At 38.4% G+C, this 288,358-nt stretch overlaps 6 protein-coding genes and 1 pseudogene across 21 annotated transcripts in view; 4 read left to right on the top strand and 3 right to left on the bottom strand.

The window, feature by feature from the left end:
• The window catches only part of WDR47 (WD repeat domain 47), a 57,967-nt gene extending 5,774 nt beyond the window's left edge, over window positions 1-52,193 (top strand). Inside the window, exons 1-15 of one of the 6 annotated variants that reach the window (XM_067727123.1) lie at window positions 11,164-11,289; window positions 12,110-12,276; window positions 15,133-15,216; window positions 19,076-19,181; window positions 20,756-21,558; window positions 26,041-26,164; window positions 31,701-31,879; window positions 35,985-36,245; window positions 39,048-39,123; window positions 40,920-41,077; window positions 44,193-44,362; window positions 45,131-45,307; window positions 45,990-46,121; window positions 48,908-49,126; window positions 50,831-52,193. In XM_067727123.1, the coding sequence (XP_067583224.1) occupies window positions 11,233-11,289; window positions 12,110-12,276; window positions 15,133-15,216; window positions 19,076-19,181; window positions 20,756-21,558; window positions 26,041-26,164; window positions 31,701-31,879; window positions 35,985-36,245; window positions 39,048-39,123; window positions 40,920-41,077; window positions 44,193-44,362; window positions 45,131-45,307; window positions 45,990-46,121; window positions 48,908-49,126; window positions 50,831-50,973 (2,856 nt within the window). In that variant the 5' untranslated portion in view covers window positions 11,164-11,232 and the 3' untranslated portion in view covers window positions 50,974-52,193. Of the gene's footprint in view, window positions 1-11,163; window positions 11,290-12,109; window positions 12,277-15,132; window positions 15,217-19,075; window positions 19,182-20,755; window positions 21,559-26,040; window positions 26,165-31,700; window positions 31,880-35,984; window positions 36,246-39,047; window positions 39,124-40,919; window positions 41,078-44,192; window positions 44,363-45,130; window positions 45,308-45,989; window positions 46,122-48,907; window positions 49,127-50,830 lie in introns of those variants that run through there. The other 5 variants (XM_067727125.1, XM_067727124.1, XM_067727122.1 and 2 more) reach the window with 5 other exon arrangements.
• A 2,702-nt stretch (window positions 52,194-54,895) lies between these two features.
• CLCC1 (chloride channel CLIC like 1) lies at window positions 54,896-81,792 on the top strand. 9 transcript variants are annotated; one of them, XM_067727112.1, is made up of 11 exons: window positions 54,896-55,014; window positions 66,160-66,300; window positions 66,702-66,803; window positions 68,981-69,088; window positions 71,675-71,896; window positions 72,161-72,301; window positions 74,005-74,098; window positions 75,358-75,455; window positions 75,738-75,884; window positions 77,494-77,835; window positions 79,293-81,792. In XM_067727112.1, exons 2-11 carry the CDS (start codon window positions 66,172-66,174, stop codon window positions 79,506-79,508), a joined length of 1,599 nt encoding a protein of 532 aa, XP_067583213.1. In that variant the 5' UTR covers window positions 54,896-55,014; window positions 66,160-66,171; the 3' UTR covers window positions 79,509-81,792. The 9 variants fall into 9 exon arrangements, with proteins under 9 accessions (XP_067583213.1, XP_067583211.1, XP_067583215.1 ...); XM_067727110.1 differs by having other exon boundaries at window positions 54,951-55,078; XM_067727111.1 differs by having other exon boundaries at window positions 54,971-55,122.
• An 840-nt stretch (window positions 81,793-82,632) lies between these two features.
• Window positions 82,633-145,986, bottom strand: GPSM2 (G protein signaling modulator 2). Of its 3 annotated transcripts, none has more exons than XM_067727108.1 (15): window positions 145,676-145,816; window positions 131,963-132,261; window positions 122,821-123,042; window positions 122,304-122,439; window positions 121,804-121,946; window positions 121,149-121,272; window positions 120,918-121,033; window positions 118,276-118,431; window positions 117,047-117,155; window positions 116,051-116,180; window positions 99,622-99,692; window positions 97,012-97,188; window positions 94,554-94,713; window positions 93,471-93,688; window positions 82,633-83,492 (listed from the first exon to the last, which is right to left on the bottom strand). In XM_067727108.1, exons 2-15 carry the CDS (start codon window positions 132,016-132,018, stop codon window positions 83,265-83,267), a joined length of 2,046 nt encoding a protein of 681 aa, XP_067583209.1. In that variant the 5' UTR covers window positions 132,019-132,261; window positions 145,676-145,816; the 3' UTR covers window positions 82,633-83,264. The 3 variants fall into 3 exon arrangements, with proteins under 3 accessions (XP_067583209.1, XP_067583210.1, XP_067583208.1); XM_067727109.1 differs by having other exon boundaries at window positions 131,963-132,034; window positions 145,676-145,814; XM_067727107.1 differs by lacking the exon at window positions 131,963-132,261 and having other exon boundaries at window positions 145,676-145,986.
• Window positions 145,987-169,262: 23,276 nt separating this feature from the next.
• On the top strand, window positions 169,263-203,430 carry AKNAD1 (AKNA domain containing 1). Its single transcript, XM_067727104.1, is given in 15 exon segments — window positions 169,263-169,999; window positions 170,001-170,196; window positions 172,255-172,294; window positions 172,823-172,971; window positions 173,068-173,130; window positions 177,686-177,819; window positions 185,565-185,721; window positions 191,277-191,362; window positions 194,542-194,639; window positions 197,593-197,689; window positions 197,763-197,917; window positions 200,220-200,301; window positions 201,342-201,403; window positions 201,406-201,440; window positions 202,184-203,430. Coding segments are annotated over 15 exon segments (2,223 nt in total). The 3' UTR covers window positions 202,316-203,430.
• Window positions 203,431-206,137: 2,707 nt separating this feature from the next.
• On the bottom strand, window positions 206,138-260,530 carry STXBP3 (syntaxin binding protein 3). Its single transcript, XM_067727105.1, has 19 exons — window positions 260,369-260,530; window positions 250,235-250,284; window positions 249,537-249,618; window positions 246,196-246,272; window positions 243,245-243,323; window positions 241,884-241,984; window positions 237,052-237,206; window positions 233,457-233,547; window positions 230,529-230,653; window positions 227,892-227,987; window positions 227,699-227,756; window positions 221,750-221,815; window positions 220,591-220,671; window positions 219,567-219,705; window positions 219,169-219,275; window positions 218,525-218,617; window positions 215,836-215,921; window positions 207,943-208,091; window positions 206,138-207,043 (listed from the first exon to the last, which is right to left on the bottom strand). The coding sequence occupies exons 1-19, from the start codon at window positions 260,415-260,417 to the stop codon at window positions 206,949-206,951; spliced, it is 1,779 nt and encodes a 592-aa protein (XP_067583206.1). The 5' UTR covers window positions 260,418-260,530; the 3' UTR covers window positions 206,138-206,948.
• Window positions 208,723-210,772, top strand: LOC137219071 (large ribosomal subunit protein eL37 pseudogene; annotated as a pseudogene).
• Window positions 260,531-260,941: 411 nt separating the features above from the next.
• Window positions 260,942-287,902, bottom strand: FNDC7 (fibronectin type III domain containing 7). Its single transcript, XM_067713215.1, has 13 exons — window positions 287,840-287,902; window positions 287,319-287,337; window positions 283,257-283,511; window positions 281,876-282,136; window positions 279,598-279,855; window positions 278,712-278,966; window positions 276,807-277,064; window positions 275,993-276,247; window positions 274,441-274,695; window positions 272,594-272,854; window positions 269,200-269,229; window positions 265,465-265,532; window positions 260,942-261,369 (listed from the first exon to the last, which is right to left on the bottom strand). The coding sequence occupies exons 1-12, from the start codon at window positions 287,900-287,902 to the stop codon at window positions 265,501-265,503; spliced, it is 2,202 nt and encodes a 733-aa protein (XP_067569316.1). The 3' UTR covers window positions 260,942-261,369; window positions 265,465-265,500.
• Window positions 287,903-288,358: the final 456 nt, after the last annotated feature.

Below are 288,358 nucleotides of genomic sequence, written 5' to 3'. Positions count from 1 at the left end.
GCAAAAAACAATATCTCACAACTAGATGGTGTAAAGCAACTTTAGGTGTGTCTAGGTGTGTTCATTGTATAGTACCCACATAATGGGAATTGTTAATTTCACTGTGTACAGTTGTTGACCAGACCATACCTGGAGTATTGTGTTCTATTTCAGATGCTTTAAAGAGAGAGATTAACAAATGTTCAGAGGAGAATGACTAGAATTGTAGGGGATCTGGAAGGTATGTGAAGAATGGTTGAAGGAAGTAGGGAAATAGACCTGATGATTGTCAGATTCAAATGTGTAAAAGTTTTTAATGTAACAGATTTTTATTATGCTGACCCAAAGACATACCTAGATGAAAGTAGATTTTAATTCAATATTAGAAAACAAAACAAAATGCCTTTTTATACTTGAGAAAAAATTGAAGGAATTCTGTATTATCTATTGCTGTGTAACAAATTACCCCAAAACTAAGTGGCTTAAAATAGCAAATATTTATCTCACTGTTTCTGAGGGTCCCAACATCCCAGCTGGGAGCCTCTGATTTTAGGTCTCTCTTGAGGTTGCAGTCAAGTTTCTTACAGGGGCTGTGGTCTCACCTGAAAACTCGACTCGGGGATGATCTCCTTCCAAGCTCAGTGACCTGGACCTCTGTTCCTTGTTGGACTGAGGGCTTCCGCTCTTCACAGGCTGTTGACTGAAGGCTTCCCTCAGTTCTTTGTTACTTGGACCTTTCCACAAGGTTGCTTCATGACATGGCAGCTGGCTTCCCAGAGTGAGCAGTCTGAGAGAGGGCACATGTGTGCCCTCAGGATGGATGTTACCATCTCTTTATAAATCTTGGAAATGACATCCCAACACTTCCACTCTGCACTTGGGTACAAGTGAGTCAGTAAATCCAGTCCACACTCAAGGGCCAGGGACTACAAAAGGATGTAAAAACACTAGTAGTCTTATTGGTGACCGCCTTAGAGACTGTCTTCCATAGGTGCCTTGGGGGGTATAGAAATTTTCTGTTATTGGAGGCATTTATGTAGAGGTTGGCAGACCATCTCTCAGAGTTAAGTGTTCAGATATTCTGTACTAAATTAGAGAGTGGACAGAGGTACCTTCCAACTCAATTCTATGATAAGTTTATAAATGCGAAGGAAGTAGAAAAGTTAAGAATAGAAAACTTTAATGGGTAATTAGTATATACTCTGTTGTGCTTCTTTCTATAGTTAATATTGTATAATTTGTGTTATTTTTAGTAAGCTTTGAAGTTTTTGTGACTCTTGGTTCAGTATATTTTCTTATGTTTCTGAATGTACCACTATATAATAGATATAGTCCTATACTTACTGACAAACCATTTTTTTTTTAACATCTTTATTGGGGTATAATTGCTTTACAATGGTGTGTTAGTTTCTGCTTTATAACAAAGTGAATCAGTCATACATAAACATATGTTCCCATATGTCTTCCCTCTTGCGTCTCCCTCCCTCCCACCCTCCCTATCCCACCCCTCCAGGCTGTCACAAAGCACCGAGCCAATATCCCTGTGCCATGCGGCTGCTTCCCACTAGCTATCTACCTTACTACGTTTGTTAGTGTGTATATGCCCATGACTCTCTCTCGCCCTGTCACAGCTCACCCTTCCCCCTCCCATAACCTCAAGTCCGTTCTCTAGGAGGTCTGCGTCTTTATTCCTGCTTTACCCCTAAGTTCTTCATGACATTTTTTTCCTTAAATTCCATATATATGTGTTAGCATACGGTATTTGTCTTTTTCTTTCTGACTTACTTCACTCTGTATGACAGACTCTAGGTCTATCCACCTCATTACAAATAGCTCAATTTCGTTTCTTTTTATGGCTGAGTAATATTCCATTGTATATATGTGCCACATCTTCTTTATCCATTCATCCGATGATGGGCACTTAGGTTGTTTCCATCTCCGGGCTATTGTAAATAGAGCTGCAATGAACATTTTGGTACATGACTCTTTTTGAATTTTGGTTTTCTCAGGGTATATGCCCAGTAGTGGGATTGCTGGGTCATATGGTAGTTCTATTTGTAGTTTTTTAAGGAAAGTCCATACTGTTCTCCATAGTGGCTGAACCAATTCACATTCCCACCAGCAGTGCAAGAGTGTTCCCTTTTCTCCACACCCTCTCCAGCATTTATTGTTTCTAGATTTTTTGATGATGGCCATTCTGACTGGTGTGAGATGATATCTCATTGTAGTTTTGATTTGCATTTCTCTAATGATTAATGATGTTGAGCATTCTTTCATGTGTTTGTTGGCAGTCTGTATATCTTCTTTGGAGAAATGTCTTTTTAGGTCTTCTGCCCATTTTTGGATTGGGTCGTTTGTTTTCTTGTTATCTGACAAACCATTTTTTATGTAGTTCAGTTTTGAAGCATACCCACATATCTTTAAGTTCTGCTTTTCTCGTTGAAAACAAAAAAGTGTGGGAGTAAAAAAAGAACATAAAGGATAATTTTAATCTATTTTACAAAGCACTCTTTTGGTACCTTGGCTTTAGGTGTGACAGAAAACAATACTAGAGATTTCATCATATAATGAAAGGTTCAATTGTGTTCTTAGATAAAGCATACCTTTTACCACAGATAAGGTAAAAACACACAAACAAGCAAATAAAGAATACTGTATGAATTTATATGAATATTCACTTTGATCTTAGTTGATGTAGCATTAATTTGTGATTAGAGTCTATACTTAAAATTTTTGGTACAAATATTAATCTTAAAACAATTCTACATTTCTTACTTACATGTGTTTTTATAGGTTGAAATTTTGCTTAATAAACATTTGAATGTTTACGATAAGGTGCTGTGATAATTTAAGGAATAAGCTATTTAAAACTCCTTTAGGACTTCCCTGGTGGCATAGTGGTTAAGAATCCACCTGCCAATGCAGGGGACAAGGGTTCGAGCCCTGGTCAGGGAGGATCCCACATGCCATGAAGCAACTGGGCCTGTGCGCCACAGCTACTGAGCCTGCACGCCAGAACTGCTGAAGCCCGCGCTCTGCAACCAGAGAAGCCACCGCAATGAGAAGCCTGTGCACCACAACAAAGAGTAGCCCCCGCTCGCTGCAACTAGAGAAAGACCACGGGCAGCAACGAAAACCCAACGCAGCCAATAAATAAATAAATAAACGAACATCCTTTATCTTAAAAAAAAAAATTAAGTGTGGTTTATCAAGTAGGGTTAGGAAGTATATTTTATTAGACCTGGAGAGATCTTTTAAAATAAAAAATAGGGCTTCCCTGGTGGCGCAGTGGTTGAGAATCCTCCTGCCGATGCAGGGGACACGGGTTCGTGCCCCGGTCCGGGAAGATCCCACGTGCCGCGGAGCGGCTGGGCCCGTGAGCCATGGCCGCTGAGCCTGCGCGTCCGGAGCCTGTGCTCCGCAATGGCAGAGGCCACAACAGTGAGAGGCCCGTGTACCGCGCAAAAAAAAAAAAAAAAAAAAAAGTCTGGTTAGATTGTTATTAATGTAGACTTCTAGCTTGTTTACTCACCCTATTAACATTGTTTAATAGAAAAATAATTTGAAGAATCATAGAACTATGGACCTCTGTTGGAATAATTTTTATATATTATTTCAGTAAAATGAAGGTTTTTCATTTTGGCATATTTAGATGACTCTATCCATCTTATGTTTTTCCTTGCTTTTGTAAAGTATTGATGCCCTTCCCTTTCTTGGGAATCAGTGTGATACAGTAGGAAGAGCTTTAGAATCTGGTCAACTTATGGTTCCAATCTTGTTCTAGGGTTTTAACCTTTGTCTGCCGTATTTTCTTCCTTCCTTCCGTCCCTTCCTATTTCTATCTCTCTGTCTCTCTTTGCCTCTCCTCTATGTCTCTTATTTCTTTTACTCTTTCACAGTCAGAAATTCTAATTTTTATTGTTACAAAGCTTAGGATATGAATTGGGGAGGAGGAGGCAATTTCTTGCCTGACTATCAAGATAAGGCAGCCCAGATGTTTAAGGAACTAATGAAAAATTGATCTAAAAGTTAATCTAAATATATATATTTTTTCCTCCTCTTTGCCTCTTTGTTTTGTTACACAATTAAATAGGTTCCCTCAGATACTTTTAAGAGATTTCCTGGATGGTGTTGACAGGGATGTTGATATCAGGATTTATGTCCTGACACACTTCTGAAAGAAGTATTCAGCTGCTGGTGAGATGTTCAGCCTTAATATAAATACTGGGCTAATTTTTTAACCTTACAAAGCTTAGTATCTTCATCTGTAAAATGGGGATGAAATTGCCAATCTTGTAAGATTGTTATAAAGATCAATTAAACAACATAAGTAAAGATCCTAGAATAGTTTTTGTACTCAATAGTTTTTGCATTGTAAATGTAGCAGTTGATCCTATCTTTGGGATTCTATTCTACCTGGTACCTTGATATAGAAGAGAACTTTTGAGATCTAATTCTATAATTTTTTTTCATTTTCACAGTTTTTTCTGTGTAAAATTAAAAATTTTATTTATATAAGAAATGTATGTATAAATGTACAAGTAATGCATGAATATATATTGGTTGTAAAGCATTCAGATAATACAAACGATAAAGAGTAAAAAACCTCCCTTCAACCCCTTTCCCTTCCTAGTTCCCCACCCTCTATCCAATCTCATTCCTCTCTTCAGAGGTAACCACTCTGAACAGTTTGATAAGTATCTCTCCAGTCCTCTCTTTGTCATTTATTTAGACACAGAGATATTATGCCCTCCCTTTTAAAAAAGATAAATTGGCCTATTTATATTCATCCATTCAACAAATATTTATTGATAGCTGTATTGTTCTGTGATGTACCTTTTTATTGTTAAGGTACAGTAGATCTACGTCACTGCATTAGTATTCTATAGTGTGAATTTACCATAATTTAACAATTCTCCTATCGAGAGCTCAGTTTGTTTCTAGTTTTTCTCTATTACGAGCAAATCTTAAGGAACATCTTTATATATGTATCTTTATATATATTTGCAAGTATTTTTGCAGAATAGGTTCCTAGAAATAGAATTGGAATCAGTGAGTCAAAGAGTATATACATTTAAAATTTTCATAGATGAAAATTTCATGCTGTCAAATTCTTTTTCAAAACGTCTGTCCCAGAACTTCGCTGTTGGCACAGTGGTTAAGAATCTGCCTGCCAGTGCAGGGGACATGGGTTTAATCCCTGGTCTGGGAAGATCCCACATGCCGCCAAGCAACTAAGCCCGTGTGCCACAACTACTAAGCCTGTGCTCTAGAGCCTGCGAGCCATAACTGCTGAGCCTGCACGCCCCAACTGCTGAGCCCGCGTGCTGCAACTACTGAAGCCTATGTGCCTAGAGCCTGTGCTCTGCAATAAGAGAAGCCACCACAATGAGAAGGCTTCACCACAATGAAGAGTAGCCCGCTCGCCGCAACTAGAGAAACCCTGTGTGCAGCAACAAAGACCCAACACAGGCAAAAAAAAAAAAAAAAGTCCCAATTTATAGTCTTAACACAGCATATGAAGGGGCATTTACACTCTTGCCAACACTATATATTATCAGGTCTTTTAAATTTTTCCATAAATGGTATCTTTAATATTACTAGTGAAGTTGAACGTCTTCTCATAAATTCTTTGGTTATTTGTAATTCTGTGAATTGTCTGGATTTTTTGCTTATTGTTCAACTGGAATTTTGGGGGAGATATTGATTTGAAGATGCTATTTTTATGTTCTAGATGATAATCACTTAGCTGTTTATATGTATTGTATTTGGTCCTTGTTTGTCCCTTGTCTTTTAACTTTATGGCAACTTCTGTTAAATGGAAGATTTACATTTTACATTTTTAGTGCCAAATTTAGCAATTTTTAAATTTATCTTTTCTGTTTTTTTAAAAAATAAATTTATTTATTTTTATTTTTGGCTGTTTTGGGTCTTTGTTGCTGCGCGTGGGCTTTGTCTAGTTGCCACGAGCAGGGGCTACTCTTCGTTGTGGTGCACAGGCTTCTCCTTGTGGTGGCTTCTCTCGTTGCGGAGCGCAGGCTCTAGGCAGGCAGGCTCAGTAGTTGTGGCGCATGGGCTTAGTTGCTCCGCGGCATGTGGAATCTTCCCGGACCGGGGCTCGAACCCGTTTGTTCCCCCTGGATTGGCAGGCGGATTCTTAACCACTGCACCACCAGGGAAGTCCACCTTTTCTGGTTTTTATGTGACTCAATTATACAGCCTGTGTCTGCTTATCTTGTACATTTTTAGTACTTTAGTAATTAAGTATGTTTTTTAAATACTTGTGGGTTTGAATATGCAAACAATTCAAATACTTTAATCTCATAAAGAAAGATTGAAATAATATTTGAATCTGATCTGAGAAGAGGTCTCAGGTTATAAAAGAAATACAAATCACACTGAAATGTTATTGCTTCATCATATACACAGTGAATACATTATATTCATTATATTTCTAGTTCTTTCCAGGTTTTTGCAATTGGAAATTCATTATTTATGTTTCATGTATAATATTTCAATTTTTTGGAATAGGTAATAATTGTACATGGTACAAAATTGACAAGGTACAAAAGGGTATGTAGTGAAAAATCTTCCATTTCTATTCTTTATTATCCAGTTTTCCCTCTTGGAGGCAGCCATTTTTATCAATTTCTTGTGTCTTTTTCCAGAGATATTTTATGCATATACACAACATATTGTTTATGTTAATTGATTCTTTTCTTTTTATAGCTATATAAAGCTGCACCTGCTTTAAACATAATTTGTTCTTCACACCAAAAATCATTCACAGTTCCAGAAGGTAAATTAAAATAATTGATGAATAGAGAACAGCTGTCAACAGTAAGAAGGGACACACACTGCATCCATGTTAGCCGATTAGCAGACGTGACAGAGCCTTGCAGTTAGAAGGGCTTTTCTTTTGTTTGTTTACTTAAATGATCTAAAACAAGTCTATTTTCTTTCTTCTTATTAAACTGACCTAAGGATCAGAGACTTCTGATTATTCCAGACTTGCTATTTCCCCCTAAGAATATATACTTCCTGTTACTGAAATGTGAGTTAAAACAAATTATAAAAGTTGAAGGGAAATCATAGAAATTAGCCAAACTAACCCTCTTATTTTATGTATGAAGAAATTGAGGCCCATAGAAATTGTGACTTGCAGTGTCACATTTATATTCCTGAAGGACCAGACATTTACAATTAAATGATCTGGCAGCAACATAAGTTTTTGGAATGCTATTTTATTAAAGAGATAGCTAGCAAGTTTTTTCTCACTCTTTTTTTCTTTCTTTTTTTAAGGAAAAAGTACCATAGTCTTATGTTGCAGTTTGATATTTTATGAAAAAGCTTCATAGTACTTCATTTCCTTATCTGCATTTTTGCCTGTAAACTGGAATGGTAAAGGACTATTGTTCAGCGTTAGGCACTCTGTAATTCTTGGAAGGTTAAAGAAAGTGGTGTTTATTGTTTAGGATGGAGATGGGGATTAATGGAGCCTTTTTATGCACTTTTTTCTTGATTATAAAATATTTAGTGGCTGTGCCTTAATTCCCTTAATCTTATGCTTCTGAATCATTCTCAGCCTTATGCTTCTGAATCATTCTTAGCCTTGTGCATTTTTCTTCCTTTCTAATCTGTATTGTAAGTAAGTAGAAGAAGAACCTCATTGCAAAGGAACATTTAAATATCTATTTATATTTGGCTAGAAAGCTACCACTGATATATTTTTCATGAAACTTTTTCCGTATCTATGTATGGAAATATACATAGAAGTCAATATATTTCTATTACCATTCTTTTTTTTCTTATCTGTTGTTAACATTTTACCTTTAATCTTAGATTTCTAAAAATAATTTTATTTCTTGCCCTCTAATACATTCTTCTAATCTTGATTCACTAAGACAGTAATCAGCAGGAGTCCATATAGAGACACCATCTGGAATTTAGTTTCTGTAGGTGTTAATTGTATATTAGTACTAAAATACTAACCACTTTCCAGCTGGTTTCCAGATATATTTATTTTTAAAGAAAACTCTTGTTTCCTTACCTCACTTAGTCCAGATATTGAATATAAGTAAACATTTATTTCTTAAAGGAAAATTCATAGCATTCATGTTTCTGTGATTTTTTTTTACAGTAAATCTATCATTTAATACGGAAATACTGAAACACTCTGATTCCTCCTCCCCCATTTTGTTGTCTGTTTTCAGTGGAATACACTTTACTGTTGGTCCTATATAAATTGTGCGTGATGAGTAATTGTTCACATGTACCATGGGCTGGCAGGTCTACCTAAGATGTTATCAAGGCTGACTTTGGCTAAATAGTCAGATTAAAGGGCCAGAGCTTTATCCTTTTGAATGGCTTCTTTTTTTTTTTTTTTTTTTTGGCTGCATCACGTGGCTTGTGGGATCTTAGTTCCTTGACCAGGGATCTAACCCATGCCTTCCGCAGTGAAAGCACAGTGTCCTAACCACTGGACCGCCAGGGAATTCCCTTGAATAGCTGTTAGAACAGTTGCAAACAAAAGCATCTACTCTGTACTTTTTAAGAGACATTTCTTCATTGATGTTTTTGCTTCTTAAGTTAATAAGTGTTAATTTATAACACCTATTACATACTGTACATCTGATTAAAAAATCATTTTAGTGGTTCCTAAGCTAGTTAAATCTTACTTTGGATTTGTAGTCCCCTTGAGGGGAGGGGAAGAGGCATTTATTATTGAATTCTACTCCTCTGAATTAGCAAAAAATTCTAGCTTTGTAGTGATTAGTAGTTTAAGGAAATTAAAGAATGAATCATGCTTTTATGTTATGTTTAAAAATATATACATATCTAATTTCTAAATTATATAGTTAGGATTTTGGGAGCCTTTACAAATGTTTCAGTAACACAGGGTGGGTTACAAAAGAATAATTCTAAGATATAGTCATTATGTTATGTGTCTATGTTTTATGTTGTATCCAGCAACAGTAAAGTTTATAAGAGTTAAAATTCTGGGTTGGGTGATTAAAATATCATACTTTTCTACTGGGAATTCTACAGTATAGAATTAAAACTTATCTTTTTAAATGAATTATTTTTTATTTTTTAAATGAATTTTTTAAAACCCTGAATAATTCTAGGGTAATTAAGATCTATTTTTTGTATCTATTCAAATTCTAGATATAAAGTCAGTGTAAAATATGTATCTGTAAGAATATACTACTTCTTTTTCTCTTAGGTTTTATTAATCAGAAATGATGGCAGCATGAAACTTGTGGGACTATTGCCATAGATTCGTAGTAACTCCAGAGTTACTTAGTATTAGACTGAATGTTGAATGAGGCCTATAAAATGTTTAATATCATTGGATGTATTGAACATTAGAAAATTATAGTCTCAGTTCTGTATTAAGTTGTGTGATTGGTATATGGTGATTTAAGTGAAGTGCCCTCTAAGATTCGAGGGGAGTTTACAATTATTTTTCTGAGAGTTAAATTAGCAAAAGCCATTCTTTTCTAGTAAGAATTATCTGAAGATTTGGGGAATGCTAAAATTGCTAATCTCAGAGACACAGTTCTGAAATATGATCAGAATTTATTGAATGGAAATATCATTAACTTTATTGTACAGAGTCTTTTGGACAAAGTCTATGAAGAGAAGGGTGGTCAGCTCAGAAGATAGCAAAGGGAAACCCAAAGCATGAGGAATTGGGTGGCTGGCCTGTTGGGGGAGAGAGATTTGTGAGTTGTCTGTTTCCTGAGGTAGGCATGTCCTTATTGTGGAGATGGATGTATGAGATTAGCTTAGTCTGATGTCATTAAGTATTTGAATCATAATTATTTTTCCATGCTCTGTCCCTTGTTTACTCTATCACCTTCTCCACCTAAGAGAGAAAATGTATTCATCTGATGAACATTCTAGTCTGCTAGATGTTTGTACTTCTCATTATGAAGAAATAAATTGTCAAAATAGTAGACAAAAAATAAACCCATGTGCATACATGCATATGTTTATGTTTCTGTGAATTTGGTTGAAGATAGGTCCTGTGAGAAGATAATTGGTCCTGTGAGAAAGATACGTTTACAGTCTGTTTCATCTGATGAGGTCTGTTTGCAGCTAGTCCGCTTAGCTTGGTACTCTTGTACTGCTCTGAGCGTGAACATTTGAAAACTGCAGCAACTTAGGCCATTTAACTTGTGTGGCCTTATCTTTAAAATGAGAGTGTTAATCTAATGATCTTCAGAATTCCTCCTAGTTCTAATTCTTGATGAATTAACCTGTGTGCTCAATTGTATCACTGCAGACTTACAAGTGAGAGAAGGGATTTGAGAGAGCTGAAATATCACTGATGTTTAAGTTGGTAGTACCAATATGACTTAAAGTTGCACATTTTAACCAACCTTGTTTTGTTTGGTTCCAAAGTATAGGGTACAACATTTTACTTGTTGCTGCTACACTCTATAAGTTTCTTAAGGACAGAGCCAATGTGTCCTGAATATACAGGACAGTGTCTATCACAGAGAAAAGACAGTAAGTGCTTATTGAATTAGTGTGTAGGGCATAGCTAAACATGGTTTGGTTATTAGTGATTTTTTAAAATATTCTTTATTATGGCAAATTTTAAACGTATGTAGGAGTAGACAGAATAATATTGTCTTAGTTCATTTGGGGTGCTATAACAGAATACCATAGACTAGGTGGTTTATTTATAGCATTAATTTATTGCTCACAGTTCTGCAATAGATGCTGGAAGTCTGAGATAAGGGTGCTAGCATAGTTCCGTTCTGGTGAGAGCCCTCTTCCCGGTTGCAGACTGCTGAGTTCACATTTTATCCTCATGGAGAGAGTCGAACTAGCTTTCTGGGGTCTCTTTTATTTTTTATGATGATGATGATGATTTTTTTAGGAAGAGCGCAAGGGCCGCGAGCGGCCGGGAACCCCGGCCCACCCCCTGCGCCGAGGGTGGCGGAGGACCCAGACACGGATGCGTTCGGCGGCACGCGCGTGCCGCCGCCCCTCCGGCCCCCACGGCCCCCCGGGAAAGGGGCCCACGGGGCCGCCCTGCGACGTCCCCCGCCTCTCGGTCAGCACCCGCCTCCCCCTTTCCCCGTCCAGCCCGTGGGCGAGGCCCACGGCGGGGTGGGGAGGAGGCGCGGCGCGAGGCCGGGGGGCGCCGGCAGGGGCGCCCCCTGACCTCTCGCCCCCCTTTTCCTTCGGCGGGACGGGCGCCTCCCCCGACAGACCGGCGCGGGCCGGTCCGGGTACATGCGCGCCGAGACCTGCCGCCGCTCCCATCGCGCAGACGGTGGGCAGCCGCCGAGGGTGGGCCGAGGACGCCGCCCGCGGGGTGCTGGGTGGGGGAGTCCGGAGAGCGAGGGAGGGAGGAAGGAAGGAACGGACGCCGAGCTTTCCCGGGCCCCGCCGCCGCCACCGTGGCGGCGGTGGTAGCGACAAACCCTTGTGTCGAGGGCTGACTTTCAATAGATCACAGCGTATGATTATTATTAAAAAAAATTTTTTTTATTTGGCCAAGCCGCGCAGCATGTGGGATCTTAGTTCCCCGACCCAGGGATCGAACCTGTGCCCCCTGCAGTGGAAGCACAGCGTCTTAACCACTGGACTGCTAGGGAAGTCCCTGTGGTCTCTTTTATAAGGGCACTAATCCCAATCACGAGGGCTCTGCCTCATTACCTAATCACCTCCCAAAGCCCCCCACCTCCTAATACCATCACTTTAGGGGTTAGGATTTCAACATATGAATTTTGGGAGGAGACCAACATTTAGACCATAGCAAATATAATGAACCTCCAGTTACCCATTATCCTACTTTAATGGTTGTGATTATTGTTTTATCTTTACTTCCTCCCACATGCTGCTGCTTGTATTATTTTGAAGCAAATCACAAACTTCATATCAATCTGTAATTCCATTGTGTATCTCTCAAAGATAAGGACTTAAAATCATAGCCATTCCTATATCACACCTTAAAGAATGACTTGGTTTTGACAAATATTACATTAGTTTCACTTAGAATAACTGTATTAAATACTTCCAAGAAACTTGTTATGTGAAGTTTTCAGATAGTTAATAATGCTTAGAAATAATAGAACTAATTTTTGTTTTTGTTCTGTTTAATATTTAGGTTATCAACATGACGGCTGAAGAAACAGTGAATGTAAAAGAGGTTGAAATCATTAAGCTAATTTTAGACTTCTTGAATTCAAAGAAGCTTCACATTAGTATGTTGGCCCTTGAGAAGGAAAGTGGAGTCATAAATGGCCTATTTTCAGATGATATGCTTTTCCTGAGGTATGATTTCATTAGCACTGTGAGGTTTGTAGCTCATTCCAAGAAATGTTAAGTATTAATAAGATAATAGGTACAGTATGGATAGACCTTTGTAATTATGAAAAGACAAAGTACAGTTTTTTAAATGTTTATTTTTATAAAGAACGTTTACAAAACAAAGTTTTCTGTAGAATGTTTTCAGGAGTAAGATCCAGAGATTCATTAAAAAGAGTCACAACTCTATTGTGTTTGTGGCATCATCATAAAAAATATTTGATTAAGAAATCAGAGACTCTGTAAAGTTAAAAAAATATTTCTGAAATACCTTTTTTATGCTATAGAAGTAAAACATACTCGTTATATAAAATATTCTTTGTAGAAAATATAGAAAAATAAAGAAGAAAAATCAGCCCACCATCCACACATACTACTGATAATTTTCTGTGCATATTGAAAAAAAGAAACAATTCTGTTGCATTTAGAATTTTGTATCCTGCTTTATCCATTAACATTATAAGAATTCTCTATGTGATTACAAATTTATGCTTTGAAAATTTTCGATTTACTTAATTTCCTAATGATTCCCCTATTTTTAGACAATTAAATTGCAATTTTTCTTAAATTCATGCTCTACTGAGCATCTTTCATACATGTGACTATTTCTGTATCTTGAATTATTTCCTTAAAACAAGATTCTTGGAAGTGGAATTACAGAGCAAAAGGGAGTCAACATGTTTGCCAAAATGGAAAGCTAAATATATCCTTCCTTGAATTGGATTGAAAAAGAAAAACCCAAATTTCCAGGCAGAAATGTATTCTGTGCTTATGTGATACCAAATGTCCTTGATAAGAAGTACAGATTCTTGGATATGTAGCATTTTGTGGCTAGGAAAGCCTTAAGAAATGAAATGTTTCTAACTCATGAAGAAGGAGCTTTTTAAAAAGCTTTATTATTAGGAGAGTTTATTTAAACTCATTGCACTTCCCTGTATTTGACATTATGAATGACATTCAGCCCCAGGGAGCTTAGTCAACGATATAGTCAGGAACCAGTACTAAGGCAGTATTCTTTGGGCTCTGTCATTGCTACTTCTGGATTTAGCAGTGGCTCTCAGATATCCCCATGCAGAAACCTGATGGTTTGTTATGAAGTTTTACTGGTCTTAGGTGAAATTACAGGATAGTAAGTTTTTCATTAAACTAAATGTATTCATCTTAAAGGGCTGCCGGCCTTTGAAATTGTGTCCTTCTTACTTTTGAAATATTAAAATGTCCCTTTAGGGCTTCCCTGGTGGTGCAGTGGTTAAGAATCCGCCTGCCAATGCAGGGGACACGGGTTCCAGCCCTGGTCCGGGAAGATCCCACATGCCGTGCAGCAACTAAGCCCGTGCGCCACAACTACTGAGCCCGCACTCCAGAGCCCGTGAGCCACAACTCCTGAAGCCTGTGCGCTTAGAGCCCGTGCTCTGCAACAAGAGAAGCCACCTCAATGAGAAGCTCGTGCACCGCAACACCGTAACTAGAGAAAGCCTGTGCATAGCAACAAAGACACAATGCAGCCAAAAATAAATAAATAAAATAAATAAATTTTAAAAAAACCTTTAAAAAACAAAATAAAATAAAATGTCCCTTTATAAAATGATTATGATACATATTGTGATTGCTTTTTATTAATATTCATTCTTCGTCGAATCAAAAGTTGGCAATCCTTTGTAGATCTTCCCTGCCTATTTTTTTTTTTTTTCGGTTTAAATCTTTAATGCACCGGCTGGCTGGGCAGTGGCAGCGGGGGTGCGGCGGGGGAGGCTGCAACTGGAGTGCTGGGGAGCAGTGCCCAGTCTGCTTGACAGACAGCTCATCAGGCCCCGCAGAGGCTCCAGCTTCTGCTCCCGAGGGTGCACTGAGCTCCGCTCCCTCCACCACGTGCGCAGCCAGGGGAAAAAGTAGAAACAGCCCCAGTAGATCTCCTCAGCCTCCAGCGCTACCTCGTATCTCCTCAATCCCGACATGTCCTGGATTCGAAATGTCTCCTGGAGGGGGGCTGAGGGGTCGGTGCAGCCTAAACGCCCACCCTCCTTGGCTCCACTCTGGAAAACTTCCTGCCTATTTTTAAATTTTCTGTTCTAAAAAAGCATAAATAGGGAAATTACTTTTATAAAAGAACAGTAATCTGAATGCCTTATAACTTTTAGAAGTTCCTGTAGACTACTTAAGTAGGATGAAATATGATATTATTCATTACTATTTTCATTCTCAGAATATAAACTCTAGTGTTAAATGCCTCAAAGATGTTGAATTCACAGTTTAGAGCAGGGTTTTCAACCTCAGTACTGTTAACATTTTGGGCCAGATGGTTCTTTGTTGTGTGAGTGTGGGGGTTTTCCTGTGCATTGTAGGGTGTTTAGCAGCACTTCTGACCTATACCCTGAAGATGCCAGTCGCACCCTAGTTGTGACAACCAAAAATGTCCCCAGACAGTGCCAGATTTCTCCAGGGGGCAAAACTGCACCCAGTTGAGAACCAATGACTTAGTGAGACTGGAACATACCAACACACTGGCCCCTAAGTAATACAGAATAACTTTAAACTATAAGATTAGTGGGGAAATAAAGAAACTTTTAGACTTAGTTCAATGTTTTTACATAGGTAAAAAAAAATTTTAGAATGAGGAGTGGGTGCAGATTCACAAATTCTGCTCATATAGCATATGTTGTTACACATAAGTTGTGAGGAAGTTTATTATAGTGGTTGAGAAACCAAGTAAAATGTTATTCTCATTACCTGCTTTGTGAAGTTCTAATGCTATCTTGTCATCTCTTCTGCTTTTAATTAGTGTAACACAAATTTGATAGCATGTGTGGATTTTTCTTTATATAGGCAGCTAATCCTTGATGGTCAATGGGATGAAGTTCTTCAGTTCATTCAGCCTCTAGAATGTATGGAAAAATTTGACAAAAAAAGGTAAGATTTCATCTGTATTTTTTAGTGTCTTATCATTGGTAGAAGTTGAGCAAAACAAAACAATAAACAAAAATTTAAAAACAAGACTTTTAGCTTTCCTAGAAGATAGTACACTCGATCCCATTGAGTTGGAGAACTTCTAGAGGACAGCTTGCATGTACTTCAATTAGTTGAACATCTGATATATAAACCCCTTAGTCAACAGTGTCTATATATAAAACATCGCAAGGGCCATGTCTGAAGCAGTTGTTTCGTCATGATAGTACAAAGAATTTAAAGATGTCATTCCATTGTTTCCTGGCCTCCATTATTTCTGACAAACAGTTATCCTTAATTCTCTTGTATGTAATGTTTCTTTCTTTCTATTTTTTCTTCTTCTACTGGCTGCCTTCAAGATTTTCTCCTTGTCATTAGTTTTCAGCAGTTTGATTTTGATGTGCCTAAGTGTGATTTATTTGTATTTTTTCCTGCTTGGGGTTTGCTGAGCTTTTTGGATCTATAAGTTTATGTCTTTCATCAAGTTTGGGAAGTTTTTGGCAGTTATATCTTCAAAAATTTTTTCTGCCCCTTTTTCTCCTTCTAAGTATACAATATTAGACAGATTGATATTGTTCCACAGTTTTGAGGCTTTGTTCCTTTTTTAAAAAAAACATCTTTTCTGTGTATTCTTCAGTCTGGATTATTTCTTTTGATTTACCTTCAATATTTATTGACACTTTCTTGAGTTATTAGCAATCTGCTCATAAACAATGAATTTTTCATTTCAGATATTGTACTTTTTGGTTGCAGAATTTACTTTTATTTATAATTTTTCTCTGAGATATTCCTATCTGTTTGTTCATTGTGACTGTACTTCCCAAAAAGCCCTTGAACATATTTTTAGTAACTGCTTGTTCACCAATAGTCCTTATTTGCTAATTCCAACTTTTAGTTTATATCAGGCTCAGTTTCTATTGATTGCATTTTCTCTTAACTATGAGTCACTTTTTTTCACGTCTAGTCATTTTTTAATGTATTTTGCACATTGGGATTCATTGTTGAAACTCTGGATTTCTGTTATCTTCCTTTGGAAGGTATTGATTTTTATTCATGCAGGGAGTTTACTTTGTTGTACTTCAGAATGCAAACTCTGTCCCTCACCTAGTGGACACCAGATGAAATCTCTGCTCAGTTATTTAGCCTTCAATCTGTTGCTTTCCCTGGGCTCTTTGGAGTCTCCCTTGCATCTTCAGTTTTAGGGATGACCAAGGATTTAGGCACAGTTTATACAGTAGATTTTGGTGTATTTTTCATTGTGGTTTCCTCTTGTTTTGGAAAAAAATGAAACCTGCCCACCACTTTTCAGCTGTTCTGGCAGCCGAACTTCTCAAAAGCCTGACTTCTCCAAAGCCTGTAAAACTGCAGCTTTCTGCCTGAGTTCTAGCTCACACTGTGTGGACTGGGGAGTGCTCTCAGCTGGAAGGCCTTATACCCTTCAGTCTCACCCCCTAAAGTTCCCTTTTTCAAGGATTGACTTCCCTCTAGTTATGCCAGCTTTTTTTTTTTTCTTCAGTGCTTTCAAATATTTTTTGTATTTAATCTAGGGTTTAATTGTTATTTGCAGAAAGGTTAGCCAGGTACAAGTTACTCCACCATTATCAGAAGTGGAACCTCATATTAGTTTCTGATTCTCCATAAACCATGCTATTTGATACCTCTTTGCCTTTTTTTTTTTTTTTTTTGTGGTTCACGGGCCTCTCCTGTTGGGGAGAACAGGCTCCGGACGTGCAGGCTCAGCAGCCATGGCTCACAGGCCCAGCCGCTCCGTGGCATGTGGGATCTTCCCGGACTGGGGCATGAACCCATGTCCCCTGCATCGGCAGGCGGACTCTCAACCACTGCACCACCAGGGAAGCGCCCCCTCTTTGCTTTTATACATTCTTCATTTATCTGGGATACTGTTTCTTACATCATCTCCTGCCTTTACATAGCACATTCTTGATCATCTTCCAAGAGTCATTTCTTGTAAGACCCTCACTATTTCTGGTAGACCTGTTTCATACTCCTTTGAAATCTTGCTGAGTCCTATACATATTTCATGCAATTTATTAGATGACCCTCTTCTTTTTTTAAAAAAATTGAAGTATAGTTGATTTATAATATTGTGTTAGTTTCAGGTACACAGCATGGTGTTTCAATATTTTTGCAGATTATATTCCATTATAGGTTATTACAAGATATTGGGTATAATTCTCTGTGCTATATAGTTAATCCTTGTTGCTTACCTATTTTATGTATAGTAGTTTGCCTTTGTTAATCTCATACCCCTAACTTATCCCTCCCCACCCCCCACCCCCCATTTTGGTAACCACAAGTTTGTTTTCTGTGTCTGTGAGTCTGTTTCGGTTTTGTATATATGTTCATTTGTATTATTTTTTAGATTCTACATGTGTTATCATATAGTATTTGTCTTTCTTTGTCTGACTTATTTCAGTAAGCACAATATTCTCTAGGTTCATCCATGTTTTTGTAGATGGCAATATTTCGTTCTTTTTCTGCTTCCTTGTGTGACTTTTAAAAAATTTTTTATTGAAGTATAGTTGATTTACAATATTGTGTTAGTTTCAGGTGTACAGCAAAGTGATTCAGTTATACATATATCCACTCTTTTTTAGATTCTTTTCCCATGTAGGTCATCACAGAGTATTAAGTAGAGTTTCCTGTGCTATACAGTAGGTCTTTATTAGTTATTTATTTCATATAGAGTAGTGTGTATATGTCAATCCCAATCTCCCAATTTATCCCTCGTCCCCTTCCCCCCGTTAACCATAAGTTTGTTTTCCACATCTGTAACTATATTTCTATTTTGTAAATAAGTTCATTTGTACCACTTTTTAGATTCCACATATAAGCGATATCATATGATATTTGTCCTTTTCTGTCTGACTTACTTCACTCAGTATGACAATCTCTAAGTCCATCCATGTTGCTGCAAATTGCATTATTTTGTTCTTTTTTATGGCTGAGTAATAGTTCATTGTGTGTGTATGTGTGTACACATGCACGCAATGCACCACAGCTACTTACTCCAATCATCTGTTGATGGGTACTTGGGTTGCTTCCATTAGATGACCCTCTTCCTGAAGGCAGGGATTTTGTTTTATTGGACACATATTTGCTGTTACAACAGTGGTTGAAAGAATGACTGTGAAGTTCATTATTATTTTCTTTCAGCCCTTAGAAACACTTTTCTTTAAAGTGCTTAAGGCATTCAACATGTTTTGATCCATAGAGAAGTCACGTAGACACTCCCTTCCCCTCTCTGAAAAATCCCTTTTAAAAAGTTTTAAGTCTACAGTTATCTTATGTTTTTTTAGCAATGTTGTTCATTCCTTCCTATCCTTTCAGCTCTATTTTTATTAGACCTTTCTCATGTTTGAAAAGAAAAGAGGACATATTTTGGGAAATAAAATACTTGTAATATAAAGAATTTTGATTTCATATTAGGTGACATTTGACATCTTCCATGAAAACTTGATTGCTTAGAATTAATATTGCAAATAGAAATCCTTCCTTTGAGTATTAAATTGTGATTACTTGCTGCTGAAATTATTTTAATTATGGCTTCAGTGTGATCAGCTTTGTAAAATAATTAAAGAATTTTCTGAAAGGAAAGCTACTTACAGTAACTTATAAGTATATTTGATTTATGAGACATTGGAAAATTAATTTTTTAAAGTCTTTTTTTAAAGAAATAATTAGTCCTATAAGAAAAACTTGGCCTGTTTTGCTTTAGGAACTTGAGTCTCATTTCTTGTCTTCGACATTGCTATAATTCAGATTTTAATCATTTTAATGTTTCATATTTTATTTTTCACAGGTTTCGTTATATTATCCTGAAGCAGAAGTTTTTAGAAGCTTTATGTGTTAACAACGCAATGTCAGCAGAAGATGAGCCCCAGCATGTAAGATTTTTATTCCTAAAGGTTTGCTCCACAGTCTTGTTTCAGTCATAAGTATTCTATTCACTAAAGCAAAAGATTAGTATCATGAGTTTTCAAAGTTTTTATGAGCGGGTGTGGGGCAAGATCTGCTCTTTTGCAGATGTAGTACTTTCAGTCTGTAGTGCTTCTGAATTTGTTGTGTGATTTAGGCAAAGATGATAAATGAGTGGCTGTCTGGTTGGAGAGTGTGTGCTCCCCCTCTTGTTTAAGGTGATATAGATAGCAAAAGATGTTTGACTTGATGACTCTACATCATTGCTTCTTTTCTTATCCCAGAAGTGGATTATGTTTACTTCCTCTTTCTGTCTTTTCAGTACTTTCTTTGATCCAGAGGTGTGTTTTTTAACTCTTTTTTTTTGGCTGCGCAGTGCAGCTTGTAGAATCTTAGTTCCCTGACCAGGGATTGAACCTGGGCCCTCAGCAGTGAAAGCACAGAGCCCTAACCACTGGACAGCCAGGGAATTCCCCAAAGGTGTTTTTTTAGTACAATGTGTATGTACTTTTAATAACAATTTAGATTTAATGATATTAAATTCTTTTTGATTAGAGAGATACTTTTAAAGTTTTAATACTAGTATTGTCGCATCCAAAACCAAAGAAACTTTTATTAAGTGCCAGTAAGTAATCATTGAAATAATAGAGAAATGTTTGCAGATAATGATGTTTAAAAGTGGAAAGAAGGACTTCCCTGGTAGTCCAGTGGTTAAGACTCCATGCTTCCACTGCAGGGGTCACGGGTTTGATCCCTGGTCGGGGAACTAAGATTCTGCGTGCTGCATGTTGTGGCCAAAAAAAAAGAAAAAAGTGGAAAGAACACTGGAATATTAGTCAATAAGAATTTTTATTCTGTCTTTGTCACTAACCAACTGAATTACATAGGTTAAATCTGCACCCTAACTTTTCCCACAGGTAAGATATAGAAGCTGTGCTATGCAAGCTCTAAGGTTCCTTACATCATCAAAAGCTTATGATACTAAGATAATATTCACTATACAAATTATTGTAATTTGTTTTTCAGCTAAGCTTCCTTTTGTTCTGTCTCTGCACTGTTTTTGTAGAAATGAACTGTAGGTGTTCCCTTTCTTGATTTGCTTTCTCTCCCCACACACATTTGTCCTAAGGTAAGTTTGAGGATGGCTCTTTTGCTTTTTGAGTGAGCTGGAGTGATAGCAGGCTATAATAAATAATTGAATTTTGGCATGCTTCAGTTTCATTGCTAGAAAACTTAATTATCCTTACTCTTAAAAAATTATACATTTGAAAATGATAGTATTAAGTCTGAATTACAACACTTTTTTTATAGGTAAAAGTTTAATGTGCTAATAACCAAATTTTAAAATCTTTATTTTAGGAGTAAAAAACATTTTGGTTCCTGACTTGAAACTTGTTAAATAGCCCACAATTATATGAGTATTCTGTGACATGAGTTTATCCTTTTGCAATTGAACAGTTTGTGAAAGTTCGTAAAGTGTCTTTATATTTGAATAAAATACTCTCATTGTTTTCATATCTCATAGCATCTCTCTTTATAGCAATCACTTATATTTTTCTTACAGCTGGAATTTACCATGCAAGAAGCTGTGCAATGTTTACATGCCCTAGAAGAGTACTGTCCTTCTAAAGATGATTACAGCAAGCTCTGTTTGCTTTTGACTTTGCCTCGTCTGACCAATCATGCTGAATTTAAGGACTGGAATCCCAGCACTGCACGAGTTCACTGTTTTGAAGAGGCTTGTGTCATGGTTGCAGAATTCATCCCTGCTGATAGGAAGCTAAGTGAGGCTGGTTTTAAAGCAAGTAACAATCGTTTATTTCAGCTTGTAATGAAGGGCCTACTTTATGAATGCTGTGTAGAATTTTGTCAAAGTAAAGCAACTGGAGAAGAAATTACAGAAAGTGAAGTACTACTTGGTATCGACCTCTTATGTGGTAATGGTTGTGATGATTTGGATCTGAGTTTATTGTCATGGCTTCAGAATCTCCCATCTTCGGTCTTCTCTTGTGCTTTTGAACAGAAAATGCTTAATATTCATGTTGACAAACTTCTGAAACCCACAAAAGCTGCATATGCTGATCTTTTGACTCCTCTTATCAGCAAACTTTCTCCCTATCCATCATCTCCATTGAGAAGGCCTCAATCAGCTGATGCCTATATGACCCGCTCTCTGAATCCTGCTTTAGATGGCCTCACTTGTGGACTAACCACTCATGATAAGAGAATTTCAGACCTTGGGAACAAAACTTCTCCTATGTCACACTCCTTTGCTAACTTCCATTATCCAGGGGTACAAAACCTCAGTAGAAGTCTTATGCTTGAGAATACAGAATGTCACAGTATTTATGAAGAATCCCCTGAACGGTAAGTATTTGCTCATGAAAATTGGGAGATCTCCACAAGTGTGAGATAATCTAATTGGGGGGTGTGTGTGTGTGTGTGTGTGTGTGTGTGTGTGTGTTTTCTAAATGTTCAAGTCCATTTAGTTGAAAGTTAGTCTTTAAAACTTTATTTATAAGGCGTTTTAAAAATTTTGATAATTACAGTTATCAGGGAAAACCTTTATTTTTGTATCCCGTATTATCATTTTGCTGGTTATAAAGGCAGTACATGTGCATTGAAGAAATTTTGGAAAATATGGAAGGATATCAATAAGAGAATTAAAATCCCACACAATCTTGCACTTAGATGACCAACATTTTTCCAATGAATACATTTTTAAAAATTGAGAAGGTGCTATATATATTTTCATATAATTTGCTTTTTTCACTTGATAAATCATGATGTTTTCCCGTATATTTTTCTTTTTTTGCGGTACGCGGGCCTCTCGCTGTTGTGGCCTCTCCCGTTGTGGAGCACAGGCTCCGGAACCGCAGGCTCAGTGGCCATGGCTTACGGGCCCAGCTGCTCCACGGCATGTGGGATCTTCCCTGACCAGGGCAGGAACCTGTGTCCCCTGCATCAGCAGGCGGACTCTCAACCACTGTGCCACCAGGGAAGCCCCTCCCATATTTTTAAACATTTATTGAGGTCAGTGATTAATGGTGTGTGCAGTATTCCATTGTATGACTGGATCATAATTTTACCTAGTTCCTTATTGTAAGAGAGTAGACTGTTTCCTGTAAATATTACTGTATTGAACATGTATGTATAAAAATCTCTGTTTATTTCCACTTATCATTTTTTAGTAATTCTTTATATACATACATGAGAAAATTAAGTATTAAAACTACCACTTTTTCCTTCAAACCTGGCTTGAAATAATAATTTCCTGATTAGCAGTTCTTTATTTCAAGGCTTAGGAAACTTCCTGCCTCCATTTTCCAGGAAACCTACTGGGGACACATCCTGGTTTCCTATACTCAGAGTTGATGCTATGAAGTATTACTATCGACTGCAATAAGTTTATTAAAAGCACAAAAACTAAACCTAAACCTTTTACTATTCATATAGGAGAGTTGGAGGCATTCTTTATTGAAGAAGGAGCACTGGACTTGGAATTTCTATTTCTAATTAAAACAGGAGGAGATCTTTAGTTAAGGGTTAAGGCACAAGAATTACAGGATAAATATTTATGGAAGCATTTTCTGTTAAGTTGCTGTGAGATTGTTGGGGTGGGTGGGTGTGATTTTCTTTAATGTTCTTTAAAGAGAGGAGAGGATTCTGGGATCAGTTAAGTGAGGGACTTCCCAAAGCCTAGGGTGACTTCCTAAGGCATCTTATTGCTCTGTATTTTATATTTGAAAGATTAAGATGATATCTAGTGATAAAAACGAATGAATATAATTTAATGTAAGAGCATCCTATTATCTAAATCCTAAAGGAATAGAGAATCTTGAGCATTGGTAGAGACTATATTAAAGTTTTCTTGGACTTTCTGATCCCCTTAGAGAAAATTCTCATTGTCTGGGATGCTGGGCTTCAATTCTGGGGGAACTGCTGATATTCTTCTGAGTACATGAGATGATAGGATATTCTTGGTTGATAAAATGAATAGCACGTTTTGAATTGTGCACCAGTGGGATTGTCTTTATAAAGAAAAAAGACACACAAAAATCCAGGCAAATTTGACTCTACATGTGCTATTCCCTATGTAAAGAAAGTACTATAAATTGAGGAATGACTGAATAAAGATGGAAAGAAGTGGAATATAAGTTATTAGACCATTATAGAATAAACAGTGGGGTAAAACGTGACATGTCAAAAGGTAAGTAATATATGTGTTTTTAGCTGAGCAGTAGTAATAACCCAGAAAACATCTGTCATGTCTCTGAAATTGGAAAACTTATGGGACAAAGCAGTGTAGAACAATGAATAGAACATGGTCTTTGGAGTCAGACTTGGGTTTGAACTGTAGCCTTGCCATTTTCTAGCTGTGTGATCTTGGGATGGTTACTCTCTGAGCCTCAGTGACCTCCTCTATAAAATAGAGTGTTGACTTGCAGAGTGGTAAACATGTGCCTAGTGCTTAATAAATATAAATTTCCCCTGTTCAGGGTCCATACCCTTGGAAAGTACAGTGTGTCAAAAGGGCTACTAATAACATACTATGGGAGAGCTATTGTGCTGTGGATAAAGTATAAAAATTTACTTTGGAAAAAAGTTTACCTGGTTTTAAAGAATATTTTAGGTGTAATTAAAAAATATTGGAAAGCTCAGATCAGTTATGTTAAAATGCAGCATAAAGAAACTCCTGCTTGTGGTAATTTGAAGTCAGTATTCATTTAAAAATATTTGATTGTCTTCTCTGTGCTAGCACTGTGCTGCATCCCCAGGGTATGATTGAGTTACTATGGTGAAGAAGAAGATAAAACACAGAAGAAAAGTTTATAAAAGAGTGTGTGGTATTTTGAAGGATATCTTTTCACTCGAACAGAAACCAACTCAAAATAAAAAAGGAATAAAAATCAGTTGAAATACACAGGCTGTGACTATACAATATAATGGTCTCAAAATTAAATGGCAGGAAAAAGATCTTTTCGCATACATGTGCCAGCATTGGATTTGGAGTCTGAAGACCTGGATTCAAGTTCTAGCTTTATTTACTGTGTATTTTTGGGAAAATGACTTTTTTGAGTCTTTTTCTTCATGTGTGAAATGGGAGTTTTAACCTATTTTACAGGTTATTGTGCAAGTTAAGTGAGATAATGCATGTGGAAGTGCTGTATAAATTGCAAAATTAAATCAAATGTTACTTTATAAAGGTTGTTTTATTCTATCTCTATACAGTTAATAACTCTTACAAATTCAATTTATGGACTAAAATGGGGCTTCCTATGGTCACTAGCAGCTTACAGCACAGTCTGATAGCTGAAAACTCTTCCCAGGTCTTTCTACTTCCTCCTCAGGGTGCATGTGTGTGTATGTATGTTTAGGTACTTAAGACTACTAGGCTGCTAACTAATGGTGCCTTTGTGAAGATGACTGTCTAGCTCTGCTTTCCTAAACCCTAGACCTATATTTTGATATGTCTTACATACTTCTGCCTGGAGAGGCCATTAGGAAGTCATCTCCTAATCAAATTCATTGAAGACAAAAATCACTTTACTTTTGTACTTGTTCCTATGGTGCCTTTTACTGATAGGTAATCTATGTGAATGTGGTATTTGTCATCTTTGGATAATCTTAGTTATTAAAAACTTTGAACAGCATAAATATGAAAGTAGAAATTGCTAGTATTTTAGAAGACTGTTAGGAACAACCTGACATAAGACATCAAGCTTACTAATTAGTATACATTAAAAATATTTGAGGACTTCCCCTGGTGCAGTGGTTAAGAATCCGCCTGCCAATGAAGGGGACACGGTTGAAGCCCTGGTCCGGGAAGATCCCACATGCCGTGGAGCAACTAAGCCAGTGCGCCACAACTACTGAGCCTGAGCTCTAGAGCCTATGACCCACAACTACTGAGCCCGTGTGCCACAACTACTGAAGCCTGCACGCCTAGAGCCTGTGCTCTGCAACAAGAGAAGCCACTGCAATGAGAAGCCCACACACTGCAATGAAGAGCAGCCCCCGCTCGCCGCAACTAGAGAAAGCCTGCGCGCAGCAACAAAGACTCAATACAGCCAAAAATAAAATAAATTTTAAATAAATAAATAAAAATAATTAGTATAAATTTTTTTTAATTTGAAAGAGGTATGTTTAGCTTTTGTGTTAAGTGCAAATCAAAGAAAGCCTTTTAATAAAATCTCAACTATTCTTAAAATTTTATTGAAATATATTAGAGGAAAGAAAATTGATGTTTGGATAACAAAATAACAGATTAAGAGTTCTTTAAGAGAGTGTAGGCCTTAGGTCATCTAACCTATTAATTCGTAGGTGAAGCTGAGCCACAGAGAATGTAAGTGATTTTCCCAAGGTCACACACATTATTTTAGATGGGAGCCCCTACCGTCCTTGCTTAATAATCCAGTGCTCTTCCATTATAAGCACATTCTATTTTAAAAAATCCCTTACATAGTGTACTTAAGAGAAGAAAGTGGGCTTCCTTGGTGGCGCAGTGGTTGAGAGTCTGCCTGCCGATGCAGGGGGACGCGGGTTCGTGCCCCGGTCCGGGAGGATCCCACATGCCTTGGAGTGGCTGGGCCCGTGGGCCATGGCCGCTGGGCCTGCGTGTCCGGAGCCTGTGCTTCGCAGCGGGAGAGGCCACAGCAGTGAGAGGCCCGCATACCGCAAAAAAAAAAAAAAAAAAAAAAAAAGAGAAGAAAGTAAAATTTAAAAATCTGTTTTTGTGCATTTGATAAACACTTAGGCTAAATATTCACTTTTTAAAATAAAATTTCTCTAACTACAATATGTTTTTCTTTACCCCTACCTCTTCCTTTTTGTTTTTTTGCCCTGAAGTGATACACCTGTCGAGGCACAGCGGCCTATCAGCAGTGAAATCCTGGGCCAGAGTTCAGTTTCAGAAAAAGAGCCTGCAAATGGAGCACAGAATTCAGGACCAGCTAAGCAAGAAAAAAATGAGGTAATATTTACTACACCTCGAGTCTTTTAGAGTTATTCTCTTTGTAAGAAGTAATACTATTTGCTTGGATAGAATTTAAAAAGAATTGTCTGATATTTGAGAGTAGGAGAGAGAATATCTAGATTTTCTTATTTATTAGATCATTTTCTCCCCTCTTCCTTAAGAATTTATAGTATTTTTAGTTATCACTGTATATTTTGGAGCATTTTTAATGGATGGATTTATTAACAATTTAAAATATCACAGTTGACATTGCTCCTACATGTTTGAGCACTCATGTAATTGAACTTGCATTAAATGCGGACAGCTTGTATTTTTAAGATATATGCTCTGTATTTTGCTAATTAGATTTAATGAGCAAGAAATTGTGACATTTATAATATAGAATAATACTTTAAGCCTTTAGAGTTCCAGATTATTTTTCTGTGGTGCTTTGGGAAGGAAATTGTACTGTGAAATAGGGTGTAAATTTTATCTTATATATATTATCCCCACTTATAAGGAGTGAGTAGGTAGGTTTAATAAGTTGAATAAGTTTTTTTGGTTTTGACTAAATATTTAGAATGAAGTAGAAAAATTTTTCTTAAAAGTACATATGGATATGCACAAAACAACAGAATCCCAAAATATATGAGGCAAACATTGGCAGAGCTGAAGGGAGAAATAGACAGTTCTGCAATAATAGTTGGAGACATCAATACCCCACTTGCAGTAATGGATAGAACATTTAACAGAAGATCAGTAAGGATATAGAGGACTTGAACAACACTGTAAACCAACTGGACGTAATAGACATCTATAGAACACTCAACAATAGTAGAATACACATTCTTCTCCAGTGCACGTGCAGTGTTCTTCAGGATAGACCATGTGTTAGGACACAAAACAAGTCTCAATAACTTTTAAAAGATCTGAAATCATGTAAAGTATCTCCTCTGACCACAGTGGAATGAAGCTAGAAATTGATAACAGAAGGAAAATTTTTAAATCCAAAATTTGTAAAAATTAATCAACACACTCTTAAACAACCACTGGATCAAAGAAGAAATCACAAGGGAAATTAGAAAATACTTAGAGACTACTGAAAATGAGTACAACATACCAAATATACAACAAAATTATGGAATGCAGCAAAAGCAGTGCTCAGGGAGAAATTTATAGCTGCAAATGCTTACATTAAAAAAGAAGAAAGATCTCAAATCAATAACCTAATTTTATGCCTTGAAGAGCTAGGAAAAGGAAGAGCAAGCTAGACCCAAAGCTAGCAGAAGGAAGGAAATAATAAAGATTAGAAGAGAGAGAAATAAAATAGAGAAAAGGAAAACAACAGAGGGAATCAACAAAACCAAAAGTTAGTTCTTTTAAAAGATCAATAAAATTGACAAGCCCTTAGCTAGACTGACAAAGAAAAACAAAACACAAATAACTAAAATCAAAAATAAAACTATCAACCTTACAATAATGAAAAGATTATAAGAGAATACTGTGACCAGTTGTAAGCCAACAAATTAAACAACTTAGATGAAATGGACAAATTCCTTAGAAACACAAATTACTAAACTGACTCAGAAAGAAATAGAAAATCTCAACAGATGTATAATGAGTAAAGAGATTGAATCAGTAATCAAAAAACTTCTCAACAGAGAAAAGACTGGGATCAGATGGCTTTACTGGTGAATTCTACAAACATTTAGGAAGCGTTAACAATCCTCAAAATTTTCCAAAAAATATGAGGAGGAAACACTTCCTAACTCATTCTGTGAGGCCAGCATTACCCTGATAGCAAAACCAAGTGAAAATATTACAAGAAAAGAAAACTACAGACCAATACCTCTTATAAACATAGAAGCAAAAATCAACAAAATACTGGTAAACCAAATCCATCAGCATATTAAAAGGATTATGCATTCTGACCAAGTGGATTGATTGCAGGATGCAAGGTGGTTCAACATAAAAAACAATCAGTTTAATATACATCACATTAATAGAATGAAGGAAAAAAAGAAACAACATGCAATCATCTCAATTGATGCAGAAAAGACATTTGAGAAAATCAAACACTTTGCTGATAAAAGCTCTCAGAGAACTAAGAATAGAATGGAACTTCCTCAGCATGCTGAAGATCATTTATGTAAAACCCAACCTAACAGCATACTCAATAGTTAATGAGTAGAAGCTTTCTCCCTAAGGTCAGGAACAAAGATAAGGATGCCTGCTTTCACTGCTGCTATTCAACATTTATTAGAAGTTCTAGCCAGAGCAGTTAGACCAGAAAAAGAAATAAATTGGAAAGGAAGAAGTAAAGCTATCTCTATTCACAGATGACATGAGTATTATATATATAATCATGAATAATTCACAAGACAGCTACTAGAGCTTATAAACAGGTTCAACAGAGTTGCAGGGTACAAGATCAACACATAAAAATCAGTTGTGTTTCTATACACTAACAATGAACAATCAGAAAAGGAAATTAAGAAAGCGATTTCAGTGCTTCCCTGGTGGCACAGTGGTTGAGAGTCTGCCTGCCAATGCAGGGGACACAGGTTCGTGCCCCAGTCCGGGAAGATCCCACATGCCGTGGAGCGGCTGGGCCCGTGAGCCGTGGCCACTGAGCCTGCGCGTCTGGAGCTGTGCTCCGCAACGGGAGAGGCCACAACAGTGAGAGGCCCGTGTACCGCAAAAAAAAAAAAAAAGAAAGCGATTTCATTTGCAACAGCATATAAAAGGATAAAATATCTGGGAATAAATTAAGGAGTTGAAAGACTTTTATGCTAAAATCTACAAAACATTGCTGAAAGAAGTTAAAGAAGATCTAAATAATTGAAGACATTCTGTGTTAATGGATCGGAAGATTTAATACTGTTAAGATGTCAGTACTACCCCAGTATTATTTACAGATTCCATGCAATTCCTATAAAAATTCCGCCACCTCTTTTGCAGTAATGGAAAAGTCAATACTCAAATTCATATGGAATTGCAAGGGACCTTGAATAGCCAAAACAATTTTGAAAAAAGAAGAACAAAGTTGTAGGAGTCACACTTCATAATTTCAAAACTTACTACAAAGCTACAGTAATCCAAACTGTGTGGTACTTGTATAAGGATAGGCATATAGACCAATAGAATAAATTGAGAGACCAGAAATAATTCTGTATATCTGTGACCAACTGATTATTGGCAAGGGTGCCAAGTCCATTCAGTGGGGGAAAAAATAGTCTTTTCAACAGATGATGCTAGATCAACTGGATTTCCACATGCAAAAGAATGAAGTTGGACCTCTGCCTCACAACATATATAAAAATTAACTAAAAATAGATCAACAACTTAAGTATAGGATCTAAAAGTATAAAACTCTTAGAAGAAAACAAAGGGATAAATCTTCACAACCTTAGATTTTGTAATGTGTTCTTACATATGATACCAAAGCTTAAGCAACAAATGTAAAAATTGATAAATTGGACTTTATCAAAATTAAAAACTTTTGGATTTCCCTGGTGGTCCAGTGGGTAAGACTCCATGCTCCCAATGCAGGGGGCCCGGGTTCGATCCCTGGTCGGGGAACTAGGTCCCACACATATGCCACAACTAAGAAGTCTGCATGCTGTAACTAAGAGCCCACATGCTGCAATTAAAAGATCCCACATGCCACAACTAAGACCCAGGGCAGCCAAAATAAATAAATAAATATTTTTGAAAAAAACCTTTTGTGCATCAAAGGACATTATCAAGAAAGTGAAAGGACAGCCTACAGAATGGGAAAAATATTTGCAAATCATTTATCTGGCAAGAGTTTAATATCTAGAATATGTAAAGAACTACTACAACTCAACAACAAAAAAACCCAGTCTAAAAAAGGACTTGAATAGACATTTCTGCAAATTGGCTAAATGTCTACAAATGGCCAGTGAGTACATGAAGAAGATGCTTAACATCACTTGTCATTAGGGAAATGTAAATCAAAACCACAATGAAATATAACTTCACAACTACTAAAATGGCTAAAATCAGAGCAATGGAAAATAACACGTGTTGATGAAGAAATAGAGAAATTTGAGCACTCACACATTGCTGGTTGGTATGTAAAATGGTGCTGTTACTGTGGTTTCATGGTACCTCAAAAACCTAAATATAGAATTACTGTATGACCCAGTCATTTCACTTCTAGGTATATACCCAAAGGCATTGAAAGCAAGGACTCAAACAGATATCTGTACATCCATGTTCATAGCAGCATTATTTATAGTGGCCAAAAGGTAGAAATAACCCATGTCCATCCACAGGTTAATGGATAAACAGAAGTGATATATTGATACAATGGGATATTATTCAGCCATAAAAAGGAATGATATGCTACAACTTGGATGAACCTCTAAAACATCGTGTTAAGTGAAATAAGCCAGACACAAAAGGACAAATATTGTATGATTCCATTTATATGAAATATCTGGGATAGGCAAATTTATAGAGACAGAAAGTAGAAGTTAGCAGGGGTTAGGGGGGAGAGGGAAGTGAGGAGTTATTGCTTAATGGTTATGGAATTTCTGTTTGGAGTGATGAAAATTTTTGGAAATAGATAATAGTGATGGTTGTACAATACTATGAATCTAATGCCACTGAATTGTACACTGAAAAATGGTTAAAATTACAATATTTGTATCTTACAACAAAAATTTTTTTAAGGAACATACAGATAATTTTGTCTCAGAGTTATTGCTATAAGTTATGAAGTAAAGGGGGACTGTTACTATTTTCTGGAAAAGGGAGACAGTTTTAGCTTTGGTTAGCGGTACAAGACTCTTAGATAAGCTTATTATCAGTGTTGGCCAAGTTTAGAGATGACTGATTTGTTCCAGTTCACGTGACCTGTGTAGTGTGACCAGACTCTGGCTTGGCAGGAATCTTTCTTTGCCAGTATTTGAATTCACTATGATATCTAAGTCCTTTAAGTTGGCTTCTAGAAGAGTGAGGAAGGAATGTTGAGACTGCTAAGTTTAACATCCATTTATTCTACTTTCTTGTGAAAGGCTCTTTGAATTAAAGTATTGTTTTTGAGGGAAATTTTATAAGCTTCCCTCCAGATTAACCTATTAAGCCACGTACATGCTTAAGTCAAGTGTGTTGGATAAGATTAATATTGTGCTTATTAAATATTAATGTAGTCCCTCAGTATTTTTTTTTCTAGTAATATAGATAGATTTGTGTTTGTCTGTATCTACATTTGTATTCTCTATCTATGTTTCCCTTGTGACAACTGTAACTTGTATTTTTATTTGGTGTTAGGGATCCAGGATGACCATTCATTTTGGTCAGTCTCTTGCTGTGGAATTCAGCAAATTAACTGATCTGATCTACTTGACTGTTAAGACTCATGGATACTATGTTATTTTTCAAAGAGCCAATATATTAAGTACTTTCTGATTGTTATTTATAGCTATCTGTATGTTTTATTCAGCACTTATAGAAGTTACTGTTGAGTGGTGACATATTCAATTGTAGTCTGCTCAAATATATTATTTTTTCTAATATTTTTAAGCTTCGAGATTCAACAGAACAATTTCAAGAATATTATAGGCAACGATTACGCTATCAACAGCATTTAGAACAGAAGGAGCAACAGCGACAGATATACCAACAGATGCTGCTTGAAGGAGGTGTGAATCAGGAGGATGGTCCTGATCAGCAGCAGAATCTTACTGAACAATTCCTCAATAGGTCAGTCTTTTTAGTCACTTTTTTAAATATAAGGAATTATTTAAAAGCTATTAAGAGCATGCAGCAACTGCTACTTGCTGTGTATAGTTTGAAATTTTAAGGCTTTTTAAGTGTTTCAAGTAGTGTCGAGTTACTTAATCTCTTCCATTCACAGCATTCTGAGGGCTCATCTGGTTTTGTCCTTCTTCCCTTTAAATGGCCTTTCACATCTAAGCAAAGGGAGCAGTGAGAGTGGTGGTTTCAGCACATAGCCTGGAAGTAGACTACTTCTGGATCCAGCCCTGTCCCAGGGTAGCTGAGGACCTAGAGGGAGTTACTACCTTCTATTTGCTTCTTTCCTCATCTATTTCACAGGGGTGCCATGAAGATTAAACGCGTTAATCCACGTAAAGTGCTTAAAAAAGTACCTGGCATAGAGTAAGCACTATATTAAGTGTTACCTGTTATTTTTATTGTTATTTTGAGAGCTTAAACTCTCAGATTCTATTGAATTCAGTATAGTAAAATGATTCTTTCTTATAATTTCTGCCAAGACAGTATGAACTTATGTTATTTTTAACTATAGGAGGTAAATATATGGTAACTTTTTTTTTTTAGAAATCAGTAAACCAGAATGTTTATTTATTTATTTATAAAAATTAATTAATTAATTTTTGGCCACGTTGGGTCTTCATTGCAGCGAGCCGGGGTTACTCTTCATTGCGGTGCGCAGGCTTCTCATTGTGGTGGATTCTCTTGTTGCGGAGCATGGGCTCTAGAAGCGTGGGCTTCAGTAGTTGTGGCACATGGGCTCAGTAGTTGTGGCTAGCGGTCTCTAGAGCACAGGCTCAGTAGTTGTGGTGCACGGGCTTAGTTGCTCCGCAGCATGTGGGATCTTCCTGGACCAGGGCTTGAACCCGTGTCCCCTGCATTGGCAGGCAGATTCCTAACCACTGCACCACCAGGGAAGCCTGAATATGTATATTTAAATGAGCAAGGGTTGTTGGAAGATTGAATTAGCATACATAAAAAATTACTTAGAATAATTTCTAGCATATAGGAGGTATGCCATAAATGTTGGCTATCATCATGATTATAATATGGCAATGCAGTGGGGACTGTCTTTACTTGGTTCAGTAATATTGGAAGTAATCTGCTTGACACTCTGCGTGTTATGCAAGTCAGTGAGCCTGAAACTGATCCTGTCTTCAAACCTTCACACAAGGAACTTGTATTAGTGGTAATCTATAGAGTCTAGGTAGGCTTCTGAACATTCAGTTTGAGGGTCGTTTAATTATCACCTCTGATCAAGTCAGTGGCTTATGAGAATTATCCTAATTTGATGAATTGCTACTTCTAGTTCTTGGATGTCATCTTCATATCAGTAAGTCATGGTTGCAGTTTGACTTCCTGACTGTTTTATTTTTCAGTGAAAGCAGATACCTAGCATTAAGTCAGAACATGAAGTGGCAAGGTTCTGTGATTCTGGTAGTAGTAAGATGTCCTTTCTCAGAAAAAAAGTTAAACTATTCCAGATGGTTTATTCTTCCTTTAAAGACAATAATAAATAGAATTCAAATTATTTCTTATAATTTAGGTTCAGTTTAGAGCATATTTATTATTTAACAACTGTTCTCAATTTCTTTAGAGATTAGAATTTTAAATTGTACTAAAGGTAAGTATGTTATAAAAATCCATAGGGTAACCAGGTCTATTATAAATAAATATGAATGGGTGTTTATCCTAAGTTTTCGTAAATTAGTTTCATATAAATTCTCTGTTGCTGTCTTTTTTTTTTTTTTTTTTTTGGCTGCATTGGGTTTTCGTTGCTGCGCCCGGGCTTTCTCTAGTTGCGGCGAGCGGGGGCTACTCTTCATTACGGTGCACGGGCTTCTCATTGCGGTGGCTTCTCTTATTGTGGAGCATGGGCTCTAGGCACGTGAGCTTCAGTAGTTGTGGCATGAGGACTCAGTAGTTGAGGCTTGCGGGCTCTAGAGCGCAAGTTCAGTAGTTGTGGTGCATGGGCTTAGTTGCTCCGCGGTATGTGGGATCTTCCTGGACTGGGGCTTGAACCTGTGTCCCCTGCATTGGCAGGCAGATTCTTAACCATTGTGCCACCAGGGAAGCCCTCTGTTGTTGTCTTAACCATTTCTTATCTATTCTGTTTTCTAACTCTTTAAAATAATAGTTCAGGGCTTCCCTGGTGGCGCAGTGGTTGAGAGTCCACCTGCCGATGCAGGGGACACGGGTTCGTGCCCCGGTCCGGGAAGATCCCACATGCTGCGGAGCGGCTAGGCCCGTGAGCCATGGCCGCTGAGCCTGCGCGTCCAGAGCCTGTGCTCCGCAACGGGAGAGGCCGCAACAGTGAGAGGCCCGCGTACCACAAAAAAACAAACAAAAAAAATAGTTCAATCCTTTTTTTCTGGACCTTATATAACTGAGCCTGTACCAGGACATTAAAGTACCTGACTAATACCAAGGACAAATTGAATAGAGATAGAATCTAGAAATTAAAATATACTTTTTTCCCCTTAATGTTTTAGTCTTCCAAATCATTCTAGCAGCAGAGCAGTTTCCAGAATTAAATTTTGTTTCTTCCTTCCCAGAGGCATAGAAAGAGGCAGAGAAATAAGAGTCATGTTCTGTAATAGAACTTACTGAAAAAAATCAACTAAAGCATGATAGGATTATTATTAACAGTACTGTATCACTACTTTATACCTCTTGATATTTTGTTTCTGTTACTAATAATTGGCACTTATAATAGGCACTAATAATTGGCACTTATTATAGGCCTTCCCCATCCTCCCCACTTTGAGAAAATCAATATGATATTTGCATTTTAGATTCTTTATACTTAGCATTTCCCACATTTATTTGACTCAGGATCTTTTTTTTTTTTTTTTGCTGTACACGGGCCTCTCACTGTTGTGGCCTCTCCCGTTGCGGAGCACAGGCTCTGGACGCGCAGGCTCAGCGGCCATGGCTCACGGGCCCAGCTGCTCCGCGGCATGTGGGATCCTCCCGGACGGGGCACGAACCCGCGTCCCCTGCATCGGCAGGCGAACTCTCAACCACTGCGCCATCAGGGAAGCCCAGGATCTTTTTTTATGGGGAGCATTTCACAGGATTAGTGTTTCATAGACGATTAGAAGTACTGTCTAGTTAAACATTTTAACTGATAAATATTTAGTAATGGCTGCCAATTCCTTTAATAATATTAAACTGCTCTCCTAAAGTCTTTTTTAAGCCCTAAACATACACATGCACGCATGCACAAGCACACACACGAACACTAATGTTTAATGTAGGTAAATTAGAAAATACAGTGAGCCACAATACCCCTTGGTAGTTACATCCCTTATGTAGTCCTCTCTCATACTAAATCTAGGCGGGAGAAAGTGATTCTCCAGTTCTGGTCTAAGTCTTAAGAGAGCCTGGCAGCTTCCTCTGTGCCCTTTGGAGCCCTGAGTCCAGCATAAGGAGTCAGGCTACCCTGACGTAGGGAGACTTGCGGTGAGGGAAAGACCCCAAGGCCACCTTGTTTTGCTCCCTGTTTTATCTCACTAGTGCCTAGATCAGAGCCTGGCAAATAGTTTTTGTAGAATGAATAAATGAATGAATGAGTGAATGTGTGGATAATAGGGATGCCACTTGACTTTGTCCCATCATGGCCTGCTCTAGTCATCCATTTCTTAGTTGATATGACATTACTAGACAGATGAAATGAAAATGGCTTGTTTTGTTTTGTTGGTGAGAAATTTGATAGTGGTGATATTTTTATTATTTTGGGAAATTAATTTTCATGTTGAAAATTGAACCAAAGTTGTACTGGAGAAGAAACAGATTTTTTTTCTGTTTTTTTATGGTAAAAGGTGCTTTAAAAAAAATCAGTGATACCCATTATGCCTGTCTCCTTTACAGTGATATACTATAGGAAAATTTGGATCTTCTTTCAGTTTCTTGGTTATGTCTTAAACTGATGATGGTAATTTTTAGTACTAAACTTGTCATGTATTATATGTTATATGTGCATGTATTTACCCTCTCAAATTTTCAGTCTTCTATATGTTAGGAATATGACTAAGTTTTTATTTTAATATAATTATGTTGTTTTATTTTATAGGTCCATTCAAAAGCTAGGTGAATTAAATATTGGAATGGATAGCCTTGGTAATGAGGTACCAGCGCTCAACCAGCAATGTAATGGGAACAAAGGCAATGGATCTAATAATTCTTCCATCACTAGTTTTTCTACACCATCCCAAGACTCTAGTCAGAGATTAACACATGATGCTTCAGATATTCACACAAGCACTCCTAGTAATCCTGGATCAATAAATCACACACCTTTTCTTGAGGAATCACCTTCTTGTGGAAACCAAATGTAAGTGCTTTACTTTGTTAGACCTGGAAATGTTAACTTCATACTAATACATAGACTTGGAAAGTTGAACTTCTCTTTGGAGCCTTACAAATGAAAGTTTTTACAGTTCATTACCTACAAAATTTTTTTTTCTGATCTGCCTTCATTTATCTATATTCTCTTCTACTAACTTCTGAGTCTCTTAATAGTCTTTATTCTCCTATTTTTCTTTTTGCTTTCTTACCACCACCAAGGCAATTCTATTTTTTTATAAGCCATCTTACTCAGAGATCATACAGTTTTAGGCTTTATCTTCTCCCCAGTTTTTTCCCTTGCCATTGGTACCTTTCAACAAATAAGCTTTTAATTCACAGACATCCAGGGCACAAGAAGATGTTTTCTGACATGGTGGAATGATTGCAGCAAGACAGTCTTGGCAGCTCTGGTAGTTACAGCAATTGAGACTTCTTGCATATTTATATTTTCAGTAGTCAGAGAAAAATTTTCATCTTGTTATCAGTAGACAAGTGTTAGTTTATGCAATGGGAATAGTTGAGCATTTTCTTCCTCTATTATAATATTGAACACCTTTGGGAATAGTTCGTTTTAAAATGCATAACTTGCTTTTGGCATTTGGATGTTTACAGGAATTAGCTTTATACATTTAGTATCAAAAACTCTAGTTTTATACTTAAGAATATAAGTTTATTTAATATTTGCTTCTTTATTACAGTTCCTATAACACTTGTTTTGTGTACCCAGCAAACTAGAACTCAGATTTTAAAATTGGTTTTTATTTTTATCAAAGTAATATACATGCATGGTTTAAAAGGACAAATAGCACTTCAAGGCTTAAAACAAAACAGAATCCCCTCTCTTACCCATCTTTGTCCATGACTTCTGTTTCCAGTAGGCTGCCATTTTCAACCTAGTTAGCTGTTACTTTTGCTATGTATCTCCACATTTCTGAATAATCTGCTTCTATTGCTGTTTTTATTATCCCTTGATTCCCTGCCAATTAGATTTAGCTACCATACCTTACCCACAACACATTAATTTTGTCTACACCTTCTTCTAATATACATCAATTTTTGTTTAAATCGGTATTCAGTGTTAACATTACTATGGCCATGTAAATGTTATTTACAACTGAGTCATATAATATGAATATATTTCCTTTCACAAAACTTTTTTGTTTTTCATGGGGGGGAGTAATTGCCTCATTTTTGGTGTGCATGTGTATGTGTATACATGCTTAGTCTTCTTGGTACTAAACTATCTGCAGATGCTGTGACAGAACTGTAAAATCATAAAACTCCTCATTACAGTAAAAAATATTAGGTACTTTCTCTTTCCATTTTTTTCCCCCTGGGAGATACCCCTCCAAGATCACTCCTGGTTCACTTTATATTCATTGCTTCTAAGTCATTTTATTCAGGCCTAGATAGTCCTGGGACTTTCCTTCACCATTCTCCTGGGAGTTTCCTTTGTCTGTTCCCTGTATTGGATCCCCTGTTTTAGGATCTCATGTAGTTTTCTGAAAAGGGGTACATCAGAGTACAAGTTTCTGAGATCTTGCATGTCTAAGTATTTCATATTTGACTTGTTAGTATAGCTGAGTATAGAATTCTAGAATGGAAATCATTTCTCAGAGTTTCAGAGTCATTGCTACATGCTCACATACATATTGAAAAGTCTGATGCCATTGTGATATGATCCTTTGTATGAGAACTACTGCTTTTTCCACTCTGGGATTTTTTAGGACTTTGTCTTCCCTGATGTTCTAAAACTTCATGATGATACACATCAGAGTAGGTCTATTTTACTTCATTTTGCTGGATACTTCGTGGGCTCTTTTAAGCTGGAAACTTAAGTGCTAGAATATCGAAAACATTTATGTAGCAATTTTCTTACCTCCATTTTATATTGATTAATTTTTTCTGGTATCATTTTTATTTTCTAAGCTCTTATTCTCTAATTTTCCTTATATTTTTTAATAGATATTTTTCTTGTTTCCTGGATTCATTATTTCCCCTTATATTTCTTAGGATTTTAATTATATTTTTGTAATTTTTGTTTCCTTAATTGTCTTCCTTCTTCCAAATTCCTTTCTTGTTTATTTTACTCTTCGTTTTTTTTGTTTTGTTTTGTTTTGTTTTTGGCTGCATTTCAGGGTTTGCAGGATCGTAGTTCCCTGACCAGGGGTGGAACCAGTGCCCCCGCGGTGGAAGCATGGAGTCCTAACCACTGCACCACCAGGGAAGACTCTAGTCTCTGGTTTTTATTTAGGAGGCTTTCTTCAAGCATTTGACTATTGGGAGTGAGGCATTTTTTAAAAAAGCTGATTGGAAGGAAGGGCCACATGTATGGATGCATGTGTTTACCTGTTGGCCTCACCAAAAAGTGATTAAATGGAAACATTGTTTTATTGTGGGACCCTGAACTGTCAAGTTTCTGTTAGTCTTTTTTCATGGTCCAGATAATTTTTCTAAAGAGCAATCCAGGTTCCTGCCTGGGTTAGTATTTAAGCATAGCAACCAGGATTCTGGAACTAAGCAGGGAAAAGGTAGTTGACATCTGACTATAAAATTTGTAGACTTTGACTTAATCTCTTTTCTAGAATGGCTTCTCATTCCTTCCTTACAACTAACTATGCTTTGTGTTATGAGTCCAGAGCCTCTTAATAAATGACTCCAGAGAGTAACTATGACTGGAGTCAGTGGGTGTCATTTGCCAAAAAAATAAATATTAGAGATTGAAAGGACAAGTTAGTTTCTGTTTTGATATTCAGAGTAAACTGTACTTGAATTTCTATTCACACAGCTCATCAGAACATTCGGTCATTAAGCCACCTCTTGGAGATTCTTCAGGGAATCTGTCAAGATCAAGAGGGGAAGAGGTAATACTTAGGGGAAGGAAGGTTCATTATTTTTCTATTTACTTGCAAATTTTGTCAAGGAATTCTCAACTTAAAGAAAGAACAACCTTTAGAAATAGTCATTATTGTTAATGCTGGTAGTTACCTCAGGGTAGTTGAGCTTTCACTGAGTGAAGTGAAGGGGTTGCCTGAGAAATCACATTTTGAGAGTATTCATATTAATTGTCCAGTGGTGATCTTGGCGCATGAGTTAGGGCTGTGTCACTACTCTCTGAACCCTGTGGTTAATTAGTTAAGGTATTATTATATCTTTACTCCTTTGGGCTTCTCATCAATGCATTTGTTTTTTGCTTTGGAACCCGATATCCTTCTCTAACCAGTATACACCTTCACTCTATCTTATTTTCTCTAGTTCAAATTTTAACCCCATAAACAATAATTATTTCAGATGCTTATGGGGCCAAACAGGTAACATAAATGAATAAAGTTGACTATTTTTGTGATAAGTACATAGGAATATTTGTCCCTTGCACAAAGAAATATGCTGGCCTAGTGTTTCTAGTTCTTTTGATTTTCAAGAAAAGCTAGAAAGTTAGATTTTTATGTGAAATCTATTTTTTCAATGGCAACAAATTAAAAAAAAATTTAAATACACTGGAGAAGAGCAGGTAAAGTTAATTTTGGCTCTGCCACTTCTGCTGTAAAGCAACCCTTAGTAATTATTATTAATGTGCTATTGGCCATTTAATCAATTAGTCATTCCCCTCCATTTTTCTCTTATCTACCCATGCTATTCATTTGGTAAATAGTCACCTTTCTTGTATATGGATTAATGGAAAATGTAGTATTTCTAGTCAAATAAATTGATATGAATAATACAAGAATTCAATTCAGTTACGTAAGACAGATTGTAATATATTAGCTTTAACTCCTACTCCCCCATGAGGATGTATTGCTGAATACATAAAAGTTTGGGTAGGGAGATGTATAGTCTCTTCATTGATATAATAATCACTATGGATTCTAGAGCTCTCAGCATACAACCAGAGCTGAAGTGATTTGCCTTTGGAACGTATGAATGTCAAGTACCTACACAAAGAGAATTTGGTTGGGTCTGTGCACCACACCCAGCCTGGAGGGCTCTGTTCCAGGTCCAGGGTCCAGTCCTGGTCAGGGTAGCAGGGTGGTTTCAAATGATACCAATAATAGCAGTCACCAAAGCTTTTATACAGAGCTGTTTCAACTTGCCTTCCTCAGAAGAGGGCTGTGGACAGACAGGTTGACAGTTTAAAATAGAAATGAGGCTGAAATTAAATTTTCTGATTAAAATCATTTTTACAGTTTTAAAAGGGTATTTTACAATTTGAGTTTGAAATATTAAAGTATTCATTGCCGGAGATAATGGCAAACTTTTTTTTAACCTTAAAATGATTAAATAATAGTGTTTTATATTTCCTACTTTTAGAAACATGAACAGTTTTCTGTTTTTGTAGGAACTATACATGTGGGCTATTTTTTTCCTTGACAGTTAAAGAGAACTTAATATGGGAATGCATATTCTTATATTTTGTCATAGTAAACGAAGAAAAACTTGAATGTCTGTGATCTATGTGAGCTTAGTTTAGCAATGAGTAGCAAAAATAGAAAAATTGGGCTTAATTTGGATTTGCCATTCAAAAGAATGTATGATTGTAGATTATGAACATTAAAGTGATGAAGTGAATAATACAGTTCAGATGAATTTAAAATGAGATAAAGACAAATTCTTTCAAATTCATTTTTTTATAGAATGACTTTCATATTCATTCTTTCCATAGGATGACAAAACAAAAAAGCAGTTTGTTTGTATTAATACCCTAGAAGACACACAAGCTGTTAGAGCAGTGGCTTTTCATCCAGGTGGTGGTCTATATGCTGTTGGTTCAAATTCAAAAACTCTGAGAGTATGTGCCTATCCAGAAGTAATTGATCCAAGGTAAGGATAGATGATTTATTGTGCCATTCTTACTTTAGTTTTTAATTTAGCTATATGGTCGCTTTTTTAAGAATTGCCATTCAGTAGTGTTTAATTTTTATTTCTTTTCCTTTTATTAAGCTTTTACATTTTCGTTTTCAATACTTAGGAAATATACATAAGAATCATCGATTAACTTTATAAGTTGTTTTTCATAAAATGTTTTTGATTAGGCCATTGTTCACTCAATAGTCTAGTTGTCTTTATTTACATGGTTTTTGTTAATTTTTTAAAAAATCTGCAAGATCCTTCTAGCTTAATTACATAAAGACAAAGTATTGCTGGTTATAGACTTGGAGAAAATTTAAAATGTCTTATACTAATAACTTCAAAGAAGTATTAGGTTGAACTATATGAAATTGCTGATATTTGACCATTTTGACCTAGAAAGATTCAATTTTCATTTGGTCAACCTAATTTTGATTTTAGTCTCTTGTTTTAACAGATTATGGGATTTGAAAATAAGAGATATATCTTTAAAGGCATATGTCGCAAAAAACCAGGCACATGACCTTATGTATTAGGTGTACAACTAATTCTTTAAAGTTACTGAGAAAGCATATACCTTAGATATAATCTCACAGAAAACCGAATTTGAACTCTTTTTGTCAATTTATTTGTCAAGGCTTTTACTATCAAAATAAATAGGCATTATAAAGATCAAGAACTATTTGGTAGATTTTGTGGTTAGAGAAATGGCCACAAATGGAATAGTTTTCATACCAGTAGACAAAAACACTCGAATAAAACAAGCTACACATCTTTAAAAATTTAAAAATAAAAAGCAGTACATGTCATAATATGTTTTGGAAACTTTTTACAACCCTTAGGCTTTTTTATTATAACCCCAGTTTGGAGAACAGAGGGGCGAGATTATTTATTTATTTGCATTTTTTGGTATATCTCTTATCTGAAACTAGAAATTTAGGCTTTTGGACTGCAGTAGCATTTAAAGGTTGGGAAGGGGAATAGGGATCATGTTAGATGATAGTAATATAATTTATTGATGCTCATTGTGTTAGTTAAGTAGGATTATATGAGAGAGAATAGGCAGAATTCCAGATTAGGGCGTGGAAAAGAAAAACAATTATGTAGGCAGAGCCAAAGACTTTGTGTATTTAAGGTTAATCTGATCTTAAATTGACTTTCCTCTTTTGTATTTCTCATGCTGGCACAGATGTTTCATAGACTCCCTTGAAGAAACTGATTTTTATGAAAATAAATTCATTTATTTAACAAATATATTTTGAGCTCCTTCTATGTGCTAGGCTTTGGGGATAGTTGTGAGTAAAACAGACATGTTCATTCACCTATGGAACTTCTGTCTTAGTGGCGAAGATGGATATTATGGAGATAGGCACACTAATAAATGTAATTATACATTGTGGTAGGTGCTATGAAGAGAAAGTACAAGGTGCTGTAGCATAGTAAAATGGGAGATGAGGGAACTGGGGAGTCAGAGTAGGACCTCTTTGAAGAAGATGTGTTAAAGCTGAGATCTGAGGATGAGTAGAACCTAGCCATGTGAAGAGAAGGGATAAGATAGTAATTAGAGGGAACATGAAGTGAGAAAGAGCTTGGCTTTTTAAGGAACCAAAACAAGTTCAGATCGGCTGGTGTATTGTGAGCGGTAGTGTGATGAGGCTACGGAGATAGATGTGAACTAAATCATGCAGTTTTGTATCCATTTTGGATTTTATGGTGAGTGCAGTGGGAAGCTGCTGAAAGTTTTCAGCAGAACAGTATTGTGATGTAAACTCTGGGTCAGATGGCAATAAGATTAGATGCTAGGAGAAAGGTAGGAGGCTGTTGTCAATGGCCAGTGTGATGGCAGTGGAAAATGGATGGAGGTAAAATCCATTTAAAGAAAGAATTGGTTGGCCCTGGCAATGAACTGGATGTGCAGCTGAAAAGAGAATCTTGATCTGATTTATTTTCTCTATCACTATTAAGCACGTTGTAAGTGTTGAAGATTTATCAATATTATTGTTTTTTAAAAATTTCTTAATTATGAAAATTTTAAGCATACACAGAAGTAGAGATTAGTACACTGAAATGCATTTGTCAAGATTTTTGTCACATTTCTACATCCTTTTTGTTTACTAAAGTATTTTAAGGTATTTTAATCCTAGATATGTCATTTCACCCTTTAGGATAAATCTCCAAAAACATGTACATTTTCTTACATAGACTTGATGTTATCATTATACCTATAGTATCTTAATATAGTCTATGTTTTAAAGTACAGATAAGATGATACTACTCCACTAAACCAGTGTTAGACTCCCATTAAAGGCCAAGCTATAGAGGAGCATGGCATTTGGGACCTTCCCCAGCTGTGCTTGCTGCTCCTCACCCATCATGTCTGTCCCACTCAGTCTCTGGAATGCCCCAGGCTTCTCCCCGCCAGTCCCACAAACTTTTTCCCATGCTGCATACTGGGCTGGTCTCCCCACTATATTTTATCTTCACTGAAGCAGTCTTCCTGCCTTCATCTCTTTCTGTAATAATTCTCCCTGTCCTTTAAGGCCTAGTACCTTGTATTGGACTATAATATTTATACTCGCTTTACTGTATGTGGGTAGTCATGAAACATCTACCCCTGCCAGATACTAAACTCAGGACAGATCTCTTGCCACTTTTATTTTTTTCTCTGTCCTTTTCTTTATCCTTTGCCTTCCCCTAGCCCCAGGCAATTGCTCATATTATATGTTTAATAAATGTTTATTGAACTTTTTGAATTAGAAGCATCATCAGCTCTTTTTAAAATTCTTTTGGGAATTTAAAAATATATGAAAATCTGTGAAATGAAGACTTAAATATCCTCTTCCCTATGTGGTCTGAAATAAGACTTAAGATTAGTATAATAATGGTTAATAATTTTACTTTTGGATTATAAATATGCTTTAAATTTATTTTGTCTAAGAGTTTGAAAATTGTTGTTAACATATTGTCTGATACTTTTTTTGCTCCCTCCCTCAAGAACAACCATAACGCAGAACTTCACATTCACTTCACATTCATTAACCTTAGTAAGCAAGAAATTGAAGTATCTTTTTGCGATTTTTCTTTCTAGTGCACATGACATCCCTAAGCAGCCAGTGGTGCGTTTTAAAAGGAATAAGCATCACAAAGGATCCATTTACTGTGTGGCCTGGAGTCCTTGTGGACAGTTATTAGCGACAGGATCAAATGACAAATACGTCAAAGTGCTGCCCTTCAATGCAGAGACTTGTAATGCAACAGGTAGGGGCCGAGTATGCAAGCAGTAGCTTGCCAGTGTGTTCTTTATGTTTCCCCATGTGTGTCTCTGATATAGCTCTGTACTGTTTTTAGTAAAATCTAAGAATATACCATTAAGAATTCTTTTACATTCTAATTGCTTGTGTTCATGAGGCATTATTCTTTTCTTTTTTGTGGTACGCGGGCCTCTCACCGATGTGTCCTCTCCCGTTGTGGAGCACAGGCTCCGGACGCACTGGCTCAGCGGCCATGGCTCACGGGCCCAGCCGCTCCGTGGCATGTGGGATCCTCCCGCACCGGGGCATGAACCGGTGTCCCCTGCATTGGTAGGCGGACTCTCAACCACTGCGCCACCAGGGAAGCCCGGCATTATTCTTTTTTAATCAGTTCTTACAAGGTGGCCAGGTGGTGTCTAATCCTCAGAAAATTATTGTCATCAGAAAAATAACTTTTATATAACTTCCAGAATTGTATTAGTGAATATTTTCCAGAGAGTATCTGTTTTTTCTTTATTTTCTTTGGGATAAAAGCCAAGAAGGTAACTCTGTATATAGCTCTGTTTTAGTGATGATGATAACCTAGTCGGTATTTTGATTTCTTGACTTTTTTTACTCAGTAAAGTGAAATTGATTATTATATCAATTCCAAAATGAAAATATAAACCATACCATTCTACTGTTCTACTACTCTTGGTCAGTTTGGAGGCATTTTAGCAATCTCAAATTATCACAGTAAGTTGAGCAGCGTCTTTTTTTAAAATTCTTATTGCTGTTTCAGGACCGGATCTGGAATTTAGTATGCATGATGGGACAATTAGAGACTTGGCATTTATGGAAGGCCCAGAAAGTGGTGGAGCTATTTTGATAAGTGCTGGAGCAGGGGATTGTAACATTTATACAACCGATTGTCAAAGAGGACAGGGCCTCCATGCTCTGAGTGGGCATACCGGTATGTGATATCAGTCTCAGATGCTACTCTTCTTTTTGTTCATCCCATGCTTTTTCCCCCTATGCATTTTCATTAATGGGGGTATATTGCATCAAAAGGGATTTCTTTAGGACAGGAAATTTTTATTTCAAAAATCTAAATTGTGAACTTTGGATAACAACACAGTAATGATAGCTAACATTTTCCTTTACTTATACACATAATTCCTTAATTTAATCCTCACAACAACCTTATAAGGCCAGAAGTTCTATCTCCATTTTACACATGGAAAAGGCAAAACTTGAAAAGGCAAAATGACCTGCTCATTATCTTACTGCCAAACATGGCAGAACAGGTCTGTCCCTTCCAAAGCTGGTGATCTAATCCCACAATCCTGTGCTTCCTCTTTGGAAAATTTGCCCTAATTTCAAATGATAATATTTTTTTCAGTACTAATTATGATGTCCTGAAATATTTGACTCACCAAAAAAGGTTAAGTTTATACAGCATGGTTTTGATGTGCCTTTTACTGAATTTAATTTTTTGAAAATTGCCAGTATATTTGATATATATGGAAAATCCCTGCCACACAGTATATTTGATTAACTAGATTAGATGTGCTCAACAGTAAGGAATACTTAGCTTTGAATGTGTTTTAGAAAAATACTGTTCCATGGTAATAACTGATTATATGATCTTTTAGGGCATATTTTAGCGCTTTACACTTGGAGTGGCTGGATGATTGCGTCTGGTTCCCAAGATAAGACTGTTAGGTTCTGGGATCTCCGTGTACCAAGCTGTGTTCGCGTTGTTGGCACAACATTCCATGGAACTGGTAGGTTTTTTTGGAATTTAAATAAATTTATATGAGAAAGAAACTTTATAGATTGCACTCACTTCTTCTCCCCTGCAAAACATGTTAAAAAAAAATAGGAACCATAGAAACTAACTACTTGGCATTTTATTGATTACCTTAAATTCTTACAAAATGCTTTCATCTGTTAGTTTATTTGTAAAAATAATATTCAGCTAAGGAAACCAAGGCCCGAGGAGATTAAGTATCATGCGCTAATTATTCTGTTAGCAGGGTCGTTTTAGAACTCAGACCTTTTAAAAAAAACATGTTTTAATTGCATACACATGACAAAAATTGAGCAAAAGGGTGTAAAACATTTTCTTCCCACTCCTGTTTCTTGGTGTCTTTCCCTAAGGGACCAGTTTCTTATTTATTCTTCTAGGAATATTCTGTAAGTATATAAGCAAAAAGTTTGTATATCATAATCTCCCTTCTCCTTTAAACACACATATACACAGACACAAATGGTAGCATATGACATGTACCTTGCTTTTTTAATTTAACATGGATTGCTCTGTGTAAACTGAGGCTACTGCTCTTTGTGTTATATCACCTTTTAAAATACTGGTATCTAAAAGTGACAGTATTCTGCCATTGTCTTTATTTTAGAGTCCCTTTTCGGTCTTTGTAGTTTTTGTTTTTTTTTTTTTTTGAGGTATGCGGGCGTCTCACTGTTGTGGCCTCTCCCGTTGCGGAGCACAGCTCTGGACACGCAGGCTTAGCGGCCATGGCTCACGGGCCCAGCCGCTCTGCGGCATGTGGGATCTTCCCGGACCGGGGCACGAACCCGTGTCCCCTGCATCGGCAGGCGGACTCTCAACCACTGCCCCACCAGGGAAGCCCTGCCTTTGTAGTTTTTAATAGCAGTTCTGTGGTGCTATTCCAAGTGAAAAGACCTGTCTTATATTCTTAATTTTTTTGTTTTTTCTGTAATGCTTTAGCTATTCTCTCAACTTTCATGGATCTTCTATACTTTGAATCAAACCAGATATGTTCTTCCACTTGTCTGCTCATGGTCAGGTCCTCTCATGTTTGGTCTTAGCTTTACTAGCACGTTGCCAGAAAGGTCTTCTTTGCCTTAATTGGGACCTTACCATTATTTTCTATCTTCGAACTTGTTTTTCTCCTTTATACTTCTCATCACTATTTAAAGTTATATATTTGTGTGTTTATTGCTGGTCTCCTTCAGTAGATTTTAAGTTTCACAAAGGCAGCAGTCATATCTGTTTTATTTCTCAGAGTAGATTTAACATCTACCATAGTGCCTGGCCCAAGGGAGTAGTGATCTAATAACTTTGTTGAATAAATGAACCTAGAATTCTGTTGGCACCATAAACTTTGCACTTGTAAAGCTAAGCTCATTATATTCCCTTGGAAATCCGCTCTTATTCCCATTTTCTCTGTGTTTGATAATGGTTCTCTTATTTCCTTGTGCACATAGATTTGAAATCTGGGGCTCATTTTTCACTTCTTTTTTTTGCCCCCATCCAGGCAGTTAGTTGACAAGACTGTTGATTCTTTATTCAATTTTTTCCTGAAATCTGTCTACATGTCATCATTCAGGCCCTTATTCTCTCATTATTCTACTGTTCTATCTTGTCTTCCAGTGGTTTCCCTTCTATAGTCTGTCCATTTTAATTTGATACACATTTTCACATAGATTAATCTTCCCAGAGCACTCCTTGGATCATGTAAACCTCTTGCTTAGAAACCTGCAGTGATGTTGGGCTGTGTATAGGAACAAGCTCACACTCTGCAGTTTGGCTTTCAAGATGCTTGATGGTCTGGTCCTAACCTGCTCTTAGGTCTCAGCTACAAGCTACCTTTTATGTTAACTTGTGAAAGCAAGAAACTGCAGTCAAACTAAGCTACCTATCCTTAAACATTTTTATGCCTTTCCTTTAAACATTTTCTCATGTAATTCCTCCTGATAGACTCTTCTTTTCTCTATCAAAAATTCAAGCAAAGATTATTTCTAATTACATATATGTGTAATACATGTAAACACATTCTCTCTTATTTATGCTGTTTACTATTCTTCAAGATCTAACTTATGTCCCTTTTTTCTGTTAAGTTTTCGCAGGCCACTTTGGTCTAGAGTAGTGCTCTCAACCTTATTTTCATTATTGCTAATTAATACATTAATACTAAGGAATGAGATTTTGGTTTGGTAGGGCTGAACTTCGAAGGGTTACAAACCATTGTTAATATTTAGGATTTTTTTGTCCTCTGAGAACCAGTTTGCACCCCCATGGAGGCATTATTCCGTGGCCTAGAGTCAAGGGTCCAACCTGTAGACTCAGAGCTTAGTTTTTGTTCAGTTCCTGTTGGCGGTTAATCATGTGTTGCTTAGAGATATTTCCCACACTGTGTCCTAAAACATATTTTGTTATTTAATCTTTTGTTCCCCCAACTAGACTCTGAGCTGGGTATGGGAGAATTTCTGGACACTTACCCAGTCGTGAAAACACTGCATTAGGAAAAGTGGCTCGTCTATTGCACTATAGGTAATGCTGCTCCAGGGGGTTCTCCCAAAGGACAAAAAAAAAGGAGCTTTCTCATTTCTCACAGAATCTTGCTTAATATATCCTCTAAAAAAAGGATACAAGTATTTATTGGTTGACAGTTTGGATTTTTCCATAACTGAACAGTATTGATAAGCTACATTAAATCTTTAGTGTATGGTTCAGTGAACATAAGTAGCTGTTGTAGTTTAGCTATATTGATTTTTGCATATCAAACCTTCCATTCCTCCTGCTCTACAGGCAGTGCAGTGGCATCTGTAGCTGTAGATCCCAGTGGCCGTCTCTTAGCCACAGGACAAGAAGATTCCAGCTGCATGTTATATGACATAAGAGGAGGAAGAATGGTACAAAGTTACCACCCTCATTCCAGTGATGTTCGCTCTGTTCGATTCTCTCCTGGAGCTCACTACTTGCTAACAGGATCCTATGATATGAAAATAAAGGTGACAGACCTACAAGGTGATGGAAATTGACCTCTTTCCTTTTTTTAGTCTTTCCTATTCTATTTGGAATCTTTCTTTTATGTTAATCTAGTGTGATTGACTATACAACATTTTCAACTTTTAGTTTTATAGCTTCTGCTGAGCAAATTACTTGGTAAATGTATTGAGAAGAATTGTAACAAATTATTAAATTGAGTGAATAGTCTTATTGTTAAATAGTTTTTAAAATATTTAAAAGAATCAACATTTTTTATACTGAGTCATTTTGAGTTCAGTGATGGTAGGTGTTAAAATATACATTTATGTATCAATACTCCTGCTGCTACTTTAAAATAACGTAGTGTATAATCTGTATAATTATATCTTCAGTATCTAGTTTTGTTTTTAAACATACATTAAGCAAATATTTACTGTGTACCAACTAGGGACAGACAGAGAGATGAATGAGACAGGTAACTTTCTTCCTGATGGAGCTTATATTTTAGAGGTCAGTAAAAACCAAACCAGTAAACAGTGTAATTTTAGGTATTGGCAAGTGCTGTTAAACGATTAGCAAGGCAGGAGAGAGTGACAGGGTGGCTAGGGGAAGACTGTGCTGGACAGGCTAGAGCAGGTCTCACCAGGGAGGTGCCATTTGCACAGAGACCTGGTGAGAAGAACAAGCTGTGCCAGGACCCTAGGAACAGACAATAGCATGGTCAAGGTGCTGAGGCAGGCATGGATTTGGCTTGCTCATGACACTGCAAGAAACCAGTATGGCTGGAACTTCGTGAACCGAGGGAGAGAGAGGCGGGAGAATAAATCAGAGGCAGGGTTTTGTAGGCATTTAAAAAAGCATAATAGGAATCCTTCGGAAGATTTAAAATAGGGAGTGATATGGTCTGTAAATTTAAAAAATAATTTTGAATTATAGGGAGAGTGTGAAAGTATAAATATCTGCGAGGAGGCAATTGGACCAATTCAGGTGGAAGATGATGGTGGCTTGGACTAGGGTTGTAAAGGCAGAGGTAGTAAGAAGTGACTGAATTACCGATGTATTTTAGTTTGTTTCTGTTAAGTTTGGGGAGTGAGGGAAAAAGGAATCAGTGCTGATTCCTAGGTTTTTGGCATGAGCAAGCAGATGGTACCATTGAGATGAGGAAGACAGGTAGGGAGAGGAACAGGTTTAGGCAAGAAAATCAAGAGTTTGTTTCAAACAAGTTATACTTAAGTTGACCGTCAAGGCAGTCAAGTGAAATGTCAAATAGTTGTTTGTCTACTAGTCGAGCTCAGGTGAGAAGTCAAGGTTGGAGATGAAATGCGCATGAATCTTAAGTATATAAATGGCTGCGGTAGTATGGTACTAGGTGAAATTTCACAGGAGATGAGGTATAAAGGGAACAAGAAATTTGAAGGCTGACTATTGGGATTCACCAAACTTTAACTCGGGAAGAAGAGGACAAACATCAAAGAAGGCTGAGGTGTGGTGGCACTGAAGTCAGGGGGTATCAAGGGGAGAGAGTTTCAAGGAGAGAGTGGCAGCCGTGTCATGTTGCTGTGTATATGTTACCAAATACTGCTCACATAATTAGGTCTTCAGTAATTTAAACTGTTTAAACTTTTCAATGTACTATATTAATGTATTAGGCTTTTACATACTGTAATGTCTTAAAGTAATAGGAAGTCTATGAAATCTATACATATTTTGTACTGTAAGTCAAATCTCTTTTCTTTAATTTAGGAGACCTCACTAAACAGCTTCCTATCATGGTGGTGGGGGAACACAAGGACAAAGTCATTCAGTGCAGGTGGCACACCCAGGATCTTTCCTTCCTGTCGTCCTCTGCAGACAGAACTGTAACCCTCTGGACATACAGTGGATAGAGTACAGCCAATGTCAGTCTATGCAGTGAGGGCACAGACTTAAGACTACTGAGTTGTGAACATTACAAATTTGAAGAACATGGACTGACCTGGAAGGTGGCTTAGCACAAGGAGGCCCCTTATTACCACGTATCCCTGTGATAGGAGCTGTTGGGTGGTGTTATTCTGCAGTGCTTTCAGTCTTCCATGTGAGCTCGTGCTGCTGTGACCTGCTGTATGTAGTCTTGTTGCCAAAGTCTGCGGAAGAGCTCTTATGTTGTCAGTGTGCACTCTAAGTCAAGGTGGCCGATGTGTTTACAGTTTAGTATTAAATGCATTCCTTGGTCTTCGCCTAAATGGCAGTTTTATATACACATTGAAACTGAACTATACTTTAAGCATATTATTACATGTAATGCAACCAAGTTCTACACAGATTAAACATAGATATTCAGAAATTACTTTTGCTTTTCTCACAATCCCATGATATTGTATCACTTGTCAGCTAGAGATCAGAATTTTATATGTCTCCCCAGAGTTACATTGTTGTTTTAACTAAGGATCACTATGGAGTTTAAAAATGGGTGGAAAACTGCTTCTTAGTTCATTATGTGGTATAGGCCTTTTCTTTTTTCTTAAACCCAGGGATAGAATTACTCTTTTGTCACATTATTTTGTTTCAGGCTTAAAAGGTAAATGTGTTTGCTTCATAAACTTGTTAATTTCAATTTTTTTGGGTGCAACAAGATACCTCCCTTCTAAACTGTACTGTAGGCAGAGCAGCAGCCTTATGTGTTGCAACACTTGATGGTACAGTAAATTTACCGGCTAGCATTTTTCCTTTTCAAAATTAAAAAATTTGCCATAGACTATAGCATGGCTTGAAATGCTATGTCTGCATGATAATTTAAAATGGAAAATTTAAACTTTGCACTCCAAAAGCTTATTTGGATTCTTTTCTTGCACTGTTTTGTGTAATGCAGAATAATGATTTTATTTCTATGGTATTGTAGATCCTAACATTTATGTATCCTTATTTTCATATTGTACAGTAATTTTACTTTAAATTATTAAATAGCCTATTTTATTTATTTCAAATGCAGTTGAGTTGATTCTAATTATTGAACTGTCTGTGCACTGTATGTAGCAAGCATTTTTAATCTATTGTATACAAGTGGAAAGGGTATTAGAAGTGTAACTGTGCTATTATTTCAATAAAGACCTCTTGACACCTTAAATTATTCCTGTTCCTCAGTGTCTGTGGTTTTCAGTTTAGAGTGTTGTTTTTTCCAGTTTACTTGGCAGTAGTGTGGTCCAGTGGATGAACCCCACAATCACAAGTTTCTTTTTAAATTTCTCATAGTAACTTACTTTTCAATCCTTCGCAACTGTCTTACTTTTGTGTGTCTTCTCTTTTATTCACTATCTAGAGGACTATATATACTGAACATATTGTAAAAGTTAATTAATAAAAGCTGGGCAAAATATATAAATTCTAACTTTGACTACAAATACATTGAATTGAGTACTTTAGAAATAAAATATGATTAGCTTGTGGATATTCAGCAGTACAATTTTCCTACCTCTCAGGCATGCAGAAGGGAATTCTGCTGAAATCAGGCCACAGTCTCCTTTAGTTTACTTTCATACTTAGTTTTACACATTTTAGATATTATAGCAGGCCATTAGTGTTAATTTAAAACTAGAAAAAAAGGGCAATTTCTTGATGTAGACCAGATCAACTTCATGGTAAAAAGTGTTCATAAAATTATGTATTCTACCTCCCTCACTATCAAGGAGAAAACTTTAAGATCCTCCCATATGTTGGGTGTTTGTACTTTGCAGTGCATTAGATATAAGCACTAGAAATTATCTTACTTATTTCAGTAACTGTCTGGTTACATATGTCCTTTTTCCTGTGCCTCCACACTGTCTTCTGCATGGAGGTGAATAGATTCTTGGAGGTTCATGTGAAAGAGAAAATACGAGAACTGAAGTATCTATAGTCTCTGAATCCTCTGTTGGGGGTTCAGGGAAGGAGACTGGGGATGGGAGGGTGGTGTAGAAGTTCCTGACTTCTCCCTGGCAGAAGCTTCAGAGGTCTGATTCAAATTTCACTTTTAAAAAAAAATTTATTTTTAATTTTTTTGGCCATGCTGCTCAGCTTTCAGGATCTTAGTTCCCTGACCAAGGATTGAACCCAGGCCACGGCAGTGAAAATGCCAAGTCCTAACCACTGGACAGCCTGGGAATTCCCCAAATTTCATTTTTTTAATGTTTAATTATTTTTAAAAAATTGTGATAAGCCAAAGGACATAACAGTGAAAGGGCAACCCATGAAATCAGAGAAAATACTTGCAAATCATGTCTGATAAAGGATTAATATCCAGAATATATAAAGAACTCCTACAGCTCAACAACCACCAAAAAAAAAAGTCTGATTAAAAAATGGGCAAAGGACTTGAATAGACATTTCTCCAAAGAAGATAGACAAATGGCCAATAAGCACATGAAAAGATACTTAATATCATTAATCATTAGGGAGATGCAGTTGAAAACCACTGCACACCCAATAGGATGGCCGCTATCAAAAGAACTAAGTGTTGGCATGCATGTGGAGAAATTGGAACTCTTGTGCATTGTTGGTGGGAATAAAAAATGGTGCAGCCACTCTGGAAGACAGTATGGTGGTCCCTCAAAAAGCTAAAAATAGAATTACCGTTTGATCCAGCAATCCCACTTCTAGGTATATATGCCCAAAAGAATTGAAATCAGTGTCGCAAAAAGATATTGTACACTGATGTTCATAGCAGCATTACTCACAAGAGCCAAAATGTGCAAGAAACTGGAGTCCAACAGATAAATGGATAAACTGTGGTATACAATACAATGCAATATTATTCAGCCTTTAAAAAGGAAGGAAATTTTGATATATGTTACAACATGGATGATCCTTGAGGATATTATGTTAAGTGAAATAAGCCAATCACAAAAAGACAAATATTGTATGATTCCACTTGTATGAGGTACCCTAGAGCAGTCAGAGTTATAGAGATACGAAGTTATAGAGTATCTTTGGTGATTGCAGGTGGCTGGGGAGGAAATGAACTGTTTAAGGTGTACAGAGTTTCAGTTTTGCAGGATGAAAAGATTCATGGAGATGGATGGTGGTGATGGTTGCACAAGTATGAATGTACTTAATGACACATCTGTACACTTAAAAATGGTTAAGATGGTAAATTTTATGTCAGGTGTATTTTTAAAAAAAATATTTATTTTGGTTGCTCTGGGTCTTAGTTGTGGCATGCGGGATCTTTTAGCTATGGCCTTCGGACTTTCTTAGTTGCAGCATGCTGACTCTCAGTTGCAGCACGCATGCGGATCTAGTTCCCCGACCAGAGATCCAATCTGACCCCCCTGCATTGGGAGCACGGAGTCTTACCCACTGGACCACCAGGGAAGTCCCTGTCCAGTGTATTTTAATTTAAAAAAATTGTGATAAGCAACACGCACACTCAAGTGTACTATATGATATACCAAATTTTAACTCACTTTTAAACTTGCTGCCAATAACTTCTGCGTACACCTCTCATTTCTTCCAAGTGTGTAAAACTCATTATTTCCTCTTTGGAGAATTTTACTGAGCTTGCAAGGCCAGTAAGGGATAAAATGAAAAGAAAACTTACTATTTCCAACTACCACATAGCGTGCACTCCCCCACCCCTCCCCAGTACCCAATACTTTAGAACTAGTTTATCATTCATTATGCCCCATTTAAAAAATTATACTCAAAATAGATTCCCGGGTTTTACTGCAAATGTTACACATTCGAGAACTTATAAAATAAATCGATACTAAGAAAATACGCTTCGTATCCGTTTTATATATTTGGCTTCCATGTAAGCCTTCCCTTGCAGAGTTCGGCTGACGAGCGTAAAAAAAAACTCTTGCCTAAAACAAGCCGACGGGGGCCGGCCCCGCCCCCTCGGCAGGCCAATCAGCTGCGCACCCGGGAAGGACGTACAGCTGCAGGCCGAGCGAGTCGATGAGGCCGAGCGAAAGGTAGGACCCCGCTGAAGTGCTCGGCGGCTCGAGGGGCGGCTCGCCATCTTCTCCAGCCTCTCGGGTAGGTGTTTGTCTTCCCGGAGCGGTAAGCTGGCGACCAGAGACGTGAGTCCGCCCGGTCGGGTGTGTTTGTGCGGCAGGCGAGGCTGCGGTTCGGCCTGGGCGGGTCCCGCGGGCGGCGACGCAGGGGAGGCCGGGACCTCTGTGCTGGCGGGGGCCGAGCTCGCCCGGGCCTGCTGGGGACTTAGGAAAGGGGCGCAGACCGGGATGAGCGAGAAACCTGCCCCCCTTATCTCCCCGGCCCGTTGGCGGTCTTAACTCTGGGTGCCACGCGGTTGCTCTTACTTTACGCCATTCATAGAGCGGCCTAGGGAAAAGGGGCAAGAAGGGCAAAGCGAGACGCGAGCGAACGTTGACTTTTGTTGGCTTCAGTTATCTCTGAAAACTTTAGGTACAATCTGAACAAATACCGTCAGCAGAATGGCTCGGATTTGTTTGTAGTTGTTTTCAAAAACTCCAAATTAATTTGAATGTTAATAGAGATGCATATTTATGAGTGGGTGGTGAAAAACAATGACGATTTTCACTATGATGGTGGTTATGAAGGTGTGGTCCCCAGACTAGCTTATCACCATTACTGGCATCATCATCGTAGTCATCGAGGAACCTTTAGAAATGCATATTTTCAAGTTTGAGAACCACGGTTCCAGGAAACTGCACAACGCACACGAACTAAATTGCAAGACCCTGACTTTTATGCCAGGCTACTTCTAGGTTAATACAGAAGTTGACTCTAATACCCAAGTTAGCTTTGTCTTACTCATTTCACGTGTAAATTCATTGAAATCAGGTGTGTCTCCTTTGTGCCGATTTCCACTCAGTGGCTGGCAGTCTCCTTGGAGATCTCTGTCTTTGTTGGTAGCTGTACAGTCTAGTAACTCCTGTTAAAGTCCACTCTCCGTATTTCCTGCTTTGTGGAGGTGGGGATCCCGCAGTTCCTCCTCTCCATCTTCTCAGAAGATGCCACTAGCATCTTGCCCTGGAGAGGCAGTTTTAGGTAGAGCCAGTCTGGGTTTGACCACCTAATAGCTGAGTGGTCTTGGGCAAGTTACTTGTTTTTCTAATCTATAAAATGAAGATAATAATAGTACTACTTCTAAGAGTTCTTGTGAGGATTAAATGAATGAATGCACGTAACAGGTTTTCGCACATAGTAATCAAATACTAGTTACTATTATTATATAATAATTTTTACATTATTAGTGTCAAAGACACATAGATGAAAAAATTTTTAAAAAATAGAACTAAGGGAGAGAGACTATTACTGACAAATGGTAGAATAACACGTGCCACCACTGAATTACACCAACATAGGATGGTTACTTTTCCTTAATATTTTGCTACTCAGAGTGTGGTCTGTGGGCCAGTGTCTCTGCCATCACTAGGAGCTTGTTAGAAATGCAGAATCTCAGGCCCACCTCAGATTTACTCAATCAGAATCTGTTTCTTAACAAGATCTCCACCAGGTTTAGATGTGGCTTTGTTTGGAGGAAGTGTGAGATTATCGGAAGGATTTCTCAGGGAGAAATCAGTGACCACAGGGATTTGGCAGGAGGCCCTGACTTTGCAGCTGATTTCACTATTCTGCATCACCTCCTGGTCTTCCATCATTTCTGCATTGCTAAACCCTGTCCCTGGATCTGCTGATCATTATTGGAGAAAATAGCCTAGTTGCCAATAGCATGACTTTGTGGGGGTCATAGTCAAAACTCAGCTGCTTGACAGGCGTTTTGATTCATCTCCCTTTGTGGAATGCTCCCTTTAGTGCTGTTTTTCCACATCTCCATTCTCCATCCCAGCCTCTGCGTGCACAGGGACACTCTGGGCTTTCCAATGGACTTTTTCAGTATCCTGTTGATACAAACAGTAATGTGAACTTTGAGCTTCTCTTCTTTTTGCTTTAGAACCTTTATTTCCATCCTTCCTCATTCATTTCTATTGATGAAGTCATGTAAAACTTTGTTGCCTATGAAAAGCCTTAACTGTAGCCTTGATATTAGACACTGCCATCTTTTCCTAGTCTCTGCTCAGTTCAGACACTCCCCTTGTCACCTATTTAGTTCTTTTTTTTTTTGGCCACGCCATGCGGCTTACAGGATCTTAGTTCCGGACCAGGGATTGAACCCGGGCCCACACAGTGAAAAAGTGCCGAGTCCTAACCACTGGACCGCCAGAGAATTCCTTAATTCTTTTTTTGTTTGTTTTCATTGAAGTAGAGTTGATTTACAATGTTGTGTTAATTTCTGCTGTACAGCAGAGTGATTCAGTTATACATATATATATACATTCTTCTTTTAAATTCTTTACCATCATGGTTTATCATAGGATACTGAATACAGTTCTCTGTGCTATAGAGTAGTGCCTTGGTGTTTATCCAGTCCGTGTATAATAACTTACATCTGCTAACTCCACCATCCCACTCCATCCCTCCCCCAACCCACTCCCCCTTGGCAACCACAAGTCTGTTCTCTATTCACCTTCTTAGTTCTTAACTGCTTAGAATTAGGCTTCTCCCTGTCATTCTGTGAAAGTCAGTTCACAGATGACCAGCTAATTAACCAATCCAATGGCTTTTTTCAAACTTTATTTTTCTCATTTTCTCTGAAGTATTTAATATAGTTGACTAATACCTCCTTCAAATTAAGCCCCTCTTGCATAAAACACTGCATGTTTTTAGCTTGCCTTCTATTACTCTCATTAGTCTTTACTCTCCTTTTGTATTTGGGTCTTCTCAAGGCTTTATTCCTTAGCTTAACTCTTTTTTTTTCCCCAGTAAAGTAATACAGTTATCCAGTATTTCTAAGCATCTCTGGAGTGTGACAGGGATTTTAGGATGCCTTTCCCATCATTATTGTTATCTAGTATTTTGGCTTTACATTTTTAAACATAGAAAGTTAGGTTTTTTAAAAAAACTATCAGTTGTTTACTAAATTTATCAATATGCTTGATCAGTTCCTATGCTCATTGTTGTTTCTTTTATTCACACCTTTCCTCATTGAGGTTAAACTTCTTTAACATATCAAGAGTCTGTGGGTTGTAGACTTTATTAGTTTTTTTTATGTCTAAAGAAATTTGTATTAGTTTGCTAGGGCTACCTTGACGAAGTACCACAGACTGGGCAGCTTAGACAGCAGAAATTAATTTTCTCACAGTTCTGGAGGCTGGAAGTCCAAGATCAAGGTGTCAGCAGGGTGGGTTTCTCTGTGACCTCTCTGCAGGTGGCCGTCTTCTCCCTTTGTCTTCACATCATCTTCCCTCTGACCTGTGTCCAAATTTCTGCTTATAAGGACATGAGTAATATTGGATTAGGGCTAATGACCTCATTTTTAACTTAATTACTTATTTAGAGATCCTGCCTTTAAATACAGTATTCTGAAGAGCTGGGGGTTAGCACTTCAACATATGAATTTGGTGGAGGGATGCAGTTTAGACTGTAACAATACTTTTTTAAAATTAATTTTCATTGGAGTATAGTTGCTTTACAATGTTGTGTTAGTTTCTGCTGTATAGCAAAGCGAATCAGTTATGCGTATACATATATCCCCTCTCTTTTAGATTTCCTTCCCGTTTAGGTCACCACCACAGAGCACTGAGTAGAGTTCCCTGTGCTATACAATAGGTTTTTGTTATCTATTTTATACATAGTAGTGTATATATGTCCCGATCTCCCAATTCATCCTACCCCTGTTTCCCCCCCTTGGTATCCATAAGTTTGTTCTCTACATCTGTGTCTCTATTTCTGCCTTGCAAATAAGCATAACTATATCTTAATTAGTCTTTCCCATGGGGGAAAAAAAACCTTTTGTAAAATGTGAAATATACATACAGAAAAGTGTGTAAAATACAAATGTTCACCTTAGCAAATTATTAAAAAGCAAGCACCTATGTAACTACCATCCAGGTTAAGGAGTAGAACATTGCCATCGTCTCAGAAGCCCTCCAGTACCTTCTCCCTTGTCTCATTCTTGATCTCAGAGGGAAGGGTTTCAATATTTACCACCAAGTGTGATGCTTGCTGTAGTACTCTGACAAAGTTTTCTTTTATTCTTGGTTTGCTAAGTGTTTTGTTTTAATCATGAATGAATTTAACCTGTTTCTTGATATTGGTTTTGGGGGCCTTCTTTTTTTCTTCATTAATCTTACTATAGGTTTATCAATTTTATTCATCATTTCAAAGAACCAAGTTTTGGTTTTGTTATCTTCTCTATTACATGTTTTCTAATTTATTAATTTTTACTCTTTGTTTTTGAATTGAATCTTTCCGTGATTCTTTCTCAGGCCTCAGGTACTTTCCTCCTATGTGTGCACTGATCAGTGTGGTGCTGAATATTCAAGGGAGTCTGTTCTCATACCAATTCCTCTGATAACACACTGTGTCCTCCAATTCAGTTCAATTCTGACCCTAACTATCCAGTTACTGCATACCCCACAAGTTAAGGGCAGAGTCCTTTACAAGACTTTCCCCACATCAGATGCATGTCTTGGGGGCCCCCTGTACTTCTGACCAACTGGCTATAGATTGAGGGCTTCCCATTACCCCATCAGATTGGGTAATTCACTAGAACCACTCACTGAAAGTTCTACAGTTAATGGTTTTATTATAAAGGCTATAGATGAAGATCAGCCAAATGAAGAGACACATAGGGCAAAGTCTGTGGGGGAGAACGCAGAGCTTTTGTGTCCTCATGGAATCCAGGTGTGTCACCATCTCAGCACATCACTCTGTCACCAGCCAGAGAGCTCCTCTGAGCCTCAGTGTCCAGAGTTTTTATCAGTGTTTCAGTCCGTAGGCATGATTGATTCATTGACAACATGATTGAATTCAGTCTCCAGCTGCCCTCTCATCCCCAGAGGTTGGATGGCTGAAAGTTCCAACCCTCTAATCATGTGCTTGGTCTTTTGGATGACCGTTCCCCAACCTGAAGCTATCTAGGAGCCCACCATGAGGCACTTCATTAGCATAACAGACAGTCCTATCACTCAGGAAATTTCAAGGGTTTTTGAAGGAGCTGGGGCCAAGATGGAGTAACAGGGACCCTCTGCAGACCTCTGCAGGTCTGTCTCTATGCAAATTTCCCTCCTGAACTCCAGCTGCCTTGATTTCTCCAGACTCAACTCCATCTCCTCAAGGATCCCAGCTCCTGGGCTCTCCCTGAGTTTCCCCTCTGGGTGCCCATGGTTACTTAAGACAGTAGCCTGGGGCAGTGGAAGGGCTGTCCATGTTTGTTTCCCATATTTCAAGGACCACCATTCTTTCTTGCCTGGTGTCCAGTTTCTTGAAAACCATCTCATTTTTTTTTTTTTTTTTTTTGCTGTATGTGGGCCTCTCACTGTTGTGGCCTCTCCCGTTGCAGAACACAGGCTCTGGACGTGCAGGCTCAGTGGCCATGGCTCACGGGCCCAGCCGCTTGTGAGGATCTTCCCAGACCGGGGCACGAACCCGTGTCCCCTGCATCGGCAGATGGACTCTCAACCACTGTGCCACCAGGGAAGCCCATCTCACATATTTTATGCAGGGTTCTTTCTTGGTTGTTCAGGCAGGAAGGTAAATCTGGTCCCTGTTACTCCATCTTGGCCAGAAGTAGGAGTCCGGGGAGTGCTTTGGAGCAAGGAGTTACTATGTCATCTTAACCCCAAACCTTTACCTGAATTATTCCTTTATTCCTGTCAGGCTCTTGTCCCTAACACTTTGTTAAAAACTGCTGTACCAAATCCAGTGGTCAGTTTGCTGCCCTCTGATCACCTGATCTTTCAGCAGCATTTGATACAGTTATCTGTTCCCTTCTTTCTTCACATGGCTTCTGGAATACCAGCCTCTCCTGGTTTTCTTCCTGCCTTACTAGTACTCACTGACAGTGTCTCGTCAGTTCCCCCTCTTCTTTCTGACCTCCAAGTGTTGGCATGCCCTAGGACTCAGTCTTTTATCTTCTTAATGGATCTTACGGTGATCTTATCCAGTCTGTGGCTTTAAACCTCATCTACATCCTGATGGCTCCCAACTGTGTTTCTGTAGCCCCACTCCTCTCCTTAGCTCCATACTGTGTATTAGACATCTCCACTTTGATATTAGTAGGCATCTGAAATGTACGGTGTCTAAAACAGAGCTCTTGGTATGTCAGAACTTGGTATCTGCTCACCTGAGTGTCCCTCAGTCTTTCCCATTCTTCCAGTTGCCGTGGTCACAAACCTTGATGTCATCCTGAATCTTTTCTTGTCCTTACTTCTTACGTCCAATTTACCGGCAATTTCTGCAGTGTATTTCTGGATTAGTTAGGGTAGCACAAGATGGTGTTAAAAAAACAAACCCCCAAATCTCAGGGCTTACCATAAAAGAAATGTATTTTTGTTCACATGAAAGTCAAAAAACATGTTCCCACGTAGTAGGTGGCCTTGCATGTGGTCATTTAGGGTCCCAACTCCTTTAGTTTGGCTGCCCTCCTCTAGGGCTCAGTGCCTTCCCCATTCCCTGATGGTCGAGGGGGCCAGCTGATGGAGGGTCACGTGTGGGAGGCTTTCACGGATGTGTTGCATATCCTTGCACTGCTTTTGTGCTGGCTAGGACTTAATTGTCACATACTTAACTGGAGGACGGGCTGGGATGTGTAGTTACCATGTGTCCAGAAGGAAGAAGATGGAATGTGCTTGGTGACCTGTTAGCTGGTCTTCGCCACATGTGGTAATGTCTACCTCAAATTTTAAAAATCTTATCATTTATCATCGCTTTTGTTGCTGTCTTAGTTCATGCCACCTTCATCTCTCAACTGGACTACTGCAAATCCTCCTTTCTAGTCTCTTGCTTTTGCTCTTCTCTTCCAGCCTCCACATAGTAGCCCCAGTCATTGTAGAATGTAACCCAGATTCTATCTCGTCTGTACTCAAACTCCAGTGGAGACACAGATGTAGAGAACAAACGTATGGACACCAGGGGGGAAAGTGGCGGGGGGCTGGTGGGGTGGTGTGATGAATTGTGAGATTGGGATTGACATGTGTACACTGATGGGTATAAAATGGATAACTAATAAGAACCTGCTGTATAAAAAAATGAAATAAAATTCAAACATTCAAAAAAAAAAAAACCTCTCTAGTGGGTGGCTTCCTATTACACTTAGAGTAAAAACCACACTCATTGCTGTGGCCTATTCGCATTCTCCCCTCCAACTCATTCCCAGGACCCAGTTGTTCTGGCCTTCTTGCCCGTTCTTTGAATGCTTCAAACATAATCCCTGCTTGGACCTTTATGCTTGCTATGCCCTCTCTCTGGGTTTTCTTTTCCTAAATCTTCCTAAGGTTAGCTTATCATTTTTCTGTTTAAATGTTGTGGTTATCTACCACTGTGTAACAAACCACCCCAAAGTTTAGGGGCTTTCAACAACCATTTTATCATCTCTCATGAGTCCGTGGCTTGTGGGGCTTGACTGAGCTCAGCTGGGTAGTTATTTTTTTCCACATGATGTTGGCAGGATCACCAAGTCAGTTACCAAGGGATTGGACTGGAACCACCTAGAAGGCTCACCCACATGGCTGGTCGTTGATGTTGGCTGCCAACTGGGAGCTCAGTGTGCCCCTGCACGTGGTCTCTCCAGGTGACTTGGCATTCTCAAAGCGTGGTGGCTGAGTTCCAAGAGGGTGTCCCAAAAGCAGGTGTTCCAGAGTGGTAAAGTAGAAGCAGCTGATCCTGGTATAGTTTAGGCCAGGCCCAGAACCAACACAGCATTACTTCTACCACAGTATTTTGGCTGGTCACACGGCCAGCCCAGATTTAGGAGGAAAGGAAACAAACTCCATCTCTCAGTGCGGGAAATGATAGAGAATTTGAGGCCATGTTTCTTCTCCTCAGAGGCCTTCTCTAAAATACCCAGCATTACCTAATCCATCTACACCATTGCCTTGTTTTATTTTCCTTATATGACTTATCACTATCTGAATTTTTTTTTTTTTGCCAATCCATTGTCATCCCCCACTAGAGTGTAAGTTTCTTAAAGAAGACCTGGCTGGTCTCGTTTCCTGGTAGCCCTGTCACTTACGACAGTGCCCAGTATCCAGCAGGTATTTTGTAAACGTTGAACGAGAGAGTGCTGAACGTTCTCCCAAAACCTTATTCTCGTTCTGAAAATGATAGCACCATTTTTGTTGTTGGTAGGCCTTAAAATCTTGGAGTCCTGTCTGCCATCGTTCTCTTTCTTTCCTTCTACGTGCATTCAGTTGCTGAGGTCTATAGAATTAATCTTTTAAACATGTCCGATGGGTTCTTTCTGTTCTCATCCACATCACTCTTTCAGACCAACATCCTTTTTCTACTCAAGCCTCCTTGTTGAACTCTCTGAGTGTACATTTAATGCTAGTTTCATCTTCCCAAAATGTAGTTCCCATCACCCTTGAAAGCTATTGTTAGCCCATGAAGTTAGTCATAAGCGTTTTTACTTTTGCAAAGTCATCTCAGCCACCTCTCCACCTCTGTGTTCCGCCATGTCCATTCTCGTGTTTCCAGTCTCTGAGGAGTACATTTTCCTCTCTGTCTCTGCCTCCCTCATCTCATACTCTTAGAATGTTGCCCATACTTCAAAGTCCATTTCCCATGCCCATTCCTCCATGAAATCTTCCCAGTTTCTCCCAGTCAGATGTGCTTCTTCATCCTGTGAGCCCCTAAAACACTTTGAATCCCTGCTGAGGCTTTGATCATTTGCATTTGCGGCTTAACAAACATTTGCTGAATGTCTTTCACTTGCTGGCCACTGGGCTGAGTGTTGGGCTTGGAGAGATGGAGGGGGCAAGATGGAGAGGGCATTGGGAAGGTGAATTTAGACTTGAGTAAGATGTTACCTTCCCTGGAAAAGTTCACGTTACAGTGCAGTGGTTTTCTACCTTCATTGTGTGATGGAACCCGGTGGGGAGCTTTAAAAATCCCAATGCTTGGGTCCCTCACCTAGAGATTCTGATTCAGTTGGGTTGGGATGTGGCCAGAAGATTGGAGGATTAAGAAGCTTCCCAGGTGATTCTAATGCACGGCCAAGACTGAGAGCCGCGGTGCTAAGGGATGAGACTGCCCAGTAAGTGGTTAATTTCAGTGTGTGATACTCTAGAAGAAGAAACAGAGCACACCAGGAACACAAAAGAGTGTTTAGTTTAGCCTGGAGTTACTTTTATTCCTGCAGCTAGAGTGTAAGCCATTTATGGGCAGGGCCCAGGGCATTCTCCTCTTAGAAATCCCCCACCTGATCCGTATTCAGAGTAAGGTATAAGAGAGGCTGTCTGACAGAACATTCTGCAGTGGTGGAAGGATTCTGTATCTGTGCTGTCCAGTTTGGTAGCCACTAGCCGTATGTGACAACTGAGCACTTGAAATGCAGCTAGTGAGAATGAGGAACTGACTTTCAATGTAACTTAATCTTAATTAATTTAAATTTCAGTAGCCACATGTGGCTAATGACTACTGTGTTGGACACTTGAATAGAGGAGATACTGTGTTTTGAGATACGATTTGAGGGTGTTTATGCAGAGGCTTAGATGAAGCAAGCTGTTTTCTCTGTTTGAGAGTTCAGTCACATCATTTGAATCTTAATTTTGCACCTTTTAAATTTCCCATTTTTTTAAAAAAAATGGGAGATGGGGAGGGTTTGGTTCAAATACCTGTTTTCTTTAAAACAGTTTTACTGAGAAATGATTCACATACTATACAATTCACCCATTTAAATTGTACAATTCAGCAGTTTTTAGTATATTCACAGATATGTACAACCATTACCACAGTTAATTTTAGATCGTTTTTCATCACTATCTAAAACTTTTCATCAGAGTTTTTCATCAAAAACTGTGTACCGGGGACTTCCTTGGTGGCAGAGTGGTTAAGAATCTGCCTGCCAATGCACGGGACGTGGGTTCGAGCCCTGGTCTGAGAAGATCGCACATGCCGTGGAGCAGCTAAGCGCGTGCGCCACAATTACTGAGCCTGTGCCCTAGAGCCCGCGAGCCACAACTGCTGAGCCTGCGTGCCACAGCTACTAAAGCCCGCACGCCTAGAGCCCATGCTCCACAACAAGAGAAGCCACCACAATGAGAAGGCCGCATACCACGATGAAGAGTAGCCCCTGCTCGCCAAAACTTGAGAAAGCCCGCACGCAGCAACGAAGATCCAATGCAGCCAAAAGTAAAATAAATAAATTAAATAAATAAAATTGAAAAAAAACCCCAAAAAAGTCTGTACCGACTCACAGACATAGAGAACAGACTTGTGGTTGCCAAGGGGTGGGGCAGGGATGGATTAGGAGTTTGGGGTTAGCAGACACAAACTATTATATATAGAACGGATAAATAACAAGGTCCTACTGTATAGCACAGGGAACTATATTCAATATCCTGTGATAAACCATAATGGAAAAGAATATGAAAAGGAATGTATACATATGTATAACTGAATCACTTTGCTGTATGGCAGAAACTAACACAACATTGTAAATCAACTATACTTCAATCAGAAAAAAACCCTGTACCATTTAACTACCACCCCTCTGTCCCTTATTATATCCTCAAACTTATATACCTACCAATCTGCATAGATTTGCCTATTCTGGACATTTTGTATCAATGGAATCATATAATATATGGTTTTTGGTGACTGGTTTTTTTCACATGGCATGATGTTTTCAAGATTCATCCATGTTGTAGCATGTATCAATACTTCATTCCTTTTTATGGCCTAATAATATTCCACTGTATGGTACTCATTCATCAGTTTAGGGACATTTGGGTTGTTTCTCCTTTTTGGCTATTGTGAATAATGCAACTATAAATGTTTGTGTACGAGTTTTTATGTTGACGTATATTTTCATTTCTCTTGGAGATATACCTAGAAGTGGAATTGCTGAATCACTTAGAAAATCTTATGTATACTTTTTGTCTCAGTGAGAATAGAATATGTGTGCATGTGTGTATGTGTTTTTATGCGAATACCACTTAACTGAATATTTTTAATTCAGTTATTATTAAGAAAGCATTATCTTAACACTAGAAGGAAGTGGATTGTTTTTATTAAAACAGTTTCCTTCAAAAGTAATCATACTTCACTATATCTATTAATTTTTGTAGCCTTCATGCAGGATGCTGTGTTCTGTGCTCTTTTGTGAATGTCTGTGGCTGATAACTGCTTATGCTCATGATGATGACTGGATTGACCCCACAGACATGCTTAACTATGATGCTGCTTCAGGAACAATGAGAAAATCTCAGGTATTTAAAAAATGCATGTGTGTATAACACCTTATCAGTCCTGTGATGGAAATAGTCTACTTTTGTTATTGTTTTTCACAGAGCTATGAGAATCCTATATCAATGATTAGCAATCATGCAGAATGTCTTCTTGCCTCCTAGTCTAAGATGATTTCAACCTCATCTGTTTATTTCTGTTTCAAATTTGAATGTAAAGCCCGTCGAGAAGCAAACTAATTTGATTTTAGTTCTTAGCTAGTGTATAAATTTGAGGCTCTTACTTTTTTGGTGGTTTAATACAGTTGAGGAATATAATGAGCAAAGCCATAAAATGATGAAGTAAAAATTTTAGTCTCATTAACTGTAGGTTATTTTTACAACTGAACTATGAAGAAAGAAAATCTCTCTCTCCTTTGCTTTAGGTGAAGTATGGTATATCAGAGAAAGAAGAGGTCAGTCCTGACTTATCACATGCTGATGAATTGTCAGAATGTTACAGCAGACTTGATTCTTTAACTTATAAGGTTAGGTTTTTTTATTCATGATTTTTGTATTATTTATAGTATGTTAAATTGCTCTCTGTTTTCCTGTCGTTGCTAACATTATTTGTGTTTCTATCTAAACTACAATTGACATATATATGGGTTATTTTTCTTTAGTTACTCTGGCCTTTGATTTTTAAAATAGTACTTCTATTTTGCTGTAATAACATCTCACTATGCAGTAATTATTTCTTTACCAGACTGAAAATTTCTTGGGACAAGGAATGGGACAAGGTGATGCTCTATCACCTGTTGCAATGCTGGGCTGTAGTAACAACAAATATAGCAAATGAAGAAATGGCTCTACTGCTAGTTTCTAAGCATAAGAGTTGCTCTTATAAATATAAGGGATTATTATAATTTAGTGTGTGGTAGCTATTCATTTATTCAGTCCTTTATGTGGCTGAAGTAGAGTTTATGAGAGAGGAAGTAAGTCAAGATTGCTGGGGAGTTTGAACACAGGTTATGCTGCGGGAACCCACCTCAGTTGGTTGTGAGGCAGGGTGCTGGTGGCAGTGTGGAGGGGGCTGGGATGGGGGGGATGGCAGAGGTCCAGCGACACTGGAGGCTCACACTGAGGCAGTGACGGGGTGAAGAGAAGAGGAAAGCGTGCAACTTTTCCGTGGTAGAATAAGCAAGTTGTGATGGTTGAGGGAGGAGGGGAAAAGGATAGGGAAGGCTAGCGTGAATGAGGGAGGTTTCCAGCTTGAGAGATTGGGAGGGCTTTTTAATTGAGATCCAGATATATCTGAATTCGAGATCTATAAGCAGCTGCTTGTGGTTCTTACCAAATGTGAATGTTTTCTCACCCGAGTGCTAGCAAAGAAATGCTTGGATAAAATTTGCTTCAGTCTTAACTGCATTTTGTGGTGTAGTGAATTAATTTGGCTGGATGTTAGGAAATGGAGAAATGCCTTTTTACTGAAATTTTTCATTCCATTGTTTGTGACTTTGGTTCAAACGTTGTAACAACATGATTGGTAAAATGGAGTCTTTAGTCTTTGTTTTTAAAAAATCGTTTCTCTTAAAAAATTGTTTCTCTTAAAAAGAAACTAAAAATTCTTAGGGTTTGTTAACCTTGCCTGAAAGCAGAGGAGACTGCCCTGTGACTTCTTGAGTGTCTTTCTGTCCTGAGTCTGTGTGTGCTGCTCTGTATGTTCATCATCTGAAGCCCACTTCAGTGCTCCATGCAACTTGTGGTCCACACTCAAGTAAAAAGTACTTTTTCACAGGTTCTAAATGTCTGTAAGATGTGCACTACCCTCCCTCAGAGACTAGGCCACGGTGGTGTTTGTAGAGCTAATTTCAGAGGAAGTCTGTTCTAATGAAGGACTCTGTGCAGAGGGGGTGCCATGTGTAGGACACTCTGGAGAAGCCATGGTTCCTGACATATGGTAGGGGGTGATCGATAGTTGGCAGGAAAAATTAATAAAAGGCCAAAAGTAATATGCACATTCAAGAAAATCTTTGCTGTGTCCTTCATTTTCCGGCTTCATGCTATCCCTGTTTCTCTTTGTCCTCTCTTTCTGGGTTATTTTTCCCCCGCTTTTTCCTTTCATTCCTTTCTTTGTTAAACCATTACTTTGGAATTAGGAAGAGGCAGATTGGTCCAGATGTTCTGCTTGTCCACATCTCTGCTTCCTTGTTTCATGATCTTCAGGTTTTTTTTTTTTTTTTGTGGTACGCGGGCCTCTCACTGTTGTGGTCTCTCCTGCCGCGGAACACAGGCTCCGGACGCGCAGGCCAAGCGGCCATGGCTCACAGGCCCAGCGGCCATGGCTCACGGGCCCAGCCGCTCAGCGGCATGTGGGATCCTCCCAGGCCGGGGCACGAACCCGTGTCCCCTGTATCGGCAGGCGGACTCCCAACCACTGCGCCACCAGGGAAGCCCATGATCTTCAGTTTTAAAATTGCTGAAAGTCAGCAAGAAAACTGCCAGTCAGGGTACAGTGTGGGACATGTGTTCCTTATTTGTTGCCTACTTGCCCTTTGCAAAGAGAACCCACAAGAAGCAGGTGAGATCTACATTTTAATGCGAGCTTGATAAAAAATAACGAGCTCCTTACTTTGATCTCAATGGGGCCACTAGGCTAGAAACTTGACCCTTATTACATTAAACTTTAACGCTAACTAATGTTGTATTTATTTTGTGGTTACAGATCGATGAGTGTGAAAAGCAGATGAGAAAAGACTGTGAAAGTCAAAGCAATCCTGTTTTTAGGAGATACTTAAATAAGATTTTAATTGAAACCAGAAAGCTTGGCCTTGTGAGTATTTGGTGCTGTGATACTAATCAGTGTAGTGGATATTTTCATTATTTATTAATTTCACATTATATCAAGCAGTGGCAAAGCATCATTATGCTTCAACAGAGAATACCTGACTCACCCTTTTACCAAAACCTATTCATGCAGGATTGAAGGCAGCTGCCTGCTTTACAGTGGTTTGGTGGAAGGCAAGTGAGCAGTGCAGATCCCTCCTCTTTTTCCTGTAGTTCATGGGGATTTACTTACTCTGTGCACTGCCCTACCACTTAATTGAGTTGGAGGGAGAGGGGTTTTTTTTTTTTTTAAATTTTGGCTGCACTGCACAGCATGTGGGATCTTAGTTCCTCAACCAGGGATTGAACACACGCCTCCCTGTATTGGAAGGTGAAGGGGAAGTCCAGAGGGAGATTGTTTTAAATTTGCTATTTGAACTTTACTGAACAGTTAGAAACTTAATAAACTCATGACTTGGTAAGGAAATTCTATCCCAGTCCTTACTTCCTGTTTTCTACCACTTCCACACTTTCTTATTCAGATGATGTAATATTACATATTGAGAAAAAGAAAAGTGTGTTTTAAGTAGTTTTTTCCCCCTAGCTGTTTACTGTGGCAAGGCTGCTTTATAGAAATTACATATCAGGCACATACTGTTCATGATTAATGTTAAGATTCCATTTTTTAGAGTCATTGTTTTCACTTTGAGGAGTCGAAACATCAAGAAAACTTAAAAAAAGGGGGTGTTAGATGAATAGTAATCCCACCTTATTTTGGAGATGTAAAAGCAGATGTACTCACATGTATACCCTTCAGTTTGAGTCTTATAACTGAGTGCAAGGTGGAAAAGAGTCTATTTTATAGATGAGGAAACAGGTAGAGTCAGAAAATATTCAAGATGGAGATGCTCGGAATATTTCGTTCCTGGTTTTTTAGAAATATTAATCAATGGATGCTTTTTTATACTTACTGATGATTTGTGATATTACATGACACTTTGGTTTTTCTCATTTTATATTTACTTTTTAATATAAATATCAGTATTTACTATTAGAAAAGATAATGTTTATAATGATTTTGCTAACCTGAACTCTCAGTAATATAGTTGTGACTGTCATGCATATTTATGGAAACCAGATTTTGCTGCTTTTTGAGATCCTTTTTGTTTTTCTTATTTGTACTACTGCAAATTTTAGGCTATTTGAAAACTGTGTCAGCAAATGGAAAGTCATAAATGGAATCATAAAATAATGATAGTTTATCCTCATTATTTGTGGATTCCATATTTTTGAATATTTCAAATATTAAACTTTATTTGTAACCTCAGAATCAGTACTCCTGCTTTTGTGGTCACTTTCAGATATGCGCGGAGCGACAAAACGTTTGAGTTGCTCAGTGAGCCCATTCTCAGCTGAGGTGAAACAAGGCCATTTTTTGCCTTCTTGTTTTCAGCTCTCATGTTATAAACAAGTACTTTTATGTGGTCTGTTTATTTTTTCGGGCTTTCATTTTTTAATTTTTAAAATTTTGCTGTTTAAAAATCTCCCGGGCTTCCCTGGTGGTGCAGTGGTTGAGAGTCCGCCTGCTGATGCAGGGGACGCGGGTTCGTGCCCCGGTCTGGGAAGATCCCACATGCCGCGGAGCGGCTGGGCCCGTGAGCCATGGCCGCTGAGCCTGCGCGTCGGGAGCCTGTGCTCCGCAACGGGAGAGGCCACAACAGTGAGAGAGGCCCGCGTACTGCAGGAAAAAAAAAAAAAAATCTCCCAAGTGTTATGCTGTCTAGTGTTCCTAAGCACAAGAAGGCTGAGATGTGCCTTAAAGAAAATTCCCTTGTTAGTTAAGCTTAGTTCAGTCATTAGTCATAGTGCTGTTGGCTATGAGCTCAGTGTTAATGGATCCACAGTATATATATTAAGGTGTCTTTATTTATATATATTTTTAATTTCTTTCCTTTTTTTCCTTCAATATTTATTTATTTTGGCTGCGCTGGGTCTTAGTTGTGGCATGCGGGATGGTTTTTTTTTTTTTTAGTTGCAGCACACAGGGTTCTTAGTTGCGGCATGCATGTGGGATCTAGTTCCCAGACCAGGGATTGAACCTGGGCCGTCCGCATTGGGAGCGTGGAGTCTTACCCACTGGACCAGCAGGGAAGTCCCTATATTAAGGTGTCTTTAAACAGTAACATAAAAGGGTTATGAATTGATTGGTTGATGAAAATGTGCTTGCAGGAACCTAACCCTGTATTTCCTGTAGGAGCCATGGTTCAGTATTTGCTAACTAGTGTGCAGGGTGACTTTATAGAATGTAAGTACTGCAGATAGCAGGAATCAACTGTAATTTAGTAAAATGTACTGTATGTTACTTGCATAGAGTTTTATAATTTTTGAAGTGTTTTTCACGTTATTATCTTTGGTTTTCATGTTGGCCTGTGAGTCAGACAGGTAGATATTATTCCTCTTATTTTATACCTGTGAAATATTGTGAACTAATTATATATTTAGTTCCAAATTAGCTTTTGTCTTAAAATATTTCATTGAGTAATGATAAAATTCTCCTTTTCTGTTTGTTTTTTTTCTGGCAAATTTAATTCAGCCTGATGAAAACAAAGGTGATATGCATTATGATGCCGAGATTATCCTTAAGAGACAAACCTTGTTAGAAATACAAAAGTTTCTCAGTGGAGAGGATTGGAAGCCAGGAGCCTTGGATGATGCACTAAGTGATATTTTAATTAATTTTAAGTTTCATAATTTTGAAACATGGAAGTGGCGATTTGAAGATTCCTTTGGAGTGGATCCATATAATGTATTCATGGTAAGATGGGATGAGGGGGACATGATTAACATGTTTTTATTTTAACATGTTTTTGTTTTTTAAAACACTTTAAAAACCCCACCATAATTATGTTGAGAACTCATACTAAGTCACTGTTACTGGGTTGACGAACATGCAGCAAAATGGTACAAATGATTTTGCGTATTCAAGTCCAGTTCTTTTGTTTTTGCTGACGATCAGTGTTGTTTTTGGGAAGGATGGCTTGGCGGTGACTCTTCTTTCTATTCTGTTTCTGTTTTTGAGATGCTTCTGTGTCTGCTCTGCATCGTGGTGTTAGTAGCTACTGAGCTGTGGACATATGTTCGTTGGTACACCCAGTTGAGACGTGTTTTATTCATCAGTTTTCTCATCAGTTTGGGATGGAATTGGATGTATTTATATAAGGTATTGTATAGATAGAAGGTTTTTAAATTTTCAAACGTTACTTCATAATGAAAGACTGTAATCCATTTAGAGCTAGTATATAATCTTGCCTCAGACGAGGGCAGGAGGCAGTGATTAGAGGTGGTGATGGTGAGGAAATTGGCAGCTGCTCAGGTGTCCCTGGTGTTTTGGGTCCTTGACCAGTTAGTGGGGAAAAATGTGCAGTCCTGATTTTCATAACCCAATTCCTGATGTTGGGTGGCATCTGGACAGCTAAATCAGAATAGAGTTATGTAGACACACTTGAAAAATTCTCATGTAGGTAATTTGGGGTATGTCTTTTTGTTTGCTAGAAGTGATACCAAAATACTGTTTTTTAAAATTAGTTTATTTTCTGAATATAAAAGTGGTATATTTATGGTAGAGAAGATAGGAAAGATAGAAAGATACAGAGAAATTTAATTCTTAAAAATTGTCTAGGGAATTTCCTGGCAGTCCAGTGGTTAGAACTCGGCACTCTCACTGCTGGGGGCCTGGGTTCGATCCCTGGTCAGGGAACTAAGATCCCGCAAGCTGCGTGCAGTGGCGAAAAAATAAAATAAAATTGTCTATAATTTTACCACCTAGAGATAATCACTGTAGATATTTTGAGGTATTTCTTTTTTTTTTTTTTTAAATTTACCATCTTAACCATTTTTTAAATTTTTATTTATTTATTTATTTTGGGCTGTGTTGGGTCTTCGTTCCTTTGCAAGGGCTTTCTCTAGTTGTGGTGAGCAGGGGCCACTCTTCATCACGGTGCGCGAGCCTCTCACTGTCGCGGCCTCTCTTGTTGCGGAGCACAAGCTCCAGACACGCAGGCTCAGTAGTTGTGGCTCACGGGCCTAGTTGCTCCGCGGCATGTGGGATCTTCCCAGACCAGGGCTCGAACCCATGTCCCCTGCATTGGCAGGCAGATTCTCAACCACTGTGCCACCAGGGACGCCCCGAGGTATTTCTTTATAAACTTTTTCCAAATTTTTAATTCTTTAAAAATCAGGACCACGTTATATATAGAAATTTGAAGAAGCATTATTGTTCCTGTCAAAATAGCATAATCATTTAAGGAAAATTTTAGACCTTTTTAGCAGGGTGAGTCAAGTAGCCAACTATTTTCAGTGAATTCATCTGATTAAATCATTGTGATATTTCCTTAGCTCTAAGTTCTATAGCTTCTAGAACTAAGTATTTACAAATTGGAGGAAATAAGGTAGTTTGGTTGAAAATTGTTCTCTCAATGATTTCCCCCGGGGCTTTTATTTTTAAAAGGCATATTTGTCATTTGTGCTAAAAATCATCCAAAGCAAAACACCATTTTGTCATGAATTGTATAAGAGAATGAGTAGTCGTTTAATATGTATAGCTATCTTTGGGGGCATGATATCAGCTATATTTGAACTAATTTTTAAAACAATCTTTTTAGTAAAAACGTTTTCCTTCCTCCTCATAATTACTTTATAAAGAAGGCAATTGTAGTTAGTTCTTTACCTGTTGCATTAAGACTGTTTTGCCATGAGCTGAAAAGAGCCACTTTTAAAAAATAATATATTTTTTTCTGTGAAAAATTTTTAAATAATCTGGTTTGGGTGAATGGTGAAGACACACTTTGAACTAAGGTTTTTAGGATGTGTAGGCGTAACCTTCATTGTTAGCAGCCTTTCATGGTTCCCTTTGGTGTTGGTCAGCTAGCCTTTGCCCAGCATCAGGCTGAAGTTGCCAAGATGGAGCCATTAAACAATGTGTGTGCTGAGAACATGGATTGGACTGGAAGTCTCTTGGGTAAGGTGTTGGTTCCCTTGGCCTTATTTTGAGTAGAATTTCTGAGAATGAAAAAAACATATTAATAATTACAAAGAAATGATAAAATGCCAGAAGGAGGCTTTCTATGACTGAATCTTTAGTATCAGAACAGGCAAGAAGCGTCTTAGGTTTCAGACCAGTGACTTCTGTGTTCATGTAATGTGACAGGAAAGGGATAGAAAGTGTGTATATTGCTGGCTCTTATATTATCTGTCTCCCTGCATTAGACTCACTTTTGTTCATCTAGTCCTTAGCACAGTGCCTAGCACATTCTGGGTCCTCAGCAGAAGTTTATTAGAGAAGTGAATCAATGTATATATGAATTCATTTCCATCTTCGATTTAATCTCCTTATATTGACGTGTGAAATCTTATTGTAGCTTTACTATACTGTTTTTTTTAAAAATTAGGAATTATTTTACTTTTTCTTACAAATTTTATGAACACTCACTAATGTTGACTGCCTTTAGTTATAGGTATCTAACAGTGGGAATGGTTTGATGATCAAAGTCTCTTTATAAATGCAAGTCTCTAATGACTGACCCAGAATAGAATCTCAGCAACAAATCAAGGTGTCCAAAAAATTAATTTTCTTGAAAAGATATGGGAGCCAAACCAGCCCAGCCTTGCTTCCTGGCTTCAGGGGACAACTAAATGCCTCCTGTAGCTCTTGCTAGTACATAATGTACATGAGTCTGATTTAGAAAAAGTGAGAGAACTAATGTTCTACTTTATTTTGTAAAATAAGTAAAGAACTGACATTTTTAATTGAAATTGTTTGGACATAGTTGTAGGTTCACAGGTAGCTGTAAGAAACAGAGATCCTGTGTACCCTTTACCCACTTCCCCCACTGGTAACATCTTGCATACTTACAATAGTGCAGTATCACAACCAGGATATCGACTTTGATACAAGCCACCAATCTTACTCAGATTTCCCCAGTTTTACTTGGATTCCTTTGTGTGTGTAAAGAACTGTTTTTGTTTACCTTTTAGAAATCTTAATAAAATATATTTTACCTGTATAAGAGTTGTATAATTTGAATGGATTTTTAAAATAAACATTTTGGACATAAGATGAAATTTTTAAAAATCACTGTTAGTGGGAGACTGTTTGCAAAACAATTTAAAATTGATTGGGGGTTGTGGGGAGAGGGACAGTTAAAACTAAAATATTGTCTTATTTGGGAATGAAATACGACTTTTTAAAAAAATGACTGTTTTTGTTTCTCTAAATAGAATGGCTTAGAAGTTCATGGACCTATAAGGATGACTCATGCCAAAAATACTATGAGCTCTTATTAGTCAACCCTATTTGGTTGGTCCCACCAACAAAGGTTAGAATATATTTTGTGAAAATTACTTATACAAAGCAAGTAAAAAGTCTCTGTATTTATTAAAAATTGTTAGTGTTTTTTACCATCATTTTGCTAATAATAAACCTTTGTTCTAGAAAAAAATACTTCCATTACACAGTGATTTTCACATGAAAAGTATATGATAACATTTAAATGTATGGAATTTCATAATTTCAGCCTCAGTACAGTTGATTATGGCTTATTCTATATGCCTCAATCCTTTGAGGAAAAAAATTAAGTTGTTTTTATCTTTTGTTGTAGGCACTAGCAGTTACATTCACCAACTTTGTCACGGAGCCATTGAAGCATATTGGAAAAGGAACTGGTGAATTTATTAAAGCACTCATGAAGGAGATCCCAGTGTTACTACAGATTCCAGTGCTGATAATTATGGCATTAGCTGTCCTGGTTAGTATATAGCACTGTTAACAATTAACAGGATTTACAGAAAAAAGGCAATTCTGAAATTATTAGGTTTCTTTTATGTTGTAAATCAGGCTAAGTCATGCTTAATGGTATGAAAAGATGATTTTTAAGTGATAAATGTTTGTTTATACTTACTTGTACATTCCTCTAAGCAAGAAAACGGTTCTCAAGTTTGATTGTAGATGTCAAAGCGGTGATTTAGAATAATACCCTCTTTTAACATTTGTTCTTTAAACTTCATGAATTACTACACATGATATCAGTTATGTCTTCTTTGAGAAAGGGGACCTTATTTCAGTCTGAATTTTTGCCGCACTGAGAACAGAAGAACAGTGGGTTTAACATAGCATCAGAAAGGGATGTAGAAAGAGGTGGGTGTACTAAGAAACAATTTGGGGGATCCAGGAGCAGACATTTATTAAGGAATATTACAGTATTACTTGTCAGTCATCCATGGTCTCTTCAGCTCTTTTTTTGGTTGATTTTCAGCCCTTACCCTAATAAAGCAGTTGTCTCATAAAACAAAATGCAAAGAACTCAGATGTGCCTGGGGAAATTATTAAAGAATTGTCTTCCCTTAAGGATACAAAATTCACTATGATCTATTTACTTAAAAATTATTCTTGTTTTGTTTTTTGGCTTGTGATTAGGATTCATTGGTTTAGGGATATGGTTTTGTTAGGTGACATTAGTTGTATAGTAGTAGTTTAGTCTCTAAGACTGAAATTATAAGCAAAACCCCTTCATCGCTTGTTGCTTCATCTGCTGCCTAAGAAAAGGCCTTTTGCTGCTCTGTCTTCAAAGAGTAGTATCTCCAGTACAGTGGTTTTCAAACTTTTTGTTCTCAGGACCCTTCTGTATTCTTCAGAATTGAACACCACAAAGAGCACTTGTTTGTGGGAGGTTTATTTATTGATATTTACCAGAAATTTTTAAAATACAAGTATACACAAGCACACAGTGCATGAGCCATCAGAGTGAGGCAGTCACTGTAGCCCCACAAGACTCTGCTGTACAAGAGGAGAGTGAAGAAGACTAATGTCTTTGTATTATGAAAACTTTTGACCTCACAGATTCCTGAGAGTCTCAGAGATCCCCTGAGGGGTCCCTGGGCCACACTTTGAGAACTGCTGCCTAGTTTTTCCCTTGGGGTGTGACTCAAAACCTGTTGAATTTTAGCTGTAGCTAAAGCGAGTTTGTAAAAAATAAACCTACAGGAGAATATTTACATAATGGTGTACAACTTTAATTTTCAGCATTTGCCTTATATGATGCGTGTGAATGTAGACAACACATGAGCAATGATCAATTAATACCTTTTAAATTTCTAGGCTTTAGCCTAACTGCTGTTATAATTCAATAAAAATGTGTCCAGCTGATTGAAATGTCTGCTTAATACTTGGCGATTTCTCAAATTTTATTGGCTACTCTGGCCCTGTATTAATCTAGAGAAAATCCAGTGAAATTAAGATGTTTATGTCTATAAATGCCACAAGTTATGAAATTTTGTTGGCACCGTGGAAAGCACCTCAAAATTTCGTTGTAAGTCAGCCATTAAGTACTCAGGAATATGTATTTCTTTTCCTTCTAGAGTTTCTGCTATGGTGCTGGAAAATCAGTTGATATGCTGAGACATGTGGGTGGCCCTGAAAGAGAACCACCCCAGGCACTTCAGCCAGGTGAAAGAAGATGGCAGCAGGAAATTGATTATAGACCCCATGGTGGAGCAGGTGATGCAGATTTCTATTACAGGGGCCAAATTGGCCCCATTGAGCAAGGCCCTAATGACAAAACATGTGAGGGTAGAAGAGATGTTTTGAGAAAGAGAGATGTTGACTTGAGATTTCAGACTGGCAACAAGAGCCTTGAAGTGCTTCCGGCATTTGATTTACCAGACGCAGAGGCGAGAGAGCATCCCAAGGTGGTACCCAGTGTAAGTCAGCAACTGTTTATTTCGCTGTCCCTTCATACTAGGTGTAAGTGCTTCCTATAGTGCTTTTGGTTAAGTGCTTTTACTTTTCATGGTTAATTATATCACCAGTGATAATAATTATTCACTCTCCCCCTTTCTGGTTGAAAGTTAGTCCAGCCTCCTCAGAAGAAATGAGATTTAATTTTTATGTTAAATAGTATTTAACAGTAATTTGTTGGAACAGATGGTAATTCATAATGACATTTCATAGGAAACCAACAAGTGAGCATGACTGAAATTTCTACCTTTGAAGAGATCAGAGAGAAGTCCTCACTGAAGGCCTGGAGCCTTAGGGAGCCAACCCGCAGGAGAGCCCTGAAGCCTTAGGTAGATGAAGAGTGAGCTGGGAAAGGACCAAAAACCTCGCTTTCCCAAATCTTTTATATCGTTGGCTGGCTAGACTATACTTTTTACCTGTGGAATGGTGAGGCCTCTTTTCCACCATTATTGGCCATTTAAAGGGATATTTCCATTTCTGTTTGAGAGAGGACTTTGTATTGTCATTTGCAAAGTTTAGGTTGCAGACGCAAACCTTTGAGAAATAGTAAGAAGTGCAGTAGAATCTAGGAAATTGTAGAATCCCTTCCCATGGAGTTCCTTAAGAGAACATACCTGCCTGCGTCTAGAAAATTAAGATGTTCCTTTCAGCTTTAATAGTTAATGGTTATCTGTCACTCATCTCAAAAATCCTCCAGTGAGTTCCGGGCTCACTTGAAGGGAAAGCCAAAGATATCAAGATGGCCTAGGGCTTCCCACCTCTGTTACCACGCTGCTCTCTCCTCCTGCGCCCCCTCCACCCTCATCCTCCTTCAGCCACAAGGGCCTCCTGCCTATTCCTTGAACTCAAGCCTTTGTACTTGCTGTTCACTATCTAGAATGCTGTTCCCAATATATTGATAAGGTTCATTTCTTCAAGCCTTTGCTCATGTCATCTTTTCAGACCGCCCTAATTTAAACAGCTATCCAACCCTCCCACCCCCAGCATGATACTTTGTTAAGTTATTGCCTGATTCTCTCCCCAGCTTAAATGTAAATTCCAGGGAGGGCAGGGGTTTTTGTCTGTTTGTTGTCTTGTATCCCCAGCACCTCGAACTTAATGTATGCTCAGTAAATATTTGTTGAATGAATTATTCTCCCAGCAAGAGGAGTTAGCAGTACTGGTCACCAGTCTTCCTGACCCTTCCTTAAGCTGCATCACTAGACCACCTGGCATATCCTGAGTTTCCCATTCCTCCATGTACAGTTCTGTGAGGCTTAATAACATTTATATAATTACAATCCAGCACTGGAACCAGGACTTGAAAGAGTTCAACATTTGCTGTAACAGATTTGTGTGGGAACTTGTTGAACATGTTTATTACGAACTTTCACATTATGTTAATTAAACAATTAAAACACTGTAATTCTCTACTTTGTAGCATAAATCACCTATTTTGGATACAAAGCCCAAAGAAATTGGTGGAATCTCAGGAGAAAGCACACTGACTGAAAGCAGCCAGTCTGCTAAGCCTGTCTCTGGCCAAAAGATACCAGAGTGTGTGGAAGGTTCCCCTGCAGTGGAAAAGGCCCAGCTCAGGACTGACGCCACAGGCGGCCCAGAGGAAGGCAGCACGTCCAGCCCAGCACTGCAGTGAGGGTGTGTGGAAGGGATCCAGACTGCAGCCCATGTGGCTAGAGGAACACAGACATGGACCACAGCTCTGAGGTCATCTTTGAGTTTTGTAAAGTATACTCCTCACAGCTATTACTTCTTCTCTACAAATATTCTGTTATTTACTACACAGGTGCCAACTTAAACATCAGTATTTTTACTCATAATCAGAATTAACAAGCACACATGTATCTCTGTTTAATTTCATCTTTCTTTGATATTAAGATGCATCCTATAAAGTTTTGAAGTGTTAATTCTGGAACAGGATCTCATAGATGACATATGGCAAGCATTAATGATTTTGAATAATCAAAGAGGCCAGTCTGAATTAGGGGACATTGAAAAAGAAGTTCTGTTGTTTACAGGCATATATAGGAACCAACTCACCAAAGTGTGTGTTGCCTCGTCGAAGTCCTGTGATACCTACTTTAGTTAACAGAATTATTTGTTGTGCACTGGACTCAGAATATTTCACGTGGTAGGTACTCAAAACCAACATTTAAGGAAAGTCACTGTAGTCATGCTTACCCTCTTCATTCACTTCAGCATTTTAGTGCAGCCACGGAGTCTGCATCACCAGTGTCAGTCTGCCTCGTGTAGGCTGCCTGCAGATCAGCCTTCATCTCTCAACTCTTACCGCTATTACTGGGCCTGCTTCCTTATCACCCCCTTTACTTTATCCTTAGCTAAGACAGAACTGAAGAGTGTCAGGGGAATTTAGATTACATAGCTTGTTAAGTCAGTAATCTTAGTTTTACATCCTTTGAGAATGGCTTTATTTCCCCAGCAGATGAAGTACACAGGCTTTATAAGACCTGTTTTCCTTGCTACTCAGAATCCCAGCAGTTGTGATTGTTAGATATTACTATATCTTATTTATATTACAGTAAACCATATTGTCCAAGCCATATGAAGTTCTAATTTTTAGAGATCTATACAAAGAGAGGAATAAATACCACAATAAGGAAAACAGAGTAGGATGGTTTTTTTAACCCTAGACAGGTGATATAATCAACATTTCAAATTAGTTATTCTGATTTTTAAACTATTCATTTTAAACTTTCTAAAAAAGGAATTTATAAATTTTGCACAAGATCTAACTAGGAAGCACATGTATTACACATATTCGGGTATCCTTTATCTTAACCTTCACACTACAATTTATATTCAGCTGCTTACTAAAAATGATAGCAGTCAGGAATGGTCTTAAAATTTTCATGCAGGCATTTCTTTCAGAAAAAAAGATGTATTTAAAGCATTTGCTTTTTTTTTTTTTTTTTGCAGTACGCGGGCCTCTCATTGCTGTGGCCTCTCCTGTCGCGGAGCACAGGCTCCGGACTCGCAGTCTCAGTGGCCATGGCTCACGGGCCCAGCCGCTCTGTGGCATGTGGGATCTTCCCGGACCGGGGCACGAACCCGTGTCCCCTGCATCGGCAGGCGGACTCTCAACTACTGCGCCACCAGGGAAGCCCAGCATTTGCTTTTTGATATGTTTTTTTACGTGAAATGCAGAAATACCCCCTTTTTGGCTCCCAGAAGCATCACTTAGATGCCTGTAACGATTTAATTTTATGTGTTAATATTGTTTTCTAGCTTCGTACTGCAAACAGTATTTCATCAGAAAGGTAATTTTCTCCAAGAAATGCAAAAGGATTTTATATAAAACTTTATAACATAGTAGGCATGTAGGGATGCCAGCAGTTTGGGATAGATTTGTGAACATTGATGAATATAGTCATCTGGGGGCTAGGCCTGTTCACACTGATTGTATGCTCTGAATGTGCTAATTATCCTCTGAGCTGTGAAATGAATGCCTCAGTTTATAGACTGTAACTGTGAGAGTACAGTTAATGTTGTTTTGCACTTCTGACTGCTTTTTATCTATCCAAAAATGAATCTTTAAAAGAAAATTTAAGAGAAAGTTCACCTTTGTATTCTTTCATTACAGATAACCATTTGGGGGTGAAATCTACTTTGACAGCAGGGCAGCAAGGTACTGCTGTTGAAAGGTGACAGCAATTCAGGGAAGACTTATTAAAGCAAATTGAATATATCAAGGCCAGTTTATAACTAGAAGAAACAGCCTTGTTTATTGTCTAGCCAATATTTATCATTAAAATCAAGGATGATAGTAACGAGCTTTTAGGAAAATCAGAGTGGGGCAGATAGCTTTTCAAAAGCAGTTTTTAAGTGGAATGGATAACGCTGAATGTTTACAGGGTCTGAGAACTACCATATACACAAAATAAACACTTATTTTTACATTATTGTGGTTTGGTATGCTGTCTTTGCTCAGTAAATATGCTTGTAAGAAAAAGCCCAATGGAATTTAAGTGCAGGTTTTAAAAGGATGCTAATCCAGGACATTATACCCTTTATATAATACATAAAACATAATATAATCCAGGTGTTAGTACTTTTGACAAAATTTGTGTCTGATCTCAGAACCAGGAGTAATCTTTTTTTTTTCCTCTGAGCCCTTAATGTGAGTCCAGATTGTGTAACTATCTTTCTTCTCATTTTTTAAAACATTAGCTATTTGTAGAAGTGCTTTTCACTGCCCGTAAAAATCGCCTGGAGGATTTTTAGAAAGAACAAAGGCCCAGATCCCTAGATCCCATCCCAGCTGTGTAGAATCAGAAGCAACCAGAGGTGAATGAGTTGCCAACTTGTTCCAGGCGTGGGCATTTGTATTATGCAATTCAGCCTTAGTCCAGGCCCAGCTCTGTCCCATCCTTGTTGACTTGCTTTTGCTAAACTTATGTCATGTTGCATTATGTCCCCTTGTAAAACCACCTTCAGTTTCTGGGAAGAGGCTTAATGACAACTGAGGGCTTAACCTACGTCTTTCGTACTTAATTTTTGTGACCTACATTCTTGACAGAGTCACATGAGGGTTTTGGATTTTCTGACATTAGGTCCTAAAAAGTTTTACAACAGTATTTTGCAACAGAACATACAATTTTAAACCATTTTATATACATACACATACACACACACACACACACACACAGACACACACACACAATGTACATATATACATATCTGTACTTACTTACATATGTAAATATATAAAAATTATTTAAAAAATTACACAGAGGCCAAAACATGCTAAAGAAGTTTATTTTTAAGAGTTTCTTTTATAATGGTTTTGGCCTAAAATTATATTGAAAATAGAGATTTTCTTAGTGGAAAAAAATCTAGATTTTTTAATAGACTGTATAATTTTTTACACACTGGTCAAGTATATTATTTTTATGAAATAGCATAATTTCCCACTATATCGGTATAAAAAAGAGCCACTGTCAATTAAAAGTAAAAAAAAAAAATCTACCTCAGCAAGAGGATTAAATCCTAGGCTAGAGTCATTTAACTTCCTACTTTACAAATACTAGGTAAAGGAATCTACCAAGTTGCAGAAGAACATAATCCCAAGCAGTAATCACAAAAGTTGACTTTTCACTGACCGTAAAAATCACCTGGAGGATTTTTAGAAAGAACAAAGGCCCAGATCCCTAGATCCCACCTCTACCCTGAAACGAGTGTCCAGAGGAATGTTAATTAATACTATGCTATCAAAGGTTAAATATTTACATCAGGCTAAAAACATTTTAAGCTCAGTACAGTGCTATAATTTCTCCTTTGAAGGAAAAAAGTAATAGATTGAATTTTCCTGCAGTGTTCTGAAAGGAAATAAGGTTGCTTTAAAAAAGATATTCATTGTATACTAGTGGTTTGCTTATTTTTTTCCTGAATTTTCAAGTTCCAACAGAGCATTATTCTGCAAAAGGTCCTTCGGTCCAAATTCAGTGTCTCTGTTTTGATCTCTTTGTAAAAGAACTCTCTGTTCATCCATTCTTTTTGCTTGAGACCGTAAAATAAGGCTAAAAAAGTCCTCATCTGGTACTGTTGGTCCCTTTGTGGCAGCAGGTGGTGGAGCACATCTTTGATCATCTAATCTGGATCCCTAAAAATTTACAAGAAAGAGATTAAAATACAAATACTGCAGGGAAGGAGAGCACCAAGGTATGTTATGTCTGTCATTCACAATAAGAAAATGTAGCTTTAAACATTTTCTGCCTCTTAGAAGTTTACTCAATCTTTAGACCTGAAACCTAGTAAGATCTTTTATTTGAAATGACATATAATCAGAGCATAACAAGTATTGTGTATAACAAATATGAAGCCATAGCTTCATGGCTTTGGTAAGATTAGTTAAGATGCAAGGTCACCTATGTCTAAGATTATAATCTTACTGTAATAGGCATCACTAAATACAACGTACCAAATCCTTAGGAATATCATGTGAGGTACAGAAACCCTACATCTCTACCTTATAAATACTGTCTTCGGCCAAGGGTCAGCAAACTATAACCCACTGACCACTGTTTTTTTAAACAGTACTTTCGTTTCAATACCACGCTTGTTTGTTTATGAACTGTGTACGGCTGTTTGCCTGCTACAAGGGCAGAGCTGAGCAGTTGCAACAAAGGCCATAGGGCCCCAAAAAGCCTAAAATATTTTCTTTGGCCCTTTACAGAAAAAGTTTGCCTACCCTTGTCTTAGGCAATAAAATCTGTTAAGGAAATAAATAACCCAGAGTGAATTTTTCCTTCAAGTTCTGACTTACGATTCTTATTTTAGAAGTACGTTAGAAATGTTTTTGATCAAATGAAAGCACTTAAAAGTCTACAGGACAGTGTCTGGTATTGTAACTCAAGAATACAAGTAGGAATGTGATGGCTGACATCGGAGTGCCCCGTGTTGCTAGGCGCTGTGCACTAACACGCCTGAGCGTTTAACCCCACCGCCCAGTGAGGGTGCCGTGGCTGCCCGGATTCCTAGTCAGCGCCATCCCACCCTCCACACACACCTGGTTCACTCTTCATCATCTCTCCCATCACGATTCGTGGTCATTTCACTTTCCTCTAAGTTTACCCAACACTCAGGCGCTTCAGTTCCTAGACCTCCCCTCCTCTGGTGTTTCATCCTTGCCCTCTGCCTTATCCAATAGCTCCCATGGTCAGAGGCCAGACACAGTCATTCTCAATAACTGCACCGTCTTTGAAATCATGATTTTAAAATATCTCATGTTGACCACGGACTCCTATTTTTCTAGATCAAGCTCCCCAGTACTACCCCCCAGTAAATCATTTTTTAAAAAACTGAGGTAAAATAAATATAAAATTTACCATTTTTTTTTTTTTTTTTTTGCGGTATGCGGGCCTCTCACTGTTGTGGTCTCTCCCGTTGCGGAGCACAGGCTCTGGACGCACAGGCTCAGCGGCCATGGCTCACGGGCCCAGCCGCTCCGCGGCATGTGGGATCCTCCCGGACTGGGGCACGAACCCACGTCCCCTGCATCGGCAGGCGGACTCTCAACCACTGCGCCACCAGGGAAGCCCCAAAATTTACCATTTTAACCATTTTTAAGTGTACAGTTCAGGATCAGGTACATTCATATTGTTGTGCAATCATCACCACCATCCATCTCCAGAACTTTTTTCATCTTGCAAGACAAACTCTAAACCTATTAAACAACAACTCCCCATTCTCCCCTCTCTCCAGCCTCTGCAACCACCGTTCTACCTTGTCACTGTTAATTGGACCACTCTAACTAGCTCACATGAGTGGCATCAGAGTATTTGTCCTCTTGTGACTGCATGTTTCTCAGCATCCATGTTGCAGCATGTTTTTAAGGCTGAAAATATTCTACTGTGTATGTACACTACATTTTGTTTATGCATTCATCTGCTGATGGACACTTGGGTTGCTTCCACCTTTTTGGCTGTTGTGAATAATGCTGCTATGAATATGGGTGTACAAATATCTGTTCATGTCCCTGCTTTCAGTCATACCTAGAAGTGGGACTGTGTATGATAATTCTGTTTTTAACTTTTTGAGGAACTGCCGTACCGTTTTCCATAGCAGCTGCACCATTTTATATTCCCACCTGAAGTACACAAGGGTTCCAATTTCTCCATATCTACACCAGCATTTGCTATTTTCTGCATTTTTTGGCTTGTTTTGATAGCCATCTTAATGGGCGTGAGGTGGTATCTCACTGTGGGGTTTGTTTTTTTTTTTTCGGTTGCACCAGGTCTTAGTTGTGGCATGTGAACTCTTAGTTGCGTCATGCATGGGGAATCTAGTTCCCTGACCAGGGATCGAACCGGGCCCCCTGCATTGGGAGCATGGAGTCTTATACACTGTGACACCAGGGAAGTCCCTCATTGTGGTTTTGATCCTACATTTCTCTAATGATCTGTGACGTCAAGCATCATTTCCTATAATTACTGGCCATTTGTATATCTTCTTTGGAGAAATATCTGTTTGGGTTCTTTGCCCACTTTTGAATCAGGTTTTTTGTTGTTGAGCTTTTGGAGTTCTCTATATTCTAGATTAATCTTTATGTTATATGATTTGCACATATTTTCTGTGGGTTGCCTTTTTGCTTTGTTGATGGTGTCCTTTGATCCATAAAAGTTTTAAGTTTTCATGAAGTCTTTTTTTTCTTTTGTTGCCTGTGCCTTTGGTGGTGTAACCCAGAAACCATAGCCAAATCCAAAGTCATGAAGCTTTCCCCTTAACGTTTTCTTCTAAGAGTTTTTTAGCGCTTATATTTAGGTCTTTGATCCACTTTGAGTTAATTTTTGTATATGGTATTAGGTAAAGGTCCAACTTAATTCTTTTGTATGTGGATATCCTGTTTTCCCAGCATCAACTGTTGATAAGACTTCCTTCCATACTGAATGGTCTTGTCACCCTTGTTGAAAACTGTTTGACAGTATATAAGAGTGTTTATTTCTGGGCTATTCAATTCCATTGGGTCTCATTATGCTGGTATCACACTGTTTTGATTACTGTAGCTTTGTTATAAATTCTGAAACCAGGAAGTGTGAGTCCTCCAACTTTGTTCTTCTTGTTCAAGATTGTTTTGGCTATTTGGGTTTCCTTGAGATTCCATATGAATTTTAGGATGGATTTTTAAATTTTTGTAAAAAAGCATCACGGAAGTTTTTGATAGGGATTGCATTAAATATGTAGATCACACTCTGGGTGGTACTGACGTAAAAAAATTTTTTTTCACTTTATTAAGTAATTGTCAGACCAGTATACTGGTCTGACAATTCCGTCACACTACCCTACAAATGAGGAGCGATGGGATTATGTCAGGTGTCAAAACAGTGTTGACTTTTTAACAATCTTAAGTCTTCCAGTGGGAGAGACTTACGTCATATTTAATTTCTTTCAGAAATATTTTGTAGTTTTCACTGTACAAGTCTTTCACCTTCTTGGTTAATTCCTAAGTATTTTATTCTCTTTGATGCTATTGTAAGTGGAATTGTTTTCTTAATTTCCTTTTTGGACTGTTCATTATTAGTGTATAGAAACGCAACTGATTTTGGATGTTGATCTTGTAACTTTCCTTCTTAGTTCTAATAGTTTTTTGGTGAAATCTTTAGGATTTTCTACATATAAGACTCTGTCATCTCCAAACAGATCATTTTACTTCTTTTCCAATTTGGCTGCCTTCTGTTTCTTTTCCTTGCCTAACTGGCTAGAACTTCCAGTACTATGTTGAATATAAGTGGCAAAGTGGGCATCCATGTCTTGTTCCTGATCTTAAAAGCTTTCAGTCTTTTACCACTGAGTATGATGATAGCTGTGTGTGTGGTTCATAAATGATTTTTATTATGTCATTGTAGTTTCCTACTATTCTTAGTTTTTTTTTATCATGAAGATGTGTTGAATTTTGTCAAGTGACTTTTCTGCATCAACTGAGATGACTGTGTTTTTTTCCTTCATTCTATTAATGTGGTATATTACATTGATTGATTTCCATATGTTGAACCATCTTTGCATTCCAGGAATAAATCCCATCAGGTTATGGCATATAATCCTTTTAATATGCCACTGGCTTCTGGTTGCTAGTATTTTGTTGCTAATTTTTGCATCTGTATTCAAAAAGGATATTGGTCTGTAGTTTTCTTATAAAGTCTTAACTGGCTTTGGTATCAGGGCAATATTTGCCTCATAGAATGACTTAGGAATGGTAAATGTTCCCTTTTTTACAATTTTTGGAATTGGTGTTCTTTAAATATTTGGTAGAATTCACCCATGAAGCCATCAAGTCCAGGGCTTTTCTTTTGTCAGGAGGTTTTTAATTACTAATACAATCTCCTTATGAATTATGGATCTATTTTCTATTTCTTCATGGTTCAGTCTTGGTTTTGTGTTTCTAGTTATTTGCCCATTTCATCTAGATTATCCAGCTTGTTGGCATACAGTCATTCATAGCATTCTCCTATAATTCTTTTTATTTCTGTAGAATCAGTAGTAATGTCCCTGCTTTCATTTCTAATTTTAGTAATTTGAACCTTCTCTTTTTCTTAATATAGCTAAAAGTTTGTCAATTTTGTTAATCTTTTCAAAGAACCAACTTTTGATTTTGTTGATTTTTCTCTATTTTTTCATGTTCTCTCTGCCTCTGCTCTAATCTTTATTATTCCTTCCTTCTGCTAGTTTTAAGTTTAGTTTATTGTTCTTTTTCTAGTTCCTTAAGTTGTAAAGTTAGGCTGTTGATCTGAGATCTTTTTTTTTTTTTTTTTTTTGCCGTACATGGGCCTCTCACTGTTGTGGCCTCTCCCACTGCGGAGCACAGGCTCTGGACGCGCAGGCTCAACGGCCGTGGCTCACGGGCCCAGCCGCTCCACAGCATGTGGGATCTTCCTGGACCGGGGCACAAACCCGTGTCCCCTGCATCGGCAGGTGGACTCTCGACCACTGCGCCACCAGGGAAGCCCAATCTTTCTTTTTTAATGTAAGCATTTACAGCTATAAATTTTCCTGAGCACCGCCTTCACTGCATCCCATAAGTTTTGGTAAATTGTGTTTTCATTTTCATTAGTCTCTAGGTTTTTTGTGTTTTTTTAAAATATTTATTTAGGCTGCACTGTGTCTTAGTTGCGGCACACAGGATCTTCCTTGTGGCACGTGGGATCTTTAGTTGTATCATGTGGACACTTGGTTGTGTGCTGGTGGGCTCTTAGTTGTGGCATGTGGACTTCTTAGTTGCATCACGTGGACACTTAGTTGTGGCACGTGGGCTTCTTTAGTTGTGGCATGCATGGGGGGGATCTAGTTCCCTAATCAGAGATCAAACCCAGGCCCCCTGCATTGGGAGTGTGGAGTTTTACCCACTGGATCACTAGGGAAGTCCCTAGGTATTTTCTAATTTCCCTTTTAATTTCTTCTTTGACCCACTGGTTTAACTTCTACAAATTTGTGAATTTTGCAATTTTTCCTTTTGTTGCTTCTAACTTCATCCTATTTTGGTTGGAGAAGATACTTTGTATAGTATCTTAAGATATCTGTTGAGACTTAATTTGTGGCGTAACATATGGTCTGTCCTGGAGAGTGTCCCATATACATGTAAGAATGTGTATTCTGTTCTGTTGTGTATTATTCTAATCTGTTAGATGTAGTTGGTTTATCGTGTTGTTGTCCTCTGTTTTTTCTTATCTTCTGCTTGGTTGTCCTACCCAGTAATGAGAGTGGGGATTGAAGTCTTTAACTATTATTGTAAAAACTCCATTTCTCCCTTCAGTTCTGTCAATTTTTGCTTTATAGATGTTGATGGTGTGTTATTAGGTAAGTAACTTCAGCATTTCTTGAATCCACTGAGACCACTGCCACTTTTCACTTTCACACCTTTCCTTACGTTCCTTCTTAGACACAGTCCAGGTTCCAAAATCTGTTACTAAAAGCACTTCCTGACATTGCTCTCCCTCTCTATCCTATTCTCCTGGCAATACAAAGCTTGATTAAATCTATCTCTCTGCCTCCTTAAGCAGCTGGTTATGACTGGAGAAAATATACAACTACACTGACCAGCCTTAGTTCCATGACTGTGAACCTCAGCACAGCTCAGCAACCCTGTTTTCCCTGGTCAGCATGCTTTTAGTTTCTCCAAGTCAACTATACTCCACTTCCTTTTGTTTTCATAATTACCATGCTCCAACCTCAGTCTCTGCTAAATGGCTCTATTTTTCATTCATTCATTCATTCAGTTTATTCTTTTGGCTGCATCAGGTCTTAGTTGCAGCACGCAGGATCTTTTGTTGCAGTGTGCAGGCTTCTCTCTAGTTGTGGCAGCACGTGGGTGCTGTAGTTGCACATGGGCTCTCTAGTTCTGGCATGTGGGCTTAGTTGCCCCTTGGCACGTGGGGTCTTTGTTCCCCAACCAGGGATCGAACCTGCATCCCCTGCATTGGAAGGCAGATTCTTAACCACTGGACCACCAAGCAAGTCCCTCTATTTCTTTTTTTTTTTTTTTTAATTAAGTATAGTTAATTTACAATGTTGTGTTAGTTTCTGGTGTACAGCAGAGTGATTCAGTTATACATATTTTCTTTTTCATATTTTTTCCATTATGGTTTATTACAATATATTGAATACAGTTCACTGTGCTATACAGTAGAACCTTGTTGGTTATCTATTTTATATATAGTAGTGTGTATATGTTATTTCCAAATTCCTAATTTATCCCTCCCCCTGTCCCCTTCCCCCCTCCTTGGTAACCATAAGTTTGTTCTCTATGTCTGTGAGTCTGTTTCTGTTTCATAGATAAGTTCATTTGTATCACGTTTTAGATTCCACATATAAGTGATATCATATGGTATTTGTCTTTCTCTGACTTACTTCACTTAGTATGATAATCTCTAGGTCCATCCATGTTGCTTCAAATGGCATTATTTCATTCTTTTTTATGGCTGAGTAGGTATTCCATTGTATTTATGTACCACATCTTCTTTATCCATTCATCTGTCAATGGACATTTAGGTTGTTTCCATGTCTTGGCTGTTGTAAATGGTGCTGCTATGAACGTAGGGGTGCATGTATCTTTTCAAATAAGAGTTTTCTCCAGATATATGCCCAGGAGTGGAATTGCAGGATAATAGGGTAACTCTGTTTTTAGATTTTTTGTTTGTTTTAATTGAAGTATAATTGGTTTACAGTGTTGTGCCTCTTTGCCCATTTTTGAATTGGATTGTCTTTTTTTTTGGCTGTGCCAGGTCTTCGTTGCTGCATCGGGCTTTCTCTAGTTGTGGCAAGCGGGGGCTAACTCTTCGTTGTGGTATGTGGGCTTCTCATTGTGGTGGCTTCTCTTGTTGAGGACCATGGGTTCTAGGTGCACAGGCTTCAGTAGTTGCAGCACGCAGGCTCTAGTAGCTGTGCTACTAGTTGCAGCACGTGGGCTTCAGTAGCTTTGGCGCGTGGGCTCAGTAGTTGTGGCTCATGGGCTCTAGAGCACAGGCTTGGTAGTTGTGGCACACGGGCTTAGTTGCTGTGCGGCATGTGGGGTCTTCCCGGACCAGGGATCGAACCTGTGTCCCCTGCATTGACAGGCAGATTCTTAACGACTGTGCCACCAGGGAAGTCCAATTTTTAGTTTTTTAAGGAACCTCCATACTGTTCTCCATAGTGGCTTTACCAATTTACATTCCTACCAACAGCATAGGAGGGTTCCCTTTTCTCCACACCCTCTCTAGTTATTATTTGTAGACACTTTCTTTGATGATGGGATTCTGACCTGTGTGAGGCAATACCTCACTGTAGCTTTGATTTGCATTTCTCTAATAATTAGCCATGTTGAGTATCTTTTCTTGTGCCTCTTGGCCTCTGTATGTCTTCTTTGGAGAAATGTCTGTTTAGGTCTTCTGCCTTAAATAGCTCTACTTCTTACTTTGCTAAGAAAATAAAAGCAACCAGAGATAATTCCTACTTGCTTCTACCTCCAAGTCTGTACACATATACTGTTTTCCTTCTCACCTATGCAAAAACTGTTCTTTATCCATACTCTTCTGCATCACTGGTTCCCCTCTCTACGTGATCATTCCATCAGCAGACATGCTGTATATTAACTCTCAAAATAAGGAAAAACCCACCTATATCCTATAACCCTCTCCAACTTATGATGCATTTCTTTGCCTTCCTTTTTTTCTGTGTACTATCTCCCCTTTTACATTTCCCATTTTCTCAACCCACTCAGTCCTTTGCCCCCTCATGCCACTAAAACAGTATCTTTCACAATTATAAGTGTTGCCATATCTAGTAGGCTCAGCCATCATCTTACTTAGCTTCTTAGCAGCATCTGACACAGATGAACATTCCTTAAACACTTTCTTCACTTGGCTTCTACCACACTCTCCAAGTTTTCTTCCAAATCTCTGGCTGATTTCCTGCTTCAGTGGTTCATCTTCCTTTATCCAATTAGTGGTTTTCCAGTGCCCAGGGCTTAGTCTTCCTATTTCCTTATCTATTCTTTATGTAATCTCTTTCCCAGGGCTTTAATACCAGCTATATGCTGATGACTCCTAGAGTTACTTCTCTCTGGGGCTCCAGGTTTTTATTTTAATAGTGCCTATTCCACTTGAATGTCTAATTAGGTTTCCCACATTTACATATCTAAAGTAAAACTCTTGCTTTTCTCCCCATACCTGTCTCTCCTCTGGTCTTCTCCATTTCAGTAAATGGTACCATCCGTTTACTCAGTTATTCAAGCCAAGAAGGTAGGAATCATCCTTGATTCTCTTTCTCATACCCTCCATCCAGTTTATTAACAGGTCTTGCCAACCAACCATAATTTCAAGTTACATCCCTATTCTGACCACTTATCATCACTGCTCCCACTATGCTAGTCCAAGTCACCAATATTTTTTGCCTTATTACCACATTAGTTTCCTAGCTGGTTTTCCTACTAACAAACACCCTTTGCCACTACATTCTTTCAATGATGGTCAGGATGATCTCCTAGAACCATCCAATGTCTTCCTATCACATCTGGAACACAAGACCTCATCATGGCCTACAAGAGCCTATATGATCTAGGCACTGATCACTTCTCCATCCTCATCCTGTAGCACTTTCCTCTACCCTTTACTCACTCTACACCAGTCACACTACACTGGCCACCTTGCCATTCCTTGAACCTGCTAAGCTTCTATATCCAAGAGGGGACTTGCTGTCTCTGCATGGAACGCTCTTCCGGTAAATATGCACATGGCTGACTGCTTTACCTCATTCAGGTCTGTGTTCAAGTGTCAACCCAGAAAGGTCTTGCCTAACCACCACGTCTAAAACAGACACTCCATCAACCACCACCACCACCACCCCTGGTTACCCATTACCTCTTTATCTTGCTTTAATTGTCTTTATAGCAAGTGTCAGTACCTGACATATACTACCTATCTATGTATCTGTACACACACACTCTTACTCAATGTCTCTCCCGCTAAAATGTAGGATCCTTTAAAAAGTATCCCCAATATCTAGAATAGTGCCCAGAACATAAAAGGTGTTCAGTAATATTTTGATTGAATGAATGAGAGATCATCATTTCATCTTTTTATGAATGAGAAAACTGAGACACAGAACACAGAACTAGGGTTAGGCACAGGAAATGTCTCTTTTTAGTGAAAATAAGCATTATTTTTCTCATGGTCCTGTCCAAGCCATTTGAGATATTTCTTAACCACTTTGGTTAATAATTATTAAAACAGCTAAAATATGAAAGCTATCTCAATATATACATTTCTCCCAAATGGTAAACTGTCTAGAAAGGGCCCCAGCTAGACTCTCTCCATATTAATCACTGGGTTGCTCCTGATGCTATTCCGAAAATTCAGAAGAGGGGCTCTTCCTGTAGTCTCTACTACAGCTCAGAGGGAGTCATTGGCAACATCCCACCTCACCAGCCAAAAGGAACACAAAATATGAAGCGATCATAAGGGAGAAACAGTGTCTGATGGACCCCTGAATAATCAACTTATTGCCTTTCTAAGACAAAATGAGCTTTTCCCAATTTAGAATCATAATACTGCCAAAGCTCTCAACAACATCTGAGCTATATATACGGAATGACAAAAATGTGCAGACATACTTGACATTTTACAAGGATGTCAAAGAAGTCTTCATCAGCCTCTTTGTTGTCGTTAGTCATCAGGTGGCCAAGTACTGACTGACTGTTGTTTTGTGTCAGACGAAGGCCAGGCAAATTACTGAAACTGGCTCTCTGATCATCCAAACGGCGGCTCTGTGAGCTGGCAAGAAGGTCTAAAAACTCATCTGTGTTGGGGGACACCATGGAAACAGATGGTGCTATGAAAAAAAATCAAAAAATAATAAAGTTATTTAAGCATATTTATTATATACATAAAATTTCTTTCTGCCTTATTCACTCCCAACACCCTTTCTGCCCTCCTGCTTTAGCTCCGTCACTGATAGGCTGGGGCCAGACTAGATGGGTGGGGAGGGAAGAATGAATCCCAGAGTACTTCAGATGGTCCGCTTGGAGGTAATTCGGACTTGACTATATTTCCCTTTATCTAATGTCACCCAATATGTAACTTTATAAGATATGGGGCTAGATTTCAGAAGGTAACTAAATTGTTTTTCTCACATACTTTCTCAGACCAGGATGAATGGACAGTATTTTTATCCCATGCCCTGGATAGGACATTCAGCTAACTAAACTTCGAGTTAAGTGCTGCTGGCAAGTCTTGGTCTATGGGGGAGGAAGTCTTTTGGTAACTGAAATAGAAAATTTTAAGTAACCTATTTTAGATCTTTCGAAGGCTCAGGCAAGCCTTAGCTTCTGCTATAGCCATAGGTTCCTCTTCAGTCTGTCCTGGCTTTTCTTTTTTAATCCACATATGAAGTATCTGCATTTTACATGTAATTATAAGGTATGTATAACTATAATTTTTTCCTCATTTTTTTTAAAGTTAGATTTTTTCCCCCACCCCCTAGGAAACTTGGGAGGCAGTATGATATAGTTAGTAGAAAGTGCACTGGACCAGAAATACAGATAAACATAGGGGAACTGAAACAAAACCTTGTTTGAAACTGTACAAATACCAGCGTTTCAGATGTACCTTGATTCAGGCTCCTTTACTGTACCTCCTAGATTCTCAGAAATAAATCACAAGAATATCAAATTGCAGGAGAAGCACAGATAACTTACTTTGTAGCATCATTCTGGGGGGAGTGGCAGAAGCTGCTGTTGAAGCTGATCCGGAGTTCTGTTCTTTTAAGCAGCACCTCTGATCATCCATCCGATTGCTCTGAAATCGGCTCAGCAGGTCAAAGAACCCTTCATCTCCAATAGTATCTGCACTGATTTTCTAAAATATTGAGAGGAAGTCTAAATATTTCAGCATTATCCTTAGATCATCAATGAAACAATAGCATATATACCTCAAATGCAAATGGTAAACGATGAAGATTAAAAATAAAAAATTGACATTTTCTTTATACAAGATGCCAACCACTTGGTAATAAAAAGTTATTTCAATCCAACTAACAAAAAGCATTTCTAGTTATTTTTTAATCCTTGTATTCCTAAAGCTAAATAAATGTACCTCAGACTTAGGGGAACTGCTACAGATACTGAATAAATTATGCAAATATCAGTGATACAGGCATGTAACCCAGGTTCAAAGTTCAGTTCTAAGATTCTACAACAGAATTTAAGTAAACTAGTCTTTCTAAGAACTGATTAAAGTAAGAAAGCATGTATATTTTCCTGGCATAGTGATTTTTAAGGTCTTTTATTGTATTTAAAGATTTGAAGATCCTGAAGAAATATAAACTTCAAATAAATGAATATTTGAGACAGAGGGGTACCAGTTATACTTTATTTGGAAAGCTTCAAAACTAAAATAACTAATGTTTAATAAAAGTAATTATTTTAGTTTTCATAATGATAGTATTATAATAGAAGTACATATATACAAACTGTTATGAGCCTTGGGAGAAGGGTGTAACTAATTCTTAAGTGAAACATCAGAAACTTATGTGACATTTGAGTGGGTTCCTGGAGAGTGAATAAGCATTTGCAGGGTAGAGATGTTTCACACAGATTAATGCGCAATTCCAAAGCTTTGTAGTGTTTAGGGGATAATGAACTGAAGGGTATGCAGGGGTGGTGAAAAGGGGAGGGGAAGAAGAGACCAACACAAGGACCTCTATATGACTAACAAGTTAAAGACATCCTATGTGACATAAGAGAAGCACTGGTAATAGCCAGTTTTAAGCGGTTTTGTACAGAAACAGAACTGGCCCTTCCAATTGATTACAAGGGTTAATAATGGAAGGAAAGGGGTCAGTTCAGGTGCCTATTCCAGAAATCTGGGTAAGAGATAAAGCAGTACATTAAGAACTAACACATAGTAACAGAGATTTTTTTTAAAGATGGGGGGACGGTGGTCAGGGCAGATCTGAGTGATATAGGGATTAACTGGATGTGGTCAATGAAGGAGAGGGAGTCTAGAATGACACCGGCGTTCCTAGCTTGGGTGACAGTGTAGTATACATGGTATCCCTTTAATTGAAGTAAGGAAAACAGGAGGGCTTGAGACAGCACAATTTTTAACACGTCAAGCTTGAGGTTTGGGAATAAGTATGTACATAAGCTATAGTCAACTGTCTTAATCACTAACAAAAAGACTTTTCCCTAGGGGCAAAAAGCCTCTAATTAAAAATTCTGAATATCAAAAGACAGGCTCCAAAAATACAGACATTTTTGGTTGGGCTAAGTGGGCTTAGTTAAGACCTCAAACCTTGAACAAAGATATGCCTTCCAGATCTACAAAATTATTCTTGGACCATTTTTATATACCCCATAATATTTTTAATAATATAATAATAATTATAATAATTTCCTTTTGTTAGTCATACATGTGTAAGGAACATGTAAAAAACTGATAAAAACCAAGGCAAAGGACACTACAAGGGTGCAGATACAAAAAAAAAAAATGCTGACAACAGGACCAATAGAAATTTCTGTTAAAAAATAAAAGGCTAACAATTCTTTCAAAGGTTCTCAACTGCTTGAAAAATGGACTTGATAATTTGAAGTATCTTCTTTGTAATTTATTTTGATCTTTTTATCAGACTGTAGGGTAGATAGAGATACCCGATACTTACCAGTAAACCCATGGTATTTTTCAACTTCTGAATATTTTTTTATGTTTAATAATCTGATTTCTATGCTCACTTTTAAACAAAATCGTTTTTAACTGTATAATTTTAACAATAGAAATAAATAGAAATTGATGCATGCAGACACTCTTCATTTTAAATTAGTATTTAAAACTCCTTGAACATCTGAATTTCATTTGTTCTGACTTCTTGACTGAGTGGAGGACATTTTCACTGGGAGATGCTCTGGTGAAATGAAGGTAGTATTTTTGCAAACAACAGTGACTTAAAACACAAAGAAATAATTACTGCCCAAAGTAGTGGAGCAACTTATCTATGAATGGAGTAATTATAGTTTCTAGCTTTGAAGAACACAGAAAAGATAGGAAAATACAGAAGACTTCTTTGAATAACAAAGATATTTTATACTGAATATCTAAAAATATATTACAAAAATCCAGTATGAATATAAAAAACTCAAAAACTTATTTTAAACATACCCTTTGAGAATTTGAAATTCGGTGATCGATGGAATTACTGGCATCTTGGAGAACTTTAGTGGAGGAATTACTTTTGTATTTTTTCCCCTTCAATCTGTTGACAAAGAGGAGCTTTGCAGAAGGTTTGGCAATAAGAGGTTTTTGTTTAGCAAGAATTTCACTGTTCCAGTTTTGAACCTACACAATTATAAATGGAAAGCACGACATGAAAAAAAATCACCAAAGCTATATATAATCTGCCATTTAGTAATTGGGGGTGGGAAGGGGGGTGAGTGGCTTAGATCTCTTAATAAATTCCTTTTTGCCAGTATATCTCACTGTTTTCTTTTTTAATTAATTATCTTTGGCTGCATTGGGTCTTCGTTGCTATGTGCGGGTCTAGTTGTGGTGAGCAGGGGCTATTCTTCATTTTGGTGCGTGGGCTTCTCATTGCGGTAGCTTCTCTTGTTGTGAAGCATGGGCCCTAGGTACATGCTTCAGTAGTTGTGGCATGCGGGCTCAGCAGTTGTGGCTCATGGGCTCTAGAGCGCAGGCTCAGTAGTTGTGGCGCACGGGCTTAGTTGCTCTGTAGCATGTGGGATCTTCCCAGACCAGGGCTCAAACCCATGTCCCCTGCACTGGCAGGCAGATTCTTAACCACTGCGCCACCAGGGAAGTCCCTAACTCACTGTTTTCAACAGCTTGTACCGAATGTGTGTTATGGATTTCTCATTATCAAAATATTAAAATGGAGGTTTTTAAAAACCTAAGAAAACAAAGTTTGCGAAAAGTCCATAAAAATAAAATTTAAATGGTCAGAGAAGAAGCCAAAGTTTTATTCTTGGTATGAGTTACTTAGAAATCTGCTACAACTGGAAATTTTGGATGTATGTAGAATTTATAACCCTAAAAAATAACATCTGAAACTTACACAGCAGTAGTAATCTTTTGTTGATAAAACTGTACTGAACTCTTTGACTTTATTATGACTTCCAAACAGGAAGTTAGGGACTTCCCTGTTGGTCCAGTGGTTAAGAATCCATCTTCCAATGCAGGGGATGTGGGTTTGATCCCTGGTCAGGGAGCTAAGATCCCACATGCCGCAGGGCAACTAAACCTGCACGCTGCAACTACTGAGCACACAGGCCACAACTAGAGAGCCCACGTGCCATAACGAGGAGCCCATATGCCTCAACTAAGACCCAAGGCAGCCAAAACTAAAACAAATAAATATTTATTATGAGGTAAAAAAAAAATCACGAAGAACTAATTCCACTTAAACATATTTTAAATTAGACATAAAGCTTTATCATCATTAGGCTCTTGGAAAATTACAGGGTTGAATCTGGTCAGCTTCTCATGGAATTTACTGTTGGTACCACTACAGATGCACCAAATTAATTTTGCTGCTTATTACTAGTTTCCTACCTACTAGAAAAACGAAGGAGATCTAAATTGACTTAAGTTTTTTGTGTTCTGGTTTTTTATTTTTTAAATAATCTACAGATTTAAGGATTTGAGAACCACTCACCAATATAAGAGGTAAATATATGGGGGAAATCATAAAGCCCTTCAGAAGTTAACCAGAAGTTTTAAAAAAACTCTGTAACTGTTTGGAATAAAAAAATATTGGATATTAGTTCAAATCAGATGTTGGTCTTATGAAGACTACTTACACAAAAATGTCAATATTAAAAAATAATATGCCTATTATAATAATAGAGCAGAAGAATATTTCATTACATGGAAAGATGTTGATATATTGCTATGTCTTATAAAATAGTATCTATAATATGATATTCATATGAAAATGCAAGATGAATAAATACAAAAACATTAATTTTGGTTACTACTGGGAGGTGGGATTACCGATAATTTCAATTTCCTTGTTGGAAGTTTCCAAAGTTACTACAATAAACACATTTTATAAAAAGTGTTTAAAGAAATATACCATAAAGGTGTTAAAAGCATACCGTAACAATGTAAAATTAAGATAAATGGAGGTAGAAGAAAGCAGCCTAGATTTGTTCTTCAATAACCTTTTTCCAATTATAAAGTCCCTTCTCTGTTACTTAAAAAAAAAACCTAGAGAAGATGCGTCTTGAACAGAGTTATTTCTTTGTTAAAAAAAATGCTTTTCAAAAATGCAGTTAAAAACACTAGCTTGATCATACATATCATTAATCTTGCCAATAATGTTGCTGTTATTTAGGTGAAAAAAGTTTCCTAATCCTTTTCTGATTTTCCTGTTTTTCTTTTAATTAAAAAAACAAAGTAATGCATGTACATGATAAAATAGTAAAATATTCAAACAGTTCAAAATAGTATATAAAAGTGTTTCTCCTAACCCAGACAGCAATTCTTTTCCCACAGGCAATCGTTACAAGCAAGTATCTTATATATCATTCCAGAAATGTCTTATGCATCTACAAAGTATATATATGCATAAAACTTTTCTTAAACAGATGGCAGCACACTGTACACATTCTTTTTGCATTGTACTCGATTCGATTCTTTTCAAAGGAAAATGTTAAAGTGATACCCATATATGACAAGACTTATTTAAATTATTTAAATTAAAAGTTGCTAAAATATTTTGTTATAATAGTTCAAGAAATAAAAACTGCCAACCTTTTCTGGTGTTAACTTCATAAGTTCCATGTTTTCCATACTGTGTCGGCGTCCAAACTTGGGGCGTGCATCTTTGTAAAAAAAAAGTTAATTTAAGTAAGCCAGGGAGCCCTTAAGACTGAAAATTCAGCATCACTGTGTTATTCAAATTTAAAGTCTGCTACAAAAACCCACATGGACGGAGGAAACATGTATTCGTTCAAGAATAATAATTTTCCACACCAACTAAATTAAAATAAAATATACACTCCCTCTAAAACGTTTTGATATAAGGAAGTTAACATTTTGGTTGGAAACTAACTTTGGTTACTAACTACCCCTTAATTTAGAAAAGGCATTTTTATAATAACTGGTTTTATATGATACACAGTCTCCTAAAAACAACCCAAACAAACTGTAGAGAGGTTTAAGTAAGTAGAAACAAGGAAAACATAAGGCCTTCAAGTTTGAGGTAAGAACCAAAATAACATCCCCAATACTATATTATTACTCTTCTGAGTTACCTGTTTCCATTTTAAGATCTCATTAGATGACAGATCTACTGCCAGTCAGGAAAAAAGTTAAAGAAAAAGATCTTCAAACTATTTTTTCAAAAAGTTGTCATTAAATATGAAGAACTTTCATATCCATTCAATCTTTAATATTTTAAAAGGCATAATATAAGAAATACATGATACCTGATAGCCAGCTTCAGAAATAAACCACGGGGGAGGGTGAGGGGTGCCTTCAAGATGGCAGAGGAGTAAGACGTGGAGATCACCTTCCTCCCCACAAATACATCAGAAATACATTTACATGTGGAACAACTCCTACAGAACACCTACTTAATTTTAACAGAAGACCTAAGACTTCCCAAAAGGCAAGAAACATCCCCACGTACCTGGGTAGGGCAAAAGAAAAAAGGAAAAACAGAGACAAAAGAATAGGGACGGGACCTGCACCTCTGGGAGGGAGCCGTGAAGGAGGAAAAGTTTCCACACACTAGGAAGCCCCTTCACTGGCGGAGACGGGGTGGCGGGGGTGAAGCTTGGGAGCCACGGAGGAGAGTGCAGCAACAGGGGTGCGGAGGGCAAAGCAGAGATTCCTGCACAGAGGATCGGTGCCGACCAGCACTCACCAGCCCCAGAGGCTTCTCTGCTCACCTGCTGGAGCGGGCGGGGCTGGGAGCTGAGGCTTGGGCTTTGGAGGTCAGATCCCGGGAGAGGACTGGGGATGGCTGCGTGAACACAGCCTGAAGGGGGCTAGTGCACCACAGCTAGCCAGGAGGAAGTCCGGGAAAAAGTCTGGACCTGCCTAAGAGTCAAGAGACCACTGTTTCGGGGTGTGCAAGGAGAAGGGATTCAGAGCATTGCCTAAACAAGCTCCAGAGATTGGCGCCAGCTGCGGCTATCAGCATGGACAGCAGAGATGGGCACGAGATGCTAAGGCTGCTCTTGCAGCCACCAAGAAGCCTGTGTGCAAGCACAGGTCACTATCCACACCTCCCCTCTTGGGACCCTGTGCAGCCCGCCACTGACAGGGTCCCGTGATCCAGTGACAACTTCCCCAGGAGAACACTCGGGATACCTCAGGTTGTTGCACCATCACGCTGGCCTCTGCCGCCACAGGCTCGCCCTGCATCCGTATCCCGCCCTCCCCCAAGCCTGAGTGAGCCAGAGCCCCCGAATCAGCTGCTCCTTTAATCCCATCCTGTCTGAACAAAGAACAGACGCCCTCAGGCGACCTACAGGCAAAGGCCGGTCCAAATCCAAAGCTGAACCCTGGGAGCTGTGCGAACAAAGAAGAGAAAGGGAAATCTCTCCCAGCAGCCTCAGAAGCAGTGGATTAAATCTTCAATATCAACTTGATGTACTCTCAGTCAACTTGTGGAATACCTGAATAGACAACAAATCATCCCAAAATTGAGGTGGTAGACTTTGGGAGCAACTGTAGACTTGGGGTTTGCTTTCTGTATCTAATTTGTTTCTGGTTTTATGTTTATCTTAGTTTAGTATTTAGAGTTTATTATCATTTGCAGTTTATTGATTTGGTTGCTCTCTTCCTTTGTTTATTTTATATATATGTATATGTACTTTTTTTTCACTTTTCCTCTTTTTGTGAGTGTGTATGTGTATGCTTCTTTCTGTGATTTTGTCTGTACAGCTTTGCTTTTGCCATTTGTCCTAGGGTTCTGACTGTCCATTTTGTTTTGTTTTTTAGTATAGTTATAGTTTTTAGGGCTTGTTATCATTGGTGGATTCGGTTTTTGGTTTGGTTGCTCTCTTCTTTATTTCTCTTTTCTTTAAATTACTTTTTTATTTTTAATAAATTTTTTCTATTTTATTTTATTGTATTTTTTCTTTCTTTTTCTTTTCTTTCTTTCTCTCTTTCTTTCTTTTTCTTTTCTTTCTCTCTTTCTTTTTCTTTTCTTTCTCTCTCTTCTTTCTTTTTCTTTTCTTTCTCTCTTCTCTTTCTTTCTGTCTTTTTCTTTTCTTTCTCTCTTTCTCTCTTTCTTTTTCTTTTCTCTCTCTCTCTTTCTTTCTCTTTTTCTTTCTCTCTCTCTCTCTCTCTCTCCCTCCCTCCCTCTCTCTTTCTTTCTTTCTTTCTTTTTCTCCCTTTTCATCAGAGCCACGTGGCTGACAGGGTCTTGGTGCTCCGGCCAGGTGTCAGGCCTGTGCCTCTGAGGTGGGAGAGCCGAGTTCAGGACACTGGACCACCAGAGACCTCCCAGCCCCAAGTAATATCAAACAGTGAAAGCTCGCCCACAGATCTCCATCTCAACACTAAGACCCAGCTCCATGCAACGACCAGCAAGCTACAGTGCTGGACACCCTATGCCAAACAACTAGCAAGACAGGAACACAACCCCACCCATTAGCAGAGAGGCTGCCTAATATCATAATAAGGTCACAGACACCCCAAAACACACCACCAGACGCAGCCCTGCCCAACTGAAAGAAAAGATTCTGCCTCATCCACCAGAACACAGGCACCAGTCCCCTCCACCAGGAAGCCTACACAACCCACTGAACCAACCTTACCCACTGGGAGCAGACACCAAAAACAATGGGAACTATGAACCTGCAGCCTGTGAAATGGAGACCCCAAACACAGTAAGTTAAGCAAAATGAGAATAGAGAAATACACAGCAGAGGAAGGAGCAAGGCAAAAACACACCAGACCAAACAAATGAAGAGGAATTAGGCAGTCTACCTGAAAAAGAATTCAGACTAATGATAGTAAAGATGATCCAAAATCTTAAAAATAGAATGGAGAAAACACCAGAAATGTTTAACAAGGACCTAGAAGAACTAAAGAGCAAACAAACAATGACGGACAACACAATAAATGAAATTAAAAATTCTCTAGAAGGAATCAAAAGTAGAATAACTGAGGCAGATGAATGGATAAGTGACCTGGAAGATAAAATAGTGGAAGTAACTACCACAGAGCAGAATAAAGAAAAAAGAATGAAAAGAATTGAGGACAATCTCAGAGACCTCTGGGACAACATTAAACACACCAACATTCGAATTATAGGGGTCCCAGAAGAAGAATAGAAAAAAACAGACTGAGAAAATATTTGAAGAAATTATAGTTGAAAATTTCCCTAACATGAGAAAGGAAATAGTCAATCAAGTCCAGGAAGTGCAGACAGTCCCACACAGGATAAATCCAAGGAGAAACACGCCAAGACACATATTAATCAAACTATCAAAAATTAAATACAAAGAAAAAATATTAAAAGCAGCAAGGGAAAAGCAACAATTAACATACAAGGGAATCCCCATAAGGTTAACAGCTGATCTTTCAGCAGAAATTCTGCAAGCCAGAAGGGAGTGTCGGGACATATTTAAAGTGACGAAAGGGAAAAACCTACAACCAAGATTACTCTACCCAGCAAGGATCTCATTCAGATTTGACGGAGAAATTAAAACCTTTACAGACAAGCAAAAGCTAAGAGAATTCAGCACCACCAAACCAGCTCTACAACAAATGCTAAAGGAACTTCTCTAGGCAGGAAACACAAGAGAAGGAAAAGACTTACAATTAAAAACCCAAAACAGTTAAGAAAATGATAATAGGAACATACATATCGATAACTACCTTAAATGTAAATGGATTAAATGCTCCAACCAAAAGACATAGACTGGCTGAATGGATACAAAAACAAGACCTGAACATATGCTGTCTACAAGAGACCCACTTCAGACCTAGGGACACATACAGACTGAAAGCGAGGGGATGGAAAAAGATATTCCATGCAAATGGAAATCAAAAGAAAGCTGGAGTAGCAATTCTCACGTCAGACAAAATAGACTTTAAAATAAAGACTATTACAAGAGACAAAGAAGGACACTACATAATGATCAACGAATCAATCCAAGAAGAAGATATAACAGTTGTAAATATTTATGCACCCAATATACGAGCACCTGAATACATAAGGCAAATGCTAACAGCCATTAAAGGGGAAATCGACAGTAACAAAATCATAGTAGGGGACTTTAACACCTCACTTTCACCAACAGACAGATTGTCCAAAATGAAAATAAATAAGGAAATACAAGCTTTAAGTGATACATTAAACAAGATGGACTTAATTGATATTTATAGGACATTCCATCCAAAAACAGATTACACTTTCTTCTCAAGTGCTCATGGAACATTCTCCAGGATAGATCACATCTTGGGTCACAAATCAAGCCTTGGTAAATTTAAGAAAATTGACATCATATCAAGTATATTTTCTGACCACAATGCTATGAGACTAGATATCAATTACAGGAAAAAATCTGTAAAAAAAAATACAAACACAAGAAGGCTAAACAACATGTTACTACATAACCAAGAGATCACTGAAGAAATCAAAAATATCTAGAAACAAATGACAATGAAATTCAATGACCCAAAACATATGGGATGCAGCAAAAGCAGTTCTAACAGGGAAATTTATAGCAATACAATCCTACTCAAGAAATAAGAAACATCTCAAATAAAAAACCTAACCTTACAGCTAAAGCAGTTAGAGAAAGAAGAAGAAAATAACCACAAAGTTAGCAGAAGGAAAGAAATCATAAAGATCAGATCAGAAATAAATGAAAAATAAATTAAGCAAACAATAGCAAATATCAACAAAACTAAAAGCTGGTACTTTGAGAAGATAAACACAATTGATAAGCCATTAGCCAGACTCATCAAGAAATAAAGGGAGAAGACTCAAATCAATAGAATTAGAAATGAAAAAGAAGTAACAACTGACACCGCAGAAATACAAAGGATCATGAGAGATTACTACAAGCAACGACATGCCAATAAAATGGACAACCTGGAAGAAATGGACAAATTCTTAGAAAAGCACAACCTTCCGAGACTGAACCAGGAAGAAACAGAACATATAAACAGACCAATCACAAGCACTGAAATTGAAACAGTGATTAAAAATCTTCCAACAAACAAAAGCCCAGGACCAGATGGCTTCACAGGTGAATTCTATCAAACATTTAGAGAAGAGCTAACACCTATCCTTCTCAAACTCTTCCAAAATATAGCAGAGGGAGGAACACTCCCAAACTCATTCTACAACGCCACCCAAAAATCCTCAACAAAATACTAGCAAACAGAATCCAACAGCACATTAAAAGGATTATACACCATGATCAAGTGGGGTTTATCCCAGGAATGCAAGGATTCTTCAGTATATGCAAATCAATCCATGTGATACACCATATTAACAAACTGAAGGAGAAAAACCATATGATCATCTCAATAGATGCAGAAAAAGCTTTTGACAAAATTCAACACCCATATATGATAAAAACCCTCCAGAAAGTAGGCATAAAGGGAACTCACCTCAACATAATAAAGGCCATATATGACAAACACACAGCCAATATTGTTCTTAATGGTGAAAAACTGAAACCATTTCCACTAAGATCAGGAACAAGAAAAGGTTGCCCACTCTCACCACTATTATTCAACATAGTTTTGGAAGTTTTAGCCACAGCAATCAGAGAAGAAAAAGAAATAAAAGGAATCCAAATCGGAGAATAAGAAGTAAAACTGTCACTGTTTGCAGATGACATGATACTATACATACAGAATCCTAAAGATGCTACCAGAAAATTACTAGAGCTAATCGATGAATTTGGTAAAGTAGCAGGATACAAAATTAATGCACAGAAATCTCTTGCATTCCTATACATTAAAGATGAAAAATCTGAAAGAGAAATTAAGGAAACACTCCCATTTACTTATATTGAAACAAAAAGAATAACATACCTAGGAATAAACCTACCTAAGGAGACAAAAGACCTGTATGCAGAAAACTATAAGACACTGATGAAAGAAATTAACGATGATACAAACAGATGTTGAGATATACCATGTCCTTTGATTGAAAGAATCAACACTGTGAAAATGACTATACTACCCAAATCAATCTACAGATTCAATGCAATCCCTATCAAACTACCAATGGCATTTTTCACAGAACTAGAACAAAAAATGTCACAATTTGTATGGAAACACAAAAGACCCCGAATAGCCAAAGCAATATTGAGAAAGAAAAATGGAGCTGGAAACAGGCTCTCTGGCTTCAGACTATACTACAAAGCTACAGTAATCAAGACAGTATGGTACTGCCACAAAAACAGAAATATAGATCAATGGAACAGGATAGAAAGCCCAGAGATAAACCCACACACATATGGTCACCTTATCTTTGATAAAGGAGACAAGAATATACAAATGGAGAAAAGACAGCCTCTTCAATAAGTGGTGCTGGGAAAACTGGACAGGTACATGTAAAAGAATGAAATTAGAACACTCCCTAACACCATACACAAAAATAAACTCAAAATGGATGAAAGACCTAAATGTAAGGCCAGACACTATAAAACTCTTAGAGGAAAACATAGGCAGAATACTCCATGACATAAATCACAGCAAGATCCTTTTTGACCCACTTCCTAGAGAAATGGAAAAACAAAAACAAACAAATGGGACCTAATGAAACTTAAAAGCTTTTGCACTGCAAAGGAAACCATAAGCAAGACAAAAGGACAACCCTCAGAATGGGAGAAAATATTTGCAAACAAAGCAACTGACAAAGGATTAATCTCCAAAATATACAAGTAGCTTATGCAGCTCAGTATCAAGAAAACAAACAACCCAATCCAAAAATGGGCAGAAGACCTAAATAGACATTTCTCCAAAGAAGATATACAGATTGCTAACAAACACATGAAAGCATGCTCAACATCCCTAATCATTAGAGAAATGCAAATCAAAACTGCAATGAAAAAAAAAAAAAAAAGGGCTTCCCTGGTGGCGCAGTGATTGAGAGTCCACCTGCCGATGCAGGGGACACGGGTTCGTGCCCCGGTCTGGGAAGATCCCACATGCCGCGGAGCGGCTGGGCCCGTGGGCCCGTGGGCCATGGCCGCTGGGCCTGCATGCCCAGAGCCTGTGCTCCGCAACGCGAGAGGCCACAATAGCGGGAGGCCACAACAGGGAGAGGCCCGCGTACCGCAAAAAAATAAAATTAAATTAAATTAAACAAACAAAAAAACTGCAATGAGATGTCACCTCACACTGGTCAGAATGGCCATCATAAAAATATCTACAAACAATAAATGCTGGAGAGGGTGTGGAGAAAAGGGAACCCTCCTGCACTGTTGGTGGGAATGTAAATTGTTACTGCCACTGTGGAGAACAGTATGGAGGTTCCTTAAAAAACTACAAATAGAACTACCATACAACCCAGCAATCCCACTACTGGGCATATACCCTGAGAAAACCATAATTCAAAAAGAGTCATGTACCAAAATGCTCATTGCAGCTCTATTTACAATAGCCAGGACATGGAAGCAACTAAGTGTCCATCGACAGATGAATGGATAAAGAAGATGTGGCACATATATACAAAGGAATACTACTCAGCCATAAAAAGAAATGAAATTGAGTTATTTGTAGTGAGGTCAATGGACCTAGAGTCTGTCATATAGAGTGAAGTAAGTCAGAAAGAGAAAGACAAATACCATATGCTAACACATATATGTGGAATCTAAAAAAAAAAAAAGGTTCTGAAGAACAACCTAGGGGCAGGACAGGAATAAAGACGCAGACGTAGAGAATGGACTTGAGGACACGGGGATGGGGAAGGGTAAGCTGGGACAAAGTGAGAGAGTGGCATGGACATATATACACTTCCAAATGTAAAGTAGATACCTAGTGGGAAGCAGTCGCATAGCACAGGGAGATCAGCTAGGGGCTTTGTGTCCACCTAGAAGGGCGGGATAGGGAGGGTGGGAGGGAGATGCAAGAGGGAGGAGATATGGGGATGTATGTATATGTATAGCTAATTCACTCTGTTATATAGCAGAAACTAACACACCAATGTAAAGCAATTATACTCCAATAAAGATGTTAAAAAAAAAAAGATTGTTGCTCCACTTCATAAGCTACATTTTAAACAGGAAGTGCTCTAATTATCTTCTTTGAGGCATGGTGATAGTAGGAACTGGTTCCCACACGTTATTCTACTCAGACAGTTTTATTCTGGGAATAGTGTTGTAGGAAATAGATTAAAAATATTAAATTACTTTTGAATACATACCATCAGAAAACAAATACTCACATAATGTGGTTGTTACTGTTTATGATGTCAAGAATTTTCTTCCCTGATAAGAAACTCTTGAAGATAAAGAATGAAATAAATACATCTTCTAAAACAATAAGCTCACAAAATAATGAGGCTGGTTGCAGTGCTCTCAGAGTTTAACTGGAAAACATAGTCACTGAGAAGGTAATTTGTACTATGACTATAAATTTTTGTGAAGAGTCATCATCTGTAACAAGCCTTTTACTTCATTTATTCTTAGCTATTTCACATAAAGAGAAAAAATTTTTCTTAAAGAAACTGGATGCACTAGAAAGTAATGAAATCTAAAGTCATTCATTTTGTACAAAGTGAATCTGTAAACCTCTCCAGTTGCTACTCTTTCAGTCCCTTTCTTTGAGATTTTTACTTGACGGGGGTGGGGTAAGGGAACATAGTTTCTCAACAAATTGCCTTCTTTCCATAAGTAGTTCCTACCCTGGGTTTTCTTGTCACAAAAATCTGTAACTTTTCCAACTCCGAAAATTATTTCGTCAAATTGTGTATCATGTGCTGCTTACTTTGTAAAACAGAACTTTGAGAAGCAAAAAAAAAAAAAAAAAAAAGAAAAAGAAACCACAACTGACACATTAACTCCCCCTTTTGTAATTCCCCCTATAACTTCCCTCTTCCTCCCTAAGTTTTTATATTTTCATTACATATGTATATATCTCTAAGCAATGGAGCTTATTATATAACATTACATACTGTGTATGTTCTCTAACTTGCTTTCTATGAACAATCTCATGTTTGTGAGATTCATCCAAGTTGGTATGAGTAGTTTAATTTTCATTGCGATTTTAGGACAAGGAAAGCATATACCCTTTCTATTGGTGACAGCTATTTAGGTTGCTTCCAATCATTTGTCATTATAAGCAATATTACTACAGAAATTCTTGGAAATATCTCCTCGTGTACATGAGCAAGGCTTTGTTCCAGTCTGGATAACAGATGAGTGTAACTGGGAGTGGAACTGCTAGATCATATGGTTGGTACATCTTCAACTCTACCAGAATATTGCCAGACTACTCTTTTGAATACACCAATTTCTACTCCTATCAACACTGCATAAAAGTTTCTCCTATCAACACTGCATAAAAGTTTCTCCTATCAACACTCCTATCAACACTGCATAAAAGTTTCTATTCAGTATTGTTTCAATACTGGTGTCATCAGGCCTTTTAATTTTCATCCACCTCATCCACCAATATTACCTCACTATGGTTTTTCCTGATTAGTTAAATACCTTTTCACATATTTATGGGCTATTTGTGTTTCTTCTGTTCATCACTTTTGCCTATCTTTTAGTTAGGTTATTTGTCTTGTTTTTAATTCATAGGAGTTCTTATAAATTGAGGATACAAATCCTTTTTTAATCATCTGTGTGGCAAATGTCCTTTCAGTTTGTGTTTTATCACTTTACAGTTTCTTTTAATGAAATGAAGTTCTTAATTTCAGTGTCAATCTTTTTCGTAATGGTTTTGTTTTTGTGGGGTTTTTTGTTTGTTTTTGTGTTTTGAGAAATCCTTTCCCTCTCTGATATCATGAAGATATTCTCCTTTATTTTCAGAGGTAGTACAGCATACTGATTGAACAGACCAATCACTCATTGTGATATGACCTTGGGCAGCTACCTCTCTGTGATTTTCTCATTTGTATAGGACAACTATACCTACCTCATAGATCACTGTGTGATGATAAATGCACCATCATCTGTAAAGGGGTCCGTATAATGCCTGGTAAGTAGTAAGCATTCAGCAAGTGTTAGCTGGCTGATCATAATTATTGCTCTAAATCTGTCTTCCATACTTAAATCCTTGATCCATCAAGAATTTATTTTTGTGTGCTATTAATTTCCATATATGCAAGGATTATAAATATAGACTCTATATTCCATTCCATTGGTCTATTTGTCTCTATGCCAGTAACACACTGTCTTCATTACTGTAGCTTTATAATCTTTATATCTGTAGAGAAAGCACTTCTCATCTCTTGTTTTTCATCAGGAATGTTTTGGCTTTGAGTTCTTAGCCCTTTTTTCTTTCATATACATTCATGAATGACCTGGTCAAATTCCACAAAAAAACTGCCATTATTTGCTTGGCAGCACACTGAATTTATATCAATTTGGGAAGAACTGACATCCTTTAAAATATTTAGTTTTCTGATAGGCGCAATTCCTGAGAGAAATGTGTTTAGATTTCCCCTTATGGTTCTGGATTTTCCCATTTCTCCTTTTAGTTTACTCAGTTTTGCTTTATGTACACTGAAGCTTTGTTATTAGGCTTGCTAGATACATACAAATTTAAGGCTTTTATCTTCCTGGTGAATTGAATTCTTAACCATTGTGAAGTGACTGTCTTCATTTCTAACAAAGTCTTTTGACTTAAAGTACATTTTATCTGATATTAGTACAGCTGTACCAGCTTTCTCTTGATCAGTTTTTCCATGGTATGTTTTTTCAATCCTTTTACTTTCAGGCTTAGTTGGATTTTATTCTTTTACCAATCTGATACTCCTGGTCCTTTAAATGGAATGTTTACATTTAATAGAATTATGATATATTTGGATATTTGAGCTATTTTCTCCTTTACTATGTTTACTGGTATATTATATTAATTGATTTCCTGATATTCAGTCCACTTGAATTCCTATTTATTTGTTTTAAATACACTGTGGGTTTGGTTTGCAAATATTTTGTTTAAAATTTTTACATCTATGTTCATAAGTAAAGATTTGCCTGTAATTTTCCTTTCTTGTACATACTGTTCTTGTCTAGTTTGGATATCAAGGATATACTAGTCTCAGAAAGACTGATAAAGTGTTCCCACTTTTCTAGTTACCTATAAAATTTTATGGAAGGTTGGAATCAAGTTTCTTAAACGTTTGGTAGATCACACTTGTAAAATCACCTTGGCCAGGTATTTTCTCAGTGGAAAGATTTTAAATGACTCATCAAATTTCCCTATGGTTCTAGGCATTAGAGATGCCATCCATTCACATTACATTCTACCATTAGATTTTTCTAGATTCAATTTTGGTAAGCTGCTTTTCTAGAAATTGTCCATTTCTCTTAGGTTTTCAAATAAAATTATTCAGGATAATCTCATCTTTTTAATGTCTGCTGCATCTACATTATATCCCCTTTTCTCTTTCTTTTTTTTTCCTCAAATAATCTTGCTGTAGATTTGTTAGTCTTTTTAAAGAACCAAATTTGGGTTTTTAAAAATTTTCTCTATTGAATTTTCGTTTTAAATTCATTAATTTCTGCTATTATTTCTTGCCTTCTACTTTCTTTTGAGTTTTTTGTTTTTTGTTTTGTTTTTAACTTTTTAAAAGCTGGATACTTAGGTCACTGAGTCTCTTTCCTTTTAAAATATGATACAATATAAATTTTGCTCTAAGAACTAATGTAAGTTGTATCACATAAATCATAATTCAGTCCTAAGTCATTTTCTGATTTTATTTATGATTTCTTCTTAAATCATACCATAAGTTACTTAGAAGTGTGTATTTTCCAATGAATATGTTTTATACATTATCTTCTTGTTAATTTCTAACTGAACTGCACTGTGCTCAGGGCATGAAATCTATGTGATACAGATTCCTTCAAATTTGTTGGTTTGGCATGTCGTCAAATTTTTGGACCTGTTTCATGAATGTTTTAAAAGAATGTGAACTGATTAGTTGCTTGACACAGTATTCTGTATGTCCATTAAATCAGTGTGACCCATATTTTTAACTGTGACTCACATTAAGAAATACATTTGGAATCTAAAAAAATAAAACGAATAAAAATGAGAAAACAGAAACAGACTCACAGATACAGGCAAGAAACTAATGGTTATCAGTGGGGAAAGAGAAAAGGAGAGGGGCAAGATAGGAGTAGGGTATTAAGAGGTACAAACTACAATGTATAAAACGAATAACATGCAAGGATATACTGTACAACACAGGGAATATAGCCAATGTTTTATAATAACTTTAAATGGAATATAATCTATAAAAATTTTGAATCACTATGTTGTACACCTGAAACTAACATAATAATGTAGATCCACTATAACTTTAAAAAATACATTTGTGGGCTCCCCTGGTGGCGCAGTGGTTGAGAGTCCGCCTGCCAATGCAGGGGACGCGGGTTCGTGCCCCGGTCCGGGAGGATCCCACATGTCGCGGAGCGGCTGGGCCCGTGAGCCATGGCCGCTGAGCCTGCGCGTCTGGAGCCTGTGCTATGCAACGGGAGAGGCCACAACAGTGAGAGGCCCGCGTACCGCCAAAAAAAAAAAAAAAAAAAAAAAAACATTTGCATTGCAACCCTGAATACACTTAAATGTAGAACAAAATCTCCACACAACAGTACTTGCCCTTATTATGTATGATAACCGCATTAACATGTATGTATGTGGGTGTGTATGTATTTAATGTTAGTTGCAACACCTGAGATTGATTTTATAACTCATTAAATGGGTCAAACACACAATTTGAAAACACATCAAGCCCATTAATTGTGCTGGTCAAATCCTCTATATTATTACTGATATCTGACTCCTGATTTTTACCTATCAATTACTGAGAGGTACGTTAAAATCACATTAAGCTAGAAGTATCAGCTAAGACGGACTCTGAAGCCAGACTGACTAGGTTGAACTCCCATCTCTACCACTTAAAAAGGTAACCCCAGGAAATTTACTTAACCTCTCCTGCCTCCTAGAGTTGTTAGGATTAAATCAGTTAAAACAGGCAAAGCACTGCCTGCGCACATAGTAAGCACTCAATAATTGTTAGCTATTATTATTTTTTTCAAATCTGCATGATCATTTTTGTTATTCCTTTGTTTCAATTCTGTTATTCCTGTAAACATTTAATCATAGTCATTTTATACCCTGAAGATCTTGGTGACCTGATTTTGCTTTTGTTTGTTTTCTTACTCCTTTTGGCTTGTTTCTTTAGGTATTTGGTAATTTTGTTATTGTTGTTGTTGTGAGTCTTTATAGGCCTGGATAAAGGATGGCTTGCTTACCTCCAGAAAACATTTGATCTTACTTCTGCTAAGTCCCTAGGAGTATTTCTACTTTAGTATTTCTAAAGTGCTTTCAAAAGCACTTTAATGGATTGGGCTTTCTTATACTGTGCAGATAGAATAAATCAAATTCCAAACCAGTGTGTAGACAGGCTTATGAATTCAGATTCTTATGGGAGACTCCTTTCCTCCACCCTGAGCCAACACCAGAAATATACAAGTTTTCTTGTTTCTTTTGGCTGCACCACATGGCATGCGGGATTTTCATTCCCCGACTAGGGCTTGAACCCGTGCCCCCCCTGCAGTGGAAGCATGGAGTCTTAACCACTGGACTGCCAGAGAAGTCCCTATACAAGTTTTCTTGCAGTTCCTTTAGCCAGCAGATTTTTCCAGGCACTAGGGATATAGCAATGAACCTAACAGACCAAAAAATACCTGTCTTCAAGGAGCCAAAGTGAGCAGGGGGTGTGGGAGGAAATGATAAAGCAGTCTGGGCCCGGATTACAGGGCCTTTTAGCCACGATGAGGACTGAAGATTTGGTTCCAGGTATGATGGGAAGTCACTGGAGGGTTCTGAGCAGAGAAATGACATGACTTGATTCATATTTTAAAAAAGCACTCTGGCTGCCCTGTGGAAGTCAGTGTGAGGGATCAACAGCGGAAACAAAAGAAACAGTTGCAAGGCTAATGCTCTGCTGGGAGATGTTGGCAGCTTGTACTAAGATTGTTGCAGTGTACATTGTAAGAGAGATTAGGGATGTATTTTGAAGGTAGGGTTTCTGATATGTTGGATGTAGGAGTGGGTGGGAGAAAGGGAACAAGGATGGCCCTTAGGTTTTTGGCCTGAACACTGGTGTGAATCATGGTACCATTTCCTGACACAGGGCAGACTAAAGCAAGAACGTGTTTGGGGAGAAAAAAACAATTGATCCATTTTGGATGTGTTAAGTTTTAGATGCCAATTAGATATTCAAGTGGAAATGTTAAACATATGAAACTCTAACTCAAGAGAGAAATTATGACTGGAAATACCAATTTGAAAATCATCAGCATATAGATGATATAAAAGCCAACCGACTGAATGAGATCATCTAGAGTTGTGCTGTCTGATATAGTAGCCACTAGCCACATGTGGCTTTTAAAACTTTAATTAAAATTAAATAATATTTAAAAATTCACTTCTTTTTGCATTGGCCACATTTCAAGTGCTCAACAGTCACATATGGCTAGAGGCTACTATACTGGACAGCACAGATACAGAACATTTCCATCTTCACAGAAAGTTCTATTAGAAGCACTGATCTAGAGTGTAGGATAAGAGGAAAAAGGATAAAATCAGGAGGAAGGATATGGATGGACAGAAGATAGAGAAGGAGAGAGGGAAGAGGGAAGGGAGAAGAGGTCCAGCAACAGAAACCCAGGTACTACAAATGTCAAGGATTGGAAAGATGAGGAAGAGAGGGGAGTTATGAAGACAGAGTGGCCAGTGAGGTGGAGGTAAGCCAGAAAGAGGGTGATCCTGGAGGCCAAACGAACAAAGCACTATGAGGAGGGAATGATCAGCTACAGGAAATATTGCTGAGAAATCAAATATGCGGACATCTAAAACTGATCAACGTATTTGGTAAATTGGAGTTCTCTGGTAACCTTGAAAAGGTTTTAGTATCATCATGGGGCCAAAGCCAGAGTCCAGTGGTTTGAAGAGAGAATGGGAGGTGAGGAAGTAAAGACAAGGAACAGTGATGTTATTTTCAAGTTTTGTTGTAAAGGGAAACAAAGGAATAGGTCTATAGCTAGAGCGGTCCACGAGGACAAGTGATAATTTGTTAAAATATGAGAGCTATTACAACTTAACCAACTTGAAAATTAAACACAGGAAAACCTTTTAGCCCATTATTCAATTACAAAGTACATGGTCCAGTTTACTATACTGTTCATACTTCAATATCATTTTTCAATTAAATGTTCTTTCAAAGTCTTAGATGACTAGCCACTAATTTCTTTTTCCTCTTCCTTTTCTTTGTATGGGTTAAAGGAGGATATTGGGAAGATAAAAGCTAGATTTTTCACTGACTTTCAAGTTCAAAACATCTGTCTGTGTCAGTAATTTTTTTTCAGACTAAGAATTTTTTAAGCCTTGTCTGGATCTTTAAAATGGATCTCACATAGAGTTACATATAGATGGTATCCAAAAATGTGGTTCTACTTTTTGTTCCTTTTTATTTTTTTAATCAACAGTAGGTGTTTTTTTTTCACTTAGAAACAGAGACATTATAGCATATTTTTTTCTTATAGCAATGTCAAAACCAAATCAGCACCTAAAGAAAATTTCTGGGTTTTCTGAATTAAAAAAATAAAAAATCCTAAGAGATTCCCCCTTAGAAATGAAACGGGGGGAATAAAAGCTAAACAAAAATCAAATATGTAAAGACATTTGAAACAAAGAGGTTAAACAGTAAAATGTTTTAATTTTCACATCTTCACATTTATAAATTTTTGAGTGAGCCTAGAGATACAGAATTTAAATGTATTTAAAAAATATTTAAACAAAATAGTTATACCTTTACCATTTCTAAGTTCATGATAAAAGCTATAAAATACTGTATTCCATACTGATAAATTAATGGGACAGTGGTAAAGCAAAAAAGTATAATAGTTGAGCTTCCTATGTTATATATCTCTCTGGATGTGGTAAACATGAGATAAGTAACTTAAATGTAAATCTTGAGGATAAAGAAATTGGGTTTTGAAGACCTAATACTTACCATGCAAACTGTTATCAACTTCAATATTTTCAGACATCATTGAATTGTTTGTGCTGTAGCTCAGCCCAAGAACCATTTGAAGATCTGAGAGATTGAGTTGTGCTGTTAGTTCACCACTTCTATCCCCAACCTACAACCATAAGCATTTATACTTTAGAGTAGTATTTAAAGTAAAGAATGGTGAAGATTAGTTGAAAATGTTGTCAACCTAAAACTGGAAGAAACTAGAGAGATGAAAATAGTTATTTTAAAATTATAATACTATGAATGAAATGTGTTTTTTCATTAATAGTATTTTAAAGAAGAAAAGCGACTAAAATATGACAAGAGGACAGATAATTACATTCTGCCAATTCCTTAATTCTCTAAATATTAGATTGCTCTTAATCTCTATGATCACCTTAAATAATAAAGTAGGTTACTCTGTGACACGTTAACTTGGCATCACATGAATACAATTTCCTTAGAATACTGTATTTCCATCCTATAGTAACAGTGTTTATTAAGCTAGCACTAGACATTATACTAGGTACTTTTATATATACTTTATCTCTAATCTGTATAACAATTTGCAAAGCAGATATTATTATTATTCTCATTTTACAGATGAGAGAAATGATGCTCAGAAAAGTTTCCAAGCTCAAATAGCCAGCAAATGGCAGAACTGTAACAGGAACCAGTCCTTGATTCTAAGAGCCATGTTCTTCCTTTCATACCATGCTACTTTTCCACGTAGAGATGGGGGGACAGTGGAGGCACATGTTAGTAATTCTCCCATTCCTCCATGCTCAGCCCTTCCTTCCTGTCTTCCTACATCAAGGCCAGTGCAAACATACCCCTGATCTGTATCTCAAAATGCTCTGTGCAGTTCTTATGCCAAGAGAACAATATATAATTAAATTTATTACTCAGCCATATAGGAGCATTCTAGAGAAATAATAGGGCTGCAGATCCGTGAATCGCAATAGCACAGATAACAATTTTTTAGTTTCATACCTCTCTTGAAATTTCCAAGTGCTTTTCAGCAAAATGCATCGCTTGATCATGATTTCCTAGAGCTGTGTATGCATTTCCTAAGCTCCAACATGCTCTTCCTTCACCAATTCTACAAAATAATTCAAAGCTAACATGCAGTTATCTGAAAGGAGGTCTGTGTGAAGAATAAAATCTATCTAGTAGTAATTAAAGGCATAAACAATGCTTTGGATTTATTTGGTCTTTCTTATAAAGAACAAACTATCATAATACTAGAGACATACAGTTGGCCTGCTTCAGGTTCCACATCCATGGATTCAACCGTTATCTGAGAAACCCCCCGGATACAGCCAACTGTACTACACCATTTTACATAAGAGACCTGAGCTTCCGTGGCTTTTGGTATCCATAGGGATCCTAGAACCAAACCCCTGCAGATATCAAGGGACGACTGTATTAGAAAAACCACATAATAATGAACTCAGAGTCAAGTTTTAAAATGGAAAACATCCTTTTTAAACATGCAGTATATTATAAATAAAGTCTCAGGGATAGGTCTTGCAGTTCAACTACCCCATTTTCTTTCCATGGCATCCTTACCAGGATTCAGTCTATAATCATTCAGTCTGTATTTGAACACCATGAGGAAGAGAGAACTCACCTCTTGAGGTAGCATACTTCATTTTGAATAACTGTACAGAGTTCTTCATACTGAGATAAAAATCTATCCTACTAAAGCAAACATCAAAGACTAAAGTCCTGCACAGATATTGTTTCTTCATACAGTTTTTTAAAAAAAAGAAGAATTAAACATCAACATTTAAAAATCAGAAGATTTTATATGAAACTCAGGACTCGCAGCTTCTCTTGAAAAAAGAGGCGGCTCTGGATCCTCACTCCTTCCAGGCAACACTTAGCTGGAATTGAATAGCAGCTGTCCCCTTAACACTGTTGGGCCTATTAATTTCACTACAATTTTCACACTGATCTAGTCAGGAGGGCCTTTGCAGGCAATTGAGTTTGTGACCTATTTACTGATCTTGGTTCAAGGTTATATGAAACCATTCTAATCCTCTCCAGCCCTTCAAACAGTAACATACAGAGGATGTTACTGAAACAGAGGAAATACCTTAAAAAGGAATTAAAAAGAAAACAAAGGAAACAAAAAAGAAATTTAAAGGAAATATTCTAGGGATTCAACAATGTATCTATATTTTATCATAACTATAGTAAAAAGGTATATAACTTACCTATCATTTAGCTCTTGAGCAATTGCTAAGTGCTTTAGATGATAGTCAATGGCCTTTTCATAGTCTTGAAGTAAAGTATATGTGTTTCCAAGACTGTAGCAAGACTGTGCTTCTACAGCTCTGTCTTTAAGCTGTCGAGCCAATAGTAGTGTCTTTCTGAAAAAAGAAATTAATTCTTACATAATGGCTATTATAACTATATTGGCTACAATAACCATAAAAGAAAACTCACTTTTCCTCCTGCCTTTAAAGTAAATCTGTTTTAGATCCTAATATCCCATATTTTCTCTATTACTTCTAGATAAAATGAAAAGATGTCCTTGAAACACAAAAAGCAAATCCAGACTTTTAGAATAAATGTAGGAGTCCTATTAATTCCCCAGAGAAAAGGAGAACAGATGCATGAGATCAAGTGCCTCTGAAGATTAACACAGTATTTTTAACATTAAAAAAACACTTTCGCTGTTGCAGTGCAATAACGTAAAGTTAAGTTTGTCCACATACCCTCTCTTTTCAATCATACTGTTGCCTTTACATTTTGTCAAAATTGAAAATACTTAGTTAAAATTGTTATGTATAGGCCATTAGTCACTGATTCATGAAAAATATTAAATGCTACATTTAAATATTAACCAAATTCTACCTTGTGAAATCAATGAGAAGCTAGTGTAGCAATTAAGAGCATGGACCCTAGAGCTAGGCTGACTGGTTTCAAATCCCAACTTTGTCAGTTAGTAGCTCTGTGACTGGGGCAGGTCACTCACCCTCTCTATTCACTAATTTCCTTTTACATAAAATGGGGAAAACACCTCACAGGGGTTTGTGAGGATTAAATGAATTAGTATATATAACGTGCTTAGAATAGCATCTTGCTCACAATAGATGCTAATAAATGTTAATATGTTTTGTTATTATTATCATCCGTGTTAAATCTACAGATGCTTTTTGGATCCAGTAATTTAAATGACTCTTTCCTATAATTTCTGCCAAACAGTATAAATACTTCATATCATTTATAACTATATGATAATGTGATAGTTTTTTTTAAGCAAACAAACCTGAAATTATATGTTTAATGATGATACCTTTAAAGCTGTTACCTTGGGAGGCTACCCGCTTGTTCTAACATTGCCTGCCCTCTCAAACACTTTTGGAAGACTTTTGGAATTGCTTCCGGCCCTGTGGCACAACCCTTTCTGGCACGCTGTTATTCTTTGAGAGTACAGCTAATTTGTAAATGGTTGGAAGTCTTTCCGGAACCAAACTCAATTACTAAAGTAGGTTTACCAAACTACTGCTTTCTGTCCTTTCTATTATGGATCTATAATGTTAAGAGAGTTTTCTTGTATGGCCCTGAAAACACTTCCAAAGAAGAGTTCCAAAAATATTTTTAATCAATATTTTTGGAATATGTGTAAAGTTCTGAGTTCTACCTGTTTGTGGGTGTGTGGGGCAGGGGTAAATTTCATTACTTTATACTCATGCTTCTTTAGTCAGACAGCCACCATCCACTTTATTACAGAACTTTTCAGTATTTAATATAAGTACATCATTTATTAAGACTTTTCTATGTGTTTTGGATTTAAAATATAAGAAACTTTTGTATTTAAAATCAAAACGTATGCTCCTTGTATAGTGATGTACTTTATTTGGAAGGATATTTCACATCTAACTAGTCATAACTAGTCAACCAACAAATATCAACCATTAGTTGAAGTTTAAAGGAGGATGGGATGACATTCTAGTTTTTTAGATGGACCTAAAGCAATTTTACCTTTTTTTTTAGATGATGAACTTTCCAGAACTCTCTCATGGATTTTTCAACAATAAAATATAAATCAATCAAGACTGTGTCTTTGGTTCAGTCAAACTGGCTTCTGCCTAAGGTCTGTATGGGCCTTCAGTTCCCACTAATTAGAGAAAACTCTGAATAATCTAGAAAGCACAGGGCAGGCAATATGAAGCAGTTTAAACATTGCTATCATGTATGCTTCAAGTCTACAGATAGATTAAAGAGACCCTGCCACAGAAGAAGCTGGGAGTACTAACTCCTCGAGTAAGTGAACGGGGGCCTCAGCTTACAGCAAGGATCAAAGCTGGGCAGAGGGTGGGAGGATAACTGCTCGATAAGATGGTAGGATGATGGCGGGAAATTCAGTCATCACTGGAGGAAACTAGGGCATCTATTTGTTACCAAGCTTTCTTGTGGCCTCTCTGCAAAGCCGTAACTGGTGGTGGTGGTGTGGGAGCATATAACTATACACAACATACATGCTAAACAGGTTTAAAGGATTTTAAATGTTTAGAATCTCATTTAAAATAATGTTTTAAAGATAAAAGCTAATAAAAATATAAAGGGGCCATACTGCTGCTATTAAATCTTAGGTACAATGATATGTATTGAGCACCGTGTGCCAGGTACTGTGCTAAATAAGTGCTTAATATATTCTTTCATTCAATCCTCATAACAATTCCAAAAGCCAAGTATTGATATCTTCCATTACAGATGAGAAGACTGAGACTTAGAAAGCCCAAGGTTCTGCTGCTTGTATGCAGCAAGAAAGTTTTAAACCCAAAGCCTATGATTCTTTGGATTGCATAACTACCCATTTTACATTTATCTACAGAAATATTAGACTAACCTATAGTATTCAGAGGCTGTTTCAAATTCACCAAGAAATATATATGCATTTCCAAGGTTGCTATATGCTCTTCTTTCAGCTGCTTTATCTCCAAATTCTTTTGCAATAAGGAGACGCTGAAACAGAAAATTTTAATTAGATGTAACTATATAATAAAACTAAAGAATAATCTAATCACTGTTCAAAACACTGATGGAGAAAACGACCTGGCTCCAAAGCCTTGCATCATACCTGCTCATGAGCTATAACTGCATCCCTGAAGTTGCCAAGGAGGTAATGCGTGTTTCCAAGATTGCCAAAGGCACGTCCTTGGGCTGCTCGGTCGCCCAAAGCAGTCACTAGTGATAGGTTTTCCCTAAGTGATAATAAAAAGTCGTGAAAAAATGAGTTTGAGAAAAACATTTATTGACTTTATTTACAAATCTAAACTCTTTATCAGGAAAAGAATATTTAAATAAGCTTACAACCATAATGTGCCACATTTAAAAGATATAGCTATGCTGGAGGGTGATTACAGGAAATAACTGGGAACATTTTACTCAACCATTCAGGTAGGTTTCTGCCCAGAGTCCAGGACAGAGTTAAACTTAGAACCCCTATAGCTAAACAGTTCTATGAAATTCTACTGATAAAAGACTAAGTTTACTCCAAATAACTTAGACTAACTATTGATGCTTCTTGTTTGTGCCATTAAGTGGCACTGGTCTGCAGTTTAAATGAAAGTTTTCCTGGGGAGGGAGGGGATTACTTCTAATACAACACTATAACATTTTGGCAATGATTTGATGGTTTATTTTACTTACTAGTCTATGATTTTAAAACCTTTGCCAAACTGAAAAACTTACTACTGGCTTGGGTGGGCCACATGACTGCTGATGCTACTCACTCATAATAATCCACGGCTGCCTGCAGAGCGCTTCTTACTTCTTCTGGAAATTCTCCTACGTCCTGAGGACCAGGGCAGCCAAAACTTTTCCCTTTGGCGTGATACACATTTCCGAGATTGTAAAGTGCTCTTGCTTCTCCCACCTAGATGAAGATAACAGCAGTTTACAATTTGAAATCAGAGGCCAGGTATTATAATGCTATCACATGTATTTATTCATGAGATCCTTGACATTACAGTCAAGAGAAAGAAATGTTTACATTAGCCATCCATACAGAACCAAACACATGACTACCTATGAAAGAAGGACCTCTCGATATTTCTTTTTTCTCATCTATTAAAAATTTTTCATTATGTTTCTCTTTTTCTTCCATTTTTCTACAAATACTTTTTTTTTTGGTATTAACTTTTAGATAAACTACAGTATAATTAAATAGGATTAAAACACAAAGCAATTTCAATGAAAACATTTGGCCTACCATCTAATGTTTCCTTATTACCTTGTCGTTAAGCTCTCTGGAAATATCTAGGTGTCGCTGACAACAAACTACAGCTTCATCAAAATTCCCAAGAACCTTTAAGGTGTTTCCCAGATTACCACTAGCTTTAGCTTCCCCCAATTGGTCTCCAATAGTCCTGGGGTGAAAAAAAAGAAAAAAAGCAAATGGTATGTTAAAATATAAAGCAGCCAGAATACAGTTTTCCCTAGAGAACAGTTGACATGCTTAAGGTAAGAAAGACCCATTAGCCTTGAAACCTTCTTTAAATAAAAATCTTAAACTTACATTTCTGTATTTAAATTTAATTAGTTTTCATTCATTTAATTAAACTCTAGCATCATTTCACTACTATTCATTTACTTAATTAAACTGTGTTCAGCCTAAAGATTAGTTTTAAAATTCAATGCTAATAAATCAGAACTCACTAAATGTACTGAATTGTTAGTTTTTTTAATTGAATGAAAATGTGTTTTCAAGTGACAGTTAATCTAGGGAGAATTCAGCTTAAATTAATTACCTTGCAAGAGTTAAATCATGATGATGGTATTCTAATGCTTTGGCATAATCATGCAAATAGAAATAAGCATTGCCCAGCTGGCTGTAAATAGCACTAAGTGTTTTTAGGTCTTCAGTTCCAACTTGAACTGCAGCTTCAAAGAAGGACACACCAGCACGGCAGTCTCCTGATTTACACAGACGCTCCCCTTCCAACGCCAGTTCTAGGCAAGAAGCTTCCATTCTATAAAATTATATAGGACAGACATTTACAAGATTACATTACAAATGCACCACAGTGTTTTAACTTTCAGTAATATAATTTAAATGTGGACTGTGGCTACTCTTGCTTACAACAGCAGCCTCTATCATTGAAGTATATATACATTATTGATAAAAGAGGAAACTATTATTTATAGCAAAAGCTTATTTGCCTATTCAAATGTCTCTCAGCTACAGAGGTCTTTTTTATATGATAGCTAAAGACCTCTATATGGAGCTGATGAAATAAAATTCGTGTTTTATGGCAAGATGAGAAAAATTTAAACATAAAATTTTTCTTTGACCATTTGGCCTCCTTCCTCCCCTTTATTGTGTATTGCACATCTGCATTAACCAGACATCTTTAGGAGACAACATTCCTTCTTAATCTCATCAAGGGTCACAACTCCTTAGGAGATAACCTTCCTTCTTAATCTTTAAGGGGCCACGAGGACCCCATGACCCACTACTTGCTTTGTTGACCCATTACTTGCTTAGTACGTGTAAATCTGGATTGTGTAAAATGTCAATAATAAGTCATCTAATGTACAGCCCTCTGTCTCAAAAACGTACATAACTCAAACAGGTAGAACAATTCTCGGAGTTTTCTGAGAGGTGTTCCCGGGTTATAATCTTCAATTTGGCTTAAATAAAATTTTCCATTTCTTTCTTAGAACCACTGATTAATTTTTTCATCGACAGAGCTCATTTTACTTGCCTCACCCAGAGCAACCTACTTTACCAATGAGAGAACCTAGTAGTTTTTCCTAAACTGTTCTGAACTGTGGCAGACTTACAGACTTTCTGAGAGTCTGGGGAGAATAGGGGTGCCTGTGGGAGGTGAAGTCCTATAACTAATACTCTTCTCTATCCAGGTATGCAGGTGATCTACTCAACCTGTCCATCAACCCCTCCTACCACACATCCCTATCTCACACTCGTGTCCATGCACGTGCACGAGCACACACACCACCACCCCCTTCCCCGTCTTATCACCACAGGATCACCTATACCTTAGAAAAGCAGAGGAGCAAAATATCTTGATGCACAAGGTACACTTCTATGAAAGAACTAAGTGTTAAGAAACTTTATGTTAGGAAGCAATGATTTAAAGATCTGCAGAAATTCTAATTCTCAAAGTTTGTCACTGAATTTTAAAAGCCAGAAAAATTAAGTTACTATAAATATATCTAGGCGAAAAAGCACCATTACTTCCGATTCTAGTCCTAACCTTTAGTAGGTGCCCTTCACCAAAGTTGCCATTGTGTTTCTTCAACATTTTTATGATTTCTGCCATGTCTATGTACTACATAATCATTCACTTAAATGTGTTTCTAAAATTTGGCAAATTCCTTTAAATTGGCACATGCCGTGAAAAAAAAAAAATCTAGTTTCATCCAAAGCAGTATCTATGAAACTGTGAGTTTGATGTGATACTTACATTCATTTTCTAATGCACCTCGAGACAAATATGCAAGTATTAAAATAAAAAAGCGAGTAAAATTACCTTATGTACCACCAGTGGAATAACACCATCCTTTGGAAGACTCTGATTTAGCTCATCAAGCATTTTAATTTTTGGAGCAGCGCTAAATTATTCCTTACTACAATTAGCTTTGAGCAACTCTACCAGAGTGGTGGTTCTTGATCCTGGCTGCACAGCAGCAGAGCTCACATGGAGCATTTTTTAAAACTCCATGCTGGGTCCCACTCCCTTGGGCGTGAGGTCTGTCCCCAGTATTGTTTAAAAGCCCCCAAGTGGGCTTCCCTGGTGGCACAGTGGTTGGGGGTCCGCCTGCCGATGCAGGGGACACGGGTTCGTGCCCCAGTCCGGGGAGATCCCACATGCCGCGGAGAGGCTGGGCCCGTGAGCCATGGCCGCTGAGCCTGTGCGTCCGGAGCCTGTGCTCCGCAACAGGAGAGGCCACAGCAGTGAGAGGCCCACATACCGCAAAAAAAAAAAAAAAAGCCCCCAAGTAATTCCAATGTACAGGGCAGGTTGAGTATCACTGCTTTAACAGGAAATATGAGTTAAACCACCACTCACCCTAAACTCATTCAAATATGATTACACTTTGTATTTTTAGTAGCAGATCAATTAATATGTTTCTTCAGGTGCTGTCTTTTAGTCTATAAAACTTCAAGTTTCCTTAGAGTCATAAATTAAAATGGAATTGTAAAAGTGGAAAATGAACCAGGTGAAGCTAAATGAAAAGTCTGGACTAAGATTAATAGAGCCAATTAACAAAGGTTCAGAGCAGACTTCTGGCTCAGAATAAGCAGATGAAAGTAGTCATCTCTGACAGGTATTTTTTAAGTTTTACATCCAGGTATCTTTTTCTAATAATTCAGGTGATTTAGCCAAAGGCTACTGTTTGTTCACAGTTAGACTAGTGACTTCACCCTCACTTTATGGGTCAAAGTAAAGTAACGCAAGTTAACCTCTTTTTAACATTTTGCTTCAACATTAGACTAGGGGGCGGGGGTGGGGGGAGAGCTAAAGCACGTGGAAATATAAATCAGTTTACTGGAAACCTTAAACTGCTGTATTTATTTTTCTTTATAGGTCATTTCAAATTTAAAAAGCCTATTTTTGTCTTTCACAAGTGACAACTGCCATTTGGAACTGTATTTTTGAAGATGAAAGAGTTAAAAAAATAGATTTTTTTTGTTTAAGGTTTTATGAGGTTACTGGTGTATTGCATGTGTGAAGAGAAATGAGTCGGCAAAAGATTAATATGTAAAAATGTGGTTTTATTTTCGCTAGATAAAGTACCTGAACTACTTGCCTCTATTTGTCTAAATACTAAAACCACTGAACTTCTAAGAATTATCATAGGGAAAAAAATTGGAAAAGATATTTTTACATATAAAATACATTGCTTTCTTTCTATTAACAAATTTTAATTTAAGCATGATACCAATTATGGAAAAAAATTATATATTGAGCAATTTCACTGCTAGGAATTTATCTTAAAGCTACACGTACACAAATTCAAAAGGATATATGTAAAAGGATGGTCACAGCAGCAAAAAACTACCAACAATTTAAATGCCCATCACTAGAGTATTGTTTAAAAAAAATTACATGCCACCATACAATGGAATACTAATGATGGCACATGATTTCACCGAGGGAGAGGTAGAGAAATAGTCACACCAGAACCATCAGTTCAGGATGATTAGGTTGCTGGCCAGGAAATCAGAGATAAGGCTATTGATGAAACAAAATTATTTTTAAGGCAGGACAAAAAAAATTAACATAAAATTTTCTTTGCCATTTGAGCCATTACCATCTCCCCTTTAGTGTGCATTGTGCACCTGCATTATACATTAACTAGATCCCCTTAGAAGACACAGGAATGTCATCTTGCCAAAAAAAAAAAAAAAAAAAAAGCAATTCCTCCTGGAGCCAGCAGGTAACTCATTAAAGACACAACATTCCTTTCTCAATCCTGTAAAGGTCACAATCATCCACTACTCACCTTGCTGGACTATGTACACTGTCAACATGTTACTTTGATGTAAAACTCTTTGTCTCAAAAACTTTTATGACTGTGCATTAACCTCTCTAAGACAGAACAGTCCTTAAAACTTTCTGAAAGACTGTCTCCCAGGTTATAATCCTCAGTCAGGTTGGCGCAAATAAAATTTTCCCTTTCTTTCTAAGATTAACTATTGATTAATTTTTTGTCAGCACTATTCATATGTAAAAACTGGAAGTTAATAACAGTACAGCCATATAAAACACAGAAGCATGTTCTTCAAATAAATATCTTCACCACAAATATTTGACCTTCTGGACTTAAAACTTATACAAAATTACAATGGAACCATCAATCCAAATGCTGTTGCCGCTAACAAAAGTTAGCTATAAGGCTGAATGGTATCATAAGAGCTACAAATTTTTAAAAAGGTACTTTACATAATTCTCACTGGAAACAGTGATAGCCACCTGGAACCCTGCTGGCTACACAGCTGTCCTTAAAGTGCATGAGGTGAGACTGCCCTACAGGAGAACCTACCTTAGAAAAGTCATTTCAGTAACGAATGCCCAAAATAAAGCTCAAAACTCTCTAGCTTATTAGAGTTTATTTTGACATATATTTTGGCTGTGGTATATTTTATTGGAAAATAAGTCAATATTCTGGCAAAATCTCCAACACCTCAAATATACCTAATTGCAAAACAGCCAACGCAGGTTGGTTTATAAATTTTTTAAAAGATCATTAAATAGTAACAGAGAAAGTAATTTCATATCCTGTCTCTATGAGAGAATAGAATTACTTCATTTGTTTATCAGTTGGGTTGAAAACAAAGAACATACCCAGGGTAGAAGACAAACCAGGAAAACAGCTCTCCATTAAAATACATCCCACATACAAAGTTTCTTTTATTCTTCCTAATGGCCTATTTAATTATATAATCAAAAAAGTACATTTCTAATAACTATAAAGACAATATTACTATCCTTGACTGAAATGTTTTCATTTTTGTTAACAGACTGAACATTATAGCTTTAATTCCTCATCTTCTGCACAAACACGTCATTTCAATTTATTTTAATTTTTGTATTTTATTATTTTTTACTTTTCTTCTACAACTCGATTTGTTTTTTTACCTCCTTATTTTTGGTTTCTTGTGTTTATAGTATATCAATGAAAGCAAAAGAGGATTAAAATCTTGACGCTACAACATTTAAAAAAATTTAATAACCGATTTTGTCCAAATCTGACTCTCCCTTCTAAGGGCTTACATACTAATTAGAATAAATGATGGGATTCAGGACTTAAGATCAAAGCAAGAGTGCCCTGCACCTTCTCCATTGTGCTGTCTTCTGTGGCAGTCCACTCTCTCATTACAGCCCTTAGCTCCACCTTCTATGTGTTCTACTTGGGCGTGGATCTTTTCCATTACCAGTCCTAGCCCCCATAAACAATTTTCATCCATCCAATTTACCACATACATCTAATTATTCCAGTTTACTTTATAAAAGGGAAAGTGCAAAACCATCTTGATTTAAATTTAAATTTTGATTGGTAACTTAGTTTTAAAGTGATTCTAACTATATATTATATCAAATTTAATTCTCAAAATGATGTTCTGAGATGGGTATTATTACAGAAGTGGAAACTGATGCTCAGTGACCTGCTTAAGATCATACAATGACAAATCTGAGAAGTGAAATCCTGTCTTTGTCTCCTAATCCAGTGTTCTTTCCACCACTCCACATTACCTCAAACTATTCTTCAGAAAGAATATTATTAATAACTATATCTATCAAAATTGAAGAATTCAACACCAAACCTGTATTCCTTTACAACTTATGTGCAATAATCTAATTTTCACATTAAAGTACTGAAATGTTTGTTATTCACAGTAACAAGTATGAACAAGGACATTTCTCAAAGAAATATAAAACTAGAGAAACTAGTATGATGAACCTGATACATCCATCCTTCTACATCAACAATTACCAATATATGATACATTATCAATATATATTTCATCTTTACTTCCACCCTCACTCTACAACTTCAGATTCTTTTGAAGTATATTCCAGAATGCATATAATTTCATTAGTAAATATTTTAGTATGTAACTCTAAAAGATAAGGAGCCATTTTCAAAAACTATAATCAGGACTTCCACGGTGGCACAGTGGTTAGGAATCTGCTTGCCAATGCAGGGGACATGGGTTCGATCTCTGGTCTGGAAAGATCCCATATGCCACAGAGAAACTAAGCCCGTGTGCCACAACTACTGAGCCTGCACTCTAGAGCCCGCAAGCCACAACTACTGAGCCTGCGTGCCACAACTACTGAAGCCCGTGCGTCTAGAGCCTGTGCTCCGCAACAAGAAGCCACTGCAATGAGAAGCCCGGGCACCGCAACGAAGAGTAGCCCCCACTCGCCGCAACTACAGAAAGCCCGCGTGCAGCAACGAAGGCCCAACGCAGTCAAAAAATAAATAATAAATAAATTTTAAAAAATATATAATCACAGTACTATTATCATTCTTAAAAAAATTAATGATAGTTATTTAAAATCAATTGCACACTTTTTAAAAGTTTAGAAACAAATCCCATTTTACTATCAGTTTCCATTTCTCTCTGCCTCCACAAATAAGTTGTAAACTATTTCATAAAGCATTCTGATATCTCTCAAGAGGTTTCTTAGTGTCTGAAGAATTATTCCACTTCAAAATTACAAACTTATTGTGCCACAGAAGCTCCTCCAGAGATAGATGAGGACCTCCTCAATGAAAGAACCAGATGGATAAAACTTTACATGCTAAGTGTTTTCCACAGCAAAAAAATAACCTATATTGGGCCATAACTCCTAACACAAGGGATACAAACTATTACCTGCAGTTATACAATAATCCAGTCAGTGTACAGAATGCTGATCTTACAGCACTGATGAAACCAGAGATTTGTTTGGTATAGTCTTACTACAAGCAGTTGAGTCTTAAATTTCTTTTGGTGAAGTCCTATATCAATGTATAACCATGTTTGACCTATGCTATACCATAAAAAAGGATGAATCTAAGACCTTCTTATAGGCAGAGGTAAAATCCGCTCCTGCTTATCTATTATTGTTACAGTATTAAGAAGTAAACCACTCTTAAAAACATTTAGCAAGACAGATAAACATCTTACCAGGTTCATCTGATGGTTATGTCCAGTGAAGTTCAATGGACAATTCCATCAAATGTGGACTACAAGCCAGACCACAGGCTAGGCATCATGGCTGCCCTAAGGGAGCTAAATGGTCAAAGAAGGGGTGGCGGGGACTTCCCTGGTGGTCCAGTGATTAAAACTCTGCACTTCCACTGCAGGGGGCACGGGTTCTATCCATGGTCACGGGAACTGAGATCTCACATGGCACACGGTGCAGCCAAAATATAAAAATTAAAAACAAAAAAAGAAAAGAAGGGAGTGGCAGGGAGGAGGAGACAAACATATAAACAGATACACTGAATTTTAATACAGTTGGTGCTAAGAAAGAGATATGCACACGATATGTGAGGGCATATAGCCAAACTATGGAGTTTAGAAATGGTTTCTAAGAGGAGAATATTTCTGAACTGAATCTTAGATATTGAGTAGAATTAGCTAAACCAAGAAAGTGGAAAGGGCATTCAAGTCATAGGGTGTAGCATGAGCAAAGGCACTGAGTCATGCACAGGGAACCAGAGCTCAAAGTGCAAGGTGAGGACTGGAAGGAAGTAAGGGTGAAGGAATAGGTAGAGGCCAGGCAATGGAAGCTCCTTTGTACTATATTAAGTGTGGCTCTGCCCTACAGGTGACTAGGAGCCACCAAAGGGATTAAAACACAGGTTGCATGTTTATAGACAGAGCCCTCTAGAGGCAAATTTAAAAGACAGATTCCAAGAGGAGAGAATGGAGAAGGCAGGGAGTCTGGAGGGAAGACGATTTAGTTCACTGCTACACTGAACTGTAGCAGTGGTGGGGAGGATCCAGATGGATGGATAAATCTGAGCAACATTTAGGAGGTAAAACTGGCAAGACTTCACAGTGGATACAGAGGTTCCTGGAACTATGCCCCACAGGGTAGAGCAAGAGCATTTCTATTAAAAGCTGATTTTAATTATGGTGAATGTCTTCCATTTTCTTTTATTTGAAAATTTTAAATTTTTAATAGAAATGCTCTCAGCTTACCTATATAAACTTCCTTGGCACCATGCCCTAACATGGACCATCTGCTCCAAAGCAAAGGACAGTAAATCTCCTCACTATTTCCTATGCATGTGTTAAGACATCCAAAATTTGGTATCAAACATCTTCACTCATTAGGGATTTGAATACTATTCAAAGCCATAAGTTCTGACGTTTTTAAATATTATTCAATATTTAACTTATAATAGTTTTGATAAGGAATCTATTCATGTCTAATCACCTTACTAACAACTGTCTTCCATTCTAATATTTGTCTTTATTTTAGTTTAGTACAATGACCAGAACTTCCAAAATAAATGTTAAATAATGATGATGCAGATATTCTTGCTTTCTTCCTAAATGTATCAGAAATGTCATTAATATTTTACCACTAAATTTTTTTTTTCTGGCCACGTTGGGTCTTCGTTGTTGCTCACGGGCTTTCTCAAGTTGCAGTGAGCAGGGGCTACTCTTCGTTGCAGTGCACGGGCTTCTCACTGCAATGGCTTCTCTTGTTGTGAGGCATGGGCTCTAGGTGTGCAGGCTTCAGTGGTTGTGGCACACAGGCTCAGTAGTTGTGGCGCACAGGCTCAGTAGTTGTGGCGCACAGGCTCAGTAGTTGTGGCGCACGGGCTTAGTTGCTCCACGGCATGTGGGATCTTCCCAGACCAAGGCTTGAATCCATGTCCCCTGCATTGGCAGGTGGATTCTTAACCACTGTGCCACCAGGGAAGCCCCCAGTTTTACCACTAAATATTAAACTATTAGTTTATCATGTTTAGAAAGTACCCACCCATTCCAACATTAATACCCATTTTTTAAAACTCATTTATAAAAGATCACTAAAAATTTTAACAGAAAAATTAGGTCATTCAGCCAACCACACTACAAAATCCATCCTCTGCCCTCAGAGATTCAGAAATATATTTCATTTTTATATTTGCATTATATAAAGAGTAACAAAGTTTAAAGTAACTATTCATAAACTCTTCCTCAGAACATTAATAAACTATAGTAAATAATTGGTCTCTACTACCATTTTCCTATAGAAAGGATATAAAAACTTATAACAACCACAACAAAAAGAAAACACTGCTTAAAGGAGATTCTAACTATGGCTAGTATATTTTTAGTACTTTCAAATTTAAATTTGAAATGATCAGAGTTAAATACATGTTTAAATAGGTATTAAAAATTACCCGCTAAGAAAGCAGTAGTCTTACCTGTAACGAACATGAAAAGAATGGTCTTCCCTCATGCTTATCAGATTTTCCTCCATCGAGTCATATTATAAGCTGGGTATAATAAGAAATTATTTTATTTTGTGCCAATCCAGTTCTACAATGTAGAGTTGTTGCAGAACATTGTCTGGTTAGTATATTAATGAGTTGATGTTAATACATCCTAAGCTCCTGCTTCTTCTTTATTAATAATGAAAGGAGGTCAATGTCAGCTTAAAGGTTCAAAATGTGTCCCAAATCCTTGCGTCTCTGGCCCTTTCAGCAGCACTTCAGCAACATTTCTGCAAAAGGAATACAAGATGTTTTGCTTGAAGTCCTATTTGCAAAGAATAACCTAATGTACTTCCAAGCTGTATATAATCACACAGGTAACTTCACAGACTGTTGTCATGTCAATTACGGGAGAAAAACAGCAGAGGGCTTAATTGTCAGAGGGCTTCTAAATAAGGATGTGAGTATATGATATTTATTTGAGACCTGTACTTTAATTTTTTAAATTGGTTTGAAATAAATAATTTTATGTAATATTTTCTATTACAAACATAGAAGAATATGTATGATATTAGTATCTTAAAATTATGATACTTCAAGATTTTAAAAACTGCTATTAACAAGTAAAATGAAATTTCAATAATTCATTTGAACAAGTCAATCCTAAACTCTGTAAACATATTTCTTCAAAGAAGATGTTTGTGCTGATAATAATATTACACTGATATTCATTTGTTCTCAATGCACATCCTATTTAAAATCTTTGAGGATTTTTAAATGTTTTCACTGAGTAAGTACAAAAGAAATTTAGGAAATATGTGTATGGTAGAATGACACAATAACACCCACTTTAAGATAAAGAACATTAGCACTGCCTTTGAAGTCTCCCGGGTGCCGCAACCTAACCCATCTAAGGTGATCTCTAAACTGAATTGTGTTCATTATTTCCTTGCTTCTCTTTATAACTTTGCCACAACTGTCTGTATAGGTTTAAATTATATATTGTTTAGTTTTGTATGGTTTTGTTCAACATTATGTTTCTGAGATTCACCTTGCTTGTTGTTGTACATAGCTACCATCTGCATGTTTTATTGCTGTATCACATTCCATTGTATACCAAATGTATTTTTCATTCTGCTTTTGATGGGCATTTGGCTTGTAGTTTTTCAGATTTTGTTTTGCTAGTATTAAAAGTTTTGCTATGTACATTGAAACTAGTAACTCAAATTACTGGTTAAACAGGACAGCAGATAAACTAAAGAGATGTACTAGAAGAATATCTGCAGAGTTTACCCAGACATACACAAATAGATAGAGATGAAAAATACTAAAAATACTAAAGAGCAGTTCAGAGAAAAGGAAGACAAAAATGAAAGGCTCTAACAGAGGTCTAACTAGAGTACCAAAAAGAAAAATAGAAAAAGGAGCAAAGGCAAAATCTTCAGTGATAAACACTGAGAGTTTTTCAGAATCAAAGACAGACATTAATTAGCAGATTGAAGAAGCACACTAAGTCCTAAGCAGGACAAATCAAAATGAATCAATATCCAGATATACCACAGAGAAACAACAGACCATCATATATAAACTATAACCTCTACAGAAGTGGTTCTGGGACCCCCCTGCTGCCCTCCCGGACCCCATGAGTGGTCACAGGTCCCCACGACTGCCTGCCCGAACTCCAAGAGTGGTTGCAAGCCGCCTCTGCTGCCATCGCGTGCTCCAGGGGCGTGCCTGAGCCGCCACCGCCACCACCAAGGACCCCAGGACAGGGCATCTGCCACCGCATGGGCACACCCTCTATCAACGGGATGACAACCAGCACATGCTGAGGAAAGAGGCGACAGACATCCATACTAAAACAGCCCGCGCACCAAATATATTAAATGCACACAAGCAACACAGAGACAATCCCACATATAAACAGCCCTTCGAGACCGCAGTAGGTACCTCTTTCTCCTAAACTCACAGAGTAAGAGAAATATAAGCAAAATGAAGAAGCAGAGGAACCACTCCCAGTTAAAAGACCAAGAGCATTCCCCTGAAAGAAAATGAAGCAGACCTCTTCAGTCTAACAGACACCAATGTCAAAATGGAGCTAATGAAAATACTGAAGGAATTAAGAAAGGCTATCAACAGAAATGCAGAGTATTGTAAAATGGAACTAGAAACTATAAAGAAGAACCAAGAAAAATTAGAAAACTCATTTGCAGAGATGAAAACTAAGCTAAAAGCAATGAAGAGCAGATTGAATAATGCAGAAGAATGAATAAGTGACCTGGAAGATAAAATAATGGAAATCACCCAATCAGGACAGCAGACAGAAAGTCAAATGAAAAAAAAAAAAAAAAGAAGGCAATATGAGAGACCTATGGGATAATATAAAGCATGCCAACCTACACATTAATAGGGATGCCAGAAGAGGAAGAAAGAGAAAAGAAGATTGAAAATGTATTTGAAGAAACTACGGTTGAAAACTTTCCAAACCTAGGGCTTCCCTGGTGGCGCAGTGGTTGAGAGTCCGCCTGCTAATGCAGGGGACACGGGTTCAAGCCCTGGTCTGGGAGGATCCCACATGCTGCGGGGCAACTGGGCCCGGGAGCCACAACTACTGAGCCTGCGCGTCTGGAGCCTGTGCTCCGCAGCAAGAGAGGCCGCAATAGTGAGAGACCCGCGCACCGCAATGAAGAGTGGCCCCCGCTTGCCACAACTAGGGAAAGCCCTCGCACAGAAACGAAGACCCAACACAGCAAAAATAAATAAATAAATTACTAAAACTCCTACCCCAACATTTAAAAAAAAAAAACTTTCCAAACCTAAAGAAGGAAACAGATATCCAGTTACAGGGAGCACAGAGGGTCCCAAGCAAGATAAACCCAAACAGACCTACACCAAGACATATTATAATAAAAATTGCAAAAGTTAAGAATAAAGAGAGGATTCTAAAGGCAGCAGAGATAAACAAACAGTTAATTACAAAGGAACCCCCATAAGGCTATCAGCTAATTTCTCCACAGAAGCACTGCAGGCCAGAAGGGAGTGGCAAGATATATTTAAAGTCTTAAAGGGAAAAATCTGCAACCTAGGATACTCTACCCAGCAAGATTATCATTTAGAATAGAAGGAGAGATAAAGAACTTCTCAGACAAGCAAAAATAAAAGAATACAGCAATACTAAACCTAAACTAAAGGCAATATTAAAAGGTCTTCTCTAAATAGAAAAGAAGTAAGAATCTGTAGGAAAGAGAAAATCACAATTGGAAAATAAATCACTTAAATAAGCCAGTACACAGATTAAAAAAAAAAATCAAAAAATTTTCTGTGAAAGTGATGATAACCACAATGAGCAGCAAAAGGATGAACATGAAGATGTGAAAGAGGACATCAAAATCATAAAATGTGGGGGAGGAGAGTAAGAAAATGTAGATTTTTTTTCCCCCTAGAATGTGTTTGAACCTATATGACTACCAGTCTAAGGCAAGTAGATATAGGAAGGGGTTAACATACTTGAAAAACAGGGTAACCACAAATCAAAAACATACAACAGCTTCACAAAAACCAAAAAGAAGTGAACATAAGTATAATACAAAAGAAAATCACCAAAACACAAAAGGAAAAAGAAAAAGAAAGGGACAAAGAAGAAATATAAAATCAACAGGAAAACAAGGTTTAAAATGGCAATAAATACATATCTATCAATAATTACCTTAAATGTCAATGGACTAAATGCTCCAATCAAAAGACACAGAGTGGCAGACTGGATTAAAAAAACAAGAGTGTACAATGTGCTGCCTACAAGAGACCCACTCTAGGGCAAAGGACACTTATAGATTGAAAGTGAGGGAATGGAAAAGATATTTCATGCAAATGGAAATAACAAGAAAGTGGGGGTCACAATACTTATATCAGACAAAATAGACTTTAAAACAAAGGCCATAAAGAAAGATAAAGAAGGACTCTATATAATGATAAAAGATCAATACAAGAAGAGGATTTTACACTTGTCAACATATATGCACCTAATATAGGAGCACCCAAATAGATAAAGCAAATACTAACAGACATAAAGGGAGAAATCGATAGGAATGCAATAATAGTAGGAGACTTTAACACCCCACTCACATCAATAGACAGATCTTCCAGACAGAGAATCAATAAGGCAACAGAGATACTCAATGATACAACAGCACAGTTAGACTTAATTGATAATTTCAGGATATTACATCCAAAAAAACTGGAATACACATTCTTTTCAAGTGCACATGGAACATACTCTAGGAGTGACCACATAGTGGGCACAAAAAAAACCCTCAACAAATTTAAGAGTATAGAAATTATCTCAAGCATCTTTTCTGACCACAATGGCATGAAATTAGAAATCAACCACAGAAAAGGAAATGAGAAAAAAAAGATTACATGGAGACTAAACACATGCTACTAAAAAACCAATGGGTCAACAATGGAATCAAAGAGGAAAGTAAACTATAATCTTTAAGGTAACAGTTAAAAGAGACAAATAAGGTAAAATTAAGATATATGTGCTTATATAAATAAAATTTATTTATTCATTCATTCATTCATTCATTCCTGGAATCCAGCATTATAAACAACCTCATAGGTCAGTTAGTCCAACATATTACTACAACTACAACACTCCCAGAAAGGTTACAAGGCAGCTAATCCTAATTTTGACTAGTCCTTTTAGACAGTTGTTCCACACTTTGAGCAATCTTTCCATTTCTACCCATTTCTCCCTTCTGATGCCATCCAATAGAGCCTAATTCCTCTTCCACATCCTTTTAAGTATTTCAGCTATAACATAAATTAGACTCTAGATAATACACTCCTGCTGCTTTGTTAATTAAGTATAGTTAGAGAGAGGTTAGTATGGAACAGAGCAGGAGGAGGAAGGTGGAAAGGATTAGCCTTGGGAACACTGACAAGCTTCCTAGAGGAAATGAGGTTTTCATATTAATACCAGTTTGGCACATAAGAAATGCAAAATATCATTCCTCTTATCCTCTCTCTTGGCCAACAAAGGAAGCAGTGTCTTAAGAAAAGATGAAAAGGTAGGTAGCAGTTATTAATCCAACAAATCTTCTCTTTTCCTTTTGTTCAGAATTCCACTGTACCTTTTTACCTTAATAAAAAACATTAAGGGAATTAGTGTAGATATTCATAGCAATAGCTCCAAAGTGCATCTAAATTACACAACAGCTACACTGTCAATTAAACTGTCTTCCACTACCACTTTGAGGTCTAGGTTGTTATTTATACTACGGGGCAGAAGGTGAGGTATTAGAATTAACTTAACTTAGAATTAAGTTAAATTATAATTTAATTGAAATATTTTTCCAGTCATGAGATCATAATGAAATCCCCAAATTCACCAATCATTAAAAAAATGTTAACTTCATACTTATTAAAATGTAAGCATTTAATTAACAAATGTACATAAATGGAGCTGCAAAATACCTTACTTGATTAAGACTGCATACAGAACCACTAAAAAATTTTTTTAAATAAGCAAGAAAACAGAGAATACAATTCACCATTTTACCAAAGACAATTTATAATATGGCTTTACTATCTTCAAAGGAAGAGTATCCCCCCCCCCCCGCAAAAGTCACTCTTAAATTTCAATCTCCATAACAATTAGGTAGCATTTCTTTTCTTTTTTAATAAATGTATTTATTTTTCGCTGTGTTGGGTCTTCGTCACTGGGTCTTTGTTGCTGCGTGCAGGCTTTCTCTAGTTGCAGAGAGTGGGGGCTACTCTTCGTTGTGGTGCGCAGGCTTCTCATTTCAGGGACTTCTCTTGCTGTAAAGCACAGGCTCTAGGCACGTGGGCTTCAGTAGTTGTGGCACTCGGGCTCAGTAGTTGGGCACTCGGGCTCAGTAGTTGTGGCTCACGGGCTCTAGAGCACAGGCTCAGTAGCTGTGGTGCACGGGCTGAGTTGCTCTGCCCATGTGGGATCTTCCCGGACCAGGGACAGAACCTGTGTCCCCTGCATTGGCAGATGGATTCTTAACCACCGTGCCACCAGGGAAGTCCCTAAGTAGCATTTCTTACCTTACAATTACTCACTGAACAAACAAGCAATTCTTTTTTTTTTTAACTTTTTTTTTTATTTTAATTTTATTTTTGGCTGTGTTGGGTCTTCGTTGCTGCGCATATGCTTTTCTCTAGTTGTGGCAAGTGGGGACTACTATACATTGCGGTGCATGGGCTTCTCACTGTGGTGGCTTCTCTTGTTGCAGAGCACGGGCTCTAGGCATGTGAGCTTCAGTAGTTGCAGCATGTGGGCTCAACAGTTATGGCTTGTGGGCTCTAGAGGGCAGACTCAGTGGTGCATGGGCTTAGTTGCTCTGTGGCATGTGGGATCTTCCCGGACCAGGAATCGAACCTGTGTCCCCTGCATTGGCAGGTGGATTCTTAACCACTGTGCCACCAGGGAAGTCCCAAACAAGCAATTCTTGATTCAATGATTCATGTTGCAAAAACTCTCTAACTAATTTACTAATGTGTTCATTAATGATCCACGTGGAGCTAACAAACCCACTTCATATTTAACATATAGTTTACATATTACTAGATAACACTGATAAAATTTACAACAAATATTAAATTATTTTTAATATTTTAAAATAATTAACATAATAAAATTTAATGACAGGACCAGGAAATGGAATGACAATTATAGGTTTGAAAGAATATTAAGAAGCTATCAAGTTTAACTTCCAACCTCCATTAAGACTTACAACTAATAATTTTCAAGAAACACATATGCCCTTAATAGCATCTCCCAGGTTTTAACAAACAATGCTCCAAAAACCTCACTGCTAACAAAATTGTTAGCTCACAGCACCTTTTGGTCTAACCATAGATAAAGAGAAAGCAATAATTATTTTCCATTTTCCATATTTTCCATCGATACTTTACTCGATTAGTAGTAAAGTATCTTCAAACTAGGTGACTGAAAAATAAGGGATAGACAGTTACAATTACAGTTGACCCTTGAATGGGTTTGAATTCCAAAGGTCCACTTAAACGGGGAATTTTTTCAATAGATACTACAGTACTACACAATCCACATGGTTGAAACTGCACATGTGGAACCATGGATATGGGGGGCCAACTGTAAAATTTTTCGTGGATTTCCCACTGCCCAGGGGGTCAGCGCCCCTAACCTCCACATTGTTCAAGAGTCAGCTGTATATCTTTTGTCCTTCTTTCAATTAATCTAAACTATCTACTCCTGACTGCAACTTAAATGCCAATAACTTTTGGTCTGATTCTTTCATTTAAGTGTCTCTATAAAGTGGTAACACCCATCAGATAATAAATATCTTACTTTTCTTGCCTCCAGGATTGATAATCTAAATTCTTTAAACTCCTCTTATCCTAATAATTCCCTCTAAGGTACAATACTCAAATTCTCCAAATCCCTTCAGCTGTAATGTTTCAAATCAGATACAGGAGCTCTTTATAAATTGGAACTGGGATAAATACTGAGGAAGAATGAAGAACACATTTAAAATAAAGTTCTTTCACATTAGAATTCAGGGTAAAGGTTAGAGTAACAAATACACATCATAGTACTAATGGGGGTAGCAAAGCAGGAGGCCAAAACATCCACTTATAAAATAAACTCAGGTAACTACCCTAGGTAAACTGGTTATTTTCTGTCAAATTATGTATCAGTAAGCAGACACTAATTTATTTGTAGATGGTCTAAATATGGCTTGTCACCTAATCTAAACATGTATTCCTGATTACATTCTATCTGGAAGCTACAGTGCAAACAAGGTGGCAGGTATAAGGAGCGATACATGTAAAATCAGGAGTAGGAAGGTAAAAGCAGGAAGTTTACATAGAAGGAGATGAAGAGTGTAAGAAAAAGCAAAGGGTGTAGTAAGCAAAGTCCAACAGAGTTCAGAGCTTGATTTTAGTGTAGCAGGTGTTGAGGAGCCAATCAAAGGCAAGAAAAATTATTTTGACATTAGAATATACGACTGATGTGGGAAATTAGTGCCTAAAGCAAGGGAAGTTAGGATCAAGAACGACTGGGTACTTAAGTAATCTAGCTAAGAGTACCTACAGAAAAATGAAAACAATGCCCACTGGCTAGGTGAGAGGCAAAGGTCAAGCAGAGACAGAGAGCTTACAAGACTTCCAATTTTGAGGACAGGTGGAACAGTAGCAATAGGCACAGTAACTGACAAATTGGATTGCAAGAGTGATACTTCGAGAGGGAAAAAAAATGGACTATTTGTTTCAAACTTGTACTTGGTAAAGTGCTAGGTTCACAAATAATAGCTGAAAGAAACAAAAAGATAACTTGAGAAATTTTGATATCAGATAAAATTTGATAAATGGGGAAGGATGGGGGAGGGGGGAAGTAGAACGAGTGACTAATATTTCTTAATTTTTCACATCTTTAAAACTAAAAAATTTTAAAGTACCCATGAGATTCAAATGTTAAAAACTGTGATGAGTCAGTGGCAAAATTAAGAAGAAATTGCGATGGGAGAAAAAAAATAAAGCAATGCATAAAAGGTCTGATTCTTCACTCAACATACTAAATCTCTAAACCAATAATATAATCAAACTGTCACATAATACTGTGAACTCAAGATTATAGGCATGTGTGTATCTATCTATAGCTATCTATAGTGTTGGACATAGTTTTAGTGTTAACTGATAATTGTATATATCAAATGTAAATTACTTTACACAATCTGAAATTAATAAACAATCATGGTACATAGTAAAGCAGATGATTCTATTCTCTAATCATTCTGGAGAAATGGGAATTTGCCACAGAGTATGCTATAAAAACTGTATCAGTAAAGTTTTCCTTTAGCAAATATATAACCCTAAAGTATGTGCTCCAATTAAGGTTACATCTCAATTTATTGCTAACCTTTAAGTCTGCAACAATAAATATAAGTCTGTAAGATGTTAGGCCAAGTTAGGTTAAAAAACAAGTGTAACTAACAGTGTAACTGTTAAATAAATACATATTATAAAAACTTTCTAATAAACTGTGACTACTGATCAGCTAAATAAATAGAATAAATTCAATGAATAGATTAGAATAATGGTTCTAGATTCCAAGTAAATCTATATCTTAAAGGCACATCACCAGTCAGAAGGGTTCCCATGTATATTTGAAATTAATCCTCATGGGTCATTCGGAAAAACAGCAAATACATGCAAAGTAAAAGCACTATTGATTTTAAACTCTCATATTTATTCTTGGCAGATGAGAAAACAAGAAATTCAGGTCTAGAGCTGTGGACATTAAAAAGGTAAAACAATGAATGCAACTATTTCAAAGCTGTATAATCCAAAAATAATTTTAGTAATATAAAATAAGAATTCCTTTTCATTTTTTCCAAGGTTTACACCTAAAAGCTCACCATTCTAAACAACTATATATAAACTTCCTTTTTTGGTGAAGAGCATTTATATTTTTATCCATCACATAAAGCTAAAAGGACTTCAAAGAATATGTTCTCTGGATAACCAAAACACTAATAAAGACCGTATATGAAATTTCAAATTAGATAAATACTAAAACAAAATGTAACCTAGAAGAAAGGGATTTGAATATTTCAAGTCTTCATCTTAGCATTGTTGTTTAACGGTGAGAAAGGACCAAGTGTATGAGTCTACTTATGAGATAGGCTGAAAGTTTGTAGTTCAACAGTAGTTTCCAACCATCTCTACACGAAGCACTACAAATATAATCATTACTGCACAGGCAGCCTCTTAGTGTCTTAAGGTTTGGCAGTCCGTGATAAATCAGAAAGAAGTTGAATACTGAATATTTTCCTGGGGAAGGGGATGATAAACTAGAAAGGGGATCTATTTTTAGATTAACATGGAGCCAATCTGAATTATGCCAGTGACTACGCTAATCATTAAAACTGCTGTTCTGAAATTACAGTCCTTAGTGATTACAATAATTTAATGGAGGATGAAACAGTTGCTTAAAAATTTCAAGAACAAAAGGAAGATTCTTTTATGCAACAGCTCTAATCTTGGTTACCTTTTTTCCCTGCAAAGCAGTTAATGAATCAAAAATCCTATTTCAACAAAATTACTTATTTATATTTAAGAATATAAGTATGTCCAACTAAAGGAGAAGAGTCTTATATATGTTCATTAGAATAAAATTAGTATTTTTCTCCCTATTACTTGGTTTTATTTTTCCTCAAACTGAAGCCCAGAGTCTACAAATAATGTTAATTTTCCCTCCTATAAAACAATTTAAAATATATTGTACTTTTAATCCATTAGTAAAATTAATAACCTTTTGGAAGAGTTTCAACTAGACACATAAATGATTTTTAGTTCATTACTGTAAACACATAAAATTGGACACATAGCAGTATTTTAATATCAAGGTTATAGAAGACACAATGATAATTTTTTAAAAATTCAATCAACCCCAATTATATTTTCAGTACATTCCAAATGACTACTCAGGTTATAAGGCCAGGTGATCACAAGAAAATGCAATCCAAAAACACTAATGATTCACACTAAGCCCAATTTCTTAAAAAAAAAAGACAAAAACCAAACCTAAATATATACATTAATCTTTGCCCTTTCCAAACTGTAGTCTTTTGTTAATAAATAAATTATCGGACAAACATGATGCAATTAATAGAAGCTCAAAGAAGTAAATGCAAAATAAACATTATCTTATGAGGACATTACTATGTCAGAAAGAAAAAAGAGAAATACTTATTAGTAAACAATGGGGAGAACACTACTTTGAGCAAAACTCGTCACCAAGTCACCAGAAAATATGACCAAAAGCCCTTTATTACTACCAATGATGGTCAGCCATCAGCTTAAACCAATTAATATATGTATGAAGAACGAAATAGTGAAGGAGAAAAGAAGTGGTCCCTTTTCCTGAGCATTGTTCTTGAGTTAGTAAATGACAATAAATCAGTTCTCTTAACGGAAGAACTATGAAATGGCAAAATTGGTTTCAAACACATTTTTAAGGAGAAATAAATCCCAGATGCAAAATGATTATAAATGCCTAAAAAGAATCCTTAGAGAGTTTGAATTCAGAATTCTTCATAGGAAAATATAACTGTTTTCTCCCTCTGAAAGTTATCACAATTAAGTGTAAAAATGTTTCTGTTCAATTCAGTGACATTATGAGATGATATGGGAAGAATAATTCTAAGTAAAAAGGACTAGGGAAAGCTTTTTGGAAGCAAGGAAATCGGCATTGCACCTTGAAGGATGGGTAAACCTTATTAGGCAAATCCAGAAAAAGTGTTCCAGTCATGGGGAATGCTCAAGCAAAAGTAAGGAGGTGGGATCGCAGATAAAGTGTCCCAGGATGAGCACACTGGGTTAGCAGTAGTAAAAGAGAAGTCTAAGAAGGTACTAAATTGTGAGGGACACTGAATATGTACGTGGCTGAAGGAGTATTTGTCCTTGTATTTATATGACGAAAAACCTTGTAATTTTTTCAACAAAGGAATAGCAAAGCTGGATCTGTGTTAGGAAGATAAACTGGCAGCAATAGACAGAGGAGGACAGAAGGAAGTTACTGCAAAAACTCCAGAAACTATTATTGAAAAGGAAGCTTTCTCTCCGCTATCTCACAACACCAAGCAAATTGCTTTGCACATAATTGATGTCCAACAAATTTTTTTGATTTCTTGCCTGGGAAGAAGATAAGAACTATGAAGCGGCAAAGAATCCTATGGTAGTGAGAAAACCAGACTTTAATACATTTCTGCTCCAAAGTAAAGAGTATATTCATAGTCACGTAAATAACTCAGGAAAGTCTTACTCTTATATTTTTACTGTTTTTATAAAGACGATTAAAAGGACACTGAAAATGTTATGTGACTTATAAAGCATTGAAAGGAAAATAGCTGTCCTAAAAGAAGGGCTGAAATATTTCTGCACAGTTCACAGCAAAACAGAGCACATACAGGCATCTTAAAAGTAGGATTATGTCTCTACAAATGGAATCCAGAGACCTGGAGGAGATTTAAACAAACACAGAAGCAATACAGCATGTGCTTTGGGACCAGGCCATGGTTTGAATCTCAGCACGGTGACTTATTAGTTATACGATCTCGAGCTAGTTAAACTCTCAGTGTTGGTTTGGCGTAATGATACTTATCCAACATGTGTCATTATGATTTATAAAAAGCACCTCAGTGCCTGGCTCTGGTATTTAAAAGTACTCAATAGAGTAGTAATACTGATAATTGCCATTGTTATTATAAACAATAACGTCTATTAGAATAGATTTAGAACACTAGTCTAAATCTATGTCAGGTTTTCAATTTTAAAATTCCAGAGAAGTAATTACAGAATTTTTATCTTTTAGGTAAATCTTAGAAATATTTTATGCTTAAGAACAATGCCATTTAAAGAACTACTATAACCTATCTTTGTTTCAATTAGCCTAGTACCAAGTCTGAGATTTATATTAAAATATAATATTTGTAACACTGCATGTCTGATTTAATAACAGAAGGAAATACAACTAAACAGCTTATCTAGCCAAAGAGGATTTGGAGGGAATGCCTCTAAAACAATAACACACAACTTTTTACTCTGTATCTGCTCCACTCCTCATATTATAAATAATGGCCTGAGAAAGAGCTTGCCAGAAGGAATCCATGGTAGGGTGTAAAGAAGAGTAGGTATGAGACTGTTCCTCCTCCCGAGTCCCCACCTACACACCCTCACACACACACAGGTCAAGCAACAGCGATCTGCCCCTTTTTAATGCTGCTTACTGACTTCTAAACAATCAGCCAAAGCTGCTTCTTGAATAATGACAAGCCAAGCAAAAGTAGTATTTATCAGAGGTGATCACACTGGTGATTATCAAGTCAGAAATCTTCCGTGCACCCTTCTAAAGTGGCAGCTTGAAAATTCAGCTTCCCACACACGCCACCAGCGACTCCAATACAAGCCGACCGAAAGGAAAGCCAAGAATCTACTTCGTTCAACTCCACGGGAGGGTTAAATTATGCATTAAGGCAAATAGAATTTCCATCCTTACTCGTCTTCTTTAAGAGTTCAAATTATACCAGGTAAAATGAGCTAACTGGTTACCATCAATACAAGGAAATTATATGTTTTCCACTTTTTAGTATTTGCAGATATTCTATAGATTTTCAGGAAAGCGCTTTCTTGACATTCTCTGCTTACTGAAACTTTTTGCAGCAACTATCAATTTCTACGGTAAGTCGACAGGTTGGTTTCCCCGAAGTCCATGAATGTCAATGTGGTAAACGCAGGTGTCTGAAAAAGCCTGCCCGCTTTAGACAAGAAACTCACGACGACAAGTGAACGCGCGACCCGCCTCGGATTTAATTCCACAGGGTTTCGGGTTTTTAATGTTTGTCACACTCCGAATACGTAAGAAGTCGTTGTATCCTACTGTACTTTTTATTTTTAAAAAAACTAGAGAATGAAGCTCTTAGAATGTACTCTTCTTTTTAAGTCTCCAACCTGAAAGCACCCGACTGCTCGACCTGGAGCGGGCTGCTGCTCACGCCGAGCTTCAGGTTTCTCGAGACCGCCCCCGCGACCACCCCGGCCCCCTCCCGCCCCGAACAAAGGAGCCCGCCCCCCCCACACGCCCCCTCCCTGTCACCTCCCTCCGCGGGGCGCCCACAAACTCCCCTCCGAACTCACCTCGCGGGGGCCGGCGAGTCTGGGGAGCGCGGCGCACGACGCGAAGCTGCAGCAGGGGCCACCCGGGCTACTGACGGGTAGCCGCGGCCCTTCCCCCGGCGGGTCCCCAGGCAGAGGCACCGCGGGAGGCCGGCAAGCAACACCCCTCCCCCGCCCCCACAGGTCACGTGGGTCAGAACTCGGGGCTCTCCTCGCCTCCCGGCCAGTCGGCCGCCACACTGTGGTCCCGCAGCGTCGCCCGCCCGCTGCCGCGCCCCTCCTCTGCGCCTGCGCCCCACAGCTCCAGGCGCTCCCATTCAAACCGACAACGCCCCGCGTCTTTCGGACACGCCAATGGCCAGCGCGGGAGGCGAGGCGGGGCGGGGCCATCGGCGCTCTGCCTCCGCCATCTGGGGTGGGCTGGGGACTGCGTGTCGGCCTTAGAGGAACCTTGGGGTTCTTAGTCCCTCCGCTGCCCCGGCGTCTGTCCTCAACCACCAAGTTGAAGTTGCTTTCCTGCCCTCCTGTTTCTTCTTCAGACGCTGAAGGGTGGGCGATAAATATCGTCCAGAAAGCGTCCTTCAGACGGGGTCTGGCGGAGAGCATTTTAAAAGATGGGAAGCCCAAGCAAGTGCCGCCTGTCCTGAAGGCTTGGTTCCAGCCCGGAGAATGAGTCCCCCAGCGGCATTTGTGGGATGTTTAAGAAAAAGAGGGCTCTATGAAAGGAACAGAGGGACCCGTGTGAAAGTCTGAACAAGGCAGCCTCAGTTCTTGAGGCTGTGTCACAATTCGGCGTTCCCAGCTGTTAAAAAAGCAAACTTGTGTTGACCGCAGAATCATTGGTTCCCGGGAAAGTTGGGTGGCAGCTTTGCTCAGTTTCAAGCAACTACATTCCAAAGACACTAGGAAGGCTAAGTTTTATTTCCATTCCCTTCCTCTTCACGTCAAGTTAAATGAAAAATAGGTCTGTTTGTGCTTTACAAAAATACTAAGACTATAATCTCTCTCGGCTAACTAATCTGATGAATTTAATAGGATTATTTCTCAAATAGATATTTCTCCACTGAAATGAAATTTAAGGGTTTTTACAGCCTTAAGGCTGTGTTAAGAAAACTCCATTTTCAGTATCTCTTACTGAGAACGTGTTAATGGCAAAGGGGTTAAAATAACAGCTTTGGCATCAAACTAGACCCAGATTTGAGTTCCATCTCTGCCACTTACTGGTTGATTGACCGTGAACGAGTTATCCTTATCTTCTTTAGCCTCAGTTTCCTCAACTGTAAAGCACAGATAGTAAATCCTCTTTTAATAAACGTGGTTGTGATGCTTAAGTGAGGTAAGTTTTGTTAAGTGCTTAACATCGTTCCTGACTGCTCAATAAATGGTACCTGTTATCATTATTATCAACAACTACCCTTAATATCAGGTGCTTAGAAGCAGCAACTGAATTAGCTGGCTGTACTATTTCAGAGATAGGTATTGTAATCTCTTCTTACTCATAAATTCTTTTTGGGGTGTTGATATGAAAGCCACAAAGGAAGTACAATGTGTCAAATTCATCATGTCGGAAATGAATCATTATTTCCCCTTGCAAATCTTCTCTTACACATATGACTTTCTATCATATTAGTTATCTCCATATTACTCAAGTTGAATTATTTTTAAATTATCTTTTAAAAGGTATAAATCAGATGTCCTACTCCTACTTGAAAACCTTTAGTGACTTCTCATTTGATTTAAAATAAAATCTAAATTCCCTGCCATGACCCGCAAAACCCTAAACCATCTTTCCCTGCCCACCTCTCCACTCTCCTGCATTTCTCCCTCCTGCTAGCTCACTTCCCTCCAAGGGCACAGGACATTCCTCAGACACAAGAATAGACTAAGCTTCAGGGTTCTCTCAGGGCCTTCTCCCTGGCAGTTCCCTCTGCGAGTTTTTTTACCCCAGCCTCTTTAAATGCCTGGCTTGTTTTCAGTCCTCAGCTTTCAGCTTATTCATCAGAGTATTCAGCAAGTATTTATTCTGTTTTTGCTATGTGTCAGGAACTGTTCTAGGTGCCCGAATGTAGTAGCAAGCAAGAAAGAACACAGCCCTGCCCTCCTGGAATTCAATTAAAATAAATAACAAGAAAGATATCAGGTTGTGATAGGGACCATGCAGAGAATTCAAAGTAGGGGGATGTGAGAGTGACTGAAGGACTGCTTTACATTGAGGGTCAAGGTAAGAGAGGCCACTCTGAGAGGACAGTATTCAAACTGAAATTTTAATTATCAGAAGGAGCCAACTTTCCAGCAAAGCTCAGGGAAGAGCACATTAGGCAAAGGGAACAGCTAACGCAAGGACTAAAGCTAATGCCTGTGAGGACAAGCTTCGTGGGTTTGAGAAACTGGAAAGAGGCCACTGTGGCTTAAGATGCAGTGAGAGAGAGGAGAGTATACAGCTCACGTAGGCCTTTGTAAACCAGGGGAATGCGTTTGGGCTTTATTGTTATAGAAGCCAGTGGGAGATTTTAAACATGGAAATAAGTTTATCTGTTTATATATTTTTAAAAAGCACTGTGAAATAAATGCAGAATTTGAGACATTCTATTAGCCAACTAGCCCAGACTCTTCATAAACATCATTGTCAGGAAAAACTAACCAAAAAAAGTACGTGAATCTTGATGGAGTTCTAAATGAGAGAGAGACAGGGGAAAGAGAAGAGAGAAAGAGAGAGAGAAGAAGGGAGAGACTATAAAAGACATTTAAGAAACAATTGGGGAAATTTGAATATAGGCTGTGTATTAGATGATATTATGGAATTACTGTTATTTTTCTCAGATATGGAATTATGGCTATATAAGGGAATTTATTTTTAGAAGATGCAAGCTGAAATATTTAAGGGTAAAGAGCCATGACTTCTGAAACTTATATTCAAATGGCTCAGCAAAAGACAGAGAGAAATACAAACCAAATATTAACAGTTGGATCTCGGTGAGGATGTATGGGGAGATATATATATATATATATACTATTCTACTATTTGTGTACTCTACTATTCATGTATTATTATTTTACCTTTTCTAGAAATTTGGAATTTTTCAGAATAAAAAGTAGGGAAGAAAATCACTCTGTAGACTTCCATTTCTGACAGTTAATGAAATAGACACCTTGTCCAACTCAGACTGAAAGCAACTTAAAATGCTTTTAAATATTAAAAAAAAAAGAAAATGTATCAATGAGCTAGAATGAAAATAAGGATTGATTACTCAGAAGCTAAGAACTAGTAAAAGAGATAAGTAGAACCCTGAAGTCAAGCTTTGTCTTGGCTAAATCAGATGAATTTGAGTTTTAGCTGTCATGGTCTCATGAGGCATGGAAAGAAGAGACAAAGGCCAGGTTCCTGCCAACGTGAGGAATCTCATAAGACACTCCACACATAAAGCCAGGATCCCCCAAAAGGCCTCTTCAGCCTCTTTCCAGAAGACTACAAAAGGAAATTGCCTATAATCAGCCTTAACATAGGATGGAGGGGGAAATATCTCCTCTGAGATTTTTTTTTTTTAACCAAAGGCAATAATCTTCTCTACCTGAGTTGTCTGAAAAACTCAAGCACGTAATTTACCTTAAAGTGGTTTCAGGTTGGTGATGCCCGCAGGCAGCTGGCAAAGGTAAACCAGGTCACGTTTAGAGAAATCCAAATGCTATAGGCTGAATGTTTGTTTCCCTCCCCCAAATTCATATGTTTAAACCTAATCCCCAGTGTGATGGTATCTGGAGATAAGGGCTTTGGCTGGTGATTAGGTCATAAGAGTGGAGCCCTCATGAATGAGATTAGTGCCTTTATAAAGGAAACCCCAGAGAGCAACTTCATCCCTTCCACCATGTGAGAACACAGTGAGATGATAGCCCTCTATGAACCAGAAAAGGCACCCTCACCAGACACTGAATCTGCCAGCACCTTGATCTTGTGTTTCCAGGCTTCAGAACTGTGAGGAATAGATGTTTTAAGCAATGGTATTTTACTTTACGGTATTTTGTCAACCCAAGTTGACTATGACACCAACTTAAGCCAGACCCCAAACATTTCCACAGAAAAACTTCCAAGAAATATGAACTCTCAATCAAATCAGAAATCATACAAAGAGAGAAGGCGTCTTGTACAAGAATTAGCAGGAAAAAAAAAAAAAAACCCAAACAAACAAAAAAACAGATAACAGAATCAAACACATAAAGACTTTAAAACTGGAATAGATCACAGTCATAGATTATAAATAGTCATAGACTATAAATAAGTATGTTTAATATAAAAGAAATAAAAGATTGAAAATATAAATAATGAAGTTCTGCAAAAAATGAATGGGCAGGTTTAAAAACAATCTAGACTTTAAAAAAATCCACAATAATTAGAATTTAAAATTCAATGGGCAGGTTTACCAGTAGATTAGACATTCTGAAGAGAGAATGAGCAAATTGGAAGATAGAACTGAACTAATTTTTTTATATAAAAGAGAATCAGAGGATAGACTGAGAAGATCTAACATGTGTCTGATTGAAATTCTAAGATGAGAAGAGAAACAGACAACACTTTCAGCAAGATTTTTTAAAGAATAAAAGAAAAATATTTACACCTAGACATGAAATAATGAAAATGCAGAGCACTGAAAACAAAGTAAAACCAGCGAGAGAGGGCTCCCCTGGTGGTGCGGTGGTTAAGAATCCACCTGCCAATGACGGGGACACGGGTTCCAGCCCTGGTCTGGGAAGATCCCACATACCGCGGAGCAACTAAGCCTGTGTGCCACAACTATTGAATCCTGCGCAACTAGACCCCGTGCCCTGCCACAGAGAAGCCACCGTGGTGACAAGCCCGCACACCACAACGAACAGTAGCTGAATATCTTTGATATTACAGTCAGAGAAAATGACTGTCAACCTAGAGTTATTTAACCAGTTGAAATATCTTTCAAAAATGAGGATGAAATAAAGGCATTTTCAAGTAAACAAAAACTGATTTTGCCATCACAGACCCTCACTGACAGAAGCTATATGGGTTCTCCTTCGAGAAGGAAAATGATCTTGGATGGTTAAAGATGCAGGAAGGAAATGGCGACCATATTAAGTGGTAAATAAATAGATACATATAAACAACTATTAACTGATGTCATTGCTCTATCTTGCCTTGTAAATTCATTCAGTCATCTATTCAATAACACATATGTTGAAATGCCTATTGTGTGCCAAACATTACTAGATGAATGCCCTGGTGTTGACATAGGCTTACTTGACCATTTTCCAGTGCCTTGAAGAAGGGAGAGAGCAATGAGTGTGCATAACCTTAAACCTGCTGGGTTGTTAGGATAGATCAAGCTTAGCTTCTTTTTTTAAAAGCTGAAGCTGGGTGGCTGGACTTTTCTCTGAGTTATAAATGACACCATTGAGTCAAGACAAATTTGAATAACCCGGTGGATGATGCTTGTGGCTTCCTTTTCCAACAATTCTATCAGAGAATAACACTGCTCCCTTGACTGAAAGAAAGTCAGAATGTTGGGTGTGATAAAAACGAACGAAACTGAGTTATTTGTAGTGAGGTGGATGGACCTAGAGACTGTCATACAGAGTGAAGTAAGTCAGAAAGAGAAAAACAAATACCGTATGCTAACACATATATATGGAATCTAAAAAAAAAAAGAAAAAAAATGGTCAGAAGAACCTAGGGGCAAGACGGGAATAAAGATGCAGACCTACTAGAGAATGGACTTGAGGATACGGGGAGGGAGAAGGGTAAGCTGGGACAAAGTGAGAGAGTGGCATGGACATATATACACTACCAAACGTAAAATAGGTAGCTAGTGGGAAGCATCCGCATAGCACAGGGAGATCAGCTCGGTGCTTTGTGACCACCTAGAGGGGTGGGATAGGGAGGGTGGGAGGGAGGGAGATGCAAGAGGGAAGAGATATGGGGACATATGTATATGTATAACTGATTCACTTTGTTATAAAGCAGAAACTAACACACCATTGCAAAGCAATTATACTCCAATAAAGATGTTAAAAGAAAAAAAAGAATGTTGGGTGTGGAGGTTCCTCAGCAAGAATATAGACTTGGCAGCTCTACCTTTTGGAGTAAAAGAGAAAAAAATGAAGGGGAAGGAGCTTTCCAAAGGAATCTAAGAAAAGGAGCATGGGAAGGAGACCTCAAAATGCAGGGGAAACAACCTATTAACAGGCTTAATCTTTGATTTGAAATGGAGAATGAATCAATCAATAATAATAGATAAGATTAATTGATGCTAAATATGCACCAGGCATGGTTCTAAGCACTTTACTTGTTTAAGGATTGTACCTGGACCCTGACTGATATAAGGACTAAATGAATTAATACATGTAAATTGCTTAGGACAATGCCTAGCGCATAATAAACACTAGATAATTTTTGCTATTACTATTATTTTAATTAATATTTCATCTCTACAGCAACCCTATGAAGTAGGTACTAATATTATCCCCATTTTACAGACTCTTAGATTGGCTTCCCTAGAAGCAGATCCTGAGACAGACATTTAGATCCACGTGATTTATTGAGGGAGAGATCTACAGGAGGCACCTGTAAGGAAAGGAGTGAAACAGAATAGGGAACAGAAAAGAGCTGAGCAAGAATAACTCCAAGGAAATCTTAGCCTTGGTCTGATTCATAGACAGAGGGCTCTAGAGTCTAGAGCATAAACCTCACCCACTTTAGAGAAGGGTGCTAGCTTTTAGTTCCCCTGTATCGGGATGGGCTGAAATGTAACTTCCCCAGGTATGGCAGCTCCCTCTAGGGCAAACTCTAGAGAGAGGAGGGCAGCTGTAATCCTTAGTAGCCAACCTCACAGCAGCTGGGAGATGTGTATTCAGTAAAGGGCCTCTGAACAGGGCATCTAAACAGCATCCACCACAGCTGGTAAATAGCCGAGCCAGTGTGTCTCCCCCTATACTGCCTCTTGTGAAGTCAAAAGGAAAATGATAAATGGAGACATATGTGACTGACAAAGGGTTAGTACTAAATAGTTAGTATTTAAAGAGCTCTTACAATGAAACAACCCAACAGAAAAAAAGGCAACAACCTGATAGAGAGGCAAAGGACAGGGACCAACACTTTACAATGGAAATTCAAGGAACCACAATGAGCCCACATGTGAACTTCAGCTTCACTAGTGTTTCAATAAATGCAAATTAAAGCAATGGGACACCTTTTTTGCCTATCATATTGCAGATTTTAAAGAACGATAATACTGTCGGTGAGGCTATGTGAAATTAGTCCTTTCACGTGCTGCTTTTGGGGCAGGAAATTGGTATTACCATTGTGGAAGATTTTGTAATACATATCAAAAACTTCAGTACCTCTTGACCAAACAATTCCATTTTTTAGGACTTTACCTACATAAATGATCAGACAAGTACACAAAATAAATGAACCAGATGTTCATCACATTCATCACAGTCATTTTTAACATGGAAATATTAGAGACAACTTACATGTCCAGAGGATTGGTGAAAACAGTTCTTGTTAATCCATACAATAGAATATTATGCTGTCATTAAAAAATGATGGCTTAGGGACTTCCCTCCACGCTCCCAATGCAGGAGGCCCGGGTTTGATCCCTGGTCAGGGAACTAGATCCCACACACATGCTGCAACTAAGAGTTCTCATGCCACAACTAAAAGATCCCACATGCTACAACGAAGATCCTGCACGTGGCAATGAAGAACCCACGTGCCACAAGTAAGATCCAGTGCAGCCAAATAAAAATAAATAAATAAATAAATATTGTTTTTAAAAGTTGTTTGTTTAAAAAAAATGATGGCTTGGGCTTCCCTGGTGGCACAGTGGTTGAGAGTCCGCCTGCTGATGCAGGGGATACGGGTTCGTGCCCTGGTCCGGGAAGATCCCACATGCCGCAGAGCGGCTGGGCCCGTGAGCCATGGCCGCTGAGCCTGCGCGTCCGGAGCCTGTGCTCCGCAACGGGAGAGGCCGCAGCAGTGAGAGGCCCGTGTACGGCAAAAAAAAAAAAAAAAAAAAGTAAAAAAAAAATGATGGCTTAGATATACACTGGTTGACATAGAAAGATATTCTCAATGTATTGGATTGAGTTATTTAAAGAGCACGTTATAAAACACTATAAATATTCAAATGTTCTAATCCATTTTACAATGTGTTCATTACTTTTTAGTTACTTTTGTAATAAAATAACTAGTCGTATTGTGGATAATAGATAAATGAGCAAAGTACTGAGATAATTCACAAATGAAGAAATAAAAATGGCCAATAGGGACTTCCCTGGTGACACAGTGGTTAAGAATCCACCTGCCAATTCAGGGGACACGGGTTTGAGCCCTGGTCTGGGAAGATCCCACATGCCGCAGAGCAACTAGGCCTGTGCATCGCAACTACTGATCCTGAGCTCTAGAGCCCGCAAGCCACAACTATTGAGCCCACGCACCACAACTACTGAAGCCCGTGCGCCTAGAGCCAGTGCTCTGCAACAAAGAGAAGCCACTGCAATGAGAAGCCCGCACACTGCAGCAAAGAGTAGCCCCTGCTCGCGGCAACTAGAGAAAGCCCGCACGCAGCAACGAAGACCCAATGCAGCCAAAAATAAATAAAAAAAAAAAGTCAGTAAACATATGAAAAATGTCTAACCACACCAGTTATCAAAGTACTTCAAATTAGAACAACACTGAAATTATTATTATTATTTAAATTGTTGGCTGCACTGTGCAGCTTGTGGGATCTTAGGTCTCTGACCAGGGATCTAACTCATGCCCTCAGCAGTGAAAGCATGGAGTCCTAACCACTGGACAGCCAAGGAATTCCCTGAAATTATTTTTTAATTGACAAAGATTTTTTAAATGTTACTGTTTAGTGTTACAGAGTATATATCAGTATATCACTCCCAGGTTGCTAATGAGAATATATGCCTTTTGAAACTAATTTGATATACATGTTAAAAGCATTAAAATATTTACACTCTGTCCTAATACTTTCCCACATAAGACTCTATCCAGAGTAAATAATTTAAAATACAAGGAAGAACGTTTACTGTTATGCTATTTTAAAACATTGAAAAATTGGATACAACGTAAATGTCTGTCATTAGGGAAATGATAAATTACAGTATAGCTATAGGGTGGATATAACCATTTTAAAAAGGTATTTATTTCAAAGTTTTTAATAATATGGGGAAATCAATGTTCAATGAAAAAAGCATGTTGCAAAATTGTATATTATGACCCCAACTATGTAAAAAATGTTTAATAAACACTAGAAAGAATTATCCTGAAGCATTCTCTTTACACTTTTCTCTACTTTTCACATTTTCTGTAATAAGCAGAAAAACATAAAGGAATTTTTTAAGGTTTAAAAACTAAGAAAAGTTACCGTGGATTTGCATATCCCCATCCCCCCATAAGTGTGCCTCTCCGTCATTTCCTTCTGGTGGCTTTGTATAAAAAATACTTACGGGGCTTCCCTGGTGGCGCAGTGGTTGAGAGTCCGCCTGCCGCTGCAGGGGACACGGGTTCGTGCCCTGGTCTGGGAAGATCCCACATGCCGCAGAGCGGCTGGGCCCGTGAGCCATGGCCGCTGAGCCTGCATGTCCAGAGCCTGTGCTCCGCAATGGGAGAGGCCACACAGTGGCCCGCGTACTGCAAAAAACAAAAAACAAAAAAAACTTAGATATGAAATGGGATTAAGTGATTAGGAGTAAGGGGATAACAGAGAGGTTAGGAATTTGGTGGGGTGAGGGAATCCATTCTATGTTGGGGTGACTAACCATTCCTGGATTGAGGGGGTCTCAGGATGCAGAACTGTCTTAAATCCAGGACAGGAGTTGGTAAAGGCAGGTGAGCACGGCAACCTTTAGGGCTTGTGGAACAAAGACGGTAGGTGTACGAAGCCTGAGAAAGAGAAGCAAGTAGTTCAGGGCTTTAACCAGGAAACAGCTGTGTTCTTTTACAGGGTTAACTTTTGGGGTTATCTAAAGTTGAGATGGTCGGTATCACAGCTTAACAGCAGATCTGGATGCTGCCTGTTAGCAAAGCAATCAAATGCTCTTAATTCACATGGTGTCACATGTGAAAGAAGTTGCCCAATGACACTTATTTACTACCCTATGATTCCAAAGATCACTTAGGAGGGTGGATTGCTTAGAAAGGAAGCGAGACTCTCTTTCAACTCCCCTAGCAATCTTCCATGTGTCTGACTTCTAAGAGTCTGTCTGCCTCCAGGATAGTATGCATACTCAGATGTTCTCCACTGAAGATAATAACCACTGTTTTATGACGTTATTATCAGTTTTAATTATGGGATTGCAAATGTGCCCAGAGGTTCCCTTTGAAGACAGAACCATGCAAATCTAAACTATACCTGCTTAGAACTCTTTCTACCTTAGTAGCTAGACTCCACCTCAGATAGGTGTCACTGACCCTTCCCAAAGCATTGTTTTGTTTTGCATCAGTAGGACCTTGATAGGACCCAGAACTCACAGTCACAAGGGACTAAGTTACTTTTTAGAGGTGCCCTACTTCCCAGCTAGCTCAGATTCCTCCCAAGAAGTCAGGTGTGGTCATCCTACAGATACTTGCCAGCTTGCTTGCTGGAGGGATTGTGCAGAAAAGAGCAGATCTTTTAAGAATATTGAGCAACACCACCACGTCAGCGTCTACGAATTCTCTTCATTGCTTTTTACTCACCATCAGTTACAATTGACCACCCACTGACCACAGGCTTTCTTTAAGATGTTCATGAGTTCTCAGAGCCCCTCAAACCCATTTAGATGGCTTATTCATGTCTCCTCTCTATCCAGCTAGGTATAAAGGCTAATTTTTAAGTCCAGCTTTCTTTTTTTTTTTTTTTCCACCGACTCCCAGCTTTCTTAATTAAACTTCTATACTTGTATATCCTTCCACTAGGGAAGAGGAGGAAGAGGGAAGAAAGACTGGACAATCATTGAGTACCCCCCCCCCCCCCGCCGTGTCAGACACTGAGCAAGCCACTCTATATACTTATCTCATTTAATCCCCACAAATACCCTTTATCCACATATTGTGGATGAGGAAACTGAGGTTCAAATCACTTTGAAAAGTTAATCAAGGTCCTCATTTAACAAGGAGCAGAGCTAAGAGTCTGGTTTTTTTTTTTAAACACGTGTGCTCTTTCCCCTCTCGTCAAACAGCCAAATAGGTCTTTCTCCCTCTCTCCCCTCTCCTTTCCTTTCTTCTCCTGGTCCCCTTCTCTCCCCACCTTCCTTCCACCGATATTTTATAATTGTGATAAATGCCATTAAAGATACACAGAATGCTCTGAGGGCTTATATCATGAGAACCAGAACTAGTATAGGAGATGAGGGAAGGTTCTGGAGGAAGAGATATGCTAAGAGATGGGTAAGAAATAAGCAGGTAGAAAGCAGGAAGGTGGGTCAGACACTTTAGGCAGAGTGAACAGCATGAGGGGAGGGCCCCAAGGTGGGAAGGAGACAGGGTATCCGAGGAAAAAAAGAAATGAAGTGGGCTTCCCTGGTGGCGCAGTGGTTGAGAATCTGCCTGCCAATGCAGGGGACACGGGTTTGAGCCCTGGTCTGGGAGGATCCCACATGCTGCGGAGCAACTGGGCCGTGAGCCACAATTACTGAGCCTGCGCGTCCGGAGCCTGTGTTCCGCAACAAGAGAGGTCGCGATAGTGAGAGGCCTGCGCACCGCGACGAAGAGTGGCCCCCACTTGCCACAACTAGAGAAAGCCCTCGCACAGAAACGAAGACCCAACACAGCCATAAGTAAATTAATTAATTAAAAAATTTAAAAAAATAAATGAAGTGCAAAGAGTAGGAGGGCTGAGTGAAACTTGGTGGTCGGTGAGGCAGATGGGGCCAAGGGGAGTGAATGCTTGTAGCTGGGGGAGAGGACTCTGGTCCTTCACTGAATGCACCTCACACTCACCTGAAGCACTAAGGAAGAGGAGTATTTTCAGTCTTTGTTGAGAAAGCACTTTCTGTCTTTAGAGTAGTGTTTCTTAATGAAAGCCCTATTGGCACTAGATGTGATTAATCTTCTATGTACAGGACTGGTTGTACTTTGCTTCCAGGCTGGTCTCCAAGTAATAAATGCCAGCAGCAACTTCCTCCTCCCTAGTCCAGGCACTGTGATGACCCCAAACACCCCACAGATTTCTGGAATCCTCTGGAGTGGTCCTGCCTCCTACTGAGAACCATTGCTCTAGTTTGGGCTACAAGAGTCACTGCCACCAACTTCATGACCATGCTTTATCCCTTCGTCTATCAACATCCAAACTTCTCTTTTGCTGGATGTCCTTCCTACAGACACCCTAACGGCTCTGATGTTTGTCTCCATTACATACTGCGAGCATTTTAATTCCATGCAGTAACTGTTGAGTCTGTTATATGCCAAGGTTGGGAGTACAGACAGGCTAGTGACATAGACAGACTGGAAACAATTACTTACCGTACGGTGGGGAAAGTGCAACTAAGGAAGCTTGCACAAGGGACGGGGTTGGCAGAGGAGGAAGTGATGACCTCTCCTGGACCAAGAGGCCAGGGGGGAAGGGCATTCTACAGGTGGAGAGGGCAGCAGCATATTTTATGGAGACATAGAACACCTGGTGAGCTTGGCAGCTATAAAGAGCTTGGCATTGTTGAAGCATGAATTTCAAGTCAAGGTGTGGCAGGAAGATAGGTTGAAGAGGGAGGAAGCCACAGTTCACCAGGGGTCTCATGTGCCATGCTAAGGAGCTCAGATAACATGCAGAAGAAACCCCCCAATGTGTTATACTTGCAAATCTTCAATCATCCTGAAATGATAACATCTGAATGAGGTGTTTGAGAATTTTCTGAAGAGCTATATAGATAAGGTCACAGCAGTGTGATGCAGTTTCTCTCTGGCTCTATAACCTCATTTATGAAGTTCTTGTGTGCCTTGGTAGATTTTGAAGTTTCTTTTCATGGAGTTTTTAAAAACAGCTTTATTGAGCTATAACTGGCAAATAATAAACAGCACATACTTGAAGTGCATAATTTGTTAAGTTTGATGTTTAAATGGCATACGTACACATCTGTGAAACTATCACCTCAATCATCATATCCATCCATAAAAATTTCCTCATGCTCCTTGGAAACCCCTCCCCTAACCTCCATCTCAACTCCAGGCAACAACTGATCTGTTTTTTGTCACTATATATTAGTTTGCTTTTTTTAGAATTTTATATAAATATGTGCTCCTTTTTTTTTTGGTCTGGCTTCTTTCAAAGAGCATAATTATTTTCAGATTCATCCACATAGTTGCATGTATCAGTAGTTTTTTTCATTTTTAAAAAACTTTCCACTTTTGAGGTATGCCCTCCTACAGTATTTACTATATCTCAACAAATTTGCTCCATGGAATAAGAAAGCTCCACATTAGGAGGGGCTTTGGGGATAATAATCCCCCCTGGAGGTACAAGAGATACTGCTTGGGGAAGAAATGATGAGGCAGAGATTCTAGTTTTCTAAGAATTCCCCAAAATGTAAGAGTACTGTGATAAGCAAAATAATGGTACCCATAGATGTGCACATCCTTGTCCCTGGAACCTGCGAATATACTACTTTATATGTCAAAGAGGACTTTATAAATGTGATTAAGTTAGGGATCTTGAGATGAGGAGGCTATCTTGGATTATCTGAGTGGAACCACATTTGTAATCACAGGGGTCCTTGTAAGTGAAGAGGGAGGCAGCAGAGTCAGAGTCAAAATGAGATTTGAAGATGCTGTCATGTTGGCTTTGAAGATGGAAGAAGGGGTCACAGGCCAAGGAATGCAGATAGTCTTTAGAAGCCGGGAAAGGCAAGGGAATGGATTTCCCCCTAGAGCCTCTAGAAGGAATGCAGCCTGCTGACACCTTGATTTTAGCTCTGTGAAACCCATTTTTGGACTTCTGATCTCCAGAACTGAAAGATAAGAAGTTCGTGCTGTTTTAAGCCACAAGTTTGTGAAAATTTGTTAAAGCAGCAGTAGGAAACTGATACAATCACCAATACTGTTAAAAAAAAATAGAGTCTGACCACTTCTATTTCCTCTTCCATTTTGTGACATGTGGTCTGATAGGAGAGGAAGCAAGTTGGATTTGGAATCAGACTGACCTATCCTAGCTGCTCCTCTGAGCTCATTCCCTCATCCTAAAGAAGGGATGATACAGTATTTATCTTTGGGGGGGCGCCTGGAGAGAATTGATGAGAGGATATACACAAAGGGCCCAGCACATAGTATGCCCTCAATAAACATTCACTTTCTTTACTTCCCACCTAGTACTTGAATCCAAGGAACTAAATTCTCACTGCTAGTGACCTGCTGCATAATTTTGGCTAAACTGCTTCTTCTCCTTCAACCTATTCCATGAGGTTAAAGGGAGATACTTATTAAGTCTCTGAGAGTGTTTTTATTAAGTCTCAGAGTGTTTATTAAGTCTCTTAGAGTTTGTAATGTGGCTAGATACTCTTGGTTAAAAAGCATTATTTAGATGCAAAGTGCTGTTATCTTTTGAGCAGGTAATTATTTCCTGTCCTAAATTGTTTAGCACTGTACTGAAGTTCCATCTGAGATGATGATATTGCTTGAGAGGGTGAAGAGATACCTCACCTGAGTGTTGTGAGTCTTAATTAATGGTTGTTTATTAAGCCTACACAAGCCTATCATAAAAGGCTAAATGTGGAGTATTATTTACTTTTTATATGTTTATCACTACCAGTATTTTAATATAGCAGCTAAAACTGTCCAATAAAAGTTGGCATTTTGGTGTTGGATTAGGTAATATTCACTTTACTTGGGGGGAGTCTAATTGATTACTATTTAAAGAACTTTGTGCTTTTTATAAGAAAGGGGTTAGGGAAATAGTGCTGTTATTTCTTTTCTCTTTTTTTTTTTAATTTTTGGCTGCGTTGGGTCTTCGTTGCTGTGCGCAGCCTTTCTCTAGTTGCGGAGAGTGTGCGCTACTCTTTGTTGTGGTACGCGGGCTTCTCATTGTGGTGGCTTCTCTTGTTGCGGAGCACAGGCTCTAGGTGCATAGGCTTCAGTAGTTGTGGCACACGGGCTCAGTATTGTGGCACACGAGCCTAGTTGCTCTGCAGCATGTGGATCTTCCTGGACCAGGGATCGAACTCGTGTCCCCTACATTGGCAGGTGGATTTTTAACCAGTGCGCCACCAGGGAAGTCCCGCTATTTTTTTTTCTACAAGGGCTTAATTTTTAACAGATTTACATTTTAAATCCTTACCTTTTAGATAAAACTACAGATGGTTTAAAAAGCTAAAATTTTGAAGTGCTGAAAGAGATAGTTTATATAATAGTTAACAATTTTTTTAAAGGTGGTATTTATCAGACATTATGTGCCACACACTGTTCTGAACTCTATGCAAGCATTAAAGCTAAAATAAGCATAATCCAGCCCCAACATGCTACATGATTTAGAGAGCATTGCTATCTTCATGGATTTCCAGATATATAACTGGTTCATCAGGATGAGGGTGAGGGTGGAGGACGATTTACACAGCTTAAGACTTTGGTTCCATAGTAATGGTTGCCATTTATTGGACATGCTACGTGACAGACACTGGACCAAGTAAATGCATTGTCTTATTTTATTCATATATTAAGCCTTTGAGGTAGAGTTGTCATCACCATTTTACAAAGTAGGAAAATAAGTCAATTGCCCAAAATTGTGAGTCTAGAAAGTGGCAGAACCAGGATTCAAAATCATGTCCTGGGCTTCCCTGGTGGCACAGTGGTTGAGAGTCCACCTGCCAATGCTAGGGGACACGGGTTCGTGCCCCGGTCCGGGAGGATCCCACATGCTGTGGAGCGGCTGGGCCCGTGAGCCATGGCCGCTGAGCCTGCGCGTCCGGAGTCTGTGCTCCGCAACGGGAGAGGCCACAGCAGTGAGAAGCCCGTGTACCGCAAAAAAACAAAAACAAAAACAAACAAACAAACAAAAAATCATGTCCTGCTGTCCCCAGAGCATGAAGTGTCTGTATGAGGTATAGAGAACTATTGTTAAGTACTCAGTAAATGTTATTTGACTACAAGTATGTTTAAACCATAGAACAAGGGAGATTATTTTTCTACATGTTTAGATAATCATCTTTTCATAGTTTTCAATGACATGTATATTTCCTTTTCTGTTAATTCATGTCCTTTGCTCTTAGGGGTCATTTCCTTATTGATTCAAATGATCTGTATTATAAAATACTTGGAAGTACAAGAAAGCATGACCAAGGAGTCATGATAAATTCCTCCCTTATCCTCACCTACCTTCACAAACACAGTGCCAGGTTCTGTTGATTTTTCCTCCAAAATATGCCTTATGTCTTGAAGACATCCATTTCTTTCATCTTCATTTCCATCACCCATGCTAGCTCCTTTTAGCTTCCCCAATACACAGAGTTTTTTTTCATCTTCCAGTCTTTGCATACATTTTCCCTGTGTCCAGAACACTCTGCCCCAACTCTTTGCATGGCTGGTTTTGCATCCTTCAGGCTCCACCTTGAAAAGTATGTCCTCAGAAAGCTCTTTCCTGCCTATCCTATCTCAAGAAAGATTTCCTTCCTTTCTCACATTCTTTTCCTATCTTTCATAGTAATTATCACCATTTATAATACACAATATTCTAAATCCTTTGCATGCAATTAATGAATTAATATTTATAAAGTGCTTAGAACAGTGTAAGGCACATAGTAAGTACTATATAAGTGATGATTTTAAAAAACAACTCCCATGATCCTCACAACGCTATCTGTGCTATTAATGTCACCTTTTTACAGATGGACGAACTGAAGAACAGAGAAGTTAAGTAACTTGTCCAGAGTTGTGCAGCTAATGTAACAGAGTCTAGCTACAAACTCAGTCTGGCACCAAAATCTACACGCCTAACCATTTTCTATATTTCCTTTTCAGTCCACGACCTAGCATAGTGTTTTGCACCTACTAGGAATTTTCAATAAATATCTGTTTAATAAATGAAGGGACAGCTCTAATAATAAAATAAAATTTACCTGTAATCCTACCACATAGAGATTTGGGGATTCATCCTTTAGATGTTTTTTCTAATGCAAGGTTAGACTTTTTACCAAAATCATAACGTTCAGAAATCACTTTGAGGAGCATAGATCAGGCATTGGTGTACAATATATTTGACATTTTATTCTTTAAAACATTTATTGATAATTTCAAGTCAATGTTCTTCCTTTAGACAGGAGGTAAAATGTGAGGGAAAGAAGGGCAAGTCTTTAAACAAAAGAGAAAGAATTTTCCTAAAATATTCTGGCCCTTCTTATCTCTAGGCAGAGGTTGCCAAACTCAAGCTAGAAAGTTTAGGGAAAGGATGAGGTATTATACTTCTTTAAATCAAGCGTGTTTTGAAATTTGTGGTAAGTATTATTTTTAGAAAATCAACTGGTAAGAGTTTTCTAAACGTTCCCAAAGCACAGCAAAGGTCCATTGTTTACCATACAAATCCAACAATCTATGATGATTACCTGGCTATGTCAGTGGGAAAATTGGATAAAAGGACAGCACTGACCACCAAAGGGCAAGGAAAGTAAGCAAAGGCTGCTGGTAAAACACCAAGAGGAAGCTTCTCCATACACTAGTTTACTCAGTCTCAAAAAAATTTTTTGTTCTTTTAAAACAGTTTCAGGATAGATAACTTGTAGCAGCTGGTCATCAAATTTGCGTACACTCATGGAAGGCCTACATTGCTAAGACTGACTATGAATAATACATCTATCGGCTCTCCAGGGAGGATTGGATTGGTTTGTTGCTCCTTCACAGTGTCTTCCTACTGCCACTCAACAATAGCTGGATGAAGCCAGACCGTCACCCTGAATGGTGTGTGGTTACAGTCACAGACACTGCATTTGTGGGCACCCTACATTTCTGAGATAGAGTTAGCTGATAGAGTTACCAGAACGTAATCAAATGCAGTCATTGCAGAGGGAGCCTTCTATCACATTACCTCTGAACATATTTTAATCTAGAAACACCATACACTGGATACAAAATCCATGACTACCTGACCTCTGGGCGTGGCCTAGGATATACTACTCTGAGCCATCTCCTATTTGCTTTCATGGGTAAATAGAAATCTTGAGCTAGGAACAGAGGGAGAGAATTTGAAAATTAAAACAGAGTCAAAGTCAGTATTTTTGAAGGCTCTTAAAAGAACAACAAAAGCAACAAAAAAAAGACAAGTTTAGATCACATCAGAGGTTCCCTATGTAGTCTTCAAAGCTGATTTCTTACAGTCAAAGCTACCCAGAAGAAGCAGGCACAGCATGATCAGGTTTTGCTCTATTATTCAATTGCAGCCAACTTCCAACTATTAAAAAAAAAAAAAAAAAGAAAGATGATTTAGAATGACAGGATTGCTCATCTGTATTTCAAGGTCCTTCAACCAGTTTACTCCTTGATGTTCAGAGACCCCAAGATGGAGGTGAGTTTCTATTGCTACCGCTGTCGTTTTATCTCTTCGTGTTGACTGCAGCATGTGTTGGTTGAAGACTTAGAGCATATTGGTTTATGGGCAAGAAATATCATTGGATCATGTATTTGAAGTTCCTAACTGTAATCTAGTCACATTCTTAATGACACACACAAAAAGGAGTAAGAAGATTTTGGATTGTTGAATCATTGTTTCCAACAGTCAACTCCTATTATCATTACAGAAGGTAGGGTTGATCTTAGAAGAGTGGGGTTCAGGACCTGAGTGTTAAGTTCTTTAGTGGAAGGAGGCAGGGAAGCGTTGGTGGCAACAACGCCTGTTTTCTCCTCTGCCTCGGGGCCAGGTGCACCCTGTTGGAGGCTAGCAGAGATCTAAACACAGAAGAGAGGGTATTGGGGATGAGGCTAAGAGACTGTCACAGGCACACAGCCCCACAGTTTTCCTTTGAAGATGGAAAGAGTCCTCTGATACATAACATCATATATTACACCTGTATTACCACTAAATGGGCCTGGTAGATAGAACAAACATCACCTACCAGCCAGAAACAATGATTCGCTGACCATCTTTGGTCTCCAACCACCAAGGAGTTTTGGTTTATCCATCTATAGACATTCTTAGTTGAATCCATCAGATTTGCAGTCATCCCAGCCATGGTTATTTTCTTCTCTTAAACTAGGCATATTAGTGAGGTTAGGCCAGCACCTCAGCACCAAATTTGGACTTCATAATAAAGTAAACTACACAGGGGATAGAGGTCAGCATGGTGAGCACTTTGCTGTTCATCCCTATTTGGGGCCCAGACTGAACTGTTTCCAGAGGGCCAGGTCGCTGTGATGTGCTGACCTCTTTTGCTCAAAGTATTCACTCTCAGGGTGATTTGTGAGCTGCTGCTGAGCACGTAATGATCAGGACAGCTGCAAAAGCAGTCATGGCCCCACATATGTTCACCTGAACTCAGTAAATCAAATTGGGTTCTATAGAAAAGTTCTGTTGGGTTCTGACTGGAACCTCTTAGGATTCACCTTTGGATTCTAAGATGGAGCTGAGTATTGGTATGGGAAGATGGTCTAGTTGCTTCCAGCTACCTGGAAGGGGCCCATGATGATTCTAAGGCTGTATCTTGTCCTTTAGCAGAAAAAATCCTTTTAATATCTTGCAATCACACACAAAAATAACTATAATAATAACAGAAGCTGTTTTCCTGTGTGTAATGAGAGCGTTCCTCAAGCTTCTACCTTGTCTTGGTGGTTGCTCTTTTTTCTTTTTCTTAAGAGTCATGGCAAAAATTAAATTTTATCAGCTTAAACAGAATGATATTTTAGAAATTAGAATCTGGCTAACAAAGGGTCTTTTCTTCCATAGCAAGAACTGCTCAGCAATGAGTATCTCAAGATACAAAGAAGGCTTGAGGATGAGTTTCAGGCTATAGCTTGGGTCATTAAAAGTCCTGCAAAACTAGAATTCATCTTTCTTTTCTCTGTAGGCATTTAAAGATGCTTTTTCCCCTCAAAAATTAGACAACTTTAAAAAATTAAAATATATTTGACATATAACAAGGTGTAATTTTAAGGTATACAACATGTTAATTTGATTCATTTACATATTGTAATATGATTACCATTTTAGTCATAATTAGACCTCTATCATGTTACATAATTATCATTTTTTTAGTGGTTGGGATACTTAAGTTCTAGTCTCTTAGAACGTTTGATGATTATAATACAATATTGTTGTCTATACTCATCATGCTGTGCTTTAGATCTCTAGCGTTTATTCACTGCTCGTTGCAAGTCTGTACCCTTAAACAACATCTGTCTTATCCCCCCACCCTCCATCCCCTGGTAACCACTATTCTACTCTCTGTTTTTATGCGTTTAGCTTTTTTTAGATTCCACATATAAGTTATACCATACAGTACTTGTCTTTCTCTGACTTATTTCACTTAGCACAATGTGCTCAAGGTCCATTAATGTTATGGTAAATGGCAGGATGTCCTTCTTTCTCATAATATATATATGATAACTTCCATACATGCACCCCAATGTTCACTGCAGCACTATTTACAATAGCCATGACATGGAAACGACCTAAATGTCCGTTGACAGATGAATGGATAAAGAAGATGTGGTACGTACATACAGTGGAATACTACTCAGCCATAAAAAAGAATGAAACAATGCCGTTTGCAGTGACATGGATGGCCCTAGAGATTATCATACTAAGTGAAGTAAGTCAGAAAGAGTAAGACAAATACCATATGATACCACTTATATGTGAAATCTAAAATATGACACCAATGAACTTATCTATGAAACACAAACAGGCACACAGACATCGAGAACAGACTTGTGCTGCCAAGGGGGAGGTGGGGGAGGAATGAATTGGGAGTTTGGGATTAGCAGATGCAAACTATTACATGTGGAATGGATAAACAACAAGGTCCTACTGTATAGCATAGGGAACTATATTCAATATCCTGTGATAAACCATAATGGAAAAGAATATGAATAAGAATGTATATATATGACATCTTCTTTATCCATTCATCCATTGATGGGCACTTAGGTTGTTTCCATGCCTTGGCTATTGTGAACAATGATGCAATAAACATGGGAGTGCAGGTATCTTATTGATATCCTGTTTTCATTTCATTTGGGTATATATCCAGAAGTGGAATTGCTGGATCATATGGTAAATCTATTTTTAATTTTCTGAAGAACTTTCATATTGTTTTCCATAGTGGCTGCACCAACAGTGTACAAGGGTTCCCTTTTCTCCACATCCTCGCCAACATTTGTTATCTCTTTTCTTCTTGATGATGGCCATTCTAACAGGTGTGAGGTGATAGCTCATTATAGTTTCAATCTGCATTTCCCTGATGATCAGCAATGTTGAGTATCTTTTCATGTACCTGTTGGCCATTTGCACGACTTAGATAATGTTTTTTGTTTTGTTTTGTTTTGTTTTGTTTTTGCGGTACGCGGGCCTCTCACTGCTGTGGCCTCTCCCGTTGCGGGGCACAGGCTCCGGACGCGCAGGCTCAGCGGCCATGGCTCACGGGCCCAGCCGCTCCGCGGCACGTGGGATCTTCCTGGACCGGGGCACGAACCCGCGTCCCCTGCATTGGCAGGCAGACTCCCAACCACTGCGCCACCAGGGAAGCCCAGACAATGTTTTATCTAAAATTATTTGGTGTTAGTTTTCACGATCAAACAATAAATTCATTTCCAGGTAGATTTTTAAAGTAGTTTTAAGGCTCCTATAGAGATCATGTCTCATATATGCCATTTATTCCTTTATCCTGTAAATATCCCACAGATAAAGAGTACCTAGCCTTCCATACCTGGGCGTTCTTCAGCACTCCAACACTGAGACTGTTTTTCTCATTTTTAAGCTACCATAATTGTTTGCTCACTCTGTGCTGAGCACTGTGCCAGGAGCTTTAGATCGCTTATCTCATGTTCATCTAGCAATCCTGTGAGCTAGGTATTATTATTCCTATTTTTCAGAAGAGGAAACTAAGACTCCGAAAAGTTAAGGAACTTGCCTGATGGCACAGAGCTAAAGAGTGGAAAAGCCGGAATTCAAATCCAGGTCTCCCAACGCCTGCTTCCCCTCTGTGCTTTTGACTTTCCTGGGAAGCATTTCCCTTGTTCTTCACGTTCAGTTGGAGTAGCCTGTAATTTTGTTCATGTACCTCACTTTACAGTAAATATTAGACTGGTAAAGTAATCCTGCAGTGATGATGATGACGATAATTCTTCTCTTTCTTCTCTCTTTCTCCCTCTCACTTTAGACAAAATATTTTTTTGAGTTCTCTAACATTGGCATATATCTATAAATTCAAATTTTTGTACAATGTTTTATAGATATCTTTACCACATTTAGCGTTTACTCTATTTTTTGCTTGGAGAATTAATCTTACTTATTTTGTCAAACATATTGCTTTAGCTTTTTAGGTTATATAATAAAGCAGAAGTCCACAGACTCATAAAAATTTAGATGGGGAAGAGGCCCTCAGAGTTCTGTTCATCCAACCCCATCATTATATGGGCAAGGGAGGCCAGCCAGTGGTTGTGGGTCCCTTGGTTGAGTCAGAGCCTCAGTTACTCCCTTAAAACTGGAGGTAATTATACTACTTCTAAAAAGTTGTCCCAAAAGTTTGCAAATCAAGAAGTCATATCTAAATGGATGCTTTAAATTTTATTTAAAAGAATAAAAGACTCATACCAAATGGCAGCTGGTTTTGCTCTGAACATTTTCAGGAGTATCGCTGAGACACGCTGCTACCAGCAGACTGTGGCAGCTTGACAGGACTGCTCAGAGCAAGGCAGCCTCTTGAACTGGGTTCTGCCTGGGTTCTAATCAGAAGAGGGATGCTTGATGGCAGATTGGCCTCTGGGTGTTCAAAAGACCTTTTGGTTCCTTGCTCATATTTCTGTCAGTCCTTCTCTGCCTTTCTCCAATATACAAGGGAAAATCAGAAGAAGGGGACAAGAATGTCTGGGAGGACAAATGAAAAAGCACCAGAACAGAGTAGGCTGGTGGTTTGTTTGAGTTGAGTCTGCTTTCAGTGCCACACAAAGAGGCCCATCAGTGATGTGTGGACAAGTGACAGCCGTGGTACTTAAAAAAAAAATCAATCCTTTACTTGCATTCCAAGCTCCTATTTGGGGAGAACAAATTTCAAATAGTACTTCCTAAGAGAAGTTGGTAAATATTTGGTCATTAACTAGAGACCAATGTCTCCCTCAAATTTTAATGAATAAAAAGTTTAGCCCCCCTCCTTTCTAATTCCTTGCTTATATACCACTGATTATGTTCATGTAGGCTTTAGGATGAGTTACTCTTGGCTGTGCTTCCTGCCTTCATGTTTATAACTGCATTTCTCTAAACGAAAAGCATCCATTTTGTTCCGGCATAGACACTAGGATAAGCATGGTTTCATACGTTAAATAAATTATATTTAATAATGAGGCTCTTTTTGTTTTGCACGGACTAAGACACACAATGAAGACAATCAGTGAAAACCAGAAGGTCTGTTGCTACAATTAAGAACATCAAGACTAGGCAGCAACCGATAAAGGAGGTCAAGCCGCACATACATGGATGAAGCCGATTTCTCGGAAGATGCAACTTCTGAGAAACAGGAGGATTTGCCTTATGATGGGGACTTCTCCCAAATTCAGATGTACAACGATTACAATTTTACCTCAAAATATGACATCCTTGATGTCTCAAATCAAATGAATTTAACAGAAGAGGACCTTCAAGAAAAGGCCACACATAGAGAGACTTGCAGAAAGGCAGATATGGCCGTGACTTTGGATAAAACAACTGAAAATGCTGTCAGCAAAAAATATAATAAAGAGAATCAATGCACCATAAATCTTCATATCCCATCTAACCAAGGAGACCCTTCAAAGTCAAACATTCCTGATATTTTACTCCATCATCTTTGCAAAGAGGAATTCTCAAAAGGTCAAGGCATTAATTGTGAAACTCTCCCAGAGATCTCTAATGCTGACAGTTTTGACGGAGCTATTATTAAAAATATTATTTTGCAGCATGTTACGAATTCTTGGCCAACAGAGCAAACCTCAGAACTCACTGACCAACTCAACTCCAAAAGCGATGGTGAAAACAGCAATAAGCCCGGGTGTTTGCCAACCACGACAGAAGAAAACACCTCTGATTTAGAAGATCCAGTCGCTGCTGGAGAAAGCAACCATCAGGAAAATTCAAATTTTCTAACTAAAATCAAGAGTCCAGGTGATAAAGAAAAAAGTTGCCAAGGGCAGACACCCCAGAAACAGCAGGCTGAAAAAGCAAGTTCAGGCAACTGATTCCTCTAAGGTTGCTCCTAAAAATAACATAATTGACAAACCACTTACAACTGATAAACAAGCCAGCTTTTCTCCTAAATTGAGAGATAAGTCAGCTATTGTGCAAGATATTTCAGAAAGCATGTCTAGATCAAACGGTGTTGAAAAACAAGAGCAGAAATGGAAAACTCCTGAAACTTCAAAACAGATAGAGGTAAGTGAAAGCCGTCTCCAGCAAACATATAAGCAGGGCCGCTACTCATCTATATCAGTGTGGGTCTCTGGAGGGTGCATAGAACTGAGGTTCTGGGTTCTAGTTCTGGCCCAATACCTTGACCTCTCAGAAGCTCAGTGGGTCTTCTCCTGAGAAGAATCAGGGGCTGAACTAACAACAACATATAATAGAATAAAATCCAAGTTCTTCAACCTGGAATTTGCGTTTCCCTGTTTTTCATGTCATCCTACTCTTCTAAACTAAACTCCCCCCTCTCACCCCAGGAGTCATCCTTAGGTACCTGGCTGGCCCTGCCCTCTCTGAGATCCTGCCTTACGTGGAACATCCCACCTCTGCTTACCACAGACCTGCTCATTTTCATGGCCTCCTTCAATTCCCCACTGGCCACAGGACTTCTCAGAACCCCCTAGTCACAGTCTTTCCCATCCTTGTTTGTTTAGTATTCTGTCAGAGCATTTATCTCAGCCCGCTTTGGATCCTAACGATTTAGAAACATCTGTTCCTTCCACTAGATTTGAAGACTCTGGAGGCAGCCACCTCGTCTCCATCTTTCCTTTGCCCAAGTTCCCCCAGAGGCCTAGCCTTCTGTTTGCACATATTATGTCTTTGGTTATGAATGCTCAATTGGACTGAATTAAGATCTTTAATAACACGCTTCAAGACTGTTATATTGGTAACTATTTAGTACAAAATTTTGCTAATGTTTACTTTACACTATTTCCCCTTTCCGCATCTTCCCATCCTTCCACCCACCTTCCCAGCATGCTGAGGCTCAGGATCTCATTGATTGTTTGAGGTTCAATAGTTAGGTAAGTTCACAGTAATGATCAAAGTAAACACTGTAGCTCTCTGGCACTTTGCCAGGACTGTATGATCTTTCCTTTAAGCCTTCTATGAGGGGCCCCCTGACTGAACGTTCTCTGCCTATTTCCATTTCCACCTCTTTATGCTTCAGCTGCCTTCCCTTTCAGCTGAACATTCTGGGGAGTTTGAGCAGAAGCCCCCACCCCTGACACACACACACATACACACATACCGGGAGCAAGCAGCCCACCTGGCCTCGACTAGGACGCTTCTCTCAGTCACGGAGAAATCTGCACCCCTGTGACACTGGGAAGTCTCCACGTTCCTCATTCTGCTTGCAGGAGAACACCCCTCGGTGGGCACAGTTCTCAGTGCCCTGTGGTTAGTAGGGGCAGAATGAATATCAAGTTCATCTGTCTCTGGCAATGGGAGCCTGAAGTCAGGTGTCTGATTCTCTCTCGTCCTGTCAATTCAGGTTGGAGAACTGGACTCTATAGGTTCCACAGCCACCGTATAATTGAGATATTCGTAATAACCACAGTCTAGTTTGACCACTACAGTAGCTCTCTGGCACTAGCGTATTTGTGAGCTGTGTGTGTTGGGAACAATGGGAAGACCCTCAAGGTGAATCACTCCAGAATCTGAACTCTTATCCAGTTAGCCTGTGGTGAGTAGAAAAGGGCTGTGTGAACAATCACTATCTTGACACATTTTGGAACTTAACACTTACTGTTATTCTCTGGAGTGTGGCTACCATGTGTCTGAGTGTTAGTGAGAGCGCCAGCAATAGAGCCGGTGACGAGATCAACAACGGTCCTTTGTGGAACCTATGGTCTAGCTGTAGGAGAAATATGTGAGTATTCCTCGTAATAGTAACAAACATGATAGTAGTAACAGCTAACATAAACGCTTACCATATGACAGATACTATGGTAACATTTAATTCTCATCACAACACTATGAGGTAGGTTCTATTACTAGAACCTGGGTTCTAGTAAAATGGGTTCTATCCCCATTTTACTGTTGAGGAATTTGAGGTTTACAATGATGAAGTAATTGCTCTGGGTCACCTGGCAGATAAGTGTCGGAGTGGAATTTAACCTTGGCATCAGGGCCCCAGCTCTTGACACAACTGGGTGGCCTCCATGATGACCAGAACACATCGAGTCATCCTGAGTAATGGCGTCATGATCACTATCAACAGTCACGTTTTCTTATCCTTTAAATGCGCAGATGGAGCCCATGGTACACATCCACCAAGAACATCTTGCAGGTACTAGCATTTTAAAAAATACTTATTTATTTAATTTTTGGCTGCATTGGGCCTTCATTGCTGTGCGTGGGCTTTCTCTAGTTGTGGTGAGTGGGGGCTACCCTTCGCTGTGGTGCTTGGACTTCTCATTGTGATGGCTTTTCTTGTTGTGGAGCACAGGCTCTAGGCGCACAGGCTTCAGTAGTTGCAGCACGTGGGCTCAGTAGTTGCAGCTCGCAGGCTCTAGAGCGCAGGCTCAGTAGTTGTGGCACACAGGCTTAGTTCCTCCAAGGCATGTGGGATCCTCCAGGACCAGGGATCCAACCCATGTCCCCTGCACTGGCAGGCAGATTCTTAACCACTGGTCCACCAGGGCAGTCCCAGTACCAGCATTTTTAAACCTCTTTGATTTAGATATACATTTTGCAAAAAAAATTTTTTTAAAATAGTGATTGGTAGTGATTGCCACAGACTTCTGTTTTCTGTACTTAATAAAACTGCAGTGCAGCTGAGATGAATGATAACCAAAACTTATTCTTTCTTACATAGGAATAGAATCTGAGACAAATCTCTCTAAGATGCCATTGACTTCTCAGAAAGACCCTTCCTCAAGTTCTTCTTACACATTTCACACGATATCCCAAGGGAAACAGATGTGTCAGAAGTTAAAAGAACAGACTGATCAACTGAAGACTGAAGTAATACTTTTAAAGCTTATTATGAAAGATAGAAATAACCAAATTCAAACGTAAGACACTATGCCCTTAACGAAATATTGCATTTTTTCACTGCAGGTACAAGAATTTTCCAAAAGCATAGCACAGGATTCTCCCTATCATTTGCAAGATAGGAGGCTGGTAATAAATTTTATCAAGTTTTAAAAATCTTTTTAGGAAATTTCACATGGGAAAATACAAATGACTTTATAGTATCATGTTTTCTCTACATTGGTGGGAATAGAAATGCTCTGATAAGAAATGCTTTGCTGAAGATGAAACTATCTTTGTGTTACAGGGACTAAAAGAGCTTAGAGCTTTCTGTTTCTATATGTATTTAGCCCTTTCTCCTTCTCAGGGATCTATTACTTATGGCTGTTTTTCCTCAGCAGTCATCCCATAATAAATATGAGACCATGGTAAGTTCAAGAGAATAATATGTCAGCTGTTGTAAAGGGCAAGCACATCCAGATTTGATGGGTCCTGGGGGATACAGGCTACAAAAATGGCCAGTATCTGGCAACTCAATATGTAAAATTTTGAAAACTTAAAATTAATCTTGAAGCCATGCTCTTCAGATCAAAACCTTTGACTTTCGCATCCTTGCTTGTTGTTGCATTTAATCAAATCATTAATTTATGTTGTAACCATAGCCTTGTTCATCAGCGTCAGGGTCGTGGGAAGTGGGGGTGAAGCATGGCAGTGGGGCAAAAAGCTGAGACTACTAGAACCAGGTGTGTGTGAAGTTGAAGATGTAGTTTAGGCCACTGGGTCAGCAGCAGGACAGATGGCCAGAAGTCCTGACATAAAGGACACGAGCAAAGCTCAGGGCAGTCTGTGCTTCAGAAACCAAACAGTATAGACAAAAACTAGGAGGAGGCAAATGTTGAGACACAGTTCATTATTCTTTCACCATAGTAATTAAATAACTCATACATTCATTCGACAGCATTTGTGGGGTACTTCCTATGACTCAGACTCTGTATCAGGCATTAGGAATTTGGAGATGATGAAACATTTCTTTTTCAAGCGACTTATCGTCTCCTAGGAACAGACCAGTAAATCAACAAGTAACATGCAGCTTGGGAAAGGTTACATGTGATACTAATGGCAGCACTGAAGAGGCTCACCCTTGCCAGTGAGACGGTATTTTAGAAGGCTTCCTGGAAGGGACTTCTGAGCTGGGCATGTAGGAAGAATATGGCAGAGTAAGGGCAAAGGTGTATTCCAGGAAGAGGAATCAGCAGGTGCAGTGGCACAGGGACAAGAAAGTGCTGAGAGTGTGAGGAACTGTGTGGCAGTGTAATTGACCAGATGGAGCTCAGGGGGAAGGGAGGAGACTGGAGAGGTAGATAAGGACTACATCATGAAAAGCCTTTACACCACGCTAAGGAGCTTAGATTAATTTCATCCTGAGGTGGAGTGATGGGGCAACACTGGAGGATTCAAAGCTGAGAAACAGCAAGCACCATGGGGGCAAGACTGTAGGGACAGAGATCGGCTAGAAAGCCATAATCCAGGTAACAAGTTATATGAAGTCCTAAAGCAAGGCTGGCAGTGAGGATGGAGAGGGCACAAATCCAAGAGTTTAAGGAAGTGGCGGCAGATTGAACCAGGTAAATAAGAGAGGAGGCTTGGATGCATTCCAGATTTCTAGCTTGGGTAACCAAGGTCAGGAATAAAAGTGGAGGATCCAGTTCAGAATGGGTGTGCCAGGTAGGCAGGAGGCCAGATGTCACATTCAGTTTGGGACATTTTGAGGTACCCATAAGACATCCAATTAGAGAGGTCCAGTAGGCAATTAGAGCGATGGATCTGAAGCTCAGAGGAGTTGTTTGGGCCAGAAATGTAAATTTGGGTATAGTTTTATGTTGAAGCTGTGGGGTATAGGCGATTGCTCAGGCAAACACGCAGAGTAAGCAGTGAAGAAATCCAAAGATAGGATCATAGGAAGCAGAACCAGGGGCAGGTAAAAGAAGAGGGGTCCTCAAAGGAGATCGATGAGGAGAGACTCAAATGGTCGAGGCAGACCTGGAAGGGGCAGAGCTATAGAAGCCAAGAGAAAAGAGGGTTTTGAGAAAGAGGGAGTGGGCCACACCATCAAATCTTCAAGTAAGGAAGGTAAGCAAGATGTGCATTGGATTTGGCAACTGAGAGGTCACGAGGGAGCTTGGCAACCCTGATTTCAATGAAGTGGTAGTTCTACAGAAGCCAGATTGCAGGAGTTAAGGAGTGAATGATAAAGGAGATCTCCTAAAACCCAGGCTTTCAGAAACTGGGAGAACATAACGTTTTAAAAGGCCAAGCAAAGCAGAGGAAACTGGTTCAAGGCATTAGCCTTCTTGAGGAAGTTTCAGGAAGTTTCTTCCTATGTTAGAGGGTATGTGGGGATTTGTGTCGGGACTGAGAGAAGAGGAGAGAGGTGACTCCTTAGGCAGGTGACTCCTTAATTCTGGGCCCATCTGGTTCAGTGAAGGAAGGCCAGACAGGGCTAAAACTAACTTTCTCAGGGTGAGCAGCACACGGAGAAAGCATCTGGATTTTGCAGCAAACATCCTGGTTCTATGTGTTGATTGTACAAGCTTAGACATGTAGCATGTCTGCCTATCTTAGTTAAGAGAGTTAAATGAGGTACATTTATGGCAAGAAAACTATGCCCTATCTTCTTCTGAACACAATTAAAATTCCAGGATCCCAAATTATAATTCATAATTGGCTTGCTTCACTTTTCTCTTTCCTTTGAATACCTAATTCCTTCTCATGGCTTTAACCATCATTTTCATGCTACCAATTCCTAAATTACTAGTCCTCACTTCTCATCTGGAGCTCCAAATGTTTGTGTTGATCTTCCTTTGGATCTCCCACTCTTACCAAAAATTCTACCTTGCCCAACATTGACATCTTCATTCAAACTTGTTAGCCTTTCCAAATTCCTCAGTTTCATCAGGGGGTTCACATTCTTCCCACCTCCCACAGTAGAAACCTTTGAGTGTTATCTGTGATATTTATAGTATCAGTCAGGGTCCTGGCAAGAACAAGAAGGCTTACTCCAGTGGAGTTACTGAGGAGAGCTTAGTAAGGCATTATTTTACAAAAGCATGGGCAAGGTTAAGGGAAACCAATAAGGGATAGAAAGCATCTCATGGAAGGAACATGGGGCAGAGGGATGGAGGAAGAGCAGATAATGGAGCATAAGAAGAGTAGCAGTAGCTGTAGGGGTAGTTGACAAGTTCTGCGGCTTTTGATAGAGACACAGCCAATCCATGATGATACAGACAGGAGGAAATCAAGGAAATAAAGACCCTACCTCATCCTTCTTCAGTTCCTCTCTCCTGCTGTTGTCTTCCATTGGCTGAAATCAACCAAAGCCAGAGGCATGGGAGCCTACTGATACAGTCCATTGAAGGCCAGCCTCCTGGCTGGGGCACAGAGAAAGTTGGAGGGTGGATCTGGGGTGAGGAGAAATGGAAAACATCTACCACACTTGCCATTTTTTATACCCGTATAGCCAGTATGCTTCTAAACTTGTTTGTTTATTTTAATAATAGTAAGAACTAATAACAATGAAGATGAGAGCTACCATCTATTGAGGGTGTACTATGCTCCTGGCACTAAGCATTATCTCATTTAATTTTTACAATATGAGGTGAGGGCTATTATCTCAAATCAGAAAACTGAAACTTAGAGTTCAAGGTGACTAATATCATACAATTAGTAGGTGACAGTCTGAACTTGAACCCTGGTGTGTCCGATTCTGTAATCCCATGATGCAGTATTCTTGCCCTTGGCAATATCTCTCCAATTCATCCTTTCCTCTCCATTTTCACGGATACTGCCTGATCCAAGCCCTCTTGAGTCCTTTAAGCCTGACTTAAGTCTCACTTCTTCCACTGAGCCATAGCAAAGTATTCCATCCCACAGTCTGTTTTCCCAACTGGAATAAAATCCCTGAGACCAGGGACTGTGCCTGATACAGCTTTTGTGTCTCTCACACTTTTGGCCCAGGACCAAACATGGGCAGTGCTCAGGGAATGTTTAGTGACTGGGGCTGCAGGGCTGCAGGCTCTGTGCATCGAGATAAGACCCTGACCTGTACAGTTTAAACATTCATCTGCATGAGGCTACATCTGGAAGACCCATTTGAAGCTTTTGACTAAACTTCCCGATGTTCCTTCCCCACTTCATCCCCCAAGTGCCATAGATTCAATCCCAGGTCCTCTAACTTCAGTTGTTTTCTAATATCTATGTGACTTCTGACATACTTCCTAGAGCCCCAATTTCCTCCTCTACAAAACTGGGATAATAAATCTACTTTGCCACGTTTACAACATTGATGCGTGGATTAAATAAGATAATGAATGGAAAAGTGCTCTGTGAGCTAAAAATTATTCTGCAAATATGTAGGATTATGAATGTCCCATTAACAAAAATTTAAACACCTCCAAGTGGGTTCTAGGAGAGAAATCAGAAGTGACCATATTTTTCAGCTATGTGCTATGAGGTGTCATAAATGCTGAGATGGGTCTTGGGTTGTCTATATTTTAGATGTCAGACTCTGAAACAAAACAATTGCCAGGAGAAGGATGATGGCTTTGTTTTGACACTACTGTGGGGTACATCCTCATTGTGTTTTGGGGAAAACCAACTACACACACAGGCTTACCTGTGAATGATTCCAGTGACTCCACTGTTATAGGTCCTCGAGAAAATGCAGGGACACCTCGAACTGCTGGAATAGGAGTTTCTGGCCAATAAGGAAAAGCATCTGACTTTGAAACAGCAAGTCCACAAGCGTGAATCCCCAGCTGTCGATGAATTTGATCCAGAAAGGTGAGGCTTAAACTGTGTAAGGTGGAAGGGTCAGAGGTAATCGCCTTCAGGTGGGATTCTGATGCGGCTGATGGCTCAGTGCTTGGAGAGCCATTGGTCTTGGGTCAGCAAAAACTGTGCTCCCATTGAATAAGTGTCACCGCATGCAACAAGCAGTACGGAATTCCTGCTATGTGTAAGGTCCTGTGCAGGGCACTGACCCAGATAGAGTGCCCCAAATGAACAATGGTCTCCTGGAGGAGAGACATTGTGCCACCACATTGCATTTTGTTGGATGTCATTATAATTGGTTCTGAGACTCAGAGGAGTACAAGAAACTCTAGAAAGGCTCACGTGTTAACCCCAGAGGACCCTCTCCTCTCCAAGCTCCTCCTGTCCTGTCCTCTCCTTCATCCCACTCCTGCCTTTATTTCCCCTGCCTGGTTCTTCTTTTCTGTCCCTCTTTTTCCTCATGCACAGACAATTCCAAAGAGACAGCAGGCAAGAATGAATCATTGTTACATTGGTTAGTGTTGGGGTAAGGGACCCACAAATCCTGATAAAGGCAAAATGTTAAGGCTTGAAGTCAAATGATTCCTGAATTAATTCACATTAGAAACTTGGGTGCACAATCATATCGAATGAAGATTCCAGCTGGCCCTTCTGATGCCACCATGCCCCTCTCTTTCCAATCTAAATAATTTTAAGATGTAGTCCAGGACTCAAGGCTAGGATTGTTTCCATATAATTTCCTGGGATGAATTTAAAGAACCCATTTAGTAGGCTTAATATTTGTAAGTTCAGCTCTTTCTATTCATAGCATTTTAACACGAATTCATTCTTGATGCCAAAATATTTTAATGGTTTATATTCTGGCACTAGCATCCTGAGAAATTACTTCTTCAAAATGAATGAAATCTCTGTCTATTGTTATTTCAATACTGAGTAATTAGACAGCAAGGATGAGGTTTTAATATTGATTTTTTTCCCCCAAAGGCATTTTTTTCTTGGAAAAAAGGATCTCCACATGCTTTCACTATTTGTTTAAAAACTAATAGCGTAAGGATATTTATTTTCCAAGAAATCCCACTTGTTTTGGCAGTCGTCTTAAAGACAGGCCTCTGTGCGCATTAAGACCAAAGTTATGCAATGCCTTATTTATATCCTAGTTACACCCACACTGCGCCTGGCCCCAGTATAAATCAAAAGAGTTTCAACTGCAATTATATCCCATATACAGGAGAAGCTGTCAACACTGGGGCAAGGGAAGGACTCAGCCTCTCCCAAAACTCACCTCAGAACTGCCTCAGAGCAAAGTGTGCTCAGCTCCTCTTGTTCTCAAATGGGCAAAATGTGGCAAAGAGCAGAACCCAATCCAACCCTTGAGGTCGTGGTGTGTCGAGAACCTTCTAAATGATGGGTCCAAAGGCTATTGTTGATGGCTTTCTGTAAAGGAAAGAATTGCGCAAATTAATTGGCTAATTGCTTAAGTCAGCTATTGTGCTCTTATTAAAACCTTCTTATTATTGCCTTTGAAAGGTAATATTCAAAAACATTGTTTGGATTTCATGTATCTTGTTTGTCAGAATGTAGTCTGATGGTCATTTGATTCTTTCACACACTAGCACCAGAAGCCAAGGAGTCAAGAAATGGTGTTCTGCCTCCATCAATCCCTCCTCCCTGATACTATCGGCATACACTCTTGTCTTCTGTTTTACAGAAAAGATCACAAATTCCCTCAAGAAATGTCTTTTGTCCACCTCCAGTTCTGCATGTTTTCACCTCCTCTTTCTTCCTTCACTCACCTTCCAACCTCTCCAGCCTTGGTCCTTGAGCCTATCTCTTCCCGCTACCTTGAGGCCTCGCTCCATCATTTCACTTCCTTTAAATTTTCAGTCTCCCCTTGTCACCTGATGAATTCCCTTCTGACTGCCAGACTAGAACATATTTTCCTATATTTTACTTATCAGTCTGGTTTTCCAGGTTTAGATCTTTGTCCCACCACTCGTTGAATAGGGCAGCCTTTCCCCATTGGTAAAAAGCCACTTTTATCATATACAAAACCCCCATGTGTACATGGGATTGGATCTATGCTCCCCATTGTTCTGTTTCTATTTCTACATTAACCACATAGTTCTAAATTACTATAGGTTAGTGTATATTTTTAAATGTTTCTTCTTTTAAACTTTCTTTAGCTATTCTTGTATACTCTTCTTACTAATAAACTTTATAATCAGCTCAGCAAATTTCTTTTTTTCATTGATAGAGTCACTTTTATTGAGAAATATAGTTTTAGGAACCAAATTTCTTTAATAAAATTCCATTTGAATTTTGTTTAGGATTTTGTTGAATTTACAGATCAGTTCAGGAAAAATTAAAATCTTTGCAATGAGTATTCCCATCCCATTCCCATGAAAACATCCCCAGCATGTTTTCTTCATGTAGATTTTACATGTTTTGTCAAATTTGTTCTTAGCTATTTTATACTTTTTCTGTGTTTTTTTTTTAAGAGTCAAGATTATACACATACCTTATAAAAAATATTTATTTGGCTGCATCAGGTCTTAGTTGCAGCACGTGCGATCTTCCTTGCGGTACGCGGGATCTTTCACTGTGGTGCATGGGCTCTTTGTTGCGGCACGCGGGCTTCTCTCTAGTTGTGGCATGGGCTCTAGAGCACGCGGGCTCAGTAGCTGTGGCATGTGGGCTCTCTAGTTGTGATGCATGGGCTCCAGACCGTGGCAGGCTCAGTAGTTGTGGCGTGCAGGCTTAGTTGCCCCACAGCATGTGGGATCTTAGTTCCCAGACCAGGGATCGAACCTGCGTCCCCTGCATTGAAAGGCAGATTCTTGACCACTGGACCACCAGGGAAGTCCCTCTGTGTGTTGTTAATAGATGTTTTCTCTAATCCATATACAGGAAATAAAGAAAATTGTATGTTTAACTTATATGGGGCTACCTGACACAATCTTGTTCTTACTATTTCGTTGATTTTCAGTTGACAGTCTTAGTTTTTAGGTATGACAATCAGAAACAAATAATAGTTCCCCTCAACTTCACTTTTCCCCTTAAATATTTATACATTATATCTTTTCTTCCCACCAACTTTTCTATATCACATTTCTTTTTATTGCTTTATTTCTTTTGCTAGGTTTTCCCAAAAAACGTTGAATAATACTTGTGAAAACAATCATTCTTGTCATGTTCCTAATGGTATCGGGAATTCTTCCAAGTATAATGACTGCTGTAGGTTCAAGTAGATAAGCTTTATCGAGAAAGTTTCCATCTATTCCTAGCTTACTAGAATTAGATATTTTTAAATTTAGGAAAAAGTTTAATCAAATGGGGTTTAGAAATCTAGTTAATCTCCTTCATGAATCTAGTGAAATATATTAATAAATATCCTAATGTTTATCTATAGAATCAGTTGGGAAAATTTCCCCTTTCTTTTTATGTTCCAGAAGAGTTACTTAAGGTCTTTGGTAAACTCACCCATAATTCCACTTGGATTTGGTGCTTTTGGGGGGGGCAAAATCATAAAACCCCTAGAACATAACAAAGTAGAATACCTAGATGACCTTTGTTATGGTGATGGTTTTTGAGATACAACATCAAAGGCACCACCCATGAAAGAAATAATTGATAAGCTAGACTTCAAATTAAAAACTTCTGCTCTGCAAAAGACAATGTAAAGAGAATGAGAAGATGAGACACTTCTCGTAAAGGACTGTTATCCAAAATATGCAAAGAACTCTTATAACTCAACAGTAAGAAAAAAACCCAATTAAAAAATGTACTAAAGATCTTAACAGACACCTCACCAAAAGAAAACATACAGATGGCAAATAAGCATATGAAAAGATGCTCCGCATCATATATCATCAGGGAAATGGCAAATTGAAACAACAATGAGATACTACTACACACTATTAGAATGCCCAAAATCTGGAATGCTAAAAACACCAAATGCTGGTGAGGATGTAGAGCAATAGGAACTCTGCTTTATTGCTGGTGGGAATGCAAAATGCTACAGCCAGTTTGGAAGATAGTTTGGCAGCTTCTTTCAAAACTAAATATACTCTTACCATATGATCCATCAATCATGCTCCTTGGTATTTACACAAAGGAGATGAAAACTTATGTCCAAAAACATGCACATGGATATTTCAAGCAGTTATATTCAGAACCATCAAAACTTGGAAGCAACCAATATGTCCTTCAGTAGATGAACTGCACTAATTAACTGTGGTCTATCTAGACAATGGAATATTATTTGTGCTAAAAAGAAATGAGCTATCAAGTCATGAAAAGACATGGATGAAACTTAAATGCATATTACTAAGAAAGAAGCCAATCTGAAAAGGCTACATGTTGCATGATTCCAATTATGTGACATTCTGTAAAAGGCAAAACGGGCAAAAACAAAAAGATCAGTGGTTGCTAGGGGTTAGGGTGGGGGGAGGGTTGAATAGGCAGAGTACAAAGGATTTTTAGGGCATTGAAAATACTCTGTATGATATCCTAAAGGTGGACACATGTCATTATACATTTGTTCAAACCTATGGAATGTACAATACTAAAAGTAAATCCCAATGTAAACTATAGACTTTGGGTGATTATGATGTGTCAATATAAGTTCATTAATTATAACAAATCTACCACTCTGGTGGGGATGTTGATAATGGGGGAGGTTATGTATGTGTGGAGGCAGTGGGTATATGGGAAATCTCTGTATCTTCCTATCAGTTTTGCTGAGAAGCTAAAACTTCTCTAAAAAAAAATATTAAAAAATATACCACTCACATTCTCTGATCACTGGAAATTAATAATAAAAAGATAGTAAAAATCTAATCAGAAAATTTTAATGCTCATCTAAATAATTCTTGTGTTAAATAGAAAATAAAAATGGAGGTTAGGAATAATCTACAAGTCAATAATAAATGAGAAAATAACATGAAAACCAATGTAGTATAGCTAAAGTAGTACTCTAAAGAAAATTTATAGTTTTAAAATGCATTTATTAGGGGGGAAAGTTCAAAACCAATAAACTAAGAATTCAAACCAGGAAGGCAGAAAAAGAACATCAAAATAAACCCCCAAAAAGGAAGAGATTCATAAAAGGAAGGAGAAATAAATGAAGTTTAAAATAATTTAATCAATAAAACATTTTCTTTGAAAATATCTATAAAATAAACCACTGGAAAGTCTGACTGAGAAGCATAAATAACATAAAGAATGAGAAAGGAAAAATATCAGAATAAAAATTTTAGATCAAATGGGATTGGACAATTTCATATCAACACAGTTTAAAATGTAGATGAAATGGACAAATCTCTAGGAAAATATAAATTATTAAACTCTACTCAAAAAGAGGTAGGAAATCCGAAAAGACTAATAACCAGACAAAAATAGAAAAGATTGTAAACAGTCAAACCCCCAAAATGTACCAAATCCAAGTGGGACTATGGGTGAGTTCAACAAAGACTTTAAATAACTCTTCTGGAACATAAAAAGAAAAGGGAAAATTTCCCAACTCATTCTATACATAAACATGATCCTTCTATTCCTGGTCTATGATCCATTTGGGGCTGATTTTTGTGAAGAGTGTAAGGTCTGTGTCTAGATTCATTTTTTTTTTGCACATGGATGTCCAGTTGTTCCAGCACCATTTGTTGAACAGATTATCTTTGTTCCGTTGTATCACCTTTACTCCTTTGTCAAATATCAGTTGACTAATTTTATGTAGGTCTATTTGTAGGCTGTCTATTCTGCTCTTTGGTCTCTCCATATAAACTTTATTTTTTAAAACATTTATTTTATTTATTTTTTTGGCTGCGTCAGGTCTTAGTTGCGGCATGTGGGATCTTTCATTGTGACACAGGCTTCTCTCTAGTTGTGGTGTGTGGGTTTTCTCTCTCTAGTTGTGGCATGTGGGCTCTCTAGTTGAGGCACGTAGGCTCAGTAGTTGTGGTGGGCTTAGTTGCCCCACGTCATGTGGGTTCTTAGTTCCCTGACCAGGGATTGAACCCAAGTCCCCTGCATTGGAAGGAAGATTCTTTACCACTGGACCTCCAGGGAAGTCCCCATATAAACTTTAGAGTCAGTTTGTCAATAGCCACAAAAGAAGTTGCTGGGATTTTTACTAGGATTGCACTGGATCTATAGATCAAGTTGGGAAGAACAGATATTTTGATAATATTGCATCTTCCTATCCATGAACATGGACTATCTCTCCATTTATTTAGTCCTTTGATTTCACTCATCAGAGTTTTGTAATTTTCTTCATAGAGACCTTGTGCATATTGTTTTAGATTTATACCTACATATTTAAGTTTTTTGGACCTTAATGTAAATGGTACTATGTTTTTAACTTCAAATTCCACTTGTTCCTTAAAAGAATATAGGAGGGCTTCCCTGGTGGCGCAGTGGTTGAGAGTCTGCCTGCCGATGCAGGGGACACGGTTTCGTGCCCCGGTCCAGGAAGATACTGCGTGCCATGGAGCAGCTGGGCCTGTGAGCCATGGCCGCTGAGCCTGCACATCCGGAGCCTGTGCTCTACAATGGGAGAGGCCACAACAGTGAGAGGCCCGCGTACCGCAAAAAAAAAAAAAAAAAAAAGAATATAGGAAAGTGATTGACTTTCATATATTAACCTTGTACCCTGCAACCTCACTATAATTGCTTATTAGTTCCAGAAGTTTTTTGTTGATTCTAATTTTCTACACAGATGATCATCTGTGGACAAAGACAATTTTATTTCTTCCTTTCCAACGTGTATACCTTCTCTTTCTTTTTCTTGTCTTGTTGCTTTAGCTAGGACTTCAAGTACAATGTTGAATAGGAGTGGTGAGAAGGAATATTTTTGCCTTGTTCTTGATCTTAGTGGGAAAGAACTGGTATAATTTTTAATGTTTTGGAATTTGTTGAGATTTTTCTTTGTGGAGTAATATGAGATAAATTTTTATAAATTTAATGAATTTGAGGAAAATTAATTCTTTGGGGGCAAAATATATATTTATATTTATATATGCATGTACATATATACACATATACCTATATGTACATATACCTATGGATCAAGCTTGTTAATTAAGTTATTCAGATTTTTCATATCATTCTTTTTCAGTTGATATAAATCACTATTTTCCTAGAATCATAGCTCTTAGAACTGTAAGGGACTTCAAAATAATCAGATCCAGATAAGCAAAATATTGTTATCTCATGTTATAGTTGAGACATTGGAGGCACAGAAAGATTAAGTGATTTGCCAAAAGATACACAGCTAATGAATAACAAAATGAGAATTAGAAATATAGAACATGATAAATATAATTAGCACTACTGTACGTTATATATGAGAGTTGTTGAGAGTAAATCCTAAGAGTTCTCATCACAAGGAAAAAAATTTTTTCTTATTTCTTTAATATTGTATCTATATGAGATGATAGATGTTCAGTAAATTGTTGTGATAATCATTTCGTGTTGTATGTAAGTCACGTCATTATGTTGTACACCTTAAACTTGTCCAGTGCTGTATGTCAATTATATCTCAATAAAACTGGAAGAAAAAATTGAGTATTAGAGCCCAGGCCTTTGCAGTGAAACTATAAACAGGATGCCTGTCAGGGAAGGTGTCCATTACCCTTCCTGTCTGAAGATAGATGGCATTAAAAATGTAGATCAATGTTATATTCAAGAACTGTTGTTACTAATTAGAATGTTGACTGCATACTCAATAAGATGCCTGTGTGTTTATATTTACCTAGAAAAGTAGAAGGTGAAATCTTCACATTGGAGATGCTACTTGAAGATTTTAAAGAGAAAATTAATAAAGGCAAATACACTTCAGCTGTCTCTCTTCCCGTGAGTTCTCAAATCAACCTGGATAACTTGTCATCCACATCCTCTCCATCCTCAAATGAGGTAATATAGCAGCCTACAGCCTAATTTCATGCCAAGAAAAATGGTTTTTATGTATTTATAGAATCCTAATTAATGGAATCACTGAATTCTATCTTAACATTTCATGAAAATTTAACTTTCCAAAGGCCTATGAATCATATTATTTAAAGTGGAACCAGCTTTTAAGAATTAGAAGCTATTTCAAGTGTTGGTTTTTGAAATATCTTATTGGTTTAGGATGTAACAATGCAGCTTAAACTGATGAACTGCTAAAGAGCTATTTCTTCTGGATGAATAGTAACATTTTTTGTAGATCTTGCATGCCTGGAAGAAATAATTTTTCTTCTTAATAGTTTTGTACTATTTCTGCTACATAAAGAATAACAGACTCAGTGAAAGAACCATTTCTCATGAGTCCACTTCTACATTTTCTTTCTCTCAAGTTAAATTCTTTTGGATTGTCTACATATGCAAAACCAGGAATTCAAATCAATTACCAGTGTCTTTCTATAGTACTTTTTGTAACCTCAACTATCAGAACATTTCAGAATACATGAAAATTCTGACAAATGGAATCATCTGGATAATTGCCTTAAATTGACTGTATTTGAAGACACAGCCCATGGCTGTTATTCAAAACTTGAATAGGTTTTTGTCAGAGTTTAGGACAGGATATTGAAGATTATATAAATGTTAGCCCTTCCAAACAAGTATGTTTGCCTCCTCAAAAATCCCATTCATTCAAGGCCCATCTTCAGAGTTAGCCCACTAACTCTGAAGGTTAGTTATATAACCTTGATGCATAGCCGCCCACTCCAGGCAGGATTCTTCATCCCAGCCTCTGTGCCCCCATAGCATCATGTCTCATTTGTCCTTGTGCCTTTGTACCCATCTTTGTAGCCCGAACAACTGACTGAATGCCTGGTATAGAGTGAGTACTCGGTATAGTAAACTCTGCACCACTGTGGATTTAACAAATGATCCCCAAGGTTCGCAGCTGGTTCTCTCTCTAGTCCTGAACCGAAATTAGCTTCAACATGGTGTGAGTGAGCCTAGTGAGGCAGCCCAGGCTCCTGTTCAGCACTCCCCTCAGGTCTGGGTTCGCTCTTCTTAACTGGCCTCAAGTGTATAGCAACTGTTGTGAGATGATGAGGACTCTATAACTTTGTGATAAATAGCCCTGAAAAGAGAGTCTACCTCTAGTATTAACCATTCATTCGGTAAATATTTCTTGCTAAATGCTAGGCACTTTTCTCGGTATTGGGGATACAATATAAACAAGGCAGACAAACCACCTGCCCTCAAGATGCTTACATTTCCATGAGGGACACATACAACAAACAGATAAAATTAACGTGGAATTACAGAATGTTAAAAGTGCTATGTAGGTGCAAGTAATAATGCATTCCTTAGGACTGTGAAGCCAGACTGCCTGGGTTCAAATATCAATATGAGCTCTGTCATTAATCAGCTTTGTGACCTTAAGAAAGTTATATAAACTCTCTGTGCCTCAGTTTCCTCCTGTATAAAGTGAGGATAATAATATCTGTCTAAGCTTCCAACTCCTTTAGCAAAAAGTCTTTGCAAACTGTAAAGGTCTGAGCCAACGGAACTATTATGTCTACTATAATTTTGTCATTATCATTTTAGACCCAGGGGTTTTTAATTCCATTATTTCTAATTCCTTTATAATGAAATATCTCAAAGCTGGCCCCCAGACCGGCAGCATTGGCTTCACCTGGCAGCTTCTTAGAAATTTTAATGATATTATTAGGACGTTTAAATGAGTTAATATACGTACTTAAAACAGGGCCTGGCTCACAGTAAGCACATTACCTGGGTGTTAGGTACCGTGACAATTAGGTGATGGGATATGACCAAAAGTAACTCACAGTGGGAGGGTAGGGTCAGAGGTGAGATCTGAATTGAGTACTGGGGGATAAGAATGAGGTAGCTAAGTGAGGAGTCCGGGGAAAGGGACTCCAGGCAGGATATGATGCTGCCTTAGGTGTGGTGTGGAAATGCAGAACCCATTTTGAGTCACCTCCTGTGCAACAGCAGCCCTAATGGCAAGTCCCTCTATGCGGCTCCCCAGTTACCCAAGGAGCACCCTGGCCGTCCTGCGTGGCGCCGGGGCCATGTGGGTGAGAGGGGACAGGGCGCCGCCCCCACCCCCCACCGGCACAGACACAGGAGACCCCCTCTTCCGAGGAACTTGACAGGCTGGTCCCACAGCTCAGCAAAGAGGGCAGCGACGGGCCCCTCCTGAGGGTCCGAGAAGGGAGACGTGGACTTGGACCACCGCTTCCACCTCCGGGAGCCTGGCTTCCTTGGCGGCCCTCTCTCCGTAGAGACGCCCAGTGGAGGGAGGGTGGGAAAAGGGCAAGTGGTCACTTGGTCCCACTGTCCCAGGAGTGCTGAAATTAAATTCCCAGTGACTCTTCACCAGATTAAACAAAACCCAAATAATCCCCCAAAGTGGGGCGCCCAGGTAGCTCAAGAACTGACTCTAAAATTCAAACTGCTTTTTTAAAAAAAAAAAAAAAAAAAACTAGACTAACCAGATCAAATGACCATGAGGTTGTCTTCGGCTTCCGGAGTAACGTCCTGCAGCCCCGTCCTGGCTCTGCTCAGTTCATTGCCTTGGCTCTTTAACCAACCAGTATGGCTGAACGTGACTCTGAAATTGGCATAATTAAGATCACTTGGCCCTTATACTAACCGGCGCCCTGGGTGTTAGTGCTGGTGAGAGCTGCCTGTATTGCTAACCCTCTCCACTCTTTCAGAACTCAGGAGAAACCTGCTTGAGGTACCTGTTCTAGATCAGGGCTTCTGCAACTGCAGTCTGCCGTGGACTCACCTGCAGATCTTACTGAAACGCTGGCTTTGATTCGGTAGGTCTGGGGTGAGCCTGCAATTCTGCATTTCTAACAAGCTCCCAGGTGATGTCAATGCTGCTGGTCTGGGGACCACACTTTGAGATGATTTCATTATAAAGGAATTGGAAATACTGGGATTAAAAGCCCTGGGTCTAAATTAATAATGACAAAATTATAATAAGCAATAAACAGTAATAATTCTGTTGGTTTGGAGTTTTGCTGTTTGCATAGACTTTTTGTAGAAGAAAAATTGGAAGCTTAGAAAGGTGAAGAGATTTGCCCAGTGCAAATACAGGAGACACTGGATCCCAGGTCTCCCAGTTCAGGCGGAGGGCACCCCCCCTACATTCTGCTAATGTAAATCTGCCTTAACTGTGAAGTGCGGAGATACTCCCTGAAGGCCCAGAAGTAATAAAAGAAAACACAGGGGAAAAATGAAGCAAAAAAAACCTCATTATTTTTTAAATTATAAAAGTGATACAGGCTTATTGCAAAAAAATCAGAAAATAGAGAAAAGTATACAGAGGAACATTTCACTGACAGAAAAACCATTGCTAATATTTTAGGGTATATCTGGTCTTTTTTTTTCTCTGATACACATACACATTTTTACAAAAATGGGATCATACATGTATTGGGGGCTTTTTTAAGAATTTTTGATGTGGACCATTTTTAATGCCTTTACTGAATTTGTTACAATATTACTTCTGTTTTACGTTTTGGTTTTTTGGCCGAGAGGCATGTGGGATCTTAGCTCCCCGACCAGGGATTGAACCCGCGCCCCCTGCATTAGAAGGTGAAGTGTTAACCACCGGACCGCCAGGGAAGTCCCCATACATGTATTGTTTTAGGATATGCTTTTTACATTTAACATTATATCATGGGCCTCTCAAAAGTTATTGAATAAACCTACAGCTTCATTTTTAAGGACTGCACTGTATTTCATTGTATGGGTGTACCCTGATTCATTAAACCAATCCGTTATTGATGGACATTTAGTTTTTTCCACTTCTTTGATATTAGAAACACTGCTTCAGTAAAATCATTTTATATGCAAACCTTTGGCCATAGTTGATTAGTTCCTTTGAATAAAAACCTAGGGTTGCAGTTAATGGTTCAAAAGATACACAGTGAAAATTTGGATAAACTGGCCTTTAGCAAAGTGGTGCCCACAACAGTGCCTGGGAGTGAAGGTGCCTTCCAACCTGAGCCAAACCAGGGTATCTGTTTTCTTTTTCTCGCCAACCTTTGCTAAAGTGATAAAGGAAAACTGATACCTTATTGTGTTAATTTGTATTGCTTTGACTATTTGTAAAATTTACCCATTTTCATATGTTTCTTGGCCATTTCCACCACCTCTTTGACATGTCAACATTTCAACTAATGTTTGCAAAACTGAAACCACAGTAAATCTTTTTAAGAAAGGCAGACAACTTGAAAAATAGTAAGAGCAAACACTGTTCAGGATGAAGATTTTTATCATACAAAGTTGCTCTGACAAGGGCACGAAGGAGCAGTAGCTCTGTGGTTAAGGACACAAGTGTACGGGGAAAGGCTCAAATGCCAGCTCTGCCACTCACTCTGTGTGACCTTGACGAGCTGCTTAAATTCTCTGAGCCGCAGATTATTCATCACTAAAATGGGGACGACATGCCAGGATGGTGGTAAGGAATAAAGGAGGTGATATGAGAGGTACTTGGCACAAGGAGCAATCAACAAATGGTTGTTTTTATGAATAAGAAAACACTGAAACCCTCCAAAAAATTAATGGATAAAAGATTAGAACTGAAAGTCACAAGTAGGATATACAACCAATAAATAAACATATGTGGAAATGTTTATCTCCTTTAATAACAGAGGAAATGTTAACACAGGGGGCCACCCCTACTTTTTAAATTAACAAGAACATTTTCAAGGGATAACTCCTGATGCAGAGGAAGGTGTAGACAAACGAGCCACCAACGTTGATGGCGGCTCTGTAATTCGTACAGCTTTGGTGGAAAGAAATTAGGCCACACGTATCATCACACAAGCACTTTCACAACCTTCGACCCAGACATTTCCTAAGGAAGTAATTCAAAATATAGAAAAAGCTGTCTGTACAATGATGCTTATTTCTCACTATTGTTTATAATGGTGAGAAAAGTACGTTTATTTTCTGTTTACATAAAGGGTAAAACCATAGTAAGGGTGGTGTCAGCCTTTTCAGTTCCATAGTGTGATTTTTTTGTGTGTGTTAAACAGGGACATATAAACAATCATTGAGGCCTCTAGATAGTCCCTAAACCTTGTTTTAATTCATAGTTGAATACATTGCTTTGGAAAGGCTTTTAGATTCTGCTAACCAGTGGTCAGATTGAAGGATTTAAAAATCATCTTAAATTGGTTCATCCTCTGGTGGAGCTTGGTGTAATTTGAAACTAAAGGAAAGAGAAAACAGGGTGGGGAGAGTATTCTCTCATCTGTACTAGATTTTTAAATGTCTGGAGAAGGAAGGAAGTCAAGGCAGGGTGGAAGCTTTCTTTCTCTAAGCCCCAGGCCGTTACAGCACAGGCCCCACTGAGCCAGAAATCAGAGTGGAGTCCTGAGATGGTGAGTTTGGCGGGGTCCGCGCGGCTTGCTGGGCTGTGCCTGAGCAGCCGAGGGGTGAGTCACTTCCTCGGTCACATCCACATCTGTGTGTGCTCTGTGGTGCAGGAGGAGCCTAACAATGCTGCGGGGAGGCAGGACAGCACAGAGACGACCGGTGCAAGCTGTGCCTTCTGCCACCAGGTCCTTGAATGGTGAGGGCTTCCAGCTGCTAAATTCCCAGGGTGGGTGGGAGCCGGTCCTGGGATAGTAACTCCAGTGAGGATGGGCATCAACTAACTGAACAGGTGCCAGCAGCCACGGGCCGAGTTACAGAATCGCAGATCTCAGGGCTGGACACGCAGCCCGGTCTCCCTCCCAACTGACAAATCCCTGGAGCAGCGGCTCTCAACTGCGGAGAGCATCAGCCTTACCAGGGCACTTGAAAATAATGCACATGCCTCAGCCCCACCTACTGTATCAGCCTCCCCGGGGTGAAGCCCTGGTGGGAATCTTTTTTTAATATTTATTTGTTTGTTTGTTTGTTTTGGCTACGTTGGGTCTTCGTTGCTGCGCGCGGGCTTTCTCTAGTTGCGGTGAGCAGGGGCTACTCTTCATTGTGGTGTGTGGGCTTCTCATTGTGGTGGCTTCTCTTGTTGCGGAGCATGGGCTCTAGGCACGCGGGCTTCAGTAGTTGTGGCGCATGGGCTTAGTTGCTCTGCAGCGTGTGGGATCTTCCCGGACCAGGGCTCGAACCCGTGTCTCCTGCATTGGCAGGTGGATTCTTAACCACTGCGCCACCAGGGAAGCCCGGGAATCTTTCTTTTAAATCTCCCCCAGATGATTCTGATAGGCCTCTTGGTTAAGAATCATGACCACAGCGTATGGAGGGTGGTTTGGCCTTTAGGCTCCCTTTGAACCTTGCCCATGTGGGAGATTATTATACACCATTGTGTAGCAGCTCGCAGCCTCACTACTCTCTCCTCACAATGAATGAAAACTTACCCTGTTGGGTCCCACCTCTGCCCCCCAGTGCCACCGGAAATAAGCCTAATCCCGTGTCCCAGGGTTTACTTCTCCACATCCCTCAGCAAGAAATCTTCCGGAGGTGACAAGCTGTAAATCGGGTAAAAAGCTGTAGAGGTGAAATCCTAAGGAGAAATTCTTAATGGTTTTGAAACACTCTTTGGTCAGCTGTTAGCCCGCGTGGATTCAGAATCATTTATTTGAAGCTTCTATCAGTCAGCAAGAGGCGCCTCCTCCAAGCTTGAGAGGCACTGTGGACTGGAGCCAAAGCTTGGCTAATTGACCTTAGGAAGGTGGAGAGGCAAGGAGGGAGGGGCTGTTTAGCCACCACTATTACCTGAACATAATGGATTCGAATAGAGGCAGATGACAAGGTCTGAAAGACTGAAGTTTCCTGTTGGAAAGCATGCCAAGCACGGAATGAGCACTTGTCATAAGGGTCCTATTGAGTTTCCGCCCTCTAAAAAAAGAAACAGCATGGTTTTGTGGTTAAATATCCGTGTGTCATCTGGTGTGAACCATTATTTTAAACCAACATGTCCATCATCAGCTTTGACTCTCCTTTCAATACAAAGGTCACAAATGATGCCAAATCCCTGAGTCATCCCAGATCCACTATTTTTTTTAATTGAATTACAACCTACGTTTTGACATTTTTTTTTAGGTTTTAGTAAGCATAATAAAAATAGCTTGACATTAAAAAAAGTTTTGATTAAGCTTTCAAGATACTAAATATTTCTCTTCCAAATTCATGGTCTAGACCTCACAGCACCACTAAAGTAGCAAGACAGGGACTGGCGTTCTAGACTACATTTTCTCTTTTATAATGAACAAGATGGAAGGCAAAACACAACCAAGTGTAAAATCAGATCTAACAGTAAATCACCTGCTGGGGTGTGATGTGGCGATATGCATGATTCATAAATTGAAATCTTGGTAAACTATATCATCCCTGAGGAATTAATTGAACAGAGGGTTATATATACTCTTTACTCTTTTAGAAGATTAGCTCTCTCTCAGATGGGATGTGTTCTTTATTTAGCCTACTGATGTACGTACTGTTTGAAGGATATTTATATATATGCAGATAAATAACATATATACTATGTGTAAAATGCTTATCCCTTTATGTCTGATGCAGAATTTTGGATTTAAGAGTACACTTCAGCTACTTGGTCTTGTTGAAAAACTGTCTTCTCAAGTAGAACCGCCCTTAACTGTTTTTGGCAAGAAGATTTTAGTGCACAAAGAAGTTTAAAAGAGGCAGAAAAAGAAACTCATGTGTTGGACTAAACTCACTTGAGTGCCATCCAAGTTTTCCACTTTGGAGAGCAGATGTTCAAATGCCCCAGAGGAGGAGGGTGGAGACAGAAAATGAGGTGTGAGAAAATATGTGACTCATGAGGAGAGCATATTTTTCCAAGAAGAGGGAAAGGGCCTGGCTTCTCAGCCCCCAACCTCACAAACTCCAAGCACTACGCCTCTCTCCACCAGCAGCAGGCCCAGGCACAGTGGGACATGCACACATTTGCAAGCAAGGCCTGAGGCTCAAACTCCATCCCCGGCAATCAGTCTCATTCCTGACTCACTGGCTACATCCAGGACATCTTGGGCTACATCCAGGACGTCTTGGGCACGGTGCCCTCCAGGCTAAGAATGAGCAACGTTCCCTAGGGGCTATTATAGTATTCCAGGGGCTGAGCTAGAGCTTTCTTAAGAATTGCTGTCAACTAAAATTCCTTTGGAGGAGTTAGAATTTCTGTGAAGAAGGGAGACAGAAGCTACAGACAAGTCGGAGGAAGTGTCCCGGTAAATGACAATCGAAGGGCATCTTTCTGATGCCCCCTGGTGGCCTTGCACAGCTAAAATTAACCCCACATGCTCTCATAGCCTTTAGCCCCATAGACACTGGACAAAATCCACCTTGCTGGAATTTTCGGATCTCTCAGCTAGTGCTTATGGATCCAAAGCCATGTGATCTGGTATTGACATGTAGTACAGCTTCTTCCCCTGATAAGAACTGATTTTGAGACAATGAATTAAACTCCAAATTTTATAATTCCATACTTCAAATTTCTATATTGTTTATGTGTATCATGACTAGATATTATCCTCAGGGAAACAAAACAGATTTACTTTTAATGTTTGGTATGCATGTTCTTTTCAGGCCAAATTGTGCTGGGTGCACTTTCTCACCGGGAAGCTCTCAAACAGGCAGGCAGAGGGATAGCTGTGTTGAGGATGACATGCATCCTCCATCATTCCAGGCTCTGACATAAGAAATTTCACATTTCAGTTTTACCAGACCTCTCACTATCGCTATTAGCAGTATACTAAAAGTTTATGGGATTTTATGCACCTTTTTTAGGAAGCAAAAAATGGAGAAAAAAGGCCACAGAGGAATCAACCGTGGAAGGTTTCCTGTTGCCATTCAAGACAAGGCACGGCACCCAGACTCAGTTCTCGGTAAGTTGAGGGGTCTGGGGCCAGTCGTCATGATCCCTCTCCTTGGGGTCCGCTCACTGCCAGCAGACCATGTGCCACGTCAAATAGCTTTACTTAGACTAGGGTGTTGCACGCTGGTTATTATTATTATTGTTGCAAAATGTAAAGAATAATGAATTGATTCAAATGAGATGTGGTCAAGCAGGGTGAAAGTGCCCACACCTGTCTCTGCCTGGAGTCACAGGGCTCCGTGACTCAGTCACGAGGCGGTCTCAGTTCTGCGTGGCAGCCCCCCAGCATGACCCGTAATCTGCACCTTGGGAGCTCCCCCGCCACGGGACAGTTGCTGCTGACTTGTCCATACACATTTCATAGGAGCAAAGAAAGTTAGAGCGGGGAGCAGACCCAGAGAGCACCAGTGCATGGAATCCAGTGAGTTTTAGTCATAGGGGCCCTTCTCCAAAGATAATTTAAGCAGAAAAACATCCCCTGGCAGGACTCCCCTGGGTGAGGAAGAGGTGGAGTTGAGGCCTGCTGGCTTAGGTAGCTCCTGAGAAGAAAATCAGCGGCTGAGCCTAACCTACCCAGTTTATACAGCAGGAAGCTGGGGGCCGGAGAGCTAACCAGGCTTGCTTTTTCCTTCAACTCAGTATTCTTCCTGTTATGTCACATTTGGTTCTATTTCTTCTCTGTAGATGACACATTTTCTAATAATAATAGTAGGTTTAAGCGATCGAACACTTACTGTATACCAGACACCAGAACAGAGTAGAGATTTTCAAAGTGTGGTCAGAGGGCCCCCGGGGGGCCGTGAGGTCCTCTCTTTTCTGTGCAAGAACAATATTTCAACAGACTGAATGGAGATACAGCTATAAAGTCCAGCTGCCTTCTGTTAAGCTAGATGTTTTAGAAATTTGCCAAAACGTAAAACACTGCCATTTTACTCACTGATTTTTTTTCAAAAATAGCTATTTTTCATAAAAAATGTTATTTTGTGAACATGAAGTGATTATTACTGTTTTTAAATGACAAAGTATTTTTTAAATGCTTCAGTTTAAAATTCTGAAAAAAGAAAAAGCTTTGAGACTGCCCATTTAGTCTTAGGAAAATCTGAATGATTCTACACAGCAAAAATGACTTGAAATTTATAAATACCTCTCTACCAAGCCACATTCAGTTGACTGAATGTTGTATGACAGCTCTTCTCCAATGCAAGGGGAGGGTGGATTTTTACTACAGGTATAAAAAATTTCATATATTATATGATAAAAACTATAATAAGCAAAAGCTCTTTAGGGTTCTCAATTTTAAGAGTGTAAGTAAGAGTGTTCTGAAATTAAAGAACTGAGAACGGTTGACATATAGTGTACATCACTTGACTATCATAATACCCCTGTAAGGTAGGAATTATTATCTTTATTTTATAGATAAGTAAATGGAGGCTTGGAGAAATTAAGTGACTTGCCAGGGTCAAAGAGCCTGGTGTGTTATTTATTGCTGTGTAATGATGTATCCCAAACCTTAATGGCTCAAAATAACAAACATTTGCTATCTCATAGTTTCTGCAGGTCAGGAATTTGGGAGCCATTTAGCTGGGTGGTTCAGGTTCAAGGTCTCTCATGAAGCTGCAGTCAAGACGTTGGCCAATACTGCCATCATCTGAAGGCTTGACTAGGGCTAGAGAATCTGCTGCCAAGATTGTTCACACACATGGCCACGGGCAGGAGGTCTCAGTTCCTCATCATGTGGACCAAAAGGCTGCTTGAGTGTCATTAAGACAGGGCAGCCAGCTTCCCCCAGGCAAGTGATCCAAGAGAAAGACTGAGATGGAAGTTTCAATGTCTCTTATGACCTAATTTTGGAAGTTATACACCATCGTTACCACTTTATTCTATTTGTTAGAAGCAAGTCACTAAATTGTGAGTTGTCACAATCAAGGAGAGAGGAATTAGGCTCTATCCTTTGAAAAGCATGTTAAAGAATTTGTGGACATACTGTCAACCAATATAGCCAATAAGTGGCAGAGCCAGGCTGCAAATCAGGCCTATCTGAACCCATGTCCTTTCTCCTGTACAACACAACCTTCCCAGGGTGTAGCTCCTTCTTCCTCTATTTGTAATTTCCTTGACTTCTGGATTAGAAGGCATTCAATGACCACTGACTGAGATTTGGGAAAGAAAACATCCTTCCTAGAGCTCATTCCATTTGTGATTTACACTTTGGAAGATAATGTTACAAATGAGTGTAATCATGAGTGCAGCAAGGCAGGTAGCATTGGCAGAAGCTTTGTCCCCAAGCCTCGTCTCTCCTGGAGCTAAGACGTTGCTTGGACACCCAAGTGTGATGTGCTCACCTGCCGGGTCCATGCTCCCACACTCTGGCCTAACCTGGAGAACTCCACTGCCCACAGCCTACCGAATAAGACTCAGACCTGCACCAGACACACATGCTCTCTACTGCTAGCCTCTCTGTGGTACTGATGAGGGCAAAGCTATGATTCAAGTTCCCATATGGACTCACGAACGTGATGTGAGGAAAACCATCTTTCCAACTGCCTGGATGACAAAACACAAGCTCTTGGCCACTGCAGGGTCTAAGAAGAGAATGTGGATGTATCAGGGCTAATCTGGAAAAATAACTACAAATGCAAGATCGTCTGATAATTCAATGGACGAAATTCTCACAGATCCATCCATTCAGAGGACCTTTACTAAACACCTACATGTGCTAGGCAAATCTTAAGACTTTCCTATCAGAATTGTTTTCTATCAAAACATCTCTCAGTTGTCATAAGGGGAGTCCAAATGTCACCCCTAGGATGGCAACCCCCCTTGGTAAATTTCCCCTTGGGGAAATGGAACACTCTGGGGCCTAATGCATACCTTGCACGATCAGAGCTCTACTCTCCAGAGCATATTTTAGGACTATAATAAAAAAAACTCACACTTCCTTTGTGTAACTTGGGCTTTTTCAGGTTCTGATACAGGACTCAGCTGCTATTCTGCTTCTGGGACTGGACTGCAGAGTAATAAATGTGAGAACTGCAGCACTAAGATTTATAACTCCCGAGAGTCTGCGGTAAAGCATTATCTAAAGGTGAGAGTGACTGGGCCGCCTCAGAAAACAAGGCATAAATGGGGGCAGCTGTTGCTCCCAGGCAATGAGTTGTATTTTTAATCTTTTCTTTTTAGAATTTCATTACATATTCAACACCCCGGGACAGAATTTCTTTAATCACAGCAAAAGAAGTGCCTTTGCCCAGCTCTGTTATTTAAATGAGAATAAAAATTCTTCACTTTGTAAGTACATCTGCAAGATCCCATCTTTGTACACAACCTAATCTCCCTGCATGGGAGACCTACATCATACCAGCCACTGCTTCCATATGGGGAGCCCCTGCCCTGTTTAGTCTGCCGCCAGGTCTCTAGCACTCATCTGACACTTGCACATCCAGCCCGACACCTGGATGGCAAGAGGCTGGGCTGGGACTGGGAGATATGCAATCCTAGCAATAAAGGACTTTGAAAGTTACTAAGTGCTATACCAGTGTAAGTTGGTAACAAGTCATAAATATTTGCTGAACAAGTAACTGACTGAATAACTGCCACTATTATTGTTATTATTCAGAAGGGGCAAAAGCTTTAGATCTATCCCCACTAAAATTCAGCACATAAATAGACTATTTTACACTCCTTAAACATCATATTGCTAATTTCAATGCAAAATTTTGCTGTCTTTGGAACTAAGTAAAATCCCACAAACATTTATTTATAAAGATGAATAAAACATGGCTCCTTGGGCTTCCCTGGTGGTGCAGTGGTTGAGAGTCCGCCTGCCAATGCAGGGGACACGGGTTCGTGCCCCAGTCCGGGAAGATCCCACATGCCACGGAGTGGCTGGGCCCGTGAGCCATGGCCGCTGAGCCTGCGTGTCCGGAGCCTCTGCTCCGCAGCGGGAGAGGCCACGACGGTGAGAGGCCCGCGTACCGCAAAAACAAACAAACAAACAAACAAAAAAAACATGGCTCCTTCCTCCCAAGGAGTTTACAACCTATTGAGAGAAAGGAACTCCTACCCAAATAAGGAAAGTTCATGGAAAAATACGATAAGAGCTAAGAGCACAGAGTGTGCTAAGGGAACACAAAGGAGGGAAGGGAACACCTTTGTCTTGCTTCTGAATGACAGCTGTGTCTGGTTCTCTGACATCCTTTCCTCATGGGTGAGTTCATACCTTCAGAGCGCTTTCTCTCCATCACTGGGGACAGGGCACCAGAGAGAATGTTTCTGAGCTTTCACAACTGCCAATGTCCAAGACTAAAGAATGATGGTTATCTGGCTGACCTCAGCTATGTCTCCCCTACTCACCCCCAGCTGCCAGATCGTCCAGTTGGATGTGTTCTGTTGAGACGACAGTCCCTAAGACTCTGAAGAAGCAACAGACAGATTTCTTTACTATCGCCTTGGTTTTGGGGTCTACAGCCCACGAGACCTCTTATTCCAATATACGAATGAAGAAAGCAACTGAGTCACTTGAAATGTGATCTTGAACTCCATTAGTAAACATATAGTGGCCAAGAGGGTAGAAGTCCCAGGAAAGCATCTTTTGCTCGGTGTTAGACAGGAACCTCCAGAAAGGACAGAAAATGGAGCGGGCTATTGCAGGAGGTCATGAGTCCCACCTGTAGACTGAGAGACAATGTACTTTGTCAGGATGTTGTAATCTGTAGACTATGAGAACTGGACCAGTTGACCCTATGACCCTTTCCAACTCTGAATTTCTATGTTTCAAATAAAATCCACAACTATATTTGGAGGTGACCAAGGGGTTAAGACTGAGCTCATTAGTGCCTCTGTTCGTCATGACTTAAGTCTGGGTATAGCATGACTAAATTTGGACTTTCTGACTTCTGCCCTGCCTTCCGTGTCTCTCCCTGTTCCTTTGTCAAATGGGACCCTCCTGAGGGGGAGTGAAGCCAAGCTACTAGAGACCAGTGGATATGACAGAAGAATGAAGGAGAAAGAGGGGAAGATAGAGAAGAGAGGAGGAGAGGCAAGAGAAGGGGGAGAAGAGAGCCTCAGCGACAGAGAAGGCAGATTTGTTGGCTACTGACTTTCTTCTCTTCCTTCCCCTGGCGTTCTTCTTTTCTTCCATGGTGACATTTATCTTCTTCTCTGTTTAGTCTCTATTTTCTGGAATTGTCTTAGTAACACAATTTAGTTTCTGACTCCTAGAATCCTTGCTCCTAAAGTGGAGAGGACTTCAGAAATCCATTCAGTTCAAACTCTTGGAAAATATTATCCCTCCATTTGCCAGATGAAGAAGTTGAGCCCGTCGACATGCCCAGGTCACACAGCTAGCACCAAGGGAACCTAGAGTCCTGGTCTCTTGTCTGCTAATAAAACTCCTTTTAAATGTTGAATTTCTTTTCTTGAATTCAGAATACTCGATGGCTATTTTCCATGTTCCCTAGTTTTATTTACTTAGTAAAATTTTATGAAAGATTTCATTCATACAGAAAAGTTCAGGGAATGATACCCATATATCCACCATTTGGGGATCATTTTTGATGCTCTGAATCTGATCAGAGCTAACATTTTTCAGCTCATTCAAAACCAAAATGGATCTGTTTCCAGAGTGCAAATTCAAAATCCTCTCATGATGAATGTGAACTCATACCAGGAGAGTAAGTATGATTAACAAAATGGCTACCCATTGTTTGGATGCATGCAATGCACTTAGTGCATTAGATCACCTGCCCAAGATCACCTAGATCATAAGTAGTAGAGCCAGGATTCAAACCTAAGTCTGGCTAATATTTCAATCATTCAGTTATTCATTCAACAAATACTTCAGTGTCAATAGCAGGACACTGTGCAGGTGCTGAGGACACAGTGACAAAGTCAACTTCTGTCCCTGCCCTTACTTTTTTGGTAGAGGAAAAGGGGGCATACAGAGTGCTATTACCTAATTTGGGGGTTTAGGGAAGCTGAGTTCCAAAGGATGAGTGAAGTAGCAAGGGGATGGGGGAGTAAGAGAGAAGAACATGCCAGTCTAAGAGAGCCTTCTGGTGTGGAAAAGCCCTTGGCAAGTTCAGGAACAATGTAGCTGGAGCCTAAAAGAGGGAGAGGCAGTGGGGGAAAGATGGGGTGGTGAGATGAGCAGGGCCAGGCTATGCAGGGGCTTGTCAGCTGCATGAAGGATTTCAGACTCTTAGGTATAATGGGAAGCCAATGAGATTTTTTAACCAGAGTGTTTTTTAAAGTTTTCCAGTGTTTTAAAAATCACGCTAACTACTAAGGGAGAGGGAATGGATTAGAGGAGTCAAGGATTGGAGCACAGAGACCAAGTAAGAGGCTAGTACAGTAATCCAGGTGGAATGATGGCAGCTTAGCCAAGGGTGGTAGAAAAGGAAAGAGAGAAGTCTAGTATTCAAGAGCTACTTAGGAGGCAGAATCGACAGTGTAGCTGAGTGACCAGGGTTCAGGCTGTGTGGAGTCACACTCACTCAGTCTGAACCCCACTACTCACTACCACAGTGCAGTGCAGTGTGTATGAATGTAGCCACTGGGGAGTTCTTGGGTTTGTGTCTTGGTTGTGTGTCCTTGGGCAGAGGGAGCACAAACTCCTCGCCCCCCCCACGCCCACACACACAGCCACTACTGGACCACAGAGCTGAGGATGGCACTTTATACAAGTATCAGTGTGCTTTTGCCTTTTTTATAGTTCAGACCTTGCTACACCCTCACCCCATTCCCACTCCTGCAGGATTTCTGAAAGCACATCCTCAACAACTTTACCGGTATGGAAGAAACGGAATCTGAGGTGAGGACTTAGAAAAAAACACTCTAGAATCTTTGCAGCTTGTAAGTTTGGTCTTGATGACCACAAAACTGATGGCTTGTAAATTATTATAGTATGAGAGCATCAGAAAATGCTCTGCTAAAACAACTTGTGCTCAGCACTAACATAAAGACAGCCTGAGCAGCCACATGGTTTGTATTATTCCTAAATTGGTTCCAAGGGATATTTCCTGGAGAAAATGTTTTTTGGGTGGTGCCTCAGCTACAGGATTCCCCGGCGCAGACCTGAAGGCATGCCGCCCACAAGTTTGTTCCAGGGACACTGGGGTTAGAGCTATCAGTAGATTCCTATTTTCAATCAGGTTACTTTCAAATGCTGCCACAGCATGTGCTGCATCCCTGGGTGCCCTCTCAGTGGTTATGGCCCCTAAATCTCCTTCAATGCCCCTCCCCCCAAGAGCTTTTCTTCTTTGTCACGGATCTCTTTTTCCACAGCAGGGAAACAGCCCAGCAGGTTGCTGACTTCACCCTCTGATTCATGCTCATCAGTCACGTGTTGGTCTTTTTTCTGTCCCTTTCTCTACAAAATATATTCCATCTCAGACTGGTTTCCTAGGAAACCAAGCCTCAAAAACAGAAATAGACTGGGTGGAAAACAGAATACTCCAAAAATTCCACTTTGCAAAGTTCAATAATGAGGGAACCCAATTAACAGAAGCAGTAGTAAATTTATGTAACTAAAACGTGTGGACTTTTCCTCTGTAGATTTTAAACTCGTCTTTGGATCATGCCCTAAGGACAGCAACCATTTTGAAACAAACTACTGATCAAATGATTAGAACTATTGCAGAAGATCTTGCCAAAGTAGAGAGATGGAGGAACAGACTGAAATACTAGTTTGACTCAAGGCAACCAAGGATTAAAAAAAAATGCAGAGAAAACTTGGTCTTCACCCCAAAAGTATTTTACTTATTACACAAACTTATGAAGATGACTTCCTAGAGAAAACACCAAAACTGCAAGAAATGGGGGACACAATGTGCTAAAATGAAACAAAAAATGGACCTCTGATTCTTAAAAATCAAAATCAACACATATTTCCTTAAAAATAAATGTGTTATTCCTAACTCATAATAAAAGAAATCAAAATAATGAAATATACTTTTACCTATTAGTGTGGCAAAAACTAAAGTTTGAAAGGAAGTAAAAATGTGCTTCAGAGATAGTAAATCGTTTCAGTTAGGAGCAACAACGAAAAAAGTCTTTTTCAGGGTCTTGATACCAGAATCTGTAACTGCTCATTCTACCGAGGGTGGAGTGGGGTAGGGAATCAGCTTATAGTAGGAATTTACGTGTGATGACCTCTTATGTCTTCAAATCCAGTAAGAAATTTAGGAAACAAAGGGTCTCTCCAACTCTAAGCCTAAAATGTATGTGAAATTTGAGGCCTAAAATGTAGGCCTCAAAGGATCTCCTATCAGTGTGATAGGGCAGAGTGATCACTGAGGTGTGCAGTGATTGAATGAATGGACCAATGTTTGCTGTCATCACACTCTTAGCTCCATTTGTCACAGGGCATTGGATTACTATGAATCTCTGTTCCACACATGTACTAACCCTGGACAGATAGTTACCAAGGCATACAAAGATCTCAGATAAAATGCAGACACCAAAAAATTAACCCTCTCACTGACAATGTACTGTTCTCATGCTCAGTCTCAAAGAGAGCTGTTTGTTACACTGGTGGTTGCCAAGGGGCAGGGGGTTGGGGAAGGGATGCAGTGGGAGGCTGAGGTTAGCAGACATAAGCTTTTACATATAGAATGGATAAACAACAAGTTCCTACTGTATAGCGAAGAGAACTATATTCACTATCCTATGATAAACCATAATGGAAAAGAATACATTAAAAGAAAAGCATATATATGTATAACTGAATCACTTTGCTGTACAGCAGTAATTAACACAACATTGTAAATCAACTATACTTCAATTAAAAAAAAACAAAGAGAGCTGTTTATTAATGTCACCTTTCCTCTCCACATATACATGTCATCCAGGTTAAATTGTATTACCTCTCTGTGCCTTTTGTTTTTCTCAGCTTTAAAATGGAGATGATAATAGTGCCTATCCTCACAGGATTAAACGAGAAGACTGAATGAGGTAATATAAACACTTAAAAACAGTGCCTCACATATAAAGCACAAAGTAAGCATTTGCACATTATTATTTTATTATCATTACTTAGTAAAATATCAAGTTCTAAAATTAATATATCAAAAACAGAAACTTTCCTATATATAAAAAAATCCAGGGCTTCCCTGGCGACGCAGTGGTTAGGAATCCGCCTGCCAATGCAGGGAACACGGGTTTGATCCCTGGTCCAGGAAGATCCCATATGCTGCAGAGCAACTATGCCCGTGTGCCACAACTATTGAGCCTGCACTCTAGAGCCCGCGAGCCACAACTACTGAAGCCTGCGCGCCTAGAGCCCGTGCTCCACAACAAGAGAAGCCACCGCAATGACAAGCCCGCACACTGCAACGAAGAGTAGCCCCCGCTTGCCGCAACTAAAAGGAAAGCCTGCGCGCAGCAATGAAGACCAAACGCAGCCAAAAAAATAAATTAAAAAATATCTGTTTGAAAAGCATAATAGAAGATCTAATTCACATGGAACCATGAAAAATATTATGGCAATATGCAGGATCTATATAAAGAAAATAATGATTCTTAAGGTCATATTTTCCCTAAATTAACCTATAAATTTACTGTACACCTAATGAAAATATCAAAATAACTTTTGGTATTAACGAGACTAAAGTTCATTTTAAAAAAATGTAATACCCAGGGAATTCTGAAAAATAACGGTAATTTTGGTATGGGTGGAATAGAGATTACGTCCACATATTAACACACCATGAATCAAAATAGGGAATAAACTGGGAGCCTGGGACTGACATATACACACAACTCTATATTAAATACATAATAAGGACCTACTGTATAGCACAGGGAACTCTACTCAATAGTCTGTAATGCCTTATATGGGAAAAGAATGGTATATGTATAACTGATTCACTTTGCTGCACACCTGAAACTAATACAACATTGTACATCAACTATATTCCAATAAAAATTAAAAAAAAATAAAATAGAGAAAAAGAGATACAAACTATAAGTCAATAAAACAGAATCCAGAAATAGACCAAAATACAAACTTAGTTTATGAGAAAGGCAGTATTTCAGTTCAGTTGGGGAAAGAGGGATTACCCAATAAAATTTGGTATAGTATCTGACTATTTAGAAAGAAATAAGGATGGATCTCTGTTAAATACTGTATCAGTCAGGGTTCACAGGAGAACAGAAACTCCTCTAGATATTTCAAGAAGTGTTTTAACATATAGAGAATTAAGTCCTTAAAAATCATGGAAAAAGCTGTAAGGGCAGAAACTAGGGGCCATATTTCTAGATTCAAGGTCATATCACCATCTGATCCAGAGAACAGGAAGTTAATGCCACCAGTTGCCACCAGCATTGCCTCATACCCATGAAGCAGGTGAGAGACACTAAAATGTGGAGTCTGGTTGCTACAAACAACTCCTGTCGGCAGCAACTTGCTTGTCCATTGGCACAGCTGCAGCAGATGGCCTCTGCCTCCCTTCTAACTTCAAAACTTGACCAAATGCAAGTCGTTGGCAGAATCTAACCTGTTCAGAACCCCACTTACCTTTGAGTCTGCAAAACTTCCTTTTTAGCTTTCATCCCCTGTGGTATGGAATGGGGAGGCAAGGGACATGATGCCAAGTGCTAAGAGACAATATCTAGCACACATTCTCATACTAAAACCAATTCCAGATGGATAAAAGAGTTACCTGTAAAAAATAAAATGAACCTATCAAAATGCTCTAGAAGATCGATGAGTGAATTTACAATCTCAGGTACAAAGATATTTCTAAGTACAACATAAATTTGCAAGCCACACAGGAAAAGTGATGGATTGATGTACATAAAAATTTTATTTTTTTAGTATTTATTTATTTAATTAATTTATTTATTTGGCTCCATCGGGTCTTAGTTGTGGCACGTGGGATCTTTAGTTGCTGTGTGCGGGGTCTTTTTAGTTGTGGTGTGGGGGATCTTTCAGTTGTGGCATGCCAACACTTAGTTGCAGCATGGCAGCATGTAGGATCTAGTTCCCTGACCAGGGATCGAACCCAGGCCCCCTGCATTGAGAGCGTGGAGTCTTAGCCCCTGGATCACCAGGGAAGTCCCTACATAAAAATTTTAAATGGTGATATCTATCAGTATTTTAAAGCACAAATACTTTAGACAGCTATGTCCTTGCTAGAAATTTATATTATAGAAATATTTGTGTAAGTTTGCACAGGTATGTACCCAAACAATGCCGCATTATTTGTAAGAGCAAAACTCTGAAGACGAGTGATATATAAATTACAGCCCACTCTATAATAGAACACTATGAGGCCAGGTAAAAGGAGAGATTTGAAATGAAGATGTTCCCTTTGTGTAACACATGTGCACACATATCCTTACATTATCCAACCATATACAAAGATTACATTATTATTTTCTTAGGTCAAAGGGAGTTATGTTGGTGGGAAGATTATGATGCATTCTTCTTCTTCTTTGTAATTCTCTGACTTAGAACTTTAAAATTTCCCAATTTCCCCTTCCTCCCTGCCAAAAAAACAGAGATAATTTTTGTAAGTATATATTTATTTTCTCTTAGAATGTTCATGATTATTTTTGTTTGCTAATTTAACATACATTATTCAGAATTATACAAAATTGTGTTCTTCAGAAGTATCTAGCAACAGTATATGCTGTGAAATCATTCTATTCCTATTAATGACTAAATTACTTTACATATAAAAGAAGTTATGAATTTCAGTTGAAAGAAAAACTGCACTTATAGGAAATCATTCTATCATACATACAAGTTCACAGTTTTTACTTTTACAACCTTTTCATTTAAAATCATTCTTTCCCAAAAAACTATACTTCAGCATTAGACAGATAAGTATCTAATAAGTAATTAGTATGTACATAGGTGGCTGTGAAAAATTACCCATAACTGTAATATATCCTGTTCCAAAGCTGAAAATATTTCCTTTTAGAAAGCATTTTAACATTTCTTCTCATCATCTATAAAGCAGCAACAATATTTAAATTAAAAATGGCAAATCCAGGGCTTCCCTGGTGGCGCAGCGGTTGAGAGTCTGCCTGCCGATGCAGGGGACATGGGTTCGTGCCCCGGTCCGGGAAGACCGTAAGCCATGGCCGCTGAGCCTGTGCATCGGGAGAGGCCACCACAGTGAGAGGCCCGCGTATCACAAAAAGGCAAATCCAATGATATGCAATCATAAACAGTCCCTTAAGAAATATATTTGAAAAGTCATTATTCCTTAAAATATTTACATTTTTTAAATTACATGACAGCCACAATGTCTTGATCTACTTTAGTTGATCAAATTAATAAGAATCTCCAAATCCCTCCCCCGCTAAAATGCTATTCATCTTTAATAAAGGAGACTTTATCCTTGGGTTTATTCAGCATCTTTATATCATCCAACAGCTTTTTGGGTGTTAAAATATGCGTGGAACCTGGTAGAGGAAAAGAGAAATTTTCAGAGGCCAGCAGTTAAATCAATTTTCCTTGGCTAATTATATTGTCCTGTCCTTCAAATATGCAAAGTGCAGTAGCTTGGGGCAACTTAAAATTTCTATAGGATGCCTTCCTGAAATCTGCCTGAACTACAGTATTTCAATCCTTCCTCTTCATTGAGCACACTCAGTAACCCTTCAAAAACACTGCCCACTCCTACAGCTTTGTCCACTTTGTGCTATATATTGATAAACTGAAGACCAAAACTGGAGGTTAGTCTGTCCTCCTGACAAAACAGCAACAGGCACTGTGAGTTCAGTCACAGAGAACTGTTAAGCAGTGCCGCAGATCGAGGCTTGGCGTATAAATGCGGCACCTCCACGGGTCAGGAGAGTTTCAGTATCAGTGGCTTTGACTGAAACTCTTAAAACTAAATTCCATACAGGCCTGGCCAATGTCAGGTCCACAGACAGAAAAAATTACAAAATATTTCTGTAGTAGAAATGTATGTTTCAAAAATTATTTAATCATGAGGGCAAGAAAAGGATAGGATGTAATATTTTAAAGGATATATTCTTTATGTAATATTTAGAATATTATAAAGAATATATATAATATATAATATGTTATATAATATATATTATAAAGATTATAAAGAATATAATATTTCTGAAGCTCATTCTCTCAAAATCAGAATTTTAATTAAAAAAAAAATCAAAAAAGTCAACCAGGAAAAAACTCTGGTATATCAGATAAAACACACTATGATTTAAAAAATACTTTTTTGCACTCAACAATTTAGTCCTAAATGTAAATTATAAGATAAAGTTTTACATATATATTTTTGCATTTAGAGTTTGTTTTAAAAAAACAGAAAAGAGGAAAACACAAGTCTTACCAATAATAACTTCACAGGATTTATGTGCCTGAGATACTTCATAAGCACAACGCATTTCAGAGTATGTAATTCCTCCGATTACAAAAACAATCAGCTTAGACCCATTTTTTCGATCCTCTAAATAATTAGCTCTGGGTTTCTGCCGAGCACTAAAAAATAAACACAAACACATTAAAAGTATTTCCAAAGCCATACTGCTTTTAGTCTTTTAAAAGAGCCCAACTCAAGCAAACTCAAATTTGGCACCAGCTGCACTGATTTTAAGGAAATGACTTAACTATGGCATGACTGGAGCATCAAGGGCCAGGCAGGACAGCCCCACTTTAAGTTCAATTTTGATCTACAGAGTTTGAACAAATGACTCATAATCTAGCTCAGCACTTTTACCTATAAAATAGAGCTAAGGCCCTGTCTTATTTATTTCAGATAAAGACATAGTATACCTGAAAATCTATGACTTCCTGAAGTTAAAAAAGGGGGGGGTGGCATTGAGACAATAGGGTTTTAAAGACATAGAGGGGGTGAGGGAGGCACAGGTGCTGCTTTGGAGCTGACGTGGTACCAGAACGTCCCTTCCTGGAACTCTACTAGTAAAGTATGATTATAGGAGATATCGAACACATATCTGCACTCCTGTGGTCACTGCAGTATTATGAAAGATATGAAAGATATGAAAACAACCTAAATGTCCATCAATGGATTAAAAAAATGGTATATATAGAGAGTGGAATATTATTCAGGCTTAAAAAAGAAGCAAATTCTTCCATTTGCAACAACATGAATGAACCTGAAGGATATTATGCTAAGTGAAAAAGGCCAGACTCAGAAAGACTACATGATCTCACTTATATGTGGAATCTAAAATAGTCAAACTGCTCTTTGGTCTTGGTGGCAGAAGCGAGATGATGAAGGGAACATCATTGTTTGGAAAGTGTCGGAATAAGACGCACATGTTGTGCCACTGCTGTGGCTCTACGGCCTACCACCTTCAGAAGTCGACCTGTGGCAAATGTGGCTATCCTGCCAAGCGGAAGAGAAAGTATAACTGGAGTGCTAAAGCTAAAAGACGAAGTACCACCCGGACTGGTCGAATGAGGAATCTAAAAATTGTATACCGCAGATTCAGGCATGGGTTCCGTGAAGGAAAAACACCTAAGTCCAAGAGGGCAGCTGTTGCAGCAACCAGTTCATCTTAAGGACTTCAATGACTAGTCGCGCAATAAATGTTCTGGTTTTAAATAAAAAAATAAAATAAAATAAAAAAGCCAAATTGATAGAAGTGGAGGATACAATGTTGGTTGCCGGGGAACGGGTGGAGAGGAAAAAGAGGCAATGTTGCTCAAAGGGCACAAAGTTTCAGCTATGCAAGATGAGTAAGTTCTAGAGATCTAATGTACAGCATGGTGACTATAGTTAACAAAACTGTACTGTATATGTGAAATATGCTAAGAGGATAGATCTTAAATTAAGTCTTTATGCCACAAAAGAAGGAAAAGAAAAAAAAAGGAAAAAAAGGTAATTATGGATATATTAACTAGTTTGTGGTGATTTCCCAATGTATATGTATCAAAACATCAAGTTGTATACCTTAAAAATATACGTTATGAAGTCAATTGTAACTCAATAATGCTGTTAAAAAAAAAAAAGAGAGCCACCTGGGTTTCAACTCTGATTCTGCTTCTTTTTAATTCTCTATGATTTTTAGCAAGTTCCTTAACCTCTCTCTAAACCTAAAGGGTTGTTTTCAAGATCAAATGAAATAATGTACAGAATACACTAAGTATGGAATCTAGTACTAGGAAAGCACTAAACAAATAGAACTACAATTTCTACTACTTCCCCCCTTAGATTGCTCTAGATCTGCACACTGGCCAAGATAGCAGCCACTAGCCACATGAGGCTATTTAAATTTAAATTAACTAAAATTAAAAATTCAGTTTCTCAGTCATGATATGTGGCCAGTGGTTATCATATAGGACAGTGCAGATATAGGACATTTCCATCACTGCAAGAAAGTTGTATTGGGTAGCACTGCCCTAGGTCATAGAAACCACTATTTTTGTTCCCATACCCCACTGGTAAAAATTCTGAGCTTTTATTTGAAAAGTAAATAAATATTTTAAAATTAACATGTACATCTATTAAAAATATATATTAGTTTATAAATTATATATGTGTACTAGTATATACTAATAAAGCTTAATTTCTCCTTTTTCTAGTATAAAAATAATACCCAATAGATCACCTTATTACCCACTTTGGAAACCATATCCTAGATGACCTCTAAGACCCTGCAATGTAGGATATCACGGTAAACTTTTTTTAAAAATAAATTCATTTATTTATTTTTGGCTGCACTGGGTCTTTGTTGCTGCACGCAGGCTTTCTCTAGTTGTGGCGAGTGGGGACTACTCTTCATTGCGGTGCATGGGCTTCTCATTGCGGTGGCTTCTCTTGTGAAGCACAGGCTGTAGGCGCATGGGCTTCAGTAGTTGTGGCTCGCGGGCTCTAGAGCGTAGGCTCAGTAGTTGTGGCATGGGCTTAGCTGCTCCATGGGATGTGGGATCTTCCCAGACCAGGGCTTGAACCCGTGTCCCCTGCATTGGCAGGGGGATTCTTTTTTTCAAGTAAATTTATTTATTTATTTATTTATTGGCTGCATTGGATCTTTGTTGCTGTGTGAGAGCTTTCTCTAGTTGCAGCGAGTGGGGGCTACTCTGTTGTGGTGCGCGGGCTTCTCATTGTGGTGGCTTCTCTTTGCTGTGGAGCACAGGCTCTAGGCACGCGGGCTGAAGTAGTTGTGGCACACGGGCTCAGTAGCTCCACGGCATGTGGGATCTTCCAGGACCAGGGCTCGAACCTGTGTCCCCTGAATTGGCAGGCAGATTCTTAAGCACTGCGCCACCAAGGAAGTCCCGGAAGGCGGATTCTTAACCAGTGTGCCACCAGGGAAGTCCATGGTAAACTTTTAATAATGTTCTCAGTCTAGCCTTTGGATGGTAATTTCCATCTGCCATCTTAAGGAACGACAAGGTAGTAAACAACAGAAATAGTAAAGACACTTAGCAGTTTGCTTTGAAAGATGAAACAGGAACAAGATACACTCTTGGTTCCCATACAAAATAAATCAAGGACACACTAAAAGTACAACCTTGGTTTAAAAACTTTCCAAAGAGAGTGAAATAAAGTAAGAAAGCAAAAGAAAAGGAATTTATATTGCTCAAAATGATTATGTGATTGTAACGATTTTTAAATTTCTGAATAGCAATTTTAGGACAATAGGATTACATTTAATTTGTTTCACATAAATGTGTAAGACACTGTGCTAGTGTTTTACACTCTGAAAGACACATAAATAATGATTAAATCCCTGTATCCTGAAAATCTCACTCTAGAAAGCACCTAGAGGCATTGGTTAAAATAAGAGCAAACATCTTTTTAAAAGCATAGCTGAAAGTAAACAAGTAGGAGCAATCTTCAAGGGCCAGCAGCAGCACAAAGGAAACTAAAAACTAGAGTGGTAAACTGAGTTGAGGCTTGCTCTGCCTTACAGTGTTAGTCTAATCTTAGCAAACAAGGGGTCTGGGTGTTTCCCTGTTTAATGAACACAGAAGACAAAGTCTTGGATATTGTGCAAGGTAGAGATGGGGAGGTGACACCCCAGCATAAGGTCAGGACACACTCAAAAGCAAGGGGAGATGACAAAGAAGCTTCTTGCCTGATAATTCAACACAGGCCTGTCTCGTGAGAGCTCTAATTTACAGGACCTTCATAGGCTGGGGAACCCCAACTGAGAAATTAACACACAAAAGAAAAAAGTCTCTAACCTCGGCAGAAGCAAATGCAAAACCTCTCTGAAGGTACCCACTCTCAATCCTGGCTACTGAAATAAGTTCAGAATCCAAAATTATGAAGCACATGAGGAAATAAGCAAGCATAAGTGTCTGCGGAAATGAAAAAGCAGTAAAATTAGACCCCAAAGAATGTCAGATGTTGAATTTAGTAAAAAATAGTCTAAAATTAAGTATGTTGAAAATGATAATAAAGTAGAACAGAAAGCATGACAAAATAACAAAGAAGTCCAAGCATATTTGAAAAAGAAACAAGGAGAACTTCTAAAATAAAGGAAAAGTAAAGTCAATGAACATAGAAGCTCAAAAAATATATACATATATACAGTTTACTCAGCAGATTAGGCACAAATTTAAGAAAGAACTAAAGAATTGAAAACTAAATCCAAAGAAAAATTTCCAAAAGGAAACACAAAAAGTAAAAGAAATATTAAAACTTGAGGGATTATGAGGCATGAAGATAAAATGAGATGTTTGAATAAAACCAAGACTGCAGAAGTGGCAATATTTGAAGAATTTATGGAAGATATGAAACTTCAGATTTTAGGAAACACACTGAATCCCAAGGAAAGAAATAAAAATAAACCTTCAGGTAGACACAGCACAGGAAATGTACAGAATACCAAACACAAAAAGCAACAGAGAGAAAAGGCAAATTACCTATAAAAGTACGACAAAACTGTCTGAAAACACCCCATCCCCATACACACACCTTCCCAAGAGCTAAAATGGAAACCAAGAAACAGGAGAATAACATTTCAAAGTGTTGAGTGAAAATTAACATGAGCCTAGAAATTCAAAGCTATCATATAAGAACAATGACAAAATGAAGACATTTTCAGACAGACAAAACCACAGACACCCTACCACCAACAGACCCACACTGAAGAAACTTCTAAAGGATAGGATATATTTCAGAAAAGAAAACAAATGAGCCCAAAAAACGGGATGCAAGGGACTCCCCTGGTGGTGCAGTGGTTAAGAATCCACCTGCCAATGCAGGGGACACAGGTTTGATCCCTGGTCCGGGAAGATCCCACATGCCATGGAGCAACTAAGCCCGTGCGGCACAACTACTGAGCCTGTGCTCTAGAGCCCATGAGCCACAATTACTGAGCCCGCATGCCACAACCAGTGAAGCCCATGCACCTAGAGCCCATGCTCCACAACGAGAAGCCACTGCAATGAGAAGCCTGTGCACCACAACAAAGAGTAGACCCCGCTCACTGCAACTCCTGCGTGCAGCAACAAAGACCCAACGCAGCCAAAAGTAAAATAAAATTAATTTTTAAAAAAAGGGATGAAAGTAGAAGTGGTGCGCAATATAACTGGTTAGTATGCACACACAACTAAAAAAATAATAATGCTCATCATTAATTTGGGAAATAAAAAAGATATAAGGTGAAAACAATTAAGAGAACATTTAAAGGGTGTGTAGTTTGAATTAAGTTGTTCTAAAGTTCTGTATTGTTCATGAGAAGGGCAAAGATAACTAATCTCAGACTTTGTTGAGTCAAAGAAGTGTACTAAAATTCTAAGGATAATAGCTACAAAAGTACAAAAAGGCTATATAACTTCCAAACCAGGAGAAAAGGGAAAAATAAAACTAAAGAAAAAGTCCTCAGACCAAGAGAATCACCCTAGAGATATACTCAAACACACGTAAATGTACAAGAATGCTCATTGCATATTGTTTGTAATGCTGCCAGTTTTGACACAGCCTAAATTTCCTTTGTGTGGAAAATACATGAATAAACTGTGATACTCACATAAGAATACACCAACCAGCAGTGAAAATTTATGCATGTTATCAATTTGGGATACATTTCACAAACATAATGTTGAGGGAAATTTAAAAAGGAAGTTGCAGGAGGACACATACAAGATGACACCATGTATATTAAGATTAAAAACACAGTCAAAGACAACTTGTGGTCATGGCGGAATAAGATGGTCAGAAGATTGCCGTCCAAGAAAACAAGTATAAACCTGGATGAAGTTGTGGGGGGAAAAACCAGTTCAGGTCACTTGGAAATCAACCACAGGCAAACAGCAAATTGAGAAGCATTTACTCTTAAAAAATATGTTAGCATATTGGTAAGAATGCTGGTAGTGACTACGTGACCTTCTAGCCTGAGGCTACACTCAACCTGCACTGTTCTTCCAACTCAGTCAGCAAAAACTATAGCTTTACTGACCTCAGGCTGGCTGAGAAAACCACCAACTTTACTGCCTGAGGTGGAAGACTTGATTCAAGGTAGGGAGCGAAGGGAGTACAAAATCCTGCAGCTTTGCTAGTTAAAAACGGCAGACCTGGTTTAGAACAGGAAGACCTGCAGCTCTGGTAGCACAACATCTTGGTCCCAGTATGGGATAGGTGGCACATCAGCCAGAAATTTAATGGGGAAATCCTGAACATACGAAAGCCAAAGAAGACAAAGACAAACTCTCCCCACATCCTTAGCTGACTGCCAAATTATGCTTGTGCCAGGACAAGCCAGAGAAAGCCCAGGGAAAGAATAGGAAAAAAAAGAAGGGTGGTGGTGGGGGGGGGGAAGACTCAAGAACTGACTCTGACTTGTAATGCAGTTCTTAACCCACACTCGGATTGATCAGCAGATGATGGAAGGCGTGAGGTGTCTAAACACAACCTCTGCCCAGGTAACTGGCTGACCTCTAAACTATTCAGACATAGGGCAACCACTAGGAACCAAGCAAAAAAATTAAATTTAAAATTAAAAACCCCTGCAATGACATCAGTGGCTAAACTGCAGGGGGCAGTGATCCCACAGCTTAAGTCCACACAAGTTACTAAAACAAAAAACAATTTAGAGTTGCTACAGTACAGTATCTAAAAGATCCAACTTTCAAGCAAAAATTAGTAGATATGTAAGAAAACAGTAAAGTGTGTCCCACACGTTGGAAAAAAGCCATCAATAGAAACTGACCCTGAGTGAATCCAGATGTTGGATTAGCAGACTTTGAAGAATCTATTATAAATATGATCAAATAATTAAAGAAAAGCATGCTGATACTATGTTAATCAATGGGGAATTTCAAAAGAGAAATGGAAACTAAAAAAGCAGCAAATGGAAATTCAAAATGTGAAAAGCACAATAACTGAAATGAAAAATTCACTAGATGGGCTCAATAGCAGATTTGAGATGTCAGAAGAAAGAATCAAAGAATTGAAGATGGATCAATAGATATTAGCATATCTGAAGAACAGAAAGAAAAAAGGTGGAAGAAAGGTAAACAGCCTCAGTGACCCATGAGACAAAGTCAAACTTTCCGACACATGAGTAATGGAGTTTCAAAAGAAGAGGGAGAGAGAAACAGGCAGAAAAAAAATTTGAAGAAACAGCAACTGAAAACTTCCCAAAATTTGATGAAAAATATTAACTTGTAGATCCAAGAAAACTCAACTACCCCAGGTAGAATAAACACAAAAAGAACTCCGCCTAGACACATCATAGTTAAACTGCTAAAAGCCAAAGACCAAGAGAAAAATCCTGCAAAACACAACTCTATACATAATTTAGAATACAGATATATGTAGAAATGTATAAAGATGCACAGGTGAATGGTAAACACCAAATTCAGGATAGTGAAGAAAGGGAGAATAAAAATCAGAGAGTGATATATAGGAAGCTTGAACTGTATTTATGATTCATTTGTTAAGCTGGGCACTGAGTATTGGGTATGCATTATAATATTGTCTATAGCTTTCTGAATGTCTCAAATATTTTATCACCAAAAAAATCATCAAAAAGGATTATGTCCTCCGCTAATGTGAAGAAAAAAAAAGATGAGTGGAGAAATTCTTCTCTAGTTTCATGGAAGTTTTTTTTATAATAAGGCACATTTTCATATTGCTTATCTGGACTCATCTAAAACAGGTTACAGTTAAAGAAAAACTGCCTTTTAAGTGACTATATGCTTCAAGAAGAGTTACCAATATAGGAATACCTGTGTATCTTTTCAGTTATTAGTCTGTAATTTCATAGTGAAAATTTCACTGGTTTTCATTTATAGGTTTTACCTTACAGCTCCTGAGCCATTCCATACTGCTGGACACTGGGAACAATATGGCCACTCTTTTGAATCTAATCTATTATCAATGGCATCCTAGGAAAGAAAAGAATTAAAACCACCAAGAAAATATTGTAAATTCCAGGATTTTGTTTGTTTTACATAAAACTCAAAACTTGTGTTTACAATTAAGGAACATAAGGATATATATTTAATAAAATAAGGTTAGCCCTCTTTTTGAAACTCACAAATCTTAATTGCTACAAAAATTAATGAAATCATTTACTTATTAAACTAATATTTATTGCATGCCTGTATTTCTTCATCTGGAGGGTTCCCACTTTGGTGTGAGAATTCCAGGTACCTTATAAGGATCTTTATCTTTAGAGTGCTAGGGGTTCCTTTTTTAAAAAATAAATTTATTTATTTTATTATTTATTTATTTATTTAGGCTGTGTTGGGTCTTTTCTTGCTGTGCACGGGCTTTCTCTAGTTGCGGTGAGCAAGGGCTACTCTTCGTTGCAGTGCACGGTCTTCTCATTGCGATGGCTTCTCTTGTTGCGGAGCACGGGCTCTAGGCATGTGGGCTTCAGTAGCTGTAGCACACGGGCTCTAGAGCACAGGCTCAGTAGTTGTGGCGTATGGGCTTAGCTGCTCCGCAGCATGTGGGATCTTCCCAGACCAGGGCTTGAACCCGTGTCCCCTGCATTGGCAGGCAGATTCTTAACCACTGCACCACCAGGGAAGCCCAGTGCTGGGGGTTTCTAAATACCATCTTAATCCTGACAGACCTCTTAGGCTACTGGAGTCCAGGCCTTGCCCTTCATAGCGGGGGCTCTAAAACAGAATGTGCATAGCGGTGGCTCTAAAACAGAATGTGGCCTAGGTGTATTCAAGACAAGCCAATGGGATGAGCAAGGCTTTCCTTTTCATTTCATTTTTAAAATTTTCCTTCTTTTTAGGGTTAATATTTTATTATATATTTTTGTGTAATTGTATATACTGTACACATAGTATTTTATCAATACAGAATTTATATAGTTTATAAATAAATAATCATATACTCTAGGCTCCTGATCACATCTATTATGATTAAGTATGCATGATCAAGAAAGTTTAGAGACCACTGCATTAGAGCATGGTTGTACAAATGGTATCAATAAGTAGGAATGGACAAGGAATGGGCACAAGGTACTCAGAAGTCCTAGAATATTTCAATAAGACTGCAAGATGTGAAGAAACCAAGTTTCAGTTGAAACCCTGAAGGCCATAGACTGCCACTGAGGTAAAAGTGGGTTTTCTGAATTTAATATGCAAATTCTTGTTAAAGGGTTTGAGAAGGTCAATTCTTATTTTTAAAATACTAGCAAAGAAAAACTACTTAGTTCTATATCCTTGTTATGGATCAGGAAAAAAAAAACAACTTATGCTGCAGAAAAAAAAGTCTAAACTCTTTAAACTTTTCATCTATATTAAGCATGTGTGAATGACATAGAATTAGTCAAGTAAAACAGAAAAATCATAGGAATAAATTGTACACAATTAGTTTCCATAGGAAAGTAGAAATTAAAGTTTAATAAGTTAAAGGCAAATTAGAATAAATAGAACTATCTGATTATGACTGAAGAATCAATGTCATGGCTTTATTGAGCTCATAATGTGATTTTTATTAGTTCATTTTCTGATTTCCTATAATTGAATATTATTTTCTAAAAGTAAACAGTACTAAAGGCATCAGCCATCTGTTGACTATAAAAGCAAACTATAGTGAGGCTTACATTTTTTTCTTAACATCTTTACTGGAGTATAATTGCTTTACAATGGTGTGTTAGTTTCTGCTTTATAATAAAGTGAATCAGCTATACATATACATATATTTCCATATCTCCTCCCTCTTGTGTTTCCCTCCCACCCTCCCTATCCCATCCCTCTAGGTGGTCACAAAGCACCGAGCTGATCTCCCTGTGCTGTGAAGCTGCTTCCCACTAACTATCTATTTTATATCTGGTAGTATATATAAGTCCATGCCACTCTCTCACTTCGTCCCAGCTTACCCTTCCCCCTCCCTGTGTCCTCAAGTCCATTCTCTACATCTGCGTCTTTATTCCTGTCCTGCCCCAGGTTCTTCAGAACCATTTCTTTTTAAGATTCCATATATATGTGTTAGCATATGGTATTTTTCTCTTTCTGACTTACTTCACTCTGTACGACAGTCTCTAGGTCCATCCACCTCGCTACAAATAACTCAATTTCGTTTCTTTGTATGGCTGGGTAATATTCCATTGGAGGTTTACATTTTAATCACAAATACATTTCCAAGAATACTGGAGTCTAACACTTTCTAATAGTGGTCATAAATAAATGTTACTTTGTTGAACTTTCATTCAACTAAATTATTTATATTTCTGCTACATATAGTTATTTCAAACAGAGTTTTTTTCATAAAGCATGTGTGTGCTTTATTTTTTTTAATTTATTTTGAGTCAGTCAGTGGTATGAATTTGCAGTCTTTAAGGAGAGAATCTTCAAGTTTCCTTTCCTCCCTTAACACCAGATACAGCCTTCTTTTGTGAACTCTCCCAGTACTGCAGATAATTCCTGACCCATAGATATGCTCAGACTGACAGATAAATATACAAAGAGTGAAAAATATTGTACAGAAGGGCACTCAGGTATAAATAAAATTTAATTAATTTTACCTCCAAAATATCTTTGATAAAAGGTGTCCATCGAGAGAGCTGAAACGTTTCTTCTGCAGACCGATCCTTTCTTAATGGTTTGCCTTGTTGAGACTAATATAATTAGAGGAAAAAATTAAAAATCAGTAATTTTATTTAGTGATATTCTCTTAAGTTTTCTAACAAGATGTTTAATTTACAACAAACACTATGGTGCAGTTGACTTAAAACTAAGAGTGGAAAAGCCTACTCAAAAAATCTGAACAGGCGTGGTCATGTAACTTCACAGTATTTTGTGCATTAATGATAAAATTTGTGATAATATCAGAAAATATGTTTACTCCAAAGTGCTTATATAAAACTCGATGGGAAAGAGTGAGATTCTATACAGAGTTCTTCAAATTCTGCTATAAATGAATCATAAAAAGAAAAGCATAAATAGCAAATTACAACAGAAGCTGTAAGATATAAATTCACTAGAAAAATGTACTTGTCCAAATTACCCATATATGGAAAAAAATGAAATTATTAATATTTTACTTACCAAATCAACAGAGTAAAATTAAGAAGACTGTCCACATGGATTCCCACATAAGAAAACATATTTAATGCAAATGACCACACATGCGTATGTATAAGTATATACAGAATGTAAAATTTCTTACGGGAGGGACAATGGGAACACCAAGGTAACTCCAGTTACGAATCATGTCACTCTCATTTTCTATCTTTACATTCTGGATCAACCTGTCCAAGTTTTCTTCCGTAGTTCCTTAGATAAGTAAAATATGAGTGCACAGTCAAATAATTGCTACCATAATCATTTCCAGGTTTTAGGTATCCAAGAATAAAGCTTTTTTTAAAAAAAGCAAACATTTAAATTATATACCCTTCAGTACGCTCCCAATTTCACATTTTTCCTTTTATTTATCTTAACCAACTGTAGGCACTACTTTTGAATTTTCTAAGATTTTCTTATGATCAAATAGTAAACCACTTATTGTAAAATGATTTTAGAGCTGGGTATTTTAATATATTCAAGAAAATAAACAGTCTGCATTACCATTAATACTGAATATATAAAGTAGGATTGCTCTTATTTTATCATAATTATCATGATTTTTGCTGAGCAGAACTGGAAGGAGTACTCGCATAGCATCTTTGACTTTCTGTCCTTCTGCGTCAGTTCCAAGTGCCAGGTCCTTAACGAAAATGAAATATAGTTAGTGGTCTATGATCCAAATTCATTTTTCAGTTAAAAAAAACCTATTACTAAAACTTGCCAAATTTTAATGGAACACTGATGCCTTTTCACAGGAAAATGTGAGTATCACTTGTAAACTAATACTGTACAAAATGTAAAAAGTCAAAAAATAATTCAGAGAAGAAAATCATTAATCTATACCTTTGCTAATATGGTAGACATGAGCTGCATGTGGCTACTGAGCACTTGAAATGTGTCTAGTCTGAATTAAGATGTGCTCTAAGTTAAAACGCCAGATTCTGAGGACTTGTTTGTGAAAAAAAGGATGTAAAATATTTCAATAATTGTTTTATATTGATTACATGTCAAAATAATATTTTGGATATACTGGGTTAAATCAAATAAAGTTAACCACACTCATTTCTTTTTACCTTTTTAATGTGACTACTAGAATATTTAAAATTATACATGACTTGCAATCTATTTCTATTAGACAGCACTGATCTAAATAGTTTTGGCATTATAGAGGAGACTTTAATTAAATGTGCCTACACAGTACTCTGCAGGATGCTGCCTTAAATGCTGCACCCACTGAAAAAGGCCTGCCAACAGTGCTACCCTGAATTAATGCTCCAAACACTTAAATCATCCCATTCAACCAAAAATGCATAATCACAGATTAGGAGGGACTGCTTACTATGATACTGTATAGCTACTTGTTAGCGTTGGTAAGGAATGATGTATTAAACCAAGTGGGTGAGTCTCCTTCTAAAAGAGGTTCTGTGATCTAGTGCACTGTATTGAACAAAAAGTTAGGTTTTACCTTACAAAGTTAATTCTGAAAATCTATCCTGAACATAGGTATTTCTGGCTCTGCACATACCTGTTCAGTTTTGCAGAGCTTTTCTATATTAGGCTTGAACTTATTCATGCAATCTTCTGCTAAGTTAAGATGAACAACTTGCTGAAAAACAGAAGAAATCAATCATTTAAAGCATTTTCATTTCTTTCTGTGTAACTGATAATATTAAACTTTTGAGATGGGCCTGAAGGAAAGCATGGGCTTTGGTGGGAAGGAGGTACCATGTAGATCAAGGGAAACATCTCGAGAACGGAAAAAAGTGAAAATTACCATGATCTACAGGGGATAATCAACAGACCACAAAAAACAGAATGGAAGGGTTGAATTTGTGTTGGGCTTATGAGTAGTGAAAAATAAGGTGAGAAAAAAATAGTGAAGTCCTTAAAGGCAAGCAGAAAAAGTTTGAATTTATGTTATTGATTCTTGATTAGGAAGCAATATGATAAAAATATGTAAATATTATTCTGATAAATACTTGTAAGAAGGACTGGAACAGCAAAAAAACAAAACTTTACCTGCCCACACAACTTTGATTGCTCTTAAATCTACTGATATATAACTATTAATTCAGACATCCCTGGTGGTGCAGTGGTTAAGAATCCGCCTGTCAATGCAGGGGGACACGGGTTTGAGCCCTGGTCCAGGAAGATCCCACATGCCGCGGAGCAACTAAGCCTGTGCGCCACCACTACTGAAGCCAGCATGCCTACAGCCCATGCTCCACAACAAGAGAAGTCACCACAGTAAGAAGTCCGCACACCGCAATGAAGAGTAGCCCCTGCTTACCACAACTAGAGAAAGCCGGCATGCAGCAATGAAGACCCAATGCAACCAAAAATAAATAAATAAATAAATAAAATTTTAAAAATAACTATTAATTCAACGAACCAAGTATAACAACAACCACTTGTCAATCCAATGTTGAATCTTCTTATTAAGTTGATAAATATTAAGCTTTTTCTGTTTGGCTATTCAAGATAAAGATATAAATCAAGAGTATATATAGAGAGAACTCTATTGGGGAGCTTAGATATTTGGGGTATTTCTCAGACCTAAAGTAAGGTTTTAGAGGACAACTAACACCAAGTATTCCATGACACCCACTGCTAAACCTGACTACAGAACTGGATGGACTAATAAACTAAAAATGATAACATATCTTATGTATGATACTGCTTACCTTAGTAATCTGTTTACGGAAATGGGGCATCTTTTTCATCAGTTGGGCAAGAGCACTAAGTGATGTCTAGGAAAAATAAAACATTTTTTAAAACAAACTTATGATTCAGTTATTTTTATATAACAACTTTAAAATCCTGTAGTTTTAAATATTTATTAATTTACTAAATATTTGGCAATTTTAAAAAGAAAACAAATTCAAGGTTTCCAGTTGCAGCCATGATAAAGTAACTGATATAAAAATTATTCTCCGGGGGGTTCCCTGGTGGCGCAGTGGTTGAGAGTCCGCCTGCCGATACAGGGGACACGGGTTCGTTCCCCAGTCTGGGAGGATCCCACATGTCGCGGAGCGGCTGGGCCCGTGAGCCATGGCCACTGAGCCTGTGCGTCCGGAGCCTGTGCTCCACAACACGAGAGGCCACACAGTGAGAGGCCCGCGTACCGCAAAAAAAAAAAGAAAAAAATTCTCCCTCCATAAACAAAAACAAAATTGGACAAAATAAAAAAGACAACAGCTTTCAGGCAAAGGATTTTTCAAAAATAGCTCAAAGCTAGGTTACTTGAGCAAAGGAAAGCATAGACGGTGTTCCCTGCACTCATCCTGGCTCTTCCCTGAAACATTTTCCAAAACACAGTGAAAGGAAGTAGAGTTTAAGTAGAAAGCAAGTCTCTCTGGGCAGAGGAAAAAGAGATCGGAGTTTGGGGCTACTGAGGTAGGGGTTGGGGTCCAGGGTTAATACAGAAAAGAGCCAGTCACAACATAACTCAAAGACGTGTAGAAGGGTTGCCTTAGCATCCCTGGCCAAATACTAAGCTGCACATATACAGGGCATAACTCTTAAAGGCCTAGCAGAGAACGACTGCAGAGATTTCAGAGGGGTCTTAATGCAAGACAATATTGGCATTCTCTGATCCAGACAAAGTAGACAGTTCTAAGTGAACATCCCAGACATTTAGTCCTGGAAGGACTATATCTTCAGACTAAATGCAAAAGTGAAATACACTCAACATAACAAAAGCCTGACATGAAGTCTCAACAGAATCAAGGTTATTCACTAAAAAATTAACTGCCTGCCAGAACAGAACTCAATACTCTTAGTAAAGAGAACATCACCAAGAGCCTTTGCAACATAGCATCCACAATGTCTAACATACAGTAATATATTACTGGACATGTAAAACAGGAAAAAGTGATGGATACTCAAGTGATGAAACAGTCAATAAAAGTAGACCCAAGAAAATCCAGACGCTGGAGTTAGCAGACAAGGACTTTAAAATATCATACTTATGTTAAAGAAAACAGGTGAAAAGATGAACTAAATGGATGAAAAGATGGAGTATTTCAATAGAGAATTATAGACTTTATTAAAAAAAATTCAGTGGGGCTTCCCTGGTGGTGCAGTGGTTGAGTCCGCCTGCCGATGCAGGGGACGCGGGTTCGTGCCCCGGTCCGGAGGATCCCACATGCCGTGGAGCGGCTGGGCCCGTGAGCCATGGCCGCTGAGCCTGCGCGTCCGGAGCCTGTGCTCCGCAGCGGGAGAGGCCACAACATTGAGAGGCCCGCGTACCACAAAAAAAAAAAAAAAAAAATTCAATGGATGCCCTAGAATTAAATGCAACTTTGAAATTAAAAACACAACGAATGACTCATACATTGTTGGTGAGACTGTAAAATGGTACAGCAAATTAGGAAAACAGTTTGGAAGTTTCCTAGAAAATTAAATATACATTTACCATATGACCCAGCAATCTTACTCTTATTTATCCAACTGAATGAAAACATTTGTTCACACAAAACCTGAATGTTCACAGTGGCTTTATTTGTAATTGTCAACAACTTGGAAAAAACCTAAATGTTCTGCAACTTGTGAACAGATAAAATGTAGTATATCCATACAATGGAATACTACTCAGCAATAAAAAGTGTTGAAGCTCCTGTTACATGTCACATGGATGAATGTCAAGTGCATTATATTAAATGAAAAAGCCATATTGTATTATTCTATTTAGCTGTCATTCTAGAAAAGGCAAAACTATAGGAAAGAAAATAGATCAGTGTTTCTGAGGGGATCAGAGTTGAGTGGAGAGGTTGCCTACAAAGTGGCACAAGGCAATTGTGGGGGGAGGTGTTGATGGAATTGTTCTATATCTTGGTTGTGGTTATATGAGAGTATACATTTGTCAAAACTCATACAATTTTATACTATAAAGGGGGAACTTTACTTTCTAATGCAGTTTAAGAAACAATATGTTGAATGGGTTTAACTGCAGACTGGATACAACAGACAAAAGTAGGAGACTCGGGCTTCCCTGGTGGCACAGTGGTTGAGAGTCCGCCTGCCAATGCAGGGGACATGGGTTCGTGTCCCGGTCCGGGAAGATCCCATATGCTGCGGAGCGGCTGGGCCCATGAGCCATGGCCGCTGGGCCTGCGCGTCCGGAGCCTGTGCTCTGCAACGGGAGAGGCCACAACAGTGCGAGGCCCGTGTACCACAAAAAAAAAAAAAAAGTAGGGGACTGAAAGTCAGGTTAATAGAAAATATTTAATTAAAGCACAGAGGAGGAAAAAAGTGGGAAAATAAGGAACAGAATAGAAGAGACGTAGAATATGGTCCAAAAATCTAAAACACAAGTGAATGGAATCCTAGAAGGAGAGGAAAGACAGACTAGGACAAAATCAAGATGTGAGGAAATAAGAGCCAAGAATTTTACAAATATGAAGAAAGTTACCAACCCAGTGATTCAAGAAGCTCAATAAACCCAAGGAGGATAAATACCAACAATAACACATCATAGTAAGGCATATTATGGTCACATTGCTAAAACTAAAAGATAAAGACAAAAATCTTTAAAAAGACACTTTATCTTCAGGAAATTAACAGTAACATGACAGCTGGCTTCTTTAACAGAAATGATGGTAGCCAAAAGGTGACATATTTAAATCTTTAAATTGCTGAAAGAAAAAAAAGAACTGCCAACTTTGAATTCTAAATACAGTAAGTGTCTCTGTAAAACCCGTAAAACACAGATATCCTTAGATAAAAACAAAAGTTGAGAGAAATCATCCAGCCCAGATGGAAACACTGAAGAGCAATAAGGAATAAATAACAACAGATTTCAAATTTATGTGGACAATATAAAAGTCTATTGAGAATTTAAAACAAAAATAACATCCTGACTTTATAACACATGTTAAAGTAAAATATATGACAACAATAGCACAAAAGACAAAGGGAGGTAAATGGAGTTAAACTATTATAAGGTTCTTGAATTCTTTAGGACATGGCAAAAGTATACTTTAAGGTACACTGTGATAATATAAGGATACATTTTGTAGTACCCAACATGATGACTACAGGAAGGATACCAAAAGGTAAAACAAAAGTTTATTTTGGAGACAAAATGGAATAGTTTAAAGAAAAAAAAAAGGCCTATATATATAAAGAAGGCAGAAAAGGAAAAGGATAAAATAAAGAGAAAACAAATAAGATGGTAACAAATTCAACTATATCAATAATTACATGAAATACAGATGGACTTAAACATTCTAATTAAAAGATAAGGATCATCAGATTGAATAAACAAACAAACCTCAACTATCAATACAAACTCTTTTTAAGAAGCACACTTTAAACATAAAGGCACAAATTGGTGAAAATAAAGGATGAGAAAAGATATATCACGTAAACACTAGCCAAAATAAAGCAGGTATGGCTATATTAAAATCAGACAAAGTAGAGCTTAAGTCAAGAAATATTGCAAATGAAAAACAAAATGACATTTTGTATTGATAAAAGATAAATTCAACAGAAAGGTAACTATCTTAAATTTATAAAGACTATAATTAACATGGCTTTATCAGTCGATATAGCTTTGAAAGTTGACAAGATTCTAAAAAAAATAGACTAATTCATAGCCATAAGCGATACCATTCTCAGTAACTGATATAAAAACCAGATAAAAAATGAGTAAAGAAATAGAATATTTGAATAACATGATGAACCAACTTGATTTAATTGACACACATAGAATTTGTATTCAAGTACACATTGGGTACTTAACCACAATAGATCGTATGATAGGTCACAAGTCAAGTCTGAACAAATTTCAAAGGACTGAAATCATACATTGCACATTCTCTGACCACTATATAGTTAAATTACAATTCAATAACAGAAAGACAAGTAGAAAATTCCCAAACTCTTTGAAATTAAAAAACATATTCCTATATAACACATAAGTCAAAGAAGAAATCACAATGAGAGTTAGAAAACATTTTGAGCTGAATCGAAATAAAAATAGGTTATTCCAAAACTTGGGGAATGCAGCTACAACAATGTTGAGAAGGAAATAAATAAATATATATAGTAAGAGAAAAAAGGTTGAAAATCAGTGCTGTAAACATCCAACTCAAGAAGTTAGAAAAAGAAAAACAAGCCAAAGAAAACTGAAGGTAGGAAATAAAAATGAGTAGAAATCAATTCAACATAAAACTAACATACAGTAGAGAAATCAGCAAAGCCAAAAGTTGGTTCTTTGAAATACTAATTATATATATAGGGATATTAATAGTATGTAGGCTAAAACACAAATTAACAATATTAGGATTAAATAAGTAGCACACAGCTATAGGTTCTACAGACACTGAAAAGATAATAAGAGGATATTTGAAAATGAAGATATAATAGACAAATCCCTTAAAAATGAACACCCCAAAACTGATATAAAAAAATTAGAAATCTGAATAGTTCTGTAACTATTAAAGAATTTGTAAGTAAAGACTTCCCCATAAAAATGGAAAACTCCATGCCCAGACTGCTTCAGTTGTGAAGTCTTCCAAGCAATGATGAGACAAGTAATAACAATCTTACACAAACACTTCCAGAGAATGAGAGGGAAAACATTACAACTCATTTAAAGACCAATATAATTTTGCTGCCAAAACCTGACAAGATTATCTCTCTCTCTCTCTCACACACACACACACACACACACACACACGAATTATTACAGGGAAATACTATTGTTCATAAACCTAGAAGTAAACATTCTAAGCAAAATATTAGCAAATAGAATCTAGTGAGATATAGGAAAAGGATAAAGTATCATGACTAAGTGGAGCTAATTCCAAGAATGCATGGTTGGTTTAATGTTAGAGAATCAATGAATGTAACTTATCACATTAAAAGAATAAAAGAGGGAAAAAAATTTCAATAGGTGCTGATAAAGCATTTGATGAAATCCAACACCTACTGCTGATTTAAGAAACAAAACCAAAAAAAAACCTGTTGGCAAATATGGAATAGAAGGGAACTTCTTAATCTGACAAAGGATGTATCTAAAATAATCTAAAACTACCATAATACTCAATGATGAAATATCAAACACATTTCCCCTTAGGTTGGGAATGAGACAAGGATATCCTGTCACCAGTTCTAGTCTACATTATACAGCTAGGAGGTATTAACTACTAAGAAAACTAGTTTAAAAGGTATACAGATTCGAAAGGATCAGGCTAAATTTTCTTTATTCACAGATATTATTGTGCAACTTTCTGAAATGACAGAAATGTCCTATACCTTAATTTAGGTGGTAGTTCCACAGGTATGTGTGTGTATGAATACATATATATGTATGTAAAAAGTTATTCAGTATACATTTAAGATTTGTGCACTTTACTTAGGTAAATTATACCTCAATATAAAAAATCTAACAAGAATGCATTAATGCAATTGGCTAAATGGCCTTTTAAAAATAAATTTTAATGGAGCAAGACAGAGAAACTTTTGCTAACTGTTGAGGCTAGGTAATGGGTACATGAAAGTTTATTTTCTCTACTTTTGTGTATGTTAGAAATTTCCCAAAATGGAAAGTTAAATAGATAAAAAATTTTACACAGACTTTAAAATTCACCTTCATTGTTATCTTGAAAGTTAAATAACACTCTTACCTTTCCTTCCGTTGCTTTCTTTGTTGATGAAATTTCTTTCATAAGCTTGGGAATTTCCCTGTCAAATTGTAAGAGGATTCTTTAAATTTCTAAGGTGTAATTCTTTACAAAAATATTTTAAGATTACAAAATGTACTATCATGTATTTAGTATTTTAAAAATGTGGAATAAAAATTAAAATGAGTTCACATACTCTAATACAACTGCAATATGCCGATGTCGAATTCTGACCCAGATGTCATCATCTTCTTCAAGGACTGCCTCCTTTTCTTTCCCATCGGTTTTATATCTACAAGTAGAGAGAAGTATGAACTTTTTGATTATTTTCCCACCCAAAAAGTGAAACATTTTTATAAACAATAATTTTAAGATACAGCTCAAGAAACTGAAGAATACATCCACTATTTTGGGGGATAATGAATACATACTCAAAACTAAGGCATATTGCTATCCATACAATAAAAATCAAAGTGCTATGTCTACCAAGACCTTTTTACTTTCGTTAGGTTTAGCTGTCATTATTATAGAGTTTTATCTCAGCAAAGTGGTATCTTAGAAACAAAAATTCAACGTTCCACAATCAACTTTAAGAACAAGAGTGAATACACTAACAATTTGTATTCTAGTTGCTCAAAACACTACTTTGACATACTAATAACCATCAACTCAACTATCAAACATCCATTAAGAAAAGAAATGTCACCCCCTAATGTAGCCTATTAAGTACTGCAGGTGTTTCAGAGTTGGTACAAAATTCACAAACATATATCATCTGTTTCTATATTCTTCCCTAACCCTATAACCACATCTCCTTTAAAGAATGGGAAAGGAAATGAGAGAAAAACTAGTGTAGCCATTAAAAACCTTGATTGCTTTAATGAGTTCTACTGAACTGAGAGGCAATTCAAGAGGTTCATGAAATTACTCAAAATGGGCTTCCTGACTGCTTCCCCAAAAGTAATTCCTCGCTTCTTTTATGCAAATAGCCAGCCTCCTTCCATTTGTGGAGCTGGAAAATTCAATCATCCCTGGGACTGTCAACGTCCTCAAGATCAGAATGGACAGCATTGAGCTTTCCTAGCACTGGATAGCAGACAATAAATGGAGATTTCTGCTGTATAAATATAATCATTTCTACAATCCCCCAAATTTCAGGCCCCATCTATAAAACCATCTACCTATTTGGTCTTAATTACAGATGCCCAAAGGCAGAACGACTGTGCTTAATTACAAGACTGCACTAAGGACAGAGGCCTTTTTGTCATTTAAAATGCTACTTTGTACTTCTTTAACCTTTGATTTATAAACAAAGATTAAGGTAGCAGGCCTGACAATACTAAAAGATGATGACAATCCTAAGAGTACATTTAAAGAGGTCACCAAGATGAAGAACACAGTCTGGATACTTAGAAGTTTCTGCTCTGCATTACTTCCATTAAAAATTGGGATGGAGCACAACCCACAGGGAGTTCGTGCTTCCACCTAGTCTTATCCCTGGACTTTTTCGATTCATTCAAAAAATCTCTGACTTCTTTGTTTTTGTTTTTAAATAAGTCTCTCTATTACTCTTAAAAAATTAAACCTTGCTTTGCTTGCCAGCAAACCTAGGGAGATCATTTTTTTAAAAAAGTACTAGGTTAGAAATGTCTGAAACTTATGTCAATAGCCTGGAACCAAATTCTTAAGTGTCCATCAGTTTAAGTCGTTTCTAAGTCTCTTGAGCAACGTAGGTTTAGAGACCTAAAGGATAAGAGAGGTAAACAACATGCTTTCTGAAAATTCTGAAAAAACTGCTTAAAACTACTTTTATATTAGAATAACTACTTTTATATTAGAAAAACTACTTTTATATTAGAAAAATGTTGATCTACGTCATCTAACATTAATACAAATAAAGAAAAACTCAGAAGCCAGGATCTGACCAGAATGCAAATAAAAATACAATAGAAAATACAAAATTAGTTTAACAATATTTGGTTTAAGAAAAAATATTAAGTATTATAATTAGCACAAGTTTTTGGATCTTTTTAATCTATTAAAATTACTAAATTAATTTAAACATAAAATTTCAGAAAACTAATTTTCTTTTTTATTACTATGCTCAAAGCAGTAAATCTTAGCTGAAAAATGCCAATTTGGATTTAGAAATTATGATATCAAACAACATGTTATATATTTATGTGTATATATATATATGTATGTGTGTGTATATATATACACACACTCATAAATGATGCACAAAGGTACAATAAAATGGTTCCTTAACAGAAAAGTGATTTCATTTTTCATTTAGCTACTTGATATTACTTTTAAAGTTAATATGCTTATATCAGAGTTAAGTCAATAATAGGTACCAAATTGGTAAACTTGTATCTATTCTCAATAACCATCCTAATGAGGTTCCTAGTCTTCTAATCTTTTTAAATACACTATGTTGACAAGACACACATATAGATAACTTTTGGATGTGTGATTCAGAATAATCACAGCCTAACCAATTTGAATATGGTTTCCACTTCAATAAATATAGTAGTGAGCCTGGTATTTACTGAAAAGTACAAATTCCAGCTGTTTAAAATCTATTTTTGTTGTAGACACAGTTAAGGAAGCAAATACACCGAAAAAGCTTCAAAGCAGTTAAATTACCCATTAACTAACAAGGTCAAGGTATTTTTAACAGATTATGATTATAGGGGTAAGAGAAGGATAAAGTCTCTGAATGAAAAAGGTTACAGGGGCTTTAGATTTCCGGTGCCTGCACGAATCATTAAATGCTAATATCCTATCCTGTTTGTATATGCCCTATATATTCCCTTCAAGTTATACTTGCTTGTATGTATCATTCTCAATCGGCAGTAGATCATATGCCATTGCCTGAAAGGTCAGTTCATGCAGGACAGTGGACACAGGATCAAAGCCACGATCAATTATTATGAGCTGGGAATGAGTTTTACCCTGGAATAACAAAATAAAATTATCTTAAGAAACTTCAATTTCTTTGTGTGAACATATTTTTAGTATCTTAGAAAACAAAAGCAGACTTTTCCTAAGTTCTGCCCCATTCCTAAGAATGTGAAGTTATATTAAAACAGAAAAATCTGAGTGGTATAACAGGGGAAAAAAATAAGACTACAAAACCAAAAGCTTTCATAATTAGAGTAAGAGGCTATACTCAATAATACGATATTGTGAAAATTCCTTTAAAAAAAGTAACATTTGGCCTGCACTAAATCTATTTCCTTAGGAATTCAGCTCCATAAACACTAAAACTGATATAAATTATGAATAGTAGTTATTACTTGAGCTCTTTATGCTACACACTGTGCTAAGCAAGAAATATCCACATTATTTAATTCTTATAGCAACCCTGTGAGACAGGGATTATTAACTCCATTTGACAATGGGGGCATTAAGGCTTAAAATTAAGTAACTTGCCCAAATCACATAGCTAGCTAGTATGTGGTAGAATGGAGATTCAAACCCAGGTCAGCTTCACTCCATGACCTGTACTCTTAACCTTTACGCATTTTAAAAGATTACATTGATGCCAGCTAAGATGGTAAATTACAATGAAAGCTTTGCTATCATTAACTCACAAACAGCACTAATCATTAAACAGTGAATAATAGTGCTGGGAAAAATCAGTTAATATCAGTATCTTCTATACTTCATTTTAAAAAGTAATAAATTCTCTGGATTATTATTTGGAGCAGTAAGAGATAACTACAACTCAGACAAACATTTCTTATTTATTTACTTCCAGCAGACAAAGGTAAACTACATAGAATAGATCTTTAAAATTTTTTTTAGTTAACCATTCACTCATTTAAATAAACCTTGAGATAGTATGGTATAGTGATTAAGAGCACAGCCTCTGGAATCAGGTAGATCTGGGTGTGAATCCAGCCTTGACCACTTTCTCTCTTTTTTTTTTAAATTTTTTGGCCACGCCACTCAGCTTATGGGATTTTAGTTCCCTGACCAGGGATCGAACATGGGCCCTCGGCAGTGACAGCATGGAGTCCTAACCACTGAATCTCCAGAGAATTCCCAGCCTTGACCACTTTCTTGTTGTACAACTTTGGACAAATTGCTTAACTTGTTAATATCTCAGTATTCTCATTAACAAAACAAACAAAAAAATATATATTTAATCAGAACCTCTGCCCTACAAGATTACTGTAAAGATTAAATGTAATAATACCATGAACACTTATCACAGTGCCTGGCACTTAGTAAGCCCTCAATACATGTAAGTTATGAGTCTTCAGAAATATGAATAGGAAAAAGACTGTGCAATATAAGTGCTATATCAGGGCTTGGGGCTATGAAAGTATGTGAGAGGAAGAATCGCTTGACCTGAAGAGTGAGGAAAGACTTCAAAAAGGAGGTGACACTCTCTCAGGTCCTTGAATGAAGAAAAGGTATCAAGCATTTCCAAGGTGTATAATTTCTGAGGCAGAAAGAATGGAAAGGACAAGTTTGGTTTTTGTGGATTTTCCTTTTTATCATTGAAATCATGAAGGACTAAAGGGATATTAACTAATATAATGATCGTTTATCTTTCCTCATTCAACAAACATTTATTGACTACCTACTATACTATGTATACCGAGCCATTATCTTCATAACTACAACGAGGACAACAGATTTCACTAGTCCTCCAAACCAAAAACTAGTAACTTTTTAAAGTTCTGAACCAACATTACATCTAATCTTACACCCTCCATTCTAGCCAAGTTGTTTGTGAATTTTGCCTTTTTCTCTATGCCTCTGCCCAAAGAACCCTGTTATCCAAGGAAAAAACTCCCTCTTCTGTTATACTCATTCTTCAAGCTCAAGGGCCTCTTCCTCTAGGATGCCTTCCAAGACTCCAGTTACAATAAGATTAAGCCCCAGCCTATGTTCCCACTACATTTCATGTATTCTTCTCTCATTCCTCTTACTACATGCATTGTAATTGGTGGTTTCCTTGCCCATCTCCTCTTCTAAACTATCAACAGTTCCTTCTTTTTATTTTTCAGCTACTGTAATATGGCTTTCTAGCCCTGTGGCACCACCTCTGGCAGTCTACTCAAGCTCTTCACTCTCCAACCCAAGCTCAAATGCTAGAATTCCCCAGGTTCTAATCTTAGTCTTAGATTACTTTATATTACCTTGATAAGATAGCAATAGCTATCATTCATTAAACTCCTATTATATGCCAAACACAAGCTAATCTGCCTAACCTTCATACCAACCAAGTAAGGTACATATCATCTGATCCATTTTATAGATGAAAATACAACTCAGAGTAAATAATATGTCCAAGAACACAAAGCTGGTGATAACAGGAAAAATTATGTTTATTAACTGTTTACTCAGTTGCAAGCACTATTCTAAAAACTTTTTATGTATTAACTCATTTAATCCTCTATTTTATAATATAGGTATTCTCTTATTATCCCCATTTTATAGGTAAGAAAACTTAGGCACAGAGAAGTTACATCATTTGCTAATTGACATATCTATGAATTAAATGGCATAGCCAGGATATAGACAAAGTGCTTATTTCAAAACCCTTATCTTCTCCTCTAAGCCACACTGTCTATTAAGACTTCTACTACCACTTATATCAGTGATTCCCAAATCAAAATTGGGGATCTGTGTTAATGATTCTCAAATCAAAACTGGAAAATGAATGAACAACAGTTTCCTTGGTTTAGAAAGAAATAAGACAGACTTTATGCATAACCACTATTTATCTTTTATATGTTACCTTTATTAGGCTCTTTTCATCAATCTTGTAGTAGTTTTCAAGTTTTTTTTCAACAAGCTGAGCAAGCTTACTGGCATTATCCAGAGGTTTACTAGAAATGGAAAAAATGTTCGAACAATTATCTTTCTTTCAAGACACACTTTACAATATCAAGTTGAATTCTAAAATTAAGCCATAAATTTATTAATTTAAAAGATTTTATAAACATGGAGAAGTTCAGATAATACATCAAATATAATGCTATATCAATTTGTCTGGATTTTATCAATGTAAACCTTATTATATGTGCTTCAGAGTTTTTTTCATATGAAGGAAATATTATAAATAAAACCGCAGCTCCTTTATTCCCCTCCCAATTCTCGGTCTTCTCCCCCACCCCTAGCTACCCCCACTCCAAGGCAATACTATCATGAATTTGATGTGTAGTCTTCCTGTCATTACTATTATACATATGTTTACTGTTTTATATGTGTTTTAACTGTATGTTTTTACTGTTATATATATGTGTGAGATCTATGTTGACACATATCAAATTTAATCATTTTAGTTCAATATAGTATTCCATCATATGATTTATACTGGATTCTATACATTCATTCCCCTAAAGATGGATATTTAAGTCATTCTCAATTTTATACCATTGCAAACAACATTGAAACAAATATCTTTGTACATACATCTCCATGTACATGTTTCTCTAGATATATTATTTCTAAAAGTATAATTGCTAGATTATATGGTATGTACATTTTCAACTTTTCCAGATATTACCATATTACTCTCCAAATTACTTGACCAATTATCGCTCCCACTAGCAGTATGAGATCTCCCTACATGCTCTCTAACATTCAGTCAACTTTCCAATATAGTCTTTTGCATAAAATCTTATATACCACTGTCTACTAAAATGATAAAATCATACTCTAAATTGTAACTTCATGACCAGTGACATTAGTATAACTTCTGAGTCTACAAGAAATTGTAAGAAAAGGCTCTTCAATTAGGAAACCAACCTCAAAAATGGAGGCTCTCCTTGTAAGGGGCTTCAAAGTGTTAAAGGACCTTTAGGTTTTATACCTCAAAAGTAAATAAAGAAGCAACTATAAAGAATAATTTATTACACATTTTGCTTTAAAATATTTTCAAAAGGAAATAATTTCATGTTAGAATTACACTTGAAAAGTCCATGAGGCATAAAAGAATACTTTGTGAAAGAACAGGTAGGATTCTAAAAGCCTGATTATTTAACTATTACAATAACTCCAAACAGGTCCAAAGGTGAGCTATTAACTTATAAATTGGCCTCAGTTATCCCTCAGTATCCACAGGGGATTGGCTCCAGGACCTCACTCAGATTTCAAAATCTATGGATGCTTAAGCCCCTTTTATAACATGGCGTAGTATTTGCATATAAACTATGCATATCCCCCATATACTTTAAATCACCTCTAGATTACTTATAACACTAATACAGTGTAAATGCTATGTAAATAGTCATAAATACAATGTAAATGTTATGTAAATAGTTCTCTGCATGTAGCAAATTCAAGTTTTGCTTTCTGGAACTTCCTGGAATTTTGTTTTCTTAATATTTTCAATCCACGATTGGTTGAATCTGAGGATGCCGAACCTGTGGATACATATGGCCGACTATATTACATACTCATTTCCCTGAACAGAGCCAAACACCGAGAGTAGAAGCTTTAACAGAGACTGAACTCTAGCAGGAGATAAACCACTTAGTTCAGAATGTAATTAGCATATCACCTATAAGAAAAAGAATGTTTCCAACACCTGAGGTATGAGTGAAGAGCCTGTTTGGTCACATCTGAATTAAGGAGATTTACTATATACTTTCTAAGTAATTAACAGAAAATTTTTTAAATGGTCAAGAATAATGAAACTTAAATATAAAGTACTACATGAATTTGAAATTAAACAATTCATCCAACTACCTTGACAAATGTCAATGTTTAAGTTAAAGAAACTTTTAAAACAGAAACAAGTGACATAACTTATTAGTAGTAGTACAGTATATTTACGTCTACTAGTTTATTAGTGTCATACACTATTTTGAGTTCTTTACAGATATTAACTCATTTAATTCTAAAAACAACCTTATAAGGTGAGTACTATGATTGTTCCCATTTCATAGATAAAGAAACTTAGAGCAGAAGGACCACACAGCCAGTAAGTAGCAGAGATTAAAATCCAAGCTGTCTGGCTACACAGAACAACATGAATGTCTAAGAACATAATACTGAACAAAGCCAGAAATGAAAAACATCAAGCTCAAAATCAGGCAAAACTAAAATATGTGTTAGAAGTCAAGATAGTAGTTATCTCTGGGGAGGAGACAGGGGGTGATGACTAGAGGGGATCATGAGGGGGGCCTCTGAGACACTGTTAGTATTCTATTTCTTGACCTTGGTGAAATTAGATAGGTATTTCACTTTGGAATGATTTATCAAGCCATATAAATATAATTTATGCACTTTACAGTAAACTTTACTTTTAATAAGAAACAAATAAATAAAGGTACATAGTACTAAAGTCAAACTTTAACTTTTAAAAAACTCCAAAAATCGGGCTTCCCTGGTGGCACAGCGGGTAAGAATCCACCTGCCAATGCAGGGGACACGGGTCCGAGCCCTGGTCCAGGAAGATGCCACATGCCGCAGAGCAACTAAGCCTGCGCTCCAGAGCTTGCGAGCCACAACTACTGAGCCCACGTGCCACAACTACTGAAGCCTGCACGCCAAGAGCCGGTGCTCCGCAACAAGAGAAGCCAGCACAATGAGAAGCCCACGCACCACGACGAGGAGCAGCCCCCGCTCGCCACAACTAGAGAAAGCCTGTGCGCAGCAATGAAGACCCAATGCAGCCAAAAATAAAATAAAAGCTGTGACAAAGTGAGAGAGAGGCATAGACATATATACACTACCAAACATAAAATAGATAGCTAGTGGGAAGCAGCCGCATAGCACAGGGAGATCAGCTCGGTGCTTTGTGCCCACCTAGAGGGGTGGGATAGGGAGGGTGTGAGGGAGGGAGACGCAAGAGGGAAGAGATATGGAAACATATGTATATGTACAACTGATTCACTTTGTTATAAAGCAGAAACTAACACACCATTGTAATGCAATTATACTCCAATAAAGATGTAAAAAAACAAAAAACAAAAAAAACCTCCAAAAATCTATTTAAAATGGCTACTGGAATTAAATACCATAGATATTTAGATACTATAACCAGTATCCAGATATTATGACTATTTAAATTTGGTGGAAATACAATAAAACATTAAATGTAAGATGGTATTCCCCATAGGACAACAAAGACATTCTTCTAAGCATTCCTTAAACTCATGAAAAATATACATGTAAACCATACCAAATTTAAGCTCTGAAATTCAGTAATAGAGGATATTAGTTACTCTGAAATTTAAGCCTTAAACTTTAAATCTCCTATATGTACAGCATAATTTTATAAAGAAAATAAATTCTGCAAACCAACACACAAAAGCACTTACTTACCTGTACACCAAAGAGCAAATAGATAGCATAACATATAAAGGCACCACTGAGTGTCTTACCTTTTATATCTTACTCCAGGATTTTCATCCAGGGTAGCACATACTGTAACTATCTGCTCAGCCATCGCTTCCATGATGATATCTTTTCCATTTGCATTACTAGGGTCTGGAGTGTAACAGTAATAGAATGCATCTGGTACATCAAGAGTATATACCTAAGTTAGGCCAAAAAAAGTCACACTGTCAATTTAGAAACTTGACTAAAAATATCTATCTAGAAAAACACAGCTATTCCTTGGGATTCTAAAAAAAAATACTTGCACCAACCATGCTGTTTCCTGAAACAACTGTGTCTTTGCCTTAATCAAATCTCATATTCTCTGTCATCTTGATTTCATCCTTTATTTCTTTTCTCACTCTCCTTTCCTGCTTAGTCTACCTCTCTCCTTCAATTCTTGTTTCATATAAAGATTGTACTCTTTGATTTTCTCTACCTGTGCAGCAGATGAAGAAATCTGAGGTAGTCAAATAAAAATAAAAATCTAAAACCTGGCACAAAGAAATAAAACAAAGCCAAAATTGGTCTATATATTTGACATACATTAAAATCTTAACCCATTAGAGAATAACCTAGAAATTTTCCAAAGTTGATATATATTTCAACTCTTTAGCTTATACTCTTAATGTCCTTAAAATAGAGACATACTTCCCCCAAAGACACAGCATTGTGCCAGACATAGTACTGGTCTTACGATATATACAGTGAAACCTCACAGACATTTTTCAACTAACAAAAGCATTTACTTACATGCAAAGAATTGGATTAGAGATTTACTATTATTGTGTTACTTGAAGAATACAAAAGAAAAAGCTTTCTAATTGGAGTTGAGATTTTCCCATTAAATTAATTTTAATCTTGTTTTTTAAACAATGATAGTAATCCCCCTTAGCCTAGGATAATGTATTGAGTGTAAAAGTAGACATGTAATAAACATTATAGGTTAACTAATGAATTATGAAAAAACTTCCCTGCATTTCCTTTCACACAAAGTAATTCGTTTCTCTGAACATAACCCATCACTAACAGCAGCAGCCTGAACACAGACTGAGATTTAGCTGAAGCTACCACTTATGTCTGTGTTGCTGTATTAACAAAGTCTTAGTTGCTGTATTAACTGCCAACAAGCACCCTACAGCTGGACTGTGGCTTTCTCATAGCATTCTACCCCATTGCAGTAGATAGTATCTGTTCAAAAATATTTATTGCCCTCCTTACAGGGCCTCTCCCTATGGGAGTATACTTCCCACTCATTGATATCAGGCTTGCTATGGTCACTGGAATGTGAGTAGAAGTGACATGTGCCACTTCCCTACAGAAGCTTTAAAAGCCATTGTATGGCTCCACCATTTCTCTTTTCCCTCTGCTATGTCCCAGACAGGGGCTACTCCTTCAGCCTAAGTCCCAGAATGAAGAGGATGTAGAGCAAAGCCCCAGTCAAACCAAAATGGACACTAACGTGAAGGAGAAATAAACTTTGTTGTTGTAATGCACTGTGATTTGGGGAGTTGTTACCACAGCTTAAATTAATCTTAGCTATTATCTAATACTCTAATGAACCAAATACAATTTTGGAGCTGGTTTTCATTCTATACTCACATCTTCCTTTTCCTTCCTTCTCCTTCCCCCACTTTCCATCACCACCATGACATGTTCCTTTAGACTATTACTAAATGCTTTCTTCATCTCTATGACCCACAATCAGCTCCTTAAATATAGGAACTCTCCCCCCACAACCTCCATCTACTTTTCTTCCTAAATTATAGCCAGCTTAGCTCTGTTTCTACCTAGATACAATCTAGCACCCTCTCCACTAACTATACCAGACTTTTTGTACTCCCTGAGGTCAACTGTAAACAAACTCCCTTATATTCTTTAATGCTTTCCATCTAATTGCCCTAACGTATATGTGACAGCATTAATTACCTTAAACCCTTTGAAAGGGAAAGAGAGCTTTCTTTAATCCCTTTGACTCATGGATTCAGGAGGAGTCAACTACTCTCCTCTCTATGAAACTTCGAAATATGATGAATGTCCAACTTCTCTTCTTCGGAAGACTATCATTTCTGACTTTACCAATTTCTCCTCAACGATCACCCAACTTCTACTTTTCCTTAAAGACTTTAGGACTTTTCTGTACCAGCCCATTTTCTGCTATCACTCTTGATGGAACCTGGTGCCTCCTACAACCTGGTCCCAACCTACCTACAGACACAGCCTTATCTATCATACCATCACCCATTATAATCCTTATTCCTGCTGCTCCCCTGCACTTTCCTGCTTCTGTATCTTTGCACTCACGCTATTCTCACTTCTTAGAATATTTCCTCCCTCTTCATTACTACCTTACGAAATTCTATTTTTCAAGTGTTTTCTCATTTTCCTAGTAAGAATTAATCTCCTCTTTTGGCAGACTATGAGCTGCCTCCTAAAAAACCATTGTTCCCTTACTTTTCAGTAATCATACCAATTATTTGGGGTAAGCAGCCATACGCTCAGCTAAAAGACTACATTTCTATTTTCCATGCACTTGGGGATTGCCATGTGACTAAATTTTAGCTAATAAGATATAAATGAAAATGTACTTCCTTCTTTCTCTCCTTCATCCTCCTTCCTCAAATGAGAACATAATAATTCTACAGACATCTTGGATCATGAGGGCCATCCCTAAGAGAACAGGCCCCTGACAATTTTGTACAGCCAGCATACTGGACTTATATAGCCCACTTCCTGACTTTTTGTATATTAGCAAGAAATAAATTTCCAACTTGGTTAAACACTGAAAGTTTAAGTTGTCCTGTTATATGCAGTTGAACCTAATCTTAACTGATATTGTTTTGAAGATGCGTAATACTTTGTATCTCTTTCACAGCTCTCGGATGAGGTGGGGCACATATCTTGATCATCTTTCCATAGCATACTCTTTGCATCTAGAAGACAATGTCCACAGCACATGCTCTTGATAAACGCTCACATAGGCCTTTGCTTACAGCTCAAAGCAGTTAGCAGTATTTCATTTATATCTTCACTTGCAAACAAACAAAAGGTCACAATACAAAACTGAGAAAATTACAATTTTCACTGTAATTTCCCCATAACAGTTAAATTTATTAAGTAAACTCCCTTAAGATATTTATCAAGGAAGTAAATTAAAAGAAAAAACTTTTTAGGGGAAAAACATAGCCAACAGATAGGAGCTTAAATAATCATAACATTTTGCAAAGACTGGTAAGTAGAAGAGTCTCATGAGATTTGTCTATACACACAAAAACAAGTTATTTCCATCAGCCATCAAATTAGTCAGATATATACACAAACCTCTCCTCCATATACAGCAATTATTGAAATTTACTGAATTCTGAGGCTAAAACCGTATTTATCTTCTGTGCGGCAAGATGCTCTGGACACATTTGTAATATTTTTCACACCGCTATTTAATCCCACAACATTTTAGGATGCCCATTTTCACTCTACACTGAACTTACATATCATATGAAAAAGAATAAATCTAAAGGTAACCTTTGGAAAACAGTTTAATGTTAAGCAGATATCTTAAAATTTTACAAACTTGATTATGGTCTTTCTTTGTCAAAAACAGCAACAGCTTAGGGACTTCCCTGGTGGTCCAGTTGTAAAGAATCTGCCTTCTGATGCAGGGGACGCAGGTTTGATCTCTGGTCGGGGAACTAAGATCCCACATGCCACGGGGCAACTAAGCCCACACGCCACAACTAGAGAAGAGAAAACCTGCATGCCACAACTAGAGAGAGAAAAACCCACATGCCACAACTAGAGAGAAGCCCGGGCACCGCAAAGAAAGATCACGTGTGCCTCAACGAAGATTCCATGTGCCACAACCAAGACCCGACGCAGCCAAATAAATAAATAATATTAAAACACACACACACAAAAAAAAAAAACCAAAAAACCCAGCAACAGCTTAAAAGAAAAATTCATTATCCAGGACCATTCTATTTCTTAAAATATTGACCTTAGAGTTCCAAACAACAGTAAACTATTTCAATTCTATGAAATGTTGGAATCCAAACACAGAGAACAGAGCTAAACAATGCACTAGCTGTGTGATTACGGCAAGTTACTTAACCTCTTTGATTCCCCCATCTTTAAAATGTAGATAGAATTATCATCTGTTCATAGGGCTATTGTGAAGATTACATGCATACATTTATGTAAAGCATTTAGGAAAGTGACACAGAGAAAGTACTATGTGTTTGCAATTATTAATTGAAGGCTCATTAACTATTCCAAAGGCAAAACAAATCTACAAAAATCCTTCATTTTATAAATTAAATAATAGTTTATATAACATTATGTAAAAAGTTTACTAAAGAACTTTGTTTTAATATCACAAATGGTTACAGAAGCGTAAAGTATTTATCTCTTTGGAGTCATTTAACAAACATTATGCTAAAAATCTTCTGGTTTCATAATCTGATAGGTCTGTAAACCTTGACACACACAGGACTTAGCGGGAGATACGAAATTTAAGTCCACTTTCATTATTAATGTTATATTCCAATTTAGTACTCATGCTCCTCCCTTCATCAGAGGAAATATTTATTTGTGGATTGTTCAAACTTCACCAAATATATAATATATAAAACATCTTTAGGATAAACCTTATTAACAAATAAGTTCATAAAACTGAATTTTAAAATCCATTATAAACTAAACTTAAAAATAAAAGGCATTTGGGTCTTCTGAGCACAAGCTGCCCATTCACCTTGCTTGACCCTTGTAACAAACCTTTCTCTGCTCAAAAAAAAAATTGTTTTAATAAAAAATAAATTAAAAAAATAAAAATAGAAAGTACCTGAGATTCAAGTGGAATGAAGGAAATATTTATTTCTTTACATCTTCTTATTGTCTTGGAGCAAGAAGCCTTAATTTTGTTAAAGAGACTATCAGGGCAAACTGAGAGGGAAAAAAAAAACAAAATCAAAGCATATAGCTGCATTTAAATTTTCCTTCTTTTGAGTAAATCATTCCAACATCCAAGATATTTATTTTTTATATATAATTACTGACTTTCACAAAGTAATTTTACTATGAGGACAGAGATAATATGTAAATACTGTTTTTTCACTTTATAGAACAGATGCATTCTAGTAATAAGGGCTGTAATAGAAATTCCACTTTCCCCATTCATATCCACCGTAACCTAAGATATATTTCCTTAGAGAGCTGCTAATACAGCAAACTAAAATTGTTAGGAAGGAAAATCAAGTCCAAACTAAGGACTTAATAAACTTTCACAGGACTTTCAGAACTTCTTAGGAATTTATACTACTTTTCTAAATCTACCATTAAGAGCAGCCACACCACACAAATTTTTAATTTTTCCTTGAATTACAGGATATCCTTTAGTGTCAGGAAATTCTAAACCTCTAAACTAGTAAGTTCTGGACTTTAGAACCTTTCTTTTCCCCTCTCTTACCTAACTGCTTATATAGTTTCACTAAAACTAGGTTGGAGTATCAACCACTGGCTTCTGCTGTCTTTTAACATGTTGTTCTTTATCCTCAAAATGCCTTAAATTAAAAGAGGCTTCATACTCATTAAATTTTATCAATTCCATAAACATGAATTTCTGTATAATAAGGTTACTTAAATGACAAATACTTATGATATGGCCTTATAAAAATTGCAAGCTACTACTAGGTATGAGCTAAATAAAAATTTACAGGAAAAATAAAAATTTACAGGAAAAATAATATAGAAAGCTGCTTTTTATTTGAATGTACAGCATAGAAAAAGAAATGTGATAGGTTTTCTCGCTTAATATTAGCAAACAGATGGCAGTTTCTTCAGTGCATCTCCCAAAGGGTCTTATTTTTTTATTATATAATCAAATCCCCAGTTGAAACTTTTATTTAAAGAAGAATTCTTCCTGTTATTGGCACAGAATTTGAGGGATAGCCCTCTCCATCAACCCCCTCACCCCTGTACACCAGCAAAAATGACTATCTTTTGAAACTAGTTTGGAATGATTTAATTTTCTATCACCTTACCATGAATTAGCATAGAAATAATCTTATATTTTTAGATTCCTTCTAACCTAATTAGAACAAACAATAAATAGAAAGCACTAGTACTAAAATAGCATTACAAGAAATACTTCATAATTAATAGGATTTGAAATAATGAAGCAATAACTTTTACAAAGCTACTTACAGTCAGTGAAGTAGATATACGCTGCTTTGTATTTGTTCTCCGATTTACTTCCGAAATCACGTAAAAAACAGTCTACAGACTTAAAAAAGGTTAGGTGTTAATATACATTTTATCAAATACTAATTTAAATATGCTATCTTTTGAAATAACTAAGATTATTTTGATGATAAAGTAAAACCTTAACTGTCAAAAGATTAATTTATAAACTGATTTTTTAAGATGCTATGTTGTCTAGCCAGTTATAGCTAGAAGCATAGTAAGTAGTAGGGTAAAATGTATGAATAGAGTGCTGTTTTGGTGACAAGGAGCTCTAGGAATGGTCAAGTGACTGAGAAGCTGAAGCAACATAAAAGACAAGACCACTGGAAGATAACAGATCAAGGAATTGAGAAATCAATGAACGTACTGAAAGTATTACCTACAGGGAAAATGAAACCATCCAGACTATGACTGGTGAACTGCTGAACAGACTGACAGTGAGCTAGGAGCTAAAATTGTCAAGGGGGATTAGAAAGAAAAAGCCAAAGGCTGGCAGACTGCGAAGAGGAGGGAAAGCAGGTAATATAGTCTAATAGTATTTGCCTCTATGCTGGTAGTTTTAAAGATACAGTAGCCTGAAAGCAAAAATGAAGAACAAACAATTTAATTCTCTCTCATCCATCTGTTCCTTTTTCTCCTCCTGCAACTCCTAGAACTAGTATATTTCTGTTAGAGCTCATGAATCTATCCTGCAAGTCTCTTATCCTTCCCCTCATGATTTCAATGATTGTTTTTTCGCTTTGAGATACTCCATTTTTATCTTTTAGACTATTAATTCAAATTTCCATAGTGATTATCCTCTTCAATTAACTCTTTAACTGAGAAAATACACTTCTGAGCTTCAGAAAGTTTATGTGCTATACCAGACTCTTCTTAAGTGTACTATTTTTCTGTTCTGGTTATCATTCTTCCCTCCAAGCCCCTATACGTTGCTAGACGTGCCCTTTTTTTCATTCTTACTAAACTGTCTCTCTCTGGCCACCTGACCTACTTAGATGTGTGGTTGCTTCTCTTTGTCAGCTCACTTGAAGCTTAGGTTTAGTTGTTGGAGTATCCTAAATAGAAGCAGTACCATAAGAAGAGGAAGGCGAAGAGGAAGGCAAAGAAGTTTCTCCTCCTGAGGGCTGTAAGTATAAAAGCAAAAATCCACCCAACTGACCTTTCCCCTAGGGTTCACAGATCTCTTATACATAAACTCTTCCTGAAATCTGTCATTTTATGACCCTTGCTTGGGAACTCTCTGATGCTGGTCTCCATGTGCTCACCCAGCCCCTGAGGAAGGATATCTCACACCAAGTTTCTCTACAAGTACCCAAGGAGACCAAGGCCTCACATACACCCAGAGGCCTATAGAACCCAAGAGCTAATTGATTCAGGACAGGAAGAGAAACTGGAGTTTGTTGTGGTAGATAAAGGAGTCACATTCAGGTATCATTTTCTTTAAATCCTTTGATACTTTATTGAATACATAATTTTGTATCCTGCTTTTGTCACTCACATTAAAAATGAACATTTATACAGATCATTAAAATTTTCTAGAAACCTCATTTTCAATGGCCACATGGTATTTCATACCAGTATTTGTTTTTTTTTTTTTTTTTTATAATTTTTTTTTTTTTTTTTTAAATTTTTATTTTTTGCAGTACGCGGGCCTCTCACTGTTGTGGCCTCTCCCGTTGCAGAGCACAGGCTCCGGACGCACAGGCTCAGAGGCCATGGCTCACGGACCCAGCCTCTCCGCGGCATGTGGGATCTTCCCGGACCGGGGCGCGAACCCGTGTCCCCTGCATCGGCAGGCGGACTCTCAACCACTGCGCCACCAGAGAAGCCCTCCAGTATTTGTTAATGCTAAGAATTTATCTGGATATCTTTATTGCTTTTGAAATTTAGTTTGACAATTTATTTGATTTTTTTTTTACAATAAACTCCAAGATTCAGAACGTTTCAAGGTTCTTGATACAGCGAATTATTTTCCAAAAAGGCTATATTAATCTATACTCCCACTAGCAGTATATAGTAGTTTCTACTCCATTAACCATTGATAATGGGTATTGACAGCTAGAATAGGATACATAGATAAATAAATAAATGTCTACATATACACACTTTTTTTTAATCCCTCTGCCTATTTAGTAGGTGAAAATGGTGCTTCCTTCATTTTTTCCGATCATGAATTTTATCTTATAAAATTATATTATGGATAAGATATAAAACGTCATTAAAATCCACCAGCAGCCAATATGTAGAGACCATATAGTAAATGTCTGGGTTTTTCCCTACTGTCTGCTCTGCTAGAGTTAGAACAAATAAAACTGGAATTGCCAAATTAACATTCTTATTCTAAGAATAAGCCAAAGGATGTGTTGGAAAATGCATTCTCAGATACTATACAGAATAAAGGAATTTGATACTTTATATGGCTCTACAGTTTTGGCTTTAAGTATGAATTAAATCATGGTTAGATTATAAAGAAATACCTTTCCCATAAAAAATATATATATACATACATATACGCATATATACATACATATATGTGTGTACACCCATACATATATGTATACTATAGGGAAGTCACTAAGATAAATGAAAGATTAATCCAAGACCATTTCTTTTACATACATTTCCATCCTCCTAAAAATTATGGTTGAATAGAAACTGCATGGGTACAAATTATTGACAGAAACTGTATCATTTTATATAATTAAATTCTGCTTTAACAGACGGGGAGAAAGGAATTCTTTCACTTAAATATTCTCATTGAGAAGAATGCAAATGAAACAATCTTCTAACACAGGGAGACTCTCCTAAGCATCTAATAAAGGACATTTTATTACTTTGAATTTTCTAAGAGAAAATCATGTCAATGGTGAAAATTTTGAAGAACATACTTTTTAAAGATTCAAAACACTCACCTTTGATGTTGGAGAGATAAAATAAAGAGCTTTCATTTGTCTGACAGGTTCTCGATTCTTATAAATATTCTCCACAACTAACCAAAAAAAAAAGTCATTTTATATAACCAAATATTTATAAACTTGAAACAATTTTTAAATGAAATTCACTGTACTTCTTTATTTATAATAATATAGAAACACAATTGTATATCCTGGGCTTAACATTTTCTTTGTCTTCACTTGAAAAATTAAAAAGTCCTGAAAATGTGTCTTCCCTAAACTCTGGGCTAAGTGCTCATCATGAGAAAAAAAGATAAAGCAGCTATTTGATAGCTAGGTCTACCAGCATAAGCAATCAACATGCCATGAAGAAACCAAGAAAATGCATTTAAAATTAAAATATGTATTTCTTTGGGCTTCCCTGGTGGCGCAGTGGTTGAGAGTCCGCCTGCCGATGCAGGGGACACGAGTTTGTGCCCCGGTCCGGGAAGATCCCACATGCCGTGGAGCGGCTGGGCCCGTGAGCCATGGCCGCTGGGCCTGCGTGTCTGGAGCCTGGAGCCTGTGCTCCGCAACGGGAGAGGCCACATAGTGAGAGGCCCGTGTATCGAAAAAAAAAAATGTATTTCTTTAAAAAAATATTCTACTATAGTAATAGAAAATATAATATCAGAAATCAGGCTAAGCATGAATTATCTGTTAAACCTCATAATAATCCTTTATGTATTTTACAAATGAGGTAACCGAGGCTTAAAAAATTTAAGAAACTTATCCAAGTTACACAGTAAGAAAGAAGAGACAGGATTCCAACCCACATCTGTCCAACTCTAGAGTCTAAGTTTTTAACTGCTATAACATTCTTTAAATAAATTGCCAATTAACTCTTTTTCTTTTAAAACCACACATTAATATAAATCATTTTTCAACAATGAAGTATCACCATAATTGAATCAATTATATTTTTATTATTGAAATTAAGAACTTTATAAATAACTAATATAAAACAAAGTGAATTTAAAACTAGTAAGCCCTAAATTGTCAAATTAACTATGAAGGCTATATTAAAACAATACTAACTTAAAGTATCATTCTACAAATCAAGAGAACCATCTTTCAAGATTCACGCTGGCAAAGGGCCTAGAAAGAATTTAAAACATTAATCTGACATGCAAGGAAGGCTACTGTTGGACTTCTCTTTTAAATATGATGATTCATTTTCTCATCCCTAAATTTATACTAGTATAGTATAGGTTTATCATAGCTTCTTTTAAAGAGGATATCAAATAAGATTTCCGAGGAAATAGTTAATTTTATTTTTATCTCCACTCCCAACAATTGTAATTTCACCTTTAAAAGATTATGGTTAAATCTGTGTTAATTTACTTTTATTGCTTAGTGCCCCAAATAAAGTGTCTTACAGTCATCTTATGCTGTACATACTATGTATTATGTTTGGAGAGTAACGTACATGTTAAAATGTTGTAATATGATTTAGAACACAGACTTTGAAAAGATTCTGAAATGTCTGGTTATCAATAGCAGAAAGTGCCACTTCTTCAATTCACTGAAAAGTGGATATCTATTAAATGATAAAAAAGGAAAGGTTTTTATGATTATTCCTATAATAGTGACAAAGGAATAATCTAATTCCAAGTCTATTTTTTTTTAAAGGTTTTTACTTGACTTTAGTGGAGACACTGAGGTAGCATCCCACGTGTATTTTTTTCTCATGTTTTTTAAAAGTTCCAAGACACACTGAATATTTTCACAAATGACCTGAACGCACACAGAAAGTCTGATCACTGAACGGCCAATGCAGGTGAGCTGATGTGGAACTCAAAAGAAATGTGCCATGTTCAAGTTAGTAGATATGATTATGATTAAATCAGAGCAAACCTAGGTGACTGGAGGATATTGAGAACAATCCACAGCAATACGCTCCATGATATACAGTCCTATATAATACTTCCCAAAAAAGGCTTCTGTGGTCAAATAAGTTTAGAAAACTGAATACTATACCTATTCACAGGGGATCCACATTATCTGCTAGCATATAAAAAACTCCAAAAAAGTCCTAAAGAAAACTGGTTAGCTTTGTTAATGCAGTTTCCCAAACTAACGTGGCCACAGAGTCCTTTCCTTGAACAATATCAATCAACACTGAACACACAGTAAGAAACAATGGTCTATAAAAATTCAATAAAACCTCCTTACAGTGCAAAATGGTTCTGTAGCTTCATAGTGCTGTACACATATTATCAAATGGTTCTCTAACTGCACATCAGAGAGACTCTGGGAATGTAACAAAACTTAAGTAGCTTAATCAATATTACACTTATCTAGTTAGTAGAAAAATCAAGGCTTTAATCTTCTAATTTCTAGTTCAGAGCTTAATTTTCTACTGAAGGTCATAAAGACCACAAACTGAATATGTAATCAACAATAAAAGATTATCTTATTAATAAATATCAAAAAGTAAACATTGCTAAATTTTTTAGGTAATCCTCTCATTCTACACAATGCTCACACTTTCTTGAATACTGGGTGTACTTTTGAACCTCACAAGTTAGGAGTGACAGAGGATACAGATATTATACTAGAATCCAAAATATAAAAGAAATATATTTGACTTTGAGTCCCAGTTTTCACTTTACAAATCGGGGTATTAATATCTGTCTTTAAAGGGCTGTTATGAAGGCAAATTTAAATAGATGAGTTAAAGGATGATGAGTTATATAGATGATGATATGATTAGGAATGGTACAAGATATTGGTATTCTCTCCAAAATGTAAGAGAAATTAAAAACTCATTAACACAATCCTGCCCAGTGGAAGACAGCAACTGTGGTAGTGTGATTTTTTTCCCATAATCCCACACGAAAGCTAATTTAAATTTACAATTAATAGTCTCATTTCTAGGTAATAAAGAGAAACGTATACACTTGTAAATATGTACAAAAGTTGATTTTATGACATAAATCTTACTATTCATTTAAAAACAATACATGAAAACCACAAACATTCATCAAAATACTAAGGTAAACCTAGTGCATCAGCATACAAAACTGTAACAAATACATAAGAATAAAAAATTTGAAGAACAAACTCAATAAGGCAACTTAGTCTTGGTTAGGGGTGCTTAATTATATGTCTCAGCTGAGGGAAAAAACTCTGACTTACAGAGGTTATTCTGAAGATTCACAAAGAAAATAATGTCCAGTGTAATTATTATGGCTAGAATTACTAAAAAAATAAAACATAACCCCCTGAGAAACACAATTACTACAATTTATTAATACTTCAAACTCTCCCAATCATAATAAGAAAAGTTTTTCATGATGAGTATTTGTAACACTTACCAGTTATACCCTCTGCTAGAAGATCTGTCATTTTGCAACACGATGCCAAAAGCTTAGTGGTAAATTCATCTAGAAGCATTATCTTAAAATGAATATAAATTAAGAAATACTATCAGCATTTGACTGCCAAGAATTCACAAAAGACAGAATTTAATGCATTAAACCTACTCAAACTTATAAACTTTTTATAATATAAAATTAAAATATGAGGACAGTGGGCAAAATTATCTCAATTCATTTAACTTGCATGACCTAGAAATTTATTTCTTCAATGTACGGACACATGATATTATACATAAGTAAGCAAATAGAAATATTTTCATTTTGAAGCAGAGAACTTGCTCATTTTAAATGTATGTTAACATCAAATTTTCTTAAAATTATAAAATGCCACTTGTAGAATTATAATTGTTCTAGGCACCATTTTAAGCATTTTACATGGATTAATTCATTTAATATTTACAACTACCCTATGAGGTATTTCCATCCCCATTTTATCGATAAGGAAACAGGCACAGAGATGTCAAGTAATTTGTTCAAGAAGCCACAGCTAATAGGAGGTAAAGCTAGGATGTGAACACAAGCAGTATGGTTCTAGACTCTACACTTTTATAGAAGTATAATAAGTAAAATATATAGAAGTCTTCAATAAAGGCTTCTAGCTTCATGCAAATTCTATGTGAGTATGCAAATTCTACCTTCCATTCGCCTTCTTTCTTGCAGTCATCAAACACTGTTGCTTTTATCTCTGCAAAGAAAAAGGGAACTATTTAGGAATTTTAATCAACAGTCAGAATAACTACTCAAAAGGTCCAAGATGGCTGGGGAAATATCAACTGGAATTGCTCAGCTACATAAAAAGCACATTCACATGTTAAACTCGAAGTAAAAATCCAGTTCTCTTTAATACATAACCTATATGGTACATTTAAACTGTAATATATTTTTAATCTTTGAGAATAAGAATATTATTAAAAAGGCTAGGGACTTCCCTGGTGGCGCAGTGGTTAAGAATCCACCTGCCAATGGCAGGGGACATGGGTTTGAGCCCTGGTCTGGGAAGATCCCACATGCTGTCGAGCAAAAAGCCCGTGCGCCGCAACTACTGAGCCTGCGCTCTAGAGCCCATGAGCCACAACTACTGAAGCCAGTGCACCTAAAGCTCGCGCTCCTTAACAAGAGAAGCCACCACAATGAGAAGCCTGTGCACCACAATGAAGAGTAGCCCCCACTCAACGCAACTAGAGAAAAGCCTGCGCGCAGCAGCAAAGACCCAACACAGCCAAAAATAAATAAATAAATAAAATTTTTAAAAAGGCTAACATATTTAATTATATAAACATATCTGGAAAATATTTCTGAAAGTATTAGCTCACTTGGTTTTTCCTATTTACTTAAATCCTAAGTAAACAAGATGAAAACAAGAAACTGGGACTTCCCTGGTGGTCCAGTGGTTAAGACTGCACTTCCACTGTTATGGGGCAAGGTTCGATCCCTGGCTGGGGAACTAAGATCCCACATGCCACCATGGCCTGGACAAAACAAAAACAAAAAACCCACAGGAATAGCCCTAACTGGCCCATTGCTAAATTACATCTGACAATCAAAACTAGATAAGTTTCTTCCTGATTTACTACAATTTTCAAAAATGTGTCACAGCATTAGGATACAAATATTCAGAATTTATTTATAATCAGTAAATATTTATTAATGCGTTCCTTGCAATGATTTTCAAAATTAATGTAAACATATATTTTAAATTACTAAATAAAATACACAGAGGCAATTCACACAAATACCTGTTATTCTACTTTGTAAGATAAAAATTTCCCACATTTAATGTTTTATTAATTCTCAGTTAATTTTGAAAACTGTAGTAACACATAAAATAAAATTAAATGTAAATTACAGTAACTCTTGTTTATCATTAATTCTTTTTTTTTAATTTATTTATTTTGTTTACTTTTATTTTTGGCTGTGTTGGGTCTTTGTTGCTGCACACAGGCTTTCTCTAGTTGCGGCGAGCTGGGGCTACTCTTCGTTGCAGTGCGCGGGCTTCTCATTGCGTTGGCTTCTTGTTGTGGAGCACGGGCTCAGTAGTTGTGGTGCATGGGCTTAGTTGCTCTGCGGTCTGTGGGATCTTCCCGGACCAGGGCTTGAACCTGTGTCCCCTGCACTGGCGGGTGGATTCTTAACAACTGCACCACCAGGGAAGCCCCATTAATTCTTGATAATGAGATACTTATATAATTCATTTAAACTTTTCTATTTCTTAATTTATATTTAAGTTAATGCTTTTGGAAATTTACCAACAAGTTTTTGGCACCATGTTAAAAAATGACATGTCCAAGCAGAGGGTATATTTAATAAGGGTTACTGACACTCATCATACGAATTGTGATCTGAAAGGTTTTATTGTGATTGAGAAGGTGTGGAAGTGTTAAGATATTAAGAGGCTTATACATGTTTCTGGGAAGATTATGATGTTATATAGATTTATGGGAAAAGCCTGAAGTATTTAACCATAATTTAAGCCTAAAGTAGTGGATTCCGGTACTCTACAGGCAAAGAGGAAGGATTTCCTCAAGTAGCACTGAGGCACTGAAACATTATGGTACTTCCCTTTCTAAGCTTGCTTTATTCCTGTATACCTAAAACAAGCTGAAAATCAAAGACATTTTGCTGATTTTTGCCGAATTTATGTCTTTCTCTTAGAAATGAATGCTCATGGAATTTATGATGGAGCAGACTGAACAGCTCCCTAGCCGAACTCATTCCAGTCTTTACCACCTTAGAAACTGCACTGTCACATATGGCAGAAACTAGTCACATGTGGCTACTGAGCACTTGAAATATGGTTAGCCTGAACTGGGATGTCCTGCAAGTATAAAATACACACCAGATTTCAAAGACTTGGTACAAAAAGAAATTTAAAATATCATTTTGTATGTTATTTACATGTTTCAATGATAACATTTTGGATAGATCAATTTAAACAAAATATATTTTAAAAATTAATTTCATGTTTTTTACCTTTTTTTTTTTGATTTGGCTATCAGAAAACTTTAAGTAACATATGTGGCTTGCCGTTATTTCTAACTAGAATCTGAGGATACCTTAGAATCTGAGGATACCAAGCCAGTCAGTGTTAGCATCTCAAAAATGATAAAGAGATAACTAGTTTTGTGGACAGAGATTAGGGGCATCCATGAAAAGTGATGTGGTTACAGGTAAAATGTGTTTGGAGGAGTCAAAGGAAATCACATCAACTAATATGACAGAACTAAAAAGGTATTTCCTCTAATTATTAATGAGAATTATTTAACCTTATAATCCATTTCTCTTGCACCCTAAATATGGATACATCCCAAGAGTCAATTCTCTCACTTTTGCTCTGCTTGTTCTATACTCTTCCTCAGAGACCATACTCATCATCAAAGTATCCTCTAACAGATCTGTCTTTTAATTTTCCCCCAACTTTATTGAGATATAATTAACATATAACATTTTGTAACTTTAAGGTATACAATGTGTTGATCTGATACACATATACTGCAATATAATTACCTCTGTAGTGTTAGTTTACACCTCCATCACCTCACATAATTACCATTTCTTTTTTGAGGTGAGAACGTTTAAGATCTACTCTCTTAGCAAATTGCAATTATACAGTACAGTACTGTTATCTATAATCACAATGCTGTGCATTAGATCCCCAGAACTTACTCATCTTCTAACTGGATGTTTGTTCTCTTTGACTAACTTCTCCTTATTTCCCTCAACCCCCAGGAATCCTTCAATTTTCCACAAATCCTCATCTCTCCTTGGACTTCTTTCCATTACACAATACAGGTTTAAGCACCTATGTGCCTCAAATTAAGATTAAATGCCCTAAAAACTGCTCTAGACTTCTCCATTTCTATGAGTTTTATTGTCATTTTCTTTTTTCTTTTTTTTTTTTTTTTTGCGGTACGCGGGCCTCTCACTGTTGTGGCTTCTCCCGTTGCGGAGCACAGGCTCCGGACGCGCAGGCTCAGCAGCCATGGCTCACTGGCCCAGACGCTCCGCGGCACGTGGGATCTTCCCGGACCGGGGCACGAACCCGTGTCCCCTGCATCGGCAGGCGGACTCTCAACCACTGCGCCACCAGGGAAGCCCTATTGTCATTTTCTTAGTCATAGTCATCAGCTATTTCCTCTTTCCTCCATTTTCTAATCATTAGGCTGTACTGATTGTTCTTTCTGGTGACTGCCGCTGTCACCAGCATTGCCTTGATTCTCATCATCTCTCACTGAACTACTGCAATAATCTCCTGTTTGGATTTCCTGCTTTCTACCTCCAACCCCTTTACCTTTTCCAATCCATTTTTCACACTGTTGTCAGAGTCATCTTCCTGAAGCACAGCCCTGTTATATCAATACCCACCTCAAAATTCTCTCAAATGCTCACTGTTACCTACCTAGAATAAAATCTAGACTCTTACTATTCAACATCCTCCATCAACTGGCCTCCACCTAATCTCTAAATTAATCTTCCACCAGTCCAGATGGTCCCCAATTAATGACCTATTAATACCAATTACTCTATGTTTGCTCCTTCTGTTTCTCCTATATATAAAAGGAAATGTATTTAAAACTGTAACACCAAAGAGGATGTGAAAACACTTAAAGGAAAAATAAAAGAACTAACAAAGTAGTGTATAGCATCAGCAATGCCAAGGTATACTTGTACAACTATCTTCAATCACAGAGAAACTAATAAACCTGATAAATATGCAAGAAAAACTGATTTGTCTGGAAAACAGGAAATGAACAGGTAAGAATCTTTATAGGTAATCCCAGGGGCCTGGGGCAGAGGTAAAAGTAATACTCATTACTAGTTGAATAAAAACAGATTGACCTGCGCTTCCCTGGTAGCACAGTGGTTAAGAATCCACTTGCCAATGCAGGGGACACATGTTTGAACCCTGGTCCGGGAAGATCCCACATGCCACAGAGCAACTAAGCCAGTGCACCACAACTACTGAGCCTGCACTCTAGACCCCACGCGAGCCACAACTACTGAAGCCCGCACGCCTAGAGCCCATGCTCTGCAACAAGAGAAGACACCGCAATAAGAAGCCTGAGCACTGCAAAAAAGAGTAGCCTCCGCTCACCACAACTAGAGAAAGCCTGCGCACAGCAACAAACACCCAACTCAGCCAAAAATAAAAATAAATAAATTAAAAACAAAAAACAGATTGACCCGTTCATGGGAAAGACCACTTAGAGCTTTCAAGGTTTATTATTTAAAAATTTTATGAAACGGGACTTCCCTGGTGGTCCAGTGGTTAAAACTTTGCCTTCCAATGCAGGGGGTGTGGGTTCGATCCCTGGGTGGGGAGCTAAGATCCCACATGCCTCGTGCCAAAAAACCAAAAAACATAAAACAGAAGCAATATTGTAACAAATTCAATAAAGACTTTAAAAAAATGGTCCACATCAAAAAAATCTTAAAAAAAATTTATGAAATATGAACAATATGAAAACTGGACTAGTATAAGACCACCTAAATATATACAAAGGCAAATATTAAAGCAATTATTTCTAGGTAGAAATTTAGTAAATTCTATATTTATTCTTCAAACAAATACTTTATAATTAAAAGTCTGAAGGGGGACTTCCCTTGTGGTCCAGTGGTTAAGAATCCATGCTCCCAATGCAGGGGGCCTGGGTTCCATCCCTGGTCAGGGAACTAGACCCCACATGCTGCAACTAAAAAGATCCTGCATGTGGCAACAGAGACCCCGAGTACCGCAACCAAGACCCGGCACAGCCAAATAAATAAATATTTTTTAAAAACCCAACAAGCAGTCTAAAGTGTTCCTTTCTTAAACATAAGGGTGGAAAGGTAAAAAGCCACTGCTATAAAATTGCTTGATGGCAATGTAAGTCAGAACAGTAGTTACTCTGGGGTAAAGGGTGGAATTTGGCGTTGGAAGAGTTATGGGGTGCTTAGAAACATTCCATACCTCAATCTAGGTGGTAGTTACATGAATAAAAATTTATCCATCTAGGACTTCCCTGGTGGCACAATGGTTAAGAATCTGCCTGCCAATGCAGGGGATACGGGTTCGAGCCCTGGTCCAGGAAGATCCCACATGCCGTGGAGCAACTAAGCCCATGTGCCACAATGACTGAGCCTGTGCTCTAGAGCCCGTGAGCCACAACTACTGAAGCCTGTGCACCTAGAGCCTGTGCTCCACAAGAGAAGCCACCACAATGAGAAGCCCGCGCACCACAACAAAGAGTAGCCCCTACTCGCCACAACTAGAGAAACTCCATGTGCAGCAACGAAGATCCGATGCAGCCAAAACTAAATAAGGACTAATAACTAACTAATAAGGACCTACTGTATAGCACAGGGAACTCTACTCAATATTCTGTAATGACCTATATGGGAAAAGAATCTAAAAACAAAAGAGTGTATATACATATATGTACAACTGATTCACTTTGCTGTACGCCTGAAACTAACACAGTATTGTAAATCAACTATACCCCAATAAAAAAAATTTTTTTTAATGTGTCCATCTGCACATTTAGCATTAGTGCACTTTACACTAGCATTATACTTAATGAAAACTTTAGGAACAAGAAAATGACTTCCTTTCAGCACTGTTCTAGTAAGTCCCCAAAATGCTGATGACTGCTGTTTGAGAAGGAGGAAAAAAAACCTTTCAGCTTTAGTAGCTCACCACTGCTACAGCATGTCTGAACAATTTAGCTCCAACCTACCTTTTAGTCTTCATCCCCCTATTTCTTGCAACAAGTACTCTGTACTCAGACAAAAGGAATTATTCCCTCTTCCATAAACAATCACATACTTTCACATCTTTGGGTCTTGGCTCAGATTTCCCTGTCTGGCAAAATCCTACCACCTTTCACTGTTACCTCCTATTTGGAGTCTCCCCTGATCCACTCGCAGAGAGGAAATAATTCCTTTTTCTTCTCTTCTCCCATGAAACTTCTTCATGCTGCTAATATAGCACTTAGTACCTATGTACCTGTCTCCTCCCACTGAATTGTAAACTCCAGGAGGTCAAGGAGTATGCACCTAGAATAGTGGGCGGCACAGGGTAGTCAATAAATACTGATTTAAAAGAATACATGACTCTGCAAATATCCAAAAAGTAAAAGAAGAGAATTTTTCTCAACAAGATAAACTTAAAGAAGTGACCAGAATGAAAAAAGACATAAAACAAAGATAATTGATCAAAACAAAAAACAAAAAAATACATTTTATACCTGCCTATATTGGCATAAATAAGTTCTCAAGGAATTTATAAGAAACCTGAGTGGTTGTCTCTGGCAAAGGAGTCTGGGGTCTGGGTAGGGATGAAGATTAATTTTATTTTACAGTCTTTTCTGTTATCAAACTTTTTTGCCACATCAAGGTATTTAAGAATGATTAGGGCTTCCCTGGTGGCGCAGTGGTTGAGAGTCCGCCTGCCGATGCAGGGGCCACGGGTTCGTGCCCCGGTCAGGGACGATCCCACATGCTGTGGAGCGGCTAGGCCCATGAGCCATGGCCGCTGAGCCTGCGTGTGCTCCGCAACGGGAGAGGCCACAACAGTGAGAGGCCCGTGTACCCAAAAAAAAAAAAAAAAAAAAAAAGAATGATTAAAATTGTTAATTACAAAGATTTCAAAGGAGGAGGAAAAAGTTATGTTAATGTCAACTGTTTAAAAAAAGGAAGTCACAAAATGACAAATAATAAAAAATATATCTGAAGCTATATAAGAACTAGAAGAAAAATGTGAAAAAAAACCCCAAAAAGCTTATGATTTAATGTGCAAAGAATTGGCTCAGATAAATACATTTGATTACTTTTATTTGTAATTTTACTAGGTTCATTTTCTCTAACATTTCCTCTAAAATATACAAGGTGAATTACAGACATCAGACTATTGTTTATAGACAAGAAAGAAAATAGGCTATACTGAATAAGGAAAAAAATGTCGTAGGTGGCTTCAACTTGCTTTATGGTCGATTTAATTACTATTGTTTTGCTGTGTGTTTTTCAAATAAAGTTCATCAAATTTTTATTTAAAATCTTTTATCAGTGATATTTTTATTACCATTCCCCCCCCGTAGCAAAAAGTGGCAAATGAGCAATACCAAGCACTAGAAACTTTTACTGATTTTAAGTATGGGAATTAGTTTTGTAAATAAATGTAGCCCTTTGCATTCAAATATTAAATTTTTAAAAGAGGTTTTAATGTGGTCCCTAAAGGCTGATTCCTTCTCATGTTTTAGGCCTCAGCTCAAATGTCACCTACTCAGAGAAACTTTTCCTGATCCACCTACCTACAACAGTCCCTTTCTATATATAGATATCACAGACTGAAATAATCATGTTTATTCTTTGTTTATATACTTATTTTCTATTATTCCACACTTGAATGCAAGATTCAAGAAGGCTGGGAACTTGCCTGCCTTCTATTGCTGTATTCCCCTAGGAATTCAATAATATTTATTGAATAATGGAAAATTACAAAACTGATCTACTGTTTTCTTTTCCCCACTTTTTACTTTTCACAAGCATTATTATCCATTGCATTCTGCCAGGGCCTGTTTGGAATTTAAAGCTCTAGAAGAGGGCTTCCCTGGTAGCGCAGTGGTTGAGAGTCCGCCTGCCGATGCAGGGGACACGGGTTCATGCCCCGGGCTGGGAAGATCCCACATGCCGCGGAGCGGCTGGGCCCGTGAGTCATGGCTGCTGAGCCTGCGCGTCCGGAGCCTGTGCTCTGCAACGGGAGAGGCCGCAACAGTGAGAGGCCCGCGTACCGTAAAAAAAAAAAAAAAAAAAAAAATACTGTAGCATATGTTTCAGTACTTCCTTCTTTTTTATTGCCCAATAATATCCCATTGTATGAACATAACCACATGTTATTTATCCATTCACCAGTCCATGGCCATTTGGGTTGTTTTTGACTTTTTGTCTATTAAGAATTATGCAGCTATGATAATAGGTGTATCAGCTTTAACATCTGTTAAAGAGATAATAATTCTTATTGTTTTGATATTTGTAAAGAATAGTGCCTGGCACAGAGTTATGTTCAAAAAATATTAATTCCTTTCTCCCTACTTTACAGGTAAATTGAAGGTTAAGTTATTTATCTTTCTAACCTGACCTAACTATACTACCTTCAACCTAGCAAAACCTTTTCCCAAATATATGATTCTCCCTGAGGAGATTCCTCCATCATTTCTTTCAGACTTTCTCACCTTTTGCTAACAGAACTCAGAGGCTCCCACTTCTCTTTCTCTCTCTACTTTAATTAAACTAAGTGCTGAATGAATATCATCTTATCTTTTAGTTATGTTCCTATTTCCACAAAAATTCGAAGAACTATTTTTTTTAATCTGTATAACACTTCCTTCCATTCAGTGTCCCCTCTTCTTTATCTTACGCTCCATGTAGGTATCCTGGTGCTACCTCAAGTTAACAGCACAAGACGGAAATTTTGTTACCTGTAAACGCTCCCTCTTGCCTAGTTTCCATGCTATCAATACCGAGGTTACGATCATTAACCTTTTTTTTCTGATAAATGCTGATGTTAAGGACCATCTTGGAAATTATACAACACAATTCATTATCCATTTTCAAATAAATGTGTTTAAATGCCACTGTGATTTTAAAATATTACCAAACCTTAAAAGGGACCCATGTAAATTCTGAAAAACAAAATGCTAACCTTATAATTATCCAATTAAAAAAATTTTCATAACTTTTTCCCCCTTCTATTTATACCCTTGTTTTTAGTATGTTAAGCAGTATTCCAGTTACCGATTTGGAGTTTTAATTTTACACAGGAACTCTGTGACTCCCATAATTTTGTTAACTCAGTCACTATTTCTGTTCCTTGCTCAACAAGCTGGAGCCAGAAATACTAATTAGATGTTACCCCTTTCTACTACTAGACCATAATTACTTTGAGCCCAGCAATGCCAAACAATGATGGTTCTTCCTGTTTGGTTCTTGGCGGTTTCATTCCTTCTCTAAGCTGGCAGACCTAGGTGTGGAGTGATATTTATGAAAGTCGTAGATGATACAGCACAATGGCAGAATATCAGTAACCAGTAAGTATTGTAATACAGTCCTAGCAGAAGGGAGTGGCTCCGAGAGTGGAAAGGAAGAGGTGAAGGTGCAGATTGGCCCCGAGATTTAATCACGCCGATGGTCCCTTCTCAAGAACGCTTTAGAAAGTGGGTTTTTCTAGAAGGGAAGAAGGGTTTGTTTAACAGTGAGGTTTTCTTTTTGTGTTTTTAAAGGACAAGCATTGTAAAGTACGGTTAGTAAAACTCTCGCTGATACTAAGACGAATAAACAGAGTAAGCAGTCTTGGAAAACTCAAGCGTGGGGAGAAGGGGAGGGGTGGGATAGAGAAACAGCGCTCAGACTGTCTCGGGTGGAGAGACATCGCCGACTGGTGGGGCCCCGGAGGCAGCGCAAGCGAGGAACCGCGCAGGGGCCGCGGGCGGAAAAGCCGGGCCCAGGGCCGCTCACGCAGGGCGGGGTTTAGGGGCCAGAGCCCGGCCGAGCCAGCCCAGAGGGTGCCGGACGCCTGCGAGAAGGCCGCGTCCTCCCGCACCCCGCCCATCGTTGGTGCTGCCAGAACGAGGGCTGGGAAGGAAAGAAGGAAGAAGTGCTAACATGGACGTGGGAGCCAAAGCAACGAGTGCCCGTGGCGGCTCCCCAAGAGACTGCTGGTCTGGGGCAGGAAAGCAGGGCCCGGCGCCGCGGCCTCCTGGCCTTCCCTCTCTCAGCCCCTGTCCCACCGCACTCACTCTGCCACACGATGCTCTTCAGCCCCCGGTCCGTCACCGGAGGCGCCATCTTCCCAAACACCGCTGAGGACCAGCCGCCGCCTCCCACTCGCAACCCACTTCAGCTGTTAGAGGGGGTTCGGCCGGGCCCCGCCCGTCGCTGAGGGGAAGGCCCCGCCCACACCCACGGGCCGCGCCCTCCGGTGACGTCACGGGCGTCCGTAAGGGGATTCCCGCCTACCCCTGGACTGAGGCTGCGCAGTGCGGGTGGAATCTCCGTGGGCAGTTGCGCGCCCTCTAGCGGGAGGCTGTCAACCGAATTTCGACGTCCTGGGACGTCAGAAAGCGAAAGCGTACCGACGGGTTGTGAGCTAATACCATCTTAAGAAATCCCGAATTCACGCATACGATTCGTGAAAAAGGAAGGGATCCTTCGCTTTACAAAAGAGTTCTTTGCGAAGCGGTTTGTAATAGACGCTTCACTCAGTCAGCTACCGATTAGAAAATTTAGCCTCCAAAAAGTTTATTTTATTCATTTTTCAAGGACATAATCATTGTATAGAACTATGAGGTGCCGTCCACTGTGACCAGAACTCTGCAGGACTTTCAGGAAAGTCAAAAAAAGGAGACCCACTAATGAAGAATTTAAAATCTAATTAGCTCAATTCCTGGCATGCCGAAGGTAGTCAGAAACTGGTTGAAGTAGCGAATGCCTTAATGGTGACAATATACATAAATGAACCAATAAAATAATAATTATTCAACAAACATAAATTTATGTGGGAGGGGCTATCAATGTTTTAGGATTTAAAAGAAGGGAATTATTGCTGATTCACAAAGGAGGTGATTGGAGCTCAGACTTAGAAAGTTTAGGCAGAGATCTATTTCCTGAGATGGTTGTTTTGAGACTTGAAATCAAAGCAATCATAGGGGAATTCCCGGCCGGTCCATTCCCGGACTCCCCACTTTCACTGCTGAGGGAGTGGGTTCAATCCCTGGTCCGGGAACTAAGATGCCGCAAGCTGCGTGATAAAAACAAAAACAAGTAGTCAATCATGAATTAAAAGAGTTTAGTTGCTGAGAACCGCCCCCCCCCAACTGTAACATAACCATCGTATACTGGTGGAAAGTAGACTTTCCCACACCCATTTGCAAAGAACCAATGGTTCAAGTTGGTCACATAGGGAAGCACAAATGGTTAGTCACTACTAGTAATAACAATGGCTAACATTTACTGAGGGCTTACTATATGCCAGGCACCATGCTAAGTGGATTATCTCATTGATCCTCAAAGCAACCCTTACAGACAAGGAACCTAAGGCTTAGTGAAGTTAAGTAACTTGCCAAGGATGCACAGCTAGTGGTGCAGTGGGAACAAGAAATCAGGCTTGAGCTATACAGAAAGCAATAAGGCAGTCTGTGGGATAACTGGCAATTTTTGCTTTTTAGCTTTTTAGGAGAGAGAAGGAGAATGAAGAATAAAAACAGCCATAAAATGGGTTCAAGCAAAACCTATGTCATGAATGGTTTTTCCATGCAAGTCTTGTATGGGCCAAGCTGGAGCTCTGGCCTGTTTCAAACGTATTTTGAATGCACTTAGGTGGTCAGAATTTTAAACAAATGCACACATTACATTCCTCTCCCTTTTCAATTTTAAATCAGATTCTACTCAGTATACCCGGGTTGAGGCCCCAGGGATAAGAAAAAGACAAGGTACAGACTCACCCTTCTAAAATGGAGCTCTTTGCCCTAGAGGGTCAAACCAAGACAGAAGAGTGATGTGGTGGAAGTGCCTGCATCCTCTACCCTTGAGGAGAATGACCAGGTGCCATGGGATAACATAGGCCTTTCTGGGTTGGAAGTTTGACTTGGGTCACATGGAGTATAGCTGTGACTCATGCCCCTGAAGGCCAGATTCCAAGGTGGCAGTGTGAAATAGTGGAGCAAATGTGGGTGTTAGCAGCATATAGACATGGGTCCACAAACCCTGGCTTTGCCTTTAATTAGTAGTGTGACTTGAAACACTCCAGTGTCATTGCATTTATTTGTTGAATAGAGTATAATATCTCAAACTTCACAACAACCCAACAAGATGATAATCTTTATTGCCATTTTACAGATGTGAAAACAGATTCAGAGAAGTTAAATCACGTAAGACCTCAAGATGGCTCCAAAACCATTGCCCTTTCCATCGTACCACATTGCCTAAGCTCACTTGCTCCCCTAGTTTCACATAACCTCCCTGAGCTGTCTCTCTAGTCTCCTTTAGTTGGTTTGCCTGAACAGATTGAACAGGAATTTGAATTCCCTGAACACGACACAGCAGAATGGAAGGTAAAATCCACCAACGCTTGTCAGAGATGAAAAGTCTGCTTTGCAAAATTTGTAGAGCGGATAAACCGCTACAATGATCGAGGGCTGAATGTAAAATCTCTTGAGTCAGGGCAGTTCACTCTCTCACCATCCTATTCCCAGGTCTTCTCCTCTAATAATTTATCACTTAATCATGATAACCCAGAGAAATATTTTCCATAAAAATATCATGGATTAGCAGGTCTGATCAATGGCCCCCTGATAATTTGTGTTTCAACTGGTTAGCTGTGAGAACATGGATGAATTCCTTGACCTTTCTGGGTCTCATTTTTGTTATATGTAGAAAGGAATAATATTATTATCTAGCTCACAGGGTTTTTATGAGAACGAAATGAGTATGCGAAAAGCACTTAGAAGCATGTAGTATGTGCTACGTCCATGTTTTGATTTTATGTTCACCCAGTGGGGACCACATTGTCTTCTGCAGAATTCTGACCAAAGTAGCCCAGACTTAGATGCCTAGCTAAGTAGACAGGCCATTTCCTTTTCTGTGTTCTGGTATTTATAGGGTATGAGTGTACTGTCCCAACCCCCTAGTGTCCTAGAACCAGGGATCCTGGCCTTCCATTTGGCCTTTGCCCTCGGCTCTTTGGCTGTTCCAGTCAGCCTTGGACACAACTCTTTTCAGAGGGCACAGCCTGCCAGCAACCGGGCTCAGCACGCAGTCTCACACGGGCTCTGAACCACAGCCCAGAACGCTGCCTCAGTTCATGGTTGACCTCACAGGGCATGGACCCACTCTGAACCCTCCAGATCTACTCACCAATCTTTCTTCACATGCCACAGCCCTCTATCTTCTGTTAAGTTAATTAAACAAGGAGGCCATTAGACTGAGGTCGTTCTCATACCTTAGCGGCCTTCCTAAGCAAACAAAAACCTAAGTCTGTAAGGGTCTCGAGGTTAAGAAATCAAAATCTAAGGACAACGAATCACAAACAGCCAACTAGGGTTTCCCAAATAAGGCAACCACTATAGCTATATAGCTATTGGCCATAGCTTTAGAGCTAATCAAATAATATCCTTGCTTTGCTTCTGCCTCTTCTCAATAAAAGCCCCATCACCACCAACACCCGCCCCCAGCACCTGTCAGTGGGGCGCTCCTAACCATTTCTGTTTTGGTGCTGCTGAATTTGAATCAATTTCTGCTCAAATAAACTCTTAAAATTTTTAATATGCCTCAGTTTATCTTTTAACACGTCTCAGCTTCCCATCATTGAAATGTTGCTTCAAGGAAGAACTCACCAAGGCAAGCCTTTTAAGGTTCCCAAACCCGGCTGCATGTCAGAATCACTTGGTGAGTTTGTTAAAAATATACATTCCCAGGCCTGGTCCCAAACCTGCTGGGTTAGAAACTCCATGGGTGATACCTGGAAATCTTTATTAAGTAATGGGTTCCCCAATTGATGTCGATACACCTAGCCTGACTCCTGTTCAGACACTGGTATTTAGGAACAAAAGTGAACTAAAACTTGGCCCTCCTCTGTGTGTGCTCTCTGATACAGCAAATTCCATTTTTCGGGATCCGTGTCTTCGTCTATGTCCTTTTCAAGTGCAGTTGCTCTGGGGAGTATCTCTCATCAGTCTTACACAGAAAGGGAAAGCAGACATAGAAAAGGAAGTTTGCTGCTCCCTCCTAGTGTACCTCAAGCCTAACTCCACGCTCCAGTTCCCTCTGGGCAGAGTTTTATGGCTGTTCCTAACAACAGACGTTCTCAGTTCCACAGCTATGCTTCTGGGGAGTAAACACTTTAGTTACGTGTGTGTTACACAAGTCCTACTCGCACTATCTTTTAATAAGGTTACTGGCACTTGAAGGACAAAATTATTTTAGGTACAACAGATTTATATTATATATCATTGCCTTTTCTCTCCAAAGATTTAAAAAAAAAGCAGTTAGAGTGTAAGCAGGGGCTACAGCCAGCAAGACTGATGGTCCTTCCCTATGTCACTCTGCCACCATTTGAGGCTCTGGTCCTGGCTGTCCCTCCATATGAAATCTTTGCTCATTCAAAAACATGACCACAGTCCTTCCAGCAACAGGCCAACAGCTCTGCTTTCCCAGACACACAGGTCTCATCACACGATGCTTTGGCTTGGTGAAGGCTGCAAGTGGCTCAGCTTCCTCCTAACTTGAGCTGAGGGTGTTTGTTACTACAGGTGGCCCTGGCAGCTGCTGCTATCCAACCTTGGCCAAAGTCCTGGTGGAGGTTCGTCTTGGGTGAGCCCTGTCTATGTGTGGTGGCTTGATTTCGACTTCTCTGAGGGTGGACATGTCCAACCCTTGAATGGCTAGAGGGCCACACGGCAAGTGCTGGGGTCGATGAAATGCTTATGAAGTGGGTGTGCTGAAGTCCATAGTATGTCTGAATGTGAAATAAAGAATTTCTGCTAAGCAGAACTTTCACATTTCCAGGACTTTCCCAGTGTGCTGGCTCACTCTGGCAGCCTTCCAGAGGACTTTCTGGATTCATTTCTCTACTGAGTTCTCTCCGCAGCCGACCTTGAACTCCTGTGCAGGTGAGGTCACACCTTCCTGCAGGAAACGGAGCTAGAGTGGTTCTCTAAAGGCCAAAAGGGCTTGTCCTATCCTAGAGGCATTTTGCATTCTAATAGATCTTTTCCATCTCTAATCACACTAACAATTGAGGAAACTCTGAAAAAGATATGGGAAGAATTTTTTTAAAGCAAAGCAAAAAAAAAAAACTTTGCCTTTGAATCATACCATTTCAATTTAAATTACTCACTAGTCAAGTCTCTTTTTTTATCCATGGTTCACTATGTCACACCGCATTTCTCTTCCCTCTGTAAATCACTGAAAAGGCAAAGAAGGGAAGAAGCCACGAAATGCATTAAATTTGCAGACATTTTCTTAAATTAAAAAGCCCTTAAATGTCTCTGAGGTAAAGATTACCATTTTAATTTGAAATGCTATTTTTGCAGCACTTCACAGCAAATAAACAAAATTAAGAGAATCTGAACTGTTCAAAGGGCAAAAAGAAACTCACCAGCAGGTTCTAACTAAGCAGGGTATTCTCTCTCCTGCTTGATGAAATGAATCCTCCCCAAGAGTCTCTTTGAGCTCAGATTACTGACCCAGGACAAAGAACTTTCCTCTCCACCCCCAGGCCTTTTATTAATTGAGCTTACTTTGGGCCTGTCATTGTGACCAACAATGTATATCTCCTTTAATCTTCATAACATCTTATGAGGAGTTTTTTCCAATTTTCAGATGAGGAAACCTATACTTAGAATTGAAGCAAGTTGCCTCAGGGTAAGGGATGGTGGCCAGATTTGAATCCAGATCTGTCTCTTAAAAAAAATCCATTCATGCTGTTGAAAAGCTTTAGGATAATCCAAGAGTAAAGCAAGACCAAAAGTCTTAGACAAAAAGATTCCCAAGGCTTCTCTTAGCATATCTGGAGGCCCCATGTCAGCCAGGGACCTAATCTGACTACTCCTGTGTATAGAGAGGAGAAATGCTGAAATTGGAAGCAATTTAGAATCTCTCCCTTAATACAATGAATTCTGTATGATGTAGAGGCCCCCATATACTCATTTTTTGAGAGTCTTGCAGGATTTCTACAAGGATTTCCTTAAAGAGAGGGTCAGATCTCTTCAGGTTTAAGACTGAAATTGCTAAGGAAGGGAGAAGCAACGATCAGGGCCAGCCCAGAGGGACAGAGGAAGGGGACAGTAGTGACCTAGAGCAGGGCTTCTCAAACTTGGAGAGTCAGAATCACCTGGGAACCTGACAGAAACACGAAGGCCCAGGTCTTACCCACGTCAGCAGGCCTGGTTCTCTACATCCTTTATTAGCTCTCCAAGAGATTCTGATGCACACCAGAGTTTGAACACTACTGTCTAAGCAGTGATCTTCAAACTTGAACATGCATATGAATCATCTGGGGATTTAGTAAATCTGGGTGGGGCCTAAGATTGTACGTTTTGAACAAGCGTTCTGGTGATGCTGATGAATAGCAAGGTCTAAGAGTGATGGTTTTCAAGCATTTAAAAAAAAAAAGTATTGCGACTCTTTCTCTAACAAAATCTTAGGTAAGGGATTTCCCTGGCAGTCCAGTGGTTAGGACTCTGTGCTCCCAATGCAGGGGGCACGGGTTCGATACCTGGTTGGGGAACTAATATCCCGCATGCAGCATGGCGTGGCCAACAACAACAACGACAAAACAAAATCTTAGGGAAGACCAGAATACAATACACCACTCCTCACCTCTTAGGGGCCCCCAAGACACTTCTACTACCCCTCTATGGCTCAGGGGAAACACTAATTTAAAATGTCCATAATACTGGAAATAGTTTCCAAGAATGCAGACCCAGGCCCATGTACATTTCACTGAAGACCAGGGGCTTATGGTCATTAGTACTTTGGGAGTTTTTTAAAGTAATTTTTTATAATTTAGAACTTTCCTCACAGTTTTTTTTTTAACACCTTTATTGGAGTATAATTGCTTTACAGTGTTGTGTTAGTTTCTGCTGTATAACAAAGTGAAATCAAAAAGAGAAAAACAAAAACCGTATGCTAACACAGTTTGTTTTTAATAAGCCAGGTCTGTTTCCCTGTAGTCACTGGAAACAGAAACTCTTTAAAAATTAATAGGGATTATTCTTATTTCAGACCTGCAGGTGGGGCAAGAATTAGAAAGCATGAGTCCTGCTGTGCTCAGAGAAGTAGTAGACTGGGAGAGGAAATAGAGAACAGGCAGCACAGAGAAGCATGTGTCCTACCAGTGGAAGGAAGTTTCGGAGGGGAGCTGGCCCAGGCTGGGAGGCTGTCTGGTGGGCTTTACTGGTAGGAAGGCTTCATTTCCACTCACACTCTCTGAAGTCAGCCATGTCTGATTGTGTGTATGTGTATGTGTGTTTACGTGTCCCGTCTGTACTTTGGGGTTGATAATATTCCCTGGGGGTTTTCCCACGACCCCAAATCAAGCAGGCCTCCTAGAAGATCCCTCGTGAAGCAGTACATGCTACTTACTGGGTCAGCACACACAGCTCTGTGTGGTCATCTCCGTGGCCCCAGCCAAGTGTAGCCTCTGTGGGGCACCCCGAATAGCCTAGACAGGATCAGCCATGAGCACACCTGAGTGGCAGTGAGGGTTATCTTTACTCCAGCTACCCTTTCAGCACCCCTTTTCCTCTGCTGGCCATGTCCACCCATGCAAACTGGAAGCAGACATCCTAGCTCTCTGCAGGCTGTTAACAGATTCCAACAGCTGACTACTAAAAGTGAGGTTAGGGACTTCCCTGGTGGCGCAGTGGTTAAGAATCCACCTGCCAATGCAGGGGACCCGGGTTTGAGCCCTGGTCTGGGAAGATCCCACGTGCCGCAGAGCAATTAAGCCTGTGTGCCACAACTACTGAGCCTGTACTCTAGAGCCCGTGAGCCACAACTACTGAGCCCACGTGCCACAGCTACTGAAGCCCGGGCGCCTAGAGCCTGTGTTCTGCAACAAGAGAAGCCACCACAATGAGAAGCCCGTGCACCGCAACGAAGAGTAGCCCCCGCTCGCCACAGCTAGAGAAAGCTCGTGTGCAGCAACGAAGACCCAACGCAGCCAAAAATTAATTAAAAAAAAAAAAAGTGAGGTCAGACCAGCAGTATTGGCATCACCAGCATCACCCGGACCTTGTTTGTAGTGCAGTCTCAGATCTTTCCTACACCTACCAAATCAGAATCTGGTTTTAACAAGGCCCCAGGTGATTCAGATGTACAATAAGGTTTGAGAAGGTCTGCTCTAAAGCAGCAGTTCTCAGCTTTGGCTACACTTTAGAATCACCCAAAGAGCTTTTAGAAACCCTGATGCCCAGACTTTACCCCAAACCAATTAAATCAGATTTTCTGGGGATATAGCCCAGGCATCAATTACTCTTAAGCTCTCAAAGTGACTCAGTGTATAGCAGGGTTGGAAACCACTCTCTGAAGTGAGGAATGAAGCGGCTGCCTCTCTGAAACATATTTACGTTTTCCTGTGGGACCCTGGAAGACTGAAAAAATTTCAGAATCCAAAGGAGTTCATCTCCACTGGTGGAATCTGAGGGGAGACAATCTAATAGGGGAGAAAATGTTATGGGAGAGGGGAGCAAGGACCCCTCGCATCACAGAAAGAAAGCATTTGCCTTTCTAATTGAAGTCAGCTTTCTTTTTAAAATTAAGGGCTGCATGAGCCTTTGTTGTTGTTTTTGTTGTTTTAAATTTATTTTTATTTATTTTGGCTATACCAGGTCTTAGTTGCGGCACACAGAATCTTTGTTGCAGCATGAGGACTTCATTGCGGCATGCACACAGGATCTAGTTCCCCCACCAGGGATCAAACCTGAGTTCCCTGCATAGGGAGTGCAGAGTCTTACCCACTGAGCCACTAGGGAAGTCCCTGAAGAGTCAGCTTTGATCCTGACTTAAGTCCCCTTGAAGAGCAACAAAAAAATTCCTTTCTATAGTATCCATAAGAAAAATGACTTACCCATTCCAAGTGTACTTCCAGAACAGGTTACTGTAATAAATAAAAACACAAGCATTTAAAATATATTTATTGATGTATTTGAGATGGTGAAGATATAATTTAAGAAAGAATAATAGGAAAGTGAACCAAAGAATGAGTAAGAATCAGCTTAGGGGATAAGAGAAGGAGATACCTGCTAACAGTATGAAACTTGGACAAGTTACTTGACTTTTCTGTGCCTCAGTTTATCTGTTAAGTGGTAAGAATAAGAATGCCAGCCTCGGACTTCCCTGGTGGCGCAGTGGTTAAGAATCCGCCTGCCAGTGCAGGGGACACGGGTTCGAGCGCTGGTCCGGGAAGATCCCACATGCCGCGGAGCAACTAAGCCCGTGCACCATAACTACTGAGCCTGTGCTCTAGAGCCCACGAGCCACAACTACTGAAGCTGGCGCACCTAGAGCCCACGCTCCGCAACAAGAGAAGCCACCGTAATGAGAAGCCTGCGCACCGCAACAAAGAGTAGCCCCTGCTCGCCGCAACTAGAGAAAGCCCACACACAGCAGCGAAAACCCAATGCAGCCAAATAAATAAATTAATTTAAAAAAATAACCTCATAGGGTTGTTATAAGGGTCAACTGAGTTAATACATGTAAAGCCCTTAGAATAGTGTCTGGCACACAGCACTCAATAAATATTAGTCATTATTATCATTTACAGTATCATCCTAATTACAGGATTAAGGCATCATTGATATTGGAGAAAAAAACACACACACACCAAAAAACGAAACCAAAAACCTTCCCCCAGATGCATGGTTTTTACTAGGGAGACAGAACAAAGGTAGATTCCTTAACTTGAGTCTAGACAGCCAACCCTTACTAACGTGAAATGGCTACAGGCTTGAGATAACACCCCACCAAAGGTATTAGAGTTCCAACTAACAAACTATCAGAGGAATGACTCTCTAAGGGTTGAATTGTGAGTATGAAGTAGGAGAAAGAACAGACTTCCATCACTCACTTACTGGCTGTATAATCATAGACAAACACATATGCTCTTTTATTCATTCTTTTTTAAATTTAAAATGTATTGGGCAACAGTTACATGCAAAGTACTGAGAGTCCAAGAGATTACCATTTAGCAGAAATAACACACATTCAACTCACAGTAATATGGTGTGGTGAAGATAAAAGTGAGGTGGAGTCATAAAGGAGGGAAACGAACTCAGACTATGAGAACTGGAGAAGACTTCAGAGAGGAGGGAGAGTTTGGGCTGGTGGAGTTCCCTTGGTTGAGGTGGGGTGGAAATCCAGGCAAAGAGAGGAGTGCTGCATTACCTCAGAAACATGATGTGCCATGGTATGTGTGTGTGCCAAGGGCAGATGTGTGTGAATTGTTCCATGTGACTAGAGAATGGAGTCTTCTCAGGAGAGATGTTGCAGAATGAACCTAGAATTGTACTGTCCAATACAGTAGCCACTTATCACATGTAGCTATGAGCATTCCAAATGTGGCTACTCTGAACTGAGATGTGCTGTATTAAATAAATGCACACAAGATTTTGAAGACTTAGTATAGAAAAAATATATAAAATTTTTATATTGATTCCATGTTGAAAAGTAGAATATTTTGGATTAAAATTAACTAAAATATACTATTAAATTAATTGCACCTATTTCTTTTTACCTTTTTAACATGGCTACTAGAAAATTTAAATTTTTCACACTTGCATTAAATTTCTATTGGATAGTGCAGGTGTAGAAAGACAGATGGGGGACAGATTGTAAGGGACCTTAAATGCCATGCTCAGAGGATTGAATTTTATTCTATGGGGCAATAGAAAATTTCTGAGGATTTTGAGGCATGAAAGAAAGATAGTTGGGTCAGTGTCCTAGAATGACAACTCTAGCAATAGTATGAAGACTGGCAAGAGGGCAGGAGGACAGGACTGGTGTAGTAGCATAGGGGAGAGGTAGTAAGACCCTGAAATATTGAAGTAGCTATAGGAATGAAGAGAAGAAGTTGGATTTAGAAACCATCATGGAGTGAACAGGACAGGGCTGGGAGACTACTAAAACATGGAGGGTGAGGGAGAGGGAAGCTGACTCCTGGGTTTTCAGCTTGAGTACTTGAAACAAGGATGACAGAAGATCAAAAACTGCAGAAGATCAGAAATTCCTTTTAGCCTTGAGGAGTTGAAATGCCTGGGTCTTATCTCTAGGTAGATATAACACATTTGCATATGGATTTAGGGGTTAGAAGAAGAGAAGGGTTGTAGGCAGAGATTTGGGAGCCTCTGAGTCTCAGTTTGTTCATTTATATATTGGAGATAATAAAATCTGTTGAACCTACCTCATAGAGTTATTTTGAGCATTCAGTGAAATATGGAATATGAAAACGCTTGATAAATTTCAAAACATTATGCAAATATAGTGAAGTATTGTTGTTGGCCTGTAGGCTCTTCTTCCTAAGAGGTCATCCTCAGCCCAACAACCTATTCCTGGCCCTTCCCATAGGGCCATGCTTTGGGCCAGCTTGTCCTCTGGACAAGATAATGAAAAAGCAAGGAATCAGAGCATGACAACCAAGGACAGCAAGAACACCCCCTGAAGAGGACCTGGCCTCATTCCATCACCAGGAGTCATCTTGAACCTTCTTGTCACCAACCCATAATTGGAAATTTTAGATTCTGGTTATTAGTAAAGTTTCTGAGCCAATATTTATTCCTCTTCTTGTGTTCACCTGCAAAGTTCTAGGGCTTCATCATCTCTTCATTTTATTTTATTTTAGAAATATATGAAAACTATATGTCTATGCCCTGGGCAAGGTAGCAGAACGTGTTGGAATACAGAACAGGAGAATTGCTAATGTTTTTCTGCCAGCTCTGGTGAGATGGCAGTGGCTGACATTCGTGTGTTTTGTGATCACAGACTGTCTGCCCACTCATATTTCCAAACCTAGCTTATGATTTATAAATTTGTTTTTTTCTGATCCTCCAACTCTCCCTCAGTCATAAGTCTGAATCTGTGCAAATAAAGGTTCAAGTCTCTTATTTCAAACATTCAGGTTGTTTGTCATAATCTCTAACGCTATGTTACAAACCTATCCCCAAATCTCAAAGCAGAAAATCATTTTAAATCTGCTTTACTGTTCAAGCAGCAAGCATCTGGTCCTTTTTCTGAAGGAGAAAAGAGAGAGAGGGATGAGAGGAGTGTCTCCAAATCAAGTAATAATAAAGCATCACAATTCCAAAGAAGCTTGGGGTCCGCAGTAGCCAGAATCTGCCTGCAGGAGGTACACAATGTCATGCCCTCTTTGACCTTCCTACATAGCAAATAAGTGTGATTGTTCTGAGTCTTAGTTCACAGATTGAGTTGAGGGCTAGTTTTAAATAAAGGGTCATAATTTGTCCTACCTGAATATATTCTTTTTGGACAGAAGGTAAGCTTCAGTCCTGTCTCAGCAATGGGGGAGACCATCACGGTATATACATCCCCGCAGGGTATCTCGGTGATATCACAGAAACTGAGGCCAGCGCTTGGGGCACACGTGAAAATGCCTTTGGAACCATAGAGGTCAGTGCTGTAATTGGCAGAGCCCCTGGAGGCCTGCCAGTAGATCCGGATACCATTAGGGACCAGCCTATATAATTTCACCCCCAAAGGGCAGCAGGAACCTGAAGGATATAAACAAACAAAAACAAACACATCACTATTCCACCATCACCACAAACCTGGCCTTTGTTATTATGGGGAAACAACCTAAGTAGCCTACTCCATAATAAATGATTAGAGCAAGATTTGAGGGAGTATTCAAGTTCCTTCTGTGGTGGGTCACATGATTAGAAATCCATGTGTGAGGGTGGTGGGACATGAGTTTTTAATAGAGAATAATGGTGAGGCCAAAAGTCCACGCTTGGCAGATACGTATTGTATATGACTCAAACTTTATGAGTCAAATGCACAGAATTCTTGTCAAGATCTCTCATAATGCCCTATTTTCATACGAGTTTAGTGGGATTCAATTTAAATATAATTCAGTGCATTCAGCATTAACTGAAAAGACCTATTTTGCTGAGCTGAGTAGCATGACACCTGTCGCTGGTCCACTCTCCATGCATGCTAGCTGACTGGGTACTTTTCCTTTCTCTTTTCCTGAGTACCTTGAGCAGGCCACATATTAGGTGTCAAATGGTGGATTCCTCAGTAACTAAAATAAAAATGTTATTGTATAATAATAAAAAATTCAGTTACAGATAGACTTCTTTGATTTATTCTTTAAAAAAAGAAAAAAGGTTTTTTAGGTGTGAAGGTAAGCAATGGGCCATATTTCCAGAACTGGATATCAAGGTGAAAAATTAGGCAGCAAACCTAATGAAAGCTAATAGGCCAAAAGGAATGATAATCCAGCTTATGTATGTGTAGCACATTTTAAGTGCTTTCATATCATGATCATTCCTATTTCTCTTACCAATGAGGAAATGGAATCAGAGAATAAGATAACGCGGTGCAGCTTAAGAAGCCAGGTCTTTAAGCTCCTAGTTGAAGACTCACTCTACTACCTTTGGGATGCCAAAATTATATTTCAACTCTCCCACCCCATGCCTCAGGGCAGATACAGCTAACTGGTCATCGTACTCTCTCCCATTAAGCCTGAGAAGCATCCTTAGAAGATTTTTTCGAAACAGTTCTCCAAGCAGCCACTTCCATGGACTAGAATCACACCAGAGAAATCTTATTTGCTAACCCTGTACCACTCCCTACTTCTCCCACTATTTCCTAGTGGCTTGGTCTTTGTGAAGAACAAGATGCAATACTGTGCTCTGTTAACCTGTTGAAATAAGAAACCATAGAAGAAGCTGGAGTGGTTTAGAAGAGTGAGGTAGTAGCATAAGAAGAAGAAAGAAAAATTCAAACAACTAGAATGTGTGATCTAAATCCTTTCTGAAAACTCTGCCAGACTGAGTTACTCTGTGCTGCATGTAGCTGGGTCATATAAAAACCTATCCTTCTTTCAGAAAAAGTACACCTGAACCTTGTTACCAGGGGAGTTAATTCACCAACTACTAACAGAAGCCTCTGAACCTTTGAGGTCCTAAGTCAAGAGGAAAACTGTAAACATTTTAGAAAGTAATCTGAACTTACCATGCAAGCTTGGTGGAGATGCAGCATCTTTTAAAATGAGGTGGAAAGACTATGTCTGGATCTATAATAGTCAAAGTCCTTGTTGATACTCTAGAGCTAGAGGTTAGAATTCACTTACTCGAGGAATAACTTTGGTAGCCACAGTCCGCAGTCAACCCAGTGGCACTAATTGCTTTTAATGCCACTGCGTAATTGATGCCGCATGTGACGCATCCCAGGAGGCAGTGGTTTTGATGGGTGTGACACTTAGACTGTCCAGTGTGTGACTCCAGAGCTGTCACATAGGTTTGGGCGCCGGTCCCAACAGTCCAGCTCACGTTGATTACCGATTGTGTGACCTGAGTTACTGTCAGACTGGCTGGGCAGCACGGCACTTAAATGAGGAAAGAGAAAAAAATTGGGGATTTATTTCCAGTGAGGGTTATTTGTGAAAACTAACCAAGTATGGTATTTTGCCTGTGTTTCATTCAATATCCTAAATTTCTCAAACCTTCAACTGTTAATCAAAACGTCCTTAATAACTGTAAATGGAATATAACCTTTAAAAATTGTGAATCACTATATTGTAACTTCTATAACATTGTACCTCAACTATACTTCAATAAAAATATAAATTTAAAAAAACTTAAAAATTTTTCTTTTGTTAAGTAAAATCTCATTCCCTCTGATACGTTATTTAACATCACTGTACATAGCAGGTGCTTTCCCCAAGAATGCAGTGCAATAACTGGCTATGGGTAATGTGAGATTCTCCCCAATTTTTTTCAGAATAAGAAAGAAACCCTTTGTTGTTCTCCAACTTTAACAATTCCAATTGCAAATTTTAAAGCAATGGTTGCATTCACCTTTTCTTGCAATATATCTTAACGTTTGCAATGAAATGTATTTTGCCTTTCTCATGCATTTCATAGTACATAGTTGATATAAAAGCTCAAAATATCCTTAGCCACCTAAGACTACCACAACCAATTCTCAACTTTTCAAAGATCCGTTATACAGGATATAGAATATCTGGAATCTTCCTGCGTATTTGGCATTGTCTCTGTTTTGCTGCCCTTTACGTTTCAACTTATCTAGTCTAAAGTGCCATCTATCATTGTATATAAGAGAAAATAATGTCCAAAGGCTTTAATTTGCTAAATTTCATTCACACACAATGCTATGAAGCAATAACAGCTTTCGTTTATCATGCTCTTACTGTGCATCAGGCACTCTAAGTGCTCTGCAGCATAAATAACGTAATATTCACAGCCACCCGATAAAGCCATTATCCCCTTCTAGCAATTAGGAAACTGAAACTCAGAAATCAGTTTTTAGAGAAAGATTTGAAAGGGCTGAACCAAAGAAATAAATAATAAACTAGCTCATTTGGTCACTTGTTAGTTGTTTTGGTAGATTGTGTCATGGGGGAATACGAATTCAAATAAATGTTTTTGCAGAGTCAATGTATTCCTCTTTTGATGTTGGTATTTGAATATATTAGAGCCTTCAGATGATACTTTTACAGAACCTGTGTGAAAGTTTTCTAAGACTGGGGCTCTTTGAAAGTCCTCTCTGAGTTTAAAGTATTTTTATCACACTTAGGGTAAATCAAATAAGAAAGTTCATGTCCTAAAACAATTCCTAAGGACCCCATTGAAGTTGAGGTTCAGGCTGTGGTTGCTACATACCCGTTTCTAAGGGCACACTGTAGCTGGGCAGGCTCCGTCCTGCTGGTGTTTCAGCCACAGCGGTGACGGAGAACACTGAGCCGCAGGGCAAGCCCCACAAGGTGCAGGACTCTCCCGTGCTGCTGCACCGGTGCAGCCCTTTCTCTCCCTGGGCAGTCACCGTGTAAGTGGCCTCATCATTAGTGGATCGCCAGTACACGTTAATCATGGAAAAGGCATCCTTCGAAACATTTTTGATTTCAGGACTGCAAGGAGCTAAGAGATTGTAGATTATGAATTGAAACAGTCAGAATCAAAAATATCACACGTGCCATTTGGTCTAAAACTGACCTTTCCCCCCCATATGAGATCATTACTTTCGACCATACCATGCACATAGGGCAAATTCATAGAGCCTTTGTGTGGAAACCTTGTTGACATTGACATATGGTATTGGGTTCCCATAGCGTCGGACTAATTAGAAAATGTTAAGGAGCCATTTGAACTCCAATAGCGAAAGTAATTAGGACAAACATTTGTGGCCTTAACCTTCATGGTGTGAATACAGGCAGGCACCCCAAAGGTAGGAGGAAGTGAATGGCTGAGGTAATCTCTAGCAAAACCTTCCACTCTCGCCATGGTCTCCTATTCCCTTTTTGTCCTCTTTCCCTCTTCCGTCTTCTCTTCTGCATCTCCTTAGTAAGACAGGGGCTCTCAGGGTCACCACAACAGGGTGGCTAATGGCAGTTAGCCTTTTTACCGAATGCCCTTCCTGAGGGACATAGCTGGGGGGAGCCGTTCAGAATCAATGAATGAAATCTTTCCTGTATCATACCTGTGGTTATAAATCGGGAAGTACACGATGTATTGCTGCCCCGGACTTCACTGAAGGAATACACCGTGATGTTGTACTTGGTGTCACACTCTAGAGCAGAAAGGGTGCAAGCCGGAACAGTGTCATTGCATTCAACCACGCTGAACCCATCTACAGCCTTGGTTTCATAAAGTTCTGCACCACGGACAGGAGACCAGACGATCTCTACTCTGTCACTGGACACCAACACAGGGTTAATGTCACCAGGACAACAGGGGGCTGAGAGCAGGAACAGAGAGAGAGCGGAGGTCAGTACAGGAGCCATGCTGTCAGAGTGGCATTGAGTCCTGGCGTCTCTGTGCCCAGAGCCTCTGCACTACCCTCCTAAGTCACTGCCACAATCTCCTACAGGTCTGTCCAACTCCAATCCTGGCCTAACACCCACTACGTAGAGGATAAATTCTCCATGCATGACATTCAAGGTTATTACAAACTCTACCCAGTCGATATGTCCAGCTGCCCCTCCCCATCCCCTGCCTCACCAGACCCCTCAATTCCCACATGCGCTTTTACTTCCCTATGCCTCAAAGATTGTGTTCGTGCTACTGGAATGAGGTTCCCTTCTTCTGCCTGACAAAATCATGTTTAGTTTAACTTTAGATCCTATCAGTCTTTCCAGACACTAAACTAGATAAAACTACGGGGTGGAGGAGGGGAAGAAGCATCGTATTAGTAGATTTTAGAAGAGGCCCTATACTACTTCACAGACAAATTCTGACAAGTTTCTAACTCACATGGAGTTTCTCTGGAATGCTCTTGCCCCACCTACATTCCACCATCCTTAAAGGCCTCTACCAGAGGTCACTCCCTCCGGTAGACCCTCCTGTGCTCTTGAGACCTTATTGATAGCCTCTGACTCTAAATTCCAAAAGCACCAATTACTTGATTCCTTCATCTTGGTAAAAATGTAGGGGCCTAGGTTCGATCCCTGGTCAGGGAACTAGATTCCACAAGAATGCCACAACTAAGAGTTCACATGCCACAACTAAGGAGACCTCCTGCTGCAACTAAGACCAGGTGCAACCAAATAAATAAATATTAAAAACGTATTCCAGCTAGTATTATTATTTATATAATTATATTATTCTTGTTTGTCAATATAGTTAATTAATTTTGTCACTCACTCCATTCATTCTTTAAAAATCGAGCATCTCCCATATGCCAGTCATACTATGATAAGCATTCAGGATGAGAGATAAATAAAATACAATCCCTGCCCTTTGAAGACCCAAGCCTAGTGGAGAATAACAGTAAAAATAATAATGATGTTAATAAAAGTATTTGCATTGTGCTTTTCTCATATACAAAGACATTTTCATATTCATGTTCTCATTATTATTTGTCCCATTTTGCAGTAGCAGATACTAAGGAACTTAGCAAGGTAGACATCATTATTCCCATTTTGCAAATGAGTTGGTGGTCAAGTTAGGCCTTAAACCCAGGTGTCCTACTCCAAAGCCCTCCACACCTTGTAGAATCTTTGCCATTGCATCCCTGTTTTCTGGGCTTGCGGAAAGAGTGAACTCTGAGACCTAAGGATCACCTCCCCTTCAGCCTTCAGCACAGGGCTGAACACTGAGTAGATCTTGGTGGAGGGTTCAACTTTTCAGAGCAAGCTTGAATAACAACATTCTTTCCCTTCTTTTCACTCCTAAACCTTTCATTCTTATTAAACTTGAGTCCACGAAGTCCAAATTCCCTAGTCTGGAAAGGATGTGAAAGAAGAGATTCACTTTCCATTCTTGGCCCTAGAATGGCTCCCAGGTGGTCTAGGTAAGTCAATAAGTGCAATGGATGATCCATTCTGCTGCTGAGTTTAGTGAACTCAGAACTCAACTCCCTTTACAAGCATCAAGTGCAACTCACCTGTGGTATAATTAAACACATCGCCCAAAGGACTCTGTCCTGCCTTGTTATAGGCAAAAACACTAATAAAGTAAGTGAAGCCACACTCAGATAAGAAATTGCACTGGGTGAGGGAGGTGTTGCAGTGTACTTCCAAGCCATCGTCATTCTTCACAAAGGCCACATAGTAATCACCCAGATGCACGCTGGACCAAACCACAGACAGGTGGCCAGGGGGATCTTCTTGGATTGTCACCCTTCCAGGTGCACAAGCAACTAGGAAATGATAAATAATAAACAGTTGTGAGAGTACTGCAAGAGATTTTCTTTGCATCTTTCTATGCAAGTAGCTCTTCACTAAATGTTAGTTCTCATCCCCAAAACACACAGATATTTCTAAATTGAAGCATAGACCTCCACATATGTATATCTTTATCTCTTTGATGAGAATGAAAGTGGGAAGATATCTAAACACATATTCCAAACTATAGACATTCCATCTTTATCTTAAAAAAATAGCTCCTACCAGGCCTAGGTCTGTGAAACATGATGTAAATAAGAGACCACTATCTGTACTGCACAGCTAGAGTTGTGTATCACTCAAACTGGATCCTAGAATATTTACAACTTTACAAATGCAAAAGAAAATAAACTAATTAGTGAAAGATCTGGAATAGGAACCAGGTTTCCTAATTTTCACTGTTTTTTCCAATGCACGAGATCTGGTTTCACTATCAACATTATTCAAACTCATCAGAAAGTCCAACTCAACACTTTCATTTAGACCAGGCTTTCATTTTTGCTTGTTCTAGAGTGTTCTGGAACATTGTCATGTGATTATTTGTTTCCCTAATGGTAGTCACTTTGGCTTACCAACCCCCCAGTGATCTCACTCTTGTTTACATACCAGTTCTCAGGGTCACTGCTGAAATTGATCTGCTAGATCCGGCATCATTAGTTGCTAAAACTGATATCAGGTACTCGGTTCCACACTGGAGAGAGGAGATGGTGCAGGAACTGAAAGTCGTACTACAGCTCAGCCTGGAAGAGTCACTCAAAGCCATCACGGTATAGTTGAAAGCTCCTTCTGTCGGTGCCCATGAAACATATGCCTCCAGAGAACCACTATCAAAAGAGACTTGAATGTTGGCAGGAGCACGAGGACCTACATTTTTGAGAAACAATTAAGATTTTTGCAGTAACCTCAAGAACCCAAGTAAGATTTGACCTAACAATATTGCAGAGCTTGGAGGATGGAGTACTCCAATCATATGATACTTGCAAGTGTACAAAGCATAAAATTGGGATTTAGGGTACCTGAGAACTGGTAACACATCTCCCATTAACTATGCAAACTCATAACTAGCTATATGACTTAGGCCATGTTATTTAATCTTTTTGTTATTTATTCATTTATTTTTCTCATCTGTAAAACAGATCCTAGCACATAGAGGTACTAAATAAATATCTTGAATAAATGAATGAGTGAACGCACAATTTGATAAGTGATAGAAATAATTAAATGAAATTATAAATGTGAAGGGCTAAGAGGGCCATGTGGGTATGTTATCAAGTGGTAGGTCAAATATTCTCTTATAGATTGATAAAGTTAAACAGATTAGGTTCAACAACATTCCTTCTTTACTTTTGACACATGCTAAGACATGTAAGAGCTTTTAGGTCACAGCTGTTTACAGAAGAGAAGACTTTCTATTCTAAATCAAAGGGAAAAAAGGAACGTATCAAGTGTGATGGTCACACAGGAAGGCAGTTTTTTGGCATCTCCAAAACGATTTCCTTTGCATGCTTAGAAACATGCCTTCCTTTCATCAGGCTTATCCGCCTAAAAAACCTTGAGGCCCTCAATAATGTTTGTGGAGAGAAAGAATGAGTGAATGTCTTGGAAGAGGCCCAGAGAGACTGGTTTGTCACAGACATCCTGACTCACCAGGCCCATCATGAATCACCTTAGGGCCACCTTGCTCTGATTTCTACCTGGAGAAGTAATATAAAAGGCAAACCCTTCACTTCTCCCTACATTTCTGCTTCGGCCTATAGACAATGGGGCTTCTACTCCCCTCCAAAGTAGGAACTGTTGGAGAGAACATTTCTGGTTTCTTTCCACTTTATCCTTGGTCCTCCCCAAGAGATGAAACAGCTAATCTGGTTGGTGAGTCCGGCATCTACTAGGCCATATTGTCAGAGGATGACTCACTCTGCCTCAAGAGAAGGAAAAATCTCTCTCCTTCCCTCTCTCTCCATCTCATTCTTTTGGCTCAGAGCAGCAGCTCAGTTTGGTTATCATGTAGTAGGATGCCCCGGTCAGGTATCCCTGCAATGAGGATTGTGAGAACACACACCATGCATCAGCTTCTCAGCCTATAGCTGGAGGAGAGGTGGTGGGAAGCCCCTCGTTGACCTCAGGCCGAAACTGAGGACTTTGGGAAATATATCTGAAATATTGATTCCCACCACAGCACAAAATGCCATAACAGGAAGTTTGTTGTTTCTGTTGCTGTGCCTCTAGAGCAATGCCAGCTGAAAGTGGGGACACACTCATTAAATGTCTGCTGAATAAATTCTTGTTTGGCCCAGTTTTTTTTGTCTCTACTCCTGGTCTGAACCTATGAAGGGACAAGAGGTGACTGGTAAACCTAATAAGAATTATCTCCTACTGTGTGATATTGAACATGTAAGCTGAAAATAAGTTGGCTCTGGGTGGGTGGTGCCATGCTCTGTGCGCTCTGAGCAGCATTTCTTTTTTCTTTCTTTTTTTTTTTTTTTTGCGGTACGCGGGCCTCTCACTGTTGTAGCCCCTCCCGTTGCGGAGCACAGGCTCCGGACGCGCAGGCTCAGCGGCCATGGCTCACGGGCCCAGCCGCTCCGCGGCATGTGGGATCTTCCCGGACCGGGGCACGAACCCGTGTCCTCTGCATCGGCAGGCAGACTCTCAACCACTGCGCCACCAGGGAAGCCCTGAGCAGCATTTCTTTACACATGCCGTAAGCATTTAAACCACCGAGGAGGAATTATCAAGACACTATAAATAAGCTCATAATAAATTTAAATAGCTGCTGCCAGCTGCTCTGTACTTATCACTTAACGCTGCTCTCAGTGACTGCAATGCACAGCCCTTCTCATTAATCAAAAAGGAGAAGGTTGGGACTGAGCTGCAAAGTCCTTACCTGTTCTCTGATTGCAGGTGGAGTCATCCCCAGGTGTTCCGCTGGCATTCCACGCATAGGCCTTTATGGTGTAGAGAGTCCCAGCGTCTAAACTGGTGAATGTCAAGGAGGTGTTGGTGGTATTTTCTTTCCATATTCTCCCCAAACCATTAGCTCGCATAATGGACACAGAAAATCCAGTTGCCATATATATGGTTTCCCACTGCACAAGAATAGAGTCTGGACTTGGAGAACTTACTTGTAGAATTGGTGCAGCCAGCACTACAAAGACAAAAACCTGTGCATTTGTGTTACGAAAGTGCAAGAGAGGCTAATTCAAATTTAGGAATAGGTAATTTGAGGTTGATTATCCATATTATGAAAAAATTATTTACTTTGCAATAGGATTCATGACAGAGTTCCATTAAACAATTGTTATTTAAATGTGTATTAATTACAGATGACTCAGCAGAGGAAGGGGGAACAGAGAAATTCTAATATTAGGCATACCTTCAACTGGAAGTTGGTAAGAAATTAGATAAAACCTCCCTGTAATCATAATATAAATCAATGGGGGGAATGATAGTTTATACTATTTTAACATGCACGCAACCTTTCAGAAATATGCTGAGGTACAACTTTATCAAATCAATTTAAGTCATGCTGATGACAAACTCTAAATAGTTTTATTTCCAACAAGTCAAAGTGCAGCAAAATCACTTCAATGTGTTCTTTATTCCACATGGTCTTTATTGATAATTGAGGTTAAAAACAGAAATCCCTGGGCTTCCCTGGTGGTGCAGTGGTTGAGAATCCACCTGCCAATTCAGGGGACACGGGTTCCATCCCTGGTCTGGGAAGATCACACATGCTGCGGAGCAACTAAGCCCTTGTGCCACAACTACTGAGAGTGCACTCTAGAGCCCGCGAGCCACAACTACTGAGACCATGTGCCACAACTACTGAAGCCCGCACACGCTAGTGCCCATGCTCTGCAATGAGAAGCCTGCGCACCGCAACGAAGAGTAGCCCACGCTCTCCACAACTAGAGAAAGCCTGCGCACAGCAATAAAGACTCAATGCAGCCAAAAATAAATAAATAAATTTATAAAACAAACAAACAAACAAAATGAAACAGAAATCCCTTTTTCAGAGATTTAAAAGCACGGATGCTTTTAAAGATACTCAGAAATGGGTTTTATTTTCCAAAGCATCTGGAATTTACATACCACCTCCTCCACAGACATTTGAATTCCAAAAAAAAGTCACTTGGTGGCTTTCACTTCTGGGCCTTGAATCATAGACATTCACATGACACAGAATTACATCATGCATTTGCATCCTCAGTATAATTGATCCAGGTCACAAGCAATTGCTCAACAGAGGATGAGCATCCAGCTACCTGTCTTTGCCTGTTTTGGAGGCGATGCCTGGCTTCTCCCAGCAGGACTGATGGATCTGATGGTGATTTGGTACAAGGTTGCAGCCTTCAGGCCCGTCACAGTGCCTGGGGAACTGGCCACCACGGTTTCAATGACAGCGTTCCCGTCTCTGGCCGTGAGGAGGTAACCGGTGGCCCCTGGCACTGTAGCCCATTCCACAGTGATACTGTTGCTGAGTTTTGAATACGCCTGATCGATAGTGGGTATTTTGGGAGCTGAAAGAGATTTTGAAAGTGTACATTAGCTAGGGTACCTGTAAGGATTACTTCTTTCATCATTTTACTTTCAAACTAAGTCATTCTCATGTCATCCTTCAGACATAAACCTTGCCCTTGTTTTCCAGATTAAGAAACAAACAAACAAACAAACAAACAAAAAACAGAGGAAAAGAAAGGCAAAGCTACTCTCCAGAAGAGAGCAAGAAAGCTCAAACTTCCCATTCAGGAATGGGACTTCAAAGAGGTTTTTCCCAGTTGCCTCCGGGATAATTTGCACTCTTTGTGCTTTTAAAAGAGTTAACTAAGAGTAGGGAGTGATTTGGGAGAAGAACTCTGAGGGGAGGGAGAGAGAAACTGAGGGCTCCCATTCTGGAGGCTAATCCAGTCTGGCTTCTGTGAATCCCCAGGCATGCTTTGTCACGGGCCTCTCCTCCCTGCCCCACCTCTATGCGACGTCTCCAGCAAGGGTCCACCTTCATACCCCACCTCTGTCGAGGCTGTGATTTCCACCCACGCACTTTGCACATTTTCCAAGTGGCATTTAATCTAATGGAGGAAGGGGGAGAATTGAGTTCTTTGCTTCATAATTGAGCATACTGTCTTTAATATCATCAGAGTGTAACAATTTTCAGATTCTTCTATATAAAATAAAAATAAACTTTATTCTCTCCTTCTCTATCAAAACATCTGCCCCAGCCTAAGAATGAGATGCCGGGGTCCCTCCTCACCTGGGCCTGGCCATGGTTTGCCAGGAGGCCGTGAATGCTTATGTCATGAGTTTACACAAGGCATTCCTATACTTTGGGCATGGGCTAGAAGATGCAACGTGGTAATCAGATTTACTGCTCTGCAAAACTCCACGGACTCAAAAATGCCCCGGGTGTAGGAGGTCCAAGTAGAAGAAAAGGTCAAACAAAAATATCTGGGTTTTAGGTTTGGAGCTGGCAACTGGTCTTTTATATTTATTGTACTGCATTTGCTGGGTAAAATCACTATATGCCAAGTTCAAAACTAGAGTGCAAAACAAAAGTCTAGGGCAAAGAGGAGAAGTAAATACCGTCCAAATGTGTGATTTGCCAGTATCAACTCCCTCCCTCCAACAGAACCCAACCTGCAAAACGTGATACAGACAACTTCTCTTTCTGTACCCATAGCCCAGAAAGTTGGCTTTGGCAGCATCTCAGAAATAACCACGCTGCAAGAATGAACAAAGAGTCCACTGTGCACTGGCCAGACGTTCCTTGAACATCACCCAGGACTGTCTCCTTTGCCATCAAAAGAAAACTGTGATGGTTATAAATGCTGGGGAAAAGTTGCAGGGGCTCATCTTAGCCATTTGCCAGCAGAAGCTGACTCTGCGGGAAGCGCCTATGTCCCCTCCCTGTTGTAGGATAGAAAGCGCCCGCAGGGGTCTCACATTTATCCCTCCTACACACTCATCCCTTTTCTGCTCCCCCAGTTATTTGTTCTCTGTTAATACCTTCTTTCCTCTAACTTTGCGGTGTCTCTCAATCCCTGCTGCTTCCTTTGTCCCCATTGTTCATCTTATCTCCTGTTAGCCGGTCCTGCTCATTGGAATGGACTAATTTCCTGGATAAATGACAACCAAACTAGACATTGTCGTGACAGTGCCTTCATGGAGTGGCTTGAAAGGCATCTAAAAGGCTGGCATGACACCGGCTATCTCCCCACAGGCCTGTCAAGGGGCCTGAGGACTCCACAAAATTTGTCGTATTGAATTGAGCTGGGAGGGGCACATTTGCCCAGCATAGTAGTACATGAAGCCAGTATCAGCAGGATGAAACGCGGGGTTTCATGATGGGAAAATAGCAAAGGATTTGGATTTCAGAATGCTGGGTTTGAGCCCTGGCTCTGCCATTTACTTCTGTCTGTGAACACGTACAAGTGATTTAACCTCTTCTAGTCTCAGTTTTCTTCCTTGAGTATATGGAATATTAATAATTCCTGCATCTTTGAGTTTACTTTGAAATGTAAAATACTTACATATTAAGATGGTAAAGATTAAGTAAAATAGTGAATGTAAGGGCACATTGAAAGGTAGGAAGGGTTAGTGTGTGTGTGTATGTGTGTGTGTGTGTGTGTGTGTGTGTGTGTGTGTGAACCACGACGAGCAATTTTGGGGTTTGGAAAAGCCAGACTGCAGGGCACTGCCATGGAGGGGTTGCTGCCAGGGAAGGTGGGATTATGGAGACTCTGGGGTAAGCACAGGCTGGAGAGACAGATTGCCTGTTTACACATGGTTCTAGAGCAGGGTCTGACCAGTAACAGCAATGAAAAAAGATCAACACCTCTGTACTATGTTTCCCTTAAAGAGATGAGAAGATTGAGCAGGACGTGTACGTCTCCATAAATTAGCAGCAGTTCTTCACTCTTTCTTTGTTCTGTATTTGGCCCGCTTACTGCACTGATGAAAGAGAAAAATTTATTCCCTAGATTTGCAATCAACCGCTCTGATTAGTCAAAAATGAAACGCTTTGAGTCACAGCATCTGTGCATTCTACCAACTCAGAGATCTAAATTAGCCCACGTGGCCCCAGTGGCCAGACACAGATAAACAGCAGATGCCAGAGCCCAAAAAGAATCAGAATACACACACCCCAAATGAAACCTCCTATACGGTATCAATAAAACACATCACGTCTATTGAAAAGACAGGATGGATCAATTAACAGCCTCACCGGTATATCAGTCTGCCCCTTTCTTTTTCTCAAATAGTGTGGATAACGTGGGACTAAAAAGAGGCCTGTTCTGAGGGCTCAGCGTGTCCTGTGGTCCTGGGACCCTCTAAGAGACAGCAGAACTGGATTTTATCCAATCGAAGGGCCACTGATTTTTTAAAAATCACTTTGTTTATGGCTAAACAGTCCTTCTCACAGCTTCCTGGTCAATCCTGAAGGTGTCTCAAGAATAAGTGAGTAAGAATAAAGCATGAAATAATAATTTTTAAAAACCTATTATATAAGCACGGATTTTATGGCTCAGCCAAAAATCTATATCAAACATTTTAATTGCCTTATTTACATTTCCTTTTCTGTGGTATATACAAAATAATAAATAATATTTGTTCTTATTTGTGTTGAATTACTAAGAGAGTTTATTGGTGATATAATTGATATTATATGGTTCCTTCAGTTAATCTAAATTCCATTGAACATAAGTTTCCATTCTAGGGACTTAAATTTCTAGAATGTATGAGCCAGCAGAGGCCTGTAGAGAAATTATCCTCGCCTTCAGTCATTTATTCAAGAAAAATGGTGATAAAATCTCTTAAAAGAAAGCCTTTTTCCAGCTCTGGGTTTTCATTGTCTATATTTTAAGGATGCAATATTAGAAGTATAAAATCTTTTTTATTAGAGAATCTAATCTTTTTATTAGAGAATCTTTTATTAGAGCATCTTTTATTAGAGAATTTTGATCAAAACTGTTTCTAGTTTTCTCCTCTAATTCCTTAGAAGACAAATTAGGCTCTTCACTAAAATTTTGTTTCTTTGACTGGAATGATGATCATTGTAATACTTTACTGATGGTTAACCATGTTTGAGAAAAATCTATGACTGCATGACTCGATACATCTCAGGACTCAAGAAGACTATCTTATGAGGATGTATCTTTAAATTTTGATCCATGTATTTGTCTTACCAGTTACACTCACAGTGTGAGTGCTCAGAAAATGTTGAATATTTTTCCTGGTATAGCCTTTATATTTCAGGGTAGCCCAGGAATTAACAATGGAAATTAAAATCAAATACGGGGAGGGTAAACTTGCATTTCAGAGAATGTTACCTGTTTTTGTTGAAGCAACCTGAAAAAAGGAAAGTTTAGAATATTAGAACCATAAAGAAAAACATCATTTGGGGAAATGTAAAACCTAAGTCAGAGCAGTAATATACTTAGCACAACATGTTTATACATAGTGTGAGCAATCTTCCAATCCACACACAGTATTTGCACAAATTATTTTCAACACTCAGATCTACCACAATCCTAGATAAAATTGAGAGGATGGAGAGAGATCACATCACTGTTTCATTTTTCTCCCTGAATCTGCCTATTGAACTAAGTCAGTAGCTGCTGATGGATTTTTCAGAAATCTTTGTTCTTAAAACATAATGATATTCTTGTTTTCTTTCACTAGTAAATTGCATTAAATTTCAAACGCACAAACATATACAATCATGGTATGCCTCCAAAGTATTTTGATTTCCATCTCCCCACCCCTGAAGCCCTCAAAAAAAGAGAAAGATATTGAATGTATCTTTTTTTCCCCCTAAATAGTTGCAGGTAGGTCGGAATGGTGAACTCACCATTTTAAGGCAGATAAGACTGAATCCAATCACAGACAAACATTTCACCTGTCCACCAGCCATCCTGTTGGACTGAGCACTCACATGGCACACAACAAAGTGGGCAGGGTCCTCTTTGGTCCCCGGGTGGGCAGCACTGTTTGTCGCTGGGATGTGGGGCTGTGATTCTGGGAACAGACCCCGGGAAGTAGCTCCTCCCCTTCTGTGTGGAGCTGACCTGTAACTAGGGGCACCTGGAGACTGGCAGGTACAGGTATTGCAAAGACTGAAAAAAAAGAAGAGAGTGGAAGAAAGCTATGCCAAGCGGGTCAAAATGCTACTGTAACATGGGTTTCAAGGTGATGTGTAGAATGCTCCCCTTTTCTATTAAAAATTCTTTTCTAGATAAAAACTTTATGAAGCTGTATAGAAATTATTGACATAGTGAAATGATTCTTTTAAACTTGGGGATCCTGACCAGTTTTATTTTTTCTTTTTCACCTTTATTTGTTGTTCTTATTGTTGTTTCAGTACAAAGTG

The sequence above is a fragment of the Pseudorca crassidens genome, chromosome 2 (genome assembly GCF_039906515.1).
Source record: "Pseudorca crassidens isolate mPseCra1 chromosome 2, mPseCra1.hap1, whole genome shotgun sequence".
Lineage (NCBI taxonomy): Eukaryota > Metazoa > Chordata > Mammalia > Artiodactyla > Delphinidae > Pseudorca > Pseudorca crassidens.
The sequence above is the reverse complement of the archived record's forward strand: the minus strand, read 5'-3'. Positions and strand labels throughout refer to the sequence as shown.

Coding starts and splice junctions, on each gene's coding strand:
- CLCC1 (XM_067727112.1), top strand. CDS start 66,172: ATGCTGTGTTCTGTGCTCTTTTGTGAATGTCTGTGGCTGATAACTGCT. Junction 74,099..75,357: donor TTGGACTGGAAGTCTCTTGG/GTAAGGTGTTGG, acceptor TTCTCTAAATAG/AATGGCTTAGAAGTTCATGG. Junction 75,885..77,493: donor TTATGGCATTAGCTGTCCTG/GTTAGTATATAG, acceptor TTTTCCTTCTAG/AGTTTCTGCTATGGTGCTGG.
- STXBP3 (XM_067727105.1), bottom strand. CDS start 260,417: ATGGCGCCTCCGGTGACGGACCGGGGGCTGAAGAGCATCGTGTGGCAG. Junction 237,207..241,883: donor TCATTCCACTTGAATCTCAG/GTACTTTCTATT, acceptor GGCCTAACTTAG/GTATATACTCTTGATGTACC. Junction 207,044..207,942: donor ATCCTGTGAAGTTATTATTG/GTAAGACTTGTG, acceptor TTCCTCTACCAG/GTTCCACGCATATTTTAACA.
- GPSM2 (XM_067727107.1), bottom strand. CDS start 145,971: ATGGGAGCGCCTGGAGCTGTGGGGCGCAGGCGCAGAGGAGGGGCGCGG. Junction 122,440..122,820: donor CATGATTTAACTCTTGCAAG/GTAATTAATTTA, acceptor TTTTCACCCCAG/GACTATTGGAGACCAATTGG. Junction 121,273..121,803: donor GCAGCCGTGGATTATTATGA/GTGAGTAGCATC, acceptor ATTATCACTTAG/GGAAAACCTATCACTAGTGA.
- FNDC7 (XM_067713215.1), bottom strand. CDS start 287,902: ATGGCTGGTGGACAGGTGAAATGTTTGTCTGTGATTGGATTCAGTCTT. Junction 282,137..283,256: donor TCCAAAACAGGCAAAGACAG/GTAGCTGGATGC, acceptor TTGTCTTTGTAG/TGCTGGCTGCACCAATTCTA. Junction 265,533..269,199: donor TGGAAGTACACTTGGAATGG/GTAAGTCATTTT, acceptor TTGCCTTTTCAG/TGATTTACAGAGGGAAGAGA.